The sequence below is a fragment of the Ctenocephalides felis genome, unplaced genomic scaffold, assembly GCF_003426905.1.
Source record: "Ctenocephalides felis isolate EL2017-DRISC unplaced genomic scaffold, ASM342690v1 CF-g0.4_SCAFFOLD_01886, whole genome shotgun sequence".
Taxonomy (NCBI): Eukaryota; Metazoa; Arthropoda; class Insecta; order Siphonaptera; family Pulicidae; genus Ctenocephalides; species Ctenocephalides felis.
This window is the reverse complement of record NW_020538040.1, coordinates 61975894-62222677: the sequence shown is the minus strand read 5'-3', so window position 1 is coordinate 62222677 and position 246784 is coordinate 61975894. Positions and strand designations below refer to the sequence as shown.

Below are 246784 nucleotides of genomic sequence, written 5' to 3'. Positions count from 1 at the left end.
AAACCTGAGACAATCCGAGACAAAATGTCTTAATCCGGACAATTATTGCTCTACACTAGGTTGAAATCCAGGACTGTCGCGGCCAAACCGGGACGTATGGTCACCTTACTGAAACACAATGTAATTTTTTTTTTTAATTTGTACCAAACACGTAAGTCTTCTTCACTGAAAATATAGCAGACGCATATTTAACGTTTTTCACATTATAATGCAGTAAAAGTTGAGTTTATTAAAAAATTTAAAGTTTGCATTAATTTTTGTACTGAACTGAGCAAAACTCAAAATTTATAGATATGAGAATACAGAATTAGAATCGTTACTGTAAAAATTAACTTAAGTTAATATAGAACTAAAACGACATTAAGCATAACAATATAAAATTGTCAATAATTTAAAAAAAATTAAAACAAACATTTAAAAATTATGCAAAAAGGGAACGTTAATACCTTTTTTTCAAATATTTTATGACACATTAAATTATTCTTATAATTTGCAACATTTCTACGTGTTTCGACCTACAAAATTATTGGCCTTATTTATTTCAACTTAAACTTTTTTGTAACTATCAAGCCACATTTCAGATATTATTCATTATTAAATTTTTTCTAAATATTTATAGCTCATTTAGAGTTTATATGGCTTTTTTGAACGGATGGCATCCACTAGTTGCCCAGTTCAGTTGTGACTAATTAACTAAACTCGAAGTATTTGTACCCCTATTTTTTTTTATGTAAAACAAAATTTTACTCATAGAGGGTTAAGAAAACTTTGCGAGTAATATATCTATTAATTGGCGCGTAATAATCGATTAATTGGTACATTTAGTTATTGAAGTATATTTTTTTATTAAGATTTATTACTGTATCAACAATCACAAGATGATTTAATATGAAAATGAAATGATTTAAAATGGGCGTTACATAATCTTACAGTAGTCTCGTTTTGCGTTCGAGAAATCATCTGGTATACTACTAGAGTGCTCAATGTACCGGAGTACTCACTCAAATTACTTGGAGAGAGCATAGAGTGTGTAATGGGGGAGGATACTTCTCGCATGTCGTCTTCCTCATTTGCCTCTAAAATAGCTCTCTGAATCTTGCGTTTTAATTTTTTTCGGATATCTTCAGAGCGTATTCCTCTCAACTCTGCAGTAACAAACTCTCCAAATAGGTCCCATTGATCTTTCGGAGCTTGTAAACAAGTTAAAGCTTCATTCAGCAACTCATCATCCTTTTTAACTGAATCGGGTGCCCGTTTTGTTTTTTTATGAGGTTTTGTAACAGAAGTCTGTCCAGACCCTCTTGAACCTGAAGGATGATTGTCTACTTCCTGCGTAATTGGCGTCTGTGCGTAATCTGAATTATTTTTCATTTCCTCATCATGGTCCTAAAAACAATTAAAATATTAAATGAAAATTAAATGTTTTGTTCTTATTTTTACAGATTTCTGGTACATCAGAGGAGTGGGAAAATGAAGCACAGCGATTTGATGTTACCTGGAACTACCCAAATTGCATAGGAGCTATTGATGGAAAACATGTGGTAATGAAGGCACCAGAAGATTCAGGAATTGTATTAATGGCTATAGTTAATGCTGATTATAAATTTTTGTATATAGATGTAGGTAGTAATCGGAGAGTCTCAGACGGGGGCGTATATGCGAACTGTTCACTATCGGCATGTTTGGAAAACAACTCTTTGAATATACCCGAAGCAAAGCCATTACGTGGCCAGTCAATTCCGGTGCCATATGTCATCGTTGCCGATGACGCTCTTCCATTAAAAACAATTTTTCAAACAAACAGTTGAACTTTTATCTAAATAGCTAATTATAATTCTTATTGATAAAGTCGATTATTTACACGTATCTGAAAATGCATGCAACTTGCCTTAAGGCAACAATATTACAACTAGTAAATTTTATAGTTAATATGATTAAGGAATAAATTTTCCTATTTTAAATACAATCTAATCAATTATAATAATTTTTTTATGCAATTTTAATAAATTGCCCATCCCATTTCCAAATCTTGTATGGAAAAAATATTACAATGAAAAAATAACACTAATATACAGTATACAACCACGATTAACCAGACTAATTGCGTTGTCGATGGGCATTCGGGTAGTCAAAAATCCGGATAATCCAATATATGAAGAATAATTATTCTCTAATTATAATGTTGTGTATTTATTAAAAATAGCAAATACATACATAGATATCAACAAAAATCAATGTTTATTAAGAAATTAACACTTCTTTATGTATGTGGCGAGCATAGCTCACTTAGTAGCGTGTTCGACTCACACGACAGGGATCTTATTTGGATCGAATCTTGTCAATTTATGGAAAATATATGTAGTTAATTTGAAATAAAATAAAATTGTATTTGTTAAAAAGGATTATAATAAAAATTGAAAAATTGAGAAATATGTACATACATGTTTCTTAGATTACGTTACATGCAAATACTAAATTGCAGCATGAATTATGCAAAAATTCGTTTTGTAAGAATGTACATACATATAAATTGGTTGCGGTTGGTAGTCCGGATAATCGCTAATCCGTATAACCGAGGTCCGGATGAACGAGGTTGTACTGTACACCTAGGCCTCGCTATACGGCCGCTCTTTATACGGCCGCTCTTTATACGGCCTTTCGCTATAACGGCCCTCTTTAATTAAGGAACGTTTTCGATATACGGCCTAAAATGTTTTGCTATAACGGCTTTTTTAACTTCCCGTAAAAAAATCGAAAATGAAAATTTTTATATATCTTTACGTTTCAAATGTTCAAACGTTTGGGAAAAACTATAATATCAAGGATGCTGTTGAGAACATTAGTGAATCCTGGAGGGAAATGAAATCGACAACAATGAACCAAGTTTGGAAAAAAATATAGCCAGAATGTATAAAAACTACCGATGCAGAAGTTAATTTTCTTCCTGAAGTTAGACAAAACATATTTTGGATTTAGCACATGATCTCGATTTTGAAGATTTAAACGAATCTGATGTGCTGGATCTATGTACTTGCAGCTGATAGGGAACCCCTTTCATATGAGGAACTCATTCAGTTGCAAGCAGAGCCGGCAATTGATGAAGATACAGAACCTGTTGTATCCAAACAGCTAACATCAAAAATCATGTCGAGCGCTTTTTCATATTTTGAACAAGAAATAAACATCCTCTTCGAAAACGATCCTGACGTCGAACGTAGCACTAATGTGTCTCGAGGAATTAACTCAGCCATTAGCTGTTATAAATCACTAAAGGAAGAAATAGACAAGAAGGCAAGACAAACAACTTTAGACAAATTTTTCAAACCACCAGCGCAAAATGATGGTGACAGTGATCTGTAGGTTTTAGTTGTTTCATTTTTATTTAAAAATTATGGAATGTTTTTGAAGTTTTTTATTTTATGTAAAATTTATGTTCTTGTTAAATATGTTTATAATTTAAACAAAATAAAAAAATAAAATGCATTTTGAATGATAAACCATATTATATATTTATTAAATTTGGAACCGATCCCATTGAATTTGTATGAATACATATTAGAATAATTGATTCGTTATACGGCTTTTCGCTTTACGGCCAAGTTTTGCGGAACGTATCTAGGCGAGGCCCCAGTGTATTGTTATTTTAGAGCGCGCCCCTTCCGCAACATGCGAAAAAATATGGCTGGGAAACTGCAAATTTCGTTTGAGTCTAAAATCCTGGATACCAGCCTGTAAAAAGCTAAGATTAATCAAGCTGTCGCTGGAAAAGTCTACCACAGGCACATGGAAAACTTAAGATGATAGACTTCAGTTCAATTTCCTTTCATCTACCATGCAGCGCATAATTGCGTCAAAAATAATAAACCCAATTATTGCATTGCAATTCTCTTTCATTCGATTTTTTTTATTATCTTTGCTAGAACTGGTTGGTACATCCTTCAAAAACAAAAGTCAAGTTCAGACACATAGAAAAGAAATTTTATAAAATAATTTCAAGTCAGTGAAGTTGAACGTGATTTAAAAAATCTATTTACAGTAGGCCCTCGCTTTACACGGCACTCTGGATACACGGTTCCCATACTACACGGAGCTAAAAATCCGACATCCCTCCGACTACACGGACTTCTTATTACACGGTATTTGGTCAACAGCCCATAAGTTCGTTGTGCAAAAGGGTATTGATGTAAATTTTGTTATCGACTTTTATCTTTTAGACATGCCTGATTATATGAAAGCTGCCTAAGAACCCTAAGAACACATTTGAGCTCACTACTGCGTCGCGCCAATTTTTGAATAAGGTGTCAATGTACTACATGTCATTTCGTCCGTATTACTCCTACTTCAAGTTGTATTTCTTGGTCTCCATACAGCGCGATAAAAATGGTCCGATTTGTACCAACTGTGAATCTCTCATAGTACAGATCCCATACTGCACTATGTAAGGTTCCATAGAACGCACTACGAATTAGCCTGAATTGTATGTTAAATACGAGTTTCTTATAGCACGGTTCCCATACTGCACGGTACGCACTTGCCGCGTAAAGCGAGGGTTTACTGTATCTGGAGTTATCCATTGAGACGCCAATATTCACAACAACAGTGTATTATAAAATATGCTATTGAGGTATCCTATTCGAAAATATGAACTACTTAGAGAAAAGGACCCGGGTTCTATACAAATAGGCTTCAGCGGTATGTTTTCTATGTAGCTAATTGAAAAGGACAAACCTTGTAATAATAACATGTTCTTAAAAGTAAATTGCATATTTTCTCGAAATTATCTTAAATTACACTGCTGTATAGTTGTAAAATAAAATATGTTTTAAAATAATATGCGTTGAAAATTGAATTTGCCTGAAATGTCTATGGCGCGAATATCATACCAACACGTTCGCGCAAGACGTCATGTTTTAGAGTATCGAATTCTGTCAAAATGAACTTGGCTACATCCATGATAACATGACAGAAGTGATTTTAAGAAAGTTACATGTATTAATAAGACGCAGGATATAATTAATGCTGTGAGATGAAAACGTTCATAGCCTAATTTGTCCTTAAAGCATTTTTTATCAACACAGGATGAATTATGCCAATGTATATACAGGTGACGAAGCAGTCATTGCCACAAACAATGATGCTAGCGAGTGCAAGAAATGTGCTGTGAATTTAGGATATTGGGACGACAAGTATATATCATATTTTGTTAAGAATTGCGAGAGGAAGGCTCCAGAAATTAATAGAGGTTATTATGCTAGAGTCAAAGGTGTTGAATTGTTCATTGACAAATTTTTAAAAGTAAGTTTTATATGTATGCTTCTTGTTTTCATTTACAGTTATTTGATTAATCTATTGCACTATTGCAGAAGAGTGGTTGCAAAAGCCAAATTATTAATCTTGGCTGTGGTTTTGACACTTTGTACTGGAGGCTGAAAGATGTCAATCAGAAAATTCATAACTTTATAGAAATTGACTTTCCGACAGTCACGTCTAGAAAGTGTTATGCTATAAAGCGAAATAAAGTTCTTCTTGAAAAAATTCATGGTGAAGGTAATTCTATAAAAATGTCTGTTAAGGTTTCTTATATTTTAATATTATTATTGTTATTGTTTCATAGATGGTGAAATAAAATTGAGTACTACTGATTTACATGCAAGTAATTATCATCTTATCGGACTGGATTTGAGGAATATCACTGATATAGAAAATAAATTAAATCAAGCTGAGGTTAATTATGAACTTCCTACATTATTCATTGCAGAATGTGTATTGGTTTATATAGATTTACAACATAGTCAAAAAATGCTCAATTTATTTGCTTCCAGGTTTAAGTCTGCTTTATTTATTAATTACGAACAGGTATATAGATAAATGTATATACATATATATATATATATATATATATATATATCAGGTAATCTATTTTTTTTTCAGGTGAATATGAATGATAGATTTGGAAATGTAATGCTATCTAATTTAGCATCTCGAGGTTGTTGTCTGGATGGTGTCAGTGCTTGCGCTAATATTGAAACTCATCAACAAAGGTGCTACTTATACTTATATTATTGTAACACAAACCATAAAACAACTAAAAACTAAATAATTGTGTGAAGCTGTTGAGTGGATTTAGTTACATATACACGAAGTACATAATGAAGCTAACAGAAATAATATTGTCACTTGAAATTCATTTATAAAACTATAATCAATATTAATATTGCGTACATAATGCTAACTAATTTTCTGAAAAAGGATTGAGCTTCATCAAACATTTATTTATTTTTGTACTTTGGTTGACTTATAAATATTTTAAGTTTTATGTTAGATTTCTAGATGCTGGTTGGCTGGGATGCCACAGCTGGGATATGGTAAAGATTTATAATATGTTATCCTCAGCTGAACGAGAAAGGATAGAGCATATAGAAATGCTAGATGAAGGAGAACTTCTTACTCAATTGTTCCAACACTATTGCATCTCTGTGGCTTGGAATGGCCAACTATTTGCAAGTGAAGAATTCCTTTAAATATATATATATTTATATATAGGTCGTGAAATATTTATTATAGGCTCATACTATTGTACGTACTACTGTTAATATATTTTCTCCTAATAAATTATTTAAAACATTCATCAAAATATTTTAACAACTTCAACATTTCTTCAAAAAACTTTATTTATATATATAATTAAAATAATTAAAAACAGTACTTCAATTGACAGAAATAAATATTAACTCTATGAAAACATGTCATCATATCCAAAGCCTGGCGGTGGCATATGATCGCTATCGGGGGGTGGTCTTCTACCAGGGCGCACTTGATCAGGATTCGGAGGTCCAAAAGGATCAAATCTAGCACCAGGTATTATGCTACCCCTGAATAAATAAAAATGCTTTATCATCCTCTTAAGTCATAAAAACCTACAGTGTCAAGTGTTGTCAATTTCACCTTGCCACACCACCTGGTACCCCTAATCCTGGTTGAGAACCACCGCGCCCACGATATCCTGGGTGGAAAGGATCATAATGCCCAAAAGTGCCATTTGGATTAAAACCTGCAGTAGATAATAATTCACTGTTATTGTTCACTTTTGCGTCATTATTCTCATTATTACCTGTAGGTCCTGGTCGTCCTATGCCTGCCGGGTTCATATCCCGTCTTCCAGCTTCATTTATATCTCTAAGCAAATCTATATTCAAAGATCGCCTGCAAACAAATTACATCATTACAAATTTAATCTTATATCTAAAATTCCATTTCACACACTGTACCCGGGTGGTGAGCGAGGTCGAACAAGAGGATCTGGTAAATCTTGTCTTGGATTTGCGGAGGATTGTGGTGTCTGAGTCTCAGCTTCTCTGGAACTTCCAGCAAAAACAGGATCAAGAAGGTTTAATCTAATAGAGTTTATCACTTCATTGTGTTTGGGAATGAGCTCAGAAAGAGTACCATGGACAGAACCAACAGTATCATTCACAATAAATGCTGCATTAGAAACAACTAAGGTCTCCACATTCTACAGCAAAAAATGACAGTTTAAATTGAACGATATAATAATGTCATACAGCAATTTAATACTATATTTACCAAAAAATTAAAAAAGGCTGATCCTTCGTTAAACATGCCATGCATAATGTATAATTCGTTGTCTTTAGTATAACGAAGAGTTGTTTTTTCTTGACCACTCCAACCCCTTGGTAAAAGTTCACTGGGCACATCACTTGAAGTAATTGTCCTCTATAACACATCAATTTTTAAACAGTGCGGTGTAAGTCACAAAATTAACTTACATTTTCACCAGCGCCGAGGCATCTAAATCCTTGCTTTAAAAGATACCAATGTATAAAAGCGACTAAAATATCCTCTTTTCTTTGAATATCATTTTCTATTACATGATATAATAAATCCCATCCAAAAAACTCGTAAGAAGTCATTTTTTTAATAAATAACGAGCAAACACCAAATGTTTAAATGCAGTTATTGCAGTCTGTGCCATAATATTTGACAAGTCATTATTTATTTTGAATTTTCAAGTGATACTTTTTCTTGTTGGTATTGCTGATGATGGTCAAACTCCATAGATCGTGTTAGTGGCTAACACACATCATTTATTAATTCCATCAATACCCGTTTGCCCGTTGCCATTCGCTTTATATAATAGCTACTGTGTCGCGCCAATTTTTGAATTGTATGTTAAATGCGATTTTTTTATAGCACGGTCCCCATACTGCACGGTACGCACTTGCCGCGTAAAGCGAGGGTTTACTGTGCATACTGTAATTTATGATATGCTATGCTGTAATTATGCTTATTTATCTATTGGCACTTGACTCGGCTGCCACGCTTTTTGCGTTGCATTTGTATGGATTTACACCCTAGTTAAGCCTAAAGAAATTTTACTTCAACAAAATAAATGAAAAGATTTATGAAGGTACTTTTCATAGAAACATAATAAGTGAATCTTTCACAGTCAGAAAAAAAACTCACGCTTTGTATTTATATTATTATTATCCTATTTAATCATTATATTATTATTATTTACATTCCGACAACATTAAATGTATATTTTACATATCTCAGTCCCCCCAGGCAGGTATAAGAGATTATGAAAAAAATACTTTGATTCTAATTTACCGCTACCACGAAGTTAACTTGGCGCCAACACCAGATGTAAATGATGTGTTATACTCACCGAGTCAACGGTCTATATTTATTATCTATCTATGGCTGAAAGTTTGTTTTCATTACATTGACATCCCTACACCCTGCACCTACACTTGTGCCACTTGTGCCATGAGAAACGTCATATTTGACAGTTGGGACAGCGATCACCGTACTGAACGAGTATAGACCGAACGGTGATGAGTCGAGAAACCAAGATGGCTGACAGTGTCAGTTGTTGTGCGTTTGAGTGATAATGTAAAATGTGTTTTATTAAGTTTGAAATTGGTTAGATATGAGAAACGCTTGATTATAAGTGGGATATATACTGGTGCATTTAAAATTAGTGAATTTTTTTTATTGTGTTATTCAGTGATATTGAAATGGCAACTGATAAGATCAAAGTGGCTGTGAGAGTACGTCCTTTCAACAGAAGGGGTGAGAATTGATTAGACAAATCAAAATATTCATTCCATTTGTTAATAGTCATAACATATGTTCAGTTCATTGCAATATTGATTAGGTGTCTTAATCAACGTTATTGTGAACTCTCACTATTGTATTTTGCGTTTCATGCTATTTTGTATGTTTATGTACGGGTTGTTGTCTTGTGATGAGGCGCCATTCTTCGTTCTCTTTTTGGGTTTAGTTCGATAAAATATTAGTACTAATAAAACATTAGTTAACTGTTGCTAACAATAAATGTTACATGCTATTTTACTTTTTTGAATTTGACCATCCTTTATATTATCTCCATTTTCTAGTACATTTCTAGATCTTAAATACAGAATGGTGTAATGGTCTAATTAATAACTTGAATTTATCAATATTTGTTAGTTATGTTAGTCATTCAATGAATGTAATAAAGTTATTTGGAATATCAACTGTTATAAATCGACTTATATTTAGTCTTGAAAAACAGCTGTTTTATTACATTAAAACTTTCTCACATATGTAACAAGTCAATATGTCAATAATATATACAATGAAGTAATACCAAAATTTCGTATGTGAAAAATAATTTGTAATACATTTATTGTGTATTATTTATTGTAAACAATTGAATCAATGATGAACAAAATATTTTGGAGAATTCTTTCCAATATAATTCTAACTATAGAAAACGTTCTCGTCTGCTTCTCGACGTATTTCAGATTTCACTAATTTGTTGATAACATAGCAAATGTTAGTAAATATCGAAAAATATCTGATTTAAAAGACAATCCATAAGAACTGGAATTATGTGTATAATACAGATATAAAAAAAACACGTGGTGGTGATAGTGATAATTGTTCACTATTTAATTATTGAAATGCACGAGAAAAATTGAAACTACACTAAATGTTGAAGTAAAAAGTACGATTTTTCTTTATATGTTTCAATTATTTATTCATGCACCGGATTTATTCATGCACAGATTCAAATTTCCAGATGATAGACTGATCAGAATCTCTCTACAAAACTGACAATGAGAGATGAAAATAATGGCGAAAGTTGCGTAATATTCTTTGAAAACAACGCTTGAAAGTTAAGCATATGACTGTCGAAGTTGTCATATAGGTAATTAATGATGCCTTACAGGTATATGACAAAATACTTGAAATGAAATTCATGATTTCTTCCTGTAATCTTGAAAAAGGGTTGAAAGCGTATTAGCATTGTAGAAAATATATATTTTTTAATTTGTTGTAAGATTTTTCTTCAGTTTGTTCTGATAATGAGTTAGGTACAAAATGTAATGAAAATTAAAGTCACTGGAATTTTTTATTCGAATTGGATCGTTATGGAAAAATATTAGAAATTTGATGCACTTATTTTTAATAGTATATTATTTGCTAATTATTTATAATAACTAGTGGTATGTGGCGTCGTGTCTTAAGACAAATTGCTGGAACTTCCCGTACCGTAACGAAATGTTCGAGGAATATTAAATGTTTTCAAATTGTCTAACATTGTCTAATATTTATAAGAATTATATAATCCGAATTGCAAATTGAAATTATTTGTTTAAAGTATATTAGAACATTAGTTAAAATCTGAATTATTTTCGATATACAAAAAAAAAATGTTTTCGAAAAAAAATTCAAACAAACATTTTGTTCCAAAAGCAATTATTTTGTTAAAACAAGCAGAAAGTTTTTTGAATCATTCAAAGCGGACACTTAGTTCCTTCAAACACTGCCATTATTTGCATATTTAGCTCTGTATCTTCGAAATGGCTGGACTTGCCTTTGCCAAATACTAATCACCTCTTCTACCAATCATTGCAAATGGAATGGTTTTTAGATCATTCAAATCGGATACTCCGTTCTCTCAAAATTTCGATTTTTATTTTCGGCACTCTTTGCTCCGTATCTCCGCAACGGCTAGACCTGCCTTTGCCCAAAACTAATCAGTACCTACATCTCCCTATCAATAGGAATCGAATGTTTTTTTAACTATTCGAATCGGTTCATCCGTGCGCCCGAAAACGTGGACGAAAATCCATTTTTTTGAGTTATGCCAAAATGTTCAGAAACCTTCAAAACGTGAAGATATGCAAAACTTTTCATCTTCAAAGTTCATGATAAGTATTATTCGTGCTTTTATATTATTCTTTATTTGACTGTAATAGTGGAGACTGGGTACGGTTGTGCCACTTGATCAGCAATAATTTTATTAATTTACCAGTTAGTTGGGAGAAAAGTAAATTAATTTGCAATTTGTCTACGCGAAAATGCCGAAACGAAATGCTGCCCTTAAATACGATGGATTTGTTTTAATATCAAACATACAAAAAAGGGGCGAGTGTCACCACCGTCATCACCCCTTAGGGATGTTGTGACAGGCATAACAATAGGTATAAACAACAAAATAACTTTTATAGTCAGAGACGACTTTTATTGTCAGAAATTTGTTATACAACACAACATAATCATTTAAACATAGCTTATGAATTTATTATGACAATATATAACAAAACGTATTTTTTAAATCAAAGATAATAAAAAAAAATTGTAAAACTTTTTTTCTTAATTTAAATTTCCTTTTTTCCTTTCTTTTTCTCATTTTGTCTTAGTTAAGGGACACACCTAGTGTGATCACCTAAAAAAAGGCCATTTGTGGGAATTAGAAAAAAGAAAAACTATTGAATCCATCTATTTAACATTTTGAGGGTTCATTTATACATTTTTTGAGAATAAACAGTAAATTTTTTGAAATAAAATATTAAATATTTTTGAAATGACACGCTATCTCCGGCGGCGCCAAAAAAAAGGGCCTCCACTGCTGGAGTGATTGCAGTCTTCCCCGTTGATAAAACATTAAAAAGAAAAATCTCGTTAAACTGAAACATATTGTCTGTGCGATGACCCTCGGGCGAACAAAAAAATCAAAAATTGACAAAATAGCGGCATTTTGAACAAAAATGTTAAATTTTTCCCAAAATTTTGGTCGTTTTTGGCCTGCCAGAATTCGATTTTTGATCAGATCAAAAAAGTAGAGGGTCATCGTATGGAGAACTATATAGAGGAGATGCAAAATTTTGCAAAAAAATTTTGATAGCGATTGGATCATTTGTCTCCGAGTAATCACTCCTGCAAATTCGAAAAATGCTGTATCGAAAAAAAATCCGTTTAAAGATAAAATGATCGTTTTACTTATATACTATATATACTTTTTTAAATGGCTGTAACTCAAAAACTATTTAAGATATTGATTTAAAATTTTAGTATGCTATTTTTAAAGGTATAATCTATTGAAATATAAAAAAATTCTAAATTCTATTTTTTGGAAATTTTACACTAGGTGTGCTCCTTAAGTTAAAAAAAATCTGTTTATTCCGTAAAGGACAAGAAATACATGTCCAAATCATACCCAATGCACAGTTTTGGAGACAAATCATCATTATGATAGGTAATTATTTACTAACGTTCAACTAATAGCAAAATAATAAAGTATTGTATCTATCTGTATACAAGCAACATTTATTATTAAAAGAATTCAAACATGAAAACTTAATGTAATAATGGAAACTTGTTCAAACAAACATACTACATTTTTCTTTCCTTGGACCCTTTCTCAAAATCAGTATAACTTAGCTGTTATGACGACTATCACTACCGTATCCTGGCAAAACCGTACTCAGCTTTCCCTATTAATTTTTATATCTTTTATTTCAATCTATCGCGAGACAAAACTACCATAAATTTCATCCACGGTAAAAAATATATTAACAGTGATATGCTAAGTGTGAACTTTCAATTGAATATCTAATTTTGCAATTAGATTGGTTTTCATAATTAATTAAAGTGTATGACTATACAGTTGAAGTACGAAAAAAGAACGACGTGTTGTGGGGCATAATGTAAAACGTATAATGAATTGTCATAATAAGTATTTCACAAAACATGCGTGTATTCCTGAATCATGTATCGACAATTGTGCGAATTTTTACAGTTTCCTGTAACGAATATTTGGCTTTCTAAACACGGCTCTGAAAAAGTATTAACTTCCCGAAGGAGAAGTTTATGTTTTCATCAAAAAATACGATTCGCTAATTTTATGTTTTCTCGACGTTTCAAGCCATTCTGAATCGAATGAGATCAAATTTGGAAAATGTGTGTGTGTGCGTATGCACCAACAGATTCTTTGCCGTTAATCGCCGTTTTCTCAAAAACGGCTGGATCGATTTAAAAAATTTAAAAGCCATTGGATGTATCTCGATGAGGACTATTGTTTGTCAGTTTTGTGCGACGATCGGCCAAGCCGTTTCTTCGTAAATAGCAGAAAAATGAAAAGTTTTTCGTTCACGTTTTAGCCCGCAATTCTGAATCGATTTTGAAAATTCAAAAATCGTTCGAAAGATATTGGTTGGGAATCGACCTGACTAGTTTTTAGTAGAGATCGACCGGGTCGTTTTCTTGTAATAAGGTGTTAAAAAATTTTTTTCGTCGATTTTTATTATTATTTTTTTGACGGTATATACCACAGTCTTCTAGATCATACTAAAATATTACGGCACTACGACAACTCGTTTAGCTTTAAAAATTCGTCAAAGTTTGTAAAAACATTTGTCAAAATTAGAACTTTCATCGACGTTTGCTCAAAAATGCCTGAACCGATTACAAAAATTTAAAAACCATTTGATATATCTCGATGAGGATTATCGTTTCTCAGTTTTGTGCGACGATCGGCCGAGCCGTTTCTTTGTAATTTGGAAAAAAGTGTTAAATCTTTCGTCCACATTTAAGCTCATCCCACCGAACCGATTTTGAAAGATCAAAATCTGTTCGAAAGATATTAGTTGCGAATAATATTGATTAGTTTTAGGTGAAAATCTACCGAGCCGTTTTCTTGTAATTAACTGTTGAAAAAAAAATTTAAGCCGATTTTTATGGAACTTTTTTGGGCGATATATATCATGGTCTTATAGAACTTACTGAAATATTTCGGCCTTACGACAAGTAGTTTAATTTTAAAAAATCATCAAAGTTTTAGAAAATGAGTAGTTCTCATTTGTTGACATTTGTAAAAATTAAAATTAGATGATTTACCTGATATAACGATAATAAAAATTTCAATAATGTGTAATAAATCCACTTCGAATACTTTTAACTATTCATAAATTAATTTATCTATCATGAATTAAGTCGATTATTTACACAAATCGGGAAGTTCATGTAACTTGCGTCAAGGCAAAATACCAATACCAACTAGTTTTATATACAATCCATATTTTTAGGTATTGTATATAAAATGCTCTATTTTCATAAAGTATTTTTGTGATATCTGTTAATAGTTCATCGTAACTTGTAATGCGGATCACCCCAATCGTAAGAGAAATTTGTTCTTTAGGTTGTATGCAGGACAATAATTGGAATGTATAAAATCTTTGATAGTTTTATTTTATAACTTTTTATTACTTTCCGTAGGGTAAGTTATAGTAATCGCAAAAAAAATCGAAAGTGAATTTTTTTATATATCTTTACGTTTTAAAGGTTTCCGAATATTTTGGTATACCTTAGAAAAATTGGTGTATTCATGTGTGTGCGTGCGTATACAAATTTTCGTCGACGATTTTGGGAAGACGGATCAACCGATTTGAATCATTCAAAAATCATTCGATTCGTATTGATGGGGAGACGTGCTGATTTGGAAGAGACAAGTCCAATCGTTTAGAAGATACGAGACAAGAAGTTCAAAAAATGGCAAATCAGTTTTTGAGAAAATGATGATTGAATTTTTGGAAAGGCTGGTCTAACGATTTCAAAGATCCAATAAAAAAATGTTTTAAAAAAACTGCCATTTGGCGGTCAAAAATGATCATTAGACACATGCTTATCAAATTATCATATATTTTATAGAGATTTTAATAATAAGCACAATTTTTTTATATTTTCATGGTTACTGTGCCAATGTTTATGGTTGTCCGTTAGACTGGGTTGCGTCGCCAACGCGCTTCGATATTTCGTTTCTAAAAAAAACTCAAAATTTTCCAAAAATTACAGAATATAAAAAAATCAATTTTTTTCAAAAAATTCTAAACATACTAAAATATTATACATTACGGCCCTACAAGTCATTTGATTTTAAAAAATCGTCAAAGTTTTCAAAAATTAGTATCGTCGTTCGAAAAAAATTATTTTTTTTACAAAAAATTATAAAGCTTTAAAAAAAATCGGTACGAAAAATACAGCAACTTGATTTTATTATTGATATAGTTTTTTATCTTGAATTACATGTCAATTAACTTTTCTATTTTATATATCTAGCTACTTATTACTTTTTTCATGTTTTCCCAAGAACAACTAAAAGATATTTTAAGGTAATAGCTGGTATTGATGCGTTACATATAATATTAATGGTGTGGGCTGCTCGACGAAGGCCCCGTATGTCAGTATTTCTATAAAGCCCCATTCGTCACAGCTTTCTAAAAAGACGATAGGAAATACATATTAGAAACGGCTTGATTCTGCTTGTTCATTATTATTATTATTGCTATGTTTATTATTTTTCATTGTTACCTTTATTTTTATTTTCTGGTTTTATAATATAATTTAGATTTTGGCACCGCTACGGTCAAAATTGGCAGCACTGGTGTGACCTGATTTTTTTTACTATCGATCGGTGTAATCAAAAATACGACGTCAGCACGGAGACCTTTAAAAATAAAAAATAGAACTGTCTATATTGTCACTTCTTTATTCAAAAAAAAATTAATTTGTATAGTATGGAAACGAATAATTCACACTTGTGGGATATATTTGTATGGCTACTTATTTATACTTTAGCGAAACATATTATTTTTAACTTCCCGTAGGACAAGTTATAGTAATCGCAAAAGAATCGAAAATGAAAATTTTCATATATCTTTACGTTTTAGATGTTTCTGAATATTTTGGCATACCTTAGAAAAAATGGATGTGTGTGTGCGGATACAAATTTTCGTCGACGATTTCGGAAACACGGTGAAGCGATTTGAATAATTCGAAAAACATTCGATTCGTATTGATAAGGAGACGTGCTGATTAATTTTTGGCAAAGGCAGGTCCAGCCGTTCCGCAGATATGGGGCAAAAAGTGCCAAAAACGGTAACTCAGTTTTTAAGATAACGGAGCGTCCGATTTCTATAATTAAAAAAACATTTTATTTGTATTGACTAAATGAAGAACTGTTTAAATTTTGGTAAGGAAGGTGCAACGACTTCGGAGATATAGAGGAAAAAGTAAAAAAATGAGCCATCTGACGGTCAAAAATGATCATTAGACATATGCACGTCAAATTATCAGATATTTTATAGAGATTTTAACAATAAGTATAAATTTTGTTTACATTCCTATCGGTTCCGTACCAATGCTTATCCTTTAGACGGCGACGCGGCTCTTACGCGCTTCGATATTTCGTCTCTAACGAAGAGAACAATAAGCGGGTGAACTAAGGACATATGTCAAAAAAATAATTGAAAATATTGAATTGGATTTTTAGCAATTGAAATTCGTTTAATTAATTTACATTCATTCGGTCTGTAATAATTGAAATACATAACACCTCTCAGGAAGCTCTCGTTTGAGACCAAAGATATGGATTATTAATAAAGATTATTTTTTAATGTTTTGAATTATTTCTTATTTGTTATAATTGCCACAGATAAACACTGTACACACACGCATATGTGTGATAAAATTGAAAATATTTCGGGATGGGAGCAAAATGAAGTAAAAGCAAATTCTAGACGACGATAAAGTAGTAATTGCTCGGAAATGGCTAAATACGGTTTACGATGATCAGCATCCAGTTCGTACTTCGTAGGCGCGTTTACAATCTCTTTACCCGAATGAGCATTATATACTTTTTTGTAGTTGCGAATGATCATTCCAGCTTAAGTGTTATGATCATCGACAGCTGTTCTTCAAAATTTAATTATTGCTGATTTGATATTTATTATTATTATTTGCTCAAAAACATCAAATAAGAATTCAATTATTCAATTTAGTTATTTAAACCATTGGGTTTTTATTTATTAAGGCAATTGCTGTATTCGGTTGGATTTTTCATCATATCTGAAATTCGAATGCAAAGGGTATGGGCGTGTTTTTATATAGGATCGGTTTATTTAGATTTAGATTTATATAGAAATACCCCACCCTGGGGTAGTTTCGGATTTTATAGGTTTTTTTTCGAAAAAATGCGATATACCAATTTTCGACTCTCTAGTTCACCCATTTTCAGCTTTTCATGCATTAACAAGTAATTTTTTGACATGTTTTGTTATGAGCAACATAGACAAGATCAGTATGAATATAATCATATTTTTCGATATCTCTCATATTTCCGACAAAAAGTGAGTTTGAAGAAAGGAGCCACTTTCACATGTTTTCAATGATATCTCGGCCAGATGATGCTAGGGAGTTGAAATTTGGTTTCTAATATTTGTTCGAAAAGACCCATAAAATGGCATCAAAACCATTTAAATACCAGGAGGCCGATTGATTCTATATGAAAACACGTTCATATGCTTTTTGTCGACGATTTTATGAACACGGATCAAACAATTTGAATAATTCAAAAATTCGATTTGTATTGATAGGGAGACGTGCTGATTAATTTTTGGGAAAGTCAGGTCTAGCCGTTTCGAAGATATGGGGCAAAAAGTGCCAAAAATGATAATCCAGTTTTTGAGATATGGACCAACCGATTTGAATAATTCAAAAATATATCATTAATATTAACGAAATGAAGAACCAATAAAATTTGTGGAAAGGCAGGACTAACGGTGTCGGAGATTCTATAAAACATCAATGCCATTTGACAGTCAAAAATGATTATTAGACATATGCACATCAAATCAGATATTTCACAGAGATTTTAATGATAAGAACAAATTTTCTTTAAATTTCTATGGGTGCCGTACCAATATTTATCCGTCAGATGAGACGCGGCGCTTACGCGCTTTGATATTCGTCTCTACACAACTAACGCAGCACAATTGCTTTGAAAAAAAATTTAAAATTTCCAAATTATTTCAAATTATAAATGTCTTCTTTTTAATGAGCGTTTTCTTTATAAAATGATTTATAAGCATTAGCAAATGCAATCTGTGACTGGCTATGTTTAATTGGATAGATTTACAGGCTAAAATGACACTAAACTAGTGGGGTGTTTAGCATCGTGCATTAAGGCAAATTGCTGGAACTTCCCGTACCGTAACGAAATGTTCGAGGAATACTGAATGTTTTCAAATAGATTATTATAAATATTGTTACATTGTCTAATATTTATAAGAATTATATAAACTGAATTGCAAAGTTCAAATTATTTATTCAAAGTATATTGGAACTTTAGTCAGAATTAAAAATAAAATCTGGTTTATTTTTGATACAAAAAAAAAATTTGTAAAAAAATTATTTTGAAACAATTTTTTTTCCAAAATCAATAATTTTGTTAAAACAAGCAGAAAGTTTTTTGAATCATTCAAATCGGACGCTTAGTTTTCTCCAAAACTGCTATTTTTTAACATTTAGATCTGTATCTCCGAAATGGCTGGGCCTACCTTTGCCAAAAACTAATAATACTAATTACTAATTGAATGTTTTTTAGATCATTCAAATCGGTTGATCCGTGCTCCCGAAAACGTGACTGGAAAATTGTATCCATACATACATCCATTACAGTACACACACACACACACACATCCATTTTTTTCTGAGGTTTGCCAAAATGTTCAGAAACCTTCAAATGTAAAAATTTTCAATTTTCGATTTTTGGACGATTACAATAACTTACCTTATGTCAAGTTCAAAATTGTGGCTGCGTGGGAAAGCTTTTTGAGTACCGAAAAAATTAATAATTTCAAAATAAAGGTCGAATCAAATATACTTCTAATTGACAAATGGTTCTTGAATCCGCAATTATCCTCTTGATATCTCTAATTTACGAACACCACTATATAACTTGGCTCCATGACCCTTCTTCGAATTAAGTTTGAAAATCGTGTGCAGTACTTAAGAACAACGCATTAATTTGCCGATATCTGAATCTGATAGATCACCTACTACCGAATTCTTCTAACCTCGACATAATCGAAAACTGACGCAAAAATTCAAAATAGCGAAACTGTCATGGTGTATACTGATTATTTTGCTTCTTAAGCACGTTTATGATGGGGATGTGGCCCGTACATATGAAAAAGGGTGGCTCTTGGCAAAATATAAATATAGCTTGATAAATTGCTATAAGCTCTTAATCATATGTTGCACGTTTTCTTTGCCCTATCGATCCAGTTGATGGTGTGGTCAAAAGCATCACAGAAAAATAAGGTAAATATTCAGCTTTTTTAAAAATTGGCCCTATTGTTCTGAGCTTTTGCTTTTTTGGCATAGCCAGTACTTTATCTGTGAGGATGATCTGAATTTATTTTTGGCTAAAAATTCGTACTCCAGAAACTTTACTTTGTCTTGCTTGAAACCGCATTTCGACGGATTCACCGTTACTTTGTATTCTCGAAGCTTCTTACATACCGGTTTTGCCTGGTTTACCTCTGCTACTCAGATGTTACCATTATATATGAGCAGCAAAAGTCGTCCACGATCCGCTAAAAAGTTTGTGTTATGTTGCGCCTTTCAATTGTCATATAATGTGATTGTATGCTTTCACCTGGACCAACGCCGAAAATCTAATCTTACCGCGCAAGTCTTGCGCAAAATCGTGAATACGACGAACTTGATAATGGTTCTGTAGCAACCGCCCTCCTCAGCTTTTCGCAAGAGCCCCTGAATCCTTCTGTTCAATCGGTATCAACATACTGCTGACCATGCTGTATTAACCTGCATTGTCACTTGGAATTCTAGTTTCGTAATTTTCATTCATTTGATTATTTATTTCATTCATTTGTTTTGTGGTTTGGATGCGATGTAACAGATTTGATATAGTTTCGATATAACGTTGCATAGTAATATTACGCATACATGTAGCCCAATGAGGTTGCATTATGCCCTGAAATGTAGCTAACAATTTGAGGTAGATAATATATAGCTTGCAACATACCAATATAAGAAATAGTTTAAAAATTCTTGAAATGCTCGATTAAGCCCTAACGGCATGGAAGATAGCTCAAATTTCAATAATTTTCAACCTAATAGAATAATTTTCAACTAAATTTACTAATCTTTATAACAATTTAAAAATTGTTATTCAAATAATTTGCGATACAGCGCTTGTAGACCCATGCTATATGCATAAATAATGGGGTACTCGAAAAGTTCCCAGTTTTTCTTAGGATAGGATAGAGCAAAAAAAGTTTGAGTCAGGCCATGGCAATTCCGTATAAATATCAGCTATTTTGACATAAATAATATTTCATGTTATTTTATAATATTAAATTGATGAAATATTTTCTGTTATTTTAATAACAACTTACTTGAATGAAAAATAAAGATAGATGAATTTATTGCTTTTTCCTATATTAGGACTTATTGCACTTTCCTATCTACTTTTATATTTTGAATCAATGCCGTAAATATGACAACCATATATCATATGACAACTGTATCGTCATAAAGGATCGAACTATCGTTAACACGATAATAATTTATTTTATAAATATTTATTTTGTTGTTTATTTTAAAAGGAAATACGGAACTGTATGTAGTGTCTACGAATATGCGCAATCGGCTCCAGAATGAAGTTTCCTTGACACATATCGATGCCGTCGGCTTTAAGAGGGAGGATAGGGAGGAATGTTTCAAATATTTTGGCCCGCACTCTTGGCTGAATATACGCCACCATTTTTTTTTACTGAATTACTTTAAAAATGTATAGGAAAAAAATATAGATTGATATATGTATATGAATATGTTTCTGTATAGGTATTATTTTTCAAAATGATATACTACTATATATATATAACAGAATATACTATATATTTTAGCGCTGTTCACGGCATTAGGTATTGTGAAGATTGTTTATTAAAAAAAGGAAATTTAATCACATTAGCTCATAGAATTATGTGTATTCTGATTGCTGTATATATAAAGTATCCAAAAAAAATCGGAAATAGTTTTATGTTTGTGTCGGAAAAGTGACTCGAAACCATCAAATACTTTAAATAATAAGGCTAATTTGATTAGCACGTTGATTAGAATGCACATAAGAATAAAGTAACGTCATATGCGAGTAAATAGAATATTCATGGAATATTAGTACATTGATAACTTTTTTGTAGTTGGTATCACATCATGAATTAGTTTAAATTTTATAAAATATATGAAAACTGAGTGGAAAATGTTGAATTTATGTAATCTGGAATATGCATTGTGGTAAAGCTTAGAATTAATTCTAGTTCTAATTGCCACTTCTCTTTCCCAAGTACAAAGCGTATTTTCGTCTAATAGCTGACTAATCAATAACGGATAAAGCCGTTTAGAAAATTTAGGTTATTTAATCGGCATTCGTTGGGGGATAGTTTTACCGTAATTGCATTTTTTTACCATCTTCTAGACAATAGAAAATATTTATCGTATACCGACTTCATGCAAGTTATTGAATCGCAAAAAAATTAAAAAAAAACAATGCAACCTATTTTTTTATATTTGTGTGTCCAGTTTCTCTGATTCTTGTGTTCAACGAGATTTATGTAAAGAAGAGTATGTTTAGAGGCATGCAATTTTTTGGCGAAATTTGCATGTTATCAAATAAATGATTTAAATCATACATAAAGCTTCTTCGTTGCTAAAAACTTGGTATTCCAACCATAAGTTCCGGATGTATTGGGTTGTTCGGAAAGTAACTTAATTTTTTATAGTCATTTCGGCAAGCCATTTTCCCATAATAAACAAATACTTTATTAAATTATATATTGGCCGTTTTGATCCAACATCTTTTGTCATATTTCTGGTGGTAGCGTAATTCCGGGATAATAAATTTTTTGGTTGTTATTGGCAAAAAAATGAACAAAGTGCTTTTTGACTTCCTCTTTTGAGATACAGGTTTTACCGCCTAAAAATTTTTTTCAGGCGTTAACAAATTATAGTATATACTCTGATGATGCCAGGACTGGAGAAGATGATGGGTAGCTGTACAAGCTTTTGGCAATTGACTAAAATTATGTGAGGTCGCGCGTCGTCTTGATAAAATACTGTACTTTGCTTGCTGGTTAATTCTGCTCTTTCTAATTGAAGTCCATCATGTAGTTCACTCAGCCGATGACATTAGGCATCCGAATTAACCGTTATATTATCCTGGAACAGCTGAAAAGCAAACAACTCCTTTGAAATCTCATCAAAAATACTGCATCACATTTTTTTCTGGCGTATATCAGCTTTACAACTTTTTTGAGCAGGTTCATCTTTTTCGTTCCACGAGCAATTGCATATTTCGTATTCTACACAACCCGTTTTACATTCCTAGTGACAATTTGCTTAAAAAAACTGATCATTTTCATGACATTTCAGAGGCGAATCACAGGCGTCAATGCGACGACACAGTTTTTTTCTCTCTATGAGAACCATACATTGAGCTTCGAGCGAAATCCCAGACCCTTTAAGTGGTCATGAACTGTTGAATTTGATAAATTTAAACACAATGGGATGTCACGTGTTGTTATTCGCCGGTTTGCATCAACTATTCTTTTTGAACGTGGTGGATCTTCGACATCAAAACAAAATTTAACAAACCAGTTCAGTTTATAGTTGACAGGTTGACACTGTCGTACTATCAACGTGTCTTTTCCATACACATCGGTCAATTTCATTTTGGCTTGAACATTATTTTTACCTTTTCAAAAGGAATAACTGTGAAAAGGATCCGCTCTTTCGGGAAAAAAATAAGATACTGATTTTTAAAGCGCATAATTTTATATGGAATAAATACTTGGAGTCAAACAACTAAAGCTAACTTAAATGATATACAGAGAATAGCAAACAAAGCCATAAAAATATCATATAATTTTCCGCACTGAACACCCACCAAATACTTACAAACAGAAACTAATATTCATTCACTAAACAACATAATTAAAATAGAGAAACGTAAATTGATACACAAAATGAAATATAACATAATTAACCCTCCGTCGGTCGGCGTGGTCTGGCCAGACTTTTTTCGACTTCAATTAAAAAAAAAATACTTCTAGTAATCCTATCGACTTGAAATTTCTTGACTTTTCCTAAAATTTCATTAGCTGACGATCAATGAAAAAATCAGGACGAAAAAATGTACAGAAGGATAATTATAAGGATATTAACTTTTTTATACTTCGAACGGTCGGAAAGGTCTGTCTAGACCACCCATACATTTTGTATGAAATATACGCTTTTTGATATATGTAAACCAGTATTTTGTCTTTTTTCGTGGTATTTTCTATTCAAACTGCGTTGTTTATATTCTGTGCTATGTGTTCTAACATGAATGTTAGTATTTTCATGACGAGAGTTCCTTGAAAACCTACCAAACTTATTGGTAATCGCAAACACTGAAAATCGGATGAATAATGCACATTATCAACAATTTTTCTACCCGTACTGCGTTCGAAATTTTTTTGGCAAACCTGTAGTGAAATTATATTTTCACTTTGAGTTTTACAGCTCATTTCAAATGCGACGCACCTCATTTTGTTTTCATTTGAATTTCACATTCATTTCAAAGGCGCCGAAAATTATTTTTCATTGATTTAAAACAGAAAAATTAACAAAAAAAAGTAATGATTTTTTTATATTTGTTGATTTTTTTTATATAATCGTTAATATATAAGACACCAAAAACTCATTTATCCCATATAAATGCATGTAAAATGAATGGTGGTCCAGCCAGACCTTTCCGACCGTTCGAAGGTGAAAAAGTATCCGACCGACGGAGGGTTAAAACAAGTACAATAGACATAAATCAAGATATACACGAACACTACACTAGACAATACGAAAATTTTTATATTGAACATAATAGAAAAAAAAACTTAAGAGGATATGTGATATGGAGCGCAAGGAAAATATTTAATGAACTGCCAATCGATATTAAGAATACCAATGACGACAATAATTTCAAAAGGAAAATAAAGAAATATTATAAAGAAATTGAATATTGAACAGATATTTAAAGATATTTTAAATATAATAAATATTATATTATTGTATATTGAAATAGACAAATTATATGTATATATAAATAATGAAAATTGATTCATAATCTCACATGCCAGACACCCCTGTCCGAGATATGATAATAATATATGTAAAAATAAATTTAAAAAAAAATGTCGAAAATCCTGCTTATTTTTTCCGTTTTTAAAGTGGCACTATTCAAAAATCACTGTGTATAATTGATTAGAAATTTCAAACCATGTAATAATTATAGAGCTTGAGTGAGATGCCAGGTTCAATAAATTACAATTTAATCCTCAGTGGTAAAAAAGTGAAGTGGCTTTCCGAACAACCTTATATATGCGAATGTATATAAGAAAAAACTTAATAATAATCTCATCATCAGAAATAGAATGGTCAACCGCAGAATTGCGTTTCTCAAAAAATTTCAAAATGGTAAAAAATCGAAAGGTTAAAAAAGTTCAAGTTTTTAAATTATAGTACGGAAAGTCCTAGCAATTTGCCTCAAGGCACGATGCCATGCACCACTAGCCTAGGTTCATCTAGTAATATTTCGTTATCTACAGACACCGTAGTAGATTCCAATGTAGAATGTAAACTATCAAAATAAAGATATAAAGCTCAAAAAGCTAGAAAGCTTTAGTTCTAAAGAAGCGATCTCCATCGTCTGTGTATCTCTACTTTATGAGACCTTCTGATCGTTTTTGCATACATAAAAAAATTGATGTGTGTGTAGTGTGTTTGACATACAATTATTTAGACCACGACATCAATGTGGGTTTTGACTAATTCAAAAAGCGTTAATTCGTACTAACCGTGAATGGGCTATTTATTTTGTAAAAGGTCGTTAGTGGTCATGTGACATATGCACATCAATTTTTTTTTGATTTCCGTACTAATATTGAACATTTTCTAACTTCTCTTCTTCTTAAAACAAAGGATTTTAACTTTTCTCTGAAAGTTTTTTGTGAGGAATTTACTTTTTGTTGGAAACTTTTGGTTTTGTTGTATATATTTGACCGCGAGTTCTCATAACGCATTTTTTAAAAAAAAAAATACAAACCTTTAATTTATATTGTAAGATTTATTTTGTACATTTTTTTCAAACTTGTAATACATAAATATATTACGTATATTTATGAAAGAAACAGAACAAAAAATTCAACTTTGTTTTGTATGTTTTTTTAGTTGTACATATTTGAAGTTCTATCAATGCATGATGCCATATATCCATGTATGTATATAGAATAAAAATTTATTAAAATTCAATAGTTACAATTTAAGTCATTTATATATAATTATCATATACGAGAGTGGGTTGAAAAGTTACCGACCTCACAATGATACAAGATTTTTTTTCTTATTTTATTTATTTATATTTCTACCTAGTCTCCTTATAATGTCTAGCGATGCTCTCATCTCTGTAACCCATTCAAATAGTACATGGCAATTTTCTTTGCAAAAATTGTGCACTATGGTTTAATCCCTTCTCTAAAAGTTGGCCCTTTTCCGCGATTTGTGCCTTTTTACCGTCATGTAATGAAACGTAGCATGTTCATGTAATGTCTTTTTCTTTTTGAAGATAATCGATTAAAATAGCTTCACGACTATCCCAAAAAACAGTTTTTGGGTTATCGGTTTTTGTTCTTCTTGGACCAGTTTCTTGATTTTGTTTCGGGCGTATAATGATGTATACAAGTTTTATCTACAGTAACTAATCAGCGCCAAAACTCAGATTTATTACGTCTAAAGTGTGCTGGAAATGGTGATTTGAACATGTTTTTGATCTACCGAGAGCAAACGCGGCACGCATCGGCCGGACGGCTTTCTCTTGTATGACTCTTTTTTTAATATGTGTCAAACAAATTTTTTTTAACATATTCATAACTTCTTTTATCCATCTCACTCTGATTTGGCGGTCGTCTAACATCATTTCGTAAACTTTAGTAATGTTGTCGTCAGAAATGTAAGTTTTTGGTCGTCCCAAACGATCATCGTCTCCCAAGCTCTTACGGCCACGTTTGAACTCATTGTGAGCTCCTTAAATTTCACCGTGGTAAATGATCATGTAGAACTATAGAGTCCCCACGCTCAGAGTTCAACTCATTTTTAATTTGCTTAGGCGTATTACCTTCAAAAACAAATGTTTAATAACAGCTTGACACTAAATTTTCTCCATTTTCACAAACACTTGTACTTGCTCAAACAGCTGCCAATTGAAAACTGCGCGTTCAAAATGGACGAAATTTTGGTGAGTAACTGTTAAAAGTTAACAACTAGCGTTTATTGACGAGTGGCGTCATTTTCGTGTTGAGGTCGAAAACTTTTCAAACCACCCTCGTACGTATATTTATGTATACGTATATATATATACATATATATACGTAAACGACGAATGGGCTGCTAGTTACTTTGAAATATATATATATATATATATATATATATATATATATATATATATATATATGAGTAAGTTCTTGTGGGGCGATACATCAAAGAATAAAAAGCAAAGATTTATAAATTAATCTTTAATTCCAAACGTTTCGACATTCAATTTAATGTCATCATCAGTGGATATTACGTTGGAAGGTTACATTTAGAGAAGTGTACACAACACTAGAAATTAGCACTAACATTTATACAACTTACGAACTTACTCATATATCTCAACATCAAAATTAACAACTAAATCACACACACACATATATATATATATATATATATATATATATATATATATATATATATTTACAAAATAATTGCAGCTAAATCGCAAAAAAAATTATAATAAAAAAAAATCTATTCTGCACGTTTTGTACACAAAGTAAGTGTCTCGAATATGCTTTCAAGTTAAACAGACAAATGTCGATATATGTATGTGTATATAGATATATATTCAGGGTGTCTCACACCTTGACATCAACCCGAGACTGGGTCATATAATTAAGAATAGATAGTATTAGATTTGAGGTAAAAAGGGCCAGGAAACGATAGAAATTATAAGATTTCAATGAATGACGATTTTATTGTTTTGTTTATTTTTCTTTTTTTTTATTTGACCCGTAGTTTTAACTTAGATTCATGTTCAGCAGTAAATACTATATTAGACAATTATTTTATGGACCTGTGTTATTAACATTTTATTGAGTTTATAAGTGAAAACTACATTTCTGTTCAAAGTTGTTTATCATATATCCAGATATATTTAGGAATAATTTTCTAATGTTGGGTGTAATATTTCAGAATTAGAACTTGGGACGCAATGTGTTGTAACTGTAGAAGAGCGGCAGACAATCTTGCATCACCCGTCGGCACTCGACAAAATAGACAGGTATGACATTTCATCTTTGAATTGTACTACTATATGTTTTATTGTGTATTTAGGCAAAAAGATATAATCTATTTGTATAAAATGTGTATTGGTATTAAATCACGGCCTCTATGTTCTAGATATATTTTGTTAGACTTATCTTTTATTTGATAGACAAGGTGTTAAATATAAGGTGACCAAATTTTTTTAAGTCAAAACCGAGATGGCAATTTTTTGTTATACTAACCCGCGACGGGACCAAGGGGGGGGGGGGTGTTTTGAATTAAACTTGAATTTGATTTTAAAATAACATATTCTATTAAAGTACACAAAACGTTTTTTTTAATGAATCAAGTTTTTAATCAGGACAACGGGCCTTTAGTAAGAACCTTATATTTGGTTATATATTCTTCTTATATTCGGTTGTATATTTTACCTGTGATGTTATATCTCATATTCTTCAATCTATAGGTTTTTCCCTTTTCAGCCTTGAATAATTTCTGTACAATTTTCTTCATAAATAACTTAAAAAAATAGCACTTCTTCGTTCGTTTTCATAATTTTTATTAATTTTCGTAAAATTGAGAATAAAAGTTCGAATTTCTTAATGTGAGATGATATTTTAATCCGCCTTTGGAATTCTGTATTTTGCATCTTGTTCATAACCTATTATTTCATATAAGCATACTCGTTCTCTCGTAATTTTATTACCAAGTAATTTCAAAGATTCAATTTAAACCTACATTTCTCGATATTCCGGGACAATCCGGGACAAAAGATTCAAATTCGGGACAAATTTTGCGTATAGAAAAACACGGGACACAAGGTGGAAATCCTTAGTTAAATAGCTAATAAGTACCTACAAGGATAATGCGATATTTTCTGACATAGGTTATCAATAATGATTCTTGCTTATGCATATAAAACATCAATTGACCAAATTATTAATTGAATTATCATCCCATTCGTAGAAGAACAATATCTATTCTCTTGAGGAAGAATCTTAATCTATCCCAACGTTTCGAGAGATTATATTAAAATATTAATAATTAAGGCATTATATTAAAATGCAGAAATTGTCATTATCTGAAAAGCATTTTACTGACAAAAGTTACTTATTATTTTGTTACATAACTTTTACAAAGCACGTTGTCTCCGATATAATAATTAATTGAATGAGATTGAGCAACGCTTTATTGAACCGTAGTGAATTTGACATGTGCTTTGCCCCTATAGTAGCAGGCAAGTCTACTCTAATAATTGCGAAAACGTAACACGTTCTATCCGACGTATTTTTTACATGTCCCTGTTTCTGTATAATCCGCGTGCTTGTGAATTGTATTTTGTTATTATCAGTTATAATTTACTTCATTATATTTGCAAGTATCAGCAAATTATCTTTAATTTAAAAATTTAATCATAAAATTATAAAAAAATATTTATGAAATAATAATCGTTTGTAGAACAGAGGTCACCAAATGATTAACAATGCTCGCGGACGGGAGGCTCGCTCCGGGTAGAATGTGCTAAAATATTTGTTGTAGATTTTAATAACGGACATTTTTAATTGAATCTACCAAGTGTGATAGGAGAGACTGGGTTACCAATAATTTTGTTAATTTACCTGTTAGCTGCAAGAAAAGTAAATTTAATGGTAATTTGAATATTTTTCTACGTGGAACTACTGAAATACTGTCCCTAAACACGAGTCATAAAATTAAATCATACCAGAAAACAGCGAGTGGCACAACTGTCGACACCCCCAGTACGGTTGTGACAGACATAAAAAAGTTTAAAAAACAATAGCTATAATTACCACAATGGTTCATAACGTCTTTTATTGTCAAAACAAAGCTTATCAATATAATATGTAACAAAACATATGTTTTAAACCAGAAATATTTGTGAATATTTTTGTTTTCTTGTATTAAATTTTCTTTTTGTTAGTTAAATTAGATTTTCTTCATCTGTTTAAATTTCACCCAAAAAGGACAAGAAATACATGTCACAACATATGTGTATGTCACATAAAACGAAACTAATTGCCGGTAATTAATTACTAATCTTCAACTTACAGCAAAATAACAAAGAAAGATATCTATCTATATCTTATTTTTGACTCTAAGCAATGCGGTCTACAGATCATCTTAATGTAGAGTGCTGACTAAATGCAATAGTGGAAACTTCAAGCAAACATATTTTATCTTTTTCACTCTGGACCCTATCTCATCTGAACATATTTACATTTCTTAAGATGCCGTTATCGTTTTTTTTGCGGAAAGCATTCGGATAATTGTATTTCTGTGAAATTGTAGTTTGTTGTCGTATGGTGTTATCGTATTTGGTATCATATTTCTTCTAAATTTTGATTACATGAATCGTCGCAGGATTATTAAACAGATTAACCGTCACTATAAAAGCGTCTGGAGAATCAATTCGAAAAATTACAAGTTAGATAATTAAATTTCAATGTTTTGTTCGTTGTTTTTTAGAGTCATCAGGTGTTTTTGCTTCAATATCGGTTTACCAAATGATGATCAAATAAATATTTTTTTATACAAATATAAACTGTACCTTGTGTCTGAACATGCCGCAAATATGATTAATTTGTTAGTTTCTAGTATCATCGTTCATTATATGTCATTTCCAGAAGTTAAGTTTTGAAGCTACTATTATTTTTTTAATAATGTTAAACAGAAGTAAGATTTATTTTAAGTTTTTAATGATTTGTTAATTTGACTTTTATTACCAGGAAACAACCAAAGACGTTTGCTTTCGACCACTGTTTTGCTTCTTTGGATCCGTCGGCGCCCAACTTTGCGTCACAAGACCATGTATTCGACTGTCTCGGACGCGACATTCTGGACAATGCCTTCCAAGGATACAATGCATGCATTTTCGCCTACGGACAGACGGGTACGATATTTATTCAAAATTTATATTAACCCTTTCCACTCGCGAATTTCAGAATTAACGTATTTTGCCGCCGGCGGCATCCGAGTAGAAAAAGGGTTTTTTTTAAGGTAAGTTTTCGGGACAATTGCTTAAAAAATATTAATTTGTTTTGACAGTGCAAACATACATTTATTATTGCCAAAATCGAGAACGCTTTTTGGGGTTACGCACAGAAAACTATTGTTTGTCGACTAAAAATGTGTTTTTATCATATATGTACTTATAATAAAATTATAAAGTTTTTTGTATGAATTACCTTACCTGATAATATGGATAAAATTGAAATGAAGTAATAAGAGCAAAAAATTTCGAATTTTGTTCAAACTTATTATATTTTATAAATTCAGCCTATAAATTTATCAAAGTGCTTTATGTTCTGAAGCAGATAAAGATCAAGTTTATGTTAATTATTCTATTGCCATACTTTCCTTAAATCGTATATTTTTATTATAGAAACTGATAATTGATAATATATTATCAATTGCAGTACGATTTTTTAAAATGTGCTTTTACTATTATACCCTTTTATCACGCATATACAATTTTAAATATTAGTAAGTACAGATATTTTTTAAAGACCTGGAATGATTAATTTTATCTCTCAATTGCTATTCGAAATAAGTATTTTGTACTATAATTAATAATTCATACGACTGTTTTTCAGGGTCGGGAAAGTCCTATACAATGATGGGCGGTCAAGATTGCAAAGGAATAATACCTAAGCTTTGCGATACATTGTTTGCAATTATTGCTGCACAACAAACTCCAGAACTATCCTATAAAGTTGAAGTGTCTTATATGGAAATATACAACGAGAAGGTTAGAATGAGTCTTCAATAAATTTAATTTTTATTGTTGATAATCATAATCTAAATAAATTAGGAGAAATTTTAACACTTGTGAATTTATTTTATTTACACATTATAATTTATTATATCAGTTTTATTATATATTGTGATTGACGAATAAGTAATAACCACAATTAACGGGTTTCAAATATCTAACATGTATTTGGTATAATATTATGCTGAATTGCTTTGAAATTTTCATACGTGTATTTCATTATGCGAGTGCAACAAGTGAGACAAAGTATCAATACTAGCATGAACTCAGAGTCTGAATCATCTCGCACTTTCTAAATCAAAGCATATATTTTTATTATTTAGACCATATTGGAAACTACTATATTATATATCGATGTGCTAATAGCATTTCATGTTTTAAAGTGCAGTTTCTTTAAATTACATCATAAAGCATATTATACCAGAGCGGAAACATGATAATTCACAAACGTAAAGTTAAATTCGATCATATGCGAGAGTGCTAAATCAACCAAAATGTTCAATATAAATTTAAAATCACAGATGTATTTTTACTATAAATTTTATGTAAGAATATTTTAAATTATCAGTGGCTATTGTTTCTTTCTTTACCGTTTGTATGAAAAAAATACGCCTTTAATAACTTGCTTAGCGAGTGTACACAAACTGTACTTATCTATTAAAAATGACCTATCATTATTAAATTTGTTGAAAAATACGTCATATTCCTTATTAGACTCAGTTTTTGTATATCCTAATTATTTTATGGTAAATTTTGTAATTTTTGCTAGGCAATTTGTTAAACTTCTTCAGTTGAGACTTGTACGCAGCAAGCGCATTAGCAATTTGCTCATACAGAAAGCGCAAAACTTATTTGCTGCTTTTAAACCATAATTAAAATTTTTTATTTAATAAATGTCACGTTCTCGGTGCCTTAAAGCACCTTTTTCTCGAGGTAGTCAATTTAACTTATTTAAAAAAAAATCATTTCGGTTTCGACATCTTGCTTTTCAAGCAATTCCATAATGTCACACGATTCTATCTGTTCGATTTGAAGCCATTCTGAAAAACAGCGATCGCAGCAAAGTCAGCCTATGTCATAGTCCTCGGCGATATCATTTAACAACATTTAGGCAAAATTGTAATAAGATCTATTTCACTTTTTCATTAGTCTATTTGCAAAGGATACTTATTGGAATTCAAATGGGTTGGATACCTATTGAAACCCTTTCGTTACTATGTATGTGAATAAAAAAAATTTAGCCGTCAATATAAGAATTTGATCGTCCTTTTTTAGCGAATAAAGAAAATACAAATAAGGATTCTCTACTATATATAATTAATTCGACTTATCAAGGTTGTCGAATGTCCCGTTTTTAAAGATTCAAAATGAAAACTAGATGTGATATTTGGCTTAAAGCTAGTTACTTAAACTTTCCGATATGAGTAAATAATTGATTTAAGTAATAAGAATTAATGTTTAGCCACTTTTAAAATTGTCACTATAGAATTTGAAGTTTTGCAACGGTCCATTATTCTATATTTTAATAAATATTTATACCTATCCACTTTTAGACTTATAATGTCCGGGGTGTTTTAACTTTTTTATAATGCAATCTCTTTTAGAATCATAAAGTCTTTGAATTTTTGAAATCAGTTCGGTGCAGTTGTTCTTGAGAAAAAGTTGACGATATATATTTACTACAGAAGTAAAAAAATGCTAATGCTTTGAGTTATATGTGTGCCTGGCTTTGTATGTTTATTGAAAGACTTTCCTTCTCACGCAGTCAAATAATATATACTTGTAACAATATATAGCTGAATGTACTTTGTATAGTTTGCTATGAAAAAAAAATAAAAATAATAATAATCTTATAATACATACGCAAGAGTCAAATAAAAAAAATCAATTTAGGAAAATTAATATTAATATAATATTATTATAATGAATTAGTTATATATATATACCATCATCATTATTATTTATTTATCAGAAAATAGAAACTGTTGTATGCTAGTTTTGTTATAAAATGTTTGATTTCTATTGTATGTTATGACATTTATTGCATTATGAATGCTTATTATTGTTATAATTAATTATAATTAAATGAAATAAATACTAAAAGCCATTTGTTGAATATCATCGATATATATCTTTTGGCTGTTCCACTTAATGACGGTCTCGACGAAGCCGAATCATATGGTTAGATAAAGCTTTTTTACAACTGCTTTAGTTTTTTTCACTTGGTGTTACTGCCTGAATCAACATAACTCATCAAAATATATATCAACAGCCAATATATATATATATATATATATATATATATATATATATATATATATAAAAGATCAATTACTTGTTATTGTTGTAGGTGCACGATCTACTAGATCCTCAGACGAATAAACAATCATTAAAGGTCAGAGAGCACAATGTGATGGGACCCTATGTTGATGGTCTCTCACAACTAGCTGTCACGTCGTTTGAGGTAAATTTAACAATAATTACAGTATTTATGTGCATCGTAACATTGACGATAAAAATGTAACAATATTAATTTTGATGCTTATATTCCCAGTGAACAATTTTATATTGCCGTTAGGTTGCGGTTATATAAAAATGTTACCTAGTTATATAACGGCAACCTCACCATCCCTAACAAATTCTGTTACCAGGAGATTACTATTTCCTACTCTGTTAAGTAATGTGTTATATTAAGTTGCGGTAACTTACGGCAATGTACCTGATACTACGGAAAGTTAAAAATTAGACCAATCGAATTCTCATTCAAATATAAAATTGTGGAAAAAAATCTAACAAAACGTTGCACATTTATTACATTAGGTAACAATTGTATATAACTTTGTAACTTCCAATATATATTGCGCGTATATTACACTTAGTTAACATTTGTTATAAAGCTTTGTAACATAAAAAGTTACATTACGGCAACAGTAGTGTTTACTGGGTTCTTATAAGCTGATATATTGCGATGCTTAATAGGATATTTTCTCAGTGACGCCTCTAATATAGGTCAACACAACAAACAATCACGAAAGATACGGGCGCTATTTTTCATCTTAACAATTAGATGTAACAGAACCGGATTTTTGTTAAGATTTTTATTTATATGTTTAACACAGCAACGTGTGATCAGGTACAGCTAGTTAGAAATAAATATTTATATGATAAAAAATATAGACTGGAAGCAACAGGTGTTGTTATTACAACTGTTTTCACTATTTGATACTATGAATATTTATAGTATTTTTTCAAAAGATAAAATGTTGTTCAAAAGTGTGGAATCCGGCTGATATTTAAATAGTTATTCGAAAAATAATTCTATTTTTCTTTAAATTCAAAATCGGAATACATGGATTCGAAATGATATTTTATAGCTGATATTTTTTTAGGATATCAATAACTTGATGACAGAAGGCAACAAATCTCGAACAGTAGCCGCTACCAACATGAACAGTGAGTCGTCTCGTTCTCATGCTGTATTTTCTGTGGTTTTGACACAGACGCTTACCGATACTGCGTCTGGGGTCAGCGGCGAAAAGGTATCCAGGATGAGCTTAGTTGATTTAGCTGGCAGTGAACGTGCCGTTAAAACAGGCGCTGTAGGCGACAGATTGAAAGAAGGCAGTAACATTAATAAGTAAGTTGTTAATTATTTTGCTTGTATTCTAACTTGTTAGTTAAACTGCATTATTTGCTATATCCATATTGATATTAAATTTTACTTGATTTCAATATGTAACATGAATATAAATTTTGATAAATTAAAAAAGAAGTAATAAACATAAATATAAACATTTAAAAAAATCAAGGAGTTAATTTTGTGGCAATATAGACAATATCACAGAGTTGTTATGGCAACGCTAACTTATTCTTCTTTTTAAGTACTAAAAACTGTGAAAATGCTATCTATTTGCTGTGCGATCAGGCGTATTTTACATATAAACAAATCTTGAAAGAATGCTATAATAACTGCATCTTTGTGATGCGCATTTATAACATACGGTTTCATGTGCAAAACGCCTGATAGTATAGCAAATAGTAGAAATTTCACAGTTTTTAGTACCTACGCTATATTATCGTCTATATTCGAGTCCAATCGAATCATTCGAGTTTACTGCATAAATTGAATTCAAGCGACTCATGCAAGCTATACAGCTGCAGTGATATAATAAAACGTTTTTGGGTTTGACAGAGCGCTGAGATCGAGTTGTGAAATATTAATACTTAATTTTGATTTTAATGACAAATAAGGGTTTAAAAAACCCTATATTATTTAATATATTCAGAGAGTTTGATTATCTTTTATTGTGAATTAATTTGAAAATATATTTTAACCGTAGTATTTTTGATAGTAATTTATGTTTAAAATCTTTAATTTATTGAGTATATTGGTCATTATATCACATTTACTAAATAAATACATCAACAGGGCTTTTTGGCCTTTTTGTCCATATACAAGCTTAATTCAAGTTGGTTTGAATCTTGATTCGAATCAGGTTTTTTTTAATTTGAATGATTTGAATCAAGAAGTTTTTGATATATATGAATATATATATATATATATATATATATATATATATTTTTGTATGATTCTGAATTTGATGTTGACATATGTATTAACAAAGTCTAATAATCGGGCATAACATCAATAAAAAACATGAATTTCTTTCAAAAATTTATTTTAAATCCATACGTTTCGGCTATAATCCTAGCCTTCATTCAGTGGAAAAATTAGTTGATCTTAGTGTTAAATTGGAAAATTTTAATAATCCATGGTATTAGGATATGATAATGCACTACACTATGTATTATAAACATTAACTTGAAATTACACAATATTTTCACAAAATACTGATTTGAAAAAATCACAAATGGATAGTGTGTTATTCGTAGACTGGTTGAAGATGTAATGGAGAAAGACATTTTTTAAAAAATATTTTTACCAAGATTCTACACATGTGTGGAACGAATTGTGAATCCTTTGCGCGAACGCTTTTATTGTTTTGTAAGAAATTTGGAAATGTTATCTAAATGGAAGAGAACTTAACACGCTGTGCGACACAAATCTCTTCTATTTAGATAACATTTCCAAATTTCTTACAAAACAATAAAAGCGTGCTTTTCTAACGATATAACGATAATAACAATATATTTCAATATACATATATGTTCATATCGCTGTCTTGGTTCATATTCGATGTCTGGTTAGACATCTTAGGATTTAGAATTATTAAAATTTTCCAATTTAACACTAAGATCAACTAATTTTTCCACTGAATGAAGGCTAGGATTATAGCCGAAACGTATGGATTGAAAATAAATTTTTGAAAGAACTTCATGTTTTTTATTGATGTTATGCCCGATTATTAGACTTTGTTAATATATATATATATATATATATATATATATATATATATATATATATATATATATTGAATGGTAGAGTCTTGGATTTGTGTATATTTTGTAGGGTTTCGAACAAGAATCCAAAAATAATACAAAATAAAAAAACAAGAAAAGTTTTTAATAAACAATTTCTTTATTTAATTATTTGTTTACTGTCAACGTTTCGGAACTAGGTACGTTCCATCTTCAGGACATCTGTCAAGAAACATGATCTTGATGAGATTTTAGCAAACAATATGTTTAGGAAAAGAAAATAGATTTTTCTTAAATAGTAAATTAATTGCAAAAAAACATAATAATGTACAGAAATATGATAATATGAACAAAATGAAAATAATAAAAATGATAAAAATAAATGAGTGGATTATCAGAACAGGATATTAAACATAATAGAAAATTTTTTGAAAGTTATGGAAAATTTTTTTAAGAAAAGGTTAATGACAAAGTTGAATTAATTACCTGTATGTTTGAATATATGTTAGCACTTTTTCACTAAACAAGCTTTTTAACAAAAATTGAATTTGTGAGTTAATTTTCCGCCGAATAATTAGATTTTGTAAATCAAAATTACTAAAAGATTTGTCTTTTTTTATTAAAAATTATTATTTGAAAACACAAATAATATTGTTCTCTAGATGTTGTGCGATTGGCTTTTGAAAATTAACTAAATTGAATTTGGTGTGTCATTTGTAACACGTGTAAACACTTGAACGAGAGCTGTGAGATTGTATGTGTGTGTTTTTTTCATGTTAGGGTGTAAATACTTAAATAATTGAACTTAAAGGGAAGTCGATATTAATTGTTTGTCAAAAAGTGTAAAAAATTTAAATATGAATCATGTAATAGGTTGTGATCTGATCTAATGTTGACACTGTTAGAAACATTCATGAGAATAAGACAACTCTCCGCGAATAATCTCCTAAAGATGCAACTTTCATGATATAAAATCTTTGGAGTGAAATTAAATGAATGGGCGTTTTCTATAGAGTGTTGTACTAGGGTACTTTTGAAATTTTTTTGTTTATGGTGGACCACACTTAGTTCATGTTGTCTCATTCTCTTGTGTACATATTGCGAGGTTTGTCCAATATATTGAAAAGCACAGTCATTACAAGAAACAGAATATACTACATTAGTATTGAAATTGGATGAGGTAGGGGATTTAATGTTTGTAAAGAATTGGTTGAAGGAGTGTAAGGATGAGCCTGATACTAAAATGTTTTCTTCTAACAAAATTTTGGCAAAATAATAATATAAATCTTCAACGTATGGTATGCTGCAGTAAATAAGATTGGTGTTTTTGATGTTGGTACTGGTATTGGGAGAATTAATTTGTGTTTTTAAAAAAGTTCGTCTTTTTTGAATAACTGAATGAATGAGATTTTTTGGGTAACCATTTTCAATTAGAGTTATTTTTACTAGGGATAAATTTTGTGGATGGAAAGTTTGGTGAGACAACAAAATAGCATGGTCTGTAAGGGAAATAATAGTGTTTATCTTATAGTTTCTGGGACAGTATGAGGAATAGTGTAAGTATCTACCCGACCATGTAGTTTTTCTATACCAATTTGTTTGAACAAAGTTATTAGTGTTGTAAACGGATACATCTAAGAAATTAAGCCTGTTGTTATTTTGTAGTTCATGTGTGAAAATTATATTATTGTTAAAGTTATTGAAGAGATCTAGTACTGTGTTTATATGATTTTTGTTAATGATAAAAAAAGTGTCATCTACATATCTAATATAAAAGTTAATTTGAAATTTTAAAGTTGAGAAAACGGAAATTTCTAGTGTTTGTAAAACTAAGTCGATAATTCCTGGAGATAATGGACATCCCATAGCTGCGCCTTTAATTTGAGAATAAAAGTTGTCTTGGCAATGGAAATAGGAGTAATTTAAAATAGTGTTGATAATATGAGTGAAGACTGTTTTCGGAAAGTCAGTAAAGTTACAAATTGTGTGCCAACGTTTTTTTTGCAATTAATTTACTATTTAAGAAAAATCTATTTTCTTTTCCTAAACATATTGTTTGCTAAAATCTCATCAAGATCATGTTTCTTGACAGATGTCCTGAAGATGGAACGTACCTAGTTCCGAAACGTCGACAGTAAACAAATAATTAAATAAAGAAATTGTTTATTAAAAACTTTTCTTGTTTTTTTATTTTGTATTATTTTTGGATTCTTGTTCGAAACCCTACAAAATATATATATATATATATATATATATATAACATTTTTATTACAGATCACTCACTACGCTTGGATTAGTCATATCAAAATTAGCAGATCAATCTTGTGGTGGAAGTAATAGCAAAAACCGGGATAAATTTGTTCCATACCGAGACTCTGTACTCACTTGGTTGCTGAAAGATAATCTAGGTGGTAATAGTAAAACTGTGATGGTAGCTACAATTTCTCCTGCAGCTGATAACTATGAAGAAACTTTGTCAACGTTAAGATATGCTGACAGAGCGAAGAGAATAGTTAATCATGCTGTTGTAAATGAAGATCCTAATGCAAGAATTATAAGGGAACTGCGACAAGAAGTAGAAACACTGAAAGAAATGTTGAAACATGCAACAGTAAGGATGTAACATTAAATTTTCTTTTCGTAATTTCTTTGAATTGACTGACTGCTGTTAGAAATGTGAATACATATTACTTTGATAGTATTTTTATGTATAATCACTCAACATTTGAACTTTTGTTCACTATTTACTTGTAACTTGTAAATGAACCTGTTCAACAAAGTTTTGTTGAAATCTTAAATTTCACCTAAATTTTAAAGTACATGATATGATATAACCCACTATTTTTTTTTATATTGCAATATATATATTTCCATTCAGTGTTTTTAATTTGAAAATGAGAAAATTATTATTTACTAAAACATTTATTACTCTCTTGCTAAAGGGTTCACCAGTTGGAGATACTCAACGAGTAGATATACATGAGAAATTAGCAGAAAGTGAAAATCTTATGAAGGAAATGTCACAAACGTGGGAAGAGAAACTAGTCAAAACAGGTAGGAATTGATCATTATTAGAATTTAAATTTATTTAATTTCTTATGTAAGTTGGTTTTAATTTCTTTATTTTAGAATTTATGAAGCCATGTTTGAAGGTGATTTAATTTATTAGATTTTATTTGAATTTATTAGATTACATTTATTCTCATTATATTTATCTCATTTTATTTAGTTATGGTAAAAATAGTAATCGTAAATTATACAGAATAAATAATTATAATTAATTTTTATTGAACATTATTTTTTTATAATTAAGTTAAATAATTAAAGTTAAAAGAAAAAAATATCATAATTTATTACAATTTGTAATAGCAAATAAAAACTATTAAATTTAAATATTCAAAACCTATTGGCAATATGAACTTGGGAATTAATTAATACAGTATAATGATCTATTTTATTTAAAATGTGAGTTACCTATTAATTTAAAATATTTTTTATTAGAACGAATACAAAATGAAAGACAGCAAGCATTGGAAAAAATGGGTATTAGTGTCCAAGCAAGTGGTATTAAAGTTGAGAAAAATAAATACTATCTGGTAAATTTAAATGCTGATCCATCTCTAAATGAGCTTTTAGTATATTATTTGAAGGTAATGTATACTAACATTATTGCTATATTTGCTATTTTTATACAGGTATTAATTATGGCATCAATGTCTTATTTGACAGGAAAGAACCTTAGTTGGTAGCCAAGGTTCACCGTCCCAGCCTGACATTCAACTTTCTGGCCTTGGCATTCAACCACAGCATTGCATTGTAGTTATTGAAGATGGATGTTTGTTTCTAGAACCATTGGCAAATGCTAGATCATTTGTGAATGGATCTCCAGCTGTTGAGAGAACTGCCTTGCATAATGGTGATAGAATATTATGGGGAAATCATCATTTTTTCAGAGTGAACTGCCCAAAAGCTGTTTGTATGTATTATAGAACTTACATATTTAGTGTGTTCAAAAAAAATAATATACTTTATTTCTCACATAATATAGCAAAATAATAGGTATTTTTTAAAAATTAATTGATTGATTGCTATATGAAGAAATATTTTATATATTTTTCAATATTTTATGATTTAGTATTATATGTGTGTGTGCTGTTGGATAAATGGTTTTTGTTTTTTATAGCATCAGAAGTACAAACACCAGCACAACTTATAGATTATAATTTTGCAAGAGAAGAATTAATGCTAAATGAATTATCAAACGATCCTATTCAAGCTGCAATATCTAGATTAGAAAAACAACATGAAGACGACAAACAAGTTGCACTTGAAAAACAGAGACAAGAATATGAGAAACATTTTCAACAGTTGAAGAACATGTTATCACCAACAACACCATATGGACCTTATACATATGATCCTTTTAGGTATTTCAAGTTGAAGGGTTAAGAATTTATTTCAAGTCTTGACTATAAATTATGTTTATTTTATTAATTATTACTAATTTTATTTCTAATAATGATATTGTAGCAGATCTGAAGTTTTTATTATGATTTTATACAGTTCAATATATATATTTATATATATATATATATTTACAGGCAAGGAAAAATGACACCAGGTACGCCAACAAGCCAAATGAGAGTTGAGAAATGGGCGAAGGAGCGCGATGAGATGTTCAGAAGAAGTTTAGGACAATTAAAAGACGATATTCTTAAAGCAAATTCATTAGTGCAAGAAGCAAATTTTCTTGCTGAGGAAATGGAAAGAAAAACCAAGTTCAGTGTAACTCTTCAAATACCACCTGCAAATTTAAGCCCCAACCGACGGGTAAGTAATGTTTGTGATATTTATATTAATTTTTACAGATATTCATAGCCAATGAACAATATTTACAAAAAATATTGGTTCAGTAATTACTTTTTACTTTAATTGATAGAGAGGAGCATTTGTTAGTGAACCTGCTATTTTGGTCCGACGATCAACGGGTAGTCAGGTGTGGAGCATGGAGAAGCTAGAAAATAAACTTATTGACATGAGAGAAATATATGAAGAAAGCAAGGACAAGAATGCCAATTCTATAGTATGTTCATTACTATATTTATATACAAATAAGTCATATCTTTATAATATAATGTTTATATCTTTATGCTGATATGCAAACTTTTGATTAAACATTATAAAATTTGCTCAAAATAATTATTATGATTTGTAGGATATCACGCCAATAAATAGACTGGATCCATTTTATGAGTCACAAGAAAATCATAATTTAATTGGAGTTGCTAATATTTTTCTTGAAGTTTTATTTCACAATGTTCGCTTAAATTATTCCACACCTATTATTAGTCAACAAGGCGAAGTAGCCGGTAGACTACAAGTAAGCATTTTATAATTGTTAACATAAATACAGTTTTATGTTTTGTTAATACCTTTTCATTAATTATTGTTCAGGTTGAATTATCCCGAATTGCTGGTACATTTCCACAAGATAGAATATGTGAGGCTGCCTCAGATAGCTCTAATGACAGTCATTATGATGACTATGACTGCTCAGATCCTACCTCATCTCAGGTATAAAATTTAAAGAATGTTAGGAAAGTATTTAACATGAATTTTAGTTTTTTTTTAATTTAAATAACGTTCAATATCTACTCAATTGAAGCTCTATATTTATAAAAAAAATTATTTACAAAATTATGTTATATATATATATATATATATATATATATATATATATATATATCTTCTATATATATAAAAATAAGTTGGGTTTTCTTTCCTGACGAAATAACTCCAGAACGCACAAACCGATTTCGACAATTTTGCTTTCGTTGGAAAGGTCTGGGGCTCCGCAAGGTTTATAGCTAAGAAAATTAGTGATGCATGGCATCGTGCTCTAATGCAAATTGCTGGAACTTCACGCACCGTAATTAAAAATTCGAGTAATAAAAATAAACAATAATTGTTTTAAATAATTGCAAATAGATTATCTTCTATATATATAAAAATAAGTCGGGTTTTCCTTCCTGACGAAATAACTCCAGAACGCACGAACCGATTTCGACAATTTTGCATTCGTTGGAAAGGTCTCGGGCTCCGCAAGGTTTATATCTAAGAAAATTAGTGGTGCATGACATCGTGCCCTAATGCAAATTGCTGGAACTTCATGCACCGTAATTAAAAATTTGAGTAATAAAAATAAACAATAATTGTTTTAAATAATTGCAAATAGATTATTTTCTATATATATATAAAAATAAGTCAAGTTTTCCTTCCTGATCAAATTTTTCCTTTTCAAATATAAAATAAACAAAAAATTTCTTCATCTTTCTCACGAAACCATCTGGTGGCGAAACGGAGTTCGTCGGGTTTGCTAGTATATATATATATATATATATAATTATATATATATATCTTGATAGTATATACCTATATATATATATATATATGGAGTTAGTCAATTAGTTTAGTCAATAATATTAAGAAAAACGTTTTATTATACTTTTATATTGCATTGCAAATTTCAAACTAGAAAATTTTATTTTGGGTTTTGTTTTATTCAATTAGATTTTTTTGTATTTTGTATTTCGTAATTTTTTGTAAATTGTTTCCTTATCGTTATAGTGTAATCAAATTTACTATGTGTTCATAATTGTTTTTGATCTATTTGCAGGTCACATGCCGCATCAGTATTAAACAAGCAACTGGTTTACCCTTATCTTTGTCAAATTTTGTATTTTGTCAGTATTCATTTTGGGGTTACCCGGATCCTACAGTTGTTCCACCAAAAGTGGAAAATGGATCCAGCAATAATCATGGCCAACATGTTACTTTTAAATTTGATCATACACAAGACTATACCGTTACAATCACTGAAGAGTTCCTAGAGCATTGTGCTGGTAAGTAATAACATTTGTAAGTAAAGTATATTGTTTTACAGTAGGTTATTTGTTTATTCATAAGTAAGCAACAATAATAATGATATATTATTTTCGCTTCTAATAATAAATAGCTTTGTAGTAGCATACCTAGGTACTACAAAAAATTCTATTACATTTTCGGCCTTAATATATAAAATACTTTCACACATTTTATATGTATGTATGTATATATATATATATATATATATATATCAATATATATAATATATACATATATATATATATATATATATATATATATATATAACTCTCTTTGAAGAATTATCCCTAGTGTGAACGTACTCAATATTTACAAGTTGCAGATTTACATTTGAAGTTTTACTTTAAGTGTTAAGTTTTATTTCTGTTATAAACATCGAGTAATAGTATATGATTGTATAGTGAAAGCACAAAACACACAAGAAAATCCATTGATATGTTCCATATAATGATGAAATACAAAACCTAAGAAAAATGGTAAAAGCATAAAAAATGCTTTACAAGCATTGTTATTTTACTTTTATCAGTTGTTCTTTGCTAAATTTCTCTAAATGTACGTTTTTAATATATAAAAAAGAAATTGAACAGCGCGAAATTCAAATCTAAAAAAAAACTGCTACTTTCAATGTGTCAACTACTTTGTTCTAACACTTATCAATAAGGCGGACTTTGGGGTAAAAAAGCTACCAATTGCAGGTAATTTTTTGCGTATTATTAATAATGATTTTCTATATAATTTACTTTTGTCCTATATTGTTATTCAAAATGGTATTATAACATACAAATATTGGTTTATACTGAAAATCTTGAAATTTTTTCACTTCATTTAAAAGGCTTAAAACAATAAGTTTTTGGCCAGGTATTTTAGTTGTAATTTTCTAGACTAGAAATTAATAAAATTATGTAAATTTCTACAATAATTGCTAATAGATTTATATAAACATAACATGCATCTTTATATAGTATAGATTTATATAATCATAACATATAATCATTTATATAATCTTCTGGGTAATAATTTATTTATGTCATATACTATTTTATTCCTATATAATTATAATATATTCTATATAAACTTCTCATTTATTGCAATTGTATGGTTATATCATATTTTTATTTCTTTGTTTTTGTTAATTCAAATCGTTGATTTTTGTTTCCTGTGTGCTACTTGCCTTGCAACAATCAACTCACAAAGTAAAATTTGGTTTCAATAAATCTTAACGCAAAATTAAATCTGAAATACAATTAATAACGGAGGAAATAAACAATATTAATGATACAATATTTTTAGACCTTATAACTTCTACTCAAAATATTATCTTCAAAAACAGAATATTAATAATTTCACTTTGAGGTTTTTATAAATGCTTATATTAAAAAATAACGATAAAAAAAATTACTTTACCTAAAATTTTGTCTTTTTTGGCGTATATCGTATGTAGTATTTTTACTTTCTTTCTTCTGTTAATTTTTCTGTTTCTTTATTGATAACTAGGTGAAATAAGTGATAAAATTGGCTATTTTAACATTTTTAAATATCTTTTGCAGGTTAATTTAATAATCATTAAGAAACCGATTATGTTCAGTTTACTAACTGGATGAAGTACTAAATGGTCACAGAATTTAGAATTTCTTCTTAATATTATTAACATAGTCTTATGACTACATCATATTGTTTTGAGAATTGGATTTTTGTCTAAAATTATTAGTTTGTATAAAATAATGTAATGTAGGGGATTTCTGTCATATGTAATGTAGAGTTGTTAAAGTTTTAATATAATGGACTATTGCCCTAATGCATTATAAAGCACGAAAATTTAATATATTACTATTGCAGAAGGTGCACTATCGATAGAAGTTTGGGGCCACAGATCGGCGGGATTTTCTCGTTCCATTGGTGGTTGGGAAGTCGAACAACAGCAGCTAGCTCAGGCCCGTTCTCTCGTTGATCGCTGGTCAGAACTAACACGAAAAATTGAACTTTGGGTCGAAATCCAAGAACTTAATGACAATGGACATTATGCTCCTGTTGAGGTAAGTCACCTACAGTTTGTCGTGGTATTTATATTTTAAAACTAGTATGTTATTTATTTATAATGTCAAAAAGTTCGTCGTTCTAGCTGAATTAGGCGTTTTAATTTACATTTGAAGATTTATTGTATACACTAATGAGTTTTTAACTTTTTTATCAACGTGTTGTTGAAATATTTAAAACACTTTTCTTGAAATATTAATTTTTATTCATGTTTCTTACATATCTTTTATAATTATTTAAAATAATATTTATATTAAATTTAGTATTAGTACTTGTCACAAAAAAGTGGGATAATCATTCTTCAGATTTTATATAAAATTTTAAGTTAAACTTATAACATAAATCTTTTCGTTATCTATCTACACTAGTATAGCTCAAATAATAATAATATTATAATATACTAATTTCATTAATATTGAAAGTTAGGATGCGTGTGCATCCTGTTCATATATCCTAATTGTTATTCTACTTGACAATTGGGCTACAGTTATTGAAACTTATCCATATGGTCAATCTTATAAAGTTATAAAAATCTATAAATCAATATATATTTTATAAATCATTACTAGTTAATAATTATATTATCTACAATTTTTTTCTAATGCTTTTTAAATTTTTTTTGTTCTTTATTTGAGGCGTCTTCTATATACCTGGGCATTGCTACCAGCATCGTCATCGCTTCTCATATTTTTTCCTTGAAAAAGTCTTCTCTTTACAGCCGTGGGTTTGTCTGTAGGATCTTTGTTCAAGACTTCAGTTTTCATGGTCGTAGTCGTACTGTTTTCGGAAGTTGCTATATCGTCGTTTACGGTCACGTTGTTTACATCATGTGTTATTTTGGTCATTTCTTCCGGTGGCGTAAGGAATCTCCGACTACGTTCTTCTCTTTTGTCTGGGTCGTCCGTAGCTTCTTCTCCGCCTTCCTTAGCTTCGTCTTCGTCGCCCTTATCTCCTTCATCAGTTTCCTCGTCACCTTTTGGTTCATCACTGCTTTCATCGTCAGGTGTTCCATCACCGCCTGTGTAATTTGTCAAACGAAAAGAAGAATAACCATTAAATGACAATTTCAAATTTCTTATTTTCTTAGCAATATTTTAATATCGTTTTCTTTTATTGATACTAACCTTTTTTTGCTTTATTTTCGTCTGTCATAGATGTACCATACATAAGATCTTCTTCTCTATATTTACGCCGTGCCCCTTCTGTTGAAATGCAGTTTTCTGATTAAACAACTTTATTTTATGTACCAAAGATAAAATGAATTGAAAACTTACTACATACTGGACAGCAAAAAGGGTAGGGATCGTAGGGATTTGGTAATTCAAACTCTTCACAGTCAACAGCTGGGCATCTGAATATAATAAAAACTAGTATTTGCATAATATGAAATTGAATTGTTGGAGAAAATAGACCAAAAACTTTTTTTTGCTCTATGTTTTCGTTTGATGGATATTTGTTGTAAAATAGTATAAATTTCACAAATATGTCATATATAATATATAGAAACGAACCCTTTAACTGAGAATAATATATGTCCATATTCATCTTCATTACGAAGACACATCAAACAAATACCAGTCATATCTTTAGCGTTTTCGCCATCTTGAAAATCCATACTTCGGCACTCATTTAACTCACGACTGCCTTTAGCACCTTTCGTTTTCGGTCGGGACCCTTCAACTAAAATTAAATCATATAATTGTATATGACTCTATGTTGAGATCTTTCCACAGCTTATTTATATTACCAAATAGGTGCTAGGAAGTGCAATAATATATATCTTTCTAATTTAATTGTTTATTTATCTTTCTAATTTAATTTAATTAATATATATATATATATATATATATATGTATATGTATATATATTATATATATATATATATATATATATATATATATATCATAGAGTTAAACACTACATTTCTCTCTACATTATACAAAAATATGTAAAATATCTAATGTAAAGTTTGATTATGATGATATAAATAAGTGTCGAAACGTATAGTATATTAGAGACTTTTAACGATCGCTGGTATGCTGATGTATATAGTCTTTGGAATTTTTTTTACGTAGATTTCATTGCAACTTAACAATTTGGTTTTCATCGCATTTATACTTACAGTTATCATAATGTTGCGCAAATGATGATCGAAATTCTCCTTCACCTGTCAATATAACATGAAATAATATTTATTATATTATTTGCAATAACACATGGTTATATATAATAGTTTATTGAACCGAGTGTAAAGCAATTTATTTATATATAGTGTGAAAGTCACTGTAATCAAATAAGACAGTTTCAATTGGAAACATATTTTTTATTTACATTTTTAGTATGTGCGTATTGTTTGATGTGTTTAGTTCATATATAGCTGACGTCGCTGTCTTGTTTTTCAAAATACTTTCGATAGGAATTAAAAATTATTGCGTGCCATTTTCTTAACATCAGTGTTTTTCTGTTAGTGTTAATTTGTAATTAGACATGCAAAACTTAATATGTATTAATAGAAATGATAATATTTATTTCGTGTTAATATCATGATACCAAATTGGTATCTTTAATATCAAAAATTTAAATTAATGTCAACATCGAAAGAAAATGGCTTGGAATTATATATATATATATATATATATATATATATTAGGGTGGTCCTTGAAATAGTCATTCTCGAATTTCCTTGCTCCCAGGGGCTCAAATGGTTCCAAATTGATAAAAAATAATTCTCTGAAAGTTCTAGCTCTTAATATTAACGTTTAGATAGAGCGCAATTCAATCAAACTTCGTATGGAAAGAGCATGGAAAAAATTTTGAAAATTAAAAAAAAATGTTTTAGCTATAACTTAGCGACAAATGAATGAGTTTTATTCATTCATTTGTTTGCTAAATTATTTCTAAAAAACATTTTTTAAATTTTTGAAAATTTTTAATAAGTTAATAAGTTTTAATAAGTTCCGAGGCTTATCTATCCGAGGTTAAGCCTCGGAACTGTAGTACAGAAGTCGTGGCAGAAATTACCTAACGTTATTCACATTTTTTTTTTTCAAATAAAATTATCATTTGTCTTTCTACATCATACAAAAAATTATAAAAAATACATGGTGTTGACAAGTTAGTCGTATAAATGTTAGTGTTAATTTCTAGTGTTACTAGAAATCTACACTCTCTAGATGTAACCTACCAACGTTAATATCCACTGATGATGTATCGCCCCACAAGAACTTACTCATACTCGTATATCTCAACATCAAAATCAACAACTAAATCATATATATATATATATATATATATATATATATATATATATATATATATATATATGTATATGTATATATACAAGCCTTCGATTTTACCGTTTGTATGTGAATGCCCCAGAACTGGCGGGATAATGGGGTCCTGCAGAAAACGTGTTACTTGTGGTTGTGTCCAGCCATTTCTGACTTCATTCGCCATACGAAATTCAGGTCCAAAGATGACTTTTGAGGCGTACGGAAACTGTATCTTCTCATCTGACACATGCAGTTGGGTTAGATAAAATACCGATAATTATTTAATGAAATATGTGGATGATGATGAACTAAGCGGTTAATGATTGAGTTTCTTTTCGATCTATGAGATTTAAAATCATAATTTTTAATTGTATTACAAATTTTGATTGAACTTTAGTGATAGTTGTCTTACTTTTGGATATGTCATGTTTTTATGGTATCATGTTTTCTTTAAATTTAAATGTTCAAAATTTTGATTTTGCGACGCAAGCTATGTATTGATTTTGCAGTATACTTTTGTACCCCTTTTTTGCACGACATATTTTCGTTTTGGACACATCTATTTTTTTTTTAATTATTTGTAGTGATACAAATAATAATGTTACTCGATGATAAAGCTAGCTTTGCTATTTATTTGATTGACAGTGTTGGTTGTTTTTTCTATAAAACATACTTTGTCGAGCATTAGGAATGTTTATGAAGGATCAGAAGCGATATTAGATTGCTCAAAGCGATATTATAATTAGTATTTAGTCGTTGATTCAGTTAAATTGATCATGGATAATGATTAAAAATGATTTTATATGAGATCGGAATAATATTGTATAATTTCAAGTTATGCATTTAAAGATTATGCAAGCATAAAGATTAGAGCTTGGAAATTATATCAAAACGAGGATGTCAAAAGAAGAAGCTAAAACTTACCCATTAATGACCGTTGTACTGTAAATAATTTAAACACAACTTTCATTAATATTTGATATTTTCAATGTTGTTATTTTCAGCATAAAGGTTGATATTAACATTATAAGTGATTGTATGTTGATCTCTATATACTATTCTATTAAATACTATTTGTCTCTGATACTACTAATTATCATGTATGAAAGAAAGAGGACTAGTATTTTGTTTTTTATTTTATTTTATACTAAAATAATAGCAATCATTTGGTTATCTAAATTAAAGCAAAACGATCTGCACTGTCGTTTAACCTACATTATTAGTTTCATTTTGATCCAAGCAAACAATGCATTATAAACAATTTTATGATCTCTTTTCATGATATCTTTTTCCTTATGTTTTAAGTACAGTGATTCCTGTTTTTATACAGATTTTGCGCGATTTTGCGCAAACGACATATGGTTTGTATGCAGGATTTTATCTACGATTCAAATGTTTAAAATGACATTTGTTACAATATTTTATAGGTCCAATATAATTATTTCATCCAAAAGAATGTTATTTCATAAACTATTGATATATTATTATGATATATTGATATTGATATATATCCACAGCATGTTTTTTATTTAATATATCGTACAAAGTTGTTTATTATATGGAAGAATTTATAAAATTTTTGACTATTTTTAGTACGATTTCTTTTAGGCCGTCCCAAAAACAGGATCTACTGTAGATCTACTGTAGTCAAAATATTCAAAATATAGCTACGTTTAGCACTGATTTAATAGGTTAGTGCGTTATGCTATTAGTTTGCATATCATCTATGTTTTACACGATTTATGTGACAGATAAATAATAATATGAGCATTAGAATATATTATTAATCTTATTTTTGCTTACCCCTATTTATCGTTTTGAATTCCTCGGTAGTTGCTTTTTCGCTGTCGGGAACTTTTGGATAATTATCGTCCATTTGAATTATTTTCATAGGCTTTTCTACATCATTTGATGCCATATAAGTAAGAGCGGCCGGTTCAGATATTTGTGAGCCTCTTTCGAGAGGTATCACAGATAAAGGAGATTCCGTTGCTTGAAAAATGAAATAAATTAACACACATATTAAATTTATAAGTATAAATCAATGTAACGTCTACCGCAAATAATTGAAAGCATACAAATATCATAACTTAACTTTTTTTTTGACTGAAACAGATCATATATTGGACAAGCTTTTATTTCTAAATATATATTACTTTTTTCACATTTTTTGAATTATTATTCCGGTAGTAGTTGATGCACACATTACTTTTACTTTTTATTACATTGACCATAAATTGTACAATGTTACTTTATTTTTATTGGCACGATTTCTTATATTAACATGCATGAATATATCGCAAATATGCATATGTATAAATCTGAGCATTTATTGATAATGAAAATTTTTAATTTTTATAGACAAAATTATTAGAATTATAATATGTTCAAATACTAAATCTTAATAAAAATCAGCATTAGAACGACTTTGTCTATTGATAAAATCAATGAACATTTTTTATATAACATATAATGTAATCATTTAAAATATTAAATCGATGCTGGCGTAATATTTGTATTTGACTTACATGTTGCGCTGTCTCCGTAGTAAACATTCTCAGATTTGTTGTACTTAACTTTCAGCCCAAATTCATCCACGTTTTGGAAGGCTGCCAAAATATTAAAATTTATTGCATTTTAACTGAATTGGACAATAAATTACACTAGTCATATTCTTTACGGCAAACTATTACAAAGTTTTGCATAGTAGTTTATTGTTAGTACTCTTTAATTTTGTAGTTATGTATCTGAACTCCCTTGCTTGTTCGTTAAAAATTATGAAATAGTCCGATATTTGCAAATTTCACAGCACATTACATTAAAATTGTAAACAATGACTTTTAGGCGAAATCAATAATATCTATTATATGGAACTTGGAAAATATGGATTTTATTTAAAAAATTTAGTTTTGTTCAACTGAATATAGGACAGTACTATAGCCAAAACGTATGGATTTATAATATTTTTTTATTGGTGTTTGCCTGGTTATAAAATTATATATATATATATATATATATATATATATGTTTCAAGGTACTAACCGAACTTAGTAGAATATCGCACGTGATAATTATCATCGTCTTCACGCAAGGCATTGTTCTCCGAGCCTGAGTTATCATGATGACTTCCCGATCGAAATTTACTCCTCCTTGCTAGTCTTATGCGTCTTTTCTCTCTTGATATTGTATCTATATCAGTTTCCAATATTCCAAAGTCGTCGAAGTTATCTCCCAGACTGCCGGAGGATCTTTCGTTAGTAATAGTCGCTTTTTCTATAAATACATCAAACTCTTCGTTTGCGTTTATAACGATTACAAATGCTAAAACTATAAATGAGCAAGTAACAACTGAATTGATCGTCCGGATCATTGTAAGCAAAGATCTAATAAGAACGACGGTTCTGTTGCTTTTGAATTCTCCAAGTTCCTGCTTTCAATTTATACCATTGGCGACGTTGATATGCGAATACCACATTATTGTTTCGTAGTTTATTTAGTTTTTCCCATGCATGTTATGCCGCGAATGTTTATAAATAAATTATGTTAGTTAATGATTTTGTAGCATTGTTTATATTTCAAGATTTGCTAATTGCCAAGTAATTAATGGTAGTTCAATAATTAATATGCAACTTCTATCGATTCCTAAACAAATAATAACATTGTAAATCATACAATGGAATTTGTATTGTTTTTCTTATGCATGTTTCATTTCTGTTTTTGGTCATAATCAACATATTAATAAAATATTAGGTTTAAGCTTTTGTAAAATTCACGATCGTACTAAGAAAATGTGTACCAATTTTAAGGATATTTATTAATCAAAATAATAATATGAAAATATTAATCAGTTTATACTCCTATAAGAAGTCGAACTCTGCAAAATGTATGATGGGCTGTTAATAATAAATACATACATTGTTGTATTTGAGTTATTAATCTAATATATTCCTTATTGCTTTTTATTTTATGAAATGAATGTGATCTCGTACAGTTACACAGCGTTATTTATCGACTTGTCAGTTCAGTATTAAAAGTCGATGAAATTCTTTAATTTTATCATTACTATTGGTAGTAGTTCATCGTAATTTTTGAATCCCGGTTGGATGATATCTTTCTTACTTATCATTTTAGAACAATGTTTTCCTTTTCTTGTCCATATTTTCTGAAATGTTTAAGTGTTTTAATATTGAAAGGAACTGATTTTCGATGTCATCGGTTTAACGAATTGCATATAGCGAGTTCTCAATTTTGAAAACTGTGGATTCATTGAAAATATGAAAATTTTACCACAATGACTCACAAATATAAAAGAAAAGAATACAATCTTTCGGAAACAATTAATTTCAACTTTTTTCGTTCTTTGCTTTGGAACATCTCACGAAATACTATTTCTTGTGCTTAAATATTTCTTGTTTTTATACCAGTATTTCATATCTACGCAAAGCAATACATTTGTTGATGGCATTGAATAATATTTATAAAAATTTTACTTGTTAGAAATGTGATATGAATATTATTATTTACACGAATGCTTTCTGATTATATTTTTGTTTGTTTCAAATATTATTCTGCCACATTTCTTTTGGTTTATCAGCAATTAGAACGGAATGTATAGTTACTGTTTCTATTGTGTATCTTACTGAATATTTGCGTACGTTTAATCCTTAGTACATCTACCAAATATATGCTCTTAGTTACAAGGTACTAACCATTAAATTAGTATTCTAAAATCAGGAAATGGATTAAATAGAGAAACATGAAAATAGAAATACAGCCGTCTCTCGCCTTACGAGCTTAATTCTTTCCGTACCCACGCTTGCATATCGAATTTCTCGTATCTCGAAGCAACATTTTCCATGTAAATACATTGAAATGTCATTAATTCATTCCAGCACAGTGTTCTCTTCAATATTAAACATAAATGAATCATTATTATATTGGAAAAATGAGTTAGACATGTTTCATTAAACAACTCTGATGCTCTATCAGTTGCATCTTTTTTGTGGTGATTTTATCCACAAACTTTTTAACTTTGTCCCACATTGCTCAAACAATGCACAAGAATAATGGCATAATTAGTATTAATGACAATAAAGAAGAACATATCAATTCTTCTTTATTGTTCACAGTTTGTTTCAACAATCAGATTAAAAATAGAATCTATTAACAAATGTTTAACTGTAAAATAATTTACTTTAAATATTTGTATGATAATTTGTATAAAATGTGACATACAAAAACCCTTTTTACAATTAATATTGGGTGAACCTGTTTCATTCGCACCCCCATAAGTTTACGTTACGCTTCTCACTCGCACGTATGCGAAATTTTGCTTGTTATGGAGATACGGAGCAAAGAGTGCAAAAAATACAAATCGAATTTTTGAGAGTACGGAGTATGTGATTTGAATGATCTAAAAACATTCAATTTGTAATGATTGGGAGAAGAGGTGATTAGTTTTTGGCAGAGGCAGGTCCAGCCATTTCAAAGATACTGAGCTAAATGTGCAATAAATGGCAGTTTTTGAGAGAACTAAACATTTGAATGATTGAAAGAACTTCCTGCTTGTTTCAACAAAATAATTGCTTTTGGGAAAAAAATTTTTGGTTTCAAATATCTTTTTTCGATTTTTTTTTTGTATATTGAAAATAATTCAGATTTTGATTTTAATTCTGACTATAGTTGAAATATACTTTAAAAAAATAATTGCTTTGCAATTCAGTTTATGTAATTCTTATAAATATTAGACAACGTTGCAATATTTATAATAATCTATTTGAAAACAAATATTTCTCAATCATTTCGTTACGGTACGGGAAGTTTCAGCAATTTGCCTTAAGGCAAACGGTAGTACGGCTAGATCTGCTTTTACCAAAGTTTAATCTTATGTTCGTGACCAAAGTTCAATCCTGTGTTCCAAAATATGAGTCTAACATTTTTAGAACCATCAGTTCTGCCATTCTTCTTGATGAAAAATTATGCATTTAATTACTCATGATAAGCGAAATTATGAAAAAAACGTCTCAGCTCATAAGCGTTAGAAATTTAAGGCCTATTTGTTATGAGCTTTCAGATATAATTGAATCCTGCGGAATATTTTTGGAATTTTTGAAATAATATACAAAAGTCTGTCATATATTTTTGCGAGAAAATTTTCATTTAATTGTTATTATGAAATTATCATTTAATTGTTATAGAAATTTAACCAACTTGAGTTATGATTGTTTCTTTTTAAATATTTTTAAAAATTTTGAATTGGTGTCGCCTTTTGGGAAAAGTTAAAAAAAAAGCAAAGTTTTGTTAACGAATCGATCATTTCAAACACTCGTGCATTCTTTTTCCATTTTTTGTGTCAAAGGGTTTAGAATAGCTTGAGAATGCCGTAAAACATAAAATTAGTGTATCAATTTTTAGGCGAAAACAAACTTCTTGAGGAAGTTAATATTTGAATATTTATAAATACATTGGCAATTCGGGCTAATAATAATCCATATGCATATATAATATAAAATATTATATATTTGTAAAAATTATATATGATAACTACATTTATTCATTGATAACTACATTTATTCAGTTCAGTACCACTATTGTATGCATATGCATTCACACTCTAAAAGGATTTATCAAAATTCGAATAGCCGTTTAGGAGCAATTTAGGGACAACACACGCATCATAACACACGTACAGTAGATTTGTGTATATAAGATTTATATGCCAGTTTAGACTAAAACATAAAAAATATATTTTTAGCTTTTTATTACATTTCTACATTAACACTTTTTTATATTTCAATACTATATAGAAAAATATACTAATTATTTATTGTCTCATTGCTGTGTCCCTTTGCTTTGCTTCTCAATATTTACACGGACGATTTGTGTTTGGTGTACAAGCGTGGTGTCATTCTTGGCTTATTTTTCTCTTCAACTCTCTTCGCTGGATAAAATCTTCGAACATCTTCTATAATGCATAAAATTGTTTCATGAGAATAATGAATAATATGATTTTTTTGCTTATTTTGTTTTACGCCAACTCTGCAGTTTATATTATAAATATCTAATTATATTTTTACATTTAGGTCCTGTCGTCTATTTTTCTTGACTACTAATTAAATTATTTCATCTTATGTTGAGCATGTAAAAACACAATAGAGAATCTTATAAATGATGAATTGGCAACGTTTATATAGATATTGGTTGGTGGTCGTGAAAAGAATATACATATATCAAAATTAAAATGCATGTTTAAATATTCTTATACATAATACCTATACATAATTATAAAAAAATACGATGAAACAAACAGAAAAAAATAGTAAAAGCATTGTAACCATCGTTCAAAGGAATTATCATCCTTTAGAAAATGTTGTCTCTCACTGTTGAAATGAAAGATCAAAAATTTATGCTTTAGGCCAATTTAAAGTGTGTTAATATCAAATGATAAATTTTATAGTTTTAATTTTGTAGTAACATGAAATGAAACTGATTAAACAAAATAGCTGTCGTTTAAACATTTCGTCAACTAAAACCTATGGAGTATAAATAGGCGCTGATATTGGATTTAATTATTTTTTTTAGTAATAAAAAGTTCAAATAACCGAAACAAAAATGCAAGAATGTTGTTTATTACTTACGATTTTTAACTATGTTGTTATAACGTAATAATAATTGTTATTAGTTAATTGTTTACTATTGTTATTTAATTAATGAATTAATTTTAATTTTAATTTTTAATGTCAATATGAATTGTTTTTGTAAGAAACAAACGTATTTGCGAACGATAGATGAAATCAAATAACAATAGTAAACAGTGGATTGTTTGATATAATCATATTTACCCGTGTTTCTCAATACTTCGTTCGGCATAGTACCCAAATCGGTTCGTGGTCTTACGTAGCGTTCTGGATCAAAAGAAAATCCCTCTGAAACAATTAGTGTGTCGTCAATCGATTCGTGTGTTAGAGGTAAATTATAAAATAAATTATAAAATTTATTTGACACGTTTACTTACTGCATCTTGGACAACATAGCGGGTAGGGTGCGTATGGGTCGACGGCATCAAAAACATCGCAATCTATTCTGTTACATCTAAGTACAAAAATATTCAAACACATGATCTACATAATATATATATATATATATATATATATATATATATATATATATTAGGGTGGCCCTTGAAATGGTCATTTTCGAATTTCCTTGCTCCCAGGGGCTCAAATGGTTCCAAATAGATAAAAAACAATTCTCTGAAAGTTTTAGCTCTTAATATTAACGTTTAGATAGAGCGCAATTCAATCAAAATTTGTATGGAAAGAGCATGGAAAAAATTTTAAAAATTAAAAAAAAATGTTTTAGATGTAACTCAGCGACAAATGAATGAGTTTTATTCATTCATTTGTTCGCTTAATTACATCTAAAAAACATTTTTAAAATTTTTGAAATTTTTTTCATGCTATTTTCATACAAATTTTTGATTGAATTGCGCTCTATCTAAACGTTAATATTAAGAGCTAAAACTTTCAGAGAATTGTTTGTTATCTATTTGGAACCATTTGAGCCCCTGGGAGCAAGGAAATTCGAAAATGACCATTTTAATTACCACCCTAATATATATGTATATTAATTTTACATTCTTGGCGTTTCTTACCCTTGGACATAACGGTAGGTTCCAGATCCTCTTTGGCATAATGAACAATTTCCCAGAATTGGTTTAGTATACTCGTGCTCTAGAAATTGCATTCTTTTACATACGTCAACCAAAGGATTTTGCAGTTCACCATATGGAGTTCCTATCAATTGCGTTTTTTAACAATCCTTCCGATACAATTTATTCTGATCATTTTTAATATAAATGTACTTACGTTTATCTCGTGGACCAATAACTGAAAATATAATACTAATTAATTATTTGTTCTATAGTGCAAAATATAAGATAGAATGCGGATTTAGTATTAACACTAGATTTACGGGGCGAGCCAATTTGACTAAATAAAAATTATAAAAGTTTAAAAATTATAAAAGGTTTAAAAGTTTTTAGCAGAAAAACTGATCCACAAAGGTAATTTTGTAGTTTATCCGTGAAAGGTATTTCTTGGAATCAAATTTGGAGTTTGCTTTGATTTAAAAAATATGGGAAAGATTTATAAAGAATAGTCAGGTTTATCACAAACATGACGCAAACATCGCGATCGATAAACAATTAACACCTACTAAAACTAGATGCTAATTTACGCAGTGCATGCCGAATAAGCCGAATAACTTCGGCATCAAATTTTGTCTGGAATTCAATGTAACAAGCAAATATCATGTAAACGGTTTTCTATGCTCCAGCAAGGATAAAATCCGATGACCAAACATTTCTTTGAGCAAAATTTTAGTAACTAAGCTTGAAAAATATTTAGGCTGTGGACAAAATATAATTTACATATTTACTAGGTGGAAATTCGAGTCAGCTTTGGTCAGGAAACATAAAAGCAATAGAATATCATGACATATCGACTTTTATAAATGATCCGATTTTGATACTGTTTAAAAGAATTTGTTAAATAATAATTTTCTACAACTATTATTTCATTTGCAAAAACATTACTTGAAAAATTTTTTTTTGGTTTTACTGTATTTGGCTTGTACGTATATATATCGCGATAGTCAAAAAAGGTGTAATGGCAATGTTTTGTACACAATTGTATAGGGTTAAGAATTGTTACCTGACCATTTATTAAAGCAGTTCTTATATAAATGTGTGCTTGTACTACTAATCACGAAACATAAATTATTTCATAACCAATTATGAACTAATTATGGCGTTGATGTATTTGATCAAATTGTAAAAATATTTTTCATTAATTTTTTGATAATAAACATTGGCTACGGACTATTTTTTCCAAAAAGTTTTATCTTCTTGCACGAGTCAATTTGGCTCACTTCAGTGAAAATAGGTATATAACCAACACGTAAATCTAGTGTTAATCGTGTCTGTTTATCCTATAGTTATTATTTTTTGCGATGAACATTATTCTTTACATTTTATTAGTTATTTTAATTATGCATTTATATTATATACGAGAAAGCTATCTTTTATATCGTTAAAAGAAACATGGTTTGATGGGCGGAATGCAAGAAAATATTTTAAATAATTTAACATAAATTAAGGAATTGTAATGATTCCTGAGCGTTCGATTTCAATAATTGAAAAAAAAAATTGTATTATCGATCTGATCTGAACAATCTGAACAAATTTTTGGGAAGGCGAGTCCAGCGGTTTCAAAGACCCAAAAAAATGCCATTTGGCGGTCAAAAATTATCATTAGACATATGCACGTCGAACTATGAGATATTTTATAGAGTTTTTTATAATAAGTACATTTTTTCATTTCGATGCGTTTCGTACTAATGTTTTTCCGTTAGAGACGGCGCTTACGCGCTTCGAAATTTTGTCTCTAAAACAGCTACGCAGCGCGAATGATTTGTAAAAAATTTTCAAAAAATTCAAAATGTGAGAAAAAAATTAAGATTTTTTGAAGAAGTCAATTTTCAAAAAAATCTGAATAATTTTCAAAAATCTATTTTTTTTCAAAGTTTTCAAAAAAATTTGAAGCTTATTTAAAAAATTTAATTTTCAGTACGTGAAGTTCCAGCAATGCTATGCACCACTAGTTTGCAATTTAAATTACCTTCATAGATCCTATGGTGGTTTGCGTCTTTTTTTTGTTCGGGTTCAACCCGTTTCCATGTTTCTGCATCGTCTACAGCCCGCGAGGGTAACGACATCAGCAGTAGGGTAGCGCAGAAGTTCAAAACACAGCACTTGACTTTGACCATCGCGAAAACTTGTCTTATAGACTAGGCGACCACGCTGAAAGTGACTGATGAGAAATACAAGCCACGGGATGCTTTTTATAGTACCGAATCGCCTGGAGAATATTTATAAAATATCTAAGGAATTTTATTATGATATCCAAATAATTTAAATGTTTGAAATAGTTTTATATTTTCAAAAACTATAAACGAATTCGTATTATCAGTTCTTGCGAATTTTAATTGCTTTCTTGGTCAAGAAGTGTGAATCAAAACAATATAACCAAATTTACGCCGCGTTTAAATATTCACCATGAGCACTGCATTGATAAGTAATTAAAACAATTGCCTTGTTTTTACATTCTAACGGATTTGTATGTTATTATTTCCAGCTTTCATTCTCATATATTAATTATATCTAAATATACATTGCTGTCATAGTAAAGTAAATGGATATTGAGCAATTACAATTTTGCATCTTATACTATTTATATTATTATGGTATTTGACTGTTTTAGTACTATCCTACATGTATTATTTATTATTAGTTAGTATCTATTACTACTTGCATAGTAATATATGTTAATTTTTTATCTTTTTACAGTTCATCACAAATTCTCAATGTCCAAATGAAACTAATGTTGTGTTTGTCCGTATGTTTTTAGATTAGTGTTCGATATTAAGTAATAACTAGTTGGTATTGGTATTTTGCCTTGAGGCAAGTTACATGAACTTCCCAATATATGTAAATAATCGACTTAATCAATAAAAAATAAATTAATTTATGAGCGATTAAAAGTATTATGAGTCGATTTATTACACATATTTGAAAACTAACGAACACGCTAACTCGGAGTATTTTCTAAAAGCAAATTTTCACAAATCAATAATTTTTGTAATTGAACCAGTTTCCGTAGGACTTTAATTCTTTGTACCACACCAAAGTTACGAAATGTTGCACACTTTTTTACAAATTACAAAGAAACGGTTCGGCAGATCGTCGCACAAAACTGACAAACGGTAACCCTCATCGAGATACATCAAATGGCTTTTAAATTTCTGAAATCGGTTCAGGCGTTTTTGAGCAAACGTCGAAGGTCTAATTTTGACAAACGCTAAAAAAACGATACTAATGTTTGCAAACTTTGACGATTTTTTAAAATTAAACGATTTGTTGTAGGGCCGTAATATTTTAGTATGATCTGTAAGACTATGGTATCTACCGTCAAAAAAACGACTTATTATTTCAAGAAAACGACTAAGCCGATCTTTACCAAAAAGTAATCAAGTCTATTCCCAACCAATATCTTTTGAACGGTTTTTTTCAAAATCGATTCATAATTGCGGGCTAAAACGTGGACGAAATTTTTTTCTGCTATTTGCAAAGAAACGGCTTGGCTAATCGTCGTGAAAAATTAATAAACGCTAATCCTCATCGAGATACATCGAATGGCATTTAAATTTTTGAAATCGATGCAGCTTTTTTTGAGAAAACGTCGATTTACAACAAAAAATCTGTTTACATACACACACACACATACTTTTCCAAATTTCTTCTCATTTGATTCAGAATGGCTTGAAATATCGAGAAAACATAAAATTAGTGAATCGGATTTTTTATGTAAACAAACCTTTTCTCCTTTTCTAAACTTTCCTCTAAGAAAAAATAAATTGAATAATTACAATCACAATTATGGACCGTATTTGTAAGAAATCATATTTTTAACTTCTGGCAGGGTAATGTCATGTCATGTCATGTCATGTCATGTCATGTCATGTCATGTCATGTCATATCATGTCTTTCACATAATAGAACGGGTCAATTAATTTGGATAGTTCGAGAAACATTCGATTCATAGGGACAGTGCAAGGAGCGTGTTAGTTTTTCGAAAATGCACATGGCTCAAGACACACAAGTTAACCGATTTTTCCTACAGATTTTACCAAGTTTCACATTTTTACCAAATATCTTAATTGTGCGTCAATATATAAGCCTGGTCGAACGTATTTAATTATAAACATGTTATAGATTAAATTTTTATTATTTTCCAGTATTTCATATTTTATAAACTACATTGTCATGCCTTGATATATTTTCATGGTCATAAAATTTATTACAAAATTTAATATGATAAAATATTTAGGATTTGAGTAAAGCAATACCACTGAATTTTAAATTATGTCGATATCAATTAAATACATAATAGTTTTTCTAAATAAATTTTGTTTTTCATTAGTTTTTCTTTTTTTCCTCATTGCAAAATCGAATATAAAAATTTTAAAATTACTTTTAGTGAAGAAATGTAACTTCAAGCCCCAGTTAATTTGTAATTATATTTAATTTAAAATATGTAAATATCAATACATTAAAAAATATAAATATGTAAATATCTTCATATTAAAAAATAACAGTAATTGTAACTTCTAATTTTCACATAAACACTAATTATAAGTTTTACAAATTATCCACTTTTGTTATTTTGTATAAGAAAACATGGTATCAGTTTTTTCAAATTCAGTTGTAGATAATCAGAAAGAATTAATAGTGATCTTATGAATAAGTTATTAGAAAGAACACCTAATCATTTGGGCCTAGTTATTGAACTTTGCTTGAAAAGACACGAAGCTCTTTAATTCTTACATTTAATACAATCCTATATGATGAAATGACAAGTAGTGCTATACTTCTTTTGCTGACCAAATATTTATGACAAAAATTAACTACTTTGAGATAAATACAACCCTTACTTCATTTAAAAAGGTAGAAGAACTCGTGTACCATCAAACATATCACATGAAATGAATTTGTATTTGATTTTGCATGCTCGATTTGGTCGGTATTCGTTTGACAAGCAAGTCAATAGAGGCCAAATATGCTAATACCAGAAGTCCACATGAAAATAACAACTAGTGGTGCATGGCATCAAGCCTTAAGGCTAATTGCTGGAACTTAAAAAAGTTTTAATTTTCTTTTAGAACTCTGAAAAAAATCGATTTTTGAGATTTTTAATTTTTTTGAAAAAATCATCTTTTTGAAAAATTTGATTTTATTTATACTTTAAAATATTTTGGAAACTTTTTTTAAAGCAATCGCGATACGTTAGCTGCGCAGAAACGAAATATCAAGCGCGTGGGCGCCGCGCCGCAGTATAACGGATAAACATTGGTACGGAACCCATGCAAATGTGAACAAAATTTTGTCCGCAAAATGGCCTTTTTTCACTTTTTTATTGGATCGAAACCGCCAGGCCCGCCTTCGTAAAAGTTTCATTTGTATCCGCATATACACACATACATCCATTTTTTCTAAGGTATGCCAAAATGTTCAGAAAACTTATAAAGTAAAGATATGCAAAAAAAATTATTTTCGATTTTTTTTTTCGAATACTTTAACCTATGGGAAGTTACCAAAATAGTAGAGTTAATAAAATAGTAGAACCGACTTGAATGGGTATTAAAAACTTTTAAGAAAATTTTAAAATGTTCAAAATTTGAAAAAAATATTTGAAAAAAGTCGACATTTTGAAAATAAATCATAATTTTAAAATTGTAGTAATTTTCATTTTTTTTTTCAAAAATGTTTAACTTTTTCAAATATTCTCAAAATTTTCACATTCAACATTTAACATTCTCAAAAAACTGTAATATTTCCTTTCAAAGCTTTTAGAAATATTAAATTTACTTGACATTTCGTACTTTGAATCTTGGAATCTCTTATACAGTACTATAGTATATAATTTTTTTATTGAAATGAACGATAATTAAAATGAATGAATAAAGTAAAAGAATTCAATTTCATGAATACGTTCTTTTTTATTTTATTTTTCTTATATTTATTACATTTATGTAAGAATGATATTTCTTGAAGACTAATACAGTATCTCATAACAAAATGCCCATTAGAATAGCTTTCTTCTTCTAGACTCGCGCATATTTTTCAATTTGCGTTCATGATCGGGGTCTATCATATAGCTCATAATTCCCACTTGACTTTCTTCTGGGACTTCGTCACGGGTTGTTAGTTCCTTGGGATCGGTTTTTCTTCTATCGGCAAAATGATCTGGTGCTGTTTCTGATAATAACTCGTCTTCGTTCATTTCATCGGAAGCAGCATAAATCATTCGACGCTGTTCATCTTCTCCATCCACATCCTCTTGTTCTTAATTTTTTTACATGAAATTCAAAATAAAAATTATAGGTTTAGCAAATCTTTTAAGAAATTTGCAATAATTTTCTATATAGCAGTTTACAAAATATAAGTACGAGAAATAGAATTATTTATGTTATAAAATTAAAATTAAGTAGATTTACTTATACGGTATTCTTGTATTTTTATCAATCATTAAAATTATCAATTAAATCTCGACGAATGTATTTAGCAGAAGTAAAAGACATTTAAAAAGTTTGAGTCTTCTTGCAATTTCATCATTTCTCGTTCATATTATAAGTATAAAATGCTCATTATCTATTACCCGGTGTAAACTCTTTTCGGAATTGCGGCTTATTATTGGTAATACCAGTTCCTATCACCGCTCTTTCGCCAACTGTAAAAGCGTAATAATTTTGATAATTATTAATTATGTAAGCCATTTGAAGAAACATTTTATCAACTAACCGCAAGCAGGGCAGCAATCTGGAAACGGCGCTGTGGGATCGGTTGGCAAAAAGGCGTCACAATCCATTCTTTGACAGCTATAATATTTTTATTTACAAATAGCGAATGCTATACGATGCTTATATTATATTTCAATATTTTAAATGCTTTGATTTTAATTTCAGTTTCTCTATTTTATCTTTAGCTTAAGTTTAAGTTATTGTTTTTAACATCTTACCCTTGAATGTATCTATAGGTTCCTTGACCTCGGTAGCACATGATACACATTCCTTCGATTGGTTTTTCGTATTCATAATCCAAGAAGTTCATTTTTCTACATTCTATCATTTCTAAACTATCCTCCCCAACTTCAATATAAAGTTATAATATTATTTAAGCTGCATTAAATCATAGTCATTAGTTGTAATGTTGAACTATATTTACCTAACGGTGCAAGGCTGCCGTCAAGCGGTGAGCGATATACTGCAAAATAATTGTTTCAGAAAATAGTTCGAGAATTAATTTTTTAGAAATTTATTTTCATAAAAAATCTACAATACTTAATGTTAATATTAGCTGTACAGCAAAAGATGTTAATATTTACCAGGTGGAGCCATCATTCCCAATGGTGGTTCTCCTTGCTGTTGATATGGCGATGGGTATCCTGGTATGTACGTTTCACTTTCTATTTAAAAGGATTTTCTTTTTATTATGATTAATATGAGATTATAAATAATGAATAAATAAAAATTAATCAAATATAACTTACGGCATTCGCAACATTCAGGAAAAGGCTTAGATAAGTCTGGTGCGCAAGGGGGACTTCCAGTGGGATATTGGCAACTGAAAGAAGAGAAAGAAGAAGAAAGTTTAAATTATTTTCTCTTTGATTGAGAATCGAATTAAAATCTAATTCAATAATCAATTTGATTATACTTTTCTGATCTTGGAAGTCCTTGTTTTTTTTTTAATTTGACATCACTTCTGTTATCGGTAATTTTATTGAAAAAACTTACGTAGCTTGGGTAGAAAATATTCCACCAGCTTCACATCTTCTTAAAGAACATTCTCCGGGATAATTACTTGTTTGTCCTAAGCTGAAAGGTCTGCCAGCAGGATCTAAACAGCCAACTAAACATATTCGGTAAAACAATGATCAGTGCGTTAGGGCTTGATAGATTATATTTATTTCGTATTTTATGTATATTATTAAAATTTAATTTACGTTATCTTATATCCCTTTTTCAAGTTTATAACAAAAACTTACGTGACTCTGCTGATTTCGTTTGTGGACCGGTTCCCGACATATTAGCTGCAGTAATATTAGGTGAAATTTATTATACTGCTATTGAGAAATATGGACATAATTTAAAATATTAATTAATAATTTCTTACCAATAGTATCTCCGTAGAATACGTGTTCAGTCTTGTTGTATTTGACTTTTAATCCAAACTCGTCGACGTTCTGGAATGCTATTTAAACATTATTATCAAAATGTGTTCTTGGTTTTTTTTAATGATCTATTCCTATACACTACCGATAGAAACTTAAAGTAAAAATTTACCGAATTTGGTTTCGTATCGGACGTGGTAGTTGTCATCGTCTGCTTTTGGTTTATGATCGTGATCGTCGAGATCACTTCTGCTTCTGGACTTTGGCGTTACTTTTCCATTACTGCTACCACTTTTAGTTTTTCTTTGAAATCTTTCGCCCCTAGCTCCGATACCACCAAAACTTTTATCGTCGAGTACTTCGAGTTGCGTCGTCGTATTTATTGGTAAAGTATGTGGTGCCGCGATCGGCCCATTTATAGTATTGGTTCGATCCAATGGATCATCGTGATCGAATTGGCAACAGATTTGCCACATCAACGTTAAACTATACACCATTAGTAAACACAGTTTGCAACTGCCCCAATGCAAGGACATTTTGAAAATTTTCTCAGTTGCAAGAAGATCAAAACGAGTCTACTGCACGCTCAGAACAGAGCGAATGGTTTGCATGGATAACCTGCCGAGCACCGGGTTTTATTAGGCTATTGGCCGGAAGTGTCGCGGAATGTGCAGGACCGCGTTTCACACGCTAAAATGGTTCCATTTCCATATTATTTATAAATTCTTCGGCTCAGAGATAAGGTATTTATTTCTAATGTTATTCAATTGATAAATCGAATATGTAAATTAATTTTGCTACACTTTCCATAATATTTTTGATATAAATGCCTTGAATTTTCTAAATAAGATAATAATATAATCAGCAAACGAAAATGGAATGTTCTAATTTTGTTTGGCCATGTTGAAAACAAAACATTAACGACAAATTTAAATTGAAAGGTTATTGATAATACTGCAACATTTGCTTATCTCTTTTAGTTATTAGTTAATTTAGATCATGGAATCTATAACTATTTCTGATTGCTAAAACAAAATAGTTTTAAAACATGATACCATAATATTCCATTCTTTGTTTTGCTAAAGGCAGAAAATAGAAAATGAAATTTTTTACATTTCTCGACGTTTTGAAGGTTTCTGAACATTTTGGCATACCTCAGAAAAAATGGATGTGTGTGTGTGTTTTGTATGTCCGCATTTTTTCGTCCACGTTTTTGGGCGCACGGATCAACCGATTTGAATCGTTCAAAAACATTCGATTTCTATTGATAGGGAGATGTGCTGATTAGTTTTTGGCAAAGGCAGGTCCAGTCGTTACGGAGATACGGAGCAAAGAGAGCAGAACACAAATCGAGTTTTTGAGGGAACGGAGTATCCGATTTGAATGATCTAAAAAACATTCAATTTGTAATGATCGAGAGAAGAGGTGATAAGTTTTTGGCAAAGGCAGGTCTAGCCATTTCAAAGATACAGAGCTAAATGTGCAAAAAATGTCAGTTTTTGAGAGAGCTAAGCGTCCGATTTGAATGATTTAAAGAACTTTCTGATTGTTTCAAAAAATAATTGCTTTTGGAAAAAAAATTGTTTTTTTTTGTATATTGAAAATAATTCAGGTTTTAATTTTAATTCTGACTAAAGTTCTAATATACTTTAAACAAATAATTTCAACTTTGCAATTCAGTTTACATAATTTTTATAAATATTAGACAATGTTACAATATTTATAATAATCTATTTGAAAACATTCAATTTTCCTCGAACATTTCGTTACGGTGCGGGAAGTTGCAGCAATTTCCCTTAAAGCACGATGACATACACCACTAGTTATAATTTTTGTTTACATATTCTTAACGACGATTTTAAAAACTAACACGTGTACTTGAAACTTACGATTTTAGCTTTTCAAATCAATGTTTGCATTATATTCCAAAAACTACAATAGATGTCTTTCATCAAGCTTAGGCTTTTGTACCAATAAGCAAGAATATGTATAACTATGTATATATGTGTAAATTGACAAATTAATAAGCACATAAATCTGGATTTCATTTTTTTTTAATCAGATGTTTTCAGATTTTTAATAATCTTACACTTCTCAACAGTCTTAAAAAGGTAACTGTTGTTCATAACATCTTGAGTTTCTATATTTGATTGATAATTTACAATAATGGAAATGAACTAATATTCGAATTTATTTTTTTGAAATGTTTACGGGTTGATTTATTAGACAACAGGAATTTATATTTTTCAAGATCACCAAAGTTAAGAAATTTTTGTCACCTGTTTAATTTTTTTTACTTATTAACTTCCCGTAATCGTCCAAAAATTAAAATTGAAAATTTTTGCATATCTTTACGTTTCAGAAGTTTCTGAACATTTTGGCACATCACACCTTGGAAAAAATGGATGTGTGTATATGCGTGTGTACGAAACAACCGATTTAAAAATCAATCGATTCTTATTGATAAGGAGACGTGCTCATTAGTTTTAGCAAATAGTTGACCCAGCCATTTCGGAGATACAAAGCAAAGAGAAAGAAAAAAGAAATCGATTAGAAAATAGAAATCAAGTGTTTGACAGATTATTATAAATACTGTAAGTGCAAAAACATTGTAAACATATACATAAGTTAGTATAAGGATACATATTTCCAGAAATTCAATTGAAAGGTAGTGAATTTGTTTGCAAGTTCCAACTGAATTATACAAAAAAACTCAATAGTTCATTTAATTAAAACTCAATAGTCATTTAAGGTAGAAAAGGTCAAGAAACGACAGAAATTATAAGATTATCTCCGTTATAATCATAATGAAGAAGAATTTTTAAACCGGAGATTTTGTCATTTCTTTTATTTATTTATTTTTTTTCAATTTTATTCCATTTGGATCTCAATTTTGACTTGAGACTCGTGTTCATCGGTAAAAACTACATTGGAAAATATATGTCGCACACCCAATACAGACTTTTTTTGTGGGCCTGTGTAATTATCTAATAGAATTTTATAAGACATAAAAGACTGCAACATTAAAACTATTATTTTCAGAAGAGCAAATAATATTATGCACCATTGTACATTTGAATAAAATATTATTCATTGGGAAGAATCAATTTGTTAGTGTAATACTTTTTTTAAATATTGTACAAAGTATTTACTATCTATACTTGTTATCATTAATAGCGAATGAGTGGCCTCTTTTCATGAAGAGCTTGAGTTTTCTTTATTGAGATGATTAAAATAAGCGCACGTTATTATTGAAACCGATATATTCATTTATGGATTTATACTAATATAAATTATTTCATCAACATAAATTATTAGGAAGTATTCTGAATAAGACACTAAAGTAAGCAGTCGATGCAAACTTGTACTAATTTGAAGCATTCCCACAGTTCACGGTCATTTTTAATCAATCCATTACTTTTTGGAGTCTTCAGTAGATACATGTACCCATGTTTATGCATTTTCTGCTTTCTCGATAGAATTCAGACTACGATGAATCGAGCTAATCGATCCCATCGATCTTTCATCCGCCCATGGGATTACTGGGATGGTTTGTTGGTACGTTGTCGACCTTTTTCATCGCTTCATTTTGTGAATCTGATTGCAATTTCAATATTTTTGATACTGGTACTGAGTTGGCCCTAACACTTTTAAAAGCTTTTGCCTAATTAAGGGTAATGTCTAAAATTACATTATGCGCTGTTGTACACGAGTAAGTGGCATTATAATAAGTCCCAAAACCAAATGAAATTTTTAAATATTCAAATATTTTTGGCACCTCAGAACTGAATGTACAATCAGTAATTAACTTCCCGTAGAGTAAGTTATTGTAATCTTCCAAAAATCGAAATTGAAAATTTAATTTTTTTACGTTTCAAAGGTTTCTGAGCATTTTGGCATATTCAATTTGTAATGATGAGAAGACGTTTTGATTAATTTTTGGCAAAGACAGACTCAGTCATAAATAGAGAACTAAAAGTGTAAATTTTTTTTGAGAGAACAATGCATCCGATTCGAATGATTCAAAAATCATTTTGCTTGTGAAGATACAATTAGTTTTTGTGGAAACCAAAAAAAAATATTTCGAAAAAATATGTTTTTTTGAATATCGAGAATGATTCGGATATTAATTTTAGTTCTGAAATTTAAAATTTTGAAGCTCAGTTTATAATAATTAAAACTTTGCAATTCAGTTTATATAATTCTTAAAAATATGAGATGTCACTATTTAATGTTTTAAGTTGAAAATCATATTATGTTGTCTATCGTAACCATTTTTTAAACAACTTTGGATTCTTCTTATACATAATTAAAAAAAATATTTTACATTTCTTATTTATTTATTGTTATTTCATAATTATAAAAACTATACAAAATTTAAAAATATGATTATGATTTCTGTTGATTTTGTTTTGTTAAATTAATCTCGAATTGGTCTTGGTTCTTTGAGTTCATGATTCTGCCAGGCTGGGGTGTCAAGGACCAGCGAGCCAGCTCCGGCTCTGTGTCCGGTTAAAAATGAGATCGATGCTGGCATTCGCGGCTGCCCGCGTAGCATAGCCGGGGTCGCTGGATGTGACCCTCCTTCTTGGTCCCATTCGGTCGATTTCTTATTGCGATCCATGCGATTGAGGGGTTTGTGATACCAATCGTGCTGCAGCGCGCTGCCTTGAGGCGCTGCGAATTCAAACAAATAATTAAGCATTGATTAATAAAATTTAAAAAAATCAAATTCTAGCTCTTTATTTTGCCACCGCATTTTTCTACATTTTATAAAAACACTTTGTTCTGCCGTAAGTTTTCACCATATTCAGATACCAAATGTTATGAACTATATGAATAAATGAAATAACTCACAATGATAATTATAATTCCAATGCATTTTACAATTGGATCATATGAATAAATCATGCTATTAGATTTTTTGTGTAATCAATAATAATCAATTAATATGAAATTTGCGTTGTACTCTATATAGTATCACTTCTGTCGTTCTGCGCGAAAAGTATTCAAACGGTATCAAACGGTATCAAAAAATCAGTGCTTAAGTAATAACTTAAACCAAACGAGAGTTTAAGTTAAATGATAAATAATAGCATATCAAAAAGTTGAAATTGTTAAGTCTGTTTATATATGTTCCAAATAATTTAGTTATAGTTTAATAGTTTAATACTCACAGTATTTTCTATAAACATTCTTTAAGTTCACTGGAAGCATGCCCTCTGAAATTGACGATAAATGCAAAAATTAGATTAGACATATTTTATTATTAATATATACTGCTTTTTTCAGCCAAATATGGTCTGAAATTTACTAGCCCAGTTTTAAATTAATTTAAAGAATTTAAGTTTCAAGTTGGATTATTTGCTTCCAAAAAAGTATATAGTTAAATAGTATGATAAACATGTCTATTAAACTGCAAAACGAAATAGGTGATATTTTGAACTTGGCAGATATAGATTCAAATTATTATTTATTATACACTTACTGCACTTCGGACAACAGTCTGGAAATGCTCTCATTACATCAACAGGTGTGAATTCATCACAATCGACTCGATTGCATCTGGAAAATGTAGATATGTTTTATGAGCATTTTTAAGGCATATTAGTTTATGTTCTTTCTTACCCTTCGACGTATCTGTATGTTCCCGACCCCCTGTGGCACATGATACACATACCCTCGATTGGCTTTTCGAATTCATTGTCTAAGAAATGCATTTTTCTACACTCTATCATTTCCAAACTATCTTCTCCTACCATCAGCACTGAAAAAAACAAAAAATAATATTACAATATAAATTTGGAATATGTCACGATAGATTTTTTCCACGTTCAAGTAATTTGTATGGGTTTTGTGTTCATTAAAGACAATTTCAGGTTTATATCATAAAAGATATTTTTCTCATGATTTATTTTATAACAATTAGGAAACTTAAAAAAATATATTTTTAATATATAAATGAATGAAGATTATCAAAATTCCAAACTCTTTTTATATGTAACTGTAATATTTATGACTGTTATATAACATGTCACGATGATTTCAATTATTTATTACAATATTTTGTCAATAATAACAGACTGATTAATTTAAATTATTGAGCTTTTTGAAGTTTGTGGCTTTTATTATTTATTTTTTCGTTACCTACTTACTCGGATTTTTAGTGATATGCTCTACTGATGCTCTTTGAGACTGTCCATATGGGTGTGATGAAATAACACCACCGGACTGAGGCTGTAAATTTGCTACTGCAAAATGAATACAGTTACTAAATATTTCATCAGAAAGACTGTTTATTAACTCTTTCTAGCAATATATTGAAATTATGTATAGCAAAAGTTTTTGCTTTCGGTGACTTTTGCATATCATGTTTTAATACTTACTCACCGTTTAATCAATTTATTTAATTTTAACGACTTCAAAAATATAGTCCTTATTTAAACTTACCTTGAGTGTTGGTAGGTTGTGTAATATTTCCTCCTAAAAATTTAAGGTTAGTTATAACTACAGAACATTTCATTTTTATTTAGGCATTGTCAGACATTTTAAATATTATTACCAATAGTGTCTCCATAAAATACATGTTCAGTTTTGTTGTACTTCACTTTAAGACCAAATTCGTCTACGTTTTGAAAAGCTGCAAATTTAAAAAGATTTATTTATGGAATTGTTTCATAAATCAAATACCGTGAAATCTACATTTTTATACACAAATATGTTCAGTTTTGTTGTACTTCACTTTAAGACCAAATTCGTCTACGTTTTGAAAAGCTGCAAATTTAAAAAGATTTATTTATGGAATTGTTTTCATAAATCAAATACCGTGAAATCACATTTTTTAATCACAAATTTATACTAACGCTTAGGTGCAGTTTCATACGATACGATCTCGAGTTCTTAAGAATGCTCTTAGAATGATGTTTAACAAAATTTGGAATAAGTCGTAATAATTTATTGAAAGCAATAATTCATGTATATGTATGGGTGTTTTGGTCACAATAACGAATATTTAATTTTTTTCTTTTCCTCTTATGTCCATTGTTATTTTTTTATTTGTTTATTTATTCACATAGGTTAAACTATTCGGTCCACAGAGACTATTATAACGTTCAAGATATAAATAATATAACAAGCAAACTCTTACCAAATTTGGTTTCATATCTGACATGGTAGGCATCTTCGTCGTCATTACTATTGCCCGATCCCTCTATATTATCATCATGCTTTTTTCCACTTCTAGATTTTACTTGTTTACCAGCTGCCTTCCGTTTATATCTGGTTTGATCGTCAGTCGTGGGTAAATCTAAATGTTCAAGTGGTACTGCTTCAATCATTAAATTCGGCGAAGGGCTCAGTGAATTGTTTTCTATTTTAAGGAACGAAACTGGTGCAGTTTCAGTTTTAACATCTCCACTTATACACAAGAGTACTGTCACAGAAACACCCAAAGTTATCTTGAACGCCTGCATGGCATATGGTATATCTTTCGGAGGGTTCTAATGATTCTCTAACTGATCTACTAGTGTGCGGGCTCTTTTTATATTATGACCATTTCTTATCTTTACAAAACAATACGAGGTATTTTCATAAAATAATGCCCCTTCTTCGGTCGCAATAATCGCTTCAGTTGATTAGGAAATTTTAAATAAATAATTGTTATCATTAAATATTCGGCTTTGATGTTTTTTTAAACATTATTTGTAATGAATATCATAAATTCTCAAATATAAAACAATAATTCAGCAGCAGCTAGGTTATCGAATATTTTGAATTTATGATTTATATGTGAGAAATGATCACCGCAACGTGAGAACGTATTGCGTTAGTATACGCATATAAATATACACATATATATTATCGCAATTGAGGATACTATATTTTAATAGTCCTACGTTTTTTATATAGTATTTTTAACATTTGTTATTTTATTTATCTTTATTTATTTTATCTACACACGAGCAAGAGTTTATTACTCGATGATGATCTAACCATTATTTCTTTGTTGTTAGAATTCATATCGACTTTGGTGCGAATATTTTCTAGAGGTTTACCTCAAAAATAAGAAATTTTATTAGTTGCATCATTTTTTTATTTTGGCCTTGATGATTTTATGAAAATTAACAATAAAATATATTAAAAAATTATTATATCACTTGCAGCTCGATATTTTTTCTCAAAACCGCTCACGCTTTTCAGTAACTTTGCAAGTTGCATCTAAAATGGTTGGGAAATACCTTCAAAACTTTGTCAGTCACATACTTTGGTTTGTGGTTTGTTTGATGTACCTTAGCGGTCGATGAGGCAACATATTTAACATTTATGATTTTGTTTCTTCGTTGATTGAAGGCACTTGTCGTTTTTTTTTAATATTAAAATATTTTAATTAACGATATAATAATTGATTATATTATTAAGTAGAGTATTTGACTATAAAATCAAAGTAATGGCTGTTGAATTTGAATGTTTTTCTTTTAGGTACTCAGTAAACCAGGAGTAATTACGGGCGGCGTATATCAGTTGCGCCAAGGCCAACAGCGTCGCGTGCAGGTACAAAATAATTTGATAATATTAAATTATTTATGTATTTATAAACATGTATTTTATATTCACATGATTAAAGTATTATTTGGGTTTTGCTTAAATTTTTATTTGTCAACATATATTTTAATTGAATATTTCGGATTGCTTGCGTTTTCAATTGAATTTTTCAATTTTCATATTCATAAACAGGTGCTGGTTCGACCTGTACAGAATTCAGGCACATTACCGATCATTTGTCAAAGTATCGTGGATATTGCGATGGGTAGTGTAATTGTACGATCACGTCTTCAAAGACCATTAGACAGCTATCAAGAGGAGGATTTGGCAGTACTGAGAGAAAAGTGGACCGAGGCGCTGGAGAGGCGTAAACAGTATCTCAACTCTCAAATACAAAAGATTGATAAGAAAGGTAAAATATTTATTTATTATTACTTTACGATTTTTAAATTAGTAATCTTAAATGTAAAAAATATAAAAGAGAGTTCAAAAATAACGTTGCAAAAGTCTCATATTTTTTATATATGAACTATTTGATTATATTATATTTTAGTTTAAGAAAATAGTTGAGAAGAATAAAGCACTTACATGCGCTTTTATTCATATGTAATCATTTCCACAGCATCTCGGCTGAGCTAGTAAAAACATATTTTACATATTGCATTATAATGACTATGACTGTTAATCTTGAACAACTTCCCGCAGGGTAAGTTATAGTAATCGCAAGAAATCTCTATGTTTCAAAGTGTTCTGAACATTTTGGCATAGCTTAGAAAAAATTGATGTATGTGTGTTTGTGTATACAATTTTTTGTCGACGATTGCCAGAACACAGATCAACCGATTTGAATGATTAAACAAAAAATTTGATTCCTATTGATAAGGAGACGTGCTAATTAGTCTTTGGCGAAGGCAGGTCCAGCGGTTTCGAAGATACGCGGAAGAAGTCCCAAAATATAAGCACATCAAATTATCACATATTTATAGAGATTTTGTTAATATTGGTACAATTTTTTTTTTGCTTTAATAAAATCTAAATTTTCAACAAAAAATAACAAAATAAAAAAAATAAAAAATCTATTTTTTTTTCAATTTGCTTTGAGGCACGATGTGATGCCTCACTAGTTAGGTACCTACAATATTAAATAAAACTAAATTATAAATTTTTAACATAGGAGAAGAAAAAACGGAACAGGACAAGGAAAGAGAAGCAAGTTTAATTCAACAGTGGATGACTTTGACTGAAGAACGAAACACCGTGATGGTTCCTGCTGCTGGTTCTGGTATTCCAGGTGCCCTCGCTGCTTGGGATCCTCCCCCCGGGATGGAACAACACATACCAGTACTCTTTCTTGATTTAAATGGTAATATTCATTATATATATATATATATATATATATATATATATATATATTAGTTTCTGCTAATGATACCTGAAGCTTTATTTTACTAATTAGCATATGAACAATATCAACACCAAACCTACCGATAATTTTAAATACCTATTCCTACCACACGCGGTCAAATTGACCGATAATTAAAAAGTTATTTATTAACTTCCCGAAGGAGAAGTTCGTTTTTACCAAAAAATCACATTCGCTAATTTTATGTTTTCTCGACGCTTCAAAATTCTGAATCGAATGAGATCAAATTTGGAAATAGTATGTGTGTGTGCGTTTGCGTGCGCGTGAACAGATTTTTAACCGTAAATCGATTTCAAAAATTTAAAAGCCATTCGATATATGTCGATGAGGACTATCGTTGGTCAGTTTCGGCCAAGCCGTTTTTTGTATAAATCGCAGAAAAGTGAAAATTTTCGCTGGCACAATTTCTTGTAATAAACTGTTGAATTTTTTTTTTTGATGAAACTTTTTATGTTGATAGATATCATGTCCTAAATAACATACTAAAATTTTACGTCAAAGTTTTGAAAAAATATGATAGTCAAAATTTGTGTCAGAAGATGCTTTTGTGATGTGATGAGTTTTTAAAAATTCGACGATTTTTATGTTTTTTTTGACAGTAGATACTATAGTCTTGTAGATTATATTAAAATATTACGGCCCTACGACAAGTCGTTGAATTTTAAAAATTCTTCAAATTTTGCAAAAATTATTATCGTTTTTTTGGCATTTGTCAAAATTAGACTTTCGATCGACGTTTTCTCAAAAACGCCTGAAGCGATTTCATAAATTTAAAAGCCATTCAGTTTTGTGAGACAATCTGCTGAACCGTTTCTTTGTAATTTGAAAAAAAGTGTTAAACTTTTCGTCTACATTTAAGCTCATACTACCGAATCGATTTTAAAAAATCGAAAACTGTTCGAAAGATATTAGTTGGGAATGATACTGATTAGTTTTAGGTGAAAATCTAACGAACCGTTTTCTTGTAATTAACTGTTGCAAAAAAAAAAATTAGGCCGATTTTTATGGAACTTTTTTTGGCGATATATATCATGGTCTTATAGAACTCACTGAAATATTACGGCCTAATGACAAGTAGTTTAATTTTAAAAATTCATCAAAGTTTGAGAAAATGAGTAGTTTTTTTGAGGTTTGTTAAAATCAAAATGAGACGATTTACTTGGTATAACGATAGAGTACTTCTTGATGAACATAGTAAACCATTAAAGTCCTACGGAAAGTGGCACAATTATAAAAAAAATTATTGATTTTAGAAAATTTGCTTTTAGAAAATACCCCGAGTTAACTTGTTCGTTCGTTTTCAATTATGTGTAATGAATCCACTCGGAATAGTTATAATCATTTAGGAATTAAATTATTTATTATTGATTAAGTCGATTATTTACAAATATCGGGAAGTTTATGTAACTTTCCTCAAGGCAAAATACCAATACCAACTAGTTTTATTATTAAATTCCGATATTGAGTTATTTGTTGCTTAATGTAATAATAGAGAAATTTTTAAGATTTTTTTTGATATTAATTTTTATATAATACTTAAAAAAAATTATATTATAAAAACAAATTAAAAAATATGTTTTATACAGAGTATCATATGCATACATAATATACTTTATTCGGCTTTCTCACATTGTTTGCAAATTGATTTAGTCCGTTTGCTCAAAATTTTACGTAAAAATATTTTTTTATTTTGTAACTTTTGAAAATTTTTATTCAACATATTTTTTGCCCGCTCAAATCCGAACGTATAAATGGTGTTAGTGAAAACTTGATTCTATTGGGATTTTGTATATGCATCGCCAAGATCAGAAGCTAACTGGAACAAAAATTCCTTCCTGTAAATGTTTTCACTTGACGTTCATACAAAATCTACTCTTTTGTCCAGCTATGTCTAAAATTTTTAAGAACATTTAAAGTGGGCTGTCTCCAACTTTAGAACAACGAACTTTTCAAGTGGAATTGAACAATCTCTCTTTTTGTCTTTTCCAAGTAGGGAACCCATTTATTATATTTTACTTCACGCGCCAAAAATATTATTAGTATTTACTAAGAACTAGAATATTTTAAGTTTGATAATGGCATTTTAACTTTTTAAATGTTCTTTAAATAAGTCTTACAAGGAGGTTAAAAACGGTCAATATGACCTGCATTGGTGGGATTAGTGTTAAATTCAATTGCATTATCATAATGGGATTACCCTCGTCCATTATCACAACTCTAAATCAAAATTTCAAATGGCAAGTTTCAAGTTTTTAACTTCCCATAGGGTAAGTTATAGTAATGGGCCAAAAATCGAAAATGAAAATTTTTCTAAGCGTCCGATTTGAATGATTTAAACAACTTTATGCTTGTGTTGGCGAAACGATTGCTTTTGGGGAAAGAATTTTTTTTTAATTTTCAAAAAAAAAAAATTAATATCAAAAATTTTAATTCTCATTCCAACTAAAGTTCTAAGCATCACTTATATATAATACTTCAAAAAATTATAATAAACTATTTGAAAACATTTAATAATTCTCGAATATTTTATTAAGGTACGCGAAGTTCCAGCAATTTGCCTTAAAGCACGACACCACTAGTTATTTTATGTAACTAACTTGATGATGTTTGATGATAATAAATAATGGCTTTCTATGTTTAATTATAAAATATGTATTCTATAGGATTTACTTCTTAACGTAAGTAAGATTATTAATGTTTTAAATTTGTCAAAGAGCGTACTTTATTATTGCGTTACGTTTACATTTATTGTGTATAACAATATATTTATTATTAGATATGAATAGTAATAAAACATATATAATTTGCTTGAATTGTTATAAATAGAAACATGTTTTTTCGTTTTAATTTACAAACGCGACAGGTTTAATCGCACAAAATTTACAAAAATAATCATATTTTTTACAAATGAATTCTTCAATAATTTCAGCGGATGATTTATCATCGTCTAAAATGACAGGAGGAGAGTTTGTGACAGTCTGTGGTGAAAATTCAATTCTGCCAAAAGAACACGGAAATAAATTTTATCAACTTCAGATTTTGCATGAAAAGGACGTTTGCGCAGTTGCGGCTTGGGATTCATCTATGCATGACAGTCAGGCGCTAAACAAAGTTACTGATGGTGTGTAGAACTTATAGTTACTATGTTAAATTATTGGCGTGTAGAATTTATAAATTAGTACGATAAATTATTATTCATTATCGCATATATCACGTGACGTTTACATTGATTTAGTTGCTATCGCTTTTATTTTATAACCGTTGACATAGTTTAAATTTGATGTACTTAGCAATCTTCAAATTATTTAATACAATTTTTAGAACTCTCTTTGTATTTGTCACAATGTCGTGCCCATGGTCATCACTGATATTGATAATTTTTTCCTCCTGTATAATATTAACAAGCACACGTAAATTAAGAATTACGTAAGATCAAACCACGCTTTTGCCTTATCTCTTTATCAGTATTTATTCTCTAATATTTTCATTGTATTACTATTTTCGTCATATGAACTTGTTTTCATTTTGTACTCTCAATGTCTTTTGAATAGTACTTTATTGCATTTTTTGCTTATTTTTTTATAATTTACTATTACAGCAACTGAACAGGTGTACTTAATATTGCGGACAAAAGTGCGTCTCTCACATCCAGCGCCAATGGAATTAGTACTTAGAAAACGCTTGGCTTTGAATATTTATAAGAAGCAAAGCTTAACTGAGAGATTTCGTAGGCGGCTTGCAAGGTATACTGAATCATTGAATTATTTTAAAAATATTTTTTTATTTTCATCACTGGCATGTGTTTGTAAATATCAAATTATCCTTTTTTTGATCTAACCTATTCTTATCTCAAACTATTCATACCGGACTTCCAGTTCTTTGATGTAAGTAATAAACATTTTATTGTAATATTGTAAATTATAATGCAATTGATAGGACGTTAGACAAGCGTTTTTTCTTGTTGGGAATTAGATTTTGTACAATAATAATGTCATTTAAATGTCTGTACACTTTGACAAATATTTTTGAGAATGATCATTCCAAGAATGAAGTAATACCTGTTCTAATTTTTAAATATTCAGGACTGAAGGTACAACGCAATCAGGTGTAACATATGAGGTTGTATCAAATGTCCCAAAAGCTTCTGAAGAATTGGAGGATCGTGAATCTTTGGCACAAATTGCTGCAAGCGGTGATAATTGCTCTTCAAGCGACGGTGAAACGTATATAGGTATATTTATTTAAATAGCCTAATATCAAATACTGGATTTTTTCTAATAACTAGAATATTTTTTCAAAAATATAACTGAAGATTATCAATTCATATTATTCTTTAAAAATGTTACGTATTATTTTTTTTATATAATAGCACTTGAATTTCTGTAAAATTTGTATATATATATATAAAAAAATATTGATTACAGAGAAATATACACGTGGTGTAAGTGCCGTGGAAAGTATTTTGACATTAGACCGTTTGAGACAAAGTGTGGCTGTTAAAGAACTTCAACAAGCTCAAGTTCAGCCTATGATGAGAAAGACGGCAAGCGTTCCTAATTTTTCACAGGTATAATGTTATTGATTAATCCACTAATATATTATTGATTAATTATGTTTTATTATTTATTTAAAATGATATAAATTTATTGAATATTTAAATATGAATGTTAAATTTAACATTAATTTAAATGTTCATGAAAATAAAAATATGAATGCTAAGCTACTCAACTATTCAAGATTTTACATTAGAATTCTCTCTCAATGTCTTCATGAAAGTTTGTAAACAATTATTTTTGTTCAAAAAAATGCAAGTTATTTAGAGAATTTTCACATATATAAATCTCTCTCTCTTCTCTCTCTTTCGTGTATTAAATTTTTACTTTTTTTAAATACAGATGATGCACTTTGATACTAGCATGGAGTCCTTGATTGGTTTTGGTCGTTCAGAAAGTGTTGCCGATTTGAATTCTGAGTTAGTTGGGCACCTTCTGCAGCAACAAACAGGATCAACTGGTTCTACAGCAGCTAGTGCTAGGTCGCGCACTGATTCACGCAACCGACACAGTTTTGCTGGCAAAGGCTACAATGATATTAGCGAGCTCACGGCGGCTAACAAATCTTTCGGCCTAGGTGAGTTGCATGTTTATTTACAGAGTTTTAATTTTTATGAGTTTTATTGTTGCTATGTGGCTACGTCGATCTAAGACAACAAGATTATTCTATTTAGTTGATTTGATAACTAAGCACGTCTCCAAGGTGAATTTTTTTCTAACTGTTTATTTCATATTAACAAGATTTGCACGTAACTTTATATCATAACCTGTAATCTCAAATTTCAAACAAATTTTGGATTTTTTGCCTTCTAAAAATGGTTGAAACAAATCAACCAAAGCTTATGCAATTTACCAAAAGGCTGTTGATGATTTTTTTTTTTTAATTCCTGGCCAATATAGATACTAGCTACCAATATAAAATGAGGGTTTAAGAATGATTTTGGAAATTCTAAATCCACATTATGAGTTGAATTTCATAAACATGTCCAAACAAATATTGATTTCAGAAATGTATTTTAAATAATAAATGGCTATTTTGGATTCATTTGATTCGGTTTATTTTTATTTTATGAACAGATTGCTCCTATAAAAGCTTGTTCAAATTCTGATTATTTCATTTAAATTATCAGAATTAGCAAAATTTGGATTTTGCGCATCACTAAACTATGTTGAGCTATTTATACATTAAGAAAATTTTTGTTGTCTTAGATTGCTAATTGGCAACAATGAACAAATTTAGACGCAAATGTAACTTAACATATTGTTCTTGAGAAATTTACAAAAAGAACATTTTTGTGTGTTCATATTTTTAATATTCAGATATGTTTTATAGCTTAGCATATGTAGAATTACATACGCTGAATTTTATAGCGGAAACAAGAAATTATTTTATATATATATATTTTTTTAGAAAACTGTTAGTTTATTATAGTTGAGATATTAGACATTACTAATCATAGCCAATTAGGCATTTTGATGAAATTTTATAAGATTAGTTTAAATATTCCTGGCAAAACGGTATAGCGTTTTATTTACTTTTGAAGAAAATCAAAATTTTATTATAGTATTTTACAAGGCACTAGTATAGTACTAGAAATGTTTATATTTATAAAATAGTTGAAGTATAAAGTTTCATAAAAAGTTGCATACTCTTGCAGATTATCTTTTTTGGATTTTGTTATTGCTCATAATAAGTAACTCCTTTACTTTATCTGATTGTACATTTGAATATAATACTACTCTTGCCCTTTTTTTTTAAATATCGTATAAGGAGTTTATCTGTTGGCAGATTTTGTACTACAACGCTTCGAAGATTATGAGCTTATGAATTAGATTTTAGTTAAACAAATATTGAGTAATACTAATTTAAAGATCTTACGAGTAGGATCATCAAGTTAGCGGAATTTTTGTGCTGAAAAAATAATTACTAATTGATATAATAAGAAACTAATTTATATAAAGCATATATATGCTGTCAATTTTTTTTCAGAATTAATATTAAATTCAATCGCTTTGACATCGCTTTATCTAAGCTTATGTCACATTTTATGGGATGACTTGTCTTGAATGAGTTGCATATTCATTCAGTCAGTATTACATTTTTTATGAAATCATTATATTCAAGATTAGTTTTATGCAGAATATATAAACTAGAACTGAGTGATGGGAAAACGACAAGAATAACATAATATCAAAATGGGAAGTTCAATAGCAATTAATGAGTTAATTACGCTTAATATTCATTGTTTTGATAAATTATATTACTCAGTTCTGGTAAAATCACTTAGAGACACCGATCTTGTATTTTGTATTTATTTTGTTTAGCAAGCTTTTACTAACATTTACATTATCTATTCTTCTATTTTTCTCTGCAACCATCAAGGCTCCATTCTATCAGGTAAAATGGAGGCTTGCATACTTTTTAAAATTAGAGAGTTAGTTGTATATTTTGTTATTAGATTTGCTGTGTAGCATTATAAAGAAATTAAAAGAACATATCAAAATTTTGTCAAAAAAAGTAAATGTGATATAATAATGAGTTAAAAAGGTAAATAACAAAGAATTAAATTTAAGTTGCTTATCTGATTGGATGAACTCTTAGTAATATTCGCGAATTTGTTGTTTGCCTGCTATATGTTTATTACATTATGTTATATGCACTTTTAGTTATTATCCATAATTTTATATTTTAATTTGTCATATAAATACATTCATGTTCATTTCTTTTAGTTTTTAATATTATAATTTATTACCCTACATTCTTGCGCATAAAAGTCATTTCAGTATTATGTCATAAATCATCAGTATTTTTTATAAACTTATCAACAAATGAAATAATATGTGTGCATGTGTGTGACAGTCTGTGTGTTTCGTGAATGAAAATAAAAATTACATTATTGTTTGCATTAACAGAATTATTTAAAATTTACACTGTATTTATTTGTAAATAGTTTCATAAATGTATTTATAAATCAGGCCATTAAGAATTCATACAAATATCTACATATTCACAAATTCTGAGAAAATCAATAAAAAAATTTGTTTTGCTATGAAATTTTCTTCTAAATTAATTATAAACTAAATACAAAATTAAAGACAATTTGACATATTAGTAAGTAATGCAAACAAATATCGAAAGAAGTCGGTAAGATTTTATTATTTTTTATAGAACAAAATTAAAATACTCGCTCTATTAGTGAACTAAATTTTTTTTCTATGAGTCTATATCTTCACAGTACTGATTTTTTAATTAAATTGACATTAGCTTTTTCAACACATCAAAGAACGATTTAATACAATGAATGAATGAATACTATAAATTTAAATACAATGAAATTCTTTACAAGGTGGAAATACATTGCCATACAAAATCCGCTTCCATTTGTTATTTATAGAATTAGTAATATTTTTTTTAATTTGCTGTCCAAGAAAGTGCATTTATTTGATATGGAAACATGATTATAAAAGTGTGTATATATAGCGCTTTATTTCTTCAAACATTTCTTCAAAATGATGTATAATTTTCATAAATGATTCATTATATTTTCCAACATTTTAATAAATTTTTATCGCAACCTATTATTTAAAATGTAATCGACAATTCGAAGAACCAGTATGTATTATTTCAGTTATAACATATTAATTAGGAAAGTGAAAATATGCAGTTTATTTTTATCACTGCGAACAAACGCAAGACACTTTTCTCTTGGAATAATTAATATAAACAAAATATATGTATAACCTACAAAATATAAAGAATATGTATCTGTTTGTTATGAAAAAATGTTATTTTGAGTTGGTATGATTTAGCAGTGTACTCTCATCATCAAATATCAAATCATTAATGATTAGCATTTTGTATTCTCATTGCAACATTATCACTCATATTACTAGCAAACTTTTTGCCTTGAGATGATTTATGTTAAAAAGTAAAAAATAAGTAAACAAAATCAGATTCAAACGTTATAATTTTTTATATTAGATATTGATTTATATAATAAAAATATTATAATCTAATTATGATTAGATTAGAATATTATTGAAGCGCTCAGAGCATTTATACCAATTGATTTTATGCGGCTTTCAATACGACATAGATCATAGAAGTGTTTTTGAAAAAATTATGTATATATAGTAACTGGTGAGCATGTTTTTAATCTCCTTAAAGTAAGGGAAACATCTCTAGATGAATTACCTAAAGAAAATTCCGCAAGTTGTGAAGCTGATCGAGTGAAAATAATTTTTGCTTAGCGGTTTTCTACTTAAAATATAATTTAAGCGTTTTACAATTGAAACACTGATGATACGTTAGCTGCATGTTACAACCCCTAGCTGCGTATAGACTTAATTATTAGGTAGTTGTAATTGTAAGTGTTGAATGATATAATTTAAATACCATAATAATATTTCAATATATAATATACATCAATTATGTAATATTATATAAATCAGAAATACATTTTATGATAATGATGATCGTATAAATTTCAATCTGTGCATAAATTATTGTTCATAGTTGAATAAAATAAATTTATGCTGCTGTGTAATATTATGCACATTTGTGTTTAAAATTTATACGATTTAATCAATTGGCTCATATAAATAAGTCGGAATATCGACATCTATGAGCATACTATATATATATTTCTGTGTGTATTACTAACATTTCATATATTAAAATTTACAGCAAGGCCTACATTCCTTAATCTAAACTTGAATCTCAACTCATTGCGACAACAGCAACCGAATTCTAAACGTATGTAACTCAGATGAGTTGAATGTTGTATTGTGTGGTACGCATGATAACGTAGAGTTCCAATTCCCTAATTATGCTCATTAGACTTATGCTTTTTATCTCCAAAAATTGATATTTTGGACTTTTGCGCTTGCGTTTGTTTTTGCGAATTACCTACCATTATCTAAGTGCACAATAACTGAAAACAACATTTGTCGACACCTACTCAACAAGTAGAAAGCAATTAAAAAATAGATGCAATACCTGGACAAATTACAAAGCTATGCTCTATGCCTATGGTTAAGCTGTGACTGCAGGGACGTGCTATTGCAATTTGAAACGTTTTTGCGTTACGCTACTATTATAATTGGAAAAACAAACCAAAGGCGACACATGAACATTTACCGTCAATCGAAGTGGATCAATATATGCGATTCCCATTTGTAATTGAGTCCAAAGGAGTATATGAACAACTTGGATATTAGTGTTTGCAAAATTAAACAATCAAAACGAGAAGCACGATATTAGAACGAAAGGTTGTTAACTATCATCGCAAACATAACGCAATCTGCAATTTTTTGTTATTTTTATTGTATTAGTGTCTTTTATTAGCATTGTTGCGTAGTGGTTAAATATTTTTAATAAGCATCAATTTCATTTTCATTATATTTAAATGAAATAATTTTACTATTTTATTTTACATATGTAAGACATGTATGCAATTTCTATATGTATATATACTTACATATATAATTTACATACATATATAAATTATATACATATTTTATAAATTACATATATGTCTTAGACATTTGTGTATATATATATATATACACAAGGTATCCTATCTTCTATATATAGGTTCTACCAATACTCAACGTCAAGCCAAAACAGGGTGATCGTGTTGACCGTAATTGTCCTGACAAAAAATAGAAGAAAACTTTTAATTGCAATTTAGCGCATCGGTGATTATTCTTAGATTATTATGGTTAATTTCTATCACCTTTGTTTATTAAAACTTTGGAACCGTAATCGTGAATAACATTTCTAGGACCTTAATAAAAAATAATGGCACAATCGCCCCAAGTTTTCAAGAATTAAGACATTTTGTTGAATCAGGAATTCAATCCATTTTGACTTGACGTTGAGTTCCGGAACACCCTATATATAGATGTATAAATATATATATATATATATATATATATAATACAAACAAATTTATTTTGATTGTTGATCTATACGTAGCTTTTATACTTTTACATTTTGTACTTATACATTTATATACGGCAATCACACATCTTTTTATTATAGTAAAGATTCGTTATTATTCGTTATTTTAAGTTATAACAATAAGTCTAGTATTATGTGTTATCTTATAAGTGTTTGATATATTATTTATTTCTCTCAATATTCAGATATTAAAAAAAAATCTTATTAAATTTTATAGCTTCGCCTGCTAGTAACAAAATGTCATTACGTATGACAACCTTGCATGAGGAACCACAGCGTTTAGGGGCAGTACCTCTTGAAGAAGATGAACATGCAGAATCAGCAGAAAGCCACAGCGATCCGGAACTTGCTGAATATGATTCATATCACGTATGGCTAAACATTTCAATTTCACTAAATATTGATTCAAGAAACCACAAATGATATTTCATAATAATAAAACAAAGAGCTTTATCTTCAATTACGTTAATTATTTCTTTAATGCCAATCAGCTATATTATATTATATACTTGTTACAATTTCATTTCGCTGTTACAATTTTATTTTGTTGTTATAGGATTACAGCAATAATATTAAAGACAATGTGAACAGACATCGAATCAGTTCCTCGCGTACTTTGGACTCCCTGGCCGAATTGAGCGGTTCGAGCAGCGGTATGTGCAAGTTTAGCAATAGTTTTGGTACTCCGTCCACAAGTTCTAGCGGGTATGGTTCTGAAGCCGTATCCTCTTCTAATCTAACCAATGACGACATACTTTCTTTGCGCAGTATGAGTATTGACGAAACTCCCGACTTAGACTCTAAGCAAAATACGACCGGAGGTATGAATTCTTTGTTTCCGTTTCGTATGAGCTTTAAGATCAACTTTTCAATATTACTACTCATATTTTGTTGCAGGTGTCACACCTTATACGCCCGGTTCACAAAAACCGCGAGTTAATCCTTTTCTCAAACATTTAGGTCACGAGAATTTCACTTCTGTTGATTCAGCTCTGCAAGATGCGAAGAACGAAATCCAGCCTGCGTTGACGGAGCTATCTTCCCAAGAAGAATCCTACTTAAATTATACTGATGACGTTAAGTCAAACATGCAACCTGGAAGAGTAGTAAGACGCAAAAAATCAACTGGAAAGAATGCCACGCTTGCATCGCATAGAAACAGTTTCCCCGCTTCCAAAAACTCGGAAAAAACAACAAAGAAAATTGTTCATGAATTGAGTGCAACGGAATCCGCCGACACTGATTCATCTTCTGAAAAATTAGAAGGTAAAATTAAAATACACTATTGTTGAAACTTTCCAGTTACGTAATATCATCATTATAAGGAATAATATACTTATCGGTATATTTATCTACTTTTTATTATAAATTACTATTGCTTTAAAGCGTAACGTTTCATGCACAGCTTCGTTGCGTATTCACTCATATATAGTAAATATATATAGTAAAAGTACTGAGATGTATCAAATTGTCTAAATGATAGATGAGAATGATGTTTCCATATTTGGTTCTCGTACGGACATGTCGCAATCGTACGCACCACCTACTCCAGATTGGGTCGTGGTAGGAGAAAGTGTCCTGATCAGACCATACAATACTTCGGGTGTGATTGCGTTTGTTGGTAGCACGCATTTTCAACCAGGAACCTGGGTCGGTGTGGCTCTAGATACTCCAACTGGTAAGTTTATTACCAATTTGCATGCAATAATTTTATGCGAATTTAAAAACTTAAGTTACAGTGTGTGCATAGTATAAGACAGAAGCCGTACTATGTACGATTATATATTATATTATATATTATATTTATATTTGTATTATATATTATATTTATATTTATATCAAATTTATATTATAATCGATAATTCAGGTAAAAATGACGGCATGGTGCAAGGTATACAATATTTTTCCTGCAAACCTAAGCACGGTATATTTGTAAGAGCAGAAAAACTTATACAAGACCGAAGAGGACGATTAATGCGCTCATATAAAGCAGAATCTACTGAAAGACACGAATGTCACAGTAATGGCATGAAGAGAAGTCTTAGCAGAGGTATTTTTAGAAATAATATTATTTTAGATTAATTTTTTTTATGTTATATTACATAAAATGTAGTTTCAATACATTTTCAGTCACACGTTCAATTGAATTTCAAATATAATGTTAATTTCAAAAATTAAAAAAAAATAGGAAAAATATTATGATGTAATTATTATTTCTTACAAAATCAGATTCTAGAATTTTATTTATACGGATATGATGGTATTGTATCTGTACTGTTTAAAAAAAAAATCAAGTATATTTAATATATCTTATAAAGATAGATAGAATTATATGATTTTTAAAGTTATTTAAATCTGATTTGATATTTTCTTCCTATTTATTATTGAATATTTATATAATAATAATACATCATGTCGTTTGAAATATTTACTCATTAGGTGAAGGATTATCATCTATGCATCGATCGCGCAGTCGGGGAGAGAGTTTGAACACTGTCGGAATGATTCGTTCATCGCAAAAAAAATAGATGTTGACAAGTTAGCATTCTTGGCAGTCTTAAATTAGTACACATTCCTTAATTAATTAACAATAATTAATGATTTACTTTAAATATTAGAAATAAAAATAAATATCTAGATTTGGAATGAAAAAAAAAATAGTAAATCTCACCAATTCTTGATGTGACAACAATTTTAGGGTAGCATTTTATTCTAAATTGAAAATGTACCATTGAAATATTGCATTTATGTTTTAAAAATAGATTCAATGTACTTGAAATGCTAACTACTATAGAGCAATACTAACCATAAAAAAATATAGAAAAATGTTTCTATTTGTGATTTCTATTTTTAGTTGGATTATTTTAAACCTATAATAAGAATTAATATTTCTTATGAAGAAATGTGTAATATTCAAATTCTTATTTTAATTATTAATAAATATTTTACCAGTTTAATTTTATTAATCTTTATCCTCCTACTAGTATTCTCTCAGACACTGACATTATGCTTATGACTATTATCTATCTAAGTATGATTTCTGTTTTTAACCAAAGATTATGCTTTTTCTGACTTTGATATATTTTTGCTTTGATAGTTGAATAATTTTTCAATGCCAAACATTATTTCAACATGTTCTATTATGTGGTACTTTTATAAAAACTTTTGACGTTACCTGGTCAAAATGGTAGGAGGTTGAAGATTAAAATTATTATAAACTTATTAGAAATAACTATTACCTATTATATATATGCGAGGGTGGTATTTGTGCTTTGTTATTTGTTTCTGTTGAACTAAAATTTGTTGTAGATCTTTAGAGGGTTAAGTAATTATTTAATTCCAATTAAAAAGCGTGATAAGAATGTCTCAATAATATAAAAGCAATATTTTATCAAATTTCTATCATTATTTTTTATTCAATAATTAATGAGGATTTTATATATACTTCTTGTTATATAAACTTGCCATGCAAAGTATTTTCCATTTTATTCCATTGTATTTCAATAAGTAGCAAAAAATTAGTGTTTGCATTCCCTATTTTTTCTTTAAATTAATTTTTAACTTGCATATCCATCTGTAGATTATTCTAGCAATATGAATCTAGTCCTATGGTATAACAATACAAAAATATTTTTATTGTGTATATATAAAACTGTATTATACATTGATTTTTAAATTTGTATTCTATTGTATGGGACATATCTCATTCTGCAATTTCCATATATTTTAATATATTGTTTTATTGGTGTATAACTTACGGTAGAATACAAATTTAAATGACCTCATAGTAATATGAAAACAAAACTTGTCAAACTAAAGGTGTTAAGACTTAATTATAAGTTGCATTCTCTGGTCGTATGGTATACTTTTGCATATCTAATGCTTTAGTAGTCGCATGTGATGTTTAAATTTGAGGCAAGACCACCAAAACGTCCAAAATTTATTTGCATTTAATCCATCCAGAAAAAGAATGAAATGATTTCTTGTTCAAAATCTGTCCAAATTATGTGCAATTTAATTACAATAAATTCACGTTACTAATGATCAAACAAAACTTTACCAAGTTAAGGGTGTGTCAAATTTTATTAATCTGGTTTAGATTAGGAATATTAATGTGCATGTGTGTATATACCTATATAATATATATATATATATATATATATATATATATATATATATATATGCGTGTGCGTGTGTGTATGTGTGTTTGTGCTTGTATAAGTCCATATAATCAAGTTAATCAAACTCAGTTTTATTTTCTTGTGTAATGGCTCAAAACAATTCATTTTTATAGGAAATCAATTTATGTTAAGTCTATTGTGATTGCTATATTATGTATGCTATTAATAATTGTTATGTTTTTTATTATTATCAACATTCACAAGAATTTTGCAAATATATTTTTGTGTTAATATTGCTATAATTGCATTGTATAATTGTTTAATAATTTTGTTGTTTTTTTACTGTTAAAATTTGCTCTTTTGAATAACAATTATGTCATTTATATAAATAAAGTATTATCAATATTAACTTGAAATTAATGTTAAACATAGCAGAGCTATTTACACAAGATGATTTGAATGGAATTCAAAAGTTCTCACAGGCCATAGTTTTAAAAAATTTAAAATGTACAATGTATGTTAAGCATACATTTAATTATTTTCTCAGATGATAATTAAGTATCATACCAAAATATAGAGACCATGATCAATAAAGAATGAACATGATTTAAAAATTGTGTTTTATTTAGGGTCTCTATTCATTAAAACTTGCTTAAAATCCATTTTTCAATAAAATATTAATTTCATCATTCAATCTTAAATAAAATTGTAAATATATTTTTAAATCAAAGTTAATTTAAACTGTTTCATCATTAGCTGATTAGTAAATGTTTCTGTACCAGGTCTTACTCATGGAATATTCAACCACAAGATACGAGATTATTGTTTGGCAAAACTTTTCTTTGGAGAATGACAAAATTACACAATGGACTTTCAGAGAAAAGAAAACGGAGCGTCTGAATTAAATGGTTCAAAAAAGATTTTTATGGTATTGACGACATGAAGAACTGATGAAATTTTTGTGAAGGCATGTCCAGCGGTTTTGGAGATCCAGTAAAAAAAGTAAAAAAGTCATATGGGGAATAAAAAAGATCATTAGACATATGAAAATCTATTTATCAGATATTTTATAGGGATTTCAATAATAAGTACAAATATTATTTACATTTCTATTGGTTTTGTACCTATGTTTAACCGTTAGACTGCTTACGCACCTCTATATTTCGATTTTACGCAGCTAACGCAGCACGATTGCTTTGAAAGGAAGTTCAAATTGAAAAATTCGAAATATAAAGAGTATGAAAAATCTAACTTTTTCAGTTATCAAAAAATTTTAAAGCTTTTTTAAAAATTTAAATTCTTGGTTTGGAAAGTTGCAGCAGTTTGCCTTAAGGGTCATGCACCACTAGATAGTTCTTATTTTATTTATAATATCTGTTTATATATAAATCTGGAATTTTACCGTAATTACTATTAACTTCCCATAGGGTAAGTTATAGTAATCGCAAAAAAAAATCGAGTATATATTTATATATATTTAAAATAAAAATTTTTGCATTTTTTTACGTTTTTAAATTAAAAATGGATGTACGTTTATGCGGGTATGTGCGGATACAAATTTTTGTCGACGATCTCGGGAACACAAGTCACCCGATTTGAATAATTCAAAAAACATTCGATGCGTATTGATAAGAAGACGTGCCGATTAGTTTTTGGCATAGGCAGGATAGGTTTCGAAGATACGGGGTAAAAGGAGCTAAAAATGGTAATTAATTTTTTGAGAGTACGAAGCGTCCGATTTGTATGATTCAAAAAACATTTTACTTGTATTGACGAAATAAAGAACTAGTGAAATTTTTGGGAAGACTGGTCCAATAGAAAAAAGAAAAAAATGTCATTTGGCGGACAAGAATGATTATTAGACATATGCACATCAAATTATCACATATTTTATAGATATTTTAATAATAAAAACAAATTTTGTTCTAAGAACCAATGTTTATCCTTTAAACTGCGACGCGGCGCCCACGCGCTTCTATATTTCGTTTCTACGCAGCTAGCGTATCATGATTGCTTTTAAAAAAAGTTCAAAATTTCGAAAATATTTCAAAGTATAAAAAAAGTAATTTTTCAAAAATGTAAATTATTTTCAAAAATTTAAAAATCTCAAAAATCGATTTTTTACAGAGTTCTAAGAGAAAATTGGATCTTTTTTAAAAATTTTAATTGTTGGTACGGGAAGTTCTAGCAATTTGCCTTAAAGCACGATGCCATGCACTATTAGTTATTAACTATTTATTCTTTATTGTATTTTAAGACGTTAGATTTTAAGATGTAAGATATGACAGTTTTGGAGGTTAATAAAATAAGGTAGACTGGGTAGACATATAATATTTTTGGCGTTTATATTTGTAACAATGGTGTTCTAGCTAATTTGTCATGGCCCGCGTGTTAAGTTTCATTACGTATTGAACGTGTTGAAGAAGAAATATAGGTGTCCACGCCTAGAAACCTAAACCAAATTCTGGTTCCATTCTGGTTCAATCAATTTCTGAGGGCCTCCGTGAACTCGAATATTGTGTCTATGGTATATGGTTTTCTTTGTTACTAGCGCCACGCGGAATATTCCGAATGATTCCGAATAGCAAAGCAAAGCAACGAAGCAGTGGCGCTTTCGTCGACTGCATCGTAGCGTGCTGTCGTGTTCTGTGTTATCGGTCTCGTGTGTTATCCGACGGTGCATGGCCAGTCCGGCACAGTATGCTTCGTATGCGTTCTTTGGTCTTGTAGTGATTGTATGAGAATTTTGTTGTGTGCTATAGGGCTTCTTCGTATTATTGTTCCTAATGTCAATTATATGAGAATTATTCAGTTTTCTGTTTTGTGAATTATTTTTAGTGTAGATAATTGTGTTGAAACTAAACAGTGTAATGCATTTGAGGATATATTTACTCTTAACTACGTGTGCCCTTTTAGGACATACACAAACAATAGAGGTTAGTACATTGACCACTTGAATGTTTTTGACTACTGAATTCGGAATGCAAGATGTATATTAGTTTATTTTGAGTCGTTTTAGTTATATCTTTACGAAAAATTACAATTAAACTACTTTTCTGTGTATACAGTGATGTCAATTTAACAGATGTGTTACAACTAAACTTCACTGTTTATTCAGATGCATTTTACATCACAGCCCACACTTCTTCAGATTTCGTACTGCTAGATATTCAATTGAATATGGTATTCAAATTGGAATTACTTTCTGTTAATAGCCGTTTATATTTACAGAAAATTCTATTATATTAATTTAAACTACGACAAGTGAATATTTTTCATAATCGAAAATACATTTTTGGTTGAGAAGATGAGTGTGTGAAAATTCTAGTTTTGCTTGAAAATGTAACTATATGACAATTAATATAGAAATAAGTATCAAAAGCGAACATTCAATTATGATGGGTTAAACATGCTAGAACAATTTATATGTATTATAATGTTATTATTTAATAGATCTATGTCAATTTATGTCTTATCAGATACATAAATGATTGTCTTTTAAAAGTCTCATGCTTCAGATTAAATTATTTTTAATAATATAATTTGTTTCATAAAATCAAAAACGAGAATGACAATGACAAATAAGTATTAAGTCCACGGCTCCTGTCAGGTGTAGGGTCGTTCTTAGAACCTGCTCTGAGCTGCCACTTGCGCAATTCATTTGCTGCTTTTAGTATTCATACATAAATCGTGCTAAGCCTTTGAGCATTAAATTTCATAGATATAATTTGTTATTAGCTGTTAAAAAAATTGAACTGTAATTTTTCTGTAATCTGCTATTTCTGTAATCATTGCGAAGACAATATTTAATGCATGTAATTGCATCTTTTGTGGATGCAGTTTGTATAAGGCAATTTGGGTTAGGGAAGCTAGGGACTGGTTGTAAGCGTTTTTTTAAAATTAATATGTCTTGACATCGATCTTGATTATATTTCTACGGAATAAACATAAATAGTTGCTGCAACTATTCTCCTACCGAATCAAGTAAAAACTAGTGGTGCATGGCATCGAGCCTTAAGGCAATTTACTGGAACCTCCCGTACCGTAATTAAAAATCTTGGTACGGAACCCAATAAAATTTACACAAAATGTGCACACATTAATAAAATTTCTATAAAATATCTGATAATTCGATGTAAATAAACATTTTTGACCACAAAATAACATTTTTTTAACTTATTTTTAGTGAGAGTCTATAACCGCTGGACCTGCCTTCCCAAAAATTTAATCAGTTCTTTATCTTGTAAATACAAGTAAAATGTTTTTTGAATTTTTAAAATCGGACGCTCCGTTCTCTTAAAAACTACCTTACCGTTTTTGGCACTTTTTGCCCCGTATCTTCGAAACGGCTAGACTTGCCTCCGCCAAAAACTAATCAGCACGTCTCCTTATCAATACGATTCTAATGTTTCTTGAATAATTAAAATCGGTTGAATCGTGTTTCCGAAATCGTCGACGAAAATTTGTATCCGCATACACACACATAAATCCATTTTTTCAAGGTATGCCAAAATGTTCAGAAACCTTCGAAACGTGAAGATATATAAAAATTTCCCTACGGGAAGTTAATAATTCCACAACTGTTGTTCATTATTTCACAATTAATCATTTTCTAGAAAAAGTGCGGTATTACAACTTACCCCTTGTTTGGGGCTAGTTGTAACGTCTACCAATTCAAGCAGTATCGACAAAAAACGACAATACTTCTGATTATTTATTTTTTACTTATTTTCAAGAAAATTTACTTGTTTCTAAGTAGTTATTTTCATAAATCAACGGAAACTTTAATTGATACAAATAAAATATATAATGTTTCTCATAATATAATTTTTCATCATAAATCAATGTAAACTACAACTATTATTATTCTTAAACGTAACGTAAACTTACATTTACTCACATCATACGCACTATGAATTCCATTTAATATTTTTCACTGTATATTTTTTGTATGGTACAACTAGTCCCAAGGTTTTGTTTCAACTAACCCCAGTGATTTTTTTACATTAATCAAAATAACTATTTATACTATTTAGCAACCACAAAAAAGCTTACACATTGATAATTTTAAACCAAAAACGATATTTAAAATTTAAAATTAGTCGATGATAATAAAGCAAACCGAAATTTTATACGATAGATCAAATTTATATTACCTGTCTGAAATGTTGGACCTGCACAGTTCTGTTTATTGCGTCGGCCTACATGATAGTAGCCGACGAGACAAAAAAAAATCGAGACAAAAAAATATTTCAGTGTTGTTAAGATCCTATTGAACTAGTGAGGTGCATGGCATCGTGCCTTAAGGCAAATTTCTGGAATTTCCCGTACTAATAATTAAAAATCATTAGAATCTCTCAAAAATCAAAATTAATAGAATATCTCTAAAATATCTGATTATTTGATATACATACGTCGAATAAACATTTTTGACCACAAAATTACATTTTTTTTAAACTTATTTTTATTGTGAGTCTATAACTGCTGGTCCTGTCTTCCCAAAAATTTGAACAGTTCTTAACTTCTCAATACAAGTTCTAACTTCTCAATACAAGTAAAATGTTTTTTGAATTATTCAAATCGGACGCTCCGTTTTCTTAAAAACTGAGTTACGGTTTTTGGCACCTTTTGCCCCGTATCTTCGGAACGGCTAGGCCTGCCTTCGCCAAAAACTCGAAAAATGTTTTTTTAATTATTCACATCGGTTGATTGTTTTTACCGAAATCGTCGACGAAAATTTGTATCCGCACACACACACACGCACGCGCGCGCGCACACACACACATACACATGCATCCATTTTTTCTAAGGTATGCCAAAATTTTCAAAAACCTTTGAAACGTAAAGATATATAAAAATTTTTATTTTCGATTTTTTTGCGATTACTATAACTTACCCTACGGGAAGTTAAAAAATAGTTACCCCAAAAGTCTTTGTCCAAAGTCAAGTTCGGAGATACGTGAAAATTTTTACATCAATTCAGGGAATCGATCAAAGAAATATATTTATGTCTTATCATAAAAGTAAACATAAAGAATAAATATCGAAGTTTGTAATCGTAATTGATATGCAGCTAAAGTTGAAAAGCAGGAACGTAGAAATGCGTTATTACGCTATTTGAAATCTTTGTTGAAATAAAAATTCTGTCAAACTCGTATGTTAGAACCTTTTTAGTTTTGTTACTTATATATATTTTGAGTATGAACTTATACCTTTTATCCCTATCTCCAGAACCGAATGAGTCGTATGAGCAGGAAGGCAACTCAAACGGTTGCTCTATCTCTGTGTGATGAATTTATTATTACTTTTTCCGTAATACTGATAATTTTTTATTATAGCAACAATGCCAGAGAGTCCTATTTTCTTTTGGAAACGTTTTGTTATCTGTATTTTCAAATTGAAACCCGATGTCACTGTTGCTTGACTCAGGCTGACCAATGGGGGATCGAACCTAGAACCTCTGATTTGAAGTCCATAGCTATAACCAATAATTCTCGGTAAAGTCTTTGGGGCAACCCAAACGGTTGTCATATTTCTGTGTGAGGGATTTATTATTTATTCTGTAATACTGCGTACTTTTGGTGGTCTAATTAGTGAATGTGGGTAACTGATAGAATTCATCTCAAACTAAAACTGTGAAATTCATTATCAAAATGGCGAATAAAAGTCGTCTTTATTGTCTGCGACCGAGCAGATGGTGTACACATTTTTTATATTCGTGAATTCTTTATTTTATTGGTGGTGACTCCAATGTATTTTATGAATATTTTGGCAGTAGTTACAACAACTATGGAGGTCTGGAAATTAGCCATTCATTCAGAAGGGCTCTGCATTCTAAACGATGGTATTGCTGCTAGTATTTAATTATTGCTAGCTCGTAATTGCAACTCACTATGGCGAAGTAATTTAGGCTTGTAATGCTTATTGTCAGATATTATATATCTAATTGAAGATTCTTTTGAATATAATATTAACGTACGCCTAACTTCTTCGAATTAGTAGAAGAAGTATTTAATGTCTTGAGTTAGAATTTGTAATGTTAAAATTAATTGCAATTTGTATTGTTGATTTGAAATTACATAGGAAGATAAGTAAGAAAATGAATAAAAAAAAATAATGTAGAATAACAAAATGAGACGAAGTAGGTGGCTAAATGCTCCAAGTAAGCAGCGAAGCTAATAAAATTGAAAAAAAAACCTACTTGTAGCAATATTACTGTTGAAGGCAGAGGAAAGTATCTATATAGACCAATCACATACTCATCTATATTGTTGTTAAAACGCATTGATATCTTTTGTTTAAACTTTCGGTAGAATCGAAAAACAACCACATTGCCTATGATGTTTTAGTGATTTATTAACTTTACGAAAGAAAAATTTATGTTTTCATCAAAAAATTCGATTCGCTAATTTTATGTTTTCTCGACGTTTTAAGCCATTCTGAATCGAATGAGACCAAATTTGGAAAAAGTATATGTGTCTGTATGTGTGTGCGTGTATGTGAACAGATTTTTTTTACCGCAAATCGAAGTTTGTGTGACGATCGGGCGAGCCGTTTCTTTGTAAATCGCAGAAAAGTGAAAATTTTTTCGTCCACGTTTCAAGCCCGCAATTCTATATCGATTTTGAAAATTCAAAAACCGTTCGAAAGATATTGGTTGGTAATCGTGCTGTTGAGTTTTTGGTAGAGATCGGCCCGGCCGTTTTCTTGCAAAAAAAAAAAAAATCGGCTTCTAGATCATACTAAAATATTGCAGCCCTACGACAACTCGTTTAGCTTTAAAAATTCGTCAAAGTTTCGTCGAAGCTGGAACCTTGGATTCTAATAGAATTCCATTTAATATTGGACAATAGTGCTCATCCCATCGGATAGTGTGATAATAATCGGTAGTGCTGCCCTTAGGCAGGCCTGTGAGCTGTCCAACTCCAACTCAATTCAGGGAAGAAGTAGTGTGAGAGTTTTTCCCATTTCCATTTCACACCGCGGTGTCCGAGATGGGCTAATTTTCAATTGGAAACATCTTTTGATCTATATTTTCAATTAAAAATGGACATCGCGCTGCCCGATGTCGGATTGCTAGAGCGGGGAATCGAACGCGTGACCCCATACACATCGGCTAGCGCGTTAACGATCTCGAGGATAGTGTGATAGGTTAAGAAATTATTTCGAATATTAGGAGTTTACCAGCATTTAACTTGCAGAGGATTGAATTGAATACGAGATTTTATTTTAAAATACTGGATTTTCGTATTTATTCTCCCTTGTGCACATGGGGCCGTTCAAGTATTACGTAAGCACTATAGGGGGGCGGGGGGGTTGTTGATTTGCTTATTTTGGGTTGACATGGGGGCCAGGGAGTCTGGATGATGATTACGTCATAGGTAGTATTTTTATGTTTTTACATTAATTGCAAAATGTTTACGTAAGCATGGGGGTAGGGGGTAAGAGCTTTGCTTACTTTTGCTGACAAGGGGGATGGGGGGGTAAATAATTGTAATAAATCTGCTTACGTAATACTTAAACGATCCCCATGATTTTGTAACATTTACAACAATAATTATTTATATTTTCGTTTATATATTCTTTTCATTTTAAGTGTTTTTTCGCCTTTCTTGCTCATTGCCTTTAGGTGAAAACTTCGTATTTTAATGCTTGGAAATTTTCAATGAACAGAAATGCGATTCTTGATTTCTGTAAGAGTGAATTTATTTCTATTATTTATTTATCACTTCGATATTAAACTGTAGCATGTTAAATATTTCTTGATCGTTCATAGTGGCAATTAATAATTGAGATTTTTATATTGAAACTACACATTACAATGAAAAATGGTAATAGTGTTATATTCCCAGATAATGCAGTAAAGATAAATCATTTAATTTAAATTAATCAAATCTTATTATTTCCGCTTTCAAATATTAGGTAATGCATTGTTAATGATATTAATTATTACAACAATTCACATAATTATTACTAAAATGTTCAAGTTTTTCCGTGAATTTTCTATTAGTGTTTTTCGCTTAAGTTGAAGCGATCTTCACGAGAGAACTTGGATTTTTTTCAGAGTTGCTTTTTAACATTATTTTGCTACATGCAAATTACTCCAATAAAGTTCGCAAAGTTATAATCGAATTTCTGCAGTTCAAATAAATAGCCTTGCTCGTTCTAGCTAATTCTGTTTGCACATTTGATAAGGTTTTTGTTATTTGCTCATTGATAATGCTATAACGTTAAGGTAAGGTAAAACCTTGTTCTCGGGTTTAGCTTTATAATAAATTATATTTTAGTTGAATATTCAAAACATTTATGATGTTTTAATATATAAACATATTACAGTTTGGAATAAATTATTATTCCAATTAGATCTTAAAAAAGAAGGATTCTCATGTATTTATTTTTCAAATAGTTTTCACATTTTGTTTCATTCATATCTTAATGACACACCGTTTGTAATAGTTTGCTTACTTTTAGTGCGTAGTTTCTCAAGATATTTCTTAAAGTAACTATTTATAACATCAATTAATTCAGTCTTCAAAATATTGTTTGTTTTAATAATGTATTGAGCTTTTTATTACATAGCAATGTTAGATATCATCTGATAGTTTACTATATTGGAATCGTTCAGTCAAAAAAAAAATTGCCTTGCATTTTACAATAGTACCTTCTTTGTAATTCTATGATTAAAATTCAGAAAATTCGGAACAAACTTGACGTGCCTGTCTAATGCTTAAAATACGCATGGCATGAGTTATGGAATATGGCGACATCCTCAACGTAAAATGATTTTAGTTTAATTTTTTGTCCTGGCGATTTGCGCTTTTTTCTGATGTGCTAAAACGCTATTGACCATCATTTTCCTGAATATTCGTAAGTTTTTTTTCTGACACGCTTGTTTTTTTTTTTTTTTTTTTTTTATTGGCCTCGCTTACTCGAGCATTTAGCCACCTACAACATATTTTTAATTTCATTACAATATTTCAATTTCAATACAATCTTCATGTTCATACTATTTTATATATCTTATCCTAATCTATGTACTCATCAACTTAACTTCATTCTTCTTTTATTATCTATCATTATATCTTCTATCTTCTTACATCTTCATTACTTCCATTACTTCTTTCATTACTTCTATTCAATTTAATTTTTATTCTCAAACCTTTTTATATACGATTAAACTATTTTAACATTATTTCAAACTATTTTTAACTTTTATTTCAAACTATTTTTTAACAGAATTTCTATATTTTGCCGGGGATTCGAACTTCGAACCTTCGGCGTGTGAGTCGGAAACGCTACACATGAGCTAATTCCGCCACAACTTGTTTTTTTTTTTTTTTTTTTTTTTGTCCGAACTAGTTTTTGTTCAATGACAAGGATTAACGAAAATACTGAAACTGTAACTACAAGGATTGGCGAAAATACTGAAATTTTATTTTCTGTTGCAACATTTAACCAGTAGTCGTATCGGTTTTTATTATATATAGCAATATGTTTCCAAGTGAAAATAGTCTTTGCTCGGCATTGCTGCATCAATGAAAATTTATCACTGTAATAATAAAAATACATTACATTGAGATGGGACAACTGTTTAGGAGCAATCTATAGAAAACCGACGTAGTTTGTAAGGAATTCATCACAAGAGCTCATGGTACGCCTAAGTTCCAATTTTTGTTCAATTAATAAAAAAAAAGATTTTATATCAACATTTAACCAATATTTTAAGCATAGTGATTAACTTCAACTGCCATTATTGATCGCAAAAAGCCTCTGAACCTTACCTTAGAAAATATTGATGTATGTATGTGCGAACACTAATTTTTGGCAACGATTTTGGGAATAACCGATTTTAGTTAATTAAAAAACATTCGATTTCTATTGATGGGAAGACGTGCTGATTGGTTTTTGGTAAAGGCAGGTTCAGCCGTTTCGAAGATGCGAGGAAAAATGTTCAAAAAATTGAAATTCAGTTTTTAAGAGAACGAAGCGCCCGATTTGAATGATTTAAAAAACACTTCACTTGTATTGACGGGAATGAAAATTTAACTAAATTTTTAGGAAGGCAGACTGGTCCAACGGTTCGGAGATCCAATAAAAAGAAGTTGAAAATAATGTAACTTGGCAATGGAATCGGTGACAATAGACATATGCACATCAAATTAATAGATATTTTATAGAAATTTTAACCCTATGCACTTCGTTGTCGGATCCTGTCGGACATACAAAAAATAAACTCGAACTCTTTGGCCCAGGCTGACTTTTTTCTTATCACTTTAGACTCATCGACACATATGAAGAGTCGATGAATCTAGAAGAAAATATACCATGAAAGCGTATTTGTAATATAAAAATAAATGCAAGAATTTAGAAAAAAAATCAAAGTATCTCTAAGTCGTGTTAAGAGTCTGGAGTGCAGGAGGTTAACCCACGATCGCTATTGGAAAAAAAATTCAAAATTATCCAAAAATAAATAAATATGGAAGTTCCGGCAATTTGCCTTAAGACATGATACCATACACTTCTAATTTAATTTATTTTATATTATTCGGGCGTTTTCCTTGCACTGATAGAGACTCTGAAATCAAAAGGTTTCAGGATCACATTCCTCGTTGATTTGTGAAACATGATATTAAAAAAGGACCACCATAAGGTCGTCTAATAATAGCTGTAAATATGAATAAAACGATTATTAGATACCTTCGTGAAATAAGCAGATTGTAATTAAAACGAAAATAAAAAAATATTTTATTATTATTGTTATGCAGTTCCGGCATTGAGTGCCATTAAGAAAAACATTTATGGACTTCGCAAGATAAAACATAGAAAATTCGCAAAATTGTTTTCAACAGCATTATCGCTTCGTTTAATGACGTCTCTATTTCGTATGTTTTTGTACACAATCAAGCTTCAGTAGATTCACAGTAAAAAAAACATATCGATAGAGCAATAAGTAATAATATTTGTGAATTCTAGCCGTTCGGAAGTCCATTTGCACGATGTATATAAAACGTGACCAGTTCCTATCACATGCCGCTTCAATAACATAAAATTTTTTGATTAATATTGTGTTATCGGAAACGATATATATATATATATATATATATATATATATATATCTTATATATAAAATTCTTCTATAATGATTTATGTAAAGATACTTTTTATAAACGATTATTCGGATTTTGATAAATCTTTCAGTAGCCTGTTAAGGGAAATTTTAAGAATGTGAATGTTTATAAAATTACTAGCAAACCCGACGAACTTCGTTTCGCCACCAGATGGTTTCTATATAGACGATAATCTATTTGAAATTATTTAAAACAGTTATTGATTATTTTTATTACTCGAATTTTTAATTACTGTGCGTGAAGTTCCAGCAATTTGCATTAGGGCACAATGCCATGTACCACTAATTTTCTTGGTCTCACTATAAACCTTGCGGAGCCCGAGACCTTTCCAACGAATGCAAAATTGTCGAAATCGGTTCGTGCGTTCTGGAGTTATTTCGTCAGGAAAAAAACCCGACTTATTTTTATATATATAGAAGATAGTAATACTGTAGAAATAAATGAAAAAAAATGCAAAAAACCACATGCCATGATTTGCCAGAAATTTCAATTCTTTTATGAGTCTAGACAATATTAGAAAAAGTTATGACTATATTATTATTGCTAAAAAGCAACTGAGATTTGCCAGAAATTAAAATAAGTTACAGTATATGTCGACAGATGAAATTATACAATTCAATTTGACAGATTTTTTTTTTAACTAATGCAGTCGTGTTTTGGCTTACTTTACTAAACCACGATACAGAAAAAATGTACTTAATCAAAAAAAAAAATTAGAAGTTTTATTGTGTCAAAAATTTGTTTGGCATTAGATACGGAATATTTACTCTAATCAACGGAGCATTTTGGGTTTGAATTTTTTTACTGTGCTCCAATTTGCATGAAATTTCGGAATTAAGTTCATTTTACTCTCAAGTTTAAAAGTGACGCTCGGATATCGTTAGAAGAACTAATTATAAGAAAAAAAAAGTTTATAATGTTTTTCAAAAAAGCAAATACTTTTCAATTTACTACCTAATAAAAATTCGTTTCTTTTTGGTGTTATTCATAGTTTTCTTTCAAATATCTTCAAAAATATACATTTTAACGAAAATCATGTAGTGAACTAAATTATATCAATTAAAATCTTAATAAATCGTTTTTTTATAATATGCCCCAATTGTAAGAACAATATTAAACTAGATATGAAAAAGAAATGAAGTTTTTTATTTCGTTCGAGATTTGAGTTTCACAATACAATTAAAGAGTTAAGTGTGATATCTGAGAGACATCATTTTATTTAAAGCAGTTTTACATTTAAGATCACTCATATTGATGTATATATTTCGGTATAGACTGCAGTGTAAAAAAAACTAATTTTTAACGGTAAATGGTAAATATCAGTGTAGGTTATTTAAAAAAAATGAACTTTTGAATTGTAGACATGGGTACAGGACAACGTCTATCGGGTCAGCTAGTATATATAATATATATATATATATATATATATATATATATATATATATAATATGTACTTAGCTTTTTATGTTCGGACACAAACATAAATTAACATCAAATCCAGGACTCATCAATCAAATATAATATAATATGGATGTACTTTGATCAATAAATAATCAAAAATGTTTCTAATTTATTTATTGATGAATGACTCGAGATATGTATCTCATGTTACACGTCTAAATGTGGTGCTCATCAAGGTACCGCGGCCTACGACTTTTTACCTCAAGTTTACTTTCTAATCTTACTTCTCACCTCACCTCGTAAATCGATTAATTGGTGATAAAATTTGAGGACACAATATAATGTATCAACAAAAAGTAAATTTTGCTTTGGGATGTTAAAAATAAACATGTGTGCTACTTTAAAAAAATTAAACTAGTATAATTCAGATATATTTTCCCTAAAACTATTTATAAAAATATATTTTTAAATTAAAGTTTTTTGTTTATAGTTAATGTTGAGCAATACGAAGACCAAACTAGTGGGGCGCATGGCATTGTGCCTTAAGGCAAATTGCTGGAACTTCCCGTACCAATTTTTTTTTTTAAAAGATTAACATTTTCGAAAAAAAATTACTCTGAAAAATTAGATTTTTGAGAAACTATAATTTTTGACAAAAACTTACTTTTTTTTGAAAAAAAGACTTTTTGATGAAAATTGTATTTTGAAATATTTTGGAAATTCTGAACTTTTTAACTTCCCGTAGGGCAAGTTATAGTAATCGCAAAAAAAATCGAAAATGAAAATATTTATATATCTTTACGTTTCAAAGGTTTCTGAACATTTTGGCATACCTTAGAAAAAATGGATGTATGTGTGTGTGTGTGTGCGCGTGTGCGTGTGTGTATGTATGTGCGGATACAAATTTTCGTCGACGATTTCGGGAACATCGATCAACCGATTTGAATAATTCAAAAAACATTCGATTCGTATTGATAAGGAGACGTGCTGATTAGTTTTTGGCGAAGGCAGGTCTAGCCGTTCCGAAGATACGGGGCAAAAAGTGCCAAAAATGGTAACTCAGTTTTTAAGAGAACGGAGAGTTTGATTTTAATAATTCAAAAAACATTTTACTTTTATTAACAAGATGAAGAACTGATCATGAAGGTAGATCTGGCGGTTTCGGAGATATACTAAAAAAAAGTAAAAAAAAATGCCATTTGGCGGTCAAAAATGATCATTAGACATATGCACATCAAATTATCAGATATTTTATAGAGATTTTAACAATAAGTATAAATTTTGTTTACATTTCTACGGGTTTCGTTAGACGGCGACGCGGCGCTTACGCGCTTCGATATTTTGTCTCTTTGCAGTTAAAGCAGTACGATTGCTTTGAAAAAAAGTTCAGACGTTCCAGAATATTTCAAAATAAATTTTTCTTCAAAAAGTCTTTTTTTTTTCAAAAAAAGTAAGTTTTTGTCAAAAATTTATAGTTTCTCAAAAATCTAATTTTTTATTAACTAAAATATTAATCTTTTTAAAAAAAATAATTTTTGGTACGGGAAGTTCCAGCAATTTGTTCGATACCATGCGGCCCACTAGTTAGCGCTCATTTATGTGTGCACAGCAAATACATAGCATTTTGGCAGTTTTTCTGCGAATTTCTATGAAGAAAGAATCGTAACATAGCGTTTTCATAACAACTCTATTTTACCGGAGAATAGGCCCCTTACTACGACTGACAGCTTAATTCAACACAATAGAAACACTAATTTAATTTAACAATAACAATATTAAATGAAGATTGATCACTAGATATTTTTTTCTAAACGGCATATACCGCTTATATTATAGATATTTTTATAAGATATTTATTCGTGCAAAATACGAGTCTTATAAAATATGTTTTCCTATGAAATGCAAAGTTGCATATGGAAGGCCAAATATGGCGATCAAATTTAATCTTCCATATTTTATTCTTTTGCTTCTGCATTTATCGATTTGTCCTTTAGTTTTATCGACTGTATTAACACTACGATGGCTATTCTATGAAGTTAAATTGGGCATTAATTCAACGATTATTTATTATTCATTGGAAGATGTATCGCTTATTATTTCTTTAGCGTTGGACGCAACGTCCATTGTTGGTTCGCTCGTGTCAGATTATTCCAATGAATATTTCATGTAAGGAGCTGTCACCACTTCTCGTTAAACATTAATAAATTGATGTGTAAAGTTCAATGTCTTCCATCAGACCAATCAAATTGTAATAATATAAATTTGTATGGCCTATTTTATGTGTTCGCAAAACATATATACATACATATATTATATGTTTGTATGTTTACGCATTTTTACGCATGTATATGTTTTTGATATAGTGAAGAAAATTCATGATACAGTAGAAGTCCTTTCGTGCGGTAGTCTACAGACTGGAATGACCGGTAGTCCGTCATTATTTCGAAGATTTCCTTTTTTCAAATATGACCCTTTATAGCTAATATCATAACTATAACACACTCGAGCGCTATTATAACGTTTTCGTGTTGGTTCGGAATCATTCGGAAGAACTTGCTATTGTTTGTTAGTCATCCGTGGTCAATACCGTTGAGTCTAGGTTCATGAACGAAGTATGTTCTACGAAATACGTAGCCCCAACGTTCTACGAAGGATTCAGCCTTTTTTGTGTTAGTCTACTAAAGTACAGTACATATTTATCAGTAGATTGAACCATCTAACTGTACAGTCACCATGTTTTCAAAACTTAAGCCTTGGTATTCAAAAAAAAGAGAAACGTAACACTAACTCTCAGTCAGAAATTAGAAATCACATTTTTGTTTTTTTTTGAAAAATTAAAAATATTTTTAATCAAAAATTTAAACTAGTTGGGCGCATGGCATCGTGCCTTAATGCAAATTGCTGGAACTTCAAGTTTGCAGTTCACAAAATATCTTTATAAAATATCTGATAATTTTATGTGTCTATGTCTAATGATCATTTTTGACCGCCAAATGGCTTTTTTTACTTTTTTTACTAGATAGACCGCTAGACCTGCCTTCATGAAAATTTAATCAGTTGTTCATCTTGTCAATACAAGTAAAATGTTTTTTGAATTATTAAAATCGGACGCTCCGTTCTCCCCGTATCTTCGGAACAGCTAGACCTGCCTCCGCCAAAAACTAATCACCACGTCTCCTTATCAATACGAATCGAATATTTTTTGAATTATTCAAATCGGTTGATCGGTGTTTCCGAAATCGTCGACGAAAATTTGTATCCGCACACACACACACGCACACATACACACACACGCACACATACACACACACACACACACACACACACACACATACATCAATTTTTTCTAAGGTATGCCAAAATGTTCAGAAACCTTCGAAACGTAAAGATATATAAAAATTTTCATTTTCGATTTTTTTGCGATTACTATAACTTGCCCTACGGGAAGTTCTATAACTTGCCCTACGGGAAGTTAAAAATATTTTAAATATTTATATTCTAATAAAAGTAAAATAAGCTCTGTTGATAGTATTTTCTACTTATTTTGTAGTTTAAATATTAACCTACCGTTTTTATAATTACCGCCCGATAGTCCGGAATTTTGATAGTCCGACGCAGGGGTCCCTGCAAGTCTTAACTGAAGGACTTCTACTGTAGTTAATAATTTTGCGTATACCAGACTTAGATTTTTGTTTAGAAATGACAGGCTCAATCTTTTTTTTATTTACATTTGTGTGTTACAATCTGTCGTTTTAAACAACATTCAGTAATTTTAATGGTTTATTAAGGAATAAAGGTCGAATTGTCACCCAGTGGTGATCCGATTTGATGTTGGACATGTTTAGCTTATAGATGTAGTCGTGATTTGAAAAAAATTATATAAAGCCTACGAGTAATTGTACATATTATAAGATTACTAAAGGATATCAAAAAGGGGACATTTTCTTCCGAGTCGTTCAATGTCATGTTTTTTTTTATTGAGTTTTTTATTGAGTATCTCAGACTGAATTTTTCTATTTCTTCTTTAACTGTGTTCATGTTCAAATCTGTATGAACCAACCAATTTGAGACATACTTGGGTGCGTTTATAACTTCTTTCAAAATCTTGTTTTGAAATCTTTGAATGATGTTGGACTTGCACCCCGTTCCCCAAGGCTGTATTCCGTACGTCCAAATTGTTTTAACATGACTTTGTACACAAGACAGACTCAATTATGACTCAATAATAATATAACCATTCATAATAAATATATTTTTATTTGGTAAAAATACATTGTATTCTATTCAATGGTTTTAATTCTATTTACATAATAACATATTGTGTTATTATTGTATTAAATGGGGCTCACTCATGGATAGAGCGACTGGGCCTAAATCAGAGGTCCTGCGTTCCATCCCCCTTCGAGGAGCCTGTAATAATTATTTATCGTACAGAAATTAGATAATTGTTGCTATCTGTAAAATCGGCTAGTATTAAGTATAGAATTAAGTCAAATTAGCATAACAACTTATAGGACTTTTAAGTTAATTGCTGTTCAAAAATAATAAATAAAAAAAATATTGACCTCTTTATTTTTCTATTGGGGCCTTCATGGCAAAGTGGCTTGCAATCAGGCGGGTTGCGAATTCAATTTCCCTCATAAACAACCCTGATATCAAGCAGTAGCGATATCAATTTTCACTTGGGAATATAAATCTTAAATATGATTATAGATGAGCTCTAGTAGATGCATTTTAATAATAAAGTGATCATATATGGATTGATAAACCTTCGGGTTACCATCTAAAAAATACGAAAAAAGGAGAAATTTCAGGTCAACAGCTTATAGGACGTAAGGTTCTGATTGCTGTTGAAATATGATAATATAAAAATATATTTCTATTAACATTTTAATATCTTATTCTCCAATGTACCAATACAATTTTTAAGTATATATCAACTTTTTGGTCGTCAGCTGCTAATATATATGTATTTATATTTGTATATGCATATATTTCTTTTAATGTAATAAATACTATATATTTGTTTTAATTTAAAAAAATGATTTAGGCACCCCTACCGTTCACCCCATTAAGTAATGCGCCCCAATACGCCTAAATATTTAACGTTTCGACATTTCATAAATCATAACATTTAATTCATAAACCAAACAAATGAGAGAATTTTCTGCGTTATTTTCTTTATTTTTAAACATGTATTCAAAATCTTTAAAATTAAACATTTATAAAATAATGTAAATGCATTATTGATTTGACTTACTGAAAGTTAAATCAGTTTTTTTATATAAAAGGGAAAAATCTTAGTAGTTTAATTCAATTTGAATAAATCTCAGATATAAATTCGTTCTTTTAGGTTTAATTTTGTAAGTAATTTATAAATATCCCATTTAAAGTTTAGTAAAAACATATTTACAAATTAGTATTTCTGTAAATATAAAGCTTGTGTTTGATATCCATTTGTAATACATTATGCATTTGTGGCCATCGAACTTCTTTAAATTTCACAATGAAATTCGAAAGTTCCCCACGAATAGTTAAAATGTTTGCTTAGAGTGGATCTTAAACCTCTAAAATGTAAATATCACAAGAACTTTGAGCTTGTTCATATATTGGTGCGGAATCCGTTCTTTTCTAATGTATTATTCAAATCTTTATAAAGACAAATCTGGTAATTTTATGTGCAAATGTTAAGTATGCTATATGTTCTGGCTGTAAAGGATTGTTTTAATTTCAAGATTTGAATTTTGCTAGGCATTTTAATAAAACGAATTGGAAAGACGGTTATAATATTTGATATTTTATAATAACTTTAGTAATGTATGAAAAAATCGAAAAATTTGATATATCTTTACATTCCAAAAGTTTTTGAACATTTTGGCATACCATTAGAAAAAATGGATGTATGTGCCTTTTTGAAGATACCGGACAAAAAGTGCCAAAAATGGTAATTCGGTTTTTGAGAGAAAGGAACGTCCGATTCAAGAAAAAATTACTTGTATTGACAAAAAGAATACCTAATCGAATTTTTGGAAAGGAAGGTCTAGCGGTTTTGGAGATCCAATGAAGGAAGTAAAAAAAAATGCCATTTGGCGGACATCCAATTACCTGGTATTTTATAGATATTTTAATAATACGTTTAAATTTTGATTACATTTCTATGGGTTTCGTACCAATATTTATTCTTTAAAAGACGATGCGGCGCTTTTCAAAACTTTTTAAAGCTTCTCTAAAAATTGTAATTGTCGCTACGAGAAATTCCAGGTATTTGCCTTAAGGCACTATGCCATTCTCAACTAGTTCATTCTGTTTTACTAATTAATCTTCTTATATATAAAAATGAATCGCAAAATGTGTTGGTAAGCGCATAACTCAACAACGCCTGGACCAATATGACCTATTCTTTTTTTAAAATGTTCGTTGGTGTCCAAGAATGGTTCTTACGGCGAGAAAAAATCGAATAATTGCCGGGAAAACCCTAAAAAAACAGCCCTTTTCTTTTTCACATACAAACGTTTTCTAACTAAAACGTAGAATCTATTTGAGCTTTAATTTTTTTATAATGCGTAAATAAATAAGGTGAATTAGAGAATTTATAAAGGTAAACTGGTGGACAGGTAAATTAGAGGATATGTAAAATGATAGAGAGAAGAACTGGTAGATAGACGAATATGTAGACAAATAAACAGGTTGACAGGTTAATTGGTAGACATGTAGAACGGGAAATGAAGTAAATTTGTAGGCCGGTAAAATGGTAGATTGATAAACAGGTTGATAGGTAAATTAGTAGACAAATTGTTAAACAGGTAAATTGTTCAACAGGTAAATTATTGAACAGGTTAATTGGTAGGCAGGTAAAATGGTATATTGAAAAACAGGTAAATTGGTGAAAAGGTAATTTGTTGGATAACTGGTAGTCAGGTAAATTAGAGGATATGTAAAATGGTAGACAGGACAAATAACAAGACGGATAAACAGGTTGACAGGTAAATTGGTAGACATGTGAAACGGTTTGATAGGTAAATAGGTTGACAGGTAAATTGGTAAGTCGGTAAAATGGTAGATTGATTAACAACAAGTTTACGGGTAAATTTGTAGACAAATTGTTGAATAGGTAAATTGTTGAACATATAGTAGTAACGTTAAAATAAATGTAACAAATACACATCTTCGTTCAACTTTTTAATTTAAACTATATTACGGCAAAGCGTGAATAGGCACAGCTAGTTAATAAATAAAAATTGATAAATACATCGATTTCGCGTGCAAAATCTTACAAAATGCTAACGATAAAACTGTAAGTGTTCATAAATGTTTCTTCATATACATATACATGTGCCTAAACATTTATACACATGCATACACACAAATATATGTAGAAACATTTAGGAACAGGTGTTACAGTTTTATCGTTGGCATTTTCTTTTGTTTTATTATTATTATTTTATCGTTAATTAGCTCACGCATTCGTCATATATTTGATGACTCATATTGTATATTAAATATTGAGAAATTTATGCAGAACGCCCATATTCCATAATTATGAAAATTAAATAAACATTTTAATTACATTGCTTAAATTCCTTACTTAGTAGATTAATCCACTATTTCATTACTACTATATATTAATCTATAATAATGTCGCTGTCGTATAAACTACGAACAAGTTAAAATAGTTGTTTTTCACATAATAGCGGCAGTCTGAAGAAAAAATATTTTTAACTTCCCGTGGGGTAAGTTATTGTAATGGGCCGAAAATCGGAATTGAAAATTTTTACATTTCTCGACGTTTTGAAGGTTTCTGAACATTTTGGCATACTTCAGAAAAAATGTGTGTGTGTGTGTGTGTGTGTGTATGTATGTATGTATGTATGGATACAAATTTTCGCCCACGTTTTCGGGCGTACGGATCAACCGATTTGAATGGTTTAAAAAACATTCGATTCCTATTAATAAGGAGAAGAGCTGATTAGTTTTTGGCAAAGATAGGTCCAGCAGTTACGGAGATACAGAGCAAAGAGTGCAGAAAATAGAAATCGAGTTTTTGAGAGAACGGAGCATCCTATTTGAATGATCTCAAAAACATTCAATTAGTAATGATTGGGAGAATGGGTTATTAGTTTTTTGCAAAGGCAGGCCCAGCCATTTTGGAGATACAGAGCTAAATGTACAAAAAATGGCGGTTTTTGAGAGAACTAAGCGTCCGATTCAATTGATTCAAAGAACTTTCTGCTTGTCTTATCAAAATAATGGATTTTGGAAAAAAAAAATTTTGTACCATTTTTTTTTTTTTTTTTTTTAATTTTTTGTATATCGAAAATAATTCAGATTTTTTTTTTAATTCTGACTATAGTTCTAATATACTTTAAACAAATAATTTCAACTCTGCAATTCAGTTTATATAATTCTTAAAAATATTAGACAATGTTACAAGATTTATAATAATCTATTTTAAAACATTTAATATTCCTCGATCATCTCGTTACGGTAAGGGAAGTTCCAGCAATTTGCCTCAAGGCACGATGCCTTAATTGCCTTAAGACAGAATTCCACTTACAGCTAGTTATTACATTTTTTTTGTAATTTTCGATTTTTTTTTATCTACAAATTTAACATAAAGGGCAATGTGATTATTTATTCCATCGCAAAAAAATCAGAATTTTTGCTATATATCTTTACGTTTCACAGGTTTCTGAACATTTTGGCATACATACATAGAAAAAATGGATGTATGTGTGTGTGCGTGCAGATACAAATTTTGTCGACACGGATCGACCGATTTGAATATTTCAAAAAGCATCCGATTTCTATTGAAAAGGAGACGTTTGAAAGATACTGGGCAAAAAGTGCCAAAAATGGTAATTCAGTGTTTGAGTGAACGGAGCGTCCGAATTCGAATTATTCAGAAAACATCTTATTTGTATTGACGAAATGAAGAATTGCTGAAATATTTGGGAAGGCAGGTACAGCGGTTTCGGAGATCCGTTAAAAAAAGTAAAAAAAAATACCATTTCGTGGTCAAAAATGATCATTGACATATGCACATCAAATTATCAGATATTTACGAGTATAGAGATTTAATAAGTTCACATTTTGTGTTGTTATTCTAATATTTAGCAATTAATAATTTTAATTATATTTTCATGATAATGTTTGGAAAATGTTAAAATATGTCGTGTAATAAATACTTGGGCGGCTTTTGCTGACTCATACAGGAGTGTCACTTTTACGGGAAAAATTCTCCTAGAGAAAGGGTTAAATATAGTTTTAGCTATCAATTTTTAAGACACTTGACTTGATACTGTTTATGACCAATGAAACATTAATATTCAATATTTGTTTTTTCATATGACATGTATAAATCATCAGTTGTTGAAAGTGGCATATGTTCTTATTAAGATTTGTATTTCATAATTATTTTGTTTTTTTTTAACTTCCCATAGGGTAAGTTATAGTAATCGCAAAAAAATCGAAAATGAAATTTTTTATATATCTTTACGTTTCAAAGGTTTTTGAATATGTTGGCATACTTTAGAAAAAATTGATGTGTGTATGTGTGTGTGTGCTTATACAAATTTTTGTCGACGATTTCGGGAACACCGATTTCAATCATTCAAAAAACATTCAATTCGTATTGATAAGGAGACGTGCTTATTAGTTTTTGGCGAAGGCAAGTCTAGCCGTTTTGATGATACTGAGCAAAAAGTGGAAAAAATGGCAGGTTCTGAGAGAACAAATCGGCCGATTTGAATTATTCAATAAACATTCGATTTGTATTGATGTGGGGATGTACTGATTAGTTTTTGGTATAGGCAGGTCCAGCCATTTCGAAGATACAGAGCAAAAAGTGCAGAAATTCCGATTAGATTCTAGACATCCGCAATGTCCGAAAGCATGTCGTTATAGCTGAGTTGGCTGGCGCAAGTGCAATTTTGGTTCGCGTTAGTAGATAAGAATGTCAAAACTGATCGGGTTCGAATCCCACGTCTGTAATATTTTTTTCTGAATTTTTTTAAATAGTTTTTATGTTTGTATAGTTGATACTACATGAACTAATTAAAATTGTTAACTCAGTGCATATATTTCGCGAACGAAAATTGATGCATTTGAAATAAAATATGTTCATTCTAACAATAAGTCTGCTTAATTAGATTTTGTTCATATATATTTCATTCAAACATATATAAACAACTTCGTCTAATCTAATAAGTTTTCACATTTTGTCTATAAGGAACAAATAATGAAAATTCTAGTTTTTATAATATTAATTCATAGACATTTTTGTTGACTGATTATTTTTATTCTTCGAATGTTTAGTTACGGTACGGTAAGTTCCAGCAATTTGCCTCAAGGCATGATGCCATGCGCCCCACTAGTTTTTCCTTTAGTTAATCAAACCCCAAGTAACTCCAAATTAAAGGTTATATATTGTTCTATAAATTTGACATATACTGTTACTTCGATGGGTCAAATTCCATGTTAATATTGTGACTTCAATTACAATGCGAATGTATGATCCCGTATTCCTGGTTAGTAATTTCGAACAATGACATATTGAATTATTGTTATTAATTTTATGCTTATTGGTGCCGCCGTTCTCTAAAACAATATTCCAATTTAGCTCTCGATTTAATGTAGAATTTCATAGAGATTGTATTTGATGAACAGAACAGTGGCCTGATATTTTCGTGTGATGACATTAATATAATAAGGGCAATATTTATAATTGCTCACGTGTAAATCATGTCATATCATTTTAATGCAAAATCATTTCAATCATTTGGACGAATACCATCCATTTAGTTAAAACGCCAAAACTTTTATTCGGAGGTCGAGTGGTGATAATTATAGATTATAGATAATTATAGATAATTTATGACTGTGTACATAAAATAATCGGCTGATATCTAATTCTTTTTTTCCAATACTTCTAGATAGTATTTCAACTTCAACGCAATATATTATTCAAGGTGGCAATAATTCAACTTTTTTAATTGAATTGAATTGCCACGCGATATATGTTCTATGTTGGTTATTAAGCTATCATTATTTTTATAATAGCTTCATCTGTGTTTTAAAATTTAATTTATTAGATAAATATTTCTAAAGCAATTAAATCAGTATTTCATTTTTAGCGAATTTTTTACCGCCTTTTAATTTTAACATAATTCATAAGATTTTATTTTTTTCATAATTTTCAAAAAAAACAATTGTTCGATCACAGTGTGATTTGTTATCTTTTGCTTGCTATTTGTATTAAAAGTTGAAAAATCATCTTAATACTTTTGATTTTTAATAAGTAGTCATGTTAATTCATTATACAGGATGCCCCAGAACTCAACGTGAAGGTGAAACGAGGCACTTGTATTGATCTAACCATCTTGAGAGAAAATTGGATAAAAAAAATTATACCATTTAGTTTGAAAATTATGAGCTTTTTAATGCAAATTAGAGCTTTAGCAAAGCTGTGACAAATTTTTGATTATTGTGAAATTTCTATTAATTTTATTTATTTTAACTTTGGATCCGTAACCGTAAATAACTTTTCTAGGACTATAGTAAAAAGTAATGATACAATTGCTGCATGTTTTCAAGAATTCAGACTTTTTGTTAAACTACGAATTACAAATTTTCAAAATTGGTCGACTTTAAAAGGCTCTCCTCTAAAAATAAATAATAAAATGTATTGGCAATTGTCAAACTACATAGAACATTTTTATTTTCTTTTTTATGATAGTTACGATCAATACTATTATTTTTATATATTAATCAAACAAAATAATGTAAAAAATCAATTTTTACTTATTATGAGCTTTTCTTGTCAGTTACGGTTTCACTTATAATTTAACCTTGTTAAAATCGTTAAAAATTTATTGTTATTAAAGTAAACAATCGCTATAATGTGATTTTCATAAATTTTTCGAAAAAAAACATAATAATATATATAATAAAAAATATTATATATAATAAAAAATATATTTTTCGAAAGCCCATTATAAGGAATTGGTCTCATTTTTTGTTTTCTACTTATCTAATATATTACAACATTCCGAAGGGTAATTTTGGAATCGCACTTTTTTGCGATTCTTTTTCACTTTCTATAAATTTCAGTGCTTTTGTGAAACTTAACTAAATTTATTAAATTTTCGGCTGGACTTCTGTAGATATTAAATATTTAGGGGCCGATTTTGCCGTAAAATAGACCAATGTTATGGCAAGAATATGTTACGTAGCGCTTCTCATACAAGATGGTACTAAATACTGATGAAACGCCATGTGGTTTCTGTGCACTCAGGCGTTTTAGATAGAAAACTTAACCTAGAAAACGCACAAATGTCAAACGCACAATCGTATCATAACTGCATCTTTGTGATGTGGTATGATATGATAACATATGAGTGAGTTTGCATTTTATGTGTAAAACGCCTGATCGCACAGCAAATACATGACATATTGACAGTATTTAATACCACTTTATATGAAAACTGGAACGTAATATAGCCTTGCTGTAATATTGGTCTATTTTACGGCAAAATCGGTCGCTTAACGTAACACTTCCTGAACAAGGCTGCTCAAAGTACATTTACTCATTTGTCATTTTAGGAAAAAGTTTCTCACTTAACTCTTGAGTTTGTATTCACGGGGTTACGTTTTCGATGTGCGGATCCAGGTGATTTTATGTTCAAAATCTGCTAATACGACTTATATTATAATCATATTTCTGTATTCGGGTTTTATTAAATATTAATGGAACCGGCAGCCCGCATTGAAACGAGCATGAGATCTCCCGCGCCCGTGAAAGCAATCTGCGCGAATGAATACACGTATCTCATTTAGAAATCGCTGACTTTCGTTAAAGAACATTTATGTACACCTCTTTGTGAAGGGTTTCTATGGCTGGCTTTGTTGCGAGCGAGCGGGATGTGCCGTATACAAAATAACGAATATAAATCGTCCGAGGAAGCGTTCCACGCATTGGGAGTCACGTACGTACGTCGTACCGCGCTGCCCGACTACGTCGACGGCGACGCTCCCTCGCACTCGCTCACTTACCGGCACTATTCTCATCTAGTCTTTAACTGCGTATTGAATTTCATATTAACTTACTGAACAAATATGACTCGGTAATAAAGCTACGAACGCTTTTTCAATCATTTGCTACGTATATATATAATATAATAGTAAACTAGTTGGTTTGGTATTTAGCCTTGAGGCAAGTTACATGAACTTCCCGATATGTGTAAATAATCGACTTAATCAATAAAAAATAAATTAATTTATGAAACATTAAAAGTATTCCGAGTGGAATTATTACACACATTTGAAAACGAACGATCACGTTAACTTGGAGTATTTTCTAAAAGCAAATTTTCAAAAATCAATAATTTTTATAATTGAACCAGTTTCCATAGGACTTTAATGGTTTAGTATGTTCAATAAGACCGAGTACTCTATCGTTATACCAAGTAAATCGTCTAATTTTAATTTTAACAAACGTCAAAAAAAAACTACTCATTTCCTCAAACTTTGATGAATTTTTAAAATTAAACTACTGGTCCTAAGGCCTAATATTTCAGTAAGTTCTATAAGACCATGATATATATAGCCAAAAATAGTTCCATAAAAATCGGCTTAATTTTTTTTTCAACAGTTAATTACAAAAAAACGGCTCGGTAGATTTTTACCTAAAACTAATCAGCATCATTCCCTACTAATATCTTTCGAATAGTTTTTGATTTTTTAAAATCGGTTCGGTAGTTTGAGGTTAAAAGTGGACGAAAAGTTTAACACTATTTTTCAAATTACAAAGAAACGGCTCGGCAGATCGTCTCACAAAACTGACAAACGATAGTCCTCATTGAGATACATCAAATGGCTGTTAAATTCCTGAAGTTGGTTCAGGCGTTTTTGAGAAAACGTCGATCAAAGGTCTAACTTTGACAAATGCCAAAAAAACGATAGTAATTTTTGCAAACTTTGAAGATTTTTCAAAATTAAACGGCTTGTCGCAGGGCCGTAATATTTTAGTATGATCTAGAAGACTGTGGTATCTACCGTCAAAAAAAAAATCATAAAAATCGTTGAAATTTTTTTTTTAAACTTTATTACAAGAAAACGACTCGGCCCATATCTACCAAAAACTAATCAGCACGATTCCCAACCAATATCTTTGGAATGGTTTTTGAATTTTCAAAATCGATTCAGAATTGCGGGCCAAAACGTGGACGAATTTTTTCACTTTTCTGCAATTTACAAAGAAATGGTCCGGCCGATCGTCGTACAAAACTAAGAAACGCTAGTCCCCATCGAGATACATCGATCGGCTTTTAAATTTTTGAAATCGGTCCATCCGTTTTGAAGAAAACGTCGATTTACGACAAAAAATCTTCTCACACAGACATACACACACACAAAGACTTTTTCCAAATGTGGTCTCATTTGATTCAGAATGGCTTGAAACGTCGAGAAAACATAAAATTAGCGAGTCGGATTTTTTGATGAAAACATAAACTTCTCCTTCGGGAAGTTAAAAATGTTTAATAGTGTAGAAACATATGAATTATAGGTAGCCACAAATGTTCAATTTAAGATCAATCATATAGGGTAAGACAAGGCACAAAGGTCCAGTTTGTGCAATTATTATTATCAACAATTATATTGTGAAAACCAAACCAATTATATCACAACAAATAACATATTTTAAACAACTATCCGACTACGTTCAGTAAAACTCCCATCTAAATCATCATTGTAGAAATGTGTTTTTTAGATCCTGGTCCTTTTTACTCCATAGGTGTGGAAAAATGGGACGGCCAAGACGCAAATGGTCTTGTCAAAAATGTCTTATTTTTAATTTTAAAGAGATTTTACGAAGTAATAGCTACATTATTCAGCCAATGCAGAATATAAATTTTATGGATACATTCTTCACAAGGATAACACTGTATTTAGCATTGATTTGGTATTTTGCCAAAAATAATCATCAGCAGAGTTGGAATAACTAGTTATTTGTCTCTTGTGAATTGCTTTTTTTTAACTTCATTTACTTTTGAAGTAAAACTGTGCGCCATTCGCTTTCGATGAAATCATTTCTATACGGGTCGATTGTGATTAGTCGTCGTGTATGTGAATAGAGATCTGTCGTTGTATGCGTATTGGCATCAACGTTGTATGCGTTACGATATCAACAAGGAAATCGGCATAGATAAATAAGCATTTTAAAGTTACATCGTAGTACAAATCTTGATTTAATGAGCGAAAAAGTAAAAAAAAATACAAGCAGTCGATGAATGTATGTTAATTTTAATTACATGAAGTTCTTCAAACACAATTACGTGATGAATGAATTTGCGAAAACAATATTTGTTTAGGCGTTTTTCAACATAATCTACTGTGTGAACGAATATTATAGAAAATCAGCAATTACTTCACTTCTCTAATAAAGGTTCATTTCTAAATGCTAATTACAATGACAAACCGATCATGTCATATTTGAAGTATGACTTTAATTACATTATTGTTTTTAAATATTATACATATTTTTAATGCTATTATAAATATATAATTTATAATTTATCATTATATAAATGTGTATAATGGTTGACAGTAATAAATGTGAGCATCACGAGTATTACCATATTACTAATAAACATTATTCAAAATTGTTATATAGATCACTTTCCACTATATTTATCATGAAAAATGCTTCACAAGTTTGTGATCAAAAATATTTATTTCAAAATAAGTAAAACAATGTGCAGGTTTTGCATTATCATGGTGTACAATTTGCCAATTTTAGCCTTTGATTGCTTCATCCAGTTTGATCAGCTGTTGATAGTAAATATGTGAATGATCGTCTGGATTCTTGGAATATCTTTGTATTCCCACCAAACTGACAGCATGATCTTTTTTTGATACAATTCAATTTTCCATGTGGTTTGTGCTGGTTCATCACGCTCCATCACGGTCCATCCTTTACTGCACATGACCCATTTTTCATCACCAGTGAAAATTCGCTTCAAAAATGTCGAATTCATTGTGCTTGAGATGAATATCTCAAATATTGATTTGTTGGGTAAAATGATTTTAATAAAAGGTTGTCAAATATCTCCCTTCCGCCTTTTTGTATTATAAACCAAGAGCAAAAAAGCGGAAGGGAGATATTTGACAACCTAATATACGTATATATATATATATATATATATATATATATATATATATATATATATATATTTTAATAGTCTTGAATTTGATGTTGATATAATATGTTTAATGATAAAAAGTCGGGCGTTACATCAATAAAAATAGTTTGAGAGTTTTTAGAAATTTATTTAAAATCCATACGTTTCGGCTTGCATCTTAGCCTTCATTCAGTGGCAATCAATTTAACTATAAAAATTAAAACTAAATAAATAATATGTAAGAAATTTCATAGAAAAACAATAATAATATACTGTACATGCTAGGAAAGCTGTTTAAAAAAAATATTCAATATTATTATGTATATTTTGTTAATGAGATAGAACATTACTAAAAACCCACACGATATTAAGTTTGAAGTTCGAAAAATTTTAATTAAGTTTATATTTGGAAACATATACGTTTAAGTGTTTGAGATATTTCACAAGACGTAATTGTGGTTAATAGGGTTAGGTTATATAATATGAATTTCTGGAATCTACTTCTTCTAGGTGTATCTTGAGGAAAGTTGGACGAAAGTTTTATTCCTCATTATAAAACATAAGAGAAAAGTTTAACTATAAACTTTGTAATTTTTAATGTAGAAAACTCAAAGTTGGCAAACATTCACATTTATTCATTTATCTAGTAATATATTCATAATTTTCGGGCACTTTACTAACGTTTGTGTGGATTAATTTTGTGATTTATTGCAATAAGCAATTAGTTCTTCCTAATTCGCAGATATCAAAACCCTTCTGAACTGATATTTTTCCATAAAATCAAACAAGAAGTAAAATTTTCATTGAAAAGCTATTAAATCTTACAATAGGTTTTCCAATATTCGGACAAATATTATTTATTGTATAGTATGATTTTAAGGATGTCATTAGATTGCGAGACAATATCGTCAAAAATTATTAATTTTAATTTAGTATTTAGTCCAGTTTACAAGAGTATTAATTTTTACCTGTTAAAATATGTTGATCATTATGTATCTTCTGCGATAATTTTATTTACTATTTCACTGTTGAAACCAAATTTGTGAATTCCACTAATATTATGTTATTCTTTGTTACCAAAACTCGCATTCATCTCATGAAAATATTTCTACTTATTATAATCTATTTGATTTGATCTATTTGATATTTTGATTTGATCTATTTGATTAGAATTGGATCTTATTTTCGAAACATGTTTACGTATTTTTTTCTGTTTCGAAAAGGATGTGCAAAAAAGCTTAAATGATTCTGATATACTTTACAATCAAGATATGAAATGAATGTATCTTGTGGCGCATAAAAACCTCCTTATCGTAGTAAGTACGTGCTGGAAGAAAATGTTCGGTGTTACTCGTTTATATAAATATTTCGTCAGAGTCGATTTTATCGAAATAAAGTCTACACAAAATAATAATAAACACAGCAATTTTGCATGAATTTTTGTTGTTAATTTCACTCTAAACGGTAACGTAAATTAATTTATATAATTTTTTTTTCATTGAACAGCGATCTGAACTTATGGTAACATCTCTACGGCCTGTTTGTGATAAACTACTCTAAAACTACGACAGTTTTTTTATTTATAGCAATACAAACAGTGTGAACATCTTTAGGTGATGAATTTTTTTACATGTTATAATTTCTGTAATATTTATGATTTTTTATTGATGCAGCAATGTCGGTTAAGAGCTATTTTTACTTGCAATATTTGCTATCTATATTTATAAGTGTAGGCCCAATGTTACTACTGCTTGACATCAGGCTGCTCCATGCGCGAGTATCAAACCCGGAGCTTCTGATTCAGTTTCCGTCGTTCTAGTCGCCCACCTACGATCGAGCTATATTGCTTAACGCAATTTATTTTTTCGTTCGTTTAATTGAATTTGCGTGTACGAGTAGTTCTTCATTATTTGACGAGGGTGCGGCTGAACATTTTTTGTTCGTTTGATTCAAACCAAAAAACTTTTTTAATTTGTATGAGGTGCTTATCCGTAATTTATTTTCAAAACTTAGTACAAAACTACAAAAATAAACTGTAAATTATTTATTTTATTTATAGGGAAAGTACGGACAAAATAACATGGTGTTTTTTCACTGATTTATTGATTTAATGATATTATAATCAACCTCAGTCGTTTTTACTCATCATAGATTTATTGATTGTCAGTAACATAGTCTTTGAATTAAGTAGGAATAAGAACTTATTTATTCAAGAAAAATGCAACTAATCACAAAAACCATTTTGTTCATATAGTACGGATTGAGTATTCTATTCTAAGGTGGTAAGGTAGAGACATGAATTTTAGGTCCTTCGTAAAAAAGGTAATCTATTTTTACACTATTTTTTATAATTTATTTATCAATGTATCGCGAGTACAGAAAAAAGTAAATAATAAAAAAGTTAACAATTTTAAGAGTTCGCAGTTGTTGAAGTGGGGCGTCTCAAAAAATTGCACGTGGCCGTGCCCAGGATTGCAACCCTCTTAGAGATCTGAATTGAAAAAAAAAAGATTACTGATCTAAAATATTGTCGCTATGGTATATACTAGGGACAAGTTAAAAAAAAATGAGTTACTCGAATAACGTTAAAATTTGGGAGTGAGTCTAGTATATGCCCAAGAGGAGTCTCAGGTTCCCTGAACATTTCAGGTAAATCAGTACAGTAGAACTCGAGAAATTGTGACCTTGGAAAAGACGGTTTTGAGAAAAACACAGTTTACAAAAACAAAACAGAGTTTCGCAAAAGGAAGGAAACAGAAGAGGATTGTGCAGTTAAAGCAGTACAATTGCTTTGAAAAAAAGTTCAGAATTTCCAAAATATTTCAAAATAAATTTTTCTTTAAGAAGTCTTTTTTTTTTCAAAAAAGTAAATTATCAAAAATTTATAGTTTCTCAAAAATCTAATTTTTTCAAAGTTTTTTTTTTCAAAAATGTTAATATTTAAAAAAAAAAAAAATTTTGGTACGGGAAGTACCAGCAATTTGCCTTCAGGGATGATGCCATGCGCCCCACCCCTAGTAGCAATGAATCTGATCTGAATATGATTTTTATGCAAGCTAAATATGATTTTCAAATATTGAGCCCATATGATTTTGTTAACATTCGGTCGTATTCCGCTCAGATTCGTAATGAGGGACGAATGCGGGAATATGATATTTAGCTTATACGATTTGCTTAACATTTTTCCATATTACGCTCATATTCCGAATGAAAGGAGAATATGTGGAAATAATATTTATACCATATTGAAAAATTTATATAAACCATATTGAAAATTATTGACCCTATTTTCTGAAATATTAAATATTATTCAATTAATATTGAACAAACACCATTAATAAAAAAAATTATGTATTCTGAATAAATATATACAATTTTTAAATAGACAATATATTGAATTTCATCAATTTTATTACAATTTTCAAATCATTTTTCGTGATTATAGGATATATAATATTTAAAATATATTTAATATTCATGATATAACTTTTCGTGCCATAATTAATGTTTGTTTATGTATAAGTACTAATCATTTGAGATATTAAGAGTTCACTTGTCGGTTCACTTGATTTTCCATGTTAGTGAGGTTATAACAAATTATTATTTCATATTATACACCATTGATTCTATTAATCACTACAATTTCACACACCAAGTTTCGTTTTTAATTTCACAAAATAATATTTTATCCACACATTAACTTTTATTAATTTTATCACAGTTTACACACTATTATTATTGTTTATTACTTAAATATTTAACAAACTTTTGGAACAACGCTTCGAGAAATTTCTTGCCAAGGAAGACGCGTTTCTATGTGTGCGTGTGTCGAATGAATTTCGATAGTTGGTATAACGGTATAACACTGATGATTAATGTGCGGTTCAAGTATTTATATTCAATACAATAAAATATGAGTTAATTAGGGTTATATATATATATATTTATTTATTTATATTATATAAATATATATATATATATTTATTTAATTATATATATATATATATATATATATTTATTTATTTATTTATGCGGAAATAGATATCAGTAAATAAATATCAGGCAGTACATCTTTTATAATATTTTTCCAGCGTTTTTAATGATAACCTGTTTTCACGTTCTTTTAAAAACGTAATCTATAAATTATTAATAATATATATATATATATATATATATACATATTTATATATATATATATATATCTTGATATATTATATATATATAATAAACAGCATATATATACATATATATATACAGTAGAATCCGATTAGTATGACGCCGGATATATTGACAACCGCTTATTATGACGTAATTTTAAAGGCAGTTTGGTTTCCATATAAAATTTCTTAAAAAACAGCTGTCTAGTCGGATATGTTGACCTCGCTTACATTGACATGTCGCTTATAATGACCCATTTTTGAAAAAAAAATTGGTCCAAGTATAATGACCGACATGATTTTACACCTCCGATAACATAGAGTTCATGTTTTTCATTGCACATTGTTGTGGGTATGGCACCACTGTTAACTACCCTTGTGTGTCAGGTCGCTACATACCTTCAGGTCTCTATGTTGCACGAGATTCGCGCTATGGAAACTTTGGCAACTTCCGGCATGGACGACCCCGTGCAAAAAATAAGTAGGCTCATTCTTGGTGTTCGAAATTTGGAAGCGATAACATCTGCTATAATTTACTGAATTAGTAAAGTTCTATATTTTTTACTATTTTTACCCAGTAATTAAAACTCAAACAAAAATTACAGATTTTTTACATTAAAAAATGCATTGTTATGTCATATTTTTAATTAAATTTGTCAATTTGTTAGTATGTGTCATTTTTTACCTTAATTTTTGTATTAAATTACTGAAATTAATAACATATTCGCCAAAAATTGTTTTTTTTTTAGTACGCTTAGTATGACGACCGCTTAATATGACGATTTTTCGCCCGTCCCTTGAATGTCATACTAAGCGGATTCTACTGTATATATATATATCTTGATATATTATATATATAATAAACAGCGAAGTTTTTATGCTAGGCTAGTGAGTCAAAAATCAGGGTCACAATCTCTGTCGAATATTTTACAAAGTGTATTAGTTTAAAAATTAATAAATTTATTAATTTTGGTTAATAAATCGATGCCGATTTATTTACCATACATAACTGATGTATTTGGCCATAACTGAACGAAGCAGGGCAGAAAGAGAGAGCTGCACTTTTGCATGTACTTGAAAGGGACACACAAGCAGTGCACAGAAGGTTCACTTGCAGCCTCTTGCCTGCACACACACATTGATAAAAAGGACATTTTGTCGAATAAATCCACAATATTTTGTCAAGCGCAAATTTATTTTTCTATATTTAACTATTTTCGATAATAATAATTTAAATATAACTGCAGCTAATATTGTATTTAATAATTGTAGTAACAATATTTGTATTATATTGGTACTATCTTAATTTTTATCAATGGCAAAACATATTTTATAATATTATATTTGAATATAACTTTATAAAGATATAAATACATTATTATAATAATATATCTGTGCATGTGATATTGTAATATGTCTATGCATGAAAGTTTCATGGAACAATATAAAACACAAAGTTAAAAATATAAATAGATATATTATAACATATGATTAATAATTTCGGAAAGCAGATTTTACAAAAAAATTATATTTATTTATTCCATACCGATTCTACAAAATGAGAAACCATATTTTCCATCCCTATTGAGAAATACAAGAAAAAACATATTCCACATTCGTTCTTTATTAGCAAAATCTTAAATGATTTGTATGTGAATAATTCTATATTCTAAATCCTACAATATTAGTACTCTCATACACAGCTTATATTTAGCAATGTGAATAAACCATGTAAAATTCATATTCAGTTTCTCATATAAATCCCACATTCAGCAATATCGAAAAATCATATGTAAAACATATCATATATCGCTCATATTCGTTCCACATTTAGCAATATGGAAAATTCATGTGAATCTAATATGAATCGTCTCATATTCAGCTCATAGTAATCGCACGTTGTGAACGTGGGCTCAACATTATTTAACATAAGCTACACTTCAAATATTTAGCTTGCATTAAAATCATCTCCAGCTCAGATGTATTTCTACTGGGGACTAGTTAAATTTTTACACTTGGATACCTTAAAACTAGCCAATTTTTATATAAGGCCACTTTGCCATATATACTACATTCCCCTATTAGTTTATTGAAATACTTAGTTATAGAATATATATGTCAGATATATCTATATAGTATTAATCAGTACGCGTATTCCGTTTTACTGTCGACTTGATTTTGTAAGTACCTAAATCAATTTATATTTGCTTCAGATACGGAGGAATGTTGCATTGCAGTTATTACTTTATGATGGAGTTCAATTAGTTTTTAATACTTGGTTGATGTTGTGTTACTTGAACGGTTTCAAATGCGCACTTTATATCAAGCGGACTCCTGTGCATTACGGTAGTTGTTTGTTCGGTTTCGTATACGCAAGGAACAAAGATGTTCGCTCCTTTATGGGCTTTGTGGCGGACGAAATTTTTATTTATTCAGCAAGCACACGACTCGAAGCAATCTGGTGCTGAGACGTATGCAATATACTATATATTGCATAATAAACCGAACACCTGCTAGAGGGAGTACTTGTAACATTTTACTCAAACATGTACCTGCTCATCTTTTTAGAGTTGGCATGGCTAAAACAATGTCGCGTGTTGCCATACTAGAGCATATTATTAAGCTTATCCTATACGGACATATTTATAGGTCGTAAAACAAGTTCTATAAAATAAATTAACGATTCTTCGAAATATTCTTATGTTAAGACTAAAAATAATACAAGGATATCCTTTATGCGACGATATTTGCTGCGCTGTAAATGTAAAGATGGTCCTAAAACAATTCGTCTTTTTAACTTCCCATAGGGTAAGTTATAGTAATAGTCCAAAAATCGAAAATGAAAATTTTTGCTTATCTTTACTTTTCAGAGGTTTCTGAACATTTTTGCATATCTCAGAAAAAATGGATGTGTGTATGTGTATGAAGGTAATTTTGAACGTTCATGATTGTGGTCGAACGGATTTGAATGATTCGATTATTATTGATGGGGGGGGGGGGGCGTGCTGGTTAGTTTTCAGGAAAAACAGGTCCAGCCGTTTTGGAGATCCGGAGCAAGAAATGCAGAAAATGGAAACTCATTGTTTTGAACATGGCATCCTATTAAATTGATTAAAGAGATATTCCTATTGATGGGGAGACGTGTTGACTAGCTTTTGGCAAAGACTGGTCCACCCGTTTGATACAGAGCAAAATATGCTGTAAATAACAATTTATAAGAGAAAGGAGCATCTAATGGAAATGATTCAAAAAAATTTTTCATCTGATGAGATTTTTAAATGTCGAAAATGATTCGCATTCTAATTTTAATTCTAACTGAAATTTTAAAGCTCACTTATATACTTGAAATAAATAATTTTAACTTTGCAGTTCAGTTTATATATGTAACTCTTAGAAATATGAGGAAAGGTCTTTTAATTCTAACTCCACTTGATTAAGTTTTGGTTATTTACTTTTTATGCAAACATACCTATGTAAACGTCGTCCTACAATTTGTAAGCTCTATATTTTGTCTGTAAGATACGAATAATAAAAGTTACAGTATTTATAATAATGCATTTGAAAACATTTAAAATTCTTCGAATTTCATTAAGGTGCAGGAAGTTTCAGCAATTTTACCTTAAGACACCACAATACCATGCATCGCCAATTTAATACGTGTATAGTAAGAACAGATACTAAAATAATGATTTTTTTAACAGTTTAACGTTTTATTATCGATACAGATGTAAAAGCAGCTAGGGTAATTGGCCGAATATTTAAAGTTAAAATAATATAGTTGAAAATGTTATGTTTTAAGGTATATTAACTCATAAACTTGATTTTTAACTTCCCGTAGGGCAAGTTATAGTAATCGCAAAAAAATCGAAAATGAAAATTTTTGCATTTCTCGACGTTTCAAAGGTTTCTGAATATTTTGGCATACCTTAGAAAAAATGGATGTATGTGTGTGTGTGTGTGTGTGTGTGTGCGTGTGTGTATGTATGTGCGGATACAAATTTTCGTCGACGATTTCGGGAACACCGATCAACCAATTTGAATAATTCAAAAAACATTCGATTCGTATTGATGAAGAGACGTGCTGATTAGTTTTTGGCGAAGTCAGGTTTAGCCGTTCCGAAGATACGGGGCAAAAAGTGCCGAAAACGGTAACTCAGTTTTTAAGAGAACGGAGCGTCCGATTTTAATAATTCAAAAACATTTTACTTGTATTAACAAGGTGAAGAACCGATCAAGTTTTCATAAAGGCAGGTTTAGCGGTTTCGGAGATCTAATGAAAAAAGTAAAAAAAAAATGCCATTTGGCGGTCAAAAATGATCATTAGACATATGCACATCAAATTATCAGATATTTTATAGAGATTTTAACAATAAGTATAATTTTGGTTTACATTCCTATGGGTTCCGTACCAATGTTTACGCGTTAGACGTCGACGCGGCGCTTACGCGGTTTGATATTTCGTCTTTATGCAGTTAAAGCAGTACGATTGCTTTGAAAAAAGTTTAGATCTTTCAAAATATGTCAAAATAAAGAAAACATTTTTTTTTCAAAAAAAAAAAAAAATTTAAAAAAAAATTTTTTTTCAAAAAAAAGTAATTTTTTGTCTAATTGTTTGTCAAAAATCTTATTTTTTTGAAGTAAATTTTTTTCAAAAATGTTAATCGTTTTTAAAAAAATAATTTTTGGTACGGGAAGTTCCAGCAATTTGCCTTAAGGCACGATGTCTTAATTGCCTTAAGACAGAATTCCACTTACAGCTAGTTTTTTCTTGTATCTATATTTAGTTTAGTGCGAGTCTATTAGATTTTACCTATGTCATATTATATACACCGTGTTCCAGAACTCAACCCCAAGCTGAAACGTGGTGATAGTATTGATCGTAGTGAAAAATGAAAAAAATTAGAAACAACTTATTTCATGCAGTCCGAAAATTATGAAATTCTTAGTGTATGCTAGAGCTTTGGTCAAATTGTCACCATTTATCTGTTATTGTAGTTAGATTTTATTATTTTTGTTCATTAAAACTTTGAAACCGTAACCGTAAATTACATTTATAGGATCACAGTCGACTCTGAAAGGCCCCTTTTGAAAAAAAAGTAAAATACTTGATAGTTTCATAATAGAAGAAAACCAGTAAAAACTTAAAAATATCGTTTAAAAAATTTTGCATGTTCATATTCATATTAATTTTTTAAACCGTATGTGAGAATATATATGCCAATTATATATTTACGAAATAAACATTTCTCCGCCATAATAAGTAAGCGTGCTGAATGTCCATAGTTTTTTTCGCTCTGTAAATCACCATGTTTCTATGCAAGTCTTGTGCCTGAGCTCATTATTATGTACATTATGCACTTTCCACCTGGCGTATAAAACTTTTAAATATCAACTTAATTTTACTCGCATTGAAGTTTCATAAAGTTTCTTCAAATTGACAGCACGTCGTGAAAACTTACTCGTGACATAATATTTCAATATGAAAATATGTGTTGATTGCGTAACATCGCCATGTACATACACATACTAAACGAGTTTTGACACAGAATTTGACATCTTTCATGAATGATGTTTCCTACGGAAGATGTTTATCGAATATTTATCACAGAGGGTTTTCATTTGATTTAAACGTAAACTTTTAACGTGTTGAAATGAATTCTTGCTTATATATACAGACACCTATCACCCGTTTTACATGGTATTCGTTTTACACGTTTTCGATCTTACACGTTTTTGAAAATATTTTTTTTTAACTTTTTTTTTTGATTTTGCATTTACACGAAATTATAGACACTAAACTATAATTTTCTTGCATCTACAATAATATTCTAATTGTTTTACTGTCCAAATACAACACTAAAATTGTAGTGAATTATTAGTACATAGTTTATTATGTACTAATAATTCACTACAATAATTATTAGTACATATTTATTATGGAAATATATAGATAAGATGGGAACTCCCCGTTTTATGTTCAAAACTCAATTTTATGTGTGTATAAGCTAGTTTGTTTGAAATACCACAACCAAGAGAAACCTAGTTTTTAAACTTCGTTTTTAATTAGTTTTTGTATATAATTGGTAGCGTAAATTTATTCAAAATGAGCAAATAATAGAATTTATTATTGAAATAAATTAATATTGTTATAATTTATTATATGTGTTTGATATTAAATATTTTAATATTTATTTTTCCTTCAATGTGTTTGTTATTCATAATATTAAAAACTGACAAACATTCCTTTTTAATAGTGATTTTTGCTTAGCACAGCTTTGAAGTAAAACTTCTTTAGGCACGACTAGGGTGTAAATCCGTACAAATGCAACGGAAGTCCGTTACGCCCGAACTGTTTCTCATTCGCTCTCTTTCCATTAGTCGTTGTGTATGTGAATAGGGCATCAATGTTGTATGCGTACCGATATCAACAAGGAAATCGGCATAGATAAATAAACATTTTAAAGTTACATCGTAGTACAAATCTTGATTTAATCAAAAATGTCTGAATCAGAAGAATATTTTAGTCGTCAATGTAAGCAGTCAATGAATGTATGTTAATTTTAATTACATGAAGTTCTTCAAACACAATTACATGATGAGTGAAGTTGCGAAAACAATATTTGTTTAGGCGTTGTTTAACAATCCGCTGTGTGAACGAATATTATAGAATTTATTAAACAGCAATTACTTCATTTCTTTAATGAAGGTTCAAACTTAATTACAATGACAAACCGATCATGTCATATTTGAAGTATGACTTTAATTACATTATTGTTTTTAAATATTATACATATTTTTAATGCTATTATAAATATATAATTTATAATTTATCATTATATAAATGTGTATAATGGTTGACACTAATAAATATGTGCATCACGAGTGTTTCCATATTACTAATAAACATTATTCAAAATTATTATATGATATATTTATTTTTTTAAATGCCATCTTACGTACAGTAGCAAATGAGTTTTACTTTAATCGCGTATGAACTTTACGCACTCTTTTTTTTCATATAAGAGTGAATTTTTTTGAATTGCACGTTTTTTATAGAACCTATCTTTCATGTAAAGCGAAGGATAGGTGTATATGTAAAAAAAAACTTTAAGTAGGCCGAACTTAACGAGAAGAGCAAAATTAATTATAAGAAAAGTATATAGAAGAAAGTTAACTGCAGTATGCGCATCACTCTGCGATTGTACGCTTTCGCAGTTTAGCACATAATTTTTCAACTATCCATATTTTTTAAAAAAATCATTTTAGATAATCAAAACTTTTATTATTACTTTTATTACTATAGCTATGCGACGAGTGGGCAATAGACTCAATACCATTTTCATCTAGTTTGGTTAAATTACTCCCGTGATAATTATTAAATTGTAAACAGAATGATTAATGCGAATGATTGATTCGTATAAATACACATACGTATTTCATATTTAATTTAACGCGATAGTCACATAGGGCGTTAAATAATTGATAACTTCAATCAATGATTGTCGCATATTGCAATACGATATGCATGTCGACGAAAGGGGATATCAGCAAATTTATTAACACTCACTATACATACTATATTGGCCATATTCATTCCATGTTCCATGGACATTTGGAGGCGCCTGTTCTGACTGTGATAGTTTTAGATTTGCTTTTCTCTTGAGTGCTTCCTAAATCGTGCATAATATGTAATTAGTAATATCATTTAATAACTAGTAAAATATTTAATTAAACTAGTGGTATAAGGCATCGTGCCTAAGGCAAATTGTTGGAACTTCCCAAATTTCCAAATTAACGTAATGTTTAATTCGAGGAATGGAAATAATCAAATCAATAAAAATGTATCAATCATTTAAAATTATTAATAGAATCATTAAACTATCATAAATTATTGACTAAATTACGCACTGAAATGAAAACGTAATTATTAGAATTCGCATAATATTCATGTTTATCAATTTTAATTCCTAAATATATTTTTTTAATAAAGGAGTACACACAAAACCCAAAAATAAAAAAGCGATATATATAAACATTGTCTATATATATATATAATATTGTACATATTAGGTACATAGAGTATAAAGTAAACTGTTTATCTGTCTACCTGTTTACCTGCCAGTATATCTATCTATCTATATGCTTAACTACCTGTTCACCTGATTATCTGTCTACTATATCTGGTGGATATTTATCTATCCACCAGTTCACCTGATCACCAGTTTACCTGTCCATGAATTTACCCTTCTACCTATTTGTCTGTCCATGTACCTATTTATTTACCTGTTTAATTATTGATCTGTTTACCTGTTTAATTATTGATCTGTTTACCTGTCTGCTAGTCTGCCTATTTACCCATTTCCTGACTACCACTCTGCCTACATATCTGTCTACCAGTTTACCTATTTATTTATCTACCTGCCCAACTGTCCACTATCCTGCCTTCATGTCTACGTATCTACCTTCTTATACTATTTATTACTATCTTTGTATTTTCTACCAGTCTACCTGTCAGTTTGTCTATCTGCTTATCTTATTACTTGCTTATCTACTTTTTCTACTACTACTTGTCTACTTTTCATGTTTTTATTTCTCTACCTGTCTACCACTTTACTAGTGTATCAATAATTCTACTCGTTTATAAAACTATTATGGTGATTTGAAATGATTATTTTTGAAGACCAAATGTCAGTTTCTTGACTTTTTTCCCTGCAACCCCGAAACTGCTGGACCTGCCGCAAAAATTTAATAAGCTCATTTTGTCGTTACAAGTAAAATTTTTTTTGAATCATTCAAATTGGATGCTTTGTTCTCGAAAGAAAGCTAGTTTTTTGAGCTTTGTCTCAAATCCAATCTAAAAAACTTAATTTCTGTTTTCTGCACTTGTTGCTCTGTTTGTCCGAAACGGCTAGATCTGTTTTTATTAAAAACTAATCAGTACGTTTCTTTATCAATAGGATTTTTTTTTAATAATTCAAGTCGGTTGATCCGTGCGCCCAAAATCGTAGACGAAAAATTGTATCCACACAAAACACACAAAGGTATGCTAAAATGTTCAGAAACCTGTGAAACGTAAAGATCTTCAACAAAAAAAATATTTTTGCAAGACAAAATTTTTTTTTTTCTCTTAACTTCATTATTTCTATGTTAAACAGCCTCATTTAGCGCTGTTTTGCTTTACGCTCTACTTTGATCGAATGTAACCCCCCGCTAATAATACAATACCCCGTTAAGCGGTGCGTGTATGTATGTATGCATACATAAATATATAATCATGTAATAGACAGTGGGTTTTCACTTAATAGTTAAAATAGATTCGTAGCGCTGTGATTAAGGCCTAACATTGTAATCGCCCAGGTTCAAACCCGCGTTTCATTCAACTTGAAAATATAGATCTTAATGTACTTTTTAGTAGACAATGTTGAATTGAATTAAAACTAGTTGGTTTGGTATTTAGCCTTGAGGCAAATTACATGAACTTCCCGATATGTGTAAATAATCGACTTAATCAAAAAAAAAGTGTAAATAATATACTTCATCAATCCTACTTAAAAAAAACGATAATAATTTTAGCAAAGTTTGACGAATTTTTAAAATTAAACTACTTGTCGTAAGACCATAATATTTCAGTAAGTTCTATAAGACCATGATGTATATCGCCCAAAAAAGTTCCATGAAAATCGGCTTAAATTTTTTTTCAACAGTTAATTACAAGAAAACGGCTCGGTAGATTTTCACCTAAAATTAATCAGCATCATTCCCAACTAATATCTTTCGAACAGTTTTTGATTTTTCAAAATCGGTTCGGTAGGATGAGCTTAAATGTGGACGAAAATTTAACACTTTTTTTCAACATTTAATTACAAGAAAACGGCTCGGTAGATTTTCATCTAAAATTAATCAGCATCATTCCCAAATGATATCTTTCGAACAGTTTTTGATTTTTTAAAATCGGTTCGGTAGGATGAGCTTAAATGTGGACGAAAAGTTTAACACTTTTTTTCAAATTGCAAAGAAACGGCTTGGCAGATCGTCACACAAAACTGACAAACGAAAGTCCTCACCAAAATACATCAAATAGCTTTTAAATTTCTAAAATCGGCTCAGGCGTTTTCGAGAAAACGTCGATCAAAGGTCTAACTTTGACAAATGCCAAAAAAACAATACCAATTTTTGCAAACTTTGACGAATTTTTAAAGCTGAACCTGTTGTCGTAGGGCCGTAATATTTTAGTATGATATAGAAGACTATGGTATCTACCGTCAAAAAAATAATCATAAAAATCGTCGAAATTTTTTTTTTTAAAACTTTATTACAAGAAAACGGCCCGGCCGATCTCTACCAAAAACTAATCAGCACGATTCCCAACCAATATCTTTCGAACGGTTTTTGAATTTTCAAAATCGATTCATAACTGCGGGCTAAAACGTAGACGAAAGAGTTTTCACTTCTCTGCTATTTACGAAGAAACGGTTTGGCCGATCGTCGCACAAAACTAACAAACAATAGTCCTCATCGAGATACATCGAATGGCTTTTACATTTTTGAAATCGGTCCAGCCGTTTTTGAGAAAACGGCGATTTACGGCAAAAAATCTGTTGGTGCACACGCACACACACACACACACACACACACACACACACACACATACTTTTTCCAAATTTGGTCTCAGTCGATTCAGAATGGCTTGAAACGTCGAGAAAACATAAAATTAGCGAATCGGATTTTTTGATGAAAACATAAACTTCTCCTTCGGGAAGTTAAAAATGCATCATTACTATTAGGAAAATTCGAATGATTTATCAAATATAGATAGGACAGACATTGTTTTTTTTAAATGCCACGTGATTAAGAAGTGTTATTACAAAAGCTCATAGAACTCTTGAATTCTGATTGCTGTTAAAGTATTAACTAGTGGGGTGTATTGCATCGTGCCTTAAGGCAAATTGCTGGAACTTCCCGTACCGTAACGAAATGTTCGAGGAATACTGAATGTTTTCAAATAGATTATTATAAATATTGTAACGTTGTCTAATATTTATAAGAATTATATAAACTGAATTGCAAAGTTAAAATTAATTGTTTAAAGTATATTAAAACTTTAGTTAAAATTTGAATTGTTTTCGATATATAAAACAAATGTTTTCGAAAAAAAAATTCAAACATTTTGTTCCAAAATCAATTGTTTTGTTAAAACAATGTGAAAGTTCTTTGAATCATTTAAATTGGACGCATAGTTCTCTCAAAAACTGCCATTTTTGCACCTTTAGCTCTGTATCTTCGAAATGGCTGGGCCTGCCATTGCCAGAAACTAACAATCTCCCAATCATTACTAATTGAATGTTTTTAGATCATTCAAATCGGATGCTCCGTTCACTCAAAAACTCGATTTCTATTTTCTGCACTCTTTGCTCCGTATCTCCGAAACGGCTGGACCTGCCTTTGCCAAAAACTAATCAGCTCTTTTCCCTATCAATAGCAATCGAATGTTTTTTGAACCATTCAAATCGGTTGATCTGCGCGCCCGAAAACGTGACTGGAAAATTGTATCCATACATACATACACACACACATCAATTTTTTCTGAGGTATGCCAAAATGTTCAGAAACCTTCAAAACGTCGAGAAATGTAAACATTTTCAATTTCGATTTTCGGCCCATTACAATAACTTACCATACGGGAAGTTAAAAAATGTAATCTTCTGTTTTGTTAAAATACTTGCTTTGTAAATCATATGTGAATTTATAATTTTCATAACTAACTACTGTTGACAAATCATTACCAGAATATTGATAAACAGTTTATTGATTATATTTTACCATATAATTGAATATGTTTCGTTGAGAGAGTTAATTATCATTACATTTTTGATGTAATGGCCCGTATGGTAGCGCCGAATTGATGTGGGACCACATATGAATGTATCGCGATGTTAACGAGCTTTGCATATTGGAATCGAAGGGGCGCAATATCGAACTATCTCCATTGTCTACGGAACGGGGCGTGTTATCTAATTATATTAGCCGAGCTTTGGTTTGCCATCGCGTAGAGAAACACACCTAACATCGGAGTCGCGGCTCCAAGCGGTCGCCGCGATTCTCTCCATGACTCGCTCGACAAACAATCGATCGCACTAAAATACAGAAAGCTCGGCAATGGTTCTCGTATTAAGGTGATATTACCGAACTGCGTTATATTTTATGCTTTGCGCGGAGAACTTACTAGTATTCGTTGGACTTCATTCATGGCTTTGCTGAATAAATTAAATATAAGGCCTAGTTATATATAGGGGTTGAAACTTAAGCACAAATTCAAATTCAGATAATCTTGAAAGGAACGTACTCAATTCCGAAACGTCTGAAGTACTCATTTATATATATATATATACGAGGTCTGTTCAAAAAGTACCCGGAATTTTCGTTTTTTCAAAAAAATATTTATTTATTCGTCTACATTAATGTGGTCCCCTTCAAAGTAGTCCCCCCCAGATATAATACACTTATGCCAGCGTTTTTTCCAATTTTCGAAGCACCCTTGATATTCACTTTTTGATATGTCCTTGAGCACTCTCAGCGATTTTCTTCAATCGAGGAAAACCGCCGTCCTTTCATGGGTCTCTTCAACTTTGGGAATAGGAAAAAGTCACACGGAGCCATATCTGGTGAATTTTTGCACTTTGCAACACTTTATTTCATTTTTTACGCAAAATTTAATACAAATTCTTTGACTTTTCAATTCTTCCATTGTAAAAATCGCCGAGCTCAGAAAAACACGTCGAACCTTAGCGACTACCACAGACAAAGTAAACAGTGAATATAGCTGAAAATTTCATCATACTTTAGGGGCATGTATACCAACACAATAAAAAAAAATTTTGACAATCAGACACTCCAGACCCGCGAAATTTAATTATTAGTAATTCCGGGTACTTTTTGAACACACCTCGTATTATATATATATATATATATATATATATATATATATATATTAGGGTGGTCCTTAATATGGACATTTTCGAATTTCCTTGCTCCCAAGGGCTCAAATGGTTCCAAATTGATAAACAATTCTCTGAAAGTTTTAGCTCCTAATATTGTCTTTTACATAGAGCGCAACTCAATCAAAGTTTTGTATGGAAATAACATGTAAAATTTTTCAAAAATTGTGCAGAGCGTCGAATTTTCAATAAAAAATGACACGAGTTTTCACTTTTATTTAATTTGTCGCTAAGTTATACATTAATTTTTTTTAATTTTAAAAAATTTTTGCATGCTATTTCCATACAAAGTTTGGTTGAATTGCGCACTATCTAAAAGTTAATGATAAGAGCGAAAACTTTCAGAGAATTGTTTTTTTATCAATTTGGAACCATTTGAGCCCTTGGGAGCAAGGAAATTCGAAAATGTCTATATTAAGGACCACCCTAATATATATATATATATATATATATATATATATATATATATATATATATATATTTATATTCAATAGATAAGTCCTGGATTTTTTCAATATATTGATTGTTTCTTTTCCGAACAGTAAATCCAATAATAAAAAACAATTTGTTTTTTGAAGAAGTTTAATACGACGTTTCGGAACTAGGTACGTTCCATCATCAGGTTTATTCTGTCAAATACAATGTTTTTTTTAAACTATTGATTAACATTAATTAATGATGGTTATTACATATTCAGAAAAATTATAAAGGAATGGATTATGTACCAGTGTAAAGAGTAATAAAAATTAACTAAGAAGTTTTATATAAAATTGAGAAGCAAAAATTATTTACCTGTAATAATTTATATATCCATATCACTAATATTTTTTGTTAAAAACACTCGATTTTTAACTTCCGTAGGGCAAGTTATAGTAATCGCAAAAAAATCGAAAATGAAAATTTTTATATATCTTTACGTTTCAGAGGTTTCTGAACATTTTGGCATACCTTAGAAAAAATGGATGTATGTGTGTGTGTGTGTGTGTGTGTGTATGTGTATGTGTGTGTGTATGTGTGTGTGTATGTGTGTGTGTATGTATGTACGTGTGTGTATGTATGTGCGGATACAAATTTTCGTCGACGATTTCGGGAACACCGATCAACCGATCTGAATAATTCAAAAAACATTCGATTCGTATTGATAAGGAGACGTGCTGATTAGTTTTTGGCGAAGCCAGGTCTAGCCGTTCCGAAGATACGGGGCAAAAAGTGCCGAAAACGGTAACTCAGTTTTTAAGAGAACGGACCGTCCGATTTGAAAAATTCAAAAAATATTTTACTTGTATTGACAAGATGTAGATTTGATCAAATTTTCATGAAGGCAGGTCTAGCGGTTTCGGAGATCTAATAAAAAAAGTAAAAAAAATGCCATTCGGCGGTTAAAAATGATCATTAGACATATGCACATCAAATTATCAGATATTTTATAGAGATTTTAACAATAAGTATAAATTTTTTTTACATTTCTATGGGTTCCGTACCAATGCTTATGCGTTAGACGGCGGCGCGGCACTTGCGAGCTTTGACATTTCGTCTCTATGCAGTTCAAGCAGTGCGATTGCTTTGAAAAAAAGTTCAGAATTTCCAAAATATGTCAAAATGAAGAAAACATTTTTTTTCAAAAAAATTTATTGTTTTAAAAAAAAAAATTTTTTTCTCAAAAAAAAATTTTTTTTTTTTCAAATAAAAATTTTTTTTTAAAAAAAAGTAATTTTTTGTCAAATTTATAGTTTCTCAAAAATCTTTTTTTTTTCGAAGTAAATTTTTTTCAAAAATGTTATTCGTTTTTGAAAAAATAATAATTTTTGGTACGGGAAGTACCAGCAATTTGCCTTAAGGCACGATGCCCTAATTGCCTTAAGACAGAATTCCACTTACAGCTAGTTGCTAGTTTGGAGGATATTTGTAGATGTTACGACTACACAAGACTTAAACACACTGATATGGAGTTCTGTCGGCCAGATGTAAGGAACAACGTACGGAATTCTTGGCAAAAATGATTTTTTATGGCTCTTATATATATATATATATATATATATATATATAATATTTAACATTATATATTATATAATGTTAAATCGTAGTCCGCCCGAAGACTGGTTTATGGTATGAGAACCAGAAATTATTGATTATCTTTTCTTCTTTTGTTTATTATTCCCATTACCGTTTCATTGCCTTTAATCACTTTTTATTTAGTTTTATGCATTTTTCTATCAAAATTTCGGCCTTCAGTTACCTGTTTTTTCTCTTTTCGCGTCTGAACTTTCTCAATCATCTTTCTTTTTTTTCTTCCCAACCCAGGCATTTTCTTTCCAGAATGGGTCCGATCCAGTTTCCTTTATATATATCTTGTGTATAAAAATGGAGATCGATATTTTGTTAGGTATGCTAAAACTCGAAAACAGCTGAACCGATTTGGCCAGTTTTAGTCTTTAAATATTCGTGAGAATCCAGAGATTGTGCAAAAGGTGAGAAATTAGTTCAAAGCCGCGTAGAAACTATTTATTTTTAAACTAAAGAAAATAAAAAAGAGCGCAGAAATGCGCTAGCTTATGTGTCAAATACGTCAATTGTCAAATGGTTTATGATTAAATATAATATAATATACAGATTAATTTTTATAGTATGTGTTAATTTATACACAAAAATAATATTAGATGGGTGGCAAGTGTTATTAGAAATTCAAAATACCAACTTTTTTTAAATATTAATATGAAAATACACTTTTTGGCTTTAAATACATTTTTTGTCCTCTGTTTTTGCAATCTATATTATTTTCAAATCCTATTCTATGAAAGTACTCATTTGTATTCTAAAACATTTTTAGCAATAGCATTTACATTTATACACGAAATCCAGAATTCGAAAACATTCTGAAGCAATCGAAATGTAATTAGTGTCTGATTATTAGAAATTTGCAATGATTATGTAAGTCGCAAGACCAGAAAGTCTTGTATCGAATTATAGTATACTATGTTTTCCATAGGAAGTGGGTAAAACTTTGAGTTTGATTGTATTAGGAAAATATGGTCAAACGAATATTGCTAATATAAACTATGTTATATTGAACAAGGAGAGCTTTGGGGTTTATGGTTTGTATATTACCTCATTGTAGTGATTTAGTTAGTAATTTTTTTGAATCTCTAGGAAATTTTTACGAATACCTTATATGTTTGAACAACATTTGCCGGGTCAGCTATGTATATAATGTTGACCACATTGCACTCGGTACCGATAGCTTTTACATGTTCCTGTGCCAAAATACTTAATTTTTTCCACATTTTTGTAAAACAAAACTCTCATTATTTTTCCTATTTACAAAAAATTCATGATTATTGACTGTTCAGTTTTATTAATGCTAGTGCGAAATTCTGTGATTTGTACATATTTTTTTTATGTAAAATACCAAGTTTATTATCCACTGATGATGGCATCAAATTGTATATCGAAACGTTGGAAATAAAGATTATTTTATAAATCTTTGTTTTCTCTTTGTTTGATGTATCGCCCTCAAAGAACTTACTCATATATATATATATATATATATATATATATATATATATATATATATATCCAGATGTCGTGAGACATCTGGTGGCAAATGTATACAAAATTCTTCTATACCGCCTCCGGTAAATCTGACATCAAACAGTGAAGATAGATATTTTCACTCTAGATATTTCATGAAAATACAGGTTCAAATGTTTTCGATTAAAAGTAGACCATTCGGCTACTGTGGAGTGAGAACATGACGGCTCACCCACCATAATTCCTTGAAATCATATTTGAGTTTTACTCAGCATAATGTTGTAATACTTGACTTATAATGCTAAACTTCATGACTTTGAAGTACTTTAGCATATTCACCAATACCACTTCATATATGGAAAAATATTCAAATTCATTTTTATTTGTTTAATGTGACTGCATATGTCGAATATGCAGTCACTAGATTTTTTATATTTCTAACAAACTTTATTTATGAGTTATAGCTTGAAATATGCGGACTTAAATTATGCAACTTAAGTTTTTCAACCTTATCTTCATTATTTGTTCGGGAGGAAGAAAGTAGGGGACAAAAGAGTATAAGCAGAAAGAAAGTTTTATTCAGACATTTCATTACGAGATTTTAAAATCTTTTGTTTTAACATTTAACTAGTTGATGTTGTATTTGATTGTGTTGTTCATAAATTTGTAATTAATAAACATATCTTCTATACCACTTTTTTTATTCTACCATATAATTTACAACTGTTTTAATCGACATCTAGTGAATTTAGAGATAATATAATTAGATTACATATGACAAGAGTAGAAGTAGCCAGTGTTACTTCTACTTCAAATACAAAATACATTTGCTTGAGTTACAAAGGAAAAGATAAAAAGAGTAAATAAATATATATGAATAGGTTTGAATTTAAATTGCATCTCTATTACAGAGTTCTAATGGATGAGTTCGCTTTAGTCTCCTTGGAATGTTTACTGCCAGCAGGTTTTTTGCCAATTGCTTCGGATGGGACGTCAGTCTTTCTTTGTGTTTACTTGCGAACCGTGCTATTTCTTCCTGGACTGTGAACATATTAGTATCTTGGTGTATTAACCAGTTCGCAACATATTTAGGCGCTGATAAGCATATTTTCAAAACTTTATTTTGATTTTTTTTAATTATTTTGATGTTGGTTTTACTAGCGCAGCCCCAGAACTGGATGCCATATGTCCATGTCAGTTTTGAAATGGTTTTGTATATTAAGTTTATTGTATGCTGATAAGTTTGAACTTGGTCCTAGAAGGCGATATAGTTTTCGGAAATTATTTTCGAGTTGATCTTTCTTTTTATTGATGTGGGTTTTCCACTTCAACTTTTTGTCTAGATGTAGTCCCAAGTACTTGGCTGATTCTATACCACTATTGAATATTTTTGCTTTTATCTCTAATCTGGTAACTGTAGACTGTACTTAATTATAGCTCTCATAAATAACAATTTTACTATTTTAAAATAACTTATTCTAATAACATTGAAAATAAATGCAAGTTTTCATTTGGAACGATATATAGTTTTGGAATTATCTAAAAAGATTTTCACAAAATTTTTAATTTTTATATGTTAATAATTTATCTTTGCTCCACTAGTTTCATTCTATATTTTTATATAGATTCCGTATTACATTCGTCGATTCCATCTCATTGATCCTCAGTTTTTCTTGAAATGAACTTGTCACTCTTCGTGTGGAACGAATCCTGTACAATGTATATACATTGTATTGTATACATGTATAATTCAGGGGCGCCGCATCTGCCGTATCAATTTTACGGGAGCCCCAACGAACCTGAGCACAAGTTAATAAAAACTTACTACATTTTCTACTACTTTCTAGAAATACTAAAGTCATCATAGGCCATGAAATTCAAGGAGAGTTTATATTTACTTTAACTTGTTTGTAAAAAAAACTGGACAGATAGATCATTATAAAAAGGTAACTGGAAATTATAAACTCTACACTATAATTTGCTTATACAATAATACCCTGTTTAATGCTGTTTAGTTTAGCGCTGTTTCGATTTAGCGCTCTTTTATTTCAACTCAGGTTTTGAAGAGATAAATGAAGAAGATGTCGAAGAAATAATTCAAGAAGCAGCGCAGTCTTCCTAATGGTGAGCTCATCAAGGAAGTAACTGAACAAGAAGAAAATAAAAATGTTGGCAGCAGTGATTCATTGGAAGAGCAAAAGGAACTTTTGATGACATTTGTAAAAATTAATTTGTCTACCATTACTGAAATAGTATGGATCAATTCATTGAACAAAATTCAATGTTTCAAATGAACTGAATTTTGACAGGAGCTCAAAAGTAAGGCGTAGTGTTAAAGATGCTCAATCTGTTTATGAAGAACTTTTAAGAAAAAAACGCAAAGGAAAAAGGCAAATAACATTAGAAACTTTTGTCACAAAAACGCAGAACATTGAAAACGCGGAAGGATAACTAATTATGACTGACATAGAATTTTATTTGTTTTTGAAGTAAAACTTCTTTAGGCGCGATTAGGGTGTAAATCCGTACAAATGCAACGGAAGTGCGTACGGCTGAGTCGAGTGCCAATGATTCGTCATTCGCTCTCGATTTCTCATTTCTATACGTGTCGATTGTGATTAGTCGTCGCGTATGTGAATAGAGATCTGTCATTGTATGTGTAGCGGCATCAACGTTGTATGCGTGCCATCAACAAGGAAATCGGCATAGATAAATAAACATTTTAAAGTTCCATCGCAGTACAAATGTTGATTTAATGAAAAATGCCTGAATCAGAAGAATATTTTACCCCGTTCCTTGAAAATAATAAAACAAATTAAACATTTGTACTAAACGTAAGTTTATTGATTAGAAATTATTTCTATATTATTCGTAGTTTCTATAAATCTTTGAAGTTATTAAAATGGAAAATATTTTTTAGGCAAGACATATATTACAGCTGTTCAATTAATGAGATTATATCGCCAGCGAAAAAGTAAAAAAAATACAAGCAGTTTGGTTTTATTTAAAAAAAAACATTTTAAATTTAATACCGAACCAATTTCCTAGCCGTTTTTCTCTAACCTCAATATTTCCATGTAAAGATAGGCTTGTTTAGCGCTGTTTTGCATTGCGCTCTAATTTTATGGAACGTATTCCCCGCGTTTAGCGGGGTATTGTATCTATAATAACATTTTGTTTTAATGTCAAAATACAACACTACGAAATGTATGTCATAGTTACGAATTCTTATTATTTCGTATTTTATGAATTACGAAGTCTATGTGCATGATGGAAATTTATAGATATATAATTGCAACTCCTCTTGTTATGATCAAAACTAAATTTTATGTGTGTATAAGCTAGTTTGTTTAAAATACCAAAACAGAGCACCATTGTTTTTAAACTTAGTTTTTAATTAGTGTTTATATATAATTGATAGCAAAATGAATTTCAATTATAATTTTTATCTATAAAGAAAATGCACTATAGGTTGTTTCATATTTGTTTTATTATTGAAATAAATTAATATTTTTATAATTTATAAAATGCGTTTGATATTAAATATATTTATTTTTTGTCTAATGTGTTTGTTATTTATTATATTAAAAACTGTTAAAAAGAGCTTTTTATAGTGATTTTCGTTTAGCACGGTTTTTTCATATAAGAGAGAATTTTCTAATTACACGGTTTTTATGGAACTTATCTTCCTTGCAAAGCAGCTGATTCTACTGAAATGAGTGTGAATATACCATAATGAGTAAAATGATATACCATAATCTACTCTAACAAGTGTAAATCCATTTCAATGATTATAAATCTCCCAATATGAGTTTTTATGTATGAGTATAAATATAATGCGATGAGTGTAAATCTGCTACAATGACTATGAATCTTACTACTATAAATGTAGTAAATCTACTACAATGAGTGGGTAAACGGTAAAAATATGTGTAAATCTACTCGTGTGAGTATAATAATTATTTTTTCTAATTTTTATTCCTCCTAATTATCTGTTGTAGTTGTTTAGCAAATACGTGAATTGGTATATAGTCCATTCATTTAAGCTTGTCTCAAAACCTACATATGATAGGGTACCATATGTAGATTTTGAGACAACTTTAGGGTGTCAATATACAAGTATTTACAGACTTACAGCTGGGTATCTCGAATTCCGAGGTGGACTTACTATAATGACTGGACTAATAAATCAGTGGCGTATCTAACGCCCTACCTACCCTATCAATTATTCGGGGCCACCCGTCGTAGTAACCTTCGTTCGTAATTTAACATTTATATGGGGCCCGCCAAGGTGCGCTACGTACGCTCCTGGTATAATTCTATACAATATGCGCATTCTTTACGATATCCTTCTTGTATTTTTCGCCTCAACTTCTGAATTATCTTGTATTTTCGCTTGAACACCTGAATCCGTATACATGAGTGAAGGGTATTTGATTCACTACATATAACATTTTTATTACATGTGGTAAATTATGATATTCATGGTAAAAATTGTCACATGTAAACCCTGAATTTTCGAAACCATAGACATTCCTATACACTTAAAGTATTAATATTTTTGATTCTCTAGAAATTGTTTAGAATATACCTTACCTAGCAAAACAACGTTTGCCGGGTCAGCTAGTAATATATAAATATTCTTATATCTATTGTTGGCTATTGTTACATAAACAGCGAAAAAAAAATGGAAATTGGAATAGAAAAATGAATTTAGATTTCACTCCATGGAGAGAAGTTTGATACCTTATTAATTACAGTCTGTCTTATACAAAAAAAGGATATTCAGTAATTTTGGAGATATATCAATAATTAACATTTATTCTAAATGGTTACTCATTAGTAAGCCTTTTTAACATTGATTAATAAATGAAATTAAATTGCTGTCATATGAAGAGATTATAATATATAATATCAAAATATTTCTTTTTAATATATTTTCATGAATATATTTTTAATATTTAATTTTAGAATTATATGATGCACGATCAATCACGATTGCAACGGTTTTTAATCCCGCATTTTGATCATAAAAATATATTTTGTACAACGTAGGTACTATTGGAAAATTCTATCTTCTAATACATGTTGTATATATTCGACTAAATCATATACAGGGTGCCCCAGAAGTTAACGTTAAGCCAGAGCGGGTGATATTATTGCTCGTAGGTATGATGAACAAAAAATATTTTATGTAAATTGAAAATTAAAACTAAATTTATAGGTTAACAAGTACTTGGCAATTATGTCAATGTTTATGACTGTGAACCTAGAAATGTTATGAACGGTTACGGATCCAAAGTTTAAATGAAGAATAATAATAATAAAAGTTGGACAAAATAATCGAAAAATGGTAACAGTTTTGTCAGAGCTCAGGGTTGCACTTAAAAGCTCAATTTTCACAGTACATCGGACATTTTTTAACTTCCAGTGGGGTAAGATATAGTAATGGGCCGAAAATCAAAAATAATTTTTTTCGCATATCTTCACGTTTTCATTTTTTTTCAAAAAAAATTTTTTGTATATGGAAAATAGATCAGACTTTAATTTTAAGTTTGGCTAATGTGCAGATGCTCACTTATATATGGTACATTAAATAAATAATTTTAAGTTTGGAATTCAGTTTATATAATTTTTATGAATATTGGGCAATGTTATAGAATTTATAATAATCTATTTTTAAAACATTTAATATTCTTCGAACATTTCCTTACGGTACGGGAAGTTCCAGCAATTTGCCTCAAGGCACGATGCCACACACAACTAGTTTTCTAATTAATTTCATGATATTTACGATCAGTACTATTATGTCGTTTATGCTTGCTGTTGAGTTCTGGGACATCCTGTAAATATGTTTTTAGCCGTTACACTATCGTTGTACATAGAACAGAATGTTAGGGATGCTTCGAAGAATGGGTTCAGTTTGTTGCTTTCTGAATTATTAATGTTTAATTTTGATGAATATTCATGTGTGAAATTAAATGAAATGCATAAATAATGACAACAAAGTTTATTTCAATTAAGGGTTCGCTTTAGTCTCGGGAGACAAGCCCTTTGTACGTCTACCACTTTTCTATTGTACGAGTACAGTTTTTCATTGCTTGTCTTTGAGATAACGAACATAGCGTATAAAAAGGCAGATCGTTTCAAACGCTAAAAGATTATGTTAAATTTTTCTTTATACAGAAAATTTCATTTATTCTGTCTGTTTCGCGGGAGATGAGTTCTTTAAATATGCTTTTAGGGGTTCGTATCCAATGGCTATGCTTACCAAAACTAACGAAAATATACCGTTAGAAATGAAAATTTTTCTATTACTATTTTTTTCATTTATAATATAGTAAAAGAATAAAACGAAGTAGGTAATTTGCTTTGTAATTGCACATTAATTAAGTTAAAGTTAGTTATCTTGATAATTTTTACACAATATTAAAGGTTAAATATGGAAATAGAAAATTGCCTTAAAATGAAAAGCATAAATATTTTGCTTTGCATTTATATTGGGCCAAGAAAGAAGTTCGTGACGTTTTTTTTTATTTGACACATTTTTTTATGATATGAAAGTAAATTTCTTTAAACTAAATTTGCTCCATTATTATCGACAATGTTCGCCATTTTTTGGGTAGTCACGATGCCATCGGGAACTTCTGTGGTCGAAAAACTGAATCAAGTGATTTGAACCTTTTACAGGTTTTTTTTGAAATCTGAAATTCAATTGAAATACCATTAAGAAAGTTTTGCAGAGATCGGAAGTTGTGTCCAAATTTCTGAACCAAGCCTTTGCAACTTTTGTCAGATCATCAAAAAAGTGTATGGTCGGGTATTGTCATGATGAAAGACAATATCTTCAATGCAGGCCATTTTCTTTTAATTGTCTGGCGTAATCCCTCTAGTTAGTTATTCACAGTAGGGTTGTGAATTAATCGTCTGTTTCACTTTCCAGTCCCACCACAAACACAGCATCATCTTTTTTCGTATCAATGCTACCTTATACACGTTTGTAGTTGCTCATAATCACTTAACCATGATCCTTTTCACCTCCGATTATCATATATAATCCATGATCTTATCTCATGGTGATTCTTCATCACCAATTATGAAACGTTTCAGAAATGGTTTAATTTCATTAGCCAGCTTTGTTTAATTGGTCCAAAACAGTTTTCTGATCTGGATAGTTTGATCGACTTTATCAAGAATATTATCAACTTTTTTAGTGACTGGACAAGCAGAGCATGGCATATCTTTCACATCAAAATTATCAGAACGAAAGCTAACAAGCCTTCACGGTAGATTTTGATGAAGTACCTTCACCGTATGCAGCATAATTTGCCTATGCAGCGTTCTTCTTCCCATAATGATAATTTTGCAAAATATAGCGATTTTTTTCATTATTTTTTCCATTTTTGAACACCAATAACTATTAACCGCTTGACTAATTTTGATTGTTACTATTTTATAGTAAAGCTCAAACTGTCACTTTTCCAACAAGCATTTACTGGTGCCCCTGTGATCTGCACTTCCTGAATTATTTGCTTATAACCCCGCTTTTCGCAGAATACGCCCGAACTTTTCCTTATTGACCTTATTCATTAAACTAGCTGTAAGTGGAATTCTGTCTTAAGGCAATTAAGGCATCGTGCCTTAAGGCAAATTGCTGGAACTTTCCGTACCAAAAATTTATTAACGATTAACATTTTTAAAAAAAATTACTTCGAAAAAATAAGATTTTTAAGAAACTATAAATTGAACAAAAAATTACTTTTTTTGAAAAAAAGAAATTTAAAAAAAATTTTTGTTTAAAAAAAAAATTTTTTTTTCTTTATTATGACATATTATGGAAGATCTGAACCTTTTTTCAAAGCAATCGTACTGCTTTAACTAGAGAGACAAAATATCGTACTGCTTTAACTATAGAGACAAAATATAAAGCGCATAAGCGCCGCGTCGCTGTCTAACGGATAAACATTGGTACGGAACCCATAGGAATGTAAACAAAATTTATACTTATTGTTAAAATCTCTATAAAATATCTGATAATTTGATGTGCATATGTCTAATGATCATTTTTGACCGCCAAATGGCATTTTTTTTTTTACTTTTTTTGTTAGACCTCCGAAACCGCTAGACCTACCTTCATGAAAATTTGACCAATTCTTCATCTTGTCAATACAAGTAAAATGTTTTTTGAATTGTTAAAATCTGACGCTCCGTTCTCTTCAAAACTGAGGTACCGTTTTTGGCACTTTTTGTCCCATATCTTCGGAACGGCTAGACCTGCCTCCGCCAAAAACTAATTAGCACGTCTCCTTATCAATACGAATCGAATGTTTTTTGAATTATTCAAATCGCTTCATCCGTGTTCCCGAAATCGTCGACGAAAATTTGTATCCGCACACACATACATACACACACACACACACACACACACATACATCCATTTTTTCTAAGCTATGCCAAAATATTCAGAAACCTCTGAAACGTAAAGATATATAAAAATTTTCATTTTCGATTTTTTTTGCGATTACTATAACTTACCCTACGGGAAGTTAATATTAATCGAAATGTTTAAAATATTTTCAAGTACCTACTTTAAAATTATTCAAGCATTTTAAAATTTGGAAAAAATACTGGTACTATTTAAGGGCTATTGAATGAATTCAATACGATTGCCAAGTACAACGCCATAACCATTGTTTAAATCAATTTATTAAACAAATGCGATTTTCACACTTTCTGATCAGTTTGCATATTTTCTGGGTCAACACTAATTAATTTTGTTCTGGTAGTTAAACAGTTGATTGTCTGTGCATTTAATCAGAAGTGTTTACATTCTCATATATTAGTACGAGGCTTACCAAGACTATTTTGGAATCCATAACATCCTGCTACTTGATTCAATTATTAATTTACAGACGCGATTATCTCTGCCTTTGCTCTTCGGTATATATGTTTGGTATAGATTTGTTTTTAATTTCGTGCAATTCTGTTAGTTATGTGTTTTTTAACACTCAAGTTGGATGAATTGCAAAAAAAATTTTACATCCTTTGTCCCATGTTGGTAAATAAATTCTTGTCATTCTCTCGAGAGAACAGCCGGATTGTAAGTGGAAATTCGACAAACATTTTATTTGCATTGATAGTATGCAGTGCAGACTAATTTATAGTCAATTTTACAAAGTTCATGAATTTATTTTTAAACGTGATAATAACAATTTAGTAAGACGTACTTAAAATTTGGCCAGTGACAGCATGCAATAAATTATGGCATAAAACCTTATAGTACTATATTAGACCCGAATAAACAAACTTTAATACAATAAACAAACCAGATAGCTTATTTTTTAACTTCCCGTAGGGTAAGTTATAGTAATCGCAAAAAAATGAAACTGAAAATTTTTACATATCTTTACGTTTCAAAAGTTTTTAAGCATTTTGGCATACCTTAGAAAAAATGGATGTGTATGTGTTTCTGTGTGTGTGCGTGTATATATGTGCTGATACAATTTTTCGTCGAACACAGATCAACCAATTTGAATGATTCAAAAAACATTCGATTCCTATTAATAAGGAGACGTGCTGATTAGTTTTTGGCAAAGGCAGGTTTAGCCGTTTCGAAGATACGGGGCAAAAAGTGCCCAAAAATGGTATTAAATTTTTGAGAGAACCTAGTGTCCGATTTGAATGATTCAAAAAACATTTTATGTGTATTGACGAAATGAAGAACTGGTGGCTTGAGAATACAGATCTAGCGGTTTCAAAAATCTGATTTAAATAGTGAAACAAAAAATATAAAAAAAAATCAAATTTTTCAAAAAGGTCAATTTTTTTCAAAAAATTTTAAAAATCTCAAAAATCGTTTTTTTATGTTCTAAAGGAAAATTGAATCTTTTATAAAAAAAATAATTTTTGGTACGGGAACTTCCAGCAATTTGCCTTAAGGCACGATATCATGAACCACTAGTTTTTATTCTATTTTATGCTTGGTTTTTATAATTTTTTTTTCATTCTTTTAATAGACAAAAATTGAGTTTAATTGTTCAACTTATTTCACATTTCTTAATTAATGCTTAAAATTGAAGATGGAATGAACGGGTTCAAGTCTCATGCGTTTTTATACCCATATGTCGGCCGTTCGGCGTGGCTTTATTTAGATTTGGAGCCTACACTCACTCACAGTTTCCAAAATAGCTGGATAGCGACCTGGCTCTACGATGTTGGAGCAAGTGTAATTGAAAACACTATTAATACAATTACATGACGAAACTAAAATCACACTAAATGGAAAAGTTATTCGTAATATTCTTCGAACACCATCATATTATCAACATATCATATCATTGTAAAAAAACACATTATTTTACGTTACAAGATCTTCTGATAATTTATATATACTCGTATACATGCATTGAACACTTATCATTTACATTTTTATACATTTTTTAATACCATGCACGATTTTTTAAACATAATTTTTAGGTTTTGAACCTATATTGACCACATCCCATCAAGGCGCCTAAAGAAGAAATGGCCTGAAGACCTCATCACTTAAAATAAATTATAGCCTTAGATAATTATCTACTAGGGGATCCTTAATGGAGAGGATTCTTAAATGACATAACAACACATCACAATGACTTACAGAAAATTATTAAATTTTCTGATTGTCTAATAAATAAATAAAAAAAGTATCTATATTGAAAATATTCAAAGTTATTTGATACGATTTTTAACTTCTCAATTGATGCTTTGTTTTAAAATAAATAATATATTTTTTAATTTACATATAAAAGTATCTAATATCTCAAATAGACGGTTTTTACTACTGAGATTGCACTTTTTTGTTACTTCTAAAAACTCATTTTTTATAAAATTTTAACCTTCGCATATTCTTCATACAATACTTTTCGCAAATTTAGGAGCCAATTCTCGGATAAAATAGAAATGCTATGTTACGGGTCTATAATCGTGTGAGTTAGTAGTTAGAAATCTCCAAAAAACTATATCTTCGCTGTTTGATCGAGCATTTCAAACATAAAATCTAACCTCCAAAATGCGCAAAAGTCAAAATATTAACTTTGGTCAGACTTTACGCATATGTTATCAAAGTAACAACTTATACGATTATAGACCCGTAACATAACATTTCTATTTTATTCGAGAATTATCACCTTAATCGCTTAGTTATACTCTAGTAGACAATACCTTATAAACTCTTACTTGATTTTAACTATTTTAAGTCTGCTTTGTTGTATTTTAAGCCTGAAATTCATGAATTTTGAAAAACTGCAAATTTATCAACAGTAATTATTTATTGAAATATTTTTCGACATTATTCAAAGTTTCTCAAAAATATGAAGTTTTCATGGAATTTAAAAGTATTTTAAAAAATTTACATCTAAAACTTTAATTTCAATTTGTACAATTTTTGTTAACTCATAAATAAACGAGATTTAAAAGAAACATTAAAATTTGTGAATTTGCTATGACAAATATTATATAAGATAAATCGTTCAGGGTTACAGAAATATACTAATAATTCCTAAGACTGCCAATGTTTTAATTCGGAATTTTAGCTGCTTATATTTTATGAAATAGTTACTCAGAAATCTAGAAATTTCAGTAGTTTGCTTTAAGACACTATGCCATACACCACTAGTTTTTGAAGGCTTTGGGATTGGAAGGGGAATAGAATTTCAAACCTTGTTGGTCAATATGTGATACTCAAAAGCAGAAATGATCTGCTGAAGCTATATTTAAATCAATATCTCATCATTATAATTTTTAAATTCGAACGAAAAATGATTTTAATACTAAATTTAGGAATTGATATAACAAACTTTCAATGAACTAGACTCTATAAATTGAATCGAATTTATAATTCCGAAGTGCGCCGATTCTATTACATCTGCGTCAAGTAAATGACCTCATAAATTAGAGCGCATTGAAAATACGCTTTCAATGAAAATAAATTTTCGCTTGCATTTCGTCATATCATACATGTTTTAATTTTTGCACTAACTAGCTGTAAGTGGAATTCTGTCTTAAGGCAATTAGGGCATCGTGCCTTAAGGCAAATTGCTGGAACTTCCCGTACCAAAAATTATTATTTTTTTAAAAACGATTAACATTTTTGAAAAAAAATTAATTAAAAAAAATAAGATTTCTGAGAAACTATAAATTTGACAAAAAATTACTTTTTTTTGAAAAAAAAAAATTATGAAAAAAAAATTTTTTTTTGAAAAAAAAATTTTTTTTTGGATACAAAAAATTTTTTTGAAAAAAATGTTTTCTTCATTTTGACATATTTTGGAAATTCTGAACTTTTTTTCAAAGCAATCGCACTGCTTGAACTGCATAGAGACGAAATGTCAAAGCGCGCATGTGCCGCGCCGCCGTCTAACGCATAAGCATTGGTACGGAACCCATAAAAATGTAAAAAAAAAATATACTTATTGTTAAAATCTCTATAAAATATCTGATAATTTGATGTGCATATGTCTAATGATAATTTTTAACCGCCGAATGGCATTATTTTTTACTTTTTTCATTAGATCTCCGAAACCGCTAGACCTGCCTCCATGAAAATTTGATCAATTCTACATCTTGTCAATACAAGTAAAATGTTTTTTGAATTATTCAAATCGGACGCTCCGTTCTCTTAAAAACGGAGGTACCGTTCTTGGCACTTTTTGCCCCGTATCTTCGGAACGGCTAGACCTGCCTTTGCCAAAAACTAATCAGCACGTCTCCTTATCAATACGAATCGAATGTTTTTTAAATTATTCAAATCGGTTGATCCGTGTTCCCAAAATCGTCGACGAAAATTTGTATCCGCACATACATACACACATACATACATACATACATACATACATACATACATACATACATACATACACACACACACACACACACACACACATACATCCATTTTTTCTAAGGTATGCCAAAATGTTCAGAAGGTTTTGAAACGTCGAGAAATGCAAAAATTTTCATTTTCGATTTTTTTGCGATTACTATAACTTACCCTACGGGAAGTTAATAACACATTTAAACTTTTATATGTATAATAAAATATAAAACCGTCCAAATACAAATTATAAATACATTTTCATGTACATTATTTGCTAAAATTGCTGCACATACCATTTATTTTTATGCATTATTAAGTAATTTTTTGATAAAGTTTTTATTTACGTTCGTTCCAAAATAAATATTGGATATGTCCCTGCTCGTTGATATAAATTCTCAAGTATTATAGCATTGTCGTTCTTTTATCGAGCGCTGAAAAATTCCTATTGTTCTTTCTGACCATATTTTACATTTTATTAAACATCCGCAATGAATGATAATTTAAAATTATATATTAATATTTCAAGTTCTTGCTTCTGCGATGCATAATAATAGAATTCAAATGGTCTGTGAACTAATACGAAAAGTATTTATTTCCTATAAAAAATTTAATGTATGTCATGTATAAGTGTAAGTAAAATTTTATTTGAAACTGTATAATATTAGCTATTTTTGTAGGTGATAAAGTGCATAACACTTACAACGCTCAATTTTTTTTTTCAATTTTGGTTTGAACATATTATTTTGAATTTTGAAGGGAAGAACACTGAGTACGGTTGTACTTCTTTTTTTTTGAACAGCAATAATTTTGATAATTTACCAGTTGGATGTAAAAAAGTAAATTAAATAGTAATTTGAACATTTGTCTACGTGGAAATATTGAAATACTGCCCTTAAATATGATTTATTAGCCATAAATACAAATCATACAAGGAAAGGGCGAATGGCACAATCTTCATAACTACTTTTATTATCTGAAATATTTAACACAACCCAACATACTCATTTAATAACAATATATAACAAAACATATTCTTTGAACAAGAAATTTTGTGAAATTTTTCTTTTTTTAGTATTGATTTTTTCTTTCTTTTTTTCTTTTTGACTTAGTTAAGTTAGATTTTTCATTATCTTTTTAAAGTTCACCCAGAAAAAGGACAAGAAATACATGTCACAACATATGTATATGTCACATAAAACAAAACTAATTGCTAGTAATTAATTACTAATGTTTAACTTACAGCAAAATAACAAACAAAGATATATATGTGTATACAAGTGATAGTTATTATTAAAAGAAATTGAAAAAAATAAACTTACTTTTGACTCTTTAAAAGCAATGCTTTCTACAGATAATGTTATTGTAGGGCGCTGATTCAATGCAATCGTGTAAACTTGCTCGAACAAACATACTTCATGTTTCTCTCATCATACCCTTTATTCATTATTCAGAATTACATTAAAATTAATATTAATAGTCACTTTAATAGTTTTATATTTAAAAAAATATAGGTTAGATTTTTCATTTTTCAAATGTTAGTTATGATTGACAGAAATCTCTCTATGAGATCAAATCTCTCTAGAAACATGGGAAAGACGAAATGGGAATGTATGTTGTTGTATTAGCCCAAAAAAAATGTACAACAATAATTAGATATAAAGAATTTTTCAATAAAGTTAATATAGAAAACTGAAAATAAATGGCAATGAAAATAAAAATATGAAAACTTAACTTTTTTGTTAATTTCTACGGGACCGAAGTTGCAGGTACAACTAGTATAAAATAAACATGTAGCATTGTAAATGGGAATGTTAACGATAACTAAACATATTATATTTTTAGTTTTTGAAAAAACTTGAACGAATTTAACTAATAATAAATAAAACTTGATTAAAATTTTGAAAATAGTTAATAAAATGAATATGTTATAATGTAGATATAATTTGAACGCTAGTTTGTCCAGAGACAAACTTTCCGGCGAACATCATAATTTCATTGCAGTCAGCGAAATTTGATTTTGCCGTTGGATCCTGCCGTATCCTAGTCGCGCGCTCCGTGCGCGATAAAAGCGCTCGCAAATTAAAATAATCAAACATTCACAATTTCCTCATCTTTTGCTCGGCGGTAATTATTCATTATATTCAATCTATTAACTTGAATTTCGTCGGCTTCTGAATTTTATTTGCGGCATTGAATCATATTACACGAACGTTACCATGATTTACAATTTAATCATTTGAAGTTAAATACAGTGGTATCCCGTCTTACGAGCGACTTGTCATACGTGTTTTTCGAGATACGAGCTACCGAAAGCGCGTCTTGTTTGCTTCTTTATACGAGCAAAATTCGTGATTTCAATGTATTTTTATGAAAAAAATTGCTTCGAGATTCGACATCCGAGCGCGCTTACGGAACGGATTAAGCTCGTAAAGTGGGGTACCACTGTATTTGTTTATTTGGTATGCTGTGCCTCATAATTTAAACAAATATGAAAAGTAACTTAAGAGTACATAAATCCTTTGGATCATTATATATAGATTATAAACCAGTGGGGTATGGCACCGTGCCTTAAGGCAAATTTCTGGAACACTCCGTACCGTAATTAAAAATCTTGGTACGGAACCCAAAAAAAATTAAACAAAATGTGTACGCATTATTAAAATCTATAAAATATCTGATAATTTGATTTACATATGTCCAATAAACATTTTTGGCCGCCAAATGACATTTGTTTAACTTATTTTTATTGAGAGTCTATAACCCAAAAATATATATTCCCAAAAATTTAATCAGTTCTTCATCTTGTCAATACAAGTAAAATGTTTTTGAAGTATTAAAATCGGACAATCCGTTCTCTTAACAACTGAGTTGCCGTGTTTGACACTTTTTGACCCGTATCTTCGGAACGCCCAGACCTGCCTTCGCCAAAAGCTAATCAGAACGTCTCCTTATCAATACAAATTGAATGTTTTTTTAATTATTCAAATCGGTTGATTGGTGTTCCCGAAATCGTCTACAAAAATTTGTATTCGCACACTTACACACACATACATCCATTTTTTCTAATATAATATAGTATAAGGTATGCCAAAATATTCAGAAACCGTTGAAACATAAAGATATATAAACATTCATTTTCGATTTTTTTTTTGCAATTACTATATAACTACCCTACAGGAAGTTAAAAATGTGGGTTTATATATATATAATGTGTAATAGTAAAAAAAAAATCAGAATGGCTGCATTGCTGCCAATGTGTTCAATTATAATTCGATGTGAGTACATACACTCTACTACTCTCACAATCAATATAGCTCCTAAACACGCACTCGAAGCATTTCATATAACTATGCGAGATTTGAAAAGCTGCGATTGATTTTTTGGGGTCACTGTCATACAACAGTCTAGTGAATTCTTGGACACTTATTATATATTCTCCAGTGTGAAGCTATGATAATACTGCATGTTTAAATCTTATCGTTAGAAACTTTTTAACTTCCCGAAGGAGAAGTTTGTTTTCATCAAAAAATCCGATTTGCTAATTTTATGTTTTCTCGACGTTTTAAGCCATTCTGAAAAATTCAGTTCTATATGGAATATATATATGTCAGTATTTACTGCCCCGTGTGTTTATCTATTTCCATGTGGCAGAAGTATATAAACTAAACAAACCATTCTTGTTTCATACCGTCTTACATGAATATTCCACACGAGACTGTGATTTTTAAACTTTTAAACAAGAATGAAGCGTTAAGTTATGTTTTAAATGAGTAACATAGATTATGGTTAAATAACTTCTATTTTAGGAAGCCTACGTCTCTTGAAAAATTTCAAGTAATTAATCTATTTTTTTTTCTTATTTGTTTCAGGTGAGTCTGGCGAAGAGGCGAGAGATTATCACTTTTTGCGAATCATTCTAAGTATGGTGAAAAAAATCATTTATTTTATTATGTCACCGTTGATTAATACAAGGTACTACTGTATTTCACAGGACAAAATATTTTATCATCGTCAAATACTAGAAACATAAAATTGATATGCAAGTGAAATATTAATTCATTATCATTATAGTTTATTCCAAAGTTTATAAGCATTTCTAAATAGATATAATGTATTTCCTCCTTCATGCATGCATAAAGTGCAGTGAACATAGGAAATCATTGGATTATTTATTAAAAGGCAGCTCAATTGATTTAAATAATAGCACGACAATTACACATATCATTTAACATTTTTGAGACATATATACTATAGAGTCAGGCGGCAATACGAAATTTCAGATTTTATAAAGTACATAAAATATTTGTGCTACTGTCTTGGTACATTTTGCATTTCTTAGAGCATTACTCTATCGTTTTTTTACATTTCCCTCCTGCCTTTGTTCAAGAAACTCATTTTGTCGATACAGGTCTTTGGCCTTGCAAGCCTTGTTTCTCTATGTTCAGTGGGTTTTTTATCGAGGTAAGCGTTTTGGTGCAGCTTTGGCATTTTTTTATTTTTCAGCATTGTATTCTCTCCAGAAATTACTTTTTCATTCTAGAAATACACGTCAATATGTATATTTTACATAAAACAGATGAATGCTGATGCAAGCACATGTTTATATGAGATGAATCATCTTTCCCAGTAAGCTCAATTTGTGTACAATTCCATATTTGGCCAATTAGTAATTTGTTGTAGATTAAATTATTAAAATCGACAACGAAATTATATACGCTTGTTTGCCAACCCTACGAATATATGTTAGCCTTAATTGATCGATTTACAAATTTGATTTGAAATGTGCAGATTTTATTGGTGTTATTTATTGGTTTCTGAGAGACGAAGAAAAAAGTGTAAAAATAGTCATTTGGCATATATCTGGTTGTTTGATGCCTATCACATTTTTCTTAAATTCATGTTACGATGAATGGATCTGCATTTCTTTTCTGAGATCAATTTCAACAAACGATTTTGATTATTCAAGTGAAAGTGCCATACTTCTATCAGAAATTTAAAATGGTTCACGCTTTACATTTGTTATACAGTAAACGAATGGCTGAATTTTTGAACTGTATTGCACGAAACAATAATTTGATTCCAGAAGTAAATTTAAAAACAGTGCTGTATATTTTAGCACAGTATATTTTATATTTACAGATAATGGCGCGTTAGTTAAAAAAACACTTCTTTGTGCTAAATTCATAGAAAACTTCTTCGTGTTTTCAAAATTTCATATACTAGCACATTACTGAAGTATATTGCTAGAGATATAATTGTAATATATAGTCATTAAAACGTTTTGAAAAATCATAAATTAACATGTTCTGGCACATTTGATAAATATCAGATTGAGGCTCGTTTTTGATAAAGCGCCATGTGTATTTGCATGTTACACATAAATTAGTTGTTTTTTAGTCATTTTCTGCTTTACGAATAACAACTCTTCAGTATTTTCAAACTCTGAGCATCTTTTCTTGTAATAAGAACATTGTGATTACTTTTATGTATATGATTTTAAATCTCTGCTAAAATAAAATAACGAGGTAAAACGTATATCTTATATAAAATTTAAATGTTTTTTGTTAGTTGATTTAAGTCACAAAAGTACAGTTTTATATAAATATTTTAATGCAAAATAAAAATTAATTTATAAAATTGATTTCTGGTGACTGCTATATAATACTTTATTCTTCTAAAAGTTTGTATGCATCTAAACTGCGCTATCAATTTTATGTAACCAAACAATTTTACATATTTACTTTGAATTGTAGATAACGTGTGTGCGTATTAAGAAATATGTACTGATAATATCTTCGTAGATTACTTTGTGACTGATAACCTGTCACCTAGCTCCGATTTAATCCTGGCTTGAGGTCTGAGGTCTGAGGTATGCGACAAAGGGAAATGACCCAATCTCGACGTAATAATATAGTCGGCGAGCCCGCAAGCAGATCTATTGCTTCCACATTGATTCGTAGCATATTTTTATGGGATATCAGACAATTAATTTGACCTGATTTTAGCATTCAGAGAACAGACCACGCACTCCGATATAATTCAAGCTACATTGGTATTGGTATACTGGTGATACTGCGTCGGATGTTAATTAATTAATTTGAATATTAATAAATAATTGCATTCAAATTGAAATTAATGTATCAAAGCATAGTCTAAATCGTTATTAGTTATAAATGCTATTTGGATTTTAAGGAAAGTTTTTTTTCTTACAATTAGTGTGTTGGCTAGTAGCGGTAGTTGGCTTTATGCCACTATTATAGCTTTTATTTGGCGTATATGCTGAGATTACTTTGAGAGTTAAATTATTTAATACATTGATTTTAAAATCTTACAATCACTGGATTATTCAAGTAAAAATTCAAGTCAAAAATGATCCTTAAGCACATGCACATCCAATTATCAGATTTCTTACTGTGATTTTAATAATATGGGAAAAAATTGTTTACATCTCTGTAGGTTCGCGCTTTAGTATAAATAGTTAGCAGCACAATCGCTTTGGAAAATATTCAAAATAATCAAAAATGATCAAAAAAAAATTGGTACGGGAAGTTCCAGCAATTTGTCTTAAGGCACGATGCCATGCGCCACTAGTTTATGTGAATTAATTTGAAAACTGAGATAGAAATGAACTTATCAACCAAAATTTCAACCTACTATCATCTATCTATTTCACACAAAGGGTATAGACACACGAAATCGGCCAATCCTGATGTTAAAATGATTTACGAGATTTGAAAATATATTTTTGAAATATTTTTTAAACTTGACTTTTATCTCACTTTATTCGTCTCACGACCGCACTACAATGGACCACAACCATTTTTTTCTGAAAATAGAAAAAATAACCGAAAACAAAGAGTGTAGAAAATATTATTGGTATATTCTAAAAATGTCATATAGTTTGATAATGATATTTTAACGTTTAAAATTGTCTTAAGGGCACAACTAGTGTGAAATTTCGAAAAAATCGATTTTTGTTTTTTTTCATATTTCGGTAGATTACACCTTTAAAAATAATATATAAAAATTTTAAATCGATATCTCAAATAGTTTTTGAGTTACAGCCACTTAAAAAGTATATATGTAGCATATAGTACAACGATCATTTTATCTTTAAACGCGTTTTTCTCGAAACAGCATTTTCCGAATTTGCTGCAGTGATTACTCAAAAACGAATGATCCGATTACTATCAATTTTTTTACATGTTTTTTATATAGTTCTTTTATATAGTTTTTTGATATAATCAAAAATCGAATTTTGGCAGTAGAAAAACGACCAAAATTTTGGGTAAAATTCGACTTTTTTTTTGAAAACGCCACCATTTTGTCAATTTTTGATTTATTTTTTTCATCGTAATTCATTTTACAGACAATATTATCTAGTTTAACAAGATTTTTTTTTATTTCATTCACGTAGAAGGCCGGAATCACTGCAGCAGTTAAGGGCCTTTTTTCGTCGCGCCGTTGGAGATCGACGATAAAATAAAAAATATTTAATCTTTTTCTTCAAAAATTTTACTATGTATTCTTAAAACATGTATAAATATATTCCTAAATTTTGAAATGATTGATAAAGTAGTTTTTTTAATATAAATTCCCAAAAATCACCTTTTTTTAGGCGGTTACACTAGTTGTGCCCCTTAAGTCATACACAAAGTTTGGAACGGTCAATTTGACCGCTGTTGGCAGGTTTAGTGTTAAAATAATTGGCTCGCGCTTGTTTAACGAATGGGCCACCAGTGTCATAGTAAAGCTGTATTCACATAGTGGGTCCGTGAAAAGGGTTTAGATCAAGGTTACTCGAACATTGGGATCTCCTGTCGTGCTAAGAAAATAAATCACTCACAAACTGAATATGGCTGATTGATTCCTATGCAAGATGCACATCCTAATTCACAAAAATTATGTCATGATTGTTGGATTCAGAAGAAAAACACGATAAAACGTTTGTTCAAATAAACAACTAACATAGAGATACAAATCAGAAAAGGAAATACAAGACACAATGAATAAGTTGCACGAAATTGCAACATTTGGCATTCTTCAAGAATTGCCTTGATTTTGACCATTTTACCTTGTATAATAATACATATATAAAGTACCGAAACAATACATCCGCTTGAAAGTGTGGTCAACTGTTTTTATTATCTCCTAGATCATTTGACACGTACAGATGTTTTCCTGTGACGTCAGACTATCGCCCGAAAGTTTTGTTTCGAAAGAAGCGATCGCTTCGTCGTCCCAGTACCTGCGGTTATAGGCAATAGGCATGCGACACTTCCGCCTCTACCTAAAGGTATATGTCTGCATAGAAGGTTCCCGTCGTTTTCAAACAACTATTCTTCGCATGTGAAAGCATTCTTGATCGCATTTGTATGCAAAGATGTAAGAATGCTGGAACCTGGAACTAATCCGAGTTACGAATTCACGTGCATTTTTATGGATTCGAGATCATCACCCTATTATGATGTAGTATACCAAGGGTTTTGTGAGGTCAAAAAATACGTTGTTACAGGAAAAAATATTTTTTTATTGATCTTTTACACTTTCTTCATAAAATTTATAAAATTTATATTATATAAATATGATTTTAATTTCAAAAATTTTAACTGATAACTTTCGCCCATTGAATCACATTCTGGTTATATAGTTACATTCATATTCAACGGGTTATAGAGTTACTATAACCAATAACAGACGATGTACCACAAATACTATTTTTACTTCTTTATTTTTATTAATAAAAATTTAATATTATTGAAATCAGGCCCGTTGAAAGCTGTGTTCTCTCAAAATGCTATTTTTCACAAGTTTAGCTCCTTATCTCTGAAACGGCTAGGTCGGTCTTAATCAAAAACTAAGCACCAAGTCTTCATCATTACAAATTGAATGTTTTTTTAATCATTCAAATCGGACGCTCTGTTCTCTCAAAAACTCAATTTCGATTTTTTGCACTCTTTGCTTCATATCTCCGAAACGGCTGGACCGACTTTTTGCAAAAACTCATCACCACGTCTCTTTATCAATACGAATCGATTGCTTTTTGAGTATTTCAAATCGGTTGATCCGTGCTCCCGAAAACGTGGACTAATAATTGTATCCATGCATACGTACACACGTACATACATACACACGTACATATTTTTGAAGTCATGCTAAAATGTTCAGAAACCTCTGAAACTTAAAGATATGCATAATTTTCATTTTAGATTTTTGGACGATTACAATAACTTACCCTACGGGACGTTAATAAAACTTTCTTCTTAAGAACATTTCAATGCTTACTGAACAAACTAACACGTTAAAAAGCAATATTGACTCTTTTAACTCAATGATCCTTCAATTTAAAGAAAGTTTATTCAAAAGACGCTTGCTGAAGGATGCTTTGTTATGTGTCAACTACATAACGAAACAGCATTAAATAAACGTAATGACATTTTATCCCTTTGCGTTAAAAACAGTTGGAATTATGATTGCGTTTCGATGCTTTTATCAAGTAATAAAAATATGTGACAAAAATTTCACAATTAATTTCATATGTGTTTGGACTAATGTCTGTTCGGACGTATTTTCGTTTTATTATATTGACCATGGAGGCGACAATCTTCATGGCATTGAGCTTTTACACGGGATAGTTGCTACCCCTGGTAGAGGGGGTAGCGGAGAGTTAAATAGGACTGATTGTTCACTTCTAAAAGTAAAGTCCGCGAAACAACATGTTAAATAAATGATTAATAAATATATCTTTTTTCATTATAACTTTGTGACAAATCAGTTATTGTAATAAGAGCTGCAACAAATCCATAATATACAAAAAAAATCATTGTTTAATACAGTCACAAGTACGAGGGTTAAATTATAACCCAACAGCCCAAGTTATCGAAGGAGAATTTTAACAAATTCCATAACTACGTAACATAAATACAATGTCAAAAATATGCCTTTAAGAATCCTTTTATAATTATATATCCAATTAGTCTACAGATCATAAATTCACACATATTCTTTAGTAAAAAATTGTTTTGTTAGTTAGGTTATAATAAATATTAATACAAATTTAACAATTTTAGTGTTCTTATTGCGTATTTATTTTTTATGTTTCGACAAGCAAATTGTTAAGTACTTTTAATTTTGTTTGCATCTTCAATTTCTTTAGAACCACTGAATGATGGCTAGGCTAGGACTATAGAGTCGAATTCTATATAGTGAATTCTAAATTAAATTTTCAATTGATCTTGTTTTTTATTGATTAATTGAATACTAAATTCTAGAGAGCTCGCTTATAAATAAATAACGTTTTTATACACTACGGGGCATTTGAAACTTGAGGAAATTATTTATGAAAACTTTATAGGATGAATTATTTTTATGTAAGACATCACAAAAATTTGTCGCTTTTTAGATGATCATATAAAATTAATCTCTAAAACTATTCTTCATTAATTACTCTTCAATCTGATAATTGTTTCGAATGTTTAAAAATAAACGGAAAAAAAATATTTAGAAGAATTATCAAAGTGACTGGGAATTTTGAAATAAATAGTTTATTAGCTAAATGAGGATCTTAAGAATGCTGGTTAAAATGATCAAAAAACATTATTTATAAATACAATTATATTACCATGTCGACTGCCAGAGGAATTTTCCATGGTTTGCCAAGACGTTAACGAGTACTTTTCATTTTGCGATGTATCTAAATTCTTGCCACCTTAAGACCTATATCCTTAATTTCTTATAGAATCAACTATGGTGTATTATATTACGCCTTAAAATTTGAATATTTTTGGAAACAGAAAGTGTTTGTTTCTTATTTTTGAAATTTGGAAAGTTTAGAGTTTCTTGTCAGGTTTAAAATAATAAAAGCACATTAATATATATATTATAAAATTTGGGGCACGTGATTGAATGATAAGTACACAAATTGAATTTCAGACAAAATTCAAAAGTTTTACATGAAAAGTTAGATATTTCCGATTTTTGAAGTGCAGAAGTGAGCTTTGTAAATTTTCAAGTTTTTACAACACAAGAATTACATAACAAAATATATTAAAAAATCTTACAATATGACGTGTACATGTCCAATAATCATTTATGACCTCTAAAGGGTCACTTTTTGCACTTTTTCCACCAAATCATCGCTGGACCAAACAACTCTTGATACTGCCTGTACATAACGAACGTTTTTTGAATAATTATTCAAATCAGTTTATTCGTACTCATGATAATATGGAAGATAATTCGTATCCAGACATAAATATTATACGCACATACATCTATTTTTTCGTACTTAAAGGTAATTATACCTTTTTATACTATTTTATATAATTTAAGGTCAGGTTTAGGTTAATTATACCAGTTGATGTAATAGCCAATATTTCCAAATTATTATGTATTGATTCATATTCTTCATATTAAAATAAGTTTTTTAAATTATTTTTTATTTAGAACATGTTCAAATTATATCTATAAAATGTTTTTACGCCCATGATCTTCGTAGAAGCCTTGAGAAGCACTTTGCTGATATGAAAAACCAAGCGGTGTAAATAATATTATAACAAACATATAATTTTCAGGAAATAATACGATATTCTGAATTCTAAATAAATATTTGGATATCTTGTGACCTATCACTTAGCATATTAGGTCACAATGCAACAATAACATAACTTGTTTATTACATTCAATGAATGAATGAATGCACTTCTTCATGATGAAAATTGTCATCGTGACACTGGCTTCATTATTATGGTTGTTGGAACGTTATTGCAAAATGTAATTCTTCAAGCCGGATGCCTTTTAAATAAGGATTTATTTTCTAATATCATCAAAAGCGTCTTATGTAGTTTCAAGGTTAAGAAGATAACATTTAACTTCAATGGCTACACAATGATGTCAAGATGTCAAAATTGAAATTCGTGGAATTTAATGTGTACCAGTGATTAAATTTTATACGCAGCGCACTGTGTGCTGTGTGCATTCATGGTTTTTATTTGGGGAAACGAATAGTGCTGTTTTCTGGATTTTATTAACTTTTATTTCGAATGGATTTCACTGTATTTTACTGCTTCTTACCTATTTACATTAACAATTTTTTAAAATTTAATTTCGCTGTTATTTTCGGTGCTACATGTACTTCTAAATATATTATTGACAATTTTTTCATCTACCCAGTAATACAATTCATCCATTAGCATTGTAATATTTTACGAATGAATTAATTGTGATAAGTGAATTAAAATTCCATTAAATATAATTAAATATTCCAGCAAAAAAATAATTATCAATAAATATTGATCGTTGTTTTTTAACAATTGTTTTAAATATTTTCAAAGAGATAATTGTAATTACTATATGTATATTTATTCGTTCATATTATATACAGTGACGATCTTATCGCTCAAAACAATTGAAAATGTTTACATTAAGAAGAGATGCGAAATGAATTCATCTGAGGATATATTTCTTACGATTACAATACGTTATTGTCAATAATGCATATAAAATATATACATTTTTAAACTGAATTGTAAATTTTAAATTATTAATTTGTTGGGCGCCGATTAGCTCTTCTTTTCATCAACCAATTTCGTTAGATGTTATTGTAATATCATAATAAGTTTAAATTAAACACAATATTCTTCATGTAACATTTATTTTCCCGTTCATTAATACTCTTAGATGCTGTCGTCTATACGAAAATTACACAACTGCCCCCATTAAGTTACATTTCGGCTTTATATAACCTTTTATTTAGAAGAGGGTCTTCACTCCTTTTAGGATATGATAAACTAAATTTCATTTATATCTGTGAGTGCAAATTATGTGATTCCCCGATCGAAATTCATAGGAATCACTGCGTCGTATGCAGAGGATCACGTACGCATTAGGAAAAAGTTCATCGATCCTATTTTTGATTATAATACTTTTGTTACTCGATATAAGTTAATACAATGTAACGACAGTTCTTGGGATGAATACAATGTTGAGAAACTGAGAATCGGATATATCCGTAGCGTATATTATAGTTAGTAATTTATTAATTATAGTTAAACCATTGGGTCGCAACAAATTAAAGAATAAAACTTTATATTATTGAAAATTTTGAAAAAAAATATCTGAAAATGTTGAAATTTGTTTGAACCGCGTTTAAGTGAACATTAAAAATTAAAAATCTTGGTACGGAAGTCAAAAAATTGTAACAAACGTAGTACTCATGTTTAAAATTTCTATAAATATCTAATATTTGATGCGCATATTTTTTTACATGAAACCACTGGACATGACTTCCCAAAAATTTAACAAATTCTTCATCTCGTCAAAACGAGTAATTCTCTCCGTTACCTCAAACACTGAATTACCATTTTTGGCACCATGTGCCCCATATCTTCAAAACGGCTGGACCTGTCTTTGCCAAAAACTAATCAGCACGTCTCTTCATCAATGGGAATCGAAAGTTTTTTGAATCAATCAAATCGGCTAATCCATGCGCTCGAAATCGTGGACAAAAATTGTATCCAAACATACATACATACACACATACATCAATTTATTTCTTAGATATGCCAAATGTTCAGAAACCTTTGAAACGTAAAGATAAGCAAAATTTTCATTATCGATTTTTTTGCGATTGCTATAACTCACCCTACGGGAAGTTAATAATAACTGATTTATTAACACTAGAAAGACGGACGAATTGTATATACCTACATGGCCTGAAAACAGTCAAAATGACTGCGTCGTGAAAAGAATAAATAATGCGTTTAGAAATTTGTTTAAAATTAATTTTTATTATTTCATGTACTATTTACATTTATACAAATTATCTATAAGTGCTAAATATAAAAAAATAGTTCATGTGAAAAAAAAGTTCATTATTTTTACAATTCATGCAAATATAATTTGAGATCATTTTATGAGTACATTTTCCGCAAACATATTTGTTGCAACTTTGACACGTATTATTTGTTTTATTAATATTACAGAGTATTATTTGGCAAAATTTTCTTTTATTACTATTGGTATTTGCATGATGTCCGTGGGTCATCATTTTCCGTTGATTTTTTTTGTGTTGATGTCGTGTAGTTCGCGGAAAGCTGTTCTGCAAATTCAAACAAAAACTGTTCTCTAAGGATTTGTTTTCTCTGGATTTTTATTCCTGTCGCTTCCTTGTAAAGAATCCAGGCATTTATCGCAGCCAAATCCAAAATATTGAAAAATATTTGCAGGGGTCATCTACGTGAACTGGATTTCACGGTATATTTTCTTTACCTTTGATCTGTCATGTCTTCTTTGCTGACCATAAATAAGTTAATTTCAAATTTTTTGCCTCCTAGGCACCACGAGCATATAAAATTCCAATAAATGCACTATTTCCGGTTATGATGTTGTCCAATCGTACTCCAAAATTCGACTGCCCACTTCTTCTGTGCACTGTTTTATGTGTTTGACAATATAATCATCTATTATCAACGAAAATGCATTGACAAGATCACCTGTAATAATATTCTTTTTTGCATAGCTTGTTGGCCCTTTCACACCCTTGAAAACACAATTAGATGATGACCTTCCTGGAGTACCACCTTCGGCAATTTTTGTCCATACAGGAGGACCATCGACATCTGTTTCCGTTTCTTGAGTTATTTTATCAGTTTCTGAGCCACTTAGCACCCTCCTGCATACACTGATGGCACTTTCATTTTCATCAATAGTGATCACCTTCATCGCTACCCTCAGAATCAGATGATTCACGTGGAATATAATCCGATTCATCTTCAGATGATTGTGCGCAATTTTCTGCATTTGATTCTATGTCGAAACACCTTTCACTTATGTTTGTTAGCTTTTGCAATAATTCACTTCTCTTCGACATTTTATTTATAAGTTCTAAAAAATCAACTGAACAACGCGTTATACTGAAAGTTACTACGTGAAAAAGACCGGTCTAATGTCAATACTTACCATAATTCAGTTATTTCTATGTAACAAATGCATTATCGCTCATTCGAGATGAATAAACGCGACATAACAATTTACAATACAATAACAAAGCCGTTTGTTTATGTAAAATTTTTATAGCAGTCAAAATGACTGTGTTCCGTCCATGCAGGCATAACATGTAAGAATATTGAAAATAAAAGTGAGATAAGGCAAATAATATGATTTATCCACGCATTTATATGTTGTGTAAAAAGTCACAAAATTTCATGAAGCTGCGACTTCAAATACATAGTTATTTTTATGTTTGAAAATGGAAAACAGTCAAAATGACTGCGTCCGTCTTTCTAGTGTTAATAATTTTTGTTATAAGCTTTAATGTAATTTGATAATTAGATTTATTTTGTTAGTTTCTGAATAAATTAACCCCAAAATATGAAAAATGTATTAGTAGTACCAAATTGTACAGAGTTATCACCTATAACGATCAATGAAGGAAAAGCCGAAAATCGGTCTAGCATTTTAATAAAGTTTCTAAAGGTGTATCCAATGATGGTTTCTGGTGCTTCTTCTTACTTGTTTGATAAAATTTCATAGCTGCAGGGTAGAAAATCAGTTTCTGGCAAATGGTTGTTTTTGGCTGGTACGGGATCTGTTGTTGATGATCCCAGCAAAATTTTGAAAGCGGCGATGTGAGCCGAATTTCACCCGCTCTTGTTTACTGAATTTACTAGAACCGCCGGCATCGAGATTGCGCAATATTAGGATTTCAATTGGTGAATTCTCTATTTCCTCTAATTTCGGATGTAAATTAGAATTGAGTAGGAAATCAATCTTGAAATTCCAATCTCGATCAAAATATGATTTATTATATTAGATTTTATAGCGTGCAGTAGAATGGAAGCTTTTTTAAATATTTATTTGTCGATAAAATAATTATGTTCAATATTTTAGGGAATTCTATAGCAAATTTAGAAAGTATATAATTCATTTTTACATGCACATGTATTGTGTCTTTGAAAATATATACTTGGTGGTCATTATGCAAAAATAACAAAATTAATGATTTTACTAAATTCTTGTGTAATACATAATATATAACGATAAATCAAGTAGACGAACTAACTCGTGGATACATTTTAGCGAGCGAAGCTGCTTTATTTGTGCAAACTTTTTGCATAAGTTTCAACATACATTAAAATAAATCACTAATTATAAGAGAAATCAAAGCATATTATATATTATATATAGCCATATTTTACATTTTTCGAATGAATGCATAAATTCAATAATGCATATCGATTTTTCGATTTCTACGATTCAATTATTGAACTATTATTAAGCATATTAAAATTACGGTAATTTGCATATTATATAAATAATGCTCTATTGCTATATTATTAACGTCTCTTAGTGTAAGTCAGTAATTCCCAAAGTGGGCGCCAGCGCCCCCTTGGGGGCGCTGCGGAAATCCAAGGGGGCGGTGAAGGGTTTTGGTGCATTTAGGGGGCGATGCTCAGTTGTAGGGGGCGTTTAAAGCACACAAGTAAAAAAATATTATAATATTAATATTATATATAAATAAATGATTAACATTAACACTGAATTATACCAAGATGATATTTTAGTTCAAATTATTTAAACATATATGCCTATTCCAATTCGCAAATAAATTTACCGCATTAGATGTATCGCTATTATTGGCGGGTTTGCATTGTTAACATTATTGGATCGGGGCAATAAGGATTTTCTCTCGTTACTTTTGTTAGTCTCTCAGTAATAATAAGCTACAGGTATTTATATTCGTACTTTTATACCCCCTACACACCCCAAAGAGTCTGGGGTTGAATATAAAAAGCTCTGGTCAAATCTTGACTAAGTAGTATAGTGAAAACAAATGAACTGTGAATTTGCAAATGAATCAACTCTGATATTTGCAGATTAAGCCGGCGTTGTGTATTATCATTGGATAATATAATTTTATATCAAAAGCAGTTTTTTGTTCAGTAATAAATAGTGTCACTATAATTGGTAAGTGGTAATTGCTGTTGTAATTACATATGCTTGACAATTAATGACATCATATATATTATATTTCATTCAATACCTCTGTAAAAAGTATTTCCTCTACAGATAATAATGGCTGAATCAAAAAAAAATGTAGACAAAATAATATCGAATATTTGAAATATGGCTTTATTGAATCGCCTGTGAATATTACATATGTCTGATTTGTCGGAAAACTTTTTCAAATGAAGCTATGAAACCTTCTAGACTACAAGAACATTTGACTAAAATTCATGGTGATAAAATAGATAAAAATTTAAGTTATTTTCGTACTCTAAAAGAAAAATTTAGACAACAAGCTCAGTGGCAAAACTCTTTTCAACCACATCCCTCAAGACGGCTTTCTTGCCTCGTATAATATTTCATTAATGATTGCCAAGTCGGGAAAACTCCATACTATTGGCGAAGAACTTATAATACCGGCCATAAGTGCAGTAATACGCTTACCCACAAATTTGGTCTTTCATTGAAAAATTTCTGATTGCATTTTCATCATCATACTTAGTGGAACGTGAATTCAACTAATTTATTAACAAATAAAAGAAACCGATTACAAATAGTTGATCATGGTGATTTAATATTACTTCTCAGGAAGATAGGACCAAATATTGCTAAATTGGTAGCAGCACACCAGATTCATCCGTCACATTGAAAATATAATGATTGAATCTTTATTTTGAATATAGTTTAATAATTTCAAACTTTGATGTTATTTTACAACGTTCTTTTGAAAGAGTAAAAGATTAATTCTGATATTAATTTTGTCCATTATTTTAATAAATGTATCATCAAATGTTTTTGCAAAACCTTTCCGTCAGGAGTGATGTACCAATTGTAATTACATTTTATTACAAATATATTGCGGGCCTAGAAAACTTGAAATTCACTGATGGTTCCATTTTTTTTCGAAAGTTTTATGATTTATTAAAATAGCGTACTCTATCAAAATTGGTTTCTAAATCGTCAATCTATCTTGTACAGATACAATAATTTTTATATACCTTATTAATTACTATTGAAATGAAAAAAATTAGGGGGGCGCTGAGTAATATTTTTACTGGAAAGGGGGCGGTAGGTGAAATAAGTTTGGGAATCACTGGTGTAAGTTATAGCAATGGGCCAAAAATCGTGTTTTGTGTGTCCACAATATTTTGTCCACGTTTTCGGGTGCACGGATCAACCGATTCGAATTGTTCAAAATGCATTCGATTCCTATTGATAGGGAGATGTGCTGATTAGTTTTTGGCAAAGGTAGGTTCGGCCGTTGCGGAGATACGTAGCAAAAGAGTGCAGAAAATAGAAAACGAGTTTATGAGAAAATTTGAATGATCCTGAATTGAATGAACATTCAATTTGTTATGATTGGGAGAAGTGGTGATTAGTTTTTGGCAAAGGCATGTCCAGCCATTTCAAAGATACAAAGCTAAATGTACAAAAAATGTTAGTTTTGAGAAAACTAATCATCCGATTTGAATTATTCAAAGAACAGCTTGTGTGTTGATAAAATAAAAAATTAAAAAAAAAAATTTTTGTATATCGAAAATAATTCAGATGTCAATTTTAATTCTGGCTAAAGTTCTGAAGCTCACTTTTATACTTTAAATAAACAATTTTAACTTCGTAATTCAGTTTGTACAATTTTTATAAATATTAGACAATGTTACAGTATTTGTAATAATCTATTTAAAAACATTTAATTTTCTCGAATATTTTGTTACGGTACAGGAAGTTCCAGCAATTTTGTGTTTAGACACGATGCCACCACTAGTTTTATCTTAATAACAAATTTATTTAAATTATAATCATTTACAAAATATATCATAATTTTTTTTTTGGATTAAGATCTTTCTTCTTCCTTTTAGTTATTTGCATCGTAGATGAATGTCTATTTAGTAATCATAAATGTTAACAAACTTTTATAGATCTCAGAATATGCATAGACTCTTATGCTTAGTAAATTAATTTCATGTAACAATTATAGCTGCGAAATGTATTGCGTCGATTTTTATTATTACCAGTTTTTATAAATATTTTAATTATTATACCATAATAAATTATTATTGTAGTTTGTTGATACAAAAAAGTAAATCAGTTAAGCGCCGGCCCTTTTTGTTCTCCAGGGACTTTGTTCAAATAGCAGTTTTCGGAATTATTTATGATGTATTATAAAATATTTTGTGATCGACTTGGGGGCGATTGCAAACATATTCGCGCCAAATTGTCCGTACTTTTATTTGCTTACACGAGATAGAATCAGAAGAAATTTATTGTGTGTTAAATATATTTTTTCTATGGGAATAATAATAAATATTATATACACTATGTCAAATGAATGAGCAATGAAAAATGATTTATATCTCTTATCTATGGGAATAACTAATTAATCAAGTTTAATATAGTTGCACTAATGTAATAAGCAGTAATGATAATAAATATATAATCGACATATAAAAAATATTGTCACGAAAAATGGTAATGGAAATTTACTCAATATAACTGCTGGTTTAGATATTAGACTAAAGACGTTTAAGACCCAGGACGTTTAAGCAAATCACTTACATTAACAACTTATATTTATTATTAGTCAGCAATCATTAGTTAACGAATTCTATATGGTGTTGTGCAACCCAACCTATCTCTTCTTTTATTGCAATTGCTGATGATGATGATTTTTCGTCAATTTAGCAATCCCAAGTAAGAAGAACCATTTTCACTTCGAGACATGTTGATATCTATATTTCCAACTACTGCTTGACATCAGGGCTGTCCGAGACCGGTATTGATTCCGGAGTTTCTGATTGAAAGCCTATAGCTCACTATCACTAATCAACAGGGGTATAATATTTCTTATCAAAAAAAAATTTCAATAGTTTGAGTATTTGTTGTCTTCTTAGTTAGATTTGAGGCTCTTGGGAGCTTATTGACTATATCAATTTATAACATCAATATTCCAGACGGAACCTTAAGGCGTAGGGTAGGGCGGGGCTAGTTGAGCAAATTTTTACTTAAACGGATGTAGCTCCTCAATGAAAAGTCTCAATAAATTGCTATACGGCTTAATGGATTTGTTGTTTATCGCTTAACAAAAGTGTCAATACTAGTTTTTGGTAATAAGTAAAATTTAAAAGCTACAGCTGTTTAAATGCAAAAAGTCAAGTATGCTCAATGTACCCCATAGGTGGGGCAAGTTGAGCAGTAAAAAAGTATAATGAAATTATAGGTTCAATGTTGATTAGTGATGAAATAAAATAAGTTTTTAATAACCAGTTCTATATTTAGAGTCTTTATTGACAGAGAAAACAAAACTTATAGTAATTTGCTTTGAATAATTAACGATTAATTAACTTAGGAATTATTTTACCATTATATTCAGTATTTTGGTTTAAAATCATTATTTCTTTATATCATTACTCATAAACTTAGCTTAAATCTTAAAAATAATAATCAATTTCTGGAAGTTAATGGTAATTGTCTTAGTGACAGAACAAGTTTAGCAACTATGCTCAACTAACCCCAACTCGGAATTTCAAAATAAAAGTGAGTTTTTAAAAAACCCGTTAGAATTATACCCAGAATCTCTGTGCATATTAAAAGTACTATAATTATATGGAAGAATAAGATTTACCTGGTTAAAAATAAATAACATTTGACTAAACCAGACGAAAACTCGTGATGAATGACTTTTTTACTTTTTGGTCTCAAAATAAACAAAACGCCCGTGAGTCTCACTCATTTGTCCAGCGGCTACTAGCGATCGCGGGATGTCTATTTCTTCCAAACCTCTATCTTTCCGCCATATAGTGCCTAAACGGATGGTGAATAGTTTTCGAGATATTTCGATTGCTCAATTTGCCCCTATGCTCAACTAGCCCCGCCCTACCCTATCATACACATATTAATAAGAATAAACTAGTGGTGTATGGCATCGTGCTTTAAGACAAATTGCTGGAACTTCCCGTGCCGTAACGAAATTGTCAAAGAATATTAAATGTTTTTTAATAGATTATTATAAATAAATAATGTAACAGTGTCTTATATAATTCTTATATTTATAAGAATTATATAAACTGAATTTCAAAGCTGAAATTATTTGTTTAAAGTATTAGAACTTTAGTCAGAGTTACAATTGAAATCTGAATTATTTTCAATATACAAAAAAAATTTTTTTTGAAAAAAAATATTTGAAACAATTATTTCGTTAAAACAAGCAGAAATTTTTTTGAATCATTCAAATCGGACGCTTAGTGCTCTCAAAAACTGCCATTTCTGCACATTTAGTTCTGTATCTAGAAAACGGCTGGACCTGCCTTTGCCAGAATCTAATCACCACTTCTCGTCATTTCGAATTGAATGTTTTTTAGATCATTCAAATCGCATGCTCCGTTCTCTCAAAAACTCGATTTGTATTTTCTGCACTCTTTGCTCCGTATCTCCATAACGGCTGGACCTGCCTTTGTCAAAAACTAATCAGCACATTTTTCTATCAATATGAATCGAATGTTTTTTGAACCATTCAAATCGGTTGATCTGTGCGCCCGTAAACGTGGACGAAAAATGGGGACATACAGAACACACACACGCATCCATTTTTTCTGAGGTATGCCAAAATGTTCAGAAACCTTCAAAATGTGGAGAAATGCAAACATTTTCATTTTCGATTTTCGAACCATTACTAAAACTACCCTACGGGAAGTTAGTGATAGTCTATCCGAAGGCAGGTTTATGGTCTGAGAGCACCACTGATTGATAATTTTCTTTCCCTCCCTTGTTTATTATTTCTCTTGCCATTTTATTATCATTGAAGACTTTTTAGCTTCGTTTTTCAGTTTCCTGTAATTTTTTTTCTGACGCAAGTCACCAAAAATTTGAATTCTTTTAGTCCTTTTATTTTACCTTCGAGGACGTCGTATAGAAGGCACTCTTCTCAGAATGGCTCCGACCCAGTTTCCTTCATTTTGAAGATCGTGCCCAGTAGAGTTTTTCTTCGCCCACTCTTCTCAGTACTTCTCCATTGGCTATTGGTTATCTTATTTCCAAGACTTCGTATTGTCTTCTTTTTTATTATATTTTATCAAAATTATCTTTGTCATGCATTATCTTATGAGAAAAGATAAATTCAAGGCCCAGGGTTACACCCCAGTTCTAGAACTCGAAGTTGACGCAACATAGATGCCGCTACTGTAACAACTGCGCAACTATATTTCTTATTGATCGCCCAGGTTGCATATACAACTGTCTCTATCGCCGTCAAACGGTACCGAATATTATTCGCTCAGCTTTTCTTTAAATAAATTGAATTGCTGAATTTGATTTTTCATTGTTTGACTTGATAAAAATAACGCAGTTTTGAGAGCATACGGGGGTGATCTTTTGAAGTCGGTGTGACAAGCGTTAATCTGGTTGACATAAGGACGACCCAGTTATTGTGTGCAAATTCCAAAACAGTACAATTTGTTTTGCAGATATTTAGTGTGTGTACTTCTGAAAAGAGAAAAATGAGTAAGTCATCTAAAATTATATTTATGTTGTCTAAGGACATTGAAATATTCAAACTTAATTGTTGTCGAAATAATTAGTTTATTATATTTTATATAGTTGAATAGTAATATTGCATTCGATATTTTCCTATTTTTAAGATTGAAATCTTTCGCAAACAATCCGTAGCATTTAACTTTTATAATCTCATTTTCTGGAACCGATTTGTTGATATTGTTTAAAAGCCGAAGTTGATGTGGCTGCTTTCCAGAATTGTTTTTAAGTGTATATATGTCGAGTAACCATCATAAGAATATAGTACTTCTAATAAATTAAATGATGTATCAGTCAATCTCCTAAAAATCTGTAAAATCTCCATTTTATTTTATGTGCTTTCGATGAGTAAATTTAAAAATGTTCAATTTCTGTATTTTGATATTTCTACTATCTTGTCACAGAAAAACTTTCTAAGGTATTCAGATATTGTTTATTTAAATTGGCGACGTGCAAAATCAAATTATCTAGTCCAATCTTCGTGACCTGGTGCAAAATAAACCCTCGTTCTTTATATGCAGCGATGACCTAATTTTATGAGAGCCGACGTGCATCTGTGTCTTAATGTTTCTATGCTTATAAAAAGTAGAACGATATATATATATATATATATATATATATATATATATATTTCAGGGCAATTTATCTAATAACATTTTCAGAAATTTATATAATCTTTATTTCCATACGTTTCAGCATATTACCTTATGTCGAATGTAAATTGGAATGTTCCCAATTAACTAATGATAATAATATACATAATTCACAATAACACTACTACACTATTTTTTGTCATTTTAAATAAAAAAATAATTTTATTCAATCTAATGGTATAAATTCAATCTATAAATATATTTTTTCATTTAAAGTTACAAGAAATAGTGAATTAGCGTTATTGTGAATTATTATTATCATTAATTCATTTGGAACATTTTAAATTACATTCTACTGAACATATTTTCATTTTGCAAATTTCTGCAATTGTTATTTGATGTATTGTCTTAAAGTTTTTGAAATGTTTCAACATAAAATTTATTATAAATTATTTCACCCTATATATATATATATATACATATATATATATATATAGGCTGTCTCATGTATATTCTTTAAACATGAACTTAGTATTGACCTTAACTATCCTGAAAAAATTATCTCACGTTGTTCCGAAATTGATGGGCCAATTCTGTCGCATAACAGACCAATGTTATGGCAAGGCCATGTTATGGTTCAACTTTCATACATTTTATGCTACTGAATCATACTGAATATTGTCAAAATGTCATGTATTTGCTTTGCATTCAGGCAGTTTTACTATAAACTGCAACGTCACTTGTAGGATATGAAGCTGGGTCAGAAAGACCCTCTTATCTGAGATGGTTTTTTTGACATTTGTGCAGTTTCTAGTTAGGTTTTCTATTTGTAAATCTAAGAAAAACGCCTGACTGCACAGCAACCACATATCTTTTGTCAATATTGTGTATGGAAAGTTCTTCATAACATAGCCTCGCCATAACATTAGTCTGTTGGTCGGCAGAATCGATCCATGAGCTTTTAAATGCAACCTAGAGCTTTTGTGAAATTATGACAATATGTCGGTTATTGGGGTTAATTTGTATTAAAATTATTCGTTTAAACTTTGGAACCGTAACCGTTTATAACATTTTTAGGATCTCACTTATAAACAATAAAAATTGTTCCAAGTTAAGTTGCAAGAATTAAGATTTCTTGCCGAATTATAAATTTAAAAGTTTTAAAATTGGTCGACTTTGAGAGGCCCTCTTTTAAAAAAATTATACTAAAGTATGTCAGCACGTTTCACCAAAATTTAGCGCATTTATTCCGGATTCTAAAATGGTAAAATACTTGATAATTTTATTATTGAAAAATGTCGAGTAAAATATAAAAACCTGAAAATAACACGATAACGGCCAACATTCATTTCACTCACATTCATTTCAAATGTTTCTCTCTAGCACATTGAAGCTTGTGAGTATAACAAACCTATGAACTGATGTGAGTAAAATGAACTAGGAAAAATCACTTTTTGGTTTTTATTTTTCTACTTGAAATTTTTTTTACTAATTAACTTCCCGTAGGGTAAGTTATAGTAATCGCAAAAAAATCGAAAATGAAAATTTTTATATATCTTTACGTTTCAGAGGTTTCTGAATATTTCGGCATACCTTAGAAAAAATGGATATATGTGTGTGTGTGTGTGTGTGTGTGTGCGTGTATGTATGTGTGTGCGGATACAAATTTTCGTTGACGATTTCGGGAACACGGATGAAGCAATTTGAATAATTTAAAAAACATTCGATTCGTATTTATAAGGAGACGTGCTGATTAGTTTTTGGCGGAGGTAGGTCTAGCCGTTCCGAAGATATGGGGTAAAAAGTGCCAAAAACGGTACCTCAGTTTTTAAGAGAACGGAGTGTCCGATTTTTATAATTCAAAAAACATTTTACTTGTATTGACAAGATGAAGAATTGATTGATTTTCATAAAAGCAAGTCTAGCGGTTTCGGAGATCTAACGAAAAAAGTAAAAAAATGCCATTTGGCGGTCAAAAATGATTATTAGACATATGCACATCAAATTATCAGATATTTTATAGAGATTTTAACAATAAGTATAAATTTTGTTTACATTCCTATGGGTTCCGTACCAATGTTTACCCGTTAGATAGCGACGCGGCGCTTACGCGCTTTATATTTTGTCTCTATGCAGTTAAAGCAGTACGATTGTTTTGAAAAAACGTTCAGGTCTTCCAAAATATGTCAAAATAAAGAAAAAAATTTTTTTTCAATTTTTTTTTTTTTTCAAAAAAAAGAAATTTTTTGTCAAATTTATAGTTTCTCAAAAATCTAATTTTTTCGAAGTAATTTTTTTTTCAAAAATGTTAATCGTTTTTAAAAAAAATAATAATTTTTGGTACGGGAAGTTCCAGCAATTTGCCTTAAGGCACGATGCCCTAATTGCCTTAAGACAGAATTCCACTTACAGCTAGTTTAAATTAGATCATGTTCGCTTTTAATACATAATTCTTGAGCCGTGTGGGAGCTAACACGCGTTTTAAAAATGCCGTTTTGTATGAATTAAATTAAAATGAAACATTTGAATTTTAGACGAGCACACGAGCCGCATCGTCGGCGCACGATGAGATCTACATCGATGACGAGTCGGCCCTGGAAGGCAGTGGCGGCGGCAGAGGCGAAATCCGCGACGACCTCGAGAGCTCCGGCAGCGGCTACGGGCCCTTAGACAACGACGACGACGAGGACAACGCGCTAGCGCGATCCAACTCGGCCGGAACGCCCTACAAAGGCGGTACTGTCGATCACGACCTAGGATTGCCATCAGGTTCGGGGCCCATTATTGTGCCCGCCGATAACGACGACGATAGTAGTACTGATAGTGATGATGATGATCTTTATAGTGAGTTTTGCGCATGGCTTTGTCATATTTTTTATTTCTATACTTTTATTAATTGTATTTCATTTTTATTTCTTTTATTTTGTACGTTCAGATGAGTGTTTTCGATTTCAAAAAAATCGTTCCTACAAGCAACATGTCTCATATGTTGAAGGAAAAATATAGGAAATTGACCTATAAATACTCTGACTATGCGTAACATTACTGGTCTTACGAATATGATTTCGATAAATCATGTACGTCCCAGTTGATTAGGAATCTTCGGCCTATACCATAGATAAACAAGTATAACATGGCTATACCGACGTTTAATTAGGATTGGGATTTTTCTCTTATAATATTGTTGGTGCGATTATATTAATATTACGTGTGTACGGTCTTGTATAATAATTAATCTTTTCTGTTTTATTGGTCCATAAATCAATCAAAATCACTTAATTTATGTTAAGGGGCACAACTAGTGTAACCGCCTAAAAAAAGGTGATATTTGGGAATTTATATTAAAAAAACTACCTTATCAATCATTTCAAAATTTTAGGAATATATTTATACTTGTTTTAAGAATACATAGCAAAATTTTTGAAGAAAAAAATTAAATATCTTTCAAGTTATCATCGATCTCCAACGGCGCGACAAAAAAAGGCCCTTAACTGCTGCAGTGATTCCGGCCTTCTACGTAGATGAAATAAAAAAAAAAATAATTCTTGTTAAACTAGATAATATTGTCTGTAAAATGAACTACGATGAAAAAAGTAAATCAAAAATTGACAAAATGGCGGCGTTTTAAAAAAAAGTCGAATTTTACCCAAAATTTTGGTCGTTTTTCGACTGCCAAAATTCGATTTTTGATCCGATCAAAAAATCGATAGTTTATTTTACGGAGAACTATATAAAGAACATGTAGAAAAAAGTTGATAGTGATCGGATCATTCGTTTTTGAGTAATCACTGCAGCAAATTCGGAAAATGCTGTTTCGAGAAAAACGCGTTTAAAGATAAAATGATCGTTGTACTATATACTATATATATACTTTTTAAATGGCTGTAACTCAAAAACTATTTGAGATATCGATTTGAACTTTTTATATATTATTTTTAAAGGTGTAATCTACCGAAATATGAAAAAAACAAAAATCGATTTTTTTAAAATTTCGCACTAGTTGTGCCCCTTAATAAGATATTTTATTTAATAATAGCTATGACAGATATTTTATATCTTCGCAATCTTAACATCGGTTTGGATAACTAAACAAAATTAGATAGAAAGGACAGATTTCTAACAAGTAACTATTTTTCTAAACTGATTTTAGTGTCAGTGTAACGAGAGTGAAATATATATTCTTCTTTTGAATTGATATTGTCATTGATTATTTCATTGCATTCAGGAATATAATTTGAATTAAGAGTACACCAAATAATTACTCTAGATTTTGTCAAAACTCTATTACATACTCAAAAAATTTTCATAATCTATAGCGCTGGAATACTAGAACAAATTTCTTTTTTCATTAAAAATATTTCAATATTTATAATTTTATATATATTAAACGGTTTCAATGTTGCAGTCAATTTTTCACTTTTAGCTTCACAACATTATTACAGACTAAACGTGTAGGAATTTGCTTATAATTATTATATCTGGGTTAGTTATTTAATTCCTTGTTTTTCTTAACTCTTCTACATTTTTTCGGTTTTCTTTGCCGTTTAACATATAAAACATATCTAGTATAAAACTTTCGAACTATAGCCCAAATTTACTTCTAGTATGCAGTTAGCAACAAGTGTGAGTAGATACATTTGTGTAATTATTTTAATAAAATAAACTCTTGTTTACCTTGGATTCTAATTAATCGATAGATTCAGAATTTAAATTATATTCATTTTAAAAGGTAATCACATTATTTATAACTTATCATGGTCTGTGATATTTTTGATTTTTATTATGATCTTTATGATCCAAAAGCGCTCTATTTTAAATATTCCGTCTGACCTACCCAAATGCATTTGCTTTTTTGGTCTACATTTGGAAGCAACTAAGGTATCGAGATAAATATTTATTTTACATTTTATTTTAAACAAATTGATTTTGTATTTTGATCATGATATTAAGTTGCATGGGTTTTGTAAATTAGTTTTTGTCATTGTAAAATCGTTATCATAATTTACTTTCGATTTGATTTTGCGATATTGCTTTTATTTTTTAATAAGTTTGTTTTTATTTATATGTATGGTGGTCACTGTGCAATTTTTAACAGTTTTCTGCACATTGCTCTGTCACCTAGCACAATACTCGTTGAAGTCAAGTATTAAATAATTATAATTTTATTGTATGCAGTAACTACTACAATATTTTTTATATATGATATATGTTAGTTTTGCTTGTCAAATTGATTCACTCTATAAAATAAGAATTCAATTATATAAAATGTATATTTTATTATGTATACATTACATATTTTCATTGTTGTTGATACAGATTTTCATAATTATGGTGGTTAATCGATATTGCAAGTGAAAGGAAATTATTTTTGGAAATAGTTTTTTTTAATACGGGGAAATTTTATTATATAATTACATGTTTCAATTCCTCAGTCCTCAATAAGACAATTGAAGACCAGATACATAATTTAGAAAATGGCATTTTATGTGCATGTGGCGGATTGGAATGAACATGCTTTTTATCGAACAGTTAAATAATTACTTGAAATTTTGAAAGGATGTTAATTTATACGAGAATTGTGTCTCGGTATTACCTTTTGGCTGTTTTTGCAGAGCTGTTTAATAATAACGTCATTGATCTTGATTTACTAAAATAAAATATCATAACTGATGACTCAGAACTTATGGGTGCATGGTAAAGTCGTCAAAACTGAAACCAAAGCCCAATCTACAATTCTTTGTTCTTGTTATTTTTTATGTTTTGGTGCTGAAGAAAGTACATCTAATGGAAGTAATGAATACATGTATACTAAAATTTAACCAAGTTATTATGCATGTTAGTTCCCTGTTTTATGATGTTTCTTGTGATAGATACAGATATAATACCCAGGAACAATAAGTGTTGGGCGAGATAATTAATGGTTGATAATTTTATTTTTTGTGTCAGGATATTAACTTATCGTTAGGATGATGTGAAAGTAATTGCCAACATCTCACATAAATGAAAATGCAACTTACTGCAAATGCATTTATCTGTTATCATGGTTACGTAATTAAATTATGTATTTCTATAATTATATGAGAAGTAAAAGTTTTATTACCTTAAATATTACCAAATATTTTAGATGCATATATATAATATAAATTGATAACGATATATCTAAAATACGCTACATACTGTGGTTCTAAATACATGAAATTAATATCCATATTTTCGCATTACAGTTAAAAACGAGGACATTGAACCGACTCTTACTAAGGAAAACGTTAAAGGAACAAACAGTCAATTGCCTACAACTCACGACAATAACGAGATCGAACTGATCGAATCTGGTTCTGCGAACACTGGCGTGGGGTCGAACCCCAGTGCGACAGATAACGACAACGTCCGCCAAAACGGGAACGAGGTGTTCGTCATGGACCCCAAACAGGTCGACCCCTCGGCCAGCTTCTTCGCCCAACCTGGCATATTGGCTGGTAAGGCTCTATTCATTGTTCTGGCACTTCAGTGCTGCTGCTACGTGAAATCATTAGGGTCATAAATTTCAAATATATGCTGTAATAAGTTTCCAGCTAAATGACTATAATTGTGATCAGCCGATCACAACTGTTTTCCTTTCATTTTGAAATTAATATTTGTTCTCAGCTACATACATATTTATATCACAAATCTATAGAGATTTTATTTGTAAACATGTTTAAACAATATAATATATTAATTTTATTTTAAACATATTGCCCACAGATAATAATATTTTATCTATGGAAATATTGCTATATCTCTTAAATCATATAACTGATGTTATAAGGTAATTGTCTAGTATTTTAGCTCAATATTTGATACATAGCATGTAACAATGATTCGGTCCAGCTACAAAATGTTCTTAGCATTAAAATTATTTTTATTTAATCCTTTCGCTATGGGTGTGCTTTTCTCAAAAGTCGCTGCTGTACGGTGACAGCGTGCCACTCAGTCGCACTACTGAACGGACAGGCACAACGATTAATTTTAACATATTTCTATCATAAACAATGAAACATGAAAAAATTACGCTTATAATGAACTAGAAATTTCAATAAGAAACTAGAATTCTCGATACTTCAACTCGTAGTGATAAATCTTGAAGCAAAGGCAAACATAACATGTCGTCCAGGGACGACATCCGTACACACAGCACATCACGCGGATGTCATCCGTGGTCAGCATCTGTAGTGAAAGGGTTAATTCTTTATAGCATATTTCCATTAATTTATAAATTAAACTATAAAACTTCATATTTCTAATGTGAATAAATTGAAAACTTTACTACTTCTTTCATGCTATAGACTTCACACAAATTTTTTTTCTCAATTTTTTTTAAATTGTTTGTGATTCAGGATTACATATTTCTACTTATATATTCAACTGCAATAAAAATAATCATTTAGCAATCATTTAGTAAAAATAATCATGCAGTAAGCAAATAGATTTTTTGAAGTTGTATAATATGCTTGTTATAACTTGGGTGATCCTCTGATATTAACATTTTTATTCTGTTTGTTCGCAGCCGTGATAGGTGGAGCCGTAGTCGGTCTGTTATGCGCGATACTGGTAGTCATGTTCATAGTATACAGAATGCGTAAGAAAGACGAAGGCTCATATGCCTTAGAGGAGCCCAAACGCTCACCAGCCAGCAACACATACGCTAAGAATTCTAATAACCGTGAGTTTTATGCCTGAGAGGCTGTGCTATCCGTTATCGGGGATTCTCAGTTGACATCCACTATCAATACTTTTGTACCAGCCTAATATCTCAATTATGCACTTATTGACAAAGAATCTGTGATCAGGAATCATGCACAGAACTACATGATATTGTGCTTTGCAGTACTTAGCAAAGGACTTGAAGTTTGACAATTGGGCACAAATGTTTTTGTATGCATTTCATAATTGTTTAATGAAACAGTAACTATATTATATGTCATGAAATATTATTTAGCGACTGGTAGATTTGATATCGTGTCAGAATCACTCAAGTCTTTGAATAAGTAAAAATGCTGCTAGCAAATGCTGTTTACTGATATAAGTTTTATTTGAACTATTATTTATTTGTTGTTAAATTCAACTCTATATAATATTCTGTATAGGTTAAGAGTCCTAGTGGCTTATTAATATAAGATGGTACCTATGGTTAAAATGATATTTTGAATTTAGAACAGAACAAAAATAATTACAAAGCATTTTGAGTAATAATTGTACATTATTTGCGTAACTCTGTCAATAATATTATGTTTAAAAATATTTATTTATTAAATTGTTTTTCCCATGTTTTGTCATACATAGTAAATCTCGTCACTTTAGTTAAGTATTATGAATATTACATATAGTATAGCATAATAAGTTTTTTATAGTTATAATGCTAAAGAGTTAAAGAATATGCTAATTAAGAAAATCTATTGATACGAAAGTAATTTATTTTTCTTAATAATTGAAATCATTTATAATTGCGTTGTATTATTTCGGCGGGGTTCTGAACATCACAATGCTTATCTAAAATGGTCTAGTATGAACTCCATTTCATAATATTATTTTATTATGGTAAATCAATTTATTTCTTATATATTTTTATAACACATGCCATCAATAACGTAATAATGTAAATATTTATTTTAAACTTAGTCTCAAATAGATTTATATAAATATATCACATATTCATATAATAGTTTCTCATAATTTTAGTAGTTGTGTGAATGATAAATGTCATGTATTTTGATTGTGTTTGATATAAAAAGTTTATGTGTTTTAGACTATGACATGTTTTTTATCTTTATTTATCTACATAAAACATTGGCAAGTAAAAATTACTAAAGTTTTATACGACCATAAAGATTTAAAATGAATTACATTTGAATATTAACTTCAACTGGACTAAAAGCATGTCATCACTTATTATAATACATAATTTCATGTTTCTTTAAATAATATTTTATCATTTAATTTATCTTTTTTTATATACATATGTATATACATATATATATATATATATATATATATATATATATAATCAAAATCATTATTTTTAAATTTATCATTTTATAATTTATTTATTGTATTAAACAGAGATATATGAAATTAATTCATTAAAATTAAGATGTCATAGTAATAATCATCATTATATCTGTATGTGTGTGTATACATATATCTATTATGTATATATATATATATATATATATATATATATATATATAAATATATAGTAAAATATACATACATATAATTATTTTCTTTGTTAAGTCCTGTGTATGAAACTTTTATGTGTAAAGATCTGTAAATAATAAAGAATTAAAATACACACTTCTCTTATTTTATTCATTACTACAATAATAAAATATTACCACTAAACATATTATACTTCCTTATCTATGACATGATTCGTTATTGTTTATTTTTTAAATTTAAGTTTCAAATAACCAATAAACAGGGCACAGCTAAAAATACCTGAAGATTTCGATCATATATATACAATACACATAGGATATGAAAAATAGAAACAACAGTTTATATATAAATTATTAACAATTATGCATTACCAATATGTAAATTACTAACAAATTAAATTATTAACAAATCAGCAATGTATTACATGGTGAATGCAATAAACATGATTCGTTTACAGCAAAATTATGATTGTAATATTATCTGAACTGCATGAAGGTGTTGCATTATGGACATTGTCCAGTATGGTAATCTCAAGTATTACAAATTATTTATTTACATGAAACTATAAAACAGACAATTATTTTTACTTTTGTGATAAACTGTGCACTGTGTGAGAAAATAGTCACAAAAATTGCATTAGCTTGTGCAACTTTGGCCCAACATTTTCGAATCTAAATTGTAAGTTAAGGGGTTGAATAGATCATTTTGTGTGAAAAGATTTATAGTGAAATTTTGTGTAAAATTACTTTGAAATACATTTGAAAAAAAATGGATTGCGTTGTGTGCTGAGATTTGATGGTTATATTTTGCTTAGTTAGATTTCATTTGGTTTCCATATCAAAAAATGTTTATGTTGATTTTTATTTAATATTCTGTTTTTATCAAGTTTTTATAATTTTTGTAATATTCTAGTAAATTATATATTCAAACTACTTTTCACAGGCCTATAACAATATTTAAGAAAATTTGCGTTTATTATACTTTGAATATGTATATTTTTATACATAAAAAATAATCTCTTTCACTAGTTCGTATTTGGAAAATCCGTTAAGTATATTTTGCGAAGACATAAGCAAAAAATGTTTTGTTTAACGATTTGACCAATTATGCAATAATTGAAATTATCTCTTTTCTGCTTACTGAAATTTTATGTTTCTGATTATTTAAAGAATATTGTGTATATGCAAACCAAAACTATATATTTAGTATAAAAATATTCAAGCATGCTCAAAAATTTATTGTTTGTTGTTTTATTAATTAACTTTCCGTAGGGTAATTATATTAATGGGCCGAAAATCGAAAATAAAAATATTTGCATATTTTCACGTTTTGAAAGTTTCTGAACATTTTGGCATACGTCAGAAAAAATGGATGTGTGTGTGTGTGTGTTTTGTATGTCCGCATTTTTTCATTCACGTTTTCGGGCGCATGGATGAGCCGATTTGCATGGTTCAAAAAACATTCGATTCCCGTGAGAGATGTACTGATTAGTTTTTGGCAAAGCAGGTCCAGCCGTTACGAAGATACGGAGCAAAAAGTGCAGAAAATACAAATCGAGTTTTTGAGAGAACGGAGTATCCGATTTGAATGATCTAAAAAACGCATTCAATTTGTAATGATTGGGAGAAAAGGTGATTAGTTTTTGGCAAAGGCAGGTCCAGCCATTTCGAAGATACAGAGCTAAATGTGCAAAAAATGGCAGTTTTTTGGAGAAAACTAAGTGTCCGATTTGAATGATTCAAAGAACTTTCTGCTTGTTTTAACAAATTAATGCTTTTGGAAAAACATGTTTTTGGTTCAATTTTTTAGTATATCGAAAATAATTCAGATTTTAATTTTAATTCTGACTAAAGTTCTAATATACTTTAAATAAATAATTTCAACTTTGCAATTCAGTTTATATAATTCTTATAAATATTCGACAATGTTACAGTATTTATAATAATCTATTTGAAAACATTTAATATTCCTCGAACATTTCGTTACGGTACGGAAAGTTCCAGCAATTTGCCTTAAGGCACGATGCCATACACAACTAGTTGAATTTGAATTATTAATTGATAACTAACGGAAGCCGACAAAAATAAAAATTGTGCAAGTAATATTCCACAATTGTAATCGAAATCTATGTGTTTTGTCGAATTCGGAAAAGAAAATATAGTAAAAGATAATTTCGTCGAAATGTATAAAATTGTTTTATTCAACCACCGGATAAGGAAACAATGTAAAAATTACTTACGAAGCTTAATAGAATCATATCATATCTGTTTGTTGAGCACCGTGCGCTGTGTGTATGGCGCTTTAGGGTTGCCATGCTACTATAACGCGACCCACGTTGTAATTCAGCTAACTTCGCGTCTAACATCGCACATTTATCGAACAACACTTTGGTGTTTCTTTTCTAAGTTCTTTTCCGGTGTGTTAGTGGAGCAAAGGTACAAGATTTTTTATATTTTCGTATCTTCTAAAATCTTTATCATCCTGTGCAGAATTTTATTAATTTTGAAGTGTGTAGTTATTACGAGTATAAATAAATCCACAATTAGTTTCAGTTAAAATGTATTTTGACTAATAGTGACTTAACCTCAATAAATATGTTACAAAAGTGATGTACTAATATTGTTTTACACGTTCAATTTAGATAATCCAAGATGGGTAAGGGAAATAATATGATCCCTAATGGGCACTTCCACAAAGATTGGCAACGTTTTGTGAAAACTTGGTTTAACCAGCCCGCAAGGAAAATTCGAAGACGTCAAAACAGGATTAAAAAAGCTCGTGCCTTGTTCCCTCGCCCTGCTGCTGGGCCCCTCAGACCAATTGTGCATTGCCCCACAGTGCGGTACCACACTAAGGTTCGAGCTGGCAGAGGTTTTACCCTCGAAGAAATCAGGGTAAGTTTCGACAAATGTTGACATGGAGTAATGGCACTTGCGATTCTATCGACGTTCAACTTTTCTGCACTTACTTGACTAATGCATATTACTGAACTAGTGTAATTTTGTAATATGGCACACTGTTCATTTAATTGCAATACGAAAGTGAACAATTCTGAATAGGCTGATTTATTTCATGGTGCCTTCAGAAAACTTAATATGTTGATAGTTTTATTACTTTACCTTCTGTAATCCCATATACTACTTTTACTGTCCACGAAGTGAGTGCACACACATACTTTTTGTTCTTTCAAATAATCACTAGGGTAGTCTGAAAACTTTCAGAACTTAACAGTTTTTATATTCAGTGAAACTGGTTTGTTGCGATTTTCTTTTTTAGCAACTGGTTGTGTGCAATTTTATTTTCAAGTAGAAATGTGTAGAAAGTTTTTAGACCACCCTTGTATTTTATTTTTTGTTGCATTTAGTGTTTAATTTCTGCTATGACAAAATTAATTTCAAATCTTTTTTCTTCCTTTTTATTTGCAATTATTTAAGTTTTGAGATATAGTTTCATGTTTTTTGTGGTAATGTAATGAAATTTATTATTGATCAATACATTTAAGATGTTTTAGTATATGTAAGTTTAACTTAATTTTTACTAATTTTATGCATTATTTTTTTGAACAATTTCAAGGGGTAAAACTATTGTTTACTTCTAGTTACATATTTGGTATTTAAAATCAATTTTTTAACAAATTGATTAATTTACACTGTTACATTTCAGGGAGCAGGTTTGAATGCAGGATTTGCTCGCTCGATTGGCATTGCATTAGATGTTAGACGTCGTAATAAATCTGTAGAATCTTTACAACAGAATATACAAAGATTAAAGGAATACAGATCTAAATTGATCTTGTTCCCAAGAGGTGGAAAGAAATTGCATAAGGGTGAAGCAACTGAAGAGGAATGCAAGGTAAAAATATAGTGAAACTTTTGTTTCACATATAATTATGCATTATTTGGCACCCTACTAGGATTCATTTGCATAACTTACAATTTTATCAGGTGGCAAATATGACCATCCTCTTATAGGGTTTTAGTTTTTTTTTTTTTGTCACTTGTCTTGTTAGCACATAGTATTTATAATGTTATGTATGTGTTTTCAAGTGGTTTAGAGCTTATTAGCTTTGAAGCTACAAAAGCTGTCACTGACAAAAAATCTGGCAATTGAGCATCAAAATGACAATTTTTTTACCATTAGCCTTTTTGTAGCTTCCATGTGAGTTTGATTTCTATATCATATGAAAGTAAAATTCTTATACAATATATAGATATTGTATAAGGAGAGATTATATTGATATTTTCTGGTATATTCTTCTATTAAATTTGTTTCAGTATATTGTATAATAGTCTATTTTAATTTTGTTTATATTAAAATTTTAGGTTGCATCTCAATTAGAAGGCGTCGTGATGCCAATTAAACAAACTTCAGTTAAATCTAAAGCTCGTGTCATTACTGAAGATGAAAAGAAATTCTCAGCTTTCACCACTTTAAGAAAGGTAGGTTTCAATCTAGATTATTACATCTTTAATGATTTATATTCGTCATGCAAGGTATAAAATACAATTTGTAGTTTTAGGTAATATAACATAAGCAACAAGGTATATAATATTTTACCTGATTATTTTTTTCATTACTAACCCATATTTATCCACAGGCTCGTGCTGATCAGCGCCTAGTTGGTATTCGTGAAAAGAGGGTTAAAGATGCAGCTGAAAACCCAGATGACGTAACAAAAGTAGGCAAAGAGGGAAAGAAAGCTAAGAAATAATTTGTACGAAATATGAAATAAAACTATAATCCTTTATGATGTTTTATTTACATACATAGTGATATTAAATGCATTTTTGTTTTCTGCTTTGATAAATTCTTTGTCTAAGGAATAAGTAATAAATCACTTGTTAGTTAGCATTTGAAACAAAATTTAATTCTGTTAAATTATTGATAACCCATAATGCCTTTCGTAGTTAAAAAACAGTTAAATTATTTTAGTATGTGCATATATATTTATTTATTTAGGTACATGCATAAATTTATGATATAAACATAAAGTATGTATGTGTGCATATTCGATTGTCTAATGCAAAGTTGTTGTTAAAAGATTTTGTTGATATATCTTTATCTGTGTAGTGTAATCTATCTTCTTTTGTTTATCAACTATAACTTTTACATCCTCTGTGGGCAAAAATTGGCTGTGTAGACACATTTTTCTATTAAAAAATGACACTGATGTATGAGTTATTAAGATTATGTTAATTTAATACTTCTATTTGTTATGTATATTCTTGAATGTTTTCTTACATTTTTTTTGTGATTGCTGCTGTGGGAACCATTGTTAGGTATGTACACATCTTATGTCATAAATGTTTCATAATTAACTTCCTTTAGGGTAACTTATAGAAATCGCAAAAAAATCGAAAATGAAAATTATTATATATCTTTACTTTTCAAAGGTTTCTGAATATTTTGGCATACCTCAGAAAAAATGCATGTATGTGTGTGTGTGTATGTATGTTTGAATTTTTCGTCCACGACTTCGTGTGCACGAATCAAGTACATTTGAATGAATCAAAAAATATTCGATTCCTATTGATGAGAAGACGTGCTGATTAGTTTTTGGTGGAGACAGGTCCAGCCATTTCGAAGATACGAGGCAAAAAGTGCTAAAAATGGTTATTCAGCTTTTGTGAGAATGGAGTTCCCGATTTGAATGATTCAAAAAAAAAACATGTTTTGACAAAATGAAGAATTGATGAAAGTTTTGGTAAGGCAGGTCTAGCGGTTTCGAAGATACAGAGAAAAAAGTAAAAAAAATGATATTTGGCGGGCGGCTAAATGATCATTAGACATATGAACATTAAATTATCAAATATTTGATAACATTTTTGATAATGTGTACTAATTTTGCTACAATTTTGTTGGGTTCTGTACCAAGATTGTTAATTTTTAAAGTTTACTTATACGGTTCAAGCAAATTTCAAAATTTTCAGTTTTTTTTTTTCGAAAATTTTCAAAAATATACAAAGTTATATACTTCAAATACGAATTTTAAATTTACAATTCAGTTTGAAAATGTGTATATTTCAGATGCGTTATTCTAATTGTAAAAAATATATCCTCAGATGAATTCATTCGGCACCTCTTGCTAATGTAAACTTTCTCAAGTGTTTGAGCGATAAGATTTTTATTGTATTTTATGAAGTATTATTAAGTTGTAAGATTATATTATTAGTGAATAAAATATATAAGTAGTGATTATAATTATCTATTTGAAAATGTTCAAGACAATTGTTTATTAATCATTAATCAATATTTATTGATTACTGATTTTTTTCCCTGATTACTTGTACGGGAAGTTCCAGCAATTTGCCTTAAGGCACGATGCCATGCACCACTAGTTAATTGTTAAATCATGATTTAAATTTAACTTTAAAACCATGGAAATCTGTTGCATGCCAATGCCGCCAGGTGGGCTTTGCGTCTACCACGCTGCTTAAAAAATACTGATTATGGTGAATATCCCTTGATTACGATAACTTTGTTTGTAACATTTGTGATAGGTTATGTTCGAATAATGCTGATAGTGTTGCATTTCATTTAACAACTTTCGCAGAAATTTACTTATTACTTGACATTAGGGCAATTCTCAGGACATTTACATCAAACCAAGATGTCAGCAACAGAAAAAAAAGCCAATGATGAAACTCAGAAGCAAATCTTTGATAAAATTGCGAATTCGGACAATGCCGAATTGAAACTACTTTTAGCGCAAATGAAGGGCTCTGTAGATTTTACCGATGAAAATGGTATGAGTCCTTTGCAACATGCGGCATATAAGGGAAATTTAGAAGTTGTTAAAACCCTCATTGACCAAGTATATACTTTATCTTTGTCTCATTTAAAATAATTACTTTTTTTATGATTAAGAAATACTTTTCACTAGGGCGCTGATGTTAACCATTGCGAGCATTCCAGTAATTATACAGCTCTTCATTTTGCTGCATTATCTGGTAATGCAGAGGTTTGCCAAGTTCTCTTACTATCTGGAGCAAAAATATCCACTGTAAATTCTGTTGGAAGAACTGCTTCCCAGATGGCTGCTTTCGTGAACAATCATAATTGCGTTGCTGTAATTAATAATTTCATTCCCAAATCGGATATAATGTATTACACAACTGCTCAAGGTCTACAAACGGAACCTACATTATTACCTATATTGGCCGATCCATTGCACAAGTTTGTAATGTCTGTATGTATTGCTTTGGCAACTACTAAATAACATTTCAAATATTCCTTATATTACTGCAACTTTAATTTAAGGTAAATTTACATCCTGTGTACCTAGTACAGTCTCTGCAAAAGCATGCAGGTCTTATGGAACATCTAAATTCTGTACGAAAGACAATAGAAATGCTTTCGGAAAAAGAAATGAAGAAGGGAGGCGAATGTAATGAAATGATGGCTTTGAAATTTCATTATTTGGGTTGTATTGTACAAGAAGTTCAAAAAATGTTAGATAGGCAATCCAAAACTCCAGAGAAAAAGGCATCAGATATTGTTGAGTTAATGGCAAAAAAATTATTGAAAACGAATAAAGAGGGTTAGTAATTCTTTATTGTAATATTTTTTATATACACCGATACCCGTTTGTTGTGCAAAAATTTCCATACAAACACATGAAAATAAAATTAATTTGTTCTGTAGCTTGAAATGTGATCATAGAAATGCATAAATTTATTCCGGGTATCAATGTATTCCAATTCCCTTGAATATTTGTTTTCCATTTTTAATACTAAATTTTTCCAACATACTGCAGTCTTTTGTGATTTAAAGCTTTCAGACATTTAAATAAATGTATGTGTGTATATATATATATATATATATATATATATATATGTTTATTTATTTATTTATTTAGATCATGTTTTGTAACTACTGTTTATGATTAGTTAGGAAAACACGAATCAAACCTTATTCACACTATTTTGTTTTTCTGAATGCATGCAGCCCACTGAAATTGCTTTTTTTATATTTTCATAGGAATCCCAGAATTCCAAGAAAACTTTATTAGAGAATGTGTAAGAGAATTTCCAAATAGAGAATGTGCTACGTTTCGACAGGTATACTATCAAAAATGCATTATACTGAATTTTCAATTAAATGAATGATTCATTTTAATAAAAAAAAAATAGGTTGTTATGACATTAGCCGGCCAAGAATCTCCTCCAGCTTTAACAGTGTTATCTGGTGCCATAAATGGACATAGCGCATTTAATGATGAAGTAACTACATGTTTCACTTGTGGATTGCAGAAACCAGCAAAAAAGTGTTCAAAATGCCGTGCTGTTCAGTATTGTGATCGTGAATGTCAACGATTACATTGGTTCATGCATAAGAAGGCTTGTGCTAGGTTGGCACAAATGCCAGCTTCGAACACAACTGATAAATCTAATGTTGACACTGTTGAAATTACACAGCATCTAAAAAATTTAATGTCAACATAAGCTTCTACATACATACGTGTTCATGTGAATAAGTGCTTAATATAGTTTTTATTATATATGCATATATATACATATATATGTATAAATATGAATATATACATGTATAAATGTATGTATGCATATTGTGTGTGTGTATGTTTGTATATATATATATATATATATATATATATATATATATATATACATACACACACATGCACATAAATACAAATATGTGTGTGTGTTATGTGCCTGTGTCTAGATCTATGTATGTATATAATGATGTGTAATATAGTAATGTATATACATTTGTATATACAATTAACTGCATATATGTTAAAAATATTGGTATCCGTTTTGGCGTTTTTACTCACTATTAAATTGTCAAATATTGTTTTATAAATTTTAATTTAAAACGTTCAATAAAGGATTTTTGTTGATATAGTAAATCCTATGTTATTTTCTTGTTACATATAATTCAATTTTTTTTTTTTTTTTAGTATTATTGATTTTCTAAATATTCTAGATATAGTTAAGGTAATATTGTCTGTAAGCTTGCAACGATTAGTATATTCGGCAAAATTCCGAATACCAAATATTCGGCATGCTATTCGGCAGGTTTTTGGTGTCTGAGCTCGTTTGTTTTAATAGTAATTGTTATATTACTAACGCGCTATAAGTTTATTCAAGTTTTATGACTTGCAACCACTATCCGGCTACTCTTTGTTATTTAGAATATTTGGCACCACTTATGCTATTTGGCCAAATACCGAATACTTGAATACCACATGTGATGGGGAAATAAATGGTAAAATATGAAAAAAGCAATTTTTTATACATATGTAAGAAGTAATTAGAAATACATTTACATATATATGTAAAGTCTTGATTAACAAAAATAAATTGTAACAAAAAAAAAAAAAAAAAAAAAACATATATATGTAAATGTATTTCTAATTAATTCTTTCATAAATATTTAATATTTTCTTTTATAAACTCAATATTATTTTATATATAGTAGGGAGGCTAATCACAACAAAATAAATAAAAAATGATCAAATAATAGCTCTTTATTTGAAAATGCTTAGATTTCATGTAATGAATGACTTTATTGTACTGATACAACACATGCGTGTTACCATTGAATGATTCATATTAAATAATATAAACATGTAACAATAAAGTATCTTGTGAATATTCTGAAAAAAGTTCTTCACGTGATCATTTATAATGTCAAAAATCTATAAAGTTTAAATTATTATATATACAATAACGAATTAATTCCTTTATATCATATTATATAAACTAAATACAAATCCATCGCTCTTTATCGCATAAAGGCGGCCCCTTTGATTTTAACTATTCGGTATTCGGCCGAATATAAAAAAACGTGCCAAATATGCCGAATACCAAATAGTAACCAAATATTCGCGATACAATCCTAATTGATTGTTTCTTATGTATGTGTATACAGGAGAGCATGTAATTGTGCATGAGCATGTGACTCTGAAAAATAATTTGCGGTTTTGTTTGGGTAACTACTCAATCCCAGTTGTTTTAATGAAACATCCTGACTTAGTTTTATTAAAATCGAAGAAAAGAGTAGAGTAAGAATTTTAGCAGTTAAAAAATGCATGAATTAAATCAGTATTTAATTATTTTTGAGATTTTATGATTTGGCCCATTGTTTTTTCATAATACACGTTTTGTTATATTCTGCATGTAACAATAACTGATTTCTCAAGTCATTCTATAGAATGTAAATTATTATAGAAATAAGATAACGAGTCGATTTTTCTTATATGCATATTTTTCAATCACGTAGTTTAGTTGAATAATTGATACAAAAACAGGCGGAATTGAACCGGAACACTTAAGTATATATTTAAAATTTTTTTAGATTTTTTGGCTGTAATGATTATATGTACAAATGTAGAAGTAATACCAGGGGTTAATTTACAAAATGAACATGTGCTGCCATCAATAATCTTAGCTCCGCACTTCAATCGATGAAACCATGGCCGGTAATCTCGGAACAAACGTCTGTAACCCGAGTTTAGTTAGAGCCCCTGCCGCCGGTCGCGCTTGTTTTTTTTTTTTTTTTTTTTTTTCACTTTGAAATCGAATTTGACATATGACAGATACTTAAATTAAACATGGCGTCCATTGTAATAAATTTTTCATGGAGAGATAACCTAGACAATATAATAAATGCTTGTTAGAGTAAAAAACAAATAAGCTGTCGAAGTGCATTGTTTAACGAAGAAGAAATACCAAGAAAAATGCATGTATTATGTAGTTCCAGCGAGAAACGACGAAGTAAAAGTAAAATAAGTAATAATATTTGCCGGCTTTCAATCTAAGTGAGTACTTTTATTAATATGCATACTTCGAATTACTTTCATTTGATTGTACTATTCTGATATGATTTTTCATTACAGTTTAATAATTCAGAAATAATTGAGACATTTAACTATATCAATACTAGAAATTTTAAGGTTATAAATAGACAGAGAGAATTCCTGTCAGCTCTCTGAAAGGTATGTTATTAAATAACTAAATATAAATTAATCTTGTTCTAATAATGTAGGATCATAACTAATAATTCTACATCGATTTTTTCAGCAGTATAAAAGGAAAATACGTTCAAATGTAAAATGTTTAGACGGTTTACTAAACACATTCACAAGTGTACAAGTATTGATATGAGATGAATGAATACACAGGAAAAAACAATAAGAATGAAGTCTGAAATGTGCTGAAATCTTTGCTGATCTCCCACTAATATTGAACAGTACGACTCGTAATTATATATTAAGTCAGTTTGGAGAACATACTAAAAACACTAATGATATAATCGTAAGTGAAAGGAAATTCTCAATTAATGGTGAAATTCTAGCTAGTGCAAAGGTTAATTTAGGTTTGGCTATGTCACAGGAAAAGTTTTTAAGTATTAATAATTTCATTTTGATATTACAAGAAATATTATTATCTGTGTTGTTTAATGATGATAAAGGGAATCACATTGTATAGATTTTCAGGAACTGTCAAATGACAGGCAAAGTATAATCATGATTAATGATAAAATTCTAAAAAGCAAAGGGATAAAACACCCTTAATGTGCACTTGCTTATTGCATTTGACTATTCTGAAAGAGATGTCAATAGCTTTACTCTAAAATGTCTTATTGTAGATGCTATAAGAAAACTATTAAGTACTGTTATAATAATATCAATGATTGTTGTTTTTCTTTAAGACAATGATAATAATGACATTTTGAACAAACATTTGAATGCACATTAACAATAGCGCAGAAAAGATTCCCAAATAGAGACTGTACATCATAGATATTATGTAACTTAATGTTAATCAAAATAAATATATATGTAAATATATATATATATATATATATATATATATATATATATTGGTTATATATTGATCTGAATCAATATCAATCAAAGAATTGTGGTTATATATGTATATGTATATATATAAATAATATATACATTCATGTACATTTCTATTCTTTTTGTGCTCAGCTTGAAAGGCTGATATGCTAAAATGATATTACACACACACATATATATATATATATATATATATATATATATATATATGTATATATATATATATGTATATATATATATATATATATATATATATATATTTGTATATATATATATACATTGTGGATAGCGTGTACATTTAAGTACATTTTTATGCTTTTCGCACATAGTTTTTACAGCTTACTACCATCTATTATAATCATATATAATGTATATATAATATATATATATAATATACATTGTGGATAATGTGTATATTTATGTACATTTTTATGCTATGTGTGCTTTGTTTATAAAGAGAACTATGTAGATATAATGTAGAATGTTTTTGTGAAAAATAAATGCTTCAAATTTTTTTTTTTTTCAATTTTTCTTTTTTTAATTTTGAATTAAAACGGTCCATATAATTTTGGTTCATTTCTATAGTATTTTTTATACGCACCCGTTCAGGCGGACTAGTGCCATCTGTAGCGCGGGGCTTCAACTAACACAGGAATGTGGCAACGAAATATGGCCCGAGAGAGCGATCTATATACTCTTCTTTTATCTATGGATGAAACGTCAAATCGCCCGACATAGCTATCTATTTATACTTGTTTATCTATGTATATATCTATGGGAACAGGTACTGTTCGGTTTCCTTATTATTATAATAATCACTATTCTATGTTGGTACGTTGACATTGTGCAACATTCACTTTCTGTTCCACATTAACTTCGCATCGTATTGCATTATGACATTTCGTATATTTTTAGAGAGAATGGTATTGAATGGTATTCGTATGCAAACTGCGATAACTTTGATTTAATAGTTTGATTTAGTGTGATAATTTGTGCTCGTGAATTGTAACTATGCCGAAGTTCTATAAAATAGAAATCAACAAAACAGAATGGGAAATACCAGAGAGATATCAAATGTTAACTCCAGTTGGTTCTGGGGCTTATGGACAAGTTTGGTATGTACTTATGGTTGTTTCACGTTGTACTAAATAAAAATACGTTATCATACTATTTTACTGGGTTTAAATATCTATGTTTGAACCATGGTTTATTTAAACAGCTTTAGATTTGTTTTAATGTCATATTTTACTCAAAAATTACTAAATAGATATATACATATATTTTTAAGTCTATATCAGTTTTGTTTGTGTGGGTGTTATGTTACTAGACCCTGCTTTTTACAATGCAATATTTATTTTAAATCTTTTCTTAGCTCTGCAGTTGATACAGTACATAATGTAAAAGTGGCAATCAAAAAATTAGCTAGGCCTTTTCAAAGTGCTGTTCATGCCAAAAGAACTTACAGAGAACTGCGTATGTTGAAGCATATGAATCATGAGAATGTCATTGGTCTTCTAGATGTATTTCATCCATCTACCTCATTAGAAAATTTTCAACATGTTTATTTAGTCACCCATCTCATGGGTGCTGATTTGAATAATATTGTAAGAACGCAGAAGTTATCAGATGATCATGTGCAATTTCTTGTTTATCAAATTTTGCGTGGCTTAAAGTATATACATTCAGCAGGAATAATTCATAGGGTAAGTTTTTTTAAAATTTCATATTTGGGTAACTTCATATTTAATGTAAATATTAATTATATATATATATATATATATATATATATATATATATATATCAAATATATATATATATATATATATATATATATATATCAATAATTCTTTTTCTATTTATTTATTAATTTTATTGATTTTATATGCTTATTATTTATGTGTGAATCAATAACAGCTACACAAGTCAGTAAATAATCAAGAATATAAAATTGTTTTGAAATTCTTTTGAGAGTTAACCAATTTAACAAAATTTAGGACTTGAAACCATCAAATATTGCTGTTAATGAAGATTGTGAATTGAAAATTCTTGATTTTGGGCTAGCACGACCTACTGAAAATGAAATGACTGGATATGTAGCCACAAGGTAATACACTATTTTCTTTATAATTTTTAATTTTAATATTTGCAATTATTTTATATTTAAAATCACACATTTTTTAAGATGGTATAGAGCACCTGAAATTATGCTTAATTGGATGCATTACAACCAAACTGTAGATATTTGGTCTGTTGGTTGTATTATGGCTGAACTATTAACTGGTAGAACATTGTTCCCAGGAACTGATCGTATCCTTTTTTGATATTATTTATTATAATATTGATTAACTTTTCAAATAATAGATAATTTATTAAGCTCTATAATTTTTTTTAGATCATTGTATTAAGTGAATTCATTATTGTGTGATGTGTTATCATTAATTCATTCAATATGTTTTTGCATATTTGAAAGATTGAATATTTATACTTCATTAAGTTCAATTTAGCTATTACGATTTCATGTTCTGTGCAAAATGGTTAAATATATATTAACACAAAATCATATTGGAAAATCAGGTAATCTTTGTAAATAATTTTCTACTCTTGATACTTTTGAATTGTGAATAATAGGACAGTTTCACATTCATTTTAATAGTTTTGCATTTTTCTTTTTAAATTAGGCACTGTTTCACATCGTGCTCATTTAAACCTTTTCATTATACTTCATCACATTGTGCTTATCCAATCTCTTCTTCACTGAACATCAAATTCATTAAACATTTAAATAATATAAATGTCAATATTTTTTCCAACAAAATATTTGATGTGACTGATTCATATTATTAAGCCCTTAATATGTAGGTCTGAGTAGAATTTGGGTTTGGGTTACTAGAAAATTTTGCAAACCTGAGTTCAGCGCGTACATAGTTTAATATATTCAGTTTAGAAGTAAACCTCAATAAAATGCTGTGCTACATTAAAGATAAAAAAAGATAAGGATACATATTTGCATTTTCTGTGACATATGCAATGATGTAGCTTTATGTGCTATTTCATGTTTTGAGATAAGTCATTCATTATTCAATTCTTAGTTCTCGGTGTACAATGAAATGTTTTCAATACTTTTTTACACTCTTTTCACTTTCAATGCATTAAACATATTAATGATTAATAATAAAAAACAGTTTTTGTGAATTAAATATGTGCATTGAAAGATTAAGCATGTTGATACACTTAAACGTGAATGGCATGATTTGTTATACTATATAAAGAATATGAAATTTTGTGTTCGAATTAAAGAGATTAATAACGAATGGTATTATTTGGTAAAAATAGCAGATTTTTATATTGATAGTTTTTTTTAATACCATTTTTCTCTTTCTTAGTTTTGTTATTTATCTTTGATCAACATCTAATTCATATCTAAACTTACTTGAAGATCGGAAGGACTGAAGTCATTTCTAAATATTGTCAATTTTTAGAATAAAATTGTCATTTTATGAAATTTGTCTTAGAAATTTCAAAATAATATGAAATTTAGTTTTTGATCTCAGATTATTGTTAGTTAATTACTTCCATTCTAATCTACATGTTTGAGGGTGATTTCGAATAAATTAAAGTATCTATGTGTCAGATATCAATTTTTACTATGCATGTAGCAAGCAGGCATGTGTTTTGCCTTATCGCCTCATTTAGATATACACCAATTAAATTTGATAATGGAAATACTGGGCACACCAAAAGAGGAATTTATGCAGAAGATTTCTTCAGAATCGGTGAGTTGTGTAGTTTTCCTTTATTCGCTTCATATGTGCTTAGTAGATATTAGTTTCTAGTGGTTAATGTGCTTCATGTGTATGTATATACTTACATTTTTTCTACAATACTGTTTCATATTTATGGAAGTAAATATGTGAAATACATAGCAAGTTTCTTTTTTTAACTAGTAATTACGCTTTATTTTATTCTAATTCTCTTCTCTACAATTTGCTTATTTGAAAAAATCAACTATGCTATTGAATTACAAGAAACTAATTTGTAGTTAAATTGATTTGTAATTTATTTCCTCACATTTGTAGAAACAGTAAAGAGTTAAATTAGAACTTGCTATTATTCATCAGATTTTGCATTAATAAAATAATAAACATTGTTTAATTTTAACCCATTGTTCAGCTTTAATAGTGCTATTTTAGGAATGACCTTTATGAAGTGAATGTGAATATATGTAAATCAATTCTTAAAAAAAAAATATTAATTTGTTTGATCATTAAATTTAATTCGTTTTGTGTTAATTATGTTTGTTGAGTGCAATTTTTGAAATGAATGACCTTAACTAAGAATCATGCGAGCAGATATTGATCATCTTACCAGAGTGTTGGTTTTGTGTGGAACGCCGGATAATGAAACAGTTGCAAAAATAACCAGTGTTGAGGCAAGTGCATGTACACACTTATAAAATAAATACGCGCATTTTTTGGTACTAAGTAATATATGTTATTGAATGGTGTGTTCAAAATATTTTGTGTGGGCTCAGATTTAGTGCACACTCGTGATGAATTATTAGATACTGAATATGTTTAAAACGTTTTTTTCTATACTCTTCGTATAGTGCTTAAAATTTATTTTTATTTTAGAATTAACTCCAGAAGTCAATATTATAATTATAATGAGACACATTAACTTTGGATGCGTATTGTTTGTTCGATATCTTTATAATTGTATTTGCAGCGCCATCGAAAATAATGAAAGCTGCTTCTAAACTTGGTTAAGTTTTATTGTGCATATCGTTTATATATCCTTTTTTTTATATAAAATATAAATATAAATATAAACTATAAAACATTCTGAACGAATCGTTAATTTTCAATCGCCAATTTTCAATGTGTGTTCTCAATTGATTTCATTTTTTTTTATTAAAAAATAAATGGTATTTATTTCAACAATAGTTGAAGATATTTATACTATTTATTATTATTTATTTATTAATATTTCTACATCACTTTTTTGAGACAAAGTTGTAATTATTAGTTTTATATGAGCAACAGCTTGTTAGTATTCCCGAAACTGAATTATATGAATTAATTATATAAGTTATAAAATTTATTTATTTTGTCAAAATATGGACTTAGTTCAATAACTTGTTTCAGAATTACAATATAATTAGATATTTGTATGCACTGTAATGAGCGCATCAATTGATGTTACTCGACATATTCATGTCCAAGTCCCATCCTGGTTTTGTTATGGATTCACATTGAAAACGTGGAAAGGTTAAATTATTATAGATAGCAAAAAGTCATCCCGATGCAATCAACTTATTGTTATGAATAGCTGAACCACACAAGATTCATATTCTATGTCATCGGCTTTTTCAGAAAGGATTTCTTAAACTCATCCGCAACAATCGCTATTTGATATTTTAATTATATATGCTAAGATTATAATTAACTTATAAAAGTGCTTTTGTTTTGCTAGCTTTTCTAATAATAATCTCTTTGACTATAGGCTCGAAATTACATACAATCACTGCCACCACTAAAGAAGCGCGATTTTAAAGAGGTGTTTCGCGGTGCAAATCCCTTGGCCGTGGATCTCCTGGAGAAAATGCTCGAAGTCGATTCCGATCGTCGCCTGACTGCCGAACAAGCTTTGGCGCACAAATACCTCACGCAGTACGCGGACCCCTCGGATGAACCTGTCTCAACGCCGTACGATCAGAGTTTCGAGGACATGGACTTACCAGTAGAGAAATGGAAAGGTGAGCTATCTTTGTTTCTTAGGCATGCATGCGTTTTTGTTTTGAATATACACTACTGCAATGCTTTTTCTCATTTGAGAAATTAATTAAACAAGGTGCGAAGGGCGTTATGTCCTTTGGACCATCTGCAAGTACAGTAGAATCTCACTAATCAGACACTCCTAAAAACCAGAGGGTATCGGATTACTGGATTATAGTCATAAGTTTTAATATGTGTTATTGGAAATAGCGGAGGAATTTCCAAAAAATTGCTCAGCGCTTCGGTGGCGAGGGTGTCGGATTAGTGGAGGTATCAGTCTAGCAAAGTGTCATATTAGTGAGATTCTGTACTTTTAATGTCTGAAAATAATTGTTGATAAGCAAGATATGAAAACTAGCAAATAGCTTTTGAATTAAGAAATAATTTTAGTTTTAGATAATTTAGTTGAGATATTTTTAACAGAAGAATCACAATTATATCAAATTGTTAAGTTTTCATAATTTGTTAAAAAACATCTTAATTATGAGGAATGGGTTTAACTGATATTTGTACCTATGACTATTAGTCGCGATTATTAGTTGACATATTTAGAATGGGATTAGAATGTATAAATTTGACTGGAAGTTATCTTTTAGTTCTAACCTATATTCAACCAAACCATCAATTCATTAAAATAAAAAACCCTGTTTTGAGCAAATATAGAGAAAATCGTTTGTCTATTTTTTAACACAAGGGTGCTACTTGGCTTATCATCACATAATAAACTTAACTGGTAAAACTTTACACAAATTATATCTATGAAGTATTTTTGAATATTTAAAACTATATTTCTTTTACCGCTAATTATGAAGAGCAGTATAAAAATTGATCTATCTTTTTAATCAGCATGAGCTCTAAATGATATCGATAGATTGAGGGTGCTACTTGGCTTATCATCACATAATAAACTTAACTAGTAAAACTTAACACAAGTTATATCTAAAGTATTTTTGAATAATTAAAACTATATTTTTTTAACCGCTAATTATGAAAAGTAGTATAAAAATTGATCAATCTTTTCAATCAGCATGAGCTCTAATTGATATCTAATCTAATATAATATAATATAATATAATCTTTGAATTATTCTTTCAAATCAGTTTAGAATTTTATTTCTGTGCCTAGAAAATATAGGAATCGGATTTTCTAATTATAACATAAACTTTACTTTCTGAAAGTTAAATAGTAGTTCAAAATTTTTTTTCTTGTTATTGGAATAGATATCGGTGTGATACCAAATTTGCTGCCTTCTTCATGGAATTGCTATCGTTATTAACATTTTGAAACATATAATGAATATTGAAATCTTTCTCATGCTTTCATGCTTCATATATATTTTATTTTTGTTAATGACAAATATTTTATGCATCTATTTATAACGGTTAACAATTTTCACTAATAACTTCATCACAAGTAACATTATTTATCAATCATGTTTAAATGCATATACATATGTTACATATTTTATTCACATATTAGTGCTTTCCATTTGGTGCATCACCATATCATTTATCATGTAGAAATATAGGCTGTTATGATTCTATTAGCTTGCTTTTATTTGTAATTAACTAGTCCCGATTTGGTATATGGTATATTTAACAATATTTATTTCACAAAGTATTTTCTGTATTCCATAGAATATGTCTATGAGGAAGTCGTAAACTTCGTACCACAGCAACAGCCTACAGGACCTCAACCTTAGAGTCATAAGAAATGCCGTCCACTGTTAATATATTAAAATACAGCACATTAAGATATAGATAAACGGTAGCAGCCCCTTAGACTCTATAAGTTAATAATAAAAATTATATATATATATATATATATATATATATATATATCATATACATATACACATATAAAGGCCTACTAAAACTACTTAAATTTGCACACATCTTTGGCACATGTAGCTAATGTTACTGTTACATTATTAAATGCATCTAGAACATTGATTTATCAACCGGCAAGTATATTTATATTATGATATGTCAATTGTGCCTTATAAGCCTTATTTTGATACGTTTAATACAATTTTAGCCTTAGTTTGATACATTAAATTGAATCTTGATCGTGAGCGTGAATGATTTATTTTATGCTAAATTTTCCCTTTGCATTATTTTTATACCTGAAATAATCATTTTATTACTTATAATACAATTATTATTACTATTCAATACTGTTGAGAAAGTGTGCAAATTTTCAGATTTATGCTGATTTAGCAGACCTTACAATCACATCGCATACGCGACAGTACAAATGTATAAAGAAGCCGCGAATGGTTAGAATACTACCCAACGCTTTAGAATAAGTTATTTAATTTTAAAATATTTTGTATATTTAAATTTCAACAGTTAGTTGAAAATAAGATTTTATTAAGCGTTATAGTAACACAAAATTTTAACTGTTTATATATTAAAATTTATATGTTATTAGCATTATGGATGGATTCTATTATAGACACTTTTAAATAACAAATCAATTCATTAGTTTTTATTATAAGTGAGCCATTATTTCAATGAGATTAGATGTGGGCGGTTTCAAGACTTATACTAACCCAATATTATTTTTTTTAAACATACTTTCAACGCAAGAAATACTATCCAAACATTACTGCAATAATATTCACCAGTTGAATTGAAAATTTCGAAATTTTTTTTTTACTTAATTGTGATTCAAATCAGAACTGAATGTCTTGTTGAAATAACATTGAATCTATTCCTGAAGAAATAATATAATCCAAATATTAATAAAATAAAAAGAAAGTAAATATTACAAATAAAATGTAATTTTTACTTCATATAATTAAAATCACATTTATTGAATAAAAAAAACTTTATAGTGATATTATGATGTATATAGTATCTGGATTAGTCCAATTTATCAGTGCTTTACATGTTAATAGTATTTATCAGTGCTATTTCATCACAAATGATAGAATTTTATAAACAAATATTTTTTATTTTGTTTAATATTTGCACATTTTTGCTGGTATATGTTTCTATGAATGTGTTTATAGCTGTGTGTAATATATATATACACACACACACACATATATATATATATATATATATATATATATATGTATATATATATATATATATGTATATGGGTGTGTCTATATGTATACACATCTTTGTAACGTGTGATATAGTATTGTCAAACAATGGTATAAGTGCAATACTCTATTTTGTAAAAATTTGAAAATTGCCTTTATTTATATTTTATAGCGTTTTAGATTCAAATTATAAACTACATCACAATTAACTTAATTTAAAATTAAAACATCACAAAAATACATTTTGCCATAAGTATTTGTTGCGTACAAACTTTTCATAAATAATTAAAATGGGTACATAAAATGTATGTATATATGTTATTATCACAATGCCTTATACGAATTACTTTTTAGAAAGTAACAGTTACATTTTAGTTAGTAACTTATATCTAATGCCACATATATCGTTTATTAATTTAATATTTTATATCATAAAGCTGTAAGTGGTTTTAATCATATTGGTTGTATTGTACATGTTTTTTTTAGTGAAATATTTTAATAATATTACAGGATTGTTCATATACGAAAAAATATAATTTATTTATTGTTTGGAAATACGATGGTTTTACTTACCCAAACGTTAATTGCTTTTAGAATTACAAATAACTTTTAATAAGTGATACTTGAAATATACTTGTATATGCAAAACTTATGACTTCATTACACTCTGAGTGCTCAGACATATTGTGCTACTCTAGCTGAATTTTTTTCGGATTAGGTATAATAATTTTTTATTATTTTTTTTTTATTATCTCTTTTATTTACAACTGTCCAGTAAAGGACATTCAATAAATTTGATGAATTTTCAATAGTCGGCCGAAAAGGGACATTGTATACTACAGGGGCATGTTGGAAAAAACTCAGTAGTTGTTTTTTCATTCGTATAATCATTGATCCAAATATGTGTAGTTGAGATTTGATTTGCATTTAAGTTATTGTTATAAATGCAATACATATTCGGAATATGCGAAACGATTGACTGTTCACAGGGCAAAAATTTTCATTTAGTAATATATAGTAATTTGTGATAATATATAACCTGCCAATCTAGCAAATTTTTTTTCGAAACGTATGTACCAGTTCTGCACACAATTTTCAGAATTTATTTTCAACGGTATTCGGCCGCAATTTCGTCGGATAACGAGCTTCAGCAAGACAAACTAATCGGTTCTTAATGCAATGTTTATATGTTTAATTGTTCAATTTACAATTTTATTCTTCCTCCTGGCTTATGAAATTTTGTTCTCGAACTTTTCATCCAAACTGTATGTAAGCCGATGTACGTTCTTGGTGTCGAAAACATTGCTTTCACAAAACGCGACATTAATTAATCTTTATAAAATTGTACTTTTAGGTTCGATGTTTAAGTTTTTTTTGTTGCCTTGACAATGCTTTTAACCCTTTTCGGTCGGATTAAATTTGGAGATGGGTATCGTAGTACTCGGAAATATTTTCCATCGATTGAGCAGAACACGCAAGTTTAGAATGTGTAAAGAATATTTAATAATTGTTTTGTGATCTTTAGATATTTTTTTATTCAATACACTTATCTAGTGTTGTTTTTGTATAAAAGTTATGTTATATAATTAGTGTATGCTGTATGAATGCATACAGTGTGTACACTATTCGTATAGTAACTTGCCGTGGTGGCTAAAAGCAGACATACGATCGGAACGGTAAAAAGGCTTTGGTGGCTGAGAGTGGACAAACAACCGAAAAGGGTTAAGTTTAGTACCGTGCGACATATTTGTAAAAATGTTAAATATGTCATAGTAACAAAGCATCAATTTCAGTTGAATCGCGCGAATTCGCTCGTTACGGTAACATCTCGAGATATCATTTTGTTAATAACAAAACAATATGTAATGGATATTAAAAGATATTGAGAAGAATGCTATAGTTTGTTTGATCAACATTGATCTCTACAAAAATGCCTAAGATATTGGTCATAAACATACATTTTAATCCAGAACCCCCGGCGCTCTATGATTTTTTTTAAATATTGAATTCTAGATTAAAATTATTGTATTGCCACTTCTAAATTGAGCAATTTAATTGGATACAAATTGAAAAACATGATGTCGTGTTTTCAGCGTATTACTAAATATACGATTCGTAATGTAAAAACCAAATACGGAATGGAAAGATAAGCATTTAAACTAAAATGCCATGATTACGTGGTAAAGAAATAAGCATTGCAGAATTCGGCGGCCTGATAGTTATAGCCCGGTCAATTTAAACTTAAAATCAGGCTGAAGGTTACAGTAATTCATAATGGGCTGTAACTTGGCAGACTTGTTTAAAATGCAATTATAAAAGAAATCTCATAGATACATAAAATTATTAGAAAAGTTCTCATCGATCCGATGCGAGCTAAAAAAAATGACACAAGGTCAAAGGTAAAAAATGACCCTTTTGCGATTTTTAGCTAAATGGTCAGTTTTATCGCAAAATTACCTGAGACAATATTGTAGAGCATGAAATTATCTACAAAAAATGCATGAATACTTTTTTTGCTCAGACACACCGTTTTAAAGTACGTTAAAACGCCACCTACGAGATAGTGTGCTTAGCTCGTTTTTTTACTTGGTTTTCTCAGTAGGCCTATTTCGTGATTTTGTTTGTTTCGGAACACTTGCAAAATAATATTTGTGAATGTGGGTTGGTAATAATTATAAAAAAGCAACTAAATTTATTTCTGGTAGTCATAATTTTCAAATGTTTCTACATATTTTCGTATCGTTTTCTTGATCTTCTTCTTCTTCTTTACTTCGAGTACAAACTTGTCCTGGTTTAAAAAAATACATAATTTGTTCCATTGTAGTTGGATATCTTTAAAACGGTGGCTCTGAGCTAAAAAAATATTTTAGCATTTTTTGTACATAATTTTATGCTCTACAATATTGTCTCAGATCTTTGACCTTGTGCCATTTTTTTATAAATGTATTTTAACCAATTTTGCCAAGTTACAACCCATTATGAATTATAGTAGCCTTGAATGCGTAAATTGACCGGGATATTACATTCGTCACGAATAAGTCTTACATATTCGTAGCGAATGAAGCTGTCAGGCCGCCGAATACTAATCTAAATTGGCACTTTATGTTTACTTTTAACCATTTGAGCGTAAAATCAATAATTATTTAACTATACATACCCGTTTAGTTACACAGAAAAGTTTTAATAAGTTGCATCAATTTTAAAAATGTTCTTCTCCACTGCAATATCAAATGGTTCTGCCCGACAATTGTGCTTATTCTATCATAGCTAAACTCATATTTTATTTTCTACAATGTTAAATATATCATAATAAAATTTCAACCGTTACTGAGTATCTGTATAAATACCTGTTCTGGAAAGAAATGTTTTAACGATGCTATGAGGAAACTTCATAGTGAAACTTTTATATTTGCTTTTCGAATAATTTTATGTATTTTTTTCTTATAAATGTTGATATTTCACATTAGAACTCGTTGAATACTGTTTATATTTTTATGTATGGTTGCATGTGCACGTCTGAGATTGATAATAGACTTTATATCCCTTTTTCTATTAAATCCATCAATTATAAAATTTGTTGTTATAATGTCAATTATTAGATTTGCACCTTGTGTTCTAGTTTTTTTTGGAAGCATTTTTTTGTCCCGGGTTTAAGGTTTTTTTGTCTTAGATTTGTCCGGATTGGCTCGAATTTTTGAAAAGTATACGTTGAAATTGAATTTTGCTAATATTTGTTAAATAGTTGTTAATCAAAATCACAATAACCCATCAAATATCTGAAAATATTATGTACCATTTTCAACAGTGCGATAATTAGCAAATAAATTACGAAATAAACTTTAATTGCCTGGCTTGACGAGTGACAAGACTTGATTTAAAATAGACACGATACAAACGATATTTTTACTAAATTTAATAATTTAGAAAATTATCCAGAAATTTACACAATGCCTATAAGAGTAAAAAACCATAGATAAATAAATATAAAGTGACTTATACTTATTGACAGTAATTCTGATTTAAAAAAATGTTCATTTAAAAAAAAAGTTTTTTTATTGTATCCTCAAATAGTATTTATTTATATGGATACCTTACCTTATAAGAAAAATATTCATTCCAATTTTTTATTATGAAATATTAAATATGAATATGTGCCTAAAACACGGACATTCTGATTGGTATGATTTTTTAAATAGCAACCTCTTGAGGTCAATTCTTTTAAAAGAAAAACACGGAACTAAAAAAAAGGAAACGAAATCGATGACTTTTATTGTGGCAAATCTAATTAGATTACGTTTAAGCATACCGGCTGATGTTTTTTTTTCGGATCTAAAATTATTGTTCTATTGAATACATTAAATGGTCTAAACGGGGAATTTAGCTAGTTAACACTTTATTGACTATTAGGTATCGATTTAATTGGCCTACAATATGCCAGTGTTCGTAATTGAAAAGCTAATTAATAGGCTGCATCGGGCGCTTTTTCTGCAACATGACGTCAATACGGTTGATAAGGTATCCTTTTCATATAAGAATAGAGTTCAGTATTATTTTTTCCCAATATGTTCAAATGTGGACGATTCGTTTCAATTTAATTGCCGCTCATCGTCAGATAAATGTACTCGCGTCAGACAAGTCTGTCTCTGGCGAAGCGATTGGGCCTCTTTCGTCGCGTGTGGTCTTTACGAGCCGAACACCATAAAACAAGCAACTTATCTGCAAATGGAAATAATTAGTGATAGAAAAACAGATAAATAATGAAACAGAAGCCGGATGCCATGTATGTATCTAAGTAAGGTATATTATTGAGGCGGTTTTAGTATTTCATGCCGGTCACGCGTCTTTTCCGCTCAATATAAACGGTCACCGTCCCTTGAATATCAATCGGTATACATATTATATTCTACTATCATTTGATTTTTCTTGAATCGTTTTTTATTAAAATTATTTATTTTATTATGCCGTAATTGTAATGTATTTAACCAATGCCGACTCAGCAAGAATCTGTAAAGAATTTGAACTAATTATAATATTGAATAATTATGTTAATCTCACATAATAATTTGAAATTTTGATACAGCTATTACCGGCACAATTACATAAGTCGAGTAATGGGGATGAAAAGATAATAAAATTTATTTTTTGATATTTATTTTTGTGATGTTTTTACTTTTACTTTTACTATTACTTTCATGTTTATAGGTAAAACAGAATATTGTTGATAATTTATACTAAATAATTAATTAGCGTTTACTTATTTCCGTAGGAAGTTTAGCTTCCATAAGAGCAAAAAATCCAAAATTGATAATTCAAGTTTTAAGTTGACGGAGCGTCCGATATAAATGATTCAAAAAAATTTATTTGTATTGACGAAATGAATAATTGATTAAATTTTTGAGTAGGGTGGTCTAGCGGATTCAGAGATCCATTAGAAAAAAGTAAAAAAAATGCCATTTGGCGGTCAAAAATTATTATTAGACATATGTACATCAAATTATCAGATGTTTTATATAGATTTTTTAATAATAAGTGCAAATTTTGCTTATATTTTTATAGATTTCGTACTAATGTTTATCCGTTAGACTGCGGCGCGGCGTTTACGCGCTTCGATATATCGTCTCTAAAACGGCTACAAAGCGCAATTGCTATTGAAAAAGTTTCAAAAACTTTCGAAATATAAAAAAAACTAATTTTTAAAGGTCATATTTAAAAAAAAAATCATAATACTCAAATCTAGTTTCCTCAGTTTTCAAAAAAATTTTGAAAGAAATTTGTTAGGAATTTTCAGCAATTTGCCTCAAGGCACGATGCTAAGCACGACTAGTTATTATTACTATTAATTTAAGTAATATTTGATTATTAATATTACTTAAGATGTTACATATGAATCTGTTTCAAATGCTTCTTTATATTAATATATAACATAAATTTATATACCCGAATATATTTAAAAACTTATTAAACAATATTTCATTAGTATGCAAATTGTTTTCTAATAGACTAATATTAATTATATGCAAGCAAATAAATAATAGATATAAATGCAAATTTATATTCAAAAAATGACCCGAAGGTCCGCACTGAGACATAATATAATTGTATATTAGCATTAATGTTTTTAATGTTAATAATAATATTATTATCAAATGTTGTAGGCACTTCGAGTATGTGCTTTCTAAATATTAATTTTATAATAGCAAAAAATAACATTTTTTGCATTATAGTACATATTTCAAATTGTGTAAAACTACAATGTACGAGTAAGAATTGAATAAAACTATGTTTGTCTTGATTTTGTGTCGCGCGTTAAGTTTGTATTTATTTTATGTATTATTTTAGAACGAAATTAATTAATTTTACAATCTTTCATAATGGTACAATAATATACCTAAATGCTACATAATAAGCAAACTACTAATTCGAGTATAGAAGTTGAAATTTTAAATAATCATTTAGGTGTACTCATGCAGAATTGATATGCAGTTTCGTAGTTTTTGTTATTTGCTTCAAATTAAAACTCGATTTTGTATATAATTTCTGTAATTCTGTTAATCATTGTGTAAAAAAGATACGATCTATGTTTACACTATTTTGTTTACTGTAAAAGTAGCATAAAAATTTGCATGTGATTAAGATGCCAATTTCAGTGAAACAACTGTAATTATTTTTTACAGTTTCAACTGTTGAAAAGCATGAACTAGCGTTAATATTTTTCAATTTTCAATCCAAAGCCAAGTTTTTCCTGGTCGCAAATAGAATACATTCGTATTCGATTACTTTTTATTCGTCTCTTTTGTAAATACATGGGCGAAATACATTTTAGATTCAAGAGAGTTTTATAAGAGGGATGGATTATACATATATATACATATACGTATACTTATACATATACATTTACACACACGCATACGCACATCCATATAAAACCATAAATTGTACAAAATCATAAATGTATTTTAACGAAATATTTTAAATGCCGTAAGGATAAAAGCGTTTTGATATATTTATCAATGTGTGTCTATTTGTCATTATGTATCAATTTTCTATTAATTGGCATACTTCTCTTTATTACCTATTATATTTACCATAATATTGCATTCAGGAATTATATATAATGTTGACTGTTTATTTCAGCAGGGGCACAAATTTAACAAAAGTAACGCATTCAGTTTGGAGATTTAAATCTTGTTGGAATAAACATCATATTGGAATTGGCAGTATCAAATTGGGTTCCAAGTTCAAATCCATAAGTCCAACTAGTAAGTACGATCATTATAAGAGCTTTTACAATATCTTTACAGTAATCAGTAATTTCCTTTCCTATTTTATTATCATTTCACGTAAAACAATAGCGCTAGACAGACTGGGAAATACTTATATATTATATAGGTATTTGAAGTATTTTGCAGCCCAATCGTTGAATTGAAAAAAGGTTAAAATAGATTTTTTTTTCATTGTGTTAAATGTTTCGACACTTGACGGGTGTCTTCATTTAGTAATCAAACCAAGAAAAACAAAAAATATATGAAATTTATGAAACACTATAACAATTAATAATATAATAATAATTAATAACGAGAGAAAATTAAAAGAGCACATAATGCTCTTCTAATATTGTGTGTTATTCGCTCGGAGTCACTCTCAATAAATTTTATATATTTTTTAATGTTTTTCTTGGTTTGATAACTGAATGATGACACACAATAAGTGTCGAAACGTTTAAGAGAATAAAGATTTTTTTTATTTTAACCATTTTTTAAATCGACGATTGGGCTGCGGAATACTTCCAATATGTATCAACGTCGACAAAACTATCAACATTATATAGGTATATATTTAAATCGTAAAGTTATGATATTGAAAGCCAATAATTAAATGATTGAATCCCGATGCGGCCCTGATGCTATTTCGTCCTTGCGAGGCCCGTCATCTTGGGTGGTCTCTTTAGAATGAGTGTCTCCACTTTTTTCTCCGCGCTGTTTATATTTCTATTCGTTGCTCGATACAGAAACACAATAATATGCGTTCGATTCACGTCCGAGAGTTGCGCTCCTTCTTCACGGTTTCACTAAAAATAATGTGTACGCTGAGAAAATAATATTTAAAAAAAAATTAATTTCTGATTTAATTATACACATGTTTAACTCTCTATTCGTGTTATCCATGTATTGTATTCATATACATATATAAAAGATTTGTCAAAGATGTTTAAATGAACAAAACTAGTACAAATTGGCCACAATAACCAAAAAATGGTAATAATTTGACTAAAGCTGTATGTATAAATAAAATACATGGAAAACATATATCGAAAATTAAAAATATGTGTAATTGAACCAGAAATTAGAATTTTTTGCAAGACGCATGAAATAAAGCTGAAGATATAGTGATAAGAACACCACTGAGCACGATCATGAAAAGGAAAGGAAACTAGGTCGGATCCATATTGCAAACAGAGATATACATCAAACGCCTGCTGCACGACGTCTGAAGGTAGATGGACTGAAAGGAAAAACAAGAAGAAGAATGTAGATGATTGACGACTAAAGCGAGAAGAGAATTAAAGCCGAAGCATGACCAGGACGAATGGAGCAGAAGTTTGGAAAGGAAAATGTATTAAATAGCCATCACTTATGATAATTATGGATTACAAGTATTATATGAGTTCGCATAAGATCACAATGTTTATAGAAAAGGCGCGACAATACATGAATCTTTTGTGCGATAATTCATGGATAAAAAATTATATGTTTAACTATGAATTGGCTTCACACTACAACTATACATTAGATTTTTCAAAATCTAATTTAGTTGATTAACCAATGGTTCAAGTTACCATAAATTGTCGAACTCAATATACTCTTCAAATTTCAATATATTACTCATTATATAAACAACTAACGTATTTATCACTGCCTGCGATTTCTTGTCCTTTTCCAAACCATATAGTTAATTACGGTAATACATATTATTCATACATATCGGCTTCTTCTGGTTTGAATATGATTTTTACCTTTCTATAGCCTAAAATTAAATTAGAATGAATATACTTTTAGTTCTTTACATTCAAAAGTACACCAGTTAAAAATTACTGCAAAATGATAATTAAGTCATTTAAAACATAATCTTTGTAAAATCAGTTCATTATGATTATGATACTTAATTTAGAAGTCATGTGTAAAAAATTCAATTCAATCTCTTGTCAGGAGAATAGAAATTACTTTCTCATAAATTGCAAAAGTCTTGTTTTCTTATCATAATCATTAAACCTCCGTCGGTCGGAGTGGTCTGGCCAGACTTTCTTCGACTTCAATTTAAAAAAAAATACTTTTAGTAATCCTATCGACTTGAAATTTCTGGACTTTTCCTAAAATTTCATTAACTGTCAATCAATGAAAAAATCAGGAGGAAAAAATGTGTGGTCCAGCCAGACCACTCCGACCGTTCCAAGGTAAATAAATATGCTACCGACGGAGGGTTAATTGGGTGATTGACAAAATTTAATAATTACTCCTGTAAGAATAAAGTTTATTATTGCAAATTCCACAATTTACAATGATACCAATGTGTTTAATATTAGTAAAAATCTGTCGGACTATTGTTAAACGATGTGGAAGTAGCTCAAGAAACACATTGGTTGACATGTAGGAACACACATCTGCATCGATAAATTGTTATTTATGAACATGAAATTAGAGACATAATTTTTAATAGAAGACAAAACTATATCCTACGCTAAAGAATATTACAAATCATTTATTGCTTTATTCTATTTTCTGCAACGCATAAAGCACAATAAATATAGAAAAAATACAAGTTGGTTTTGCCATGCAATATAAAAAAAATAAGCAAATTGATTCTAAATCTAATGATAAATATCTTTTCAATTATCTGAATTAAAAAATCCGTTTTACAGAATGCGAGTTAAAAAAAAACGTAGTATCTGACCACATATACTTATGAACAAATTATTTTTCATAATAAATAAACAGATTTTTTGCATACACAATTATTTTTCTTTGATAAGATGAATTTTTGAATATAGAAAGAAGAATATAGAACTTTGAAATATTCAAATAGGTACACAAAAGACAATTATTTTTCTAGAGTTGCTAATCTATTTAAGAGGATTCATACTTTAAAAACTAGGCCTAAATGGCATTTATTAAGGTGACCATATTTTATTAGTTTAAAACCGGGACGATCATTTTATTGTTAGTTATGCTAATCCGAGACCGTGGTGTGGGGGGTTGTTATCTATGCTTAATAGCTCAAATATAATTGCCGGCGGCATCCGAGTCGGAAGGGTTAAAGTAACAAATACTATTTAAGGATACAATAAAAATCTGATTTTTTAACATAAATCTATTTTTTTACATTAAAATTGCTGACTTTCAGTAAGAACTTTATTATTTTATTATGTTATATAATATCCTATATTTTTTTATGAATTTTTTTCGCTTTTAAGATTTGCATAGAACTCTATTTAACTTTCTTCATAATTTATTTAGTAAAAATTAACACTTTGTGCCAGGCAGTCAAAGAGTTAACTTTAATAGTTTTTGCTGTTTTTTATAAAATTGAAAATAAAAATTTGGTATTCAAATTTGATTGAATTTGAAATTGTTTGATAGAATACTTGTTCTATATATCATTTTCAGTATTTCATGGGTAATTCTAATTTTATTGTGATTGCGAAGATTCAATAAGAACCTATACTTTTCGAAAACCCCGAACATTCTGAGACAAAAGTTCTAAATCCGGGATAATTATTCCTCTTAGAAAGACCCGGGACACTAGGTTGAAATCCGGGACTGTTCTGGCCAAACCGGGACGTATGGTCACCTTACATTTAGCCTTAACCAATAAGTAAAGGTCCTGCTAAATAACTTCTTTTTTTTTTGAAAAAAAAAACTATTGAGCATATTTTTTACTTTTTTATATGAAAGTAAAATCTTTCCGGTAAATAAAATCTAACAATAAGCAAAAACAAAAATGAGAAAAAAAGAACTATTATATTTTTAGAACAAAATTAAAAAATAAAGTTGAACGGCGGACCCTGTAGTGAGTTTAGCTATTTAAAATTATCAATTGTTTATTTCGAAAATATTTTTTTTACTTTCACTTGCATGTCCTAAAAGCGCTGCTTATTATTTCAAACTTTAATGAATTTCTATAACCAAACGACTTTCTGTAGACCTATAATATTTTAGGGTTTTCTACCTTAAAGCCATATTAAATTTTATAAAAAATGTAAAAGATTATAAACTTTTAACTACGAAAAAATGGCTCATCCCGTGGATTTTTGCGGAATGATATCATCTAACGGTTTTTAAGTTTACAAAATCGGTTCAGTATTTTTTATTCTGAATTAATTTTCTCAATTTATAAACGTGACTTCTGTATTTGTATCAGTATTATCATAGTATTTTAAACTGTATATGATTTTTCTCAACGGTGATGTAGACTTAAACCTTTAATTTAGTCAAATACATACATCAAGTGCATGTACTTGTTTGCGATTTGCAGATATCATTTACCTACCAAGTAGTAATCAGTTTTATGACAATTGCACATGAACTTTCGCATAATTAAAATTTTATTACAGTTACGAACGTCATATAAGCGAAATTAATTTAATTGTTTAATCGTCAAACAGAATGAGGATAATAAAAAGATTAATCGCTAATAATTTATTATGGATGTAAAACAAGAGATTGTACATGCTTTGGTCATTCTGCTATCTGCTATCGTACATAAAAGTTGTAAGTAAATTGAAATTTTATTGCACTTAATTTACGTAATACAAATGTTATGGATTTCTTAGTTATAATTAGTATTTTATTTACTGTTTGTTTGACTTTTTTTTAGAAATGTATGTTTCAGTATTGCTTGACGTAATACACAAATGTTTTTATATTTTAACTTAGAGTTCTTTTAAACGTAATGTAAATTATACTGTAAATGACAATAATGCGAGGTATATCATGTTGTCTGATGGCAATTTTATTTGTTTTTCGTTTATTAACATTTAATAAAATATCTAGTATAATATACAAGAGACTTTCATCGCTAAAGAATTATTTACCGCATTGGATATAATTTTCTAATAAATATGGATAAATGGAAATTTATCCTTAGTAAATATACTTTTAGTATTCAAGAGTTTGATGAAATTGATTTGATTTCGATAAATTTCGAGTCAATATTTTGCCTCAAATCAAGCAACTTCGCTATCAGGAGGTAAACGACCATATTTGAAAATCTATAACAAAAGTACATATTTTCTTTCGTTGTTAGTTTTTTTGATTGTGTGTTAACGAGACCTTAATATAATTTTCAAGTCGACGTAATTTTATTTTTTTATAAGATGTTTTGTTAATTTTAGGTTAGATTTAACAGATGTTTTTATATAACTTCTATAATAGCTTACATGTGGGTGACGTAAAAAGGACCAAAAGTGGCAAATAATGAAAATACAAAATAATAAAAATGTAAATTAAATTAATAGTTATTAAACTCTGATGATGAATATTTCTAACAAAACACCAGATCAGATATACAATGTTATTTTTGTGATAAATGTCTTGCATTAGTTGAATATTGTAGCTAATATTTCGTAAAATCCCTTTAAAATTGATAGTAAGACAACTATTTTACCTTGCCTAAAATAAAGTAAAATAAATTCAAATTTAAAACAAAAAATAATTTCAAGTTGCATTTGAACTTTGCGTTCAAAAGAATTGTTTCGTGTTTTCTTTAAATATTTTTTGACCTCAGATTATAGATCTTTGTTTAATACCAACAAAAATGTTTAGGTCTAATTATGTTTTTTCCTCAGTATTTCACCTTGACCATTCTTATAAAAATAAATTATCAATAATGTCAGAGGTTCGAAGAACGAAAAGTTTATAATCCTTGAATCTTAAATTCGGCGGATATCCTGTGCGGTTAGGATAGTAAACTCGAATTTCGATCCGACCACAAAAACTATTTTCAACGAAATTAGAACAAGGACACAAACCAATTATATTTTTTTCTTATAATAAGAACTATGCTACGATTAGACGCTGTTCGGTAGCGAAAAAATAAATGTATAATTTTGGAAAATTATTTCAATTTTGTTTGATCACTACCGAGAGAGATATGATGTCATAATTGCATGAATTTTTATTTATGAATGGGCGTACCCATTTTTTATTGTATGGACTACTTGATACTTGAGATTTGAAATTCCGTATTTATATTGTTTAATTTGATTCCACTCTATATTTAAGTAGCACACTTTGTCTATCCTTTGTTAGAAATGTGAGAAATCTTGCCTAAGAAATTGTTAGCTACGTTTTTTTACATTAATGTCAAGTGAAGGATACTAAAATTATATTTTTCTCTCATTTGGATTTAGATCACATTTTACTTCTCAAACATCTGCTTCCATACCTACGGGTCCTGTAACTAGGCTTTCAATTCCCTCTCTTTTCCCGTGTCAGCCGTTCATCATTTGCATTTCTATCCTTATCGTTATAATACTCCTTAATTTGTTACATTTTTTAATGCTATTTTTCAATACGTATTTGATTATGTAGCCAATGTGTATGTATACATATTTGCCTTTCATTATTTGAATTATGTATTTGTGATCATGATATTTTGTGAAAAGATAGAAGATCTTGCCTCTTTGTTGTTTTATCTTATATTTGTGATAGTTTTGCTTCGAACCCCTTTCATATTTCCCTTTTTATTTTACTTACCGTTTTTGGCCAATATCTATTTGAATGTCTATCCATTCGAATCTTATTTATTGCTTTAGGTTGGCTTAGTCAATGTTGGCATGTGCATCTGCACCTGTACCTCTTTTGCTTTCGGTTTTATGTTCAGTAGACAATCACTCTAACAATTCACAGTGAACACACTTTTCACAGTTTAGTTCTATTCTATGATCTCTACTCATATTTTGGACTTGTGTTTTCCATGTAAAACCACCCGATGCGATTTCTTCGTGACCTTACCACCTTATCAAACTCAGTCCTACGTCATCTACTTTTCAGCAGTCAATTCTTCTTTCCAAAGTTCTCCAGTTTTCCTTTACTCAAACTTATTTCCAACGTTTCACTTTACTACCTGGAAGTCAAAGTCAAGACCGTAAATTTGTTGCCACTTTTGATGGCTCTCCAGCGCGTCCACCCGGAGAGCAGAATGGAAGGTTATGCTTTACCTATGGGAAGGTCTTTTTAACTCCGGACTAATTTTCTATAAGATGAAGACATCATTTGATCTTTTATCTTTTAGCTTTCATACCTACTCTGAAAAAATAATTGTGGTTGTATTCCTTATTTTATATGGACTTATATAAGTATACATGTATATATCGATTGACGTATCCAGGATTTTTTGTTAAGTTAATCATTGAAATTTGTAATGAAAAACAGGAAGTTAGTAAGTACTTGAGACATTTTGGAACTGGCTATCATTAGCCTTTTCTATCAAAAACAAAATACTTATTATTATAATGTTAAGGTAATTATTGCAATATAGTAAGAAAAATAACTGAGAACTTTTTTAAAAGAATGGATTATAAAACTCAAATAACATTGTATAAAGTATAATTTAGTATAATTTATATAATATTAATATGCAAATGTTAGAATCGTGAAACTAAAATTATTTATCTGCGGATCCGATCGAAAAACACGTGATTATTCATTAAGTTATATCTATGTAGCGTAGAGCGGGCCCACAGGTGGTCGGGTGAACTCCGTATGTATACGGCACCCGTACCCATAGCTCGTTCAGTGGACGCCGTATTTATACAGCACCCGTAACGAAAGGGTTGAAATTATAAACTAGCTGTAAGTGGAATTCTGTCTTAAGGCAATTAAGACATCGTGCCTTAAGGCAAATTGCTGGAACTTCCCGTACCAAAAATTTATTAACGATTAACATTTTTAAAAAAATTTACTTCGAAAAAATAAATTTTTGAGAAACTATAAATTAGACAAAAAATTACTTTTTTTGAAAAAAAAAAATTTTTAATTTTTTTTTTAAAAAAATGTTTTCTTTATTTTGACATATTTTGGAAGATCTGAACTTTTTTTCAAAGCAATCGTACTGCTTTAACTGCATAGAGACAAAATATAAAGCGCATAAGCGCCGCGTCGCAGTCTATCGGATAAACATTGGTATGGAACCCATAGGAATGTAAACAAAATTAATACTTATTGTTAAAATCTCTATAAAATATCTGATAATTTGATGTGCATATGTCTAATGATCATTTTTGACCGCCAAATGGCATTTTTTTTTTACTTTTTTCGTTAGATCTCCGAAACCGCTAGACCAGTGATTCCCAACCTTTTTTGGGCCCCGCCCCACCTCAGGGTTTAAAAAAAACGTTATGCCCCTCATACAATTTTTTTTGTTCTTGAAAAAATATGAATGCTAACTTTTAAGATAAAATCGCAATTAAATTGTTATTAAACATCATAAGTAAAATTTCGGAATAAGCCAAAAAAGCCTAACCTTCAAACTAATTTAATTTTATTACTATTTTTTTCGAAATTTATTTAATGCGATTCTTAAGCTTGCATGCTGCACAAATATTTTATATTAGGTTCTTCTAGTTGGGTTCTACTGAGTTTTAAACCTAAGTCTCCACGTTGTGTTATTTCAAATCTATTTCTTTTTTATAAATAAATTATAGCAATTTTTTGTACTTATGATTACTTTTGGTTTCAGTTTTTTCATGAAGCTATTTCTACTTAGCTAGTTAATATTTTCTTAACTCAGAACGGAATTATATCTATTTTTTATATATCTTTTTTGCTAAATCTTTTTTCTCTAACTGGAAATGAAATTTGTAGTTATCAGGTTGGCAACTAAGTAAGTACGCATTTTATTTTTATTAGAAATTGGTAGTTATAGTTGGCAACTAAGTAAGTGCGCATTTTTGTTATAAAATCGAAGACAATTTTTGTGTGGGATTAAAAAAAACTTTGTTCTGTATACCATTTTGATCGATGACCTTTTGTTATCTTCCAAGAAGCATCATTGTCCCAAGTTTATAAAACTTCTAGTTTTTATTATCAAAAACTGACTTATGCACAATTTGACACCATATTTTTTTTTAAATTCTTTCAAATTTAAAGAGTTTTAATCTGATGGTTTGTGATCAGGAATATTCGGTGGATGTGGAATTTTTTTTAAACCAAACCCCAATAGTTTTTAAACAAAGTCAAATTGTTTCTATTAGCCGAATCGATTATTTCTTTAATTGGGTTGTTCGAAACTTTAACTGGACAATCAGAGCAGCATTGAGTGAAAAAACACCAGAATGACATTTTCCTAACCAATTTCTTTTGTGACTTTTATGATACCATAAACAGCACCTAACCTTTGGGAGAATCGTTTTTCCCTTTGTAGAAATAAAAATGCAAACTATGATTAAAATGCTTGTTTTGATATTCCATCTGTCAACGAACGCTAAACGAAAACTACATGACCCATCAAAAAAGTATTTTCTACTAATTAAATTGAATTTCTTACTATACAATATGTGTATACACAAACACAAATGTGTTTTACATCTAGACTACCTCAACAAACTTAAATAATCATTTAAAGTAATCGAACATAAGAGTAAAAGCCGCACTTAGTGCCAATAAATCTTGTACTATTTAAGGATACAATAAAAATTAGTTTGTTTTGAATTAATTCCATCTGTAGTATCTGTAGTTACTGACAGTGAGCAAAAAACTTGACCTAATTTAATATCATAAAATCATAAAATATTACAAAATATATCCGTCGGGGTAGGGAGGGGTATAGTGAGATATCATGTGTATTTATTTTACACCAATTTTTACACAAAGCGGATCATATCCGACTGGAGTCATATCCGGGCGGAGTCATATCCGGCTGGAGTTATATCCGGGCCAAGTCATATCTGGGCGGAGTCATATCCGGGCAGAGTCATATCCGACTGGAGTCATATCCGAGCGGAGTCATATGCGACCGGAGTATTATCCCGATGGAGTTATATCCGGACGGAATCATATCCGGACGGAGTCATATCCGGGTCGAGTTATATCCGAGCGGAGTCATCACCGGGCGGAGTTATATCCGGGCGGAGTCATATCCGACCGGAGTTATATCCGGCTGGAGTCATATCCGGCTGGAGTCATATCCGACCGGAGTCATATCCGGGTGGAGTCATATCCGGGTGGTGTCATATCCGACCGGAGTCATATCCGACCGGAGTCATGTCCGGCTGGAGTCATATCCGGCTGGAGTCATATCCGATCGGAGTCATATTCGGCTGGAGTCATATCCGACCGGAGTCATATCCGAGCGAAGTTATATCCGGGCGGAGTCATATTCTAGCGGAGTCATATCCGAGCGGAGTTATATCTGGGCGGAGTCATATCCTAGCGGAGTCATATCCGAGCGGAGTTATATCCGGACGAAGTCATATGCGACAGGAGTCATATCCGACCGGAGTCATATCCGGCTGGAGTCATATCCGGCTGGAGTCATATCCGGCTGGAGTCATATCCGGCTGGAGTAATATCCGAGCCGAGTTATATCCGGGCGGAGTCATATCCGGCTGGAGTTATATCCGGCTGGAGTCATATCCGGCTGGAGTCATATCCGGGCGGTGTCATATCCGAGCGGAGTCATATCCCGCCGGAGTCATATCCGACCGGAGTCATATCCGGCTGGAGTCATATCCGGATGGAGTCATATCCGGGCGGAGTCATATCCGGCTGGAGTCATATCCGAGCGGAGTCATATCCGGATGGAGTCATATCCGGATGGAGTCATATCCGGATGGAGTCATATCCGGGCGGAGTCATATCCGGGCGGAGTCATATCCGGGCGGAGTCATATCCGGATGGAGTCATATCCGGATGGAGTCATATCCGGATGGAGTAATATCCGGGCGGAGTAATATCCGGGCGGAGTTATATCCGCTTGGAGTTATATCCGGCTGGAGTCATATCCGGCTGGAGTCATATCCGGGCGGTGTCATATCCGAGCGGAGTCATATCCCGCCGGAGTCATATCCGACCGGAGTCATATCCGGCTGGAGTCATATCCGGCTGGAGTCATATCTGAGCGGAGTTATATCCGGGCGGAGTCATATCCGGATGGAGTCATATCCCGATGGAGTTATATCCGGACGGAATCGTATCCGGACGGAGTTATATCCGGGTGGAGTTATATTCGAGCGGAGTCATCACCGGGCATAGTTATATCCGGGCGGAGTTATATCCGATCGGAGTCATATCCGGCTGGAGTCATATCCGGCTGGAGTCATATCCGACCGGAGTCATATCCGGGCTGAGTCATATCCGAGCGAAATCATATCCCGCCGGAGTCATATCCGAGCGGAGTCATATCCGAGCGGAGTTATATCCGGACGAAGTCATATCCGGCTGGAGTCATATCCTAGCGGAGTCATATCCTAGCGGAGTCATATCCTAGCGGAGTCATATCCGAGCGGAGTCATATCCGGCTGGAGTCATATCCGACCGGAGTCATATCCGGCTGGAGTCATATCCGAGCGGAGTCATATCCTAGCGGAGTCATATCCGAGCGGAGTTATATCCGAGCGGAGTCATATCCGAGCGGAGTTATATCCGAGCGGAGTCATATCCTAGCGGAATCATTTCCGAGCGGAGTTATATCCGGGCGGAGTTATATCCGGGCGGAGTTATATCCGGGCGGAGTTATATCCGAGCGGAGTTATATCCGGACGAAGTCATATCCGGCTGGAGTCATATCCGGCTGGAGTTATATCCGAGCGGAGTCATATCCGACCGGAGTCATATCCGGCTGGAGTCATATCCGAACGGAGTAATATCCGGGCGGAGTTATATCCGGGCGGATTCATATCCGGGCGGAGTTCTATCCGGCTGAATTATATCCGGCTGGAGTCATATCCGGCTGGAGTCATATCCGACCGGAGTCATATCCGGCTGGAGTCATATCCGGCTGGAGTCATATCCGGCTGGAGTCATATCCGGCTGGAGTCATATCCGAGCGAAGTTATATCCGGGCGGAGTCATATCCGGATGGAGTCATATCCGAGCGGAGTTATATCCGGGCGGAGTCATATCCGGATGGAGTCATATCCGACCGGAGTTATATCCGACCGGAGTCATATCCAGCTGGAGTCATATCCGGCTGGAATCATATCTGGCTGGAGTCATATCCGACCGGAGTTATATCCGGCTGGAGTCATATCCGGGCGGAGTCATATCCGGCTGGAGTCATATCCGGGCGGAGTCATATCCGGGCGGAGTCATATCCGAGCGAAGTCATATCCGAGCGGAGTCATATCCCGCCGGAGTCATATCCGAGCGGAGTTACATCTGGGCGGAGTCATATCCGAGCGGAGTCATATCCGGCTGGAGTCATATCCGGCTGGAGTCATATCCGGCTGGAGTCATATCCGGCTGGAGTCATATCCGACCGGAATCATATCCGACCGGAGTCATGTCTGACCGGAGTCATATCCGGATGGAGTCATATCCGACCGGAGTCATATCCGAGCGGAGTTATATCCGGGCGGAGTCATATCCTAGCGGAGTTATATCCGGACGAAGTCATATGCGACAGGAGTCATATCCGACCGGAGTCATATCCGACCGGAGTCATATCCGACCGGAGTCATATCCGACCGGAGTCATAGCCGACCGGAGTCATAGCCTAACGGAGTCATAGCCTAACGGAGTCATATCCGAGCGGAGTCATATCCGGCTGGAGTCATATCCGGATGGAGTTATATCCGGGCGGAGTCATATCCGGATGAAGTTATATCCTAGCGGAGTCATATCCCGCCGGAGTCATATCCGAGCGGAGTTACATCTGGGCGGAGTCATATCCGAGCGGAGTCATATCCGGCTGGAGTCATATCCGGCTGGAGTCATATCCGGCTGGAGTCATATCCGGCTGGAGTCATATCCGGCTGGAGTCATATCCGGCTGGAGTCATATCCGGCTGGAGTCATATCCGACCGGAATCATATCCGACCGGAGTCATGTCTGACCGGAGTCATATCCGGATGGAGTCATATCCGACCGGAGTCATATCCGAGCGGAGTTATATCCGGGCGGAGTCATATCCTAGCGGAGTTATATCCGGACGAGGTCATATGCGACAGGAGTCATATCCGACCGGAGTCATATCCGACCGGAGTCATATCCGACCGGAGTCATATCCGACCGGAGTCATATCCGACCGGAGTCATATCCGACCGGAGTCATATCCGACCGGAGTCATATCCGACCGGAGTCATATCCGACCGGAGTCATAGCCTAACGGAGTCATAGCCTAACGGAGTCATATCCGAGCGGAATCATATCCGGCTGGAGTCATATCCGGATGGAGTTATATCCGGGCGGAGTTATATCCGGATGAAGTTATATCCTAGCGGAGTCATATCCGAGCGGAGTCATATCCGAGCGGAGTCATATCCGAGCGGAGTCATATCCGAGCGGAGTCATATCCGAGCGGAGTCATATCCGAGCGGAGTCATATCCGAGCGGAGTCATAGCCGACCGGAGTCATAGCCGACCGGAGTCATAGCCGACCGGAGTCATAGCCGGCTGGAATCATATCCGACCGGAGTCATATGCGGATGGGCTGAGACATATTCGGGCGGAGACATATTCGTACGGAGTCATATCCGGGCGGAATCATATCCGGCTGGAGTTATATCCGAGCGGAGTCATTGACTACAAAAAACTAACTTGATGAAATTTATTGAGGATTTTAGGAGGAGGGCGGTTTGACAAATAATCACGTGGGGGAGGAGGGGTAAAGTAAGACATCACGTGTATTTATTTTTTACCAAACATTTAAAAAAAATACAATTTTTTCTCGTAACTAAAAATACACGAAATTTAAAATCTTTATTAATTAAGAAAATCGACGTGCAAGGTAATTAAAAGAAATTATATTGGGGAGTTATATCCGGGCGGACACATATCGGGCCGGAGTTATATCGGGGCAATGTCATATCCGACCGGAGTCACAGCCGGTTTGAGTTATATCCGGGAGAAGTCATATTCGCCATATGGACTACAAAAAACTAATTAGACGAAATTTACTTAAATGTAGTAATAGTATTATTTACCACCGTCTGTATTGATTCAGAAAAAACAGTGAGAAAAATTTACGATTTTTTCGCTTTTAAAGCCTTGTGTCAAACTCTGTTCGCGTTAAACTTTGCAATTAACTTTAGTAGTAAATATCACTTTTCTTGTGTATATTCCAAGTCATATCTTGTCACTGACCTTAAAGCACCTGTGCCAAGCAGTCAGAAACTTGATTTAACTAATTTTTTGGTAATTTTCGTAAATTTAAAAGTTTAAAATAATCAGTGAAGTGCCATTTAAACCCTGAGAATTATTGCATTTTGCAACTTCTCTTCAAAATTCTCTTTCATAATGTTTAGTTTTATATAAGCAATTTATCGCATATATCGTTATCAGATTATGATGGATAGTTGTAATTTTATCATAAAGTAATGAGGACAATTCAAATTCAAGCTAATCTTTTTAAAAAGTAAGGTCAATCCGGGATAAAAAACATAACTCCGGCGCCAGGAAAGTATAGTAGTGGATAGTTGTAATTTTATCATAAAGTAATGAGGAAAATTCAAATTCAAGCTAATCTTTTTAAAAAGTAAGGTCAATCCGGGATAAAAAACATAACTCCGGCACCATCTTAGGTAATTCCAAAAAGCATTTTTTTATGTAAATGTTTTACCGATACTATTCTACATTACATTCAAATTACCAAAATTTTCAAATTGCCCCCCTAAATTTATAAATTGCCCCCCGGTGGGGCGTGCGCCCCACGTTGGGAAACACTGCGCTAGACCTACCTTCATGAAAATTTGACTAATTCTTCAAATTGTCAATACAAGTAAAAGTTTTTTGAATGATTAAAATCGGACGCCCCGTTCTCGTAAAAACTGAGGTACCGTTTTTGGCATTTTTTGCCCCATATCTTCGGAACGGCTAGACCTGCCTCTGCCAAAAACTAATCAGCACGTCTCCTTATCAATACGAATCGAATGCTTTTTGAATTATTCAAATCGCTTCATCCGTGTTCCCGAAATCGTCGACGAAAATTTGTATCCACACACACATACATACACGCACACACACACATACACACACACACACATACATCCGTTTTTTCTAAGGTATGCCAAAATATTCAGAAACTTCTGAAACGTAAAGATATATAAAAATTTTCATTTTCGATTTTTTTGCGATTACTATAACTTACCCTACGGGAAGTTAATAAGACATTCATTGGACATGTTTCCTCCTGATCGTCTCAATTTCATCCGCGTATGGGTGAAAAAGGACCTGGTTACCAATTTTTAAAAAACAACAAAAAAACACATTTTAGGGGAGTTTTACTGAACATAGTCAGATAGTTAGTTCGATATGTGTTATTTGTTGTGGTATAATTGGTCTGTTTTTTACAATATAATTGATCAAAGTCAAATTGGACTTTTGAGCCTCTCCGTATACTATATTTAAATTCATATATCATGATTTATTAACTTATAAGTTATTAAATATAGTAATAGTTTATTTCCATCATATTTAATGGTGAAGCTTGAGATAGCCATGGCTTAGTTAGAAACACGGTTTCTCAATTCATTGAAATAATATATTCACTTAGATTTAGCACTAGAAATTGTATACACAATACGTTATTCATTAAATGTCTTCTCAAGCATTATGTAAGTTAGGCGCAATATTATTATATGTCGATGCGTCCATCGTCCGTTGGCCGGTCACCCGAATTCGATTATGATGTTTTGCGGTTTCTGAAAAAAAGCGCTTCTCGACTTGGGTGGCCCATACTTTTGCCGGTGCTGGGTGCACCGCGCGCATTTTTTTTGCTTCTCTCTTTGCGTTGGCTCGAATTAATAGTGTTAGAGTAAGTTTCCATGACGGGCGATTTCGCGTGATTCAAGTGCTTTTATTGCTATGGGCAATGCATTTAAATTTTATTGCACCGCGCGACCATGGACACGTTTGCACATAAACGCATGCTAAAACTAGTGGTTCAAAGTAAAAAAAGCACTTGATTCGCTCAAAAGCGCGTGTCATGATAACTTACCCTTATTGGGCGCTTTGCGTTGTCCACTAGCATCAGCATGGAGCCAGATAAAGCATTTTAGCATTAACATGCTTGTCCATTGCATGCTTGTATGTGAATTTTAGAAAATTCATTTCATATTTCAATATAATCATATAGTTTACCAAATGAGTAGATTTAAGCTTTTCAAAATAAATAGCTGTTCCATCAAATTGCAAATTGTGTAAATCCGATTTGTACTTTTTTTATTACTTTCTATATGATCATAAAAAACTTTATGTTGCAGTTTTATCATATTCTACAACGACTATTTTGGCAATTCATTGCAATATTTCAATAATTGCTCAGATGAGCTATCAAAATTCACAGTTTTTTCAGGCGCATTTTATTATATATTTTAATCATAAATATATCTGGTTTGCTCATGTAAATGTGAGATTCGTATTTCAAAATCAAACATTTTCGTAGTTTGAAAACATTAGGTGAAAAATTCGAAAGACGGTATTTTAATATATTATGATTATTCATCAGTACAGAAATAACCCATATTTAAAATCTTTATTGCAATTTTGTACAAATTGGAATCTTTTTAAAAATTGCACAAAAAATCAAATAACTAAATTGTCTTTCTAAATTTGTTGACCTATAAATATGATCAATTATGAAACCGATTGGGTTCAATTTGGTTGGAGTTCGAGATCCTTCGAATTTCTGTCGAACTCTTTTATGAAAATTTTATCGATTCTTCATCTTGTCAATACAAGTGAAATGTTTTTTGAATTATTCAAATCGGACGCTCCGTTCTCTCAAAAACTGAGCTACCGTTTTCGGCACTTTTTGCCCCGTATCTTTGGAACGGCTAGACCTGCCTTCGCCAAAAACTAATCAGCACGTCTCCTTATCAATACGAATCGAATGTTTTTTTGAATCATTCAAATCGGTTGACCCGTGTTCCCGAAATCGTCGACGAAAATTTGTATCCACACATACATACACACACATACATACATACATACACACACACACATACACACACACACACACATACATCCATTTTTTCTAAGGTATGCCAAAATGTTCAGAAACCTCTGAAACGTAAAGATATATAAAAATTTTCATTTTCGATTTTTTTGCGATTACTATAACTTGCCCTACGGGAAGTTAACTAGTGGTGCATGATATCGTTAAGGCAAATTGCTGGAACAGATGAACAACGGAACCATATAAAAAATCTGATAATTTAATCTAATGATCATTTTTGACCGCAAAATGGCATTTCTTCACTTTTTTTTTACTAATCAGCGCGTCTCCCCATCAATGCGAAACCTCTAAAACGTAAAGATATACAAAAATTGTAATTTTCGTTTTTTTTGCGATTACTTTAATGCACCCTACGCTAATAATAAATAGAGCTTATAATAACTGATCATTTGGCATTGATTGTTTCACATAATGTGGTCTAAGCCAATGTAAGTAGAATCATGTAATTTTTTTTTATGTCTCTTATGGTTACTTTGGCATAATTTCAATGATATCTCGACCTAAGGTGAGGTGCAAAGTTGAATTTTGGTATATCGGATTTTTTCAAAAGGACCTTAAAATGGCGTATAAATTATGTTAATACCATAGTGAGGCCGATTCTGTATCGCAATACACTTTTATTACTATAAGTTCTGTATACAGGCCTTATACTACATGGACTGCTAGCGAGCGCAAAATAAGCGCATGAAGATAGAAAGGACTGTGACGTCACTTGCTGAACGAGCGTTGCCGACAATCGTGGAACTCTCCCGATTGATTAAATGCCATATGTCATATATTTTATTTGAATAATATAATGGCAATTGTGATGACTGATAATTTTGTAAGAAATCATTTTAATAATATATAATTACATTTATTATAATAATTTTTGAATAACATTAACTATTATGATAAATATTATTAACAATTATTAACATCATTTCTTGCAAAATTATCAGTCATACAATTGTTTTATATTATTAAAATAAAACATATGACATATAATCAATCGAGAGAATCCACGATTGTCGGCAACGATCGTGAAGCAAGTGACGTCACAGTCCCTTCTATCTTTGTACCCTTTATACAATGGAAAACATATGAGAACTATGCAGTATGTCTATACTAAAATTTATAATGTTTAAAGTTTGCTTTAACAAACATTAAATATTATAAAGTATTTAATAAGAATTGTTGCAAAATATATAAAAGAATAAACGAATTGATAATTTTTTATTTTGCGTTTTTTTCTTACTGGTCTCAATTACACATTTACATATGTCCTTGTTAAGTTGCCCCGTTCAGCTGTTGTCATTTAGCGCCGGAACTTATTAGTGCGTATCGCAGCGTTGGGCTGAAAGCACACTTGCGAATAGCTGCGATTTTTTCTCAGCTTTGGCATCATGCACAATCAGCAGCCTCCACACTAAATATATTTTTATTTAGCAGTGCTAAATATTTTTGTGATATATGTACGGAAGTTGTTTTCTATTTAATTACTATTAATTATTTGATTATTAGTGGAATTGATGCATTCATATTATATGCCACTCAAATTATTTATTGGATTCATTGGAAGTTATGTTGTATTGCAATCAGTTTCGATTTTACTTGAAAAGGGATTTACATTTGCTGCATACTTAATTCAGTGTTAGAATTAACGTTAATAACTGATTACGTTGTCTAATTTGGATAAATAGTTCGTAACGAGTTTTGGGTCTATGGTCTAGGTTTTATAAAAAATTGTAGCAGATCGATAGTTTCTACTAAAGTTATGCTATTTGATAAATTAGATAAGTACCCAGGGTGGGATAATGATGTTGTAAACTATTTCAACAGACAGTATGTATAAATCAGTCAAAAGCTAAATACGTTGTATCACAAGTTACTAAAAGTGCAAATATATTTATAATGCTAGTAAAATTGAACTTGTTTTAAAATTTGCCAACGTCAGCCGTTTATCAAATTGTGGGTTCTAATCATGAAAAATCAATTTAGATTGCCAAACATGCTTTCTGGGTTGGTTTCATTCCAATTTTATTCTTATTGATTTATAATGATTTTTAATGTTGTTTGGATTTTTTATATCAAATTTCAATTTTTGTACTACCATGCATGAGATATTTAACAATAATTAGTTCTTTTTTAAAATCTCGAAATTTTTTGAAAACTGAAACCGCTAAACTTGCCTTCACCAAAAACTTCTTTCATCATTTCTTCACACCATCAACATAGGCAAAATATTTTTTAAATCATTCTAATCTGATTCTCCGTGTTCTCAAATACTGCCTTTTTGCACTTTTTGCTGCGTATCTCCAAAACGGCTGGATCTGTCGTTGACAAAATCTAATCAGCATGTCTCCCCATCAATAAGTATCGAATTTTTTATGAGTCATTCAAATCAGTTGTCAAATATGACATTTCAAGCTGTTCTGAATCGAATGAGACCGAAAAATATAACTTAAAAGCTAGTGGTGCGTGGCATTGTGTCTTAAGATAAATTGCTGAAACTTTCCGTACCGTAATTAATAATTTTTAAAAGCTTTACAATATTTTGAAAACTTTGAAAACATTAAATTTTAATTTTTTTACATATCAAATAAATAGTATTTTTTAAATATTTTTCACAAAAACAGCTTTAGCAATTTAATTTTTTTGTTTATATACATATATACACCTAAGTCTGTTTTTACACGGTCTTTTTGTACACGGTTTTGATATAACACGGTTTGAAAATTAAATATTTTTAAATTTTTTACACGAATTTATTCCATTTAGCACGATTTGAAATTTGATGTACCTAAATTTTTTTTGTCAAATTAAATTTTTGCAAAGTATGTTCATATCACAAAAAAGTATTTATGAAAGAAAAAAGTCTGAAACCATCGATAGTATCGATAGTTTGCAAACACTAGCTTAAAGATTTAAATGAATTCCCCTTTAGCGCGTACAAACAATTTTTACTGGTCAAAGCAAATGTGAATAGCACTAATTTAATTCTTGTTCTTAAAAATTCTTGTTTTTCACCAATTTTAATAGGTTTTAGAGATTAGGAACAAATCACGCATTTTTGTATAAGATCAATGTCTTTTTTTACACGTTTTTTTTTACACGGATTCTTCTGGAACCAATCTCCGTGTAAAAACAGACTTAGGTGTATATATATATATATATATATATATATATATATATATAATGTTTGTGCTGCCCTAGGGCAGGTGCGTGGTCTGAGTTAAACTCCAACTTGATTCAGGGAATAATAGTGTGAGAGATTTCCCATTGCCATTTCACACCGCAGTGCCCGAGATGGGCTTATTTTCAATTGGAAACATATTTTTGATCTATATTTTCAATTGAAAATAAAATGAATTGAAAATGAATTTACTATATATATATATATATATATATATATATATATATTAAAATTAAGTATATATATTTCAAATTCCCAAAACTACGAACTTTGTTCAACTGCTATGAAATAACAATTATTATATTTTTTTATGTCAACAGTAAAAGTTTCAATAGTATTTTCAGAAGTCATTCAATTATTTATTTTAAATAGTCAAAATGCATAATAATAAATTTACACACTTTTCAACATATTTTTTGTTCTTCTCATTGGATTACAACGTATAAAATAATCATAATTACAAACATTCTCTGAATATGTTTATTTTACCCATTTTGCTTAAACAAAAACGTCTTCATTTTTTGTCCATTTCTTAATGAGTTGATGGAATAATTAAGGTTACATCCATAGAAGTTGTTTAAATATTTGTAAGTTTCATGGGAAAACCTGTATGCTCGAGAAGCTTTTCAAACATAATTAGGCAAACCGTATTTAAATAATGAACTCTAAAAATTACTTCAGTTAATTATGAACACAATAATAGATTGAGAGTCAACAATTATTATAATAGACAGAAATTGAAAATACAAATATTACATATAGTAATAAATATGTTTTAGCTTTAAAATGACTTCCGTATAAACAGTAATAACTTTTATAATTTTTTTAAAGTGGTGTTTTTAAAGTAGATAAAATATTTCTTTATATATATTTAACTGTACAAATATGAGTAATACTTTATTTAAAACCTTTAAAACCTTTAAAACCTCTATCTATTCTTTTAAATCTAATTCACTTTAAACCCTCTCGGATGCAATGCAACTATGCAAATGCATTTTCCAATTTTCAAAAATTTTCATACTCATCTTCCGGAATGGCCATTAGTTCCTTCTTCAATTCGGCTATTATCTCTTCAATCGAGTCAAAACGATGACTACGCAATGGTTTTCCGAATTTTGAGAATAGTCAGAAGTCACACGATGCTAAATCAGGCTAACATGGTGGTTGCGGAACGATATTGGTTGAATTTTTGGCAAAATTGTCACTAAAAACGAGTGCAGTGTGTGGAGTACAATTATTTTTTTATAAAGTAAACTCTTTTTTATGAAATTAATTTGTTAGTAAAATATAATTTTGATTCATTACAGAACTGTCAACTTGAATATTATTTGTAATAGACTATTTTGCAATTGATAAAATTATTTTTTTATCAAAAGACACCATTCAAAAAAAAAACATTTTTTCTACAAAGAATAAATAGGGAGTTTGATAAAAAATAATAAACTAGTGGGGCGCATGGCATCGTGCCTTAAAGCAAATTGCTGGAACTTCCCGTACCAATATTTTTTTTTAAAAAAAGATTAACATTTTTGAAAAAAAATTACTCTGTAAAAATTAGATTTTTGAGAAACTATAAATTTTTGACAAAAATTTACTTTTTTTTGAAAAAAAGACTTTTTGAAGAAAAAATTATTTTTAAATATTTTGGAAATTCTGAACTTTTTTCAAAGCAATCGTACTGCTTTAACTGTCTAACGGATAAACATTGGTACGAAACCCATAGGAATGTGAATAAAATTTATACTCATTGTTAAAATCTCTATAAATTATCTGATAATTTGATGTGCATATGTCTAATATTCATTTTTGACCGCCAAATAGCTCATTTTTTTACTTTTTCTTCCATATCTCCGAAGTCGTTGCACCTTTCCTTCCAAAAATTTAAACAGTTCTTCATTTAGTCAATACAAATAAAATGTTTTTTAAATTATTTAAATCGGACCCTCCGTTCTCTTAAAAGCTGAGTTACCGTTTTTGGCACTGTTTGCCCGATATCGTCGGAACGGCTAGACTTGCCTTTGCCAAAAACTAATCAGCATGTCTCCTTATCAATACGAATCGAATGTTTTTTGAATTATTCAAATCGCTTCATCCGTGTTCCCGAAATCGTCGACGAAAATTTGTATCCGAACACACACACACATACGCGCACACACACACACATACATCCATTTTTTCTAAGGTATGCCAAAATGTTCAGAAGGCTTTGAAACGTAAAAATATATAAAAATTTTCATTTTCGATTTTTTTGCGATTACTATAACTTGCCCTACGGGAAGTTAAAAATAATTTTATTCAATATTGCAAGATAAAAAATCATACATGCAAGAAAAATGGTTATATAATTAGATTTTGTTACCTTTTTGCCTGTTTCGTGTATTTATTTTGATTGCTTACAAATTATCCAAAGCGCGGTCACGACAATTCAAAGAATCCGGGAAGAACGGGGCAAGTAAAGCAACTGCATACGAGAGATTTTAAAAGTAAAATTGTATTCGCATACACTCAAGATTGTGCGCTGAATAAATATGAAAAAATGAAATAAAAAGAGCAAATATTAAAGAGCGAGCTGTCCGGCGGAGCATACAGGTGAATCCAATTATATCAATTAAATAAATAATCAATTTTGAATAAATAATATTCAATTCCACTAACCGCTTCATTCTTGCCGGAGCAGCGGTACCGAACGATTTTGAACCGGGCTGACGGCGAGAGGAGGAAAAAGCCTCGCAAGTAGCGAGCATCATCTGGACGCCGTCCTCTTCCAGCCGTAAGCCCAGAGTCCGCCGTCCTCTGGTCGAGTCCGTCACTACGTGCATATGTTATTCCCGAGTATGAGCAGTTTGTTCTTGGGTGGTCCATGAATTTCTTAGCGCTTAATCTGGGTGGTCCTGAGTTCTATCCTAACGAACGACGTGGGTTTTTGTGCGTGTGTTAAACTTAATATTGTATGAGTGCGTGTAAAATGTGTGGATGTGATTTTGTGCAAGAGTATTACATCTCGGATAGAGGACAGGTCATGAGCCTACCAACAGATTGTAATACAAAAGGCCATTTGAACTCTTTTCAAAATTTTATATTTTTGTGCAATTATAAAGCACCGAAAAATAATTGAATTGGGGATATATCATTCTACAAGCGCGATATATGGAAATACACATTTTATAAAATGTACTTAGAACTTCGGCAAGTTTATTTCATTTAAAAATCTGATCTGTCACATTTTAGCATACATATTAGTAAACCTATGTGTGATTTTGCAGCGTATAAATGAATATTTTTTATTTCGCTATGTTTTTCGCTTATCAATACATAGAAAAGTTTACTACATTTGATAATGGTTTTCGTATTGAAAAATTCTCAAAATGCCCAATCCCGTTGAAGACTTATAAGATTCTTTCTAGTAAGCATATATTTCAACATCGGTCAATATTTCTAATTTTTAGTTTAAGAAAAGTCAGTATTAAATTTGAATTGTCATTTTTAAATTAGTCTAATTTTTTTACTTAATATTTTTTTTATTATAAGTTTTGTTTTATTTCTGATCTTTATGGAGTGTTATTACAGTCAATATTACCAGTCCGCCTGATTCCGTTCCGTTTAAAAAAAAAATCTTTTTTTTTTGGCAAAATTCATTTTTTTATCAAATATAGTTGCCTTCGAGGACGATGTACTGATTATAGCAAACTTCCAACTTTTCAATATCATTTTTGTTCTTTGCCGCCAAATTCGGTGATCAAATCTTTATTCGACAAAAATTTCTTTACAGCGTCATGATTGTTGGGGACCAGATTTAGAGATTACGATGGGTGAGGAAGCAATTCGTAGCCCAATTCATGTATTTTTGCTATTGTTTTCACTGATTTGTGACATCACTTCACATTCACATTCACATTCACATTCACTGCATCGTCCTGGTGAAACAACACTTTTTTCTTCTTCAAAAGCGGGCGTTTTTTTCGATTTCGACCTTCAAACGCTCCAACAACATTGATGGTATGGCCTTTCTCAAGATAGTCTATAAGGTTTATTCCTTGATAATTTCAAAAAATTAACGTCATTACCTTGCCAGCAGATAGTTTATAAGGTTTATTCCTTGATAATTCCAAAAAAATAACGTCATTACCTTGCCAGCATTTTGTTTGCATTTTTCTTCGTTCAGCGCCAAGTCCGCTCGGCTGACTGTCTATTGGACTCCGGAGTATAGTGATGAAGCCAGGCCACAATCATTGTAACATATCGATGCAAAAACTCGGTTTTGTTTAAATTTAAAAGCACCAAAAACCCCTCCGAATCGTCAATTCATTTTGTTTTTGGTCAAACGTGCGCTTCCGCGACAGCTTTTTTTTACAGAGTTTTCTCGTATTCAAATATTCGTGAACGATATATCCAGCACATTTCATTGGAGTGTCAGCTATATTGATCAACCTTATTTTGCGGTCATTTAAAATTGTTTTGAGGATTTTTTTTTGTTTTTGTCGGTAACCATCTCATTTGGGCGTCCAACTGTATGCTTCGACTTCAGTACTCATATGGCCAGTAAGGAATTTCTCAAACCACTTTCTAATAATGGTAATGGTATCGCTTGGTGCATAGTCCAGATAATGCTTATCAAATTACTTTTTGGTTCAGCAGAACTTTTCTTCTTAAAAACTGTTTTATTAGTACTCGAAATTTCTTGTTGTCTATTTTCCTCAAAATTACAAAAGTAGCTTCACTCATAATGCAAATGATTACACTATGCCCAAGATGACATGGTTTTGACAACGTTCTCTTTTTATATCATATGAGTACCGGGAAAAAATTAACGGCTACTAATAATCTGTTTCATTTAGTGAGATCAGGAAAATCAAGTTGCTTAGAATGTTTTGAGGATATGTATAAAATAAGTTCATAGTTGAAAGTGGCTTTTTAACTTAAGAAAAACTTTACGAAATGTGGAAATAATACACTTAATCAATAAGAATTTAGCTATTGAATTAACAATTTCTTTTGAATTTTCAGAAGCTTTTCATTAAAAACTATTCTTACTTTCTTACATTTACATAATATTCCATTGAATTTAATCCGGTTTTAGTTTATTACGTATGTTATGTATGCTTAAGTTAACATAAAGTAAAATGTAGTAATAACATTTTTAACTTCCAGTTGGTTATAGTTATATATAGTTAGCAAGTTATAGAAATCGCAAAAAAATCGGAAATAAAGATGTTTATATATCTTTACGTTTAAAAGGTTTCTGAACATTTGGGCATACCTTAGAGAAAATTGGTGTATGTTCGTGTCCGGATACTAATTTTCGTCGACGATTTTGGAAACACCAATGACTAAATGTTAAAAAATCTCATTTTTTCATTTTTCCAAAAATTTCATAGCTTTCTTAAAGAATTTAATTTTCAGTACGGATAGTTTCAGCAATTTGGCCATGCATCACTAGATCAATTTTATAAAATTAACCTATCATTTCCATCCATATCTTACTAGCACAGCTTGCTCTTTGATTGACGAATTGACTCGTCATGATGAGCTCGATTTGGACGGCACGAAACAGTGCGCACTGTTCGATCTGAGCGCCACAGTTAACTGGTTAAAGACAATTAGTAGGCTAGAAATGATGAAAGTTTGTAACCTTCCAGTTGAGCCTAGGAGTGTTGCAATTTCTGGCGCTTATCTGAAAAGTCCGAGTAGAGTAAGAGTTCTTATTCTTACTGTCCTCTCGTCGCTTGTGTCGGTTCGATTGTCTCCTTGTCGCTTTGTATCGTTGTTGATCTTGTTGCACAATAAACCTCTGACATATACGGGACCTCTGCCACAACACGACGGCTCCAGCGGACTGAAAAATAAATTATCTTCTTTTATTATACGACCGCTACGAATACTAATTGCCCCTGACGCCGTTATAAACATAATTCACTTTGTTTTATTATTATTTTTTTTTTTGCGAAATTTGTCTATGTCATTTGGTCTCAAAATAATGGATACAACACGAATTCTAAAAGGAATGAGACCTTGAAGGGAAATGAATGTTAGGGTCGACTGCATCAGTGCATTGATATTCATAAATCATAAATGATAGCATTTTTAATTGCGTCATTATTTTTTATTGCGATAATCAGAGAATGTTTTTGTAGGTTCTTTAGTATAGTTGGGACGTTTACAAGCTTTAGTAATAAATTAATCAGGTATTTTCTTAAAGATTGTAAAAGTTACTTGGTGAAAGCAAATTTGGCTTTTTCTGAAGTAATGACATTCTGCACAGCTTTTTGTTGAAAGTGTCGCTTATCGCAGCCAATAGAGTACGGTTTTTAAAAAGAGAAAATACTAGGGTGCACATCGCATCTAATCCAGTATTTGGAAATAGAAAGGGGCTTAAATTGAAAATAAGGTATTGCAAAATAAGTGTGGTTATTTTCTACTGTTTATAGAGTAAGCAAGATTTCTTATCGAGTTAACAGCAAATTTTCAATGCAAAACAACTAAAGCTCAAAATACAGATATAGATATAGAACATGTAATTATGCGACAGTTTAATCGCTTATAATATTGTTTTTTACATGTGGGATATTTAGAAATGACGAGCTTATATTTACGCAGTAAACCACAAATTACAAGTTTGTCTCAGATTGATTTAATATGAAACTGTAGAATTAGTGCATATTACAACTGATTTACCTTGTCTATTTACATACCAAGAATGGTCAAGTTATGTCATCCGACCGTGGAAAAGCCAACAATTATCAACTCTCATAATTCCGTTTAATTTAATTAAGAAGATGTTTATTTATTACACATGTATCAGAATATAGAATATGAGGATATAGTCACCATCTTTACAAAAGCCCGCTGCTGTAGCTGTTTTTGGTATAAATGAGCTTTCTCATTATCAATGGATTAAAACAAATTGCTTCAATGTTGATTTATTTACACTAAACTAGACTTCTCATATCTCGAGCTTTCTCTATATATTTTTTTATTTCTATTATTACCCTATTATTTTATCTTCTTGCTTTATAGAGTACAAATACCTCGAGGGTTTTGCTATTTGTTCTATTGCTGAAACTATTATCATGCAAACGAGAGATTAGTTAGAATTATTATTAGCGCTCGAGGATTGTACATTAATTCGTTTTAGAAATACATTCTAATTTATTTAACGACTTATCTTCGTAATTTAGCTATTGTTGAATTGAACTTAGAAGAAGAAGCATCCAGAGACTATTTGCTATTTATATGATGATGTAATATACAAAAAAGAAAAAAAAAAGCGAAACGGAAAGGTAATAAATTATAAACAACAAAAAATAAATAACCATAATAATAATAATAAATAACGATAGTGATAAAACAAGAAAATAATAAAGGATTTAGATAGATGTTAATAATATCATTGGAAATTGTCTGGGCTTTTGAAAATATCTTTTCTGCCAAGCAATAGGGATGCTAATCTATTAGGTATATTATAGTTTTTTACAATAAATTTAAATTTTCCATATGCGGCTGTTACTGTTTTTGTGGGTTAACCAGTTAATGCTATATCAGTAGTTTTTAGTATTGTTTGTGTAATAACTGAATTTACTATGTCCAGGCTGGTTTGAGTACACACGTATAGAGCACACAATGATTTGTTATGTTTTGAAATTTCAGATTATTCATTGAAAAATTATACAGACAGTTTCTGTCCATTCAATAGTATTCTTGATCATTTTCCGGTACGTAGCTTAAATGTGATATGCGTAGACGCGTAGCACTATTTTCTCACCCCGCTGCGTAGGTAAGAAACAGAGCTGGTAAAAATATACACTGTTAAGGTTTCTTATGATGGAATTTTCAAGCCGATATTCATTCTGAACTTTGTATCTTTAACTATTAGACGTAATGGCTCTCATTTTAATTCTTTGGACCTTATCGCTTACATGTAACTGTAAGGACAATATCTTTTTAAGTGTAACAGTGTAGACGTAGCCTTTAGAAATTCTTTTTGGAACTATGCATTCACTTTTGTGATGTTTTATATTTGATTTAATAATTACTGCAGATCTTTTCATCGAGGTCTTTTGACTAGATGTGGATTTCTATAAACCCAAGTACATATATTGATATACATACGGAACTGTTAATTGTAAGATGTAACTTAGAAATAAGCACGACTTTGATTAATTTATGTGACTATTTACATTGATTAAGATAAAATTAATCGGGATTTAAGTTGATTACCCAAATCATTTGTGTTCATAAGTAAATTTTTAATTAGGTGGAATTGATTTATTCGTTACAGATGCGCATTTGTTCTGTTAATGTGCATGCCATAATTTTTAATTCTGTACAATCATTAAATTTGTTAGTATTTGTGGAATTAATTAAATTAATTAGATGCTTGGTGTCAATATAATTTTATCGCGCGCAATCCAATTAATGTCGATATATTGTATTAGTTTGGGTTGTTCGGAAAGTAACTCCGTTTTCATAGACATTTTTGGCACGTAATTTTCGTACAATAAACAAATACTTCAATAAATTATGTATTGGCTGCTTTGACCGAACATCTTTTGTCATATTTATGGTATTAGCATAATTTTTTTTTCGAAATCATAAATTTTTGGTCGTTATTGGCAAAAAACTGATCAAAATGCTTTTTGACAAGCTGATTTGAGGTAAAGGTTTAACCGCCTATAATTTTTTTAGTGGCTGGAACAAATAATGGTCCGATGGTAGGACTAGAGAATATGATGATTGTGAGGTCCCATTCAAGCTACAAATGCTTTTGGCGATTGATCAAACTTATGTGATGTCTTGCGTCGTCTTGATGCAGTACTATATCTTGCTTGTGGGTACATAATTTAGTTTATCCAGCTGATGACATAAGATATTAACCGTTATGTTATCCTGGAAAAGCTAAAAATGCTGCATCACCTTTTCTGGAAAATTTCAGCTCTGCACCTGTTTTTGAGCAGGTTTTTCTTTTTAGTTTCATAGGCAGTTGCGTGTATCGTATTCTCTACATCCTATTTGACATTCCTAATAACAATTCGCTTCAAAACCTGATAATTTTCAGAATTTTTCAGTGGCGAATCGCGGACGCCAGTGCGACGACACAGATTTTTTTCTATGAGAACCATGCACATTGAGCTTCGAGGAAAATCCTAGACCTTTCCCCAGTGGTCATCAACTGTTAAATTTGATAAATTTTAACTCAATGGGATCTCGTGTTTGCATCAACTAATACCTTGCTTGCGTTTTTAACAGCTTCAACCGTACATCTTGGACGTGGGGCATTTTAGACATCAAAATACCAAGAATGAAATTTAGCAAACCAGTTTTGGCACATCAGTCAATTTCATTTTGACTTAAACAGTATTTTTACCTTTTATATAGCAAAAGAAGTGGCACCACCCAAAAATTACTGCATTCAATTGATTAGAATTGTTTACACACAAGCCTTAAAATATAAGCTTTCAAGGTATAGGGCTTAAGTTTGATGTTAGATTCAAAAAAAATATAGTTAAATTCTTTGTGGTGAAAAACGAAGTGACTTTCCTTACATATTGTTAGAACTTCGTAATATTTTTTTACGAAACCTGCATTTTGCAACTTTAAAAATTATAGTCAAATACTCTGACAATAAGATTTTTCTCAGATTAAGGGCTCTATCTGGAAAATTGCCGAATCAAATAGAGCAATGCAAACTTCAGAACTATATCCACAAATTTTCATGTTCTGGTTGCTAAAAATATAGTCGCAAAGAACACATTTATCTGGTTTGTTCAACTTGTTTCCTTACGAACATGTACGGTTAGATAATCTTAGGCGTATTTTAAATATCTCGGAGTTCTGTGACAGTAGTTACGCGTATGACCTGTTCTCAGTTGCACTGGACTATATATCTCGATCTTATAAAAGTTTTTAATATTGGATTATTGTTCTTGCTTTAAAATAAACATATTGAAGCACACTCAAACTCTAACTCTTAGACCAGCGGTCGGAGAACTTTTCTAATAATTACCCCCAAATATTTTGGTTTAAGTTGATATTACCCTCATGGCGAGGAGCGATTACCCGCATATGGGCAACTACGTAGCAAATACAGTAAATATCAATAAAAAATACATACAAAAATTCCATTTTTAGCCCATTTGGGGTAATTTGCCCCAGTTCCTCAACCACTGTCTTTCGTTAGATTTAATTGCTATTGTAACAGTATTATAGAAGTCTCAAATTTTGGAAGATTTTTTCCAAAAAAGATAAAGAATCAAATGCAAATTAAATATAATTCTCGGATGGATTGATGGATCTAAGTGCATGAATTTTGTCTTAGTTGATTTGCTTTACGTACAAATCTTAGCTCAACAAATTTTTTTTATAATAGGTAATAGTATTATTCAATTTAAAAATTATATTACATATGGCTTACTGTTAGTGTGTATAATTTGGCATCTTTGGAGAATGGGCGTCGTTAGAAAAAGAGTTAGGCTTTCAGACAGAGAAATCAAATATATCTCATGCATTGTATCCAGCCGTACAAAAAATATAATAACGCCCAATAAAGAATTCGTTCACAAAGCATTCCCAGAATATCTAAAATGCTCATTGTTGGTTTATAATAAGCGTGCTCGTATGTCGGCATGGTTTGGAACGCTGTCGTAAGTAAATTTATATCCCACAAACTCAAGAATACATCTTATAATTAATTTCAAACTATTTTTCTTACGTGTGAAGAAGAAGGAAGAATTACATTAGGCGCAGAGTTGGTAGAATTTTCAATATCCACGTAGTCAACGTAGTGACTACACGTAGACCTACAATAGTTGTCTTTTTATTGTGTAATAAAAACTCCGTACGAACACATACCAGTCGCATATGAAGTTTTTACTATGAAAAACTTGCTACGAATTTCTAATTATTATGGCTTAAAGGTAAACAAAAACAAAAAAAATATTAATAGTATTATAGAAGGGTTATTATAAAAATTGCTAAATACTGAAAATGAAATTTGTTTGATATCTATAAGTTATAAGATCTTATGGTGTGTACAGTTTGTGGATGTATAATCGTAAAATTATTGTATTGGATTTTGTATATAAACTTTATTAATACGCAAATTTTCATTTTCCTAGTTTGTTTTGCATCCAATTTAAAATTTATGCTGAAATGTTTATAACATACATATGCAATAGGCACTTACCAAGATATTTTGACTATCGGACGAAACTTAATCAACTTTTATTATTACTGTTAAACATTTCATTTTAATATACAAAATAAAGTTCCATAATAAACAAATCAATTTTAATCTATAATTGATATTTGCTTGAAACCTATTTGTCAGTTATTATTATATTGACACCATATCAAAAATATTAAAGTTTTACATAATATTTCAAAACTTTCAAGAATAGAAATATATTATTTTGTACAAGATATAAATTATTGAAAACTAGGATTTTTTTCCAAACCAAGTTGTTGTTAAAGTTTTGTTTATAAAAATGTGGCATTTATATTAGAAACAAAGATTCATTTGTGGGCCCTTATGAACACCATTTATTAATCGGCTAATATTATGATTGATCTAAGAATTGAAGTAGATCAATAGTAATCTTTAAAATATTTATTTATTCCAATTTTTATATTATTAAAACATTCTTTCATTACATTATTAAAACAGACTTTCATTGTTAAATGTGAGTTTAGACATTTGTTTGCATATTAATTTTAATAAAATATTTATTTAAAAATCAGAAAAAGGTTCAGCAATTTGCCACAAGGTACAGTTTCCATTTTTTACAACGAATTCTAAAAAAGATTTATTCTTAATGATTCAAACACTGTTATAATCAATCGTAATACCTGATTGATATTAGTAATAAATTGCTAGAGTCTTATTTTCGAAAATAATTTTATATGAAAACATGTCATTTGAGATTAATTTCAAGTACTTGTTTTAAATTGAAATCCGTTTTCTAATAATTTGCATGTAATGAAAATATTTTGATGAATTAAAAAAAGAATATCTTTGGTAAATTTTCCATCGGCCGTCACATTACCGCAATCGTCTTGCCGCATTATAATTACTTCATTCTACTTTATAGTAATCATTGAAATGCTCCGTTTATCATTTCTATTATAACATACAACATGCAATAGCCATTTATAAATAATCGTTGCTGAGCGATGAAAATTATCTTGAATATTTACACTGCAATTAAATTAAAAAGAAAACCAAAAGAGATTGAAATTCATTTCCGATATAGAAATTAGAGTATTTTATTTCTCAAGGTGTTTACAAATGCGTTTTATATATATTATGAAATGGTACCATCCAATATTCATATATTAACCCTTTTCACTCGCAAATTCCGAGATTGATATGTATTTTGCCCCCGGAGCGGCGGCATCCGAGTGGAAAGGGTTGAAGTAATTTAGTATTACATAGAAAGAATAGTTTCTTCGTTATAATTAATTTGTGTTCAGCCTCAATGTAGAAGTAAGAGTTTAATTTACAAATTTTAGATAACTTAGTATAAAGTGTTGAACAATACAGCATATGTCGTAACACATACTCAAACTTGAAAATTCATAAAATATCACATCAGAAACTTATATTGAATTTTGAATATTTTCAGACAGTTTTTGACATAACTTACTATTTTATTTTTTGAACATTTAATACCCAATAAAACATTATCTATATTATTATTACAGTAGAAGTCCATTAGTCCGGCACGCTCGGCTTAGGTAACGGACTATCGAAAATTCCGAACTATGGGGCGTTAATTATAAAATCAATTAGGTTAATAATTAAACTTCGTAAAATGTGGTAAAGTACAAAGTGGTGAAAAACAGTATTTAAAAGGGGTAGCAGTCATTAGCACATAACAAA

General features: G+C 30.1%; 8 protein-coding genes and 1 long non-coding RNA gene across 15 annotated transcripts; 7 read left to right on the top strand and 2 right to left on the bottom strand.

Moving 5' to 3' along the window:
- Positions 1–4401: 4401 nt before the first annotated feature.
- LOC113377318 (leucine carboxyl methyltransferase 1-like) lies at positions 4402–6558 on the top strand. 2 transcript variants are annotated; one of them, XM_026617591.1, is made up of 6 exons: positions 4402–4692; positions 5105–5295; positions 5364–5541; positions 5615–5856; positions 5932–6041; positions 6323–6558. In XM_026617591.1, the coding sequence occupies exons 1-6, from the start codon at positions 4614–4616 to the stop codon at positions 6519–6521; spliced, it is 999 nt and encodes a 332-aa protein (XP_026473376.1). In that variant the 5' UTR covers positions 4402–4613; the 3' UTR covers positions 6522–6558. The 2 variants fall into 2 exon arrangements, with proteins under 2 accessions (XP_026473376.1, XP_026473375.1); XM_026617590.1 differs by having other exon boundaries at positions 5364–5547.
- Positions 6559–6733: 175 nt separating this feature from the next.
- LOC113375176 (proteasome inhibitor PI31 subunit) lies at positions 6734–8009 on the bottom strand. The gene is made up of 6 exons (XM_026615123.1): positions 7788–8009; positions 7585–7734; positions 7269–7513; positions 7112–7203; positions 6946–7051; positions 6734–6872 (listed from the first exon to the last, which is right to left on the bottom strand). The coding sequence occupies exons 1-6, from the start codon at positions 7929–7931 to the stop codon at positions 6734–6736; spliced, it is 876 nt and encodes a 291-aa protein (XP_026470908.1). The 5' UTR covers positions 7932–8009.
- Positions 8010–8813: 804 nt separating this feature from the next.
- Positions 8814–88915, top strand: LOC113378870 (kinesin-like protein KIF13B). The gene is made up of 31 exons (XM_026619502.1): positions 8814–9096; positions 27475–27562; positions 30294–30457; positions 31161–31315; positions 33690–33803; positions 34729–34976; positions 38993–39329; positions 39661–39772; positions 40220–40368; positions 40448–40694; positions 40902–41145; positions 41320–41548; positions 41658–41801; positions 41934–42098; positions 42173–42292; positions 43395–43620; positions 45479–45675; positions 74217–74288; positions 74472–74691; positions 75454–75642; positions 78632–78823; positions 79301–79445; positions 79785–79933; positions 80127–80269; positions 80598–80832; positions 86438–86589; positions 86777–87041; positions 87118–87486; positions 87704–87898; positions 88088–88270; positions 88660–88915. The coding sequence occupies exons 1-31, from the start codon at positions 9042–9044 to the stop codon at positions 88746–88748; spliced, it is 5592 nt and encodes a 1863-aa protein (XP_026475287.1). The 5' UTR covers positions 8814–9041; the 3' UTR covers positions 88749–88915.
- On the bottom strand, positions 46240–47321 carry LOC113378871. Its single transcript, XM_026619503.1, has 4 exons — positions 47188–47321; positions 46951–47027; positions 46801–46878; positions 46240–46694 (listed from the first exon to the last, which is right to left on the bottom strand). Exons 1-4 carry the CDS (start codon positions 47289–47291, stop codon positions 46303–46305), a joined length of 651 nt encoding a protein of 216 aa, XP_026475288.1. The 5' UTR covers positions 47292–47321; the 3' UTR covers positions 46240–46302.
- A 4094-nt stretch (positions 88916–93009) lies between the features above and the next one.
- On the top strand, positions 93010–184956 carry LOC113377586 (syndecan-like). Of its 2 annotated transcripts, none has more exons than XM_026617952.1 (4): positions 93010–93277; positions 179239–179473; positions 182929–183180; positions 184251–184956. In XM_026617952.1, the coding sequence occupies exons 1-4, from the start codon at positions 93212–93214 to the stop codon at positions 184421–184423; spliced, it is 726 nt and encodes a 241-aa protein (XP_026473737.1). In that variant the 5' UTR covers positions 93010–93211; the 3' UTR covers positions 184424–184956. The 2 variants fall into 2 exon arrangements, with proteins under 2 accessions (XP_026473737.1, XP_026473736.1); XM_026617951.1 differs by having other exon boundaries at positions 179239–179548.
- Positions 184957–188185: 3229 nt separating this feature from the next.
- On the top strand, positions 188186–190647 carry LOC113376656 (60S ribosomal protein L13-like). Of its 4 annotated transcripts, none has more exons than XM_026616652.1 (5): positions 188186–188337; positions 188544–188796; positions 189566–189754; positions 190225–190341; positions 190500–190647. In XM_026616652.1, exons 2-5 carry the CDS (start codon positions 188554–188556, stop codon positions 190611–190613), a joined length of 663 nt encoding a protein of 220 aa, XP_026472437.1. In that variant the 5' UTR covers positions 188186–188337; positions 188544–188553; the 3' UTR covers positions 190614–190647. The 4 variants fall into 4 exon arrangements, with proteins under 4 accessions (XP_026472437.1, XP_026472438.1, XP_026472439.1 ...); XM_026616653.1 differs by having other exon boundaries at positions 188323–188461; XM_026616654.1 differs by lacking the exon at positions 188186–188337 and adding an exon at positions 188343–188409.
- Positions 190648–192370: 1723 nt separating this feature from the next.
- LOC113377518 (ankyrin repeat and MYND domain-containing protein 2-like) lies at positions 192371–194359 on the top strand. The gene is made up of 5 exons (XM_026617870.1): positions 192371–192716; positions 192786–193091; positions 193163–193442; positions 193883–193962; positions 194035–194359. The coding sequence occupies exons 1-5, from the start codon at positions 192513–192515 to the stop codon at positions 194344–194346; spliced, it is 1182 nt and encodes a 393-aa protein (XP_026473655.1). The 5' UTR covers positions 192371–192512; the 3' UTR covers positions 194347–194359.
- Positions 194360–196419: 2060 nt separating this feature from the next.
- LOC113378092 lies at positions 196420–197723 on the top strand. Its single transcript, XR_003367138.1, has 3 exons — positions 196420–196688; positions 196767–196865; positions 196951–197723. It is a non-coding gene; the product is annotated as an uncharacterized LOC113378092 (long non-coding RNA).
- Positions 197724–198621: 898 nt separating this feature from the next.
- LOC113376460 (mitogen-activated protein kinase p38b-like) lies at positions 198622–206092 on the top strand. 2 transcript variants are annotated; one of them, XM_026616386.1, is made up of 7 exons: positions 198622–198850; positions 199108–199438; positions 199730–199839; positions 199918–200042; positions 202085–202164; positions 203238–203490; positions 205147–206092. In XM_026616386.1, exons 1-7 carry the CDS (start codon positions 198747–198749, stop codon positions 205209–205211), a joined length of 1068 nt encoding a protein of 355 aa, XP_026472171.1. In that variant the 5' UTR covers positions 198622–198746; the 3' UTR covers positions 205212–206092. The 2 variants fall into 2 exon arrangements, with proteins under 2 accessions (XP_026472171.1, XP_026472170.1); XM_026616385.1 differs by lacking the exon at positions 202085–202164 and adding an exon at positions 201429–201508 and having other exon boundaries at positions 198624–198850.
- The last annotated feature ends 40692 nt before the right edge of the window (positions 206093–246784 follow it).

Excerpts from the sequence above, each read along its gene's own strand:
- LOC113377318 (XM_026617590.1), top strand. The coding sequence starts at position 4,614 with ATGCTATTGAGGTATCCTATTCGAAAATATGAACTACTTAGAGAAAAG. Across the intron at positions 5,296-5,363 it reads TCATTGACAAATTTTTAAAA|AAGAGTGGTTGCAAAAGCCA; the intron begins GTAAGTTTTATA and ends GCACTATTGCAG. Across the intron at positions 5,857-5,931 it reads TATTTATTAATTACGAACAG|GTGAATATGAATGATAGATT; the intron begins GTATATAGATAA and ends TTTTTTTTTCAG.
- LOC113375176 (XM_026615123.1), bottom strand. The coding sequence starts at position 7,931 with ATGACTTCTTACGAGTTTTTTGGATGGGATTTATTATATCATGTAATA. Across the intron at positions 7,514-7,584 it reads CAGCCTTTTTTAATTTTTTG|AATGTGGAGACCTTAGTTGT; the intron begins GTAAATATAGTA and ends TTTTTGCTGTAG. Across the intron at positions 6,873-6,945 it reads GTACCAGGTGGTGTGGCAAG|GGGTAGCATAATACCTGGTG; the intron begins GTGAAATTGACA and ends TTATTTATTCAG.
- LOC113378870 (XM_026619502.1), top strand. The coding sequence starts at position 9,042 with ATGGCAACTGATAAGATCAAAGTGGCTGTGAGAGTACGTCCTTTCAAC. Across the intron at positions 74,289-74,471 it reads GCCAACAGCGTCGCGTGCAG|GTGCTGGTTCGACCTGTACA; the intron begins GTACAAAATAAT and ends ATTCATAAACAG. Across the intron at positions 87,042-87,117 it reads TAAGCAAAATACGACCGGAG|GTGTCACACCTTATACGCCC; the intron begins GTATGAATTCTT and ends ATTTTGTTGCAG.
- LOC113378871 (XM_026619503.1), bottom strand. The coding sequence starts at position 47,291 with ATGGATTTTCAAGATGGCGAAAACGCTAAAGATATGACTGGTATTTGT. Across the intron at positions 47,028-47,187 it reads ATATTATTCTCAGTTAAAGG|ATGCCCAGCTGTTGACTGTG; the intron begins GTTCGTTTCTAT and ends TATTATATTCAG. Across the intron at positions 46,879-46,950 it reads TTTTTGCTGTCCAGTATGTA|AAGGGGCACGGCGTAAATAT; the intron begins GTAAGTTTTCAA and ends GCATTTCAACAG.
- LOC113377586 (XM_026617951.1), top strand. The coding sequence starts at position 93,212 with ATGCATTTGAGGATATATTTACTCTTAACTACGTGTGCCCTTTTAGGA. Across the intron at positions 93,278-179,238 it reads GACATACACAAACAATAGAG|ACGAGCACACGAGCCGCATC; the intron begins GTTAGTACATTG and ends TTTGAATTTTAG. Across the intron at positions 179,549-182,928 it reads TGATGATGATGATCTTTATA|TTAAAAACGAGGACATTGAA; the intron begins GTGAGTTTTGCG and ends TTCGCATTACAG.
- LOC113376656 (XM_026616652.1), top strand. The coding sequence starts at position 188,554 with ATGGGTAAGGGAAATAATATGATCCCTAATGGGCACTTCCACAAAGAT. Across the intron at positions 189,755-190,224 it reads CAACTGAAGAGGAATGCAAG|GTTGCATCTCAATTAGAAGG; the intron begins GTAAAAATATAG and ends TTAAAATTTTAG. Across the intron at positions 190,342-190,499 it reads CTTTCACCACTTTAAGAAAG|GCTCGTGCTGATCAGCGCCT; the intron begins GTAGGTTTCAAT and ends ATTTATCCACAG.
- LOC113377518 (XM_026617870.1), top strand. The coding sequence starts at position 192,513 with ATGTCAGCAACAGAAAAAAAAGCCAATGATGAAACTCAGAAGCAAATC. Across the intron at positions 192,717-192,785 it reads TTAAAACCCTCATTGACCAA|GGCGCTGATGTTAACCATTG; the intron begins GTATATACTTTA and ends ACTTTTCACTAG. Across the intron at positions 193,443-193,882 it reads ATTGAAAACGAATAAAGAGG|GAATCCCAGAATTCCAAGAA; the intron begins GTTAGTAATTCT and ends ATATTTTCATAG.
- LOC113376460 (XM_026616386.1), top strand. The coding sequence starts at position 198,747 with ATGCCGAAGTTCTATAAAATAGAAATCAACAAAACAGAATGGGAAATA. Across the intron at positions 199,439-199,729 it reads CAGCAGGAATAATTCATAGG|GACTTGAAACCATCAAATAT; the intron begins GTAAGTTTTTTT and ends AACAAAATTTAG. Across the intron at positions 200,043-202,084 it reads ATTGTTCCCAGGAACTGATC|ATATTGATCATCTTACCAGA; the intron begins GTATCCTTTTTT and ends TCATGCGAGCAG.